The sequence below is a fragment of the Canis lupus genome, chromosome X (genome assembly GCF_048164855.1).
Source record: "Canis lupus baileyi chromosome X, mCanLup2.hap1, whole genome shotgun sequence".
Classification (NCBI taxonomy): domain Eukaryota; kingdom Metazoa; phylum Chordata; class Mammalia; order Carnivora; family Canidae; genus Canis; species Canis lupus.
In genome coordinates this window covers 99,122,605-99,410,962 of record NC_132876.1, presented here as the reverse complement: position 1 = coordinate 99,410,962, position 288,358 = coordinate 99,122,605, and the positions used below count along the sequence as shown (strand labels likewise).

At 41.0% G+C, this 288,358-nt stretch overlaps 2 protein-coding genes, 2 long non-coding RNA genes, 1 other non-coding gene and 3 pseudogenes across 15 annotated transcripts; 3 read left to right on the top strand and 5 right to left on the bottom strand.

The window, feature by feature from the left end:
- Positions 1-10,398: 10,398 nt before the first annotated feature.
- On the bottom strand, positions 10,399-25,119 carry TASL (TLR adaptor interacting with endolysosomal SLC15A4). 5 transcript variants are annotated; one of them, XM_072815241.1, is made up of 5 exons: positions 24,910-25,118; positions 20,773-21,061; positions 19,360-19,557; positions 13,943-14,109; positions 10,399-11,829 (listed from the first exon to the last, which is right to left on the bottom strand). In XM_072815241.1, exon 5 carries the CDS (start codon positions 11,826-11,828, stop codon positions 10,938-10,940), a length of 891 nt encoding a protein of 296 aa, XP_072671342.1. In that variant the 5' UTR covers position 11,829; positions 13,943-14,109; positions 19,360-19,557; positions 20,773-21,061; positions 24,910-25,118; the 3' UTR covers positions 10,399-10,937. The 5 variants fall into 5 exon arrangements, with proteins under 5 accessions (XP_072671342.1, XP_072671343.1, XP_072671345.1 ...); XM_072815242.1 differs by lacking the exon at positions 13,943-14,109 and having other exon boundaries at positions 24,910-25,119; XM_072815244.1 differs by lacking the exon at positions 20,773-21,061.
- Positions 25,120-64,661: 39,542 nt separating this feature from the next.
- On the top strand, positions 64,662-65,306 carry LOC140627594 (translationally-controlled tumor protein-like; annotated as a pseudogene).
- Positions 65,307-70,453: 5,147 nt separating this feature from the next.
- Positions 70,454-73,542, bottom strand: LOC140627595 (uncharacterized). Its single transcript, XR_012026261.1, has 3 exons — positions 73,075-73,542; positions 71,867-72,143; positions 70,454-70,829 (listed from the first exon to the last, which is right to left on the bottom strand). It is a non-coding gene; the product is annotated as an uncharacterized lncRNA (long non-coding RNA).
- A 1,656-nt stretch (positions 73,543-75,198) lies between these two features.
- Positions 75,199-75,302, bottom strand: LOC140628891 (U6 spliceosomal RNA). The gene has a single exon (XR_012026820.1). It is a non-coding gene; the product is annotated as a U6 spliceosomal RNA (small nuclear RNA).
- Positions 75,303-89,219: 13,917 nt separating this feature from the next.
- LOC140628761 (uncharacterized) lies at positions 89,220-103,781 on the top strand. The gene is made up of 3 exons (XR_012026746.1): positions 89,220-89,298; positions 96,207-96,324; positions 102,615-103,781. It is a non-coding gene; the product is annotated as an uncharacterized lncRNA (long non-coding RNA).
- A 1,774-nt stretch (positions 103,782-105,555) lies between these two features.
- Positions 105,556-182,957, top strand: GK (glycerol kinase). 7 transcript variants are annotated; one of them, XM_072817228.1, is made up of 22 exons: positions 105,556-105,775; positions 115,936-116,009; positions 118,335-118,441; positions 127,362-127,439; positions 136,285-136,368; positions 139,908-139,984; positions 141,936-142,073; positions 145,074-145,183; positions 145,949-146,015; positions 147,097-147,114; positions 148,821-148,856; positions 149,269-149,336; positions 154,913-154,955; positions 155,428-155,508; positions 169,920-169,998; positions 171,407-171,503; positions 172,030-172,114; positions 172,654-172,774; positions 172,885-173,028; positions 175,399-175,479; positions 178,907-178,993; positions 180,902-182,957. In XM_072817228.1, the coding sequence occupies exons 1-22, from the start codon at positions 105,698-105,700 to the stop codon at positions 180,910-180,912; spliced, it is 1,764 nt and encodes a 587-aa protein (XP_072673329.1). In that variant the 5' UTR covers positions 105,556-105,697; the 3' UTR covers positions 180,913-182,957. The 7 variants fall into 7 exon arrangements, with proteins under 7 accessions (XP_072673329.1, XP_072673330.1, XP_072673332.1 ...); XM_072817229.1 differs by having other exon boundaries at positions 175,399-175,476; positions 180,902-181,089; XM_072817231.1 differs by lacking the exon at positions 136,285-136,368.
- Positions 182,958-261,095: 78,138 nt separating this feature from the next.
- Positions 261,096-261,166, bottom strand: LOC140628985 (U4 spliceosomal RNA; annotated as a pseudogene).
- A 4,466-nt stretch (positions 261,167-265,632) lies between these two features.
- LOC140628555 (U11/U12 small nuclear ribonucleoprotein 35 kDa protein-like) lies at positions 265,633-268,694 on the bottom strand (annotated as a pseudogene).
- Between the last annotated feature and the right edge of the window lie 19,664 nt (positions 268,695-288,358).

Genomic DNA, 288,358 nt, shown 5'->3' with positions numbered 1-288,358 from the left:
TGAAACAAAAATATGATATTCAGAAAAGGTCATAATGAACACAAAATTCATAATTGCATCCAAGCAAGGAATAGTATCCTACCAATTGAAATGAAAGTTGTAAATACCTTAAAGTATTTTAATGAAGACAGAATAAGTGAACTATAAAATGTTTATAATAAAGCTGACATTGAAAACTAAAAGTACTTTAACATGGCAATATGAGTTTTCTCTGCTTCTTGTCATCAATTAGATTGTAGAAATGCTGACACTTTTGAAAAACTCCTCTGTAAATCAACCTAAGTATCTTCATTAATATTGCACTTCTATGTAAATTAGCGTCTGAAATTTGGTTGCGTTTTGTTTAAAGTTCAGTGGTTTTCCATTGGAAACCATTGGAGCTCCTAGATGAAAATTGCAAAAAGGAAGACTGGAAATTTATCTCTGAAAAAAAAAAGGGGGGGAGGAACTAAACAAATGGAATGACAATAGCACAAATGGTATTCCAGATTTAATTTTGCTATTCCATTTTTGGGCTTTGGAATATCTCAACCTGTGGAAAGAATCCCTTTTTTTTTTTTTTTTTTTTTTTTTTTTGAGGAAAGAATCCCTTGGTAGAGCTCTAGTTTTTATTTTTTTTTAAGATTTTATTTATTCATGAGAGACACAGAGAGAGGAGAGGCAGAGACACAGGCAGAGGGAGAAGCAGGCTCCATGCAGGGAGCCCGATGCGGGACTGGATCCCAGGATCCCGGGATCACGCCCTGAGCCAAGGGCAGATGCTCAACCACTGAGCCACTCAGGTGCCCCGGAGCTCTAGTTTTTAACTGGATAAATATATTATCTATCAACATAAAACCAAGAAGGCTTTAATTTTGTAGCATTGAAATTTGGCAAAACATGCCCAAGTATCATAGATAGAGACAATGTACTGGACCCAGTTTGTCTTGTAAAAATACTTATTAAAAATTAAGTCAAAGATAGCATCTGGAAAATATACTTTTCAATACTTTTTTAAAGATTTTATTTATTTATTTAAGAGAGAGAGAGCACAAGCAGGGAGAGCTGCAGGCAGAGGAAGAGGGGGAGGTAGGCTCCTGGCTGAGCAGAGAGCCCAACACAGGGCTCAATCCCAGAGCCGTGAGATTATGACCTGAGCTGAAGGCAGACGCTTAACTGACTAAGCCACCTAGGTGCCCCTACTTTTCAATACTTCTTAAAGATGATAATATTTGGGATGCCTGGGTGGCTCAGCAGTTAAGCATCTGCCTTCAGCTTGGGTCCTGATCCCAGAATCCTGGGATCGAGTCCCATATTGGGTTCCCCTTGGGGAGCCCGCTTCTCCCTCTGCCTATGTCTCTGCCTCTCTCTTTGTGCCTCTCATGAATGAATAAATAAAATCTTTTAAAAAATAAAGATTATAATACTTGCTTTTTAGCAGTTAGAAGGATATTATTTCAAATAAAAATATTAGGCAACTAGTCATCATGTGCCTTCTTGTGGAAGGACACAACAATACCCGTGAATTCTTCTTAGGAAAAAAAAAAAACAACCCTGAATCTGATTAAACCTCTAGATCTAACCATTATTTATTTTTTTTAAATAAATTTTTATTTATTTATGATAGTCACACAGAGAGAGAGAGAGAGAGAGAGGCAGAGACACAGGCAGAGGGAGAAGCAGGCTCCATGCACCGGGAGCCCGACGTGGGAGTCGATCCTGGGTCTCCAGGATCACGCCCCGGGCCAAAGGCAGGCGCCAAACCGCTGCGCCACCCGGGGATCCCCTAACCATTATTTAAAAGGAATACAGGGGACAGAAACATACTCTGGGAATGCAATCAGCTAAATCTAGGAGTAAAGTGACCAAGTTATTTTCCAAATTGTAAGAAAACAAATAAACAAGGATGAAGGCTAAAAGACACTTGAGGATATGTGGAATACAATAGTGAACGGGACCATAAGGGAAAAGAGAGGAAACTGAGTGGAGAAAAATTAGAGGAAGACAAACCATGAGAGACTCCTAACTCTGGGAAACAAAAGGTTACAGAAGGGGAGCTGGACGGGGGATGGAGTAACTGGGTGACCAGCATTAAGGAGGTCACGTGATGGGATGAGCACTGGGTGTTATACTATATGTTGGCAAATTGAATTTAAATAACATATTTTTTAAAAGACACGAGACATCAGCCATCAAGCAGGAGAAATTCTCTGTTACCTGGAGGAAGGTCAACTTTTTGTTCTATTCAGGCCTTCAACTGATGGGCTAATGGCCATATGCATAAGAGACAACAATCTGCTTTACTCAGTCTACTGATTCAAATGTTTATTTCATGCCCAAACACCCTCACAGACACATCCAGAATCATGTTTGACCAAATAACTGGGCACTCCATGGCCTGGTCTAGTTGACACATAAAATTAACCATCATTGTATCCTGTGGACAAGACACAGAAATAAGAGCTAGATGAGAAGACAATCTAGAATCTGTGACCCATAGATGATGAGTTTGTTGATGGACCAGTGTCAATATGGCAGGAGATCTATGGCAAATGAATGACTTACACAGAGTCCTTTTCAGTGTAATACCATGTGTTTCAGCTGAATTAGGCTCCACATAACACTGGATGCCTAAAAAACAGTAAGAATCTAATTTATTTGGATATTCTTCCCCCTGGAAGAGATGTGGCTTACAAGGAGATAGTGTTAAGTGTTTCTTCTGTGCTGATATTCTCCTGTGTAGGTCTCCATATTTCCCATCCAAGCAAAAGCTGGAGTGGGACAGGGTCTCAGAGCATTCTCCTCACAGAGTGCATGTGACTTAAACCTCTTACAGAGCTCCTTCCTATGGAAATTTGTATTGTTAAGTTAAAAAAGCCAGGACAAGATAATATAATACCACTTGTCTAAAAATATAAATCTATAACATTTGTACAACTGTAGAGTACTATGAGACTTCCCATATGGGAAACCAAAAGGCAAAGCGGTGGTGAAGTAAGGAGTTTTCACTCTCTGAACTTCTTTTATGCAATGTACATGAATTAACTTCTTATTCATTCACATTTAATTAAATAAAATAGAGGAGAAGCATCTGGGTGGCTCAGTGGTTGAGTGTCTGCCTTTGTCTCAGGTTGTGATCCCGGGGTCCTGGGATCTAGTCCTGCATCCGGCTTCCTGCATGGAGCCTGCTTCTCCCTCTGCCTATGTCTCTGCCCCTCTCTGTGTGTCTCTCATGAATAAATAAAATCTTTTTTTAAAGAAAAGCTTTTAATAAAATAGAGGAATATATTTGAAATTTCAGAAATTTGCATTTTACCAAATATTAAAAGAGAGAGAAAGAAGAAAAGTAGGGAGGGAAAGGAAAGGAAGGAGGAGGGAGAAAAGAAACAAAAAGAAGAAAAGGAAAGCAGGGAACAGAGCAGAGGATGGAAGCAGAAGGACAGGAGGAACAGGAAAGAGCAAGAAAGAAAATGAAAGGGGACGCCTGCATAGCTCAGTCAGTTAAGTGTCTGGCTCTTGATTTCAGCTCGGGTCATCACAGATCGTGAGATCGAATTGTGCATCTGGCTCCACACTGACTGTGGAGCCTGCTTAAGATTCTCTCTCGCCCTCTGCCCCTTTCCACCCCCTGGTCTCTCTCTCTCTCTCTCTCTCTCTCTCTCTCTCTCTCTCTCTCTCTCAAAAAAAAAATAAAGAAAGAGAAAGGAAGAAACCAAAGAAGGTGGGAAGAGAGAGAGGAAGTTTCCCCCATTTCCATTGCCTCCTCCTCTCAGTTTCTATCCATCAGACAAGTGCTGAACCTAGCTTTTCGCTGGTCCCTCTCATAATGCTGTTACTTCAAAGTTGGAGGTTTCTATCTTTAGGTTATTCCTTCCTAGGACAGGGCAGAGGAATAAGGGTCCCATTACTAGAAGTTAAGCTTCATCACAAATTCAGGTGTGTAATAAATAACACATCTGTCAGATTCTGAACCTCCTTTTTCCCATAGCGGCAGAAAATAAAACCTCAGTCCTTGTTGGCTTCTTCAGTCCTTCTCAGGGTGGTGCCCCAGTGCTGGCACGTTGCACAGTGCCAAGGAATGATGGAGGGTAAAGCGGGAGTTTGTGGCTGGCCTTCAAATCATAGACTAGTGGTCATCAGGGGACACAGGTTACCACAGGTCACTGCCAAGAGGCTCACTGTCCCATCTGCACAAGCGCTTTGGTTTACAGGTGTCCGCTGATTCTAGATTACAGATAGGACCCTGGAATCATTTCCAGAGCTTATTATGGTCCCATCTACCACAAAAATGGTCCTCTTCCAAGCCACGCCACCTCCGTATGTGTGTGTTTGGGGTGGGGGGTCATGAGGGCTGTCAGAATGTAGGTCCAGGTTCCTGACTTTCTGCAACCCAGAGTCCACTTTGTCTTCTTCCTCCAACCATGAGCTTTATCTTACTTAAGAAAATAGTCTGATAAAGCAAAACATTCTTTTGACTAGTACATATTGAATGAAATATCTTTTATTTGTATTTTTTAATATAACCTCTACACCCAACATGGGGCTTGAACTCCCTACTCCCAGATTGAGTCACATGGTCTACCGACTGAGCCAGCCAGATGCTCCAGTACAAAACATCTTTTTTAAAAAAGACTTATTTATTTTGAGAGAGAGAGGCAGAAAGAGGGAGAGGGAGAGAGAATCTTTAACAGACTCCATGCTCTGCATGGAACCTGACACCTGAGATCACCATACCTGAGCCAAAACCAAGAGTAGGATGTTTAACCAACTGTGCCACTCAGGCACCCCAAAATATCTTTTAATTCATCTTGCAATTTAGGCTGAAATATTCACTCCCCAAACTTTGACCTTTGTCTCTGTTTTTCAAGAGGAAAAAGAAAGAATTATATTCTGCAAACAAAAATTATAAAAACCAGTCACAATTTTTTCATCTTCCTAAATCCCAAAAGTTAGTAAATCACAAAAGCAACTTTAACAACTACTCTCTGCAGGTCTCCACTGAAATGTTAAGAGACTCTCTACATGAGAGTCTATCTTTCCAACATTGGAGTTGTTCCAGCAAGACACTGGGCACAGGAAGACAGAAATAAGTGCTGTGCGAAGGAGGGGGAGAGGTTTTAGTCCCAAACGTGCCTTAGCCACACATCATGCCACCTCTGAGATTAAGACCAAGTCAAAGTCAAAACCAGGGTTGATTACTCAAGTCCATACAGAGGTACTCCATCCCTATCCCTTTCCTGCTTCTCAGTGTGCTGAGTAGAGAAGGTTCTAGTCATAGCCCTCTAATAAGGGACGAGGGTCAAAAAGTAAGAAAATAAATAAGATATGGGCAGGGACTGCGGATGTTGAATTGGGATAAATTGAAGGGAGTTTTTCAACATATCTTAAATTGTCACTGCAAAGGTCTTACCACACTAGTGTGAGTTACTTGATAATTTTGTACCACATAAATAAGCTCTTTAAATGGGGACCGTATCAACCTCATCTTTGTATAATAGTTCATGCCGAATAAATATTTGTTGGATTTCTTTGAATTTAAAGTATTTACTCACTTTAAAGTCTCGCAGGTGATTTTCAGTGTGGACAAAAACAATATAAAAAGGCAAATAGGGATCCCTGGGTGGCGCAGCAGTTTGGCGCCTGCCTTTGGCCCAGGGCGTGATCCTGGAGACCCGGGATTGAGTCCCACGTCGGGCTCCCGGTGCATGGAGCCTGCATCTCCCTCTGTCTGTGTCTCTGCCTCTCTCTCTCTCTCTCTCTCTCTGTGTGTGTGTGTGTGTGTGTGACTATCATCAATAAATAAAAATTAAAAAAAATAAAAATAAATTAAAAATAAATAAAAAGGCAAATAATCTAATTTCTATTTATTGAATGTCAAACTTTAGGTTAACAGTTAAAACTCAGAGTCCTTATCGTTAACATAGACACTTTCCTGAGTCTACTGGCCCAATGCTCTATAACAGACCAAAATGTCCACAAAATATTGGACATTATCAAATAGTGTGTGAGGAAGGAAGAAAAACTAATAGATTATCCCCAGGCAAACATTACAAATCTACTAGTTTTAGAACTTCTATCTCTGTTACAGCGTCAGTGGAACAAACCAACAAACCAAGATATAATATTTTATTCAAAGATAACATGATCACTGAACAGTGATCATATTATATTGTGCACCTAAAACTAATGTAACACTGTATGTTAATCATAATTCCATACTTTTGGAGAAAAGACCGGAAAAAGATTCATTCAAAATGTTACCTGAGTATTTGGGGACTGAGGACTTCAACTTTCTGCTTTGTTGGTATTCAGATTTTCTAGAGTGAGCCAATACCACACTTATAATGAGCAAAAGAAACATAATTTAGAAGAAAGGTTAAAGGCGCCTGAGTGGCTCAGTTGGTTAAGCATCTGCCTTCGGCTCAGGTCATGATCCTGGGGTCCTGGGATCGAGCCTCACATAGGACAGCCTGCTCAGCGGGGAGCCAGCTCCTCCCTCTGCTCCTCCCCCTGCTTGTGCTCGCTCGTTCTAGCAAATAAATAAAATCTTTAAAAATAAATAAAAGAAATATAAAAATAGACTTAGAACCAAGAAAAAGGATGTCTAACATGAGCACGAGAAAAAATGGGTTAATGCATATGGACAAATAAAAATATACAGCATGGGATGACAGCAGGAAACCAACTATTTTAATATATAAGCAAGCATGGACTTATTCATCTCTAATAAGAATAATAGTGGACAGGCAAATTTCTGAAAATCGGGAGGAACAAGTGGCCCTTTCTGTGGTAGACAGGATACTGTCCATCCCCCCTCATGTCCTAGCAAGTATTCATATCTTGATTGCTGGAACCTGTGAATATGTTACCTTAAAAGGCAAAAGGAACTTAGCAGGTGTGATTACTTGAAGAATCTTGAGGTGAGCACGTTAGCGTCAATTACCCTGGTGGGCCCAATGGAATCATAAGGGTCCCTTATAAAAGGGGAGTAAGAGGGATGCCTGGGCGGCTCAGCGGTTGAGCATCTGCCTTTGGCTTGGGTCATGATCCCGGGGTTCTGGGATTGAGTCCTGCATCTGGCTCCTTGTGGGGAGTCTGCTTCTCTCTCTCTCTCTCTCTCTCTCTCGCAAATGAATAAATCTTTTTTAAAAAATAGAATAAAAGAGAAGCAGGAGGGGCTGAGCTGGCAAAGTCCTATTGCTGGCTGTGGTGATGCACAGCAATGAAGCCCAGGAGTGTGGACAACTTCTAGAAGCTGTATAAAGGGAAGCAAACCGATTCTCCTCTATAAGCTCCCAAAGGAACACTGGTGGCCTTACCAACACCTTGATTTCAGCCCAGTGGGATCATTTTCGACTTTTGACCTCCATCACCCTAAGATAATGAGTTTGTTTTATTTTAAGCCACTAATTTTGTGGTGATTTGTTACATGAGCCATAGCACATCGCCTGTTCATGCATCCATGCAGCTCTGGTTGTAGCCATGGACTCACAGTTCCCTATGGCCCCAAACATACTGACGCCTGTGTATGAGACCCCTCTCCCACTCATCTACCCAGATCCTATCTTGCTCTTCAAGAGTCATTTAAACTATCACTTCCTTTTAGTATCTTGGCCTGTGCTAGGCTCCCCCACTGCCCACCACCTCCAAACCTGTCTGCTTTTAACCCATGTCACACTTGAGTTGCAATCGTCGAGAATCGTATTCCTGTTTGTGCCACTTTGCCAAGTTCTTAGTAAGTGGCTTTGTCATATGCTAACTAGTTATTTGCTAGGTCTCTCCACCAATCGAGTAAGCTGGCAGAGAACAGGGCTTACTCCTCCCTGTGTGTGTGCACACATACGTGTGCCTTCCCTACTTATGTTTAATGCACAGTACTCCAACACCCCCCCCAAAAAAAAGAATAGCATCAAATTAATGCTCACTGGAAAAGATGAACCAGTCTCTTCTGTAATTAATTATTTCTTAGTAAATAAGCAAAAGGAATAATATCCATGATATGTTATTATAATGTACTTTATTATACTAACATGTTAGAAGATATTAAGCTCATTTATTCAGTTCTTTTTCTCCCTGAGGAGGAACTCTCAATAGCATTTGTTTCTAGTCAGAAGTAGTTGGTTTTCATACTGGTGGTCTTTCACTTCAACCACCAGATGCGGTATCCAAACACAGCCAAATGTATCCATTTGACATACATTAATTGGGTGCCTCGTATGTATAAATACTGTTTAAGATGTGGAGAAACAAATGGGTAGATCAAAGCTTATGTTCTTGGGTGAGGGTGAAGATCTACCAGTATTATCAAGCAAGACACTGAAGACAAACATGATGTAGAGTAATGGTAAAGGGATTAATGAATTCTTTCCCCTTGGAGGGGAAAACCAGTCTTTAATGAGAAAAAACATGGTGGTCAACAGGAAAGCAGCTGGTAGTACTTAAGGACCAGGACTTGGAATTTCAATAGAACTGGATTCAAGTCCAGATTCACCACCCATTGTTTGCCCTTCCACAAATTAACTTCCCTGAACCCAGCTGGCTCATCTCTTAAAAAAAAAATAACAGGCATTTGCTCTCATAGGTTGCTCTCTATTCGTGCAAAATAGTTAACATGGTGCCAGACAAATACCAAGCAATTAATAAATAGCAGCTATTGTTCCGATAAATTTAAAACTGAAAAAAATAACTGAATAATCATTTCAAAACCAATTTTCCTTTACTCATTATCATGTTGTAAAAAATTATAAAAATAAGCACTGAGAAATGTAGGAGATGCTGTTTTGCTCCACCCAGATTGCTGCTTCTGTATTGAGTGGCTCATTCCTCCAGCAACTTCCTCTGGCTTGGGGAATTTTGCCCTGAACTGAACTGCCTCAGCTCAAGCTACGCCCCCTTCTGGTCGAGTTGGAGAACCACAGCCAACCCTTTAATATTTATTTGGATCCATTTTGAACGGCCATCCCAGCTCTAGAGCTTCCTGAGAGGGCCTGAAGCCTCTGTAGAAACCTTTTCTGTTTCCTCACTCCCCAGGAAGCTGCCTCCCCAGGCTCTGTCTCCATCACCTTCCCAGGGAAGCTCAGTTAAGTCCAGTAACCCTCGTATGGGCAAGGCACTATCGGGAAACAGGGTTGGCAAACTTTCTTCATAAGAGGGCAGATAGTGGGGCACCTGGGTGGTTCAGAGGTTGAGCATCTGCCTTGGGCTCAGGTCGTGATCCCGGGGTCCCAGGACCGAGTCCCACATCGGGCTCCCTGCATGGAGCCTGCTTCTCCCTCTGCATGTGTCTCTGCCTCTCTCTCTGGGTCTCTCATGAATAAATAAATAAAAATCTTTTTAAAAAGGAGAACAGATAGTGTTTGAGATTCCGGCAGGCCATATGTTCTCTGTCACATTTACTCAACTCTGCCCTTCTTTGTGAAAGCAGCCCGCGACAATACATAAACGAATGGGTGTGGCTGAATTACAATAAAGCCTTATATTATGGACACTGAATCTGAATATTTTCCACCTGTCAAATATCCTTTGGTTTTTCCATTTTTAAATGATGGAAGAAATTCTGAGCTCATGGGGGCTCAGAAAGGGTGTAACTAGATTTATTGTGATCATTTTGCAATAGATACAGTGACTCAGGTTATATGCCTGAAATTAATGTAACGTTATAGGTCAATTACATCATAATTTAAAAAAAAATAGGCAGCAGGCTAGATAAGGCCAATGAGCCATGTTTTGCCATCCCATAAGCCAGAGGAAGGGGGTAGAGCAGTGAGGTATTCCTGAAACTTCCATTGCAGAGCATGAGTTACCAGAATTTGCTATGATGGGACCCTAGAGCTCGTAACCTTGTTTAGGAGGATGCAGAAGACCCCTTCCTGGCTCCAGAAGGGTCAAGAGAAAGTGGAGAAAAAGACGATGGGGGGGATTAACATTTGTAACTGCATTTGAAGCTTAATGCCACCAAGAAAATTGTATATAGCAAAATAAAAGGAATCATTTTAGTATTCACAAGGTGAGGAGCACCTGACTGGCTCGGTCGGAAGAGCATGCGACTCTTAATCTCAGGGTTGTAAATTCAAGCCCCAAGTTGAGTGGAGAGGTTACTTTAAAATAAGATCTTATTGGGATCCCTGGGTGGCGCAGCAGTTTAGCGCCTGCCTTTGGCCCAGGGCGTGATCCTGGAGACCCGGGATCGAATCCCACGTCGGGCTCCCGGTGCATGGAGCCTGCTTCTCCCTCTGCCTGTGTCTCTGCCTCTCTCTCTCTCTGTGTGACTATCATAAATTAAAAAAAAAAAATAAGATCTTATTTAAAAAAATTCACTATGTGTTTTCTGTTCAGAAAACTTCACTAGTGAACAGAACTAGGAGGTTAGTGTGGCGGTAGCTAATCATTCAAAAAAACCACAATTACAATTTGCTACTGTTGGAATGTTTATAAAGAATATATATTTTAAACGATCTGATAAAGAATAGAGAAAAGAAATAGAAACATAATTTCAAAACTGTTTAAACTGGTCTTTCTACCCAAACAGCACCCTTCTACATACAGTCCATTCTTCTCAAGAAGAAGCAACTTGGAAGAATTTATTTGCTTCACAAACAGTGACTCTTTACGCTTAAACCTTTTGGCTTTTTATTTTCCCATGGTGTGTGTTCTTGCTTGGCTTGGCTTCTTTTTAAACTTGTGTACTCTTTTAAATGAATCCTACTTTTTCTTTTTGGGTAATTTTCGTTTTTTGTTTTGTTGCTGTACAACCTTTGCTTTGAAATTAGTCCTTACAGCTCCTTTTTCCACATGCCTTCATCATGTGTAATAATACAATTTCCTCTTCATTCATACCTGTCCTCCATCCAAACTTTACCTCTCCAGCTCCGGACTCCGCTTCACACCCACCTCCGGCACATTTCTCAGTGAAGAAAGTGTAGCTTTAGTGTGGAGTAGTTGAGAGAGAGGTATCCTCCCTAAGGATTGACGTTGCTGTACTGAGAAATATGGAGACTAGGTGTGCTGATTTCACTGGATACCAACTGTAATAGACAGTTAATGACTATATCTTTGGCTTTGGACGTCTCCAGATTCTTCTCTCTAGACACTTGGAGACTAATTTGATCCACATTTGTCATGATGAGTTCCGATGCCAAAATCTGGGTGGGAGAACTGTCATGAAATTCGGTGTCCATAATGTACTGCTTATATAACTCTTCCACCTTCTGCTCCAGGTACTCATTCAGGACTGCATTAGAAATAGGCTTCTGCATTTGCAGGCTGCTCTTCTCTTTGATGCTGGTTATTCTCCAGTAGGATGAATACTGCTGGATAGGTTTTTGGGGAAAGTAGCTGGGCTGAGGGGAAATGGAATCCTCCATGGGCAAAGGAATCTCAGATGATTTCAGCAAAGGGCCATATTCAAAACTGCTCTCTGGGGGAAAATCTGTTGTCACTGAGTTAATAGCCATCACCTGGTCCCCTGCAATATGTAAGTCATTATAATTCTTGCAAATACTTTTGCAGGAAGGTGGAACCAAGTAGGTCTCTCGGCTGGAGTCTCTACATATTTCAACTGCAGCCAAGGTGGGACTTTCAAACACGGGATTGGGGTTTGTCTGCAGCATTATGGTTCTCTGATCTCTACTGTGTTGGCTCTCTCTTGAATGCACTGAAGAAATAAATTTGTCCGAGGATTTGCAGTTCACATACAGACTTCGGACTTGGGTTTCATCCACAGAACAGTAGGAATGAGTCGCAGATGTTGTCTCTTCTTCCTTCTCAGCCACCTGCTCATTATAAGATGAACAGCTCCAGTGGATGTCATTCTGGTAGGCAAGTCCACTGAGATACCCTTCTGACAGCATTCTGGAAAGAGAGTTGATAAGGAACAGTGGGGGAAGTGAAGGTTGGAATTATAAAAATGGGCAGTTGATGATGTGCAAATTAAGGACAACAAAGGAGATGATTTCATTCATCCACTAAGCCATTATAAACTATGTGTCTGCTGTGTACCAGGACTATGGCACACGGTAGAGATAAACAGAGAACCTAGTTGAGTCTTTCAAGAAGACTGGGACAGTGATAAGCACCAAGGAAGTACAGAAGAGGAGCCCCTAACACAGCCCTGGGCAAAGGCAGAGAAGTTACAAGGTATGTCCTGGAGAAGGTGACACTTTAGGTAAATTGTGAAGAATGAGTGGGCCAGATGCTGAGTTGAAAGAGAATATGGTGGAATGGCCTGTTTACCATACACCAACATGCCGAGCATAAGCAGGAGGGGTTGGAAAAGACACTGGAATTGGCTCTGGGGGGGACCTTGGGCATCAGGTAGCAGCATTTACTTTCTGCCCCAAAGAAAATAGGGAATGACTGGGTAGCTGGAAATTAGGGAAGCAACTAGTGGGTTCTGGGGAAAAAAACATTGCAAACACTTGTGATTTCTACTGAAAATAAGAACTGTGTCTTACTCATCTTTGTATTTATCCCTGGGAGCTGGCACAACCATTTGCGTTTTGGAGGGACTCAAAAGATAGTTGTTAATATCTTGAATTAAATAATCGACCACCATGACAGGTAAGACGAGAATTCTGTAGCCTCCAATCCCAAAGGCCCATGGAGCCTCCCTTGTCTTTGCAGTGCAGGATGAATTTCTTGCTCTGTCCAGCCCACTTCTCACTGTAGGTAAGCCTAGAAGTGTCTCTGTGCCCTGCTGATGTGTTGACCTCTCCCCTAGTTACTGGGGAGCCTTCCTGACCTGGGGCTTTGGCTCCACCTGCCTCCCTTCGTCACCCTCCGCCTTTGTCACTGGAGTCTGAGTGGCTAGAACAGGCTGGAAACTAGCAGCTGCCTTTTCTAAAAAGGGAACACTGGCATTCCTGGCACTGGGGCTCCAGACAACAGAAAAGATAACCACTCCTCTTTGGCCTCGAGGGCCAGACGCTCCAAACAGATCTGTTAACTTGAGCCTGAAATTGAAAGGTCAAATTAGGAAATGATTTTATCTAAACAGAAGGCTCCTATTTTTACATTTTAGCATCTATGTTCATAGGTACTTCCCAAGTGAATTTTTTTAAGATTTTATTTATTTATTCGTAAGAGACACAGAGAAAGAGAGGCAGAGACACGGGCCGAGGGAGAAGCAGGCTCCATGCAGGGAGCCCGACATGGGACTCGATCCCGGGTCCCCAGAATCACACCCTGGGCTGAAGGCGGTGCTAAACCGCTGAGCCACCCGGGCTGCCCTCCAAGTGAATTTTTAATTGTAGAAGGGTAATTTTATAAATGGAATAAAATTAGTATAATTATTTTAATTGTATAAGGGTAATATTTTCAGTGTTTATTTTCCCTTTTCGAACTATTTGGAGATCCAGTCAGTCAATTTATCAGTTACTTAAGTAATTATCATATTCTACTCTGTTACATACCATAAAGATACAAAATTAAAGGTTTTCAACAAATCTGTGAGGGGATTCTTGCATGCTGGACACGCTTAGGATAATGAAAACGAGTCCCAGAAAAACTTTCTTAGTTCTTCCCTCAACCTGAACATGAAGATGAAAAAGCAGCTCTTAGCTACATGAGAAGCAGATAATTTACAGAGCAAAAGCGTTTATCATACAGGTTTAATATTGATGCGGTTACTTCACGACTTGCCTCCTCCGCCCACCCAGGCTGCAGCTAGAGACTTCAGCCTTCAGGGTCTCAGAGTATCATCTAAAAAAGCAGAACAAAAATGAAACTCTCTACTTTTGAGTTCATACATGGGCTTCTAGAACGCTTGGCAGAATTTGGTTTTAGAAAAGTGGCTTTTGAGAAAACATAACTTGAGCTTGGAAACTGGAGAATCCTGAGCCCCAAAGAATTCAGGGCCTAGTATTTATGCATCACCAGGAGACTAGGGGATATAAATTCCCCATCAGTGGAAGAGCTATGACTCCAGCTGGGTTAGGGAAGCCAAGAAAAGAGGTCCGTGCCTTACCTCCCACGTGCAATCTGGGGAGCAGCAAGTCTAAGGAAATGGTCTCCTGCTTAGCATGCTGTGGGAGAAGGAGGAGAGCCAGCCGCATGGATTTCTTAGGTGGACAGGTCTGAGACTGCCTCATCAGGTCTGTTCACACACCCAGAGCCTCCAAAGCTGGAGAAGACCTAGGTTTGGGGTGAGAAGATTGCAGACATATCTACAGACTATTTCTCAGGGACCAGGTGAATAAGTTTCCATGGATGCCAGTATGATGACATGTCGATGACCAAACATGCCCCCCTCTTCTACATCCAAAACTGACCCCATACCTCTGTGTCAGCATGCTGGAATAGAGGGGGAAACCCAAGGAGGAAGCAGCCCTGAAGTGACTGCAGAAGTCCTGATAAATTTGAAATGTTCATATTCAGAAGAAAAGGGAGGAAAAGGAGAACAGACCAGTACAATAACATTACAGAAGCTGAAAGGTGGGAGACCACAGGGCAATGTCTTTGGAGATGAGAAAACTCTTAAAAAGAGCCAAGGAAAAATCCAAGAGCCAATCTGCTTGAAATTCCCCTAAATGTTCAGGAGTATGGGCAAGACTGTTCTGGGGAACCCGACTCGTCTGAGAAGGAGAGCAATTGACACCAGAGGATCCCCAACTAAATGAGTGAGCATCCAGATCACCCTTCATTCAAGTTCACAATCACAAGAGCCTGCGGAGCTTTTTGGATCTCATGTTTAACTGTGAATTCAATTTTGAAACCTCCAAAGAAAGCTCTGAATGGGAGAGACCAAAGCTGTCACTCAGAAGAATTAATTCTTGAGAGGAGGGGCAGTGGCAAGAACTACCATCAATATTCTCAAGGGGACAGGGTCGATAAAACAATCTTCAATTCAAATAGGATACGATAAAAAAAAAATTCTGAAGTCCTTAGAAATTAAAAATGTTAGTGAATTTTAAAGTTCAGTAGAAAGATTGGGAAGTAAATTTAAGGCAAACTCCCATTTTGAAAGTAGAACAAAAATACAAGATGAAAAATAGTAAAGATAAAATTAAAAAACCAATCTAGGAGATTGATTATCTGAAGCAATAGAAATCACAGAAAGAAGACTGGGTATATGGGGGAGAAATTTAAACAATTAAGGAGTATTCCCAGAACTGAAGGACCTACGTTTCCGAAATTCTGCGTAAATACCCACTTTTCCTATATGTCCCCTCTTGTGACTGTAAAAAGTACCCTTAGGACAAAGAGAAAACACTATACATTTCCAGAGAGAAAAAAGAAGAAAAAACTCCAAGAACCGGAATGTTTAGACTTCTCCAAAGCAACATGAGAAGCAAAAAGATTATGTAACAATGTCTAGAAATATTTGAACAAAATTTGTTTCCGACCTAGAATTTAATGACCAAATCATCCATCAGTATGAGGATAAAACAGAGATAAAACAGTTCATCTCCCAGGCCCCTTTCTCAGAAAGTCGGTGGAAGACATGCTCCCATGAAAGGAGTAAGTATAAAAGGCTCAAGAGGCAACGTGGTTGGTTGGAACAGATCAGAAGGCTTCTGGAGATAAAGATGGAACTGAAGACCACTTGATAAGTCTGAGCACTGTGAAGTGAGATTTATGTAATTGGCTATGGACTTGGAGGTAAATGAGGAAAAGTGAAGCAAATGAAAAATCTAGACCAGTGCTGTCCAATAGCACTTTCTGAAATGATGGAATGATCTTTATCTGTGCTGTCCCAAATGTTAAGTGGTAGCCACATGTGGTTAGCGGGCACTTGAAATGCAGCTAATGAAACTGAATTTTAATTTTATTTAAATTAATTTAAAATGCCGCATGGCACTCTATTGGACAGCATAGGCTTAGAAGATAAGTGAAGGTAATAGCATAAAACTTTAAAATACTCAAGACAGACAATTATAATTGCAATTTAAAGTACGCCAGATGATCACTGTCATTCACTGTCATAGCAGTCATTCCAGAGCAACGTATGATTAATCCATCTCTGTACTCCTTTCAAGGAGTGAGTGTTGGAGAGGGAATATCAAAAGATAATGAACAAAGGGCATAAACTTTTAGCTCTTTGGTGATGATGTATGGGACCCTAACCTGAGACACTTTGTGTTTAGCTATTTTGAAACCAAGATTATATGACACTTCTTTTAATTTTTTTTCCACTACTGTTTGGGGAAGTTTAGAATCCCTGTGTGAGTGGTTCAAGGAAATTTTTTAAAGCTATTTTTGTTTTAATAGTGTGGTTTCTTAGGTTGTCTCTGAGGCGATAAAAGTGCCATATAATGCAGATTTCTCTGGTGATGGTAATGTTAAATATCTGTGCTGTCCATTATGATAGCCAAGAGCCACATATGACTAGTGTGTGAAATGTAGCTAGTGTGACAGACATTTTCACTTAATTTAAATTGCCACATTGGCTACCATTATATGCTCCACAGATCTAGGCAATTATAAACTCCAGCTCATAATTTACGAAGTTGTATATGGGGGAGAACTTTAAACAAAGTGTGGTTTATTACATGGCTGAGTTGGACATAGTTTTGGATAGTCACAATAATATGGTGGTGAAAATTGATCTAACCAAATTTGAGGTATAGTTGCAGAATGACAAAGACAAGAGACAAGGATAATACTTGATCATGTAGAGTAATGTAATATCAATAAAAATTGTTTTGGGAGATGCCTGGGTGGCTCAGCGGTTGAGCATCTGCCTTTGACTCAGGGCATGATCCTGGAGTCCCAGGAACGAGTCCCACACCAGGCTTCCTGCATGGAGCCTTCTTCTCCCTCTGCCTATGTCTCTACCTCTCTCTGGGTGTGTCTCTCATGAATAAATGAATAAAATCTTTAAAAAATTGTTTTAGGGGATCCCTAGGTGGCGCAGCGGTTTGGCGCCTGCCTTCGGCCTAGGGCGCGATCCTGGAGACCCGGGATCGAATCCCACATCGGGCTCCCAGTGCATGGAGCCTGCTTCTCCCTCTGCCTGTGTCTCTGCCTCTCTCTCTCTCTCTCTCTGTGACTATCATAAATAAATAAAAATAAAAATAAAAAATAAAAATAAATAAAAATAAATAAAAAATTGTTTTAGGCATTTGCCTATGTGTCCAGACTGGGTGGCCAGCCAGTGTAGAGAAAGGAACACTGATTTAGCATGTCCTTGGTGTATGTACTTGGTAGAAGCCAGGGGAGGAAAAAAAAAAAACTAAATAATTATCTGATTGGTGACAAGTCAATGAATAATGCCCCAAACTGAAAAATCCAAAAGTTGGAAGGAAAATTTGAGGTAAATACTAAATAGTAAAAAGGGAGATAAAAGTAGTTGCTTTTGGAAAAGAGGTATGGGGACTGCTGTTTTGCATAACAAACCTCTTAGGATCATTTGACCCAAATTATGTTCATGTAGAACTTGGATTAATTTCCTAGTTAAAAACCAAATATAACTATTTTTAAAGTAACTAAGAGGGAAAAATAAGAAGCTGGCTCTTCCTGTACGGCTGGGTTTATTGTTAAAGATTAAACACATTCAAAAAAAAAAGATTAAACACATTCAAAAAAAGAAAGAAGAAAGAAAAAGAAGAAAGAAGAAAGAAAGAAAGAAAGAAAGAAAGAAAGAAAGAAAGAAAGAAAGAAAGAAAGAAAAAGAAAGAAAGAAAGAAAGAAAGAAAGAAAGAAAGAAAGAAAGAAAGAAAGACATTCTACTTTTTTTGAGAGAGAAAGAGCATGTGAGCAAGGTGGGCCAGGGGGGTGGGGGTAGCAGGGGGTTGAGGAGCAGAGAGAGAAATCTTAAGCAGCCTCCACACCCAACGCAGAGACGAAATCAAGAGTCAGGCGATTAACCAACTGAGCCACTCAGGCCCCCAAAGATATAACATACTCTAAGGGTGAAGAAGAGACAGAAAAATCATTGTGTAAAAGATAAGCTTTTATTTGTCCCTAAAGAACAAAAAGGATTTGAACAGGCATGAGAAAAGGGAAGAATCATTGCAGAGAGAGGAGAAGTCAATAGAAGTGAACAGATTCTTGTTGTCATTCTCTTGTCGTCTGTAACAGACACCAGTCTGGAGGAATAACATTGTTATTTCTCAAAGTCATGGTCGCCTAAGACTTTTACTAAAATTTCACAATCCTTCTTTATCAGCCTTATTCCCATTCAGCGCTATCCCAAATCTCCCACTATTTATCCTATTCTCATACCAAATAATTGGCCCTAAAGGAGTCTTCTTTCTTTTTATGTGATTGATGTTTATGAGTACTCCAGATAATCTCCACTCCTTCAAAACAATGAAGGAAGAGAGTCTAGGATTTTGTTTGGAAGAATGGGCCTCTTGCACTATTTGTCATCAGCTGAGAGCTTTGTTGGTACCTTGATTTTGGTGAAACAAGAACCCTACCATTCTCATATGTGGGGCCCACGGCAGACCACTAAGGCAGAAAATGCTAAGTCTGATGATGGGAAAGCAGAAAATATGTCCTAATTTCTAAGGAAAGATAGTCTCATGGATAAAGGAAAAAATTGCTCAGAGGGAGGACCATTCAGGCAAGTTAGTTGGGTCATGCGAGGCTGAGGACATCCGTTTGTATGGCCTGTATCCTGCAGACCATACAAAGCTCTCAAAGGTAACCAAGCTGATGTAGGACATGATGCCATCCATCAGTAAATGACAAGACCGATTTCAGCAAGGTAAGCTTGGAGTTAAGGATCCAAATAAGGAGGCTGCTCAATTCATCCCCAGCTGAGGGGATTGGGACAGGAACCAGGGAAGGAGGTAGCAGAAGAGGAAGAAAAGGAATGAACTTTGAGACACCGAGACTCCTGGACATGAAAATGAAGGAGAGAGAGGAGCCAAAAGTAACTGAATCAGGGCCTGCTGGGAAGTGGCACCAGCGCTGAGCAAAATGGAGAGATTGGGAGAAAGAGCTAGAAAAGGAACTAATAGATTTACTTGAGTTCCTCTTGACTCTCACATGAGACGAACTTTCTGAGTGCAAGTGACTAATTATGCATTAGCGATTCGGGCCAGAGGCCTGTTAGAGAGGCTACTCATAGTCAACAGTGAAACCATCTTCCAAGTGTGCATGGTGGGAGTTTATACTAGGAGCTGGAGTAGCTTGTGGGTATTGATAGCCTTGCATAGTCCAAGGAGGAATGAGCAACAGCCAGAGCTGTAGTATCAATAGCTTTGTAAAGACTACATAGCTTCAAATATACCAGACAAGTCATATTTTTAAAATCTACATTGAAAGGTTAAGTTTCATTATCTTATTCAGACGAAGGCAAAACAAACTCTTGGGCTAGTAGTCAGGAGACCAGAATTCTGGTTCTGACTCTGTCATTAGCTGTGGTTTTAGTCTTATTGATGACAGACAAGTCAATAAAAGAGCTCATGCTAGTACTAGCCACAACCCACATACCATCTTAAGTGCTTTTCATCTACTGAATCACTCGATCCCCGAAAAGACTCTAACATGTAGGTACTCATATTGTGCTCATTATATAGAAATCAAAATTCAGTCATATGTCCAAAGCCACCAGACATTCAGACACTGGCAGTCAGAAGACCGAGCCCGCATTCACATGTCCTTTAACTCTTCAGAGACTCAACTTCTGATCTGTAAATGAAGAATGTAGGATTAAATTATTGATTGAGTCCCCCCAAACTTTAATATTGTGTGAGTTGATAAGTATAAAGAAGGTTAAGCAGACATTACTCAGAATCGAAAGCAGTTTCTGAACATTAGCAGCAGAGGACAGCAGAGAGCATGCTAAAGCAGCTTCAAAATTGCTCCAAAGCTATGCAGAGGAATATTGTGTGAAATTTCTAAACAAAAATTATACATATATTAACTAATTTAATATAAAAAACCTTTAATGTACCGTTAGAGTGAAAACAATACTGCATATCATAACATCCTAAAATTTAAAAAATAGAGGAATAATTTTATTGGAGTTTATTTCGTTAGCATTTAAAAACACGAGTGATTATTTGTGAAATTCTTATGATGTTAGTCTCTTCAGAGATAATATAAAAGGTATGCCTCAAACAAATGTCAAGACATGTATTAGAGTAAATTTCAGCTAAAACACTGAAACATAAGCCAACGAATTATTTTAATTGTTCCAAAATATTTTATCACTTGAATTTTTGTTTCTCATGACAGAGAAGGTATATTGATATATTTAGAATTGCCCATAACTAAGTGTGAAGGAAAAGACATCCAAGGACATTTGCAGATGAGATGTTCCAGGCAAATTTAGTCTACATTAATCATTACCAGACAGGGGAAATACCAAAATTAACCTTAGGTGCAAATTCACATCTTAGAAATATGTGCTAAAGTGCAGAACCTTTGTTAAAGCATTTGCTTAGATTTCAGAAGAAATTGCAACATAAATTCTTCTGTCTTCACTCGCATTTACACATTTCTCAGAAAACTCTTGTTATACTCTGTACATAGAAATGCATTTCATATATACCCAAACAAAGCAAGCATGGATTCGGAGAGGAAACCATCAAGAGGGAAGAACTTTATAACATGGAACATTTGGAAAAACCTAAGTTAGGGATTGGAAAACTTTTTTTGTAAATATTTTGAGTCCCTGCCACTGCTACTCTGCATCATAGCAGGAAAGCAGCCATAGAGCATATGTAAACAAATGGCTGTGGCTGTGCTCCAATAAAACTTTATTTAGAAAAACAGGCAAAGGGCCAGTTTGACTCAAGGCCATGGTTTGCCTAACCCTTGACCTAAGTCCAGAAGCAGATGCAATAGTGGGATAGAGCATAATAATAACAGCAGTTGTGTCAGGGGCTTTCCATGCCTTACACCTGATTTTTCAGTAACGCTGCATGTTAGCGATTATCGCACTTTGGATTTTCCAAGTGAGGAAGCTGAGGTTGAGATTTGACCAGTGACCTTCCCAAGGACACAAAACAACTAAATGCTGGAGGCCGGATTCAAGTCCAAATGTATGAACTCCAAAGCACGTGGTCTGTTGGTAAAACATGTCCCACCGCTGCCTTGTTGAGAGCAGTTAACATCAAGCAGTCATGACAAGCGATTAGTCCTTCCAGGAGAAGGGTATCCACCCTGAGTCCATTTCATAACAACGGCGCTGGGGATTAGAGGAAGGGAGGTACAGTGAGGTACAGCAGGAAAGGCTCCAAGAAGACAGCCGATGCCCACCCCAGAGGAGTGGCCCAGAGGGCTACCTACAGGGCCCAATTGTGTATCAATGCCAGTATGTCTTTAAATGATCCACCCTCGCTGGCCTTTCAATCTTGCTATGTGAACCTTTTCCCTAAACACTCCCACTGGCAGTGGCCTGACATCATCTCACCCTTAATTTTATAACCACAGAGTAATTTAATTTTACAGATGCACTGTTTAAATATCCATAGCATCCCGTGACCTCCAGGATATAGTCCACATGAGTTAGGCCCTCATGAGATGTGCTCTTTGTCTTCCCAACCTCCTCTCTGCCTGTTCCCCACGAGACTTAGGACCCCAGCTGTGCCAGACTGCTCCCAGTTCTCCACACCTCATGTCCATGCCATCCGAGGCACTTGTGCATTGTTATTTCTGTCCTGAGAGCCCTGGTTGCCTATCCATCCCCTGTTTCACCCTTCATGTCTCCCATATCCACAATTCAGAGCCCCCTGGCCATCCATTCAGCACCCTTGCCCCCAAATTAGAAATTCTACGTTATTCTGTCCCTACCCCCAAGAGCTTTATCAGGATTGCACGGAATTTGAGCAAAATCAGCTGCTACCTTAAATAAATCAGTGAAATGAATCCTTGGGATAATCCTTTGAATAAAGGAGTATGTGGCAACAGCAAAAGGACAGCGAGAAGATTGGGGATTGCTGGGAAGTGGGGGAGTTGAGGGTGATAGGGTGCCAGGACAGAATTGCCTCTGGAAGGACAGTTTGTATGCCTGTGCATAATCTAAGATCTCTGAGGGGCTGGGTTGAGACAGGGGTGCAAAGAAGCCTCCAAAGCCCCGTGGAGGTGGCACGATGGGGCTGGCTGCTGGCATCATAGGAAATAAAGACAGGAAAAGGCTGTTTGACATTTCAAACAAGATCTGGGGCCCAGCTAGCTGGGGTGTAGTTTGGCTCCCACCTGTTCTCAGCAGCATGTCTGCTTAAATAGGCCCGCCTTTTAACGGTTACGAATTGGTACAGCTACAGGCACATCTAGGTTAGCAAATCATTTCTCAAAGTGGACATCGAGGTTCTTCTTGCTTTTTGACTGTGTGTAATCACTCCACGAGCGTTTCCGTAGGCCAGATTTGGAGAAGGCAGGTCACTACCCCACAGCTATTGTGAATTGCCTTTCAAGGAGCCTTTCAAGGAGCTTGAGCCAATCTTCTGACCAGCAACAGACATTCCTTGGCACATTGTTATATTTTAATTTGCCAATCAGATAAGCAAACTTATTCATGCCTCAAATTTGAGGACGTAGCACTGTCCTGTGCAGATGATGTGTAGGTGACATATCAGAGATGTTATTTTTTTAATACCCCTAAATCCTCAAAATACTCCATTTTATCTCTTCATGTATTTTTCCTACAATCTAAATCCTAGATCCCATAATTCCAGTCTTTTCTTTTTTAAGATCTCAATTTTTGGGTCTTGTGAGTATAACTATCAAAAGGTTATCACTGAAAACCTTGAATATCATTTCGTTCCCAATCCTATTATCATGTAACCAAATCTATATTACATTTTTTTCATCATGAGAAGTAAATCTGTTACATGTTTCATTTTTCAGTGAACGATGCAAGAACTTTACCCGAACTGAGGTTTCTTTAGGAGGGATCTCCCCATTGGGAAAAAAAAAAGCTGCTGCAGTTTCCTTAGTGTTGCCTTTGAAAGTACATGTTTTCTAGAGCTAGAAGTGGCCATTCACTTCACCATATACCTTGCTTTATATTCCTCTTATTTCATATTTGGTGGCATTTGTCAATGGATGCTCTGAAGTATCACTCAACCTTATATCAATTCTTATTACGAAATAAATAATTTGGGGTTATCTCTTGTATCAAACATGAAGTGATTCTTGATTTCTGAAAGTCTAATTTGACGGCTAAGATGATATAAGTCAAAAGGCCTCTCTTTTCCATATTAACAACAGCAAGTAAATTTTCTGTTCAGTTCTGACCAAAGGTAACAGCTACTTCCAAAGGCTTTGTCTGGATATGTGAATTTCCTTATTATGGAAACTGTAAATTTTGATGCAGAAAATGTATATTTTTGTCATAGTTTGGATTTTCTTCATATTTGGTCTTGACTTCTCGCAGATGAAAAAATTAAAGCTTATGATCACTTTCTTGAATTTGACACAAAATGAAAGGAATAGAAAAATAAGAAAAGTGATCATAATAGTATTGACTGATGTTAAATTTCATTGGTGTTATAATTGTTAATCATTATTATATTACTAATCATATCTATTACCATTATCATTTACTTAATTATAGTCCTATCACCAAAATGCAATGCAATATACTTGATTGGATTCTAAATTGAGAAAATAAAATTGAGAGGAAAACATGGATAATTGGAGAAATTTAAATATAGATCATATATTAGATAATAGTAATGTATTGATGTTAAGTTTCCTTAGCATTGTAATTATGTAGAAGACTGCCCTTTTTCTTAGGAGGTAAATGCTCAAGAATCTGAAGGTGATGTGTCCTAAAGTCACCAAAGAAACTATCTATATATATTTGTGTGTGTGTGTGTGTATGTGTGTGCGTGTGTATGAAGATAATGAGAAGGTAAATATGGCAACGTGCTACAACTGATTAACTGATGGAAATATGGGTGTTCAATGTACTATTCTTTCCATTTTAATATAGGTTTGAAACTTGGCAAAAATGAAAACCAGAAGGAAAATAACTATTTAGCTAATGAAGTTACATTACAATTACAATTTAGTTACATCCTGTCATGTTGGTGAAGTGCTTAGAGTGACAGTACTGCGTATATCGAAGATAATCCCCAGGTATGTGATTAGAAATGTTTCAGTAACTTGAAAGAGCTATTGAAACACCACTTTGCCGTGAGATAACAGAATTTAGTGCACTACCTTTGTATATCCCCTAAATTACCATTACGATGTGAATGTTTTATACAAATTTCAAATGCTCACCATTCCTCCCAGAAGCTTTTCATGCTCAGAAACACACTGTTAACTACACTGACCTATGCAAGAAGTGTTCCAAAAATATCGGTCTGAATACTCTGGCCAAATCCGGTCTATACTGAAGCACAGATGGATGTGCGCAAGAAAAAGTATGTTTGAGCAGATCTACAGATAATTCAAACAAAAGCCCACCTGTGCGAGTCTTTAACACCAGCGTGTAGGCTTTCCCCAAATCAGCCAGATGGCAATTCGAAAAGCAACAGCGCTGTAGGTCACCTTCGCTTTGAGTATGCCCTGCTACACAGGAAAACACTTATCTCAAGCTCTCGGAATGAATAATTGAGAGTCAGAGCCAATTGGAATTTACTGTAATTGTACTCATTTCAAAAACTATATCACTGTAACTAAATTCTAGGTTTCTCCTGTCCCAAGCAAAATTCTGATCAGGTTCTTAGGCCTCCTTTTAAAAACACAGAAGCTAAATCTCTGCAGCGATACTGCGTGAGGACTGCCTCAATCACACAACAGGAGCCGGATCTGACCCGTCCAAATTGTTAGGTCAAAAACATTTTTTAGAAATGCCAAAATGTGAACATGAGGAGGTCAGAGAAGGGAGTGTTTGACTTCATTTCTCTTTACCGTCCCCCTCCATGGAATGCTTGCATCCATTCCCGCTCACCTCTGATTTGGTCAACGAAAAAAGCATCTTAGATGTTATGATTGCATCTGGCTTTGGATGAGAAAAGACTAAAAAAGGGAGGAGAGAGGTGACAGAAGCACTTATAGGGCCTGTTGCCTCCTTTTTCTTACCTTCACTAACCAATCTGCTCCTTTGGTCCGGAAGAAACAGCAATCGACCATATAGAGGTGAATAAGCCAGCCAGTGCTTTTTTTTCAGAAATGTTTGCAAGCCTTCCAGTGGTACGACCAAGAAACTAAGTGGCTCATTGCATGGCCATTCTTCTTATAACTGATCCCATGGAAAGGGAGTTGTTTTTGCTCAAGTCTGATTTGTGCTCAAGAACAGTGGGAAGTCCCAGGAAGGGGGAGGCAATAACTGACAAACCCACATTGAGCCACAGAATGGTGTTTCTTCCCCTTTTTTGAAAAATGAAACCTATCTATGAAACTGTCTCTTGTTAAAATAGTTGATTGCTACGTTTTATATAAGAACCCGAACAACATAAATTTACTCCTCTAACAGTAAATTCTCTGGGATCCCTTTATCAAAGGAGAGCCAGTGTCAAGCAGGATTTAGAAAATTCTCAGTTTCATTGCTGACCTACAATTTTTGAGAAGTATTCTCAGATTTGTACTCACAATCAAAAAAAATGCAAATGAAAACTGTTTTCTCTCTCAAATTAACCAAGGTTAAAAAAGAAGGTGTGATAATACACTGGGTGGGCAAGGTTGTGGAGAAACAGGCACTCTCCTATGTAGTGGTGAGATTGTAGACATTTCTAGAGGGCCTTTTCCCAGCATCTGTTGACTTTTTTCCCCAAACTTTTACATATCCATATCCTCTGACCCAACGACTTTATTTGTATAAATTCACCTATGTCACATATGTACACTTGTGCACAGAAACATTGAAAGGTTATTTGTTGCAGCATTAGGGATGCATCAATAGGATATGAGGTAAGTAAATGTAGAGCTTTATAGAGTACTACACAGTGTTAGAGTGATCTGGCTTTGCATGGAATCATTGGAAAAGATATCCAGGATATATTGTTCAGCAAAAACATATAATATGCTCCAATTTGTATCTTTAAAAGAATTTGTGTGTGTGTGTGTGTGTGTGTGTGTGTGTGTTTGCTTACACAGAGTAGTTCTATAGGGAGATGCAAGAAAGAAGCAATTGCCTTTTTAAAAAATTCTTTATTTAAATTCAATTTCATGGGCAGCCCCGGTGGCTCAGTGGTTTAGCGCCGCCTTCAGTCCAGACAGAGAAGCAGGCTCCCCACGGGGAGCCCGACCTGGGACTTGATCCCAGAACTCTGGGATCACACCCTGAGCTGAAGGCAAATGCTCAACCACTGAGCCACCCAGGCGTCCCTGATGCTCACCTCTTGATATCATCCCCTTGCAGAGTCCCCTGCCCACACTGAACCATGAGTGACCATTAGAATAATGTGGAAGTGATAGGGGGATCCCTGAGTGGCTCAGCGGTCTAGCGCCTGCCTTTGGCCCAGGGCATGATCCTGGAGACCCAGGAACGAGTCCCACGTCGGGCTCCCTGCGTGGAGCCTGCTTTTCCCTCTGCCTGTGTCTGTCTCTGTCTCTGTCTCTCTCTCATGAATAAATAAATAAAATCTTTAAAAATAAATAAGTAAATAAATTCAATTTCATGAACACAGATTGTATTATTAGTTTCAGAGGTAGAATTTAGTGATTCATCAGTTGCATATAACACTGAGTGCTCATTACTTCAAGTGCCCTTCTTAATGCCCGTCACCCAGTTACCCCATCCCTCCACCCACCTCCCCTTCCAAACCATGAATATGTGAATATGTCCACTTGATGGGTTTGTTTTGTTTACCTTTGATCTATGACTTGCCTTCAAAAGTTTTAAGTTTAAAGATGTATTGGCATTTTATGTATGTTAGAGCCTCTGGGGATTTTCGTCATTATTTCATGGGACATTACTTAGATCCAGTTGGAAAGGTAGATTCCCATATGTGAGCCATAATATGAATTAGCGTTGAATCTGACCCTCAAGAACTTAGGTGTAAGCAAGAGGTTTTCATAAACTGAGGACCAAATATTGTTTTATTTCATTTGAGTATAGGTTCAACAACTACCAGATGTACTGAGAATATTCTAGAACGGGTCACGCCTGTGTCCAGAAACACTTTCTGATGGGTTCCGAAAGAGCTCACCTAGCAGTAGTACCATGCAATAACCGTTATGGGGGGTGTTCCATCAGCTCTGGGTTGCATTAACTCGTATTTATTATTTCAAATACAACATGTAGATTTGTAGCATACTCATGATTTTTGTCTCAAGTTACACATTTTATGGAAATCATTCTTTGCAGAAAATATTTTCTGTCAACAAAAAGCACTATGTTGGGGTGCCTGGCTGGCTCAGTCGGTAGAGCATGCAACTCTTGATCTTGGGGTCATGAGTTTCGAGCCCCATGTTGGGTGTAGAGCCTATTTTTAAAAATTTGGGGGGGTTGGCATCATGTCAGGTTGGCTTACCATTCATTTCTCTTTTGATAAGACCTGAGTTTATGAAATTGGCTTTCGACTACTTACTCTTTGCTGACTGTAATAAAGCAGAATTATATCCTGTGTAACTAAAATCTTACAATATGATTTTCTGTCCACCTGCTGATGGTAGGTAAAGAGTTACTGCCTTGATTTCTGTGCCTCTAACAGGATATTTTTTCCTGTTATTCAATTACCTCTCCTGGTGTTGAACGTTCCTCCAAGCTATTTCCATTATGATTTCATCCGTACTTAGCTCACCCCTAGTCCTCAATAGGTTTCCTCCACCCTACACTCACCTCCTAGTGCTCTTACCAGCACTCTCAAATTCCTCAGCCATTGGTCTTTCTGTCACGTCATACTTGCCAATGGCCAGTTACCAGTAAAATCTATCACTGCCTCTCGCATAACTAAGAGAAGGGTGAATACGTTGTGTGTATGTCCCTGTTCCCATGCACATACACACAGCTGATCAGTTCACAAGCTTAATCCCTGAAACTTCAACACTTTAGAGACAAATTCTTTGTCTTCCTGAGTTATATTCTCCAGCCACATACAAGATAATTTTCTCTCTCAATATCAAATGACTGAACTGAACCTACTTTCTCAAAGTTACCAAGGCCCTTCAACAAGTCTCATGACCTTTGTCCCACTCTGTATCCTCTTTGTTGTTTCTATAGAATTTGGCACTGTTCACAAATCTCTGTTTTGTTTGTTTTTATAGAAGTTCATGTACTTGGTAAAAGTGTAAATGATACTAAAAGGTATACAATGAAAATTTACCTTCTCTTTCCATCTGATCTACAGCTCTCAGGTCCCCCTCCCCAGAGGCACTTAGGATTGTCACCTTCTTGTGTATCATTCTGAGGATCACATACATCTTTTTGTATACCAATGATTGGGTACTACATCAGCTATTTTGTCCTTACCTTTTTAAAAAATTTTATTTATTTATTTGACAAGGAGAGAGAGAGCATGAGCATGATCAGGGGAAATGGGAGTGGGAGCAGAAGAAGCAAACTCCCCGTGGAACAGGGAGACAAATGTGGGGCTCAATCCCAGGACATCAGCATCATGACCTGAGCCAAAGGAAGCTGCTTACCCTCCTGAGCCATCCAGGTACCCCTTTTTTGTATAAATTTTTCAGTGTCAGTATGCGTAGATTAACCTCATCCTTTTTATTTTTTTAAGATTTTATTTATTCATTCATGAGAGACACAGAGAGAGAGAGGCAGAGACATAAGCAGAGGAAGAAGCAGGCTCCATGCATGGAGCTTGATGTGGGACTTGATCCCAGGACCCCGGGATCACAACCTGAGCCAAAGGTAGACTTGAGCCACCCAGGTCCCCCTAACTTCATCCTTTTTAACAGCTACACAGACTTTCAGTGTATAGAATGTTCCAGTAATGATGTATTTATCCAGTTCTTTATTGGTAGAACCCTTCCTTTAGGAAGGTTTCCCTACCACCACCCAGTTGATTCTTTGTCCTTGCACACTGCTTGTCAATCTCCTACCACACCACTTTCTCCTTTCTAAGAACTTTCATTGGTTTCCTATCAACCTTCCATTTCCTAGAACTGAAATTCTTGCTTCTCCTCCCCCCTCCCACCACTGCCCCCCCCATTCCAAGTATCTTCTTTTGGTGAACTCCTCACTTGCCACACCTGCCGTTATCTTCTCTGGATGATCTGTGAATCTGTAACTCCAGTCTTCGAGATCTCTCTCCTGTGATCTCCAGATTTTCAATTAAGGATATTTGCTTCACATAAATGAGGCCAAATCTTTCATCTTTCAACCCCAAAATTTACATCTGTACTTATCTTGATAGCATTATTCAAGCTCAGTACTTTGAAATTCGCTCTAATTCCATTTTATCCCTCATGTCTATAAAAGATTAATCACCAGTGCCTGCCAACTCAACTCAGTAGGCCAGAGTAGCTTATACTCAGTTCGATCTATGCCTCTAGGAAAAGCGCCCAAAACAGAAGGACTTGTGTCCATACAACAGTACATAATTGTATAAAATTAAGCTTTTTTCATAACCATGTATAATTTGTAGCATCTTCAAAAACAATCCTGTTTTCCCATATTCATTTTCACAGTTTATTTTAGTCATTTTTATGATCACTGTTTCCTGCAGACACACTTGTAGTTTTATATATAAAGTTTTCATGCATTCCCTCCACAGAAGATGAATCTTAATTGATATTCTCTAAAAATTAACATGAACATGTTAGAGTTTAGGAACATGTTACATATTCCATGGAGTAAAATGAATATGACATTTAAAAATTCTTGATTTATACTTCAGTAAGTCTAATTTATACCAAAGAAATCCATAATGTAAGCTTTGGGGCAGTACTGCTTATCTTGAGGACGGGATGACAGATGATAATTGCTTTATTAAGTACAACATTCTGAATTCCTATGAAGCTGTAATGGCTTGTTGTGCACTAGAGATTTTGTTATTTAGGATATAACTGATTGTAATGTGTACCGTTTGCTCTTGAATAACTCCCATTTTCCACTTCAGAGAGATTTTCATTTCGGCATCAAATAATATGATTACTGCATTTGTAAAGTTTCTGAAGCATTTCGAAATTCTTTCAGTTGAAAAATGATTCAGAATTGGAATATGATATAAATGAAAAGGGCAAATTGAATTCCATCCCATAGGTTTCATTTTAAGACCAGGTGTAGTACAGAGAATATCTCATCCCTATTGGCTGTTACCTGGTAGTTGGTATTAGTGAAAGTTGGCAAGGCCAAGTACCTGAATGCCAGAGGAATTAGCAACCCCGTGAACTCTTCTGGTTTCTGCTGTTAGTCTTTGCTATTACTCGACGTTCCCTGCCTTAACAATCTAGCAAGAAGTTACTACCTAACACCAAAACCCAAACCCCTCTGATTTACTCCAATATAGGTGACCCCAGAAATGTTCAATAGTTTGGCTAACAAGTTCTCGCTGCTTTTTACATTTTTACACACTTGTGTCCCTCTTCTTTAGTTTTAATATCTTTCTCTATTAACATCTTACCTCTCCCCCCAATCTAATGTTCGGGACACAGAGACACTTCCTCCTCAAGTCAAGATAATGCTTCACTTCCCCTACCATAAATTGGTCATGAAGAGAAATACTTGTTCAGTCCCTTGGCTGAGCAACTGAGGATTTCCATTTTACTGATGTTTGTTTACCTTTTCTTTGCAGCTCACGCAAATGAGTATTTGCATGAACTCTGCCTTAGCCTCTTGATCATTTATTTCTTTTAAGACCATGAGGCCAAAGACTCCACCAAATCAATGGAAAATTTCAATTTTTATGCATCAGTTTTAATCCTCAACCCCAGAGTATCTCATTATCCTTCCTTTTGTCTGTCTTTCAGACTTTTTATCAAAGGAAAGAAAAGAGAGGGGCGCCTGGGTGGCTCAGTCAGTTAAGCATCTGCCTTGGGCTCAGGTCATGATCCAGGAGTTGGGGGATCAAACCCCACCTGGGGCTCCCTGCTTAGCAGGAAGTCTGCTTCTCTCTCTGCCCCTCCCCTACTGCTTGTGCTCGCTCACTGTCTCTCCATTAAATAAATAAATAAAATCTTTTTTTAAAAAAGGAAAGAAGGGAGAGAGTTGAATCTGTTAGTTTCCCTTCCTCCTCGTGCTTCCCTGAGAGACTGAATTAGAGGGAAAAAAAGGATATGTTAAACCAATAGGTAAAAATTGGGTTTTGAGAGGAGTTTAAGGATTCCATTCTCTTGAGCATCCTCGTCTCTGCATTGTAGGATAATCTGAACTATAATACAGAGAATGAACATAGTAATACTTCAAATCCAAATGCATCTTTCTCTCCCAGCCTGACTGAGGGCAGTGGCTCTGGAGGGCAAAGGCTCAAACAGTTTTTTTTTAAGATTTTATTTATTTATTTGACAGAGAGAACGTGCACCGAGTACAAGCAGGAGGAGCAGCAGGCAGAGGGAGAGGGAGAATGATGCAGGGCTTGATCCCAGGACCTCCGGACCATAACCAACTGAGCCACCCAGGCACCCCATCCAAACAGTTTAAATAATTCCCTACAGCCAGGCTTCAAATGAAAATTTTAGCTTCTGTCCCCAAGCAGTTAGAAGTTCATAGATTCGTTCATCAGAGTTAACCGAACAGCTCTTAGATGCTGGCCCAAAGGTAAAAGGGCCTACAACAGTTAAACCTGCCTAATCTTTGTGAGCTCTGATCCCATCAGATTGTGCAATATGGGCAGATAGCTGAAGCAAGGGGGGGCTACACACACCAAAACCAAGTAGAAATTTCTAGCACCCCAGAGAAAGTTCCAGATTTTTAAAAATCGACATTCTCTTTAAAATGCTTGTTCTTAGTTTCCCCCACACACACACTTGATTCTATTTTTATCATGCCATTGTACTGACTCATGTTTATAAAGGCAGCCAGGAACACATGAGGCCTATGGAGGAGAAACTAGAACTTCAGTCCAAATAACATCATTTCACAAAGCAACAGGGAAGTGAAAATAGTACCGTTGAGCCTTAAGTCTCCAGATTTCCTCCCTTTGTGGAGAGCCTCTGGGGTAGAAATTTTCCATCTCTGTCTCCTACTAGCCACATCCAACTCTGCTTTGGTTCTTGTCCCTATAGGGTAAAATTCAAGGAATGAATATGTCGGACTATGGATTTAAGAGCTAGCTTTGTTTAATCAACTTCTATTTAAGGGTACCATTTACAACAACAAAGTAATTTCTATTCTTTTTAAGTCTTTCCCTTGCTCTTTAACTCCTAGGGATGAAAAGAAAGATGTTTAAGGCTAACAAACAAACAAAAAACACATCTTTCAAGATAAGTTTTAAACCTGTAAGTCCCTCTGCATTCACATTTAGCAGAAATTAATTGGTTTTGAAGTTTAGATAAAAAAGAAATCCTTTATATCAGCTCTCTTGGAGGAAGTACTGTGATGTAGATGATGATCCAAACTTTCTTCTGGGGGCTCATTATCAGAAATTCCCATCAAATAATGAGATTAGATGAGCATCTGATCCAGTGGATATGAGTACTTAATTGCCCAGATATCATGTTAAATCAATTTACAGATCTCTTGACTTTATTTTAAGGTCTTTTAAGGAAGTACTTCTCAAATTTTAACATGCATACAAATCACCTGGGAACCTTGGCAAAATCCACATTCAGTAGGTCTAGAGTGGGGCCTCACATTCTGTATTTCTAGGAGTCTCACAGGGCATGACCATGCTGTTCATCAGCATAGGACCACACTTTGTATAGCCAGGTTTTAAGGCACCTGCATTCTACATCTTAATATGAGGCTTTATTTCTAGCAAAAACTTTAATTTGTAGCATGACCACTATGTGTGCAATGCTAATTAGAAAGTTGGCTTTCATGGAAGTTAATTCTTTTGCCCAGGTCACCCAGCTAATAGGTGCCAGGGATTTGGACTCAGGCATTTCTGACTCCAAAGCCAGAGCGCTATTCTGCATGTGTTATACATAAGGTCTTGTACAGAGTACTTCGAGAAAGAGTTAAAGAAGCATTTCTGCCCTTTGGAAGTCAATAATATAATGGTAGAAAAAAGCAATATAGTGGCAGAAATTAGACATACACATAAAAAGGTAGCAATTTCTAAGTGTTATGCAAATATCAAAGAAGTATGAATATTGAGTTTAATAGTAATACAATTGGAAAGGGAAAAACATATTTTTATAAAATTACTTTGGGTCTCCCTTGTGTTAAAGTATGGAAATATTGCCACTAGAAGTCAAAGTCTAGCACTAGTACGCTTAACAGAAAGCATATTTCAAGAGTTTAGAAAAGAAAGCTCTTGGTCAGGGCACCTGGATGGCTCAGGGGTTGAGCGTCTGCCTTTGCCTCAGGTCGTGATCCCGGAGTCCTGGAATCGAGTCCAGCATTGGGCTCCCTGCAGGTTGCCTGCTTCTCCCTCTGTCTATGTCACTGCCTCTTTGTGTGTCTCTCATGAATAAATAAATAAAGTCTTTTAAAAAATAAAAAGAAAGCTCTTGGTGGTGGAGAAGTAGAGGAATTGGGAATATCTTCAAAGAAGAGAGGCAGTTCTTGGATAAAAACTGAAGATAGGGAGCACATTTAGGGAAAGGATATCAACAAAAGTATATGAACCAAGTGGCTTGTTGTGGAAACTGAATGGACTCTATGTGACTAGAGCAGACAGTCAATTGTTTGCAAGCTGTATCAGTTACCAATTGCTGCATAACAAACCATACCAAAACTTTGAGACTTAAAACAACCACCACTGATTTGGTTCCCCATTCTGTAGGAGGCTTTTATGGGTCTGGGCCAGGCTGGGCTGATCTAATCTGGGGGTGATCATCTGTCTATGGTTAGTAAGAGGATCAGATGGCAGCCCCAGGTGGCCTTGCCAACATGTCTAGTAGTTGGTGAGGGCAATGAGTTAATGGCCTTTGTTTCTCATCAACAAGCTACACAAGTGATAAGGGCACCAAAGTGCAGGCCCCAGTGAACCAGTATTTTTTTAAGCTTCTGCTTGTGGTATAGTGGCTAATATCCCATTGATCAAAGCAAATCACAGGGCCGACCCCTATTTAGAAGATTATATCTCTCGATGGAAGAGAATTGTCGGCATTCCAATCACCGCCAACTGTAGATAGTAGTAAAGGGGAAATTGAACCTTTTCAGAGGACTGGGGTTGAGGGGGGAGGGAAGGAGGAGTCTATGAGGCCCCTTTATAGGGCTCCGCTTGTATGATTATGTCATTCAAAATGTGAATGTGTCATTTAAAAAAAAAATCTACAAATTAGCTACTCCTGGTTAAAAATAGGTAATAGTAGAAAGCTATAAAAGGAAAAATCTACTCCCCTAGCCCCCTCATTTCAACTCTCCAGAGGAAAATACCGACTTCAGCCTTACGGTTATCTTTCCTGGCAGTACTAAGTTGTTCTCAGAGGTTTTTGCCAATTTGCAATGTGAGTTTCATTGAACCCAACCGACATTAAAGAAAGGTTCTGTATAGAATTATTAATATTTTATACCTTTTTAGCATTGAGCTCTAGACACATGATCACTACTGTTAATAAACATTTATTATTTAGCACACGAAAACTACCAAGGCTCAACTTCTACATCTGCTCCCTTGGAGTCGAGTGATTTCTGTGTCTCTGTGGCCAGGAAAAAGAATGACTCTGGTGGCGCAGACAGGAAATTACTATTCAGTACTGGCAGTGCCTTCTTCCTGTTTTACCCAAAGATATGAAGTAGGAATTTGAGGGCGTACTCTCTTGAGGCAAGTTTCACTTCTCCACAGTGATTCCCATAAACCAGCCTCCAGTCTGGGCTCCAAGGGAATCCATGTGTACCCCTCTCCAGATCTGTTTGCCTCCTTACAGTTCACGAGGAAATGAAATTGTTGTATTGACAAAGCTTTCACCTCAGTTACGAGACAATCAAATCAAGAAAAACTGGTTCTCCCCAGTCCTCTGACCCAGGTCCCTTCACACATTCAGGCTGAGGAGTCAGCGCTGGGCGTGGAATCCCCTCACCCAACCCAAATTCAAAAAGTACTTCCTACAAAATTGTGTGAAGCTTGAATGACATGGGAAAAAAGTCCCTCCATACAGGAATAGTACCTTGTCAAATAATTAACTCATCTGCCTTTATTCCTTTAAATTCTAAAATCATATTTTGCATGCAGCACCTCACATTAGAAGGTTATTTCCCAGGGGTAGTTTTAAGGTGCGTACTCCAAACTTTGTAGGTTGAACTTAGTCAAGTAATGCCTTTGTTAACAAAACAAACCTTAGCTAGCCTGCCATCAAGAATAAGGAGGGTGGGAAGAGAATGGTGGGATGTTTTCACAAGTTGTCTCATTGTAAGGGTCACTTGAGATGAAGTGCCCAGGTGGTTCAATCGGTTAGGCATCTGACTCTTGATTTTGGCTCAGGTTATGATCTCAGGGTCTCCAGATCAAGCCCTACGTAGGGCTTCATGCTCAGAGGGGAGTCTGCTTGAGATTCTCTCTCCCTCTGCTGTTCCCCCTGCTTGCACGTGTTCTCAATAGCCCTCTCTCAAATAAATAATAAATCTTAAAGAGTCAACTGAGATTCCTACAAAACAGGCAGATTTCCCAGCTACATCCCCCAGAGATATGGTTCATTAAATGTAGGAAGGAACTTGGGACTCTACATTTAACAACAGTCTCAGATGAATTTTATATTTTTATTTATTTATTTTTAAGATTTTTATGTGTCTATTTGACACAGAGAGAGATTGAGAGGGAGCGGGAAAGGAAGAAGCAGGCTCCCTGCTCAATCCCAGGACCCTGAGATCATGACCTGAACGGAAAGCAGACACTTAACCGACTGAGCCATGGAATTTTATATTTGGATGAGTTTGGGAAAACACTGCATTAGGGCAATAGTTTTCACCCCTGAGTGTACATCAGTGTTACGTGGAAGGTTTTTAAATAAATCTATATATTAACGCCCAGACTCCAAACCCAGAGATTCTGATTTAATTTATCTAGGAGTGGGGCCATGCACTGATGTTTCTGAAAAGTTCCTCAGGTGATTCTAGTGTGTAGCTATTCTAGTGTTCAGGAATTATGGTACAAAGAAGTAGTTGTCAAATATCTTGGTGTCAGGATCCCTTGGTACACCTAAAAATGAGTGAGGATGCCAAAAAGCTTTTGTTTAGGTGGGTTATACTGATACTTCTCATAATAGAAATTAAAACTAGGGGAAATTCTTAATATGTATTCTTTAAGAATCAGGATAATAAAAAAGAATCATAATAATAGACTCATTAAATAGTAATATAAATAACATACCTTTAAAGAATAATTTATTTTCCAAAAACACTGAGAGGAGTAGAATCATTTTCTATTTTTGTAAACCTCCTTCCTGTTGGCTTATAGAAGACAGCTAGATTCTGCATTTAATCAGACAATGTTGTCTTGGTTCAAGAGTTCAACCTGAAGTATGTGAAGGAAATCCAGCCTCTTGGAAATAAGCAGTTAAAAAAGGAAAGAGTATTTTAATAGGCTTTTCAGATAAGTGTGGAGTTCCTTCTTGGACATAACCAAAATTAATGGCTAACTTTGTAAAGGATTTTTTGTAATGTGAAGTCCAAAATCCTATCAATGAACGTTTCATGCCCTGTTCCACTAAAATCCATTTGGGTATCTTACACTTTGAATGTATCTTTGACCCATGCATGACTTGGTAATATCAGGCATTGGTCATTTGAAAAACCACTGGTTCACTGAGTTTTGCAGCTCTTCCAAATGCTGACACATTTCATATTGTATAATATAAAAAAATGACATTTATTAAAACCACAGTCTCATCAGAAAGTCTTTAAGTATTGGGAAACTGGCTAGAGCATGATGGTGGATCAAATTTTCTAAAATTTTAATTTCCATTTGAAAATTTGAATTTTATCGTTGGCAACATATACTATTAGCTATTTTCCTCGAAGTGACAGACTATTCATTTACAAGAAAATGTCTGCCAAAATTCCAAGTCTGAATAGCCATGGTTTGTCCATTGTTCTGTCCTGTAAAAATGGTGTTTCATGAGAAAAGCTGCTAGTTCAGCTTGCAACTCACTCACGTACTTTTCCCGAAGGCATCAATTCTGCTTCAGTGTGAAGCAAAAGTGCTTTACGTGTACTTCATGTTTCATTACAGATAACTTTTTTTTAAATCTACCCAAGGGTCAAGATCTAATAAACTTAGTATTTTGTGCAGCTTCATCAAGGACATTCTTGAATTCGAAAACTTTTTTTCCTTTCTTTCTTTTTTAACTATGATTTGTCTGTTGGTGAAGAATAAAATGACTACTAATAGAGAGGGGTGCCCCTGCCTTGATTTGTGCTAAGACGCCAGAATTTTGTTTTTTTTGCTTTTGCACGTTCAACGCAGATGTCAATACAGTAAAAAAGGTAAATAGCCTCTTAGTATTATCATAAAAATGGTTTTGACCTCCTGGACTCCCTGGAAGGGTCTTGGGGACTGTTCTTTCAGAACTGCTGACCTAAAAGGCCAGAGAGTAGTGTTGGTAGGGGAGTTGGGCAGGGCAAGTTTAGCATTCATTCATATTTATATTGCTGAGATTAGAATATCTACCATGTCTGGTTATTTATTTTATTTAAGCCTCACAGTAACATTCACAAAATAGATACCATTATTCCTACTTCACAAATAAGGAAATTGAAGCTCAGAAAGATTAAATAATTTTCTAGGTGAAGCAAGGACCAGGAATTTAGATGAAAATCTAAATCTTGGTGATTTTAAGCTTGTTCTCTTGCCACTACTCTAAGTCATTTTCCTTCTTTTGAACTATTTTGGATTTGAATAACAGGTTCAAGACTTAATGAACACTTACTATGCTCTAAAAACTATTCCCAGAAAAAAAAACATAAATATTCTCAGAACTTTATTTTTTTGTAGATTTTATTTATGTATTTGAGAGAGAAAGCATGAGCAGGGGGAGAGTCAGAGGGAGAGGGAAAGGGAGAAGCAGTTTCCTCCCTGAGCAGGGAGCCTGATGTGGGGCTCAATCCGAGGACCCCAGGACGGTGAGCTGAGCTGAAGGCAGACGCTCAACCGACTGAACCACCTGGACACCTCCATTCTCAGAACTTTAAAGGTATTAACTCAAAAATAAATAAATAAATAAATAAATAAATAAATAAAGGTATTAACTCATTTCTTCCTCCCAATCTGGGCCAGATTAGTACTTTAAACTTGAGGAAACAGAGGCACAGGGAAGTTCCTTAGCTTTTCTAGAGACATAGAACTAATAACTACAGAGCTAGGATTTTAACACAAGAAGACTGATTCAGGAGTCTTGGGATCGAGCCCTGCATCAGATTCAACACTTAGTGGGGTATCTGCTTAGAGATTATCTCCCTCTGCCCCTCCCCCCCTCACTGGCTCACTTTCTCTTTCTATAAAAAGTAAATAAATCTTTTTAAAAAATTTTACTAAAACATCCCCGAATTAAAGACACTGAGAAACCTAAAATTGTGTATATGAAACAAATACTTTTGCCTCTGCATATAAAATATCATGTGATCAAAAGATCTTGGTTTATATGTTTCGTTTCCTCAAGGCAAGGCAAAAGCATGTGTAGAAAAACCTTAAGTGTATGGAAATTTAGGCAAGAAGTTAATTCACAGAAATCACTTAGAGTCCTAAAAGGAGCATAGTTCAGTTTACATTTCAGATTTTCAAGATCAGGATGTGGTGACCAAGTCTGCAGATGCGAAAATGATGTGGTCTATGTCATACTGAGCATATGACAGGCACCCGTTGAAGAGCACACCTGTTCCTGGAGAAGACCGGGGCACTGGAACAATCATGGGTGTAACAATAGAACCATTTCCTTTACCATTTACCACCTCAAGAATTAGTCGTCTTGGGGTATATTTCCTTTTTCTAAAAATAATGGCAGCAGTATTGTTACTCAGTCCACTAAAGTGGGTTCAGATGTTAACTTCTAAGACAAGATCTCTTTTTCCCAAGTGGAACTCCAGTTCTCCAGCTAATGGGAGTTTCCTCATCTACAAAGAAAGGTTATTTGTTTTTACCTATGAAAAAGCCTAAAAATGCAGACAGACTGCCTACTACTTGGTCCTTCTGTCCCTGTGTGCTCAAGGAAATGCCACCCTCTGGTCCAGGTCTTCTGCCAACCTTCTTGCCTTCCCAAGTCAAAGCAGGGCAAAGGTTCTCTACAAGAAAGGGAGAGCCGGGAGGAGAAGGAAAGCCTACTTGAGTGGGCCACATCTACCCACAGGAAAGCAAGGAGGAGAAAATCTTGTTCTTTTTTTAAAAGATTTTTATTTATTTATTCATGAGAGACACAGAGAGAGGCAGAGACACAGGCAGAGGGAGAAGCAGGTCCCTGCAGGCAGCCTGATATGGACCCCATCCCAGGACCCCAGGATCACGACCTGAGCCAAAGGCACGCTCAACCACTGAGCCACCCAGGTGCCCCGAAAATCTTGTTCTGTAACTAAGGACAAACAACTGTTCTGTGGCTCTTCCTCCCTCTCCTCCTACTTGTCCTCTTCCCCATGAGGTTTCAGCCTTTGCTATCACCTGCAGGAATTCCCCAGTAAGATGGATGAGAGTGGAAGAGAAAACCAACCTGTCTTCTCTACAGGAAATTTTCTTCCCCTGGATTCCTCACTTCCCTCCTGCCCCCTGAAGCCCCTCAGCTCCAAACCTGGTGTGAGCTTCTCCTTCTGAAAGCTTTCCTGCTTCCTGTTGGAGTCTTTATTCCCCAACCCTAGAATTACAGGCCCTGCCCAGATGGACTCCACCTGATGCTGGGAATGGAAAGGATCGACTCTTCCACTTAAAGCTGCCTTGAGGGGTCAGACAGCAATGTACCCTAGAAGTATTGCTACACCTAGTGGTTCTGATCTGTAGTTCTCTTCACATACACTCCACTTCTATTCTACTGAAATCAGCTGTTCTTTGCTAGCCTGGGAACCTAACCACATTTCTGTCTACTTGCTTATTATTTCTCATTCATTCTATTCAATATCTTTTTTGAACACAGAGCTTGTCCTAAGAACTGTTTTAGGCAAAATAGTCCCAACTTTCGTAAAGGAGACCAGTCCATTGATCCAACTGGAGGGCTATCTCAAGGCACGAGCAGAAATCCCTGCCCTGACCCAAGAATTTTAACACAAAGTGTAGCCTGGGCTCTTTAGAGGGTTAGCAGAAAACCTGCTGCCTTAGAAAACATGGAGCAGCCATTAATTCTCCAAGACTTCTCATGTCTAGGCAAAGAACAGAGAATCCATGGAAAGTGGAAGCTCTAGCACTGTGCTACGAAGTGTACTGAGTGAGAGTCCTGGATTCCCTGGGAGAACAAGAAGAGTCTCAGGAGAAGGGAGGCTAATTGCCTCCTGGCATCTGACCCTGCACGGTAAAGGAGGCAGCTCAAGCTGGGCCTCACAAAATAGGCGCACACTGGCCTTGACAGTCCCCTCACATCAGGGCAGCCCTACTTTGGAAAACAGGATTGCAAGAGGCATGAGAACCAATTTAGGACAGCAATTGGAATACAAAGATGTGGTCTATGTATACAATGGAGTATTCCTCAGCCATTAGAAACGACAAATACCCACCATTCGCTTCGACGGATGGAACTGGAGGGTGTTATGCTGAGTGAAATAAGTCAATCGGAGAAGGACAAACATTATATGGCCTCATTCATTTGGGGAATATAAAAAAATAGTGAAAGGGAATAAAGGGGAAAGGAGAGAAAATGAGTGAAAATATCAGAGAGGGAGACAGAACATGAGAGACTCCTAACTCTGGGAAACGAACAAGGGGTGGTGGAAGGGGAGGTGGGCGGCGGGTGGGGGTGACTGGGTGACAGGCACTGAGGGGGGCACTTGATGGGATGAGCACTGGGTGTTATGCTATATGTTGGCAAATCGAACTCCAATAAAAAGAAATTTAAAAAAAAAAAAAGGAATACACAGGCCATGAATGATGCACTGTGAAGCTTAAATTGGGGGTTGCAGTGAAGTAGGAATTTGCCCTTTCCATATACATAGTAAACAAAACCACCAATTCCTCAGGATTTCAATAGTTCTTGCTCATTCTTCTCCCCAAATTTCCCTTTCCCTTCCTATCTCTAGTCACTGACATTGATCACTCCCATGCTTCCCAGGCTCCTCTCTTCCCAGCTAGAAAGGAGGGACTCCTTCTCCATCATTCCCCAGCCTTCAGCCAGTTCTTACCACCCACTCCATAGGTCTTGTTCTTTGCCCCATTCTCTGTGCCTCTTAGTATTAGCAGTTCTCAGTATCACTCACCAGGCATTAGCTTCTCTTAAGTTGTTTTATTTTATTTATTTATTTGAGAAAGCACAAGAACACATTCGTGTAGGTGTTGGGGGGCGGGGGTGGAACAAAGGGAGAGGGACAAGCAGACTCCACAGTGAGCACAGAGCCTCACACAGGGCTCAGGGCTTGCTCTTCCAACCCTGAGATCATGACCTGAGCCAAAATCAGGAGTCAGAGGCTTAGTCAACTGAGCTCCCCAGGGACCCCTCTCTTAATTTATTTGTCTTAATCAAAAAGAAATACCTTCAACTTTATTAGTTCTTGCCACCTAGGCAAAACATTGAAAATTTCAGTGAATTCAATGTAATAACTCTTTAAGATCTAGTGTAAGGGGATCCCTGGGTGGCGCAGCGGTTTGGCGCCTGCCTTTGGCCCAGGGCGCGATCCTGGAGACCTGGGATCGAATCCCACATGGGGCTCCCGGTGCATGGAGCCTGCTTCTCCCTCTGCCTGTGTCTCTGCCTCTCTCTCTCTCTCTCTGTGACTATCATAAAAAAATTTAAAAAAAATAAAAAAAAAGATGTAGTGTAAGTTATACAAGCAAGGTGTTGTGTAAGGTTTGAGGTGTGCTACCATTTGTGGGAAAAAAATAAGTATACTTCTAACTACATATATTATCTCTGGGAGGGTATGGAAGAAGCTCTATACCCTTTGGTGACTTTTGAGACTTGTATTACCTTTTCTCCAAAGAGAGTAAATCTTTTAAAAAGTTAGAGTGTGTGAGGAAAGTTATTTTCCACTCAGTTATGTTAGAAGCAAGATTATTAAGAAAAAGATTTATGTGCATAAAGGTAGCTATCAGAAAATTAACAGTGATTATCTTGTTTTTATTTTTTTAAGATTTTTTTATTTATTTATTCATGAGAGATACAGAGAGATAGAGGCAGAGACACAGGCAGTGGGAGAAGCAGGCTCCACGCAGGGAGCTTGATGCGGGACTCAATCCCGGGACCCCAGGATCAAGCCCCAGGGCAAAAGCAGGTGCTAAACCGCTGAGCCACCCAGGGATCCCCAACAGTGATTATCTTTTAAAAGATGTTCTTCCCTTCCCTTTTTGCTTATTTGAGGTTTCTATGATTTATTCATTAAAAAAGAATAAAGTGGAAAATAAAATTAACATGCACGGGGGCAGGGAGTAAATGGGAAATCTTTGTACCTTCTGCTTCATGTTGCTGTAAACCTACAACTGCTCTAAAAAACAGACTCTTAAAAAAGAACAAGTGGAATATTGCCATACATTAAAAATGAAATTATAGAAATTCAAGGAACAGGAAAAAAGGCAGGAAAAGAGACTGTTTACAGAAATATATCCATATATATCTTTCTAATAGCTGCCCAGTTGAAAGCTTGAACTATTTTCTATTATTTATTTCCTTAATATACAAATTGTGTTTATTTCTTGTTATAAATAGATACATGCAAGGCACAGCTTTGTGTCTATCCCAACATCCTCAAACCTCTGAGATCCACGACTTTAGAGCCCCCTCAGGATTCTCTCATTTCAGGACCCCCTAGGGCATCCCTAATACCTGGTATATACATACATTTATCCAACTGCCTACATTGGGACACGTTCTGACTTTGAGAACTATGCCTCTTCCCTTTGAATGTACCTTCATCAAAGCACCTTGTCCAAAAACTCAAGGATTCCAGCATACTCCCTTCTTAGTCATCTGAAATAGTATGTCACCCCCAGAACCAGAGCAACACTTGGCATTTGCACGTGCCCTCACCCTTGGCATTGCCATGTAGCTCCCATGTGCTATGTTGTCTTCTACATTATTCCTGCTTTATCTATCCAATCATTGCCATCCTAGGTATTTGTTTTTACCTTAACCTTTGTGGCAAAGGCAGGTAGATAACTCCTACCATCAAGCAACTTTTTGTGTTTGACTTCCCAGTTAGAGACCACCAAGGTTGAGTCATAAATAGTTTCTAGTCAGAATATCATAAATATGTGAATAGAGAAATTATTTAAAAGATGCTACTGGGGGATCTCTGGGTGGCTCAGCGGTTTTGCGCCGGCCTTTGGCCCAGGGCGCGATCCTGGAGTCCCGGGATCAAGTCCCGCGTCGGGCTCCCTGCATGGAGCCTGCTTCTCCCTCTGCCTGTGTCTCTGCCTCTCTCTCTCTCTCTCTGTGTCTATCACAAAAAAATAAAAATAAATCTTTAAAAAATAAATAAAAAAATAAAAGATGCTACTGGAATAATTAGTTATGGCCAAAAGCCTTTAGGGAAATTTGACAGGTGAATAAACACTGGAGCTGAGTCATGAAGAATAAAGAAGCCGTCTCCAAGTAGAAATTGGTAAAAGAATGTTCCAAGGAGAAAAAGCAGCATGGGTAAAATTAAGGAGATATGAAAACTGATGCACTTTGAAGGAATAGCTAGTAATTTACTGTATTTAGAGCTCAAAGACCTAGAGGTGGGGGGATAAAGTGGGAGTGAATGGAAAGGAAACAGAAGGGGAAGGGTCAGGAAAGTAGGGTGGGTACCCTCACTGGAAAGGACCTCACATGCCTATGGAGCCATGACTCCAGCCTTCACTTGAGTTGAGGGTCAGACTCACCTGATAAACTGGTACGGCCAGGAGGATTATTTGTACAAGGATACCATCAGGGATCAAAAAGGACAAGCTGATATTTGCCCCAGCTGCAGTTTTCTTTGCCCCTGGACTCGTGACTTACCATTGGGAATATGGTCTGCAGCACTGGTTTAAAAAGGAAATGTTAGTACAGAGATGCAAGTGGGTCTGGGTCAATGCCCAGGAGATAAACAATGACTTGGAGAGAGGGGGTGTTTTTCCCACTTCTGCATATAAAAATCACCTGGCTTTGGTACTCTGAGGATTACAGAGAATGAGGTGGTATGTTGATACCTTGAGGGTTTACGGCATGAAGAACATTTACATGATGCAAACAGCAATATTATCATGAAGTGGGGACCTCCCCGTATGTGGTAGGGTGTAGGTACCAACCTGCAGTGGCTTTGTAGGAAGCAGATCTCCCCAAGAGAACTAAAGAGGAAGACCTTGAGATGACAGGTGATAAGCTTATGTGAGATCCCAGTCAAGACTCAAAAAATGAATAGCTGGATGTACATTTAAGATTGTGGAAGGGATGCTAGAAACCTTTGCTCTGCAGGAAAGGCAGAGCCAGTGCAATCTGGGGTAATGAGATGATGCATCATGGAGCAGATAGAAACCATTGCAGCTGAGGCCATGTGTGCAATGGGCTGACCACTACCAGTAAGCAATGCCATCCGAGACCACTCTGCTCCAGCACATCCAGGCCAGGGAAGAACAACCACGTGACTGGCACACATAATCACAAGAAATCATAAGTAATAGTTTGTTGTTGTAAATCACTCAGTGGTTGAAATGGTTTGTTACATAATAAAAACTAACTGATTAAGCCTCAAGGTGGGAATTGGTGGGAAAAGCTGCTTAAGTATAGTTGACAGTGTGATCCAGGTCCCCAAAGGCAGAGAACATAAACCTGAATGACAAGGCTACTTCGGGAAGGTGTAGAGGATTTGTAGTGTGTCAATTTAGGTAAGCTGAAACATTTCCCAGAACTCTCTTCTCTGTAGAGTTCCAGTGTGGCTGAAAGCATGAGACATTCTGCACATTGTTCACAAGATGGAAGTAGAATTGCAGTCATTTTCTGCTGAATTCAGAAGGTTGGAGTGGGGCATGAGGGGCTGGGGCAGCTCACACACATGTCACCTCCCTGCTGGATTGTCTCCTTGGCATGTGGCGGCAGCAGGGTCTGTAGCACTTACAACCTCTGTCACCTCCTCCTCTAGCTTCTCTTACTCTTGGGCCAATTATGTGCTTAACTCTGTGCAAAACGTACCGGCTTCTCCTCCAGGACACCCTCATCATCAGTGTTGGAGGCCTCAAGCCTACAAGAGACCAACAAGGATTCCAGCCTACCTTCCTGGGTCCCAGTTTAGCCTCAGAGGTGCCAGCTCATTCATATTTATTTCCTTTCCAACCTCCTGTCCGAGCCTTCAGGCTCCAGCATCAACAGCCTTAGAAACAATACACTTATGCAGACTTTTTAACTAGCTCCCACAGTTGAATAAGGTCAAATTCCTGTAATAAATGCCTAATACATACAATATTGTATATAACAGATTATATATAATATTCAAATTATATGTAATACTCAAATTATGTGTGTGGAAAAAAAATCTAGTGGTTCTGATTCTTGGACTGACCAACACAAAGAGTCTAAAAACCCTGGCTAGGGGATCCCTGGGTGGCTCAGTGGTTTAGCGCCTGCCTTTGGCCCAGGGCGTGATCCTAGAGTCCCGGGATCGAGTCCCGCGTCGGGCTCCCTGCATGGAGCCTGCTTCTCCCTCTGCCTGTGTCTCTACCTCTCTCTCTCTATGTCTATCATCATGAATAAATAAATAAAATATTTTAAAAAAATAAAAATAAAAAGTAAAAACCCTGGCTAGACAAGATGAATAGAAGCAATTTCTAGTGGTCTTCTTCTGCAACAGGCTGAAAACACTGTAGCCCTTGGGTGGAAAAAAATGAGATAACCATCAGTGAATCAGAAGACAGGAAAGGCAGAAGACAGAAGCCATGGTGGTGCTCCACCATCTGGATCTCACTACTAGGGACCCTTCAGCCTAGGAGCACCCAGCCTTTCCACACTTACTTAAGGGAACATTGAAGAGAGGATGATATTCTAGAACATTGGAGACTTTGTTCAGAGTGGGTTATACTGCATCTGGATATCAGATAGAAACAATTGGCCAGGAGTCCTCGTAAAATTTGGGAAGAGAAGATACTCAACCTCACTGTAGTCAAAGAAATGTAAATTCGAACTAGAAAGTGATTCCATTTTTCCTTATACAAATGGTCAAAGATACCTATAAAAAATTTAACTACACAAACCCTCAAGAGACACCTGGGTGGCTCAGTGATTGAGCATCTACCTTTGGCTCAGGTCGTGATCCCAAGGGTCCTGGGATCAAGTCCCATATCAGGCTCCCCTGGGGGACCCTGATTTTCTCTGTGTGTCTCTCATGAATAAATAAATAAAATCTTTTTTTAAAAAAACCCTTTGACAAGGCAGTATTAGTCTTAGTTATTTATCATAGATAACTTTACATGTGTGTGAAATAATGTATGTATAGGGATATCCATTGTAGCATTTTATATAGTAGCAGGAGATTGGAAATTACCCAAGTGTCTCCCAATAAGGAATTGAAGAAATTACGGCTCACTTATAATTTATCCAATTTTCAGTATGTAGGTTGTATCAAAAAAATTGTGGCATTGTTTATAATAGCAAGAAATTGGAAATTACCCAAGTGTCTTCCAATAAGAAACAGGATAAATTATGGCTCATCTATAATGGAGTATAATACATATACTGAAAAGAATGAAGCCATTGTATGTCTATTGATATAAAACAATCTTTAAGCTATATTATTAAATGAAAAACAGGACTTGAATAATGTGTGTGCAATATGCCTCCTCCCTCCCTCTCTCTTTTTTATTCTAATTCTGATACAGTTAACATACAGTGTTATCTTAGTTTCAGGCGTACAATATAATGATTCAATAATCCTATACATTACTCAGTGATTGTCATAAGTGTATTCCTTGATCCCCATCTGTTTAACCCATATCTCCATCCCCCTCATATCTGGTAACCATCGATTCTGTATATTAAGGGTATGTTTCTTGATTTATTATCTGTCTGTCTCTCTCTTTTTCCTTTGCTCATTTGTTTCTTAAATTCTACATGTGAGTGAAATCATATGATACTTGTCTCTCTGACTGACTTATTTTGCTTAAGAGTATACTAACTCTATCCATGTTGTCACAAATGGCAAGATTTCATTCTTTTTTTTATAGCCAAGTACTTTTCTATTGTATGTATACACCACATCTTCATTATCCAATCAGTCAATGGACACTTGAGCTGCTTCCATATCTTGGCTATTTTAAATAATGCTACTATAAACATTGGGATGGATGTAGCCTTTTGAATTAGTATTTTTGTATTCTTTGTGTAAATACCTAGCAGTGCAATTGCTGCATTGTAGGGTAGTTCTATTTTTAACATTTTGAGGAACCTCCATACTGTTTTCCATAATGGCTGCACCAGTTTTCATTCCTACCAACAGTGCAAGAGGGTTCCCCTTTCTCTACATCCTTGCCAACACCTGTTGCTTTTTGTGTTGTTGGCTTTAGCCATTCTGACAAATGTGAGGTAATATTTCATTGTAGTTTTGATTTGCATTTCCTTGACGATGAGTGATGATGACCATCTTTTCATGTGTCTGTGGGCCGTCTACATGTCTTGTTTGGAGAAATGTCAGTTCATATCTTCTGCTCATTTTTAATTGGATTATTTGTCTTTTGAATGCTGAGTTTTATAAGTTCATTATATATCTTGAATACTAAATCTTTATTGGTTATGTACTTTGCAAGTAACTTTTCAAGTATCTTTTGGCTTTTGTCAAAGATATTACTGCCTGTGCTCTCTTCTTGGATTTTTGTGGTTTCATGTCTCACAATTTGGTCTTTAATCCACCTTGAGTTTATTTTTGTGTATGGTGTGAGAAAGTGGTCTAGTTTCATTCTTTTACATGTTCCTGTCCAGTTTTTCCAACTCCATCTGTTGAAGATACTGTCTTTTTCCCATTGGATATTCTCTCCTATGTTGTCAAAGATTAATTGACCATACAAGTGGGGGTTTATTTCTGAGTTTTCTATTTTGTTCCATTGATCTGTGTGTCTATTTTTGTGCCCGTACTGTACGGTTTTGATCACTACAGCTTTGTAGTGGAATTGTGATGCCTCCAGCTTTGCCTTTGTTTTTCAAAATTGCTTTGGCTTTTTGGGGTCTTTTGTGGTTCCACATAAATTTTAGGTTTCCTTGTTCTAATTCAGTGAAAAATGCTGTTGGTATTTTGATAGGGATTGCATTAAATGTGTAGATTGCCTTGAGTAGTATGGACATTTTAACAATATATGTTCTTCCAACTCATGAGAATGGAATGTCTGTGTGTGTGTGTGTGTGTGTGTGTGTGTGTGTGTGTGTGTTTTAAATGCAAGAATATCTCAGAAAGAATTCACATGAATCATGAAACTGGTAATTTTCATTACCTTCACAGAAAGGAATTGGATGCCTAGGGAACTCCCTCCCCCCATTTGTACCACATGTGTCTGTTACTTACTCCCCCAAAATTGTTGCAAGTTTGTTCAAAATACTGCTTTTCAGGAGGTACCCTTGACTTTTTCCAATGGCCAGAATGACCTGAAGAGCAAAAGTGACCATTATACCTCAGGTTAAGCAAGCTGAAACCCAGATTTCTCCTGCAAAAGAGATTCCTCTTAAAAGATATTACTGTATTCCAAAACATATACAGGCAAGAAAAAAACAAATAGATACAAGAGGGATGCCAAAAAGTGATTTATTCCAGGGAATGAGAGATGTAGTGTGATGGAGGCATAATCATTTTGGGAGAGCGGGGTGTATAGTGAGGAAGGCATAATAGAAACAATGGAGACATGTATGTGGCAGAAGCCAGTAAGGCTAACAGAAGGGTGCTCGGACATGGTTTGTGTTAGGGAGAGTTGTAGTCTCTAAACACAGAGATCATCAAAACCCTGTAATAAAAGAAGTGTGGGGTTGCAACAAAGACAGTGAGACAAAACTCCAAACATTTTTTAAAGATTTATTTATTTTAGAGAGAGATAGAACAGGGGGAGCGGGAGGGGCAGAAAGAGAGGGAGAGAGGCAGACTCCCTGCTGAGAGTGGAGCCCAACATGGGGCTCCAATTCCACAACCCCAAGATAATTACCTGAGCCAAAATCAAGAGTTGTGTGGAATACATCATATAAGAGAAGAATTTTTGTTGTGTTTTTAAAGTCGTTGTTCATAACAAAGGGAAGTCATAGGAACAGTCCTGAAAGTGTGCTCCAATTCAAATCAAGGATAAGAGATGGTTCTCTAGCTAGTGAACTTTGGATGCTAAGATCCATGTAGAGGTGAAGAAAGCATGTATCTTGGTATACAGTTTTGACAAGACCTCTAAAACTCCTTAAAATCCTGATGTGGGCATCTGGGCATTAGCACCTAGTATACCAATTCCCCATTCTATTAGATTCAATAGCAAGACTAAATGTTCCAGTTATGAATGGAATTTTGCAAACATACCTTTCAAAGTTTGATTGTAGATAGCACTGTAACGTAGAGTAATTGCTCTTCACAAGCTGTAAAATCTGTTCTTTTTAGCTGCTTATTAAGTTGTTTTACCCGAGAGTCGACAAATAACTTGCTTTCAATGTCAAAAATAGTAGTCTTATATTTATTAAGTCCTTTATATTTTAAGAGGATTATTTTATTTTATTTTTTAAAGATTTTATTTATTTATTCATTAGAGACACAGAGAGAGAGAGAGGCAGAGACACAGGCGGAGGGAGAAGCAGGTTCCACGCAGGGAGCCCGACGCGGGACTGGATCCCAAGTCTCCAGGATCAGGCCCTGGGCTGAAGGTGGCGCTAAACCTCTGAGCCACCTGGGGGGCCCTAAGAGGACTTTTTTTTTAGAGAGTGTGCACATATATGCAGGGTGGACGGGCAAAGAAAGAGAAGGAGACCAGACTCCTCACTCGGCATGGAGCCTGATACAGGTCTCAATCTCAAACCCCTGAGATCATAACCTGAACTGAAATCGAGTCAATTTCTTATCCAATTGAGCCACTCAGGCACCCTTAAGAGGATTTTCATAAATTCCTTTATTTGTTTTCCAAACAATACAACTGTTTTGTTCTCAGAACACTTCTGTGAAAAAAAAAAATCTGTAATAAATGTAGGATATTACTGCCTAATTATTACCTATTTGTGCCTAATTTTGGAGATATAAAACGGCTTGCTCAAAAGTCACACTATTGGCTCATAGCTGGTTTGTATAACATTTGATGGTCTTTAAATTTGCCATCACCATCAAAAACAGGCTATATTAAACTAAAATAAATTGGAAACTGAATTAATTGGTATATAAGTCAGGTTTCTTCAGGGAAACAGAAAATATAGACATAAACATAGACACATAGATCTCTCTTTCTCTCAGAGTCGGAAGGCCAACTGGAGGCAAAAGTCCTTCCTTCAGGGTGGTCTTTTAAGGCCTTCAACTGATTGGATGAGGCCTACCTACAATATGGAGAATAATCCACTTTACTCAAAGTCTACTTACTTAAATGTCAATCACATCTAAAAAAATACCTTCAGCAACATCTAAACAGGTATTTGGTCCAAAAGTTGGATACCATCGCCTAGCCAAATTGACACATAAAATTAACCATTGCTATTGGGATTTGGAATGGCTGTGTAACTCATATCCTAAATTAACAATGGCTTAAGCAAGTTATTTTTTTTAAGATTTTATTTATTTGGGTCTCCTGGGTGGCTCAGCAGTTGAGCATCTGCCTTTGGCTCAGGACATGATCCTGGAGTTCTGGGATCGAGTCCCACATTGGGCTCCCTTCATGGAGCCTGCTTCTCGCTCTGCCAGTGTCTCTGCCTCTGTGTGTATATGTGTGTGTGTCTCTCATGAATAAATAAGATCTTTTAAAAAAAAATCTGTTCTTTTTAGCTGCTTATTAAGTTGTTTTACCCAAGAGTTGACAAATAACTTGTTTTCAATGTCAAAAATAGTAGTCTTACATTTATTAAGTCCTTTATAATTTTAAGAGGATTTTTAATTTTATTTTATTTTTTAAAAAATCTTTTTAAAAAAAGATTTTATTTATTTACTTACTTACTTATTGAAAAGAGAGAGAGCACACATGCATGAGCAGAGGTAGGGGCAGAAGGAGAGGAAAAAGCAGATTCCCTGCTGAGCAGAAAGCCAGACTTGGGGCTTGATCCCAGAACACTGAGGTCATGACCTGAGCTGAAGTCAGATGCTTAACCAACTGAGCCACCCAGGCACCCCAAGCAAGTTCGCTTTCAAGTTCAGCAGTCAAAAGCAGTAATCCAGAGCTGGTACTCAGCAATCATTAAGTGTTCAGACCCATTTCAGTTTGTTGCTCCATTATCCTCAACACAGCTTCTGCCTCATGTCCCAAGATGACTGCTTTGCCTCAACTATCACATTCTCTCTTTTTTTGTATATTTTTTATTGGAGTTCGATTTGCCAACATATAGCACAACACCCAGTGCTCATCCCATCAAGTGCCCCCCTCAGTGCCCATCACCCAGTCACCTCATCCCCCCGCCCACCTCCCCTTCCACCACCCCTTGTTCATTTCCCAGAGTTAGGAGTCTCTCATGTTCTGTCACCCTCTCTAATTTTTCCCACTCATTTTCTCTCCTTTCCCACGTTCTCATTCAAGTTTTCAAGAAGGGGGAAGAGGAAGAGTGTCTACCTCACTGTAAAGATACTGCTTAGAAGTTTCACATGTCTTATACACATGGTCTAGAATTTAGTAATATAGCCACAATTCATTACAATGGAGGCTGAAAACTACTGTATTTTGGTGTCTTATTGATCTGACTAAAATTCAGGGAATCTGAACTTTGGAATTCAGGGAAGAAAAAAAGAATGGATAGATATTGGAAAGACATCTACCATGTACAGATTACTACACTGAATAACTCAGAGGATGCTATTTCTTCCATGGCCTATACCATAAATTATTCAGAGCTACTATGTGAATGTAAATTAGTGAATGACACATAAAAGTACACTTATTTTATATATGGTTGAAAAGACTCCACAGATCGAGGGGCTCTAATCACCTCACAGTCTATTGTGAGGATCTTTCTTAATTATTAATATATTGAACATGAAGGTAAGTGATGACTACATGAAAGAAAACATTCCATCTATAGCTGGGTGCACTGCAAATGAAGGGGGGGCCTTCACATCCTACTCTATTCCACAGATTTTTCTGCACTTGATCTTAGCCAAAAGCCAAGAAGCAATCCAGCGATCTTTCTGGACTCTATATGTTCAACGTGGAGGTAAAAGATAGCCATATACAGAAGACTTATTCCATGTTTAGTTGTGAGTACTGCACACTCAGAAGTTGCCATTCAAATCACAATCTATTCCAGGTTTATTTCTGGATTCCTAATATGCTCAAAATAGAGGTAAGTACTAAAAAAAAATAGAGGTAAGTACTGATAATTGCACTGCACAGCCCAGTTGGTATCATTTATGTTGTATATGCCATGTAATTTTTTGGACTCCTCATATGGTCAATGTGTAGTTAGTGATAGCCTCATAAAAATAAATGTGAATATACTCCACAATTTAAGGGATTCTGTTCATAATATAGTCTAGCTCATAAATCTTTCTGGATTTGTTATATATTTGATGTGGAAGTATGTGTTGGCCACATGAAATTAGATTGTGCTATGTATTTTGAGTACACTGCAAAACAGAAGTGTTGATAATCATATCCTCGTCTATGCTATGGATCTTTCTAATCTCTTCATATACTCAATGTGGAGGTAAATAATGGTCACATGAAAATAAATCTATCTGTATACATTTGGGTACACTATATAACTGAAGAGGATACTACTCACTATCTGGTAAATTCCATGGCTATTTCTGGCCTCATCATACATTAATGTGGAGGTAAGTGATGGTCATATGAGTTGACACTTGTTTCACTTGCAGTTGGATATACTGTGCTATTCAAGGACCGAGAGCCACATTCTAGTCTATGCCATGGATCTTAGAAAGATTTTTCACATGGTCAATGTGGAGGTTAATGATGGCCTTATGAAATTAGATTTACTGCATACAGAGTTGATTGTACTGCACAGTTTGAAGGCTGTCAATCACATGATGAGTTCTGGACCCATATACTTGTGGGAGGTAAACGCCACGTTTAAGTAAATTTGTTCTGTGTAAATTTTGGTGTGCTAAAAAATTTAAGGATGTCAGTCACATCCTAATTTGTGACATAGATATTTCTGGACTCCTCATATGCTCAATGAGGAAGTAAGTGATTTCTACAGTAAAGAAGGATTATGCAAAATGAGAATCTAAACCACAGTGAGATGGCAGCTCACACCTATTAGAATGGCTATTATCAAAGGATGAAATAACAAATATGGACAAGAATGTGGAAAAAGGGAGGGCAGGGCGAGATGGCGGAGGAGCAGGGTCCCCAAGTCACTTGTCCCCACCAACTTACCTAGATAACTTTCAAGTCATCCTGAAAACCTACAAATTCCGCCTGAGATTTAAAGAGAGAACAGCTGGAACGCTACAGAGAGACAAGGTAGGAAAGCGGAAAAAATAAACTAATTAATTAGCTAAAAAGCATCCAGTGGGGGAGGGGCCCCACGAGGAGCTGGGCTAAGGGGGGGGCAGCGAGAGCCTTCAGGACAGGAAAGCCCAGGCCTGTTGAAGCAGGAACTTTACCAACCTTCCCGGAGGGAAAGGCGTCGCAGGGAGCTCGGGCAGGATCCCAGGAGGGGCAGTGGACCCCCAGGTTCCCGGGGTCACTAACAGAGGAATTGCGCCCGGGGGAGAGCGCTCTGCACCCCGCGGGCTGAGATCCCTAAACGACTGGAGGGGGCTGAGCGACCCAGGAGCAGCTCCAGCAGCGGCTCCCCGTGGAGGAGGCTGCACTGCCCTGGGAGCGCAATTCCAGTGGCACAGGCCCCAGAGCCCAGGGCGCCGGGGGACACAGCCCAAGATCCAGCGCCTCCCCGCCCCCCCCCCCCGGACAGGCGGAGGCCGAAAGGACACAGGACAGCGAGGACGCTCCTGCCGCTGGGTGGCCCCGAGCTGTGCAGGTCAGCAGCCCCCGCCCTCGGAGCATCCAGGCCTCTGCGGACTGGGAGCTGAGGGAGTTACTGCGGGAGCTGACTCCAGGGCTGGAGAGCTGGCCGCGGCCACTGTTGTTGTTCCTCCAGGTGTCACCTTGTGCCTGGGACTGAGCAGGGGCCTCACAGGATAAACAGCTCCCACTGAGCCGTACACCTGGCAGGGGGCGGGGCAGCTCCCCCAGGTGCACACACCTGAGAGTCAGCACAGCAGGACCCTCCCCCCAGAAGACGCACTGGAAGGACAGGGGAAGAGCCAGTTATTGATCAAGCAGCACTGGAACGCTCCAGGGGAAGTAGAGGGATTTACAGTATATAGAACCAGAGGATACCCCTCCTTGGTTTTTTTTTTCTCTTTTTTTTCCTTCCTCTTTCCATTACAACTTGTTTTTATCCACTCTGCACTGAGCAAAATGACTAGAAAGAAGAACTCACCACAAAAGAAAGAATCAGAAACAGTACTCTCTGCCACAGAGTTACAGAATTTGGATTATAATTTGAAGTCAGAAAGCCAATTCAGAAGCACAATTATAAAGCTACTGGTGGCTCTAGAAAAAAGCATAAAGGATTCAAGAGACTTCATGACTGCAGAATTTAGATCTAATCAGGCAGAAATTAAAAATCAATTAAAAGAGATGCAATCCAAACTGGAGGTCCTAACGACAAGGGTTAATGAGGTAGAAGAAAGAGTGAGTGACACAGAAGACAAGTTGATGGCAAGGAAGGAGGCTGAGGAAAAAAGGGAAAAACAATTAAAAGACCATGAGGAAAGGTTAAGGGAAATAAATGATAGCCTCAGAAGGAAAAATCTACATTTAATTGGGGTTCCAGAGGGCACCGAAAGGGACAGAGGTCCAGAAAGTGTATTTGAACAAATCATAGCGAAGAACTTCCCTAATTTGGGGAGGGAAACAGGCATTCAGATCCAGGAGATAGAGAGATCCCCCCCAAAATCAATAAAAACCGTTCAACACCTCAACATTTAATAGTGAAACTTGCAAATTCCAAAGATAAAGAGAAGATCCTTAAAGCAGCAAGAGACAAGAGATCCCTAACTTATATGGGGAGAAATATTAGATTAACAGCAGACCTCTCCACAGAGACCTGGCAGGCCAGAAAGGGCTGGCAGGATATATTCAGGGTCCTAAATGAGAAGAACATGCAGCCAAGAATACTTTATCCAGCAAGGCTCTCATTCAGAATAGAAGGAGAGATAAAGAGCTTCCAAGATAGGCAGAAACTGAAAGAATATGTGACCACCAAGCCAGCTCTGCAAGAACTATTAAGGGGGACTCTGTAAAAGAAAGAGAATGCCCAAAGAAATAACCCACAAAAACAAGGACTGGATAGGTATTATGATGACACTAAATTCATATCTTTCAATAGTAACTCTGAACATGAATGGATTTAATGATCCCATCAAAAGACGCAGGGTTTCAGACTGGATAAAAAAGCAAGACCCATCTATTTGCTGTCTACAAGAGACTTGTTTGAGACCTAAGGACACCTACAGCCTGAAAATGAAAGGTTGGAGAACCATTTACCATTCAAATGGTCCTCAAAAGAAAGCAGGGGTAGCAATCCTCATATCAGATAAATTAAAGTTTATCCCAAAGACTGTAGTAAGAGATGAAGACGGCCACTATATCATATTTAAAGGAACTATCCAACAAAAGGACCTAATAATCATGAATATTTATGCCCCGAATGTGGGAGCTACCAAGTATATCAATCAATTAACAAGCTAAGTTAAGACATACTTAGATAATAATACACTTATACTGAGAGACTTTAACATGGCGCTTCCTACAAATGACAGATCTTCTAAGCACAACATCTCCAAAGAAACGAGAGCTTTAAATGATACACTGGACCAGATGGATTTCACAGATATTTATAGAACTTTACATCCAAACGCAACTGAATACACATTTTTCTCAAGTGCACATGGAACGTTCTCCAGAATAGACCACATACTGGGTCACAAATCAAGTCTTAACCGACACCAAAAGATTGGGATTGTCCCCTGTGTATTTTCAGACCATAATGCTTTGAAACTAGAACTCAATCACAAGAAGAAATTTGGAAGAAATTCAAACATGGAGGTTAAAGACCATCCTGCTAAAAGATAAAAGGGGCCAACCAGGAAATTAGAGATGAATTAAAAAGATTCATGGAAACTAATGAGAATGAAGATACAACTGTTCAAAATCTTTGGAATACAGCAAAAGCAATCCTGAGAGGGAAATACATCGCAATACAAGTATCCCTCAAAACACTGGGGAAAAACTCAAATACACAAGCTAACCTTGCACCTAAAGGCACTGGAGAAAGAACAGCAAATAAAACCTACACCCAACAGAAGAAGAGTTAATAAAGATTCGAGCAGAACTCAATGAAATAGAGACCAGAAGAACTGTGGAACAGATCAACAAAACCAGGAATAGTTCTTTGAAAGAATTAATAAGATAGATAAACCATTAGCCAGCCTTATTAAAAAACAAAAGATAAAAGACTCTAATTAATAAAATCACGAATTAAAAAGGAAAGATCGCCACCAATACCAAGGAAATACAAATGATTTTAAAAACATATCATGAGCAGCTAAATGCCAATAAATTAGGCAATCTAGAAGCAATGGACGCATTTCTGGAAAACCACAAACTGCCAAAACTGGAACAAGAAGAAATAGAAAACCTGAACAAGCCGATAACCAGGGAGGAAATTGAAGCAGTCATCAAAAACCTCCCATGACACAAAAGTCCAGGGCCAGATGGCATCCCAGGGGAATTCTATCAAACGTTTAAAAAAGAAACAGTACATATTCTACTAAAGCTGTTCCGAAATACAGAAAGGGATGGAATACTTCCAAACTCATTCTATGAGGCCAGTATCACCTTAATTCCAAAACCAGACAAAGACCCCACCAAAAAGGAGAATTATAGACCAATATCCCTGATGAACACAGATGCAAAAATTCTCAACAAGATACTAGCCAATAGGATCCAACAGTACATTAAGAAGATTATTCACAATGACCAAGTGGGATTTATCCCCGGGATGCAAGGCTGGTTCAACACTTGTAAAGTAATCAACATGATAGATCATATCAACAAGAGAAAAAACAAGAACCATATGCTCCTCTCAATAGATGCAGAGAAAGCATTTGACAAAATACAGCATCCATTCCTGATCAAAACTCTTCAGAGTTGTAGGAATAAAGGAAACATTCCTCAGCATCTTAAAAGCCACCTAGTGAAAAGCCCACAGCAAATATCATCCTCAATGGGGAAACATCTGGGAGCATTTCCCCTAAGATCAGGAACACAACAGGGATGTCCACTCTCACCATTGCTATTCAACATTGTACTAGAAGTCCTAGCCTCAGCAATCAGGCAACAAAAAGAAATAAAAGGCATTCAAATTGGCAAAGAAGAAGTCAAACTCTCTCTCTTTGCAGATGACATGATACTCTACATAGAAAACCCAAAAGACTCCACCCCAAGATTGCTAGAACTCATACAGCAATTTGGCAGTGTGGCAGGATACAAAATCAATGCCCAGAAGTCAGTGGCATTTCTATACACTAACAATGAGACTGAAGAAAGAGAAATTAAGGAGTCAATCCCATTGACAATTGCACCCAAAAGCACAAGATACCTAGGAATAAACCTAACCAAAGAGGTAAAGGATCTATACTCTAAAAACTACAGAACACTTCTGAAAGAAATTGAGGAAGACACGAAGAGATGGAAAAATATTCCATGCTCATGAATTGAAAGAATTAATATAGTGAAAATGTCAATGTTACGCAGGGAAATTTACACATTTAATGCAATCTCTATCAAAATACCATGGACTTTCTTCAGAGAGTTGGAACAAATCATCTTAAGATTTGTGTGGAATTAGAAAAGACCCCGAATAGCCAGGGGAATATTAAAAAAGAAAAAAGGGAATAGAAGGGAAGGAAGAAGAAATGGGTAGGAAATATCAGAAAGGGAGACAGAACATAAAAACTCCTAACTCTGGGAAATGAACTAGGGGTGGTGGAAGGGGAAGAGGGCGGGGGCTGGGGGTGAATGGGTGACGGGCACTGAGGGGGGCACATGATGGGATGAGCACTGGGTGTTATTCTGTATGTTGGCAAATTGAACACCAATAAAAAATAAATTTATTATAAAAAAAAAGAAAAGAAAACCAGAGCCAGGGGCATCACAATGCCAGATTTCAGGTTGTACTCCGAAGCTGTGGTCATCCAGACAGTGTGGTACTGGCACAAAAACAGACACATAGATCAATGGAACAGAATAGAGAATCTGGAAATGGGCTCTCAACTATATGGTCAACCAATATTCAACAAAGCAGAAAAGACTATCCACTGGAAAAAGGACAGTCTCTTCAATAAATGGTGCCGGGAAAATTGGACATCCACATGCAGAAGAATGAAACTAGACCACTCTCTTGCACCATACACAAAGATAAACTCAAAATGGATGAAAGATCTAAACGTGAGACAAGAATCCATCGAAATCCTAGAGGAGAACACAGGCAACACCATTTTTGAACTTGGCCACAACAACTTCTTGCAAGATACATCCATAAAGGCAAGGGAAACAAAAGCAAAAATGAACTATTGGGACTTCATCAAGATAAGAAGCTTTTGCACAGCAAAAGAAACAGTCAACGAAACTAAAAGACAACCTACAGAATGGGAGCAGGTATTTGCAAATGACCTATCAGATAAAGGACTAGTATCCAAGATCTATAAAGATCTTCTTAAACTCAACAGCAAAGAAACAAACAATCCAATCATGAAATGGGCAAAAGACATGAATAGAAATCTCACAGAGGAAGACATAGACATGGCCAACAAGCACATGAGAAAATGCTCCGCATCACTGGCCATCAGGGAGATACAAATCAAAACCACGATGAGATACCACCTCACACCAGTGAGAATGGGGAAAATTAACAAGACAGGAAACAACAAATGTTGGAGAGGATGTGGAGAAAGGGGAACCCTCTTGCACTGTTGGTGGGAATGTGAACTGGTGCAGCCATTCTGGAAAACTGTGTGGAGGTTCCTCAAAGAATTAAAAATAGACCTGCCCTACGACCCAGCAATTGCACTGCTGAGGATTTACCCCAAAGATGCAGATGCAGTGAAACGCCAGGACACCTGCACCCCAATGTTTATAGCAACAATGTCCACAATAGCCAAACTGTGGAAGGAGCCTCGGTGTCCATCGAAAGATGAATGGATAGAGAAGCTGTGGTCTATGTATACAATGGAATATTCCTCAGCCACTAGAAATGACAAATACCCACCATTTGCTTCGACGTGGATGGAACTGGAGGGTATTATGCTGAGTGAAATAAGTCAGTCGGAGAAGGACAAACATTATATGGTCTCATTCATTCGGGGAATATAAAAAATAGTGAAAGGGAATAAAGGGGAAAGGAGAGAAAATGAGTAGGAAATATCAGTGAGGGTAACAGAACCTGAGAGACTCCTAACTCTCAGAAACGAACAAGGGGTAGTGGAAGGGAGATGGGTGGGGGGATGGGGTGACTGGGTGATGGGCACTGAGTGGGGCACTTGACGGGGTGAGGAGCACTGGGCGTTATGCTATATGTTGGCAAATTGAACTCCAATAAAAAAATATTTTTTAAAAGGATGTGGAAAAAGGAAAGCCTTGTGCACTGTTGATGGGAATGAAAATTGGTACAGCCACTGTCGAAAACAGTAAGGAGGTTCCTCAGACAATTAAAAATAGAACTACCTTATGATCCAGCAATTACACTTCTGGGTATTTATCTGAAAAACAAACAAACAAACAGGGGCACCTGGGTGTCACAGTTAAATATCCAACTCTTGGTTTCTGCTCAGGTCATGATCTCAGGTTTGTGAGATCGAGCCCCACGTTGGGCTCCGTGGAGTCTGCCTAAGATTCTCTCCCCCTCTCCCACTGCCCCTCCCCTGCTTTCTACAATAAATAAATCTTTTTTAAAAAGTGCTAAGTTGAAAAGATAAATGCACCTTCATGTTCATTGCAGCACTATTTACAATAGCCAAGACATGTAAACAACCTAAATGTCCATCATGGGATGACACAGATAAGGAAAATGTGGTGTCAGGGAAAAGTCTCTTCAACAAATGGTGTTGAGAAAACAGGACAGCAACCTGCAAAAGGATGAAACTGGACCACTTTATTACACCATACACAGAAATAAATTCAAAATGGATTAAAGACCTAAATGTAAGACCTAAGAGTATAAAAATCCTAGAAGAGAACACGGGCAGTAATTTCTCTGACATTGGCTGTAGCAACTTTTTCCTAGATAGGTCCCCTGCAGAAAGGAAAACAAAACCAAAAATAAACTATTAAGACTACATCAAAATAAAAATTTCTGCACAGTGAAGAAACCAACAAAACTAAGACAACTGAACTGAATGGGAAAAGATACTTGCAAAGGACATATCCAGTAAAGACTTAGTATTCAAAATATATAATGAACTTGTAAAACTCAAAAGACAAATAATCCAATTAAAAATGGGCAGAAGATATGAATAGACTTTTTTCCAAAAAAGACATCCAGATAGCCAACAGATACTTGAAAAGATGCTCATCATCACTTATCATTAGGGAGATGCAAATCAAAACTACAACAAGGGACGCCTGGGTGGCTCAACGTTGAGCATCTGCCTTTGGCTCAGGGCGTGATCCCGGAGTCCTGGGATAGAGTCCCACGTCGGGCTTCCTGCATGGAGCCTGCTTCTCCCTCTGCCTATGTCTCTCTCTCTCTCTCTCTCTCTCTCTCTCATGAATAAATAAATAAAATCTTAAAAAACAAAAACTACAATGCCATATCACCTCACACCTATCAGAATGGCTAAAATCAACAACACAAGAAACAAATAGATGTTGGCAAGGATGTGGAGAAAGGGGAACCCTCCTGCACTGCTGGTGGGAATGTAAACTAGTGCAGACACTCAGGAAAACAGTATGGAGGTTCCTCAAAATGTTAAAAATGGAACTACCTTACAATGAAGCAATCACATTGCTGGGTATTTACCCAAAGAATACAAAAACACCAATTCAAAGGACTACATGCACCCCTGTGTTTATAGCAGCATTATTTATAATAGCTAAGATATGGAAGCAACCCACGTGTCCATCAATTGATGGATGGATAAAGAAGACACACAGCAGAATATTATTCAGCCATAAAAAAGAACCAAATCTTGCCATTTGCAGCAACATAGATGTAGCTAGAGGGTATTATGCTAAGCAAAATAAGTCAGAGAAAGACTAATACCATACAATTTCACTCATATGTGGAATTTAAGAAGCAAAATAAATGAGCGAAGGGAAAAACAAGAGAAAGAGGCAAACCAACCAACAGACTCTTAATTATAGAGAACAAACTGATGGTTACCAGACGGGAGAGGGTCAGGGGATGGGTGAAGCAGGTGATTGGGATTAAGGAGGGCACTTGTGATGAGCACCACGTGATGTATGGAAGTGTTGGTGGGATCCTTGGGTGGCTCAGTGGTTTAGCACCGCCTTCAATCCAGGGCCTGATCCTGGAGATCTGGGATCGAGTCCCACATCAGGTTCCCTGCATGGAGCCTGCTTTTGTCTCTGCCCGCCCCCCCCCCCATCTCTCATGAATAAATAAATAAAAATTTTTTAAAGGGAAGTGTTGAATCATGAAACTGTACACCTGAAACTAACATAACACTATGTTAACCGGAATTAAAATAAAAACTTAAAAAAAATAAAATATGGTATCTACATGTTTATGTATGTGTGTGTTTATATATAATTTATATGTTATTATGTATTATGTGTCTTGTATATATATTATATTTATATAGATACATGTATTCATATAATATACATAATGCATATAATATACATACATGTGTATATATAATCCATGCACATAGTATATACATGCTTATATAATATGTATGGCCCAGTATTATTCAACAATAAAAAAGAATGAAATCTTGCCATTTATGACAATGTGGATAGAACTTGAGGACATTTTACTAAGTGAAATAAGTCAGGCGGAAGAAGATAAATACCCTATGACCTCATTTATATATTGAATCTTTTTAAAAAAATGAGCTCATGGGTATAGAAGAAAGACTGGTGGTTGCCTGAGGTGGAGAGTTGGTGAGTGAAGGAGGTCAAAAGGTATAAATTCCCAGTTATAAAATATGTCATGAGGATGTTGTATACAGTGTAGTGACTATAATTAACAATACTATATTACATATTGGAAAGTAGCTAGGAGAGGGGCACCTGGGTGGCTCAGTCACTTAAGCAACTGCTGTCAGCTCAGGTCGTGATCCCAGGTTCCTCTGATTGAGCCTCACATTGGGGTCCCTGCTCAACGAAGAATCCGCTTCTTCCTCTCCCTCAGCCCCTCCCCACTCACACATGCTCTCTCTCTCTCAGATAAATAGATCAGATCTTTAAAAAAAAAACTAGCTGGAAGAATAAATTTTGAAAGTTCTCATCATGAGAAAAAAATTTGCACCATGTGTGGTGATGGATAGTAACTGGATTTATTGTGATTATTTTGCACTATATACAAATATGAAAGCATTACACTTGAAATTATTATAACATCAATTTTTTTAAAAAAGGATAGTTCCCTGAAAAGTGTGCACTATACACTCAAAGGTTGCCATTCATATCAGTCTATATTATGGATCTTTCCTGAATGTTTATATGCTCGGTATAGGGGAAAATGATGTCTCATTTAATTAGATTTATTCCATGAATAGTTCTTTGTCCTGCATGCTCAAGTATTGCCATTCAGGGCAGCCCGGGTGGCTCAGCGGTTTAGCGCCCCCTTCGGCCCAGGGCATGATCTTGGAGTCCGGGGATCATGTCCCACATCGGGCTCCCTGCATGGAGCCCACTTCTCTCTCTGCCTCTCTCTCTCTCTCTATCTCTCATGAATAAATAAATGAAATTTTTTTTAAAAGTATTGCCATTCATACAACAGTCTGGTGGTATGGTTATTTCTGGACTTCTAATATGGTAAACATGGAGGTAACTAAGGGCATCATAAAAATGAAATATTCCTTGAACTTCAGGTACACTGCACAACTCACAGGATGCCATTGATATACTATTATGTGTGTATGCGTAATTCTGATCTCCTGAGGTTCATATAGGGGTAAGAGATTACTGAATGAAAGTAGATATATTCAGGGGCACCTGGTTGGCTCAGCTGGTTAAGCATCTGCCTTCAGCTCAGGAGTCCCACATTGGGCTCCCTGCTCTATGGGGAGTCTACTCCTCCCTCTCCCTCTGCTCCTCCCCCCAGCTTGTGCTGTCTTTCTCAAATAAATAAATAAAATATTTTTTAAAGGAAGTAGATATATTTGATGCATATATGCATACACTGCACAAATGAATGGATTTCATTGACTATTTGGTCTAGTCTTTGACGTTTTCTAGACTCCTCTCTTCTTAAAGTTGTAAGTAATGCCCACATGAAAGAAGGCTTATTCCATGCATAAGTGCACTGCACACCTGAAGTAGTGCCATTCACTGTCTTACCTACTCCGTGGATATTTATGGGCTCCTCACTTCTTACCGTGGAGGTACGTAATGGCCACAATAAACTAGACTGATTCTCTCTGCTGTTTACTGCACTCCAAACCCATTTAGTACCCTTCATATCCCAGTCTGCACCATGGATCTTTCTGTCCATGCTAATGGAGAGGTATATCTGGGACACACAGAAGTAGATGGAGTTTGTTTGCATGCACTGCATAGTCAAGTTATGTGATTCACATCCTAGTCTTTGCCATGGAGTTTTTGGATTCCTGACGTGGTCAATGTGGAAGAAGTGATGGTCACATGAATGTAGACCGGGTCCATGTGGAGCTGTGTGCTCTGCACACTCAAGGGTGCTATTGACATCTCATTTTATGACATGGATCTTTCTGTATCCTCATTGCACAATTGGGGAAGCAAGTGATGGCATGTGAAAGTCAGTTTATTCCATTTATGCTTGGGTATGCATGAGAAGCAGTTGGTTGAGCTAAGACTTAGAAGCAAAGAAACTAAAAAAAAAAAAAACTAAAAAACTAAAAAAACTAAAAATTAAAAAAAAAGAAGCAAAGAAACTGAACAGGATCATCCTCAGAGGGCCAAGGTCACCAAACTCCACCAGCCTACTTCCATTTGTTATCTTCTCAGGAAAATCAGAAATCTTTTTTGTCTTTTTAACACTTTTCCACTCCCTTGAAAACATTCCCACTATTTTGGTTTTAATCTGAGGCAAAAATACAATTTCTTAAGCACTTGCCATGTTTGGACACACTACTAAGCCCTTTACATAGTTTATCTCATTTATTCATTTCCATGGTCTCCCAAGTCAGATATTAGTCACATCTCATTTTTTTAAATGAGAAAATTGAGCTTTTTTTCACCCTCTCCACCCCCTTCTCAGCACTGCTCTGGCTGCACCCATCTTGGTCTCAGCTCTGGGCTCCTGCTATGCAAGCACCACCATCCTCTTTCTCCAGCCACCATCACAATCATCTCCTGGGACCTCATCAGCTAGGATGAGGTGTTATCCAACATCTACAAGATCTGGGAGATTACATATGGGCTGTGCCTGTGGGGGAGAGGATGGTCAGGAGAACAGAGGGTAACACCGATGCCTCACTCATTGGTGAAATGCCTCCACAGAAGGCCCTGAGGGTGAAGGTTACAGAAAGTACAGTCAGCAGTGGTATAGATACTGTCCTGAACCATCACCTGCAGAAACCAGCTGCACAACAGAAGCCTACAAGAAAGTATGTCAAAGATTACACGAGATCAATCAAAGACAAACTTGAAGAACAGAGGCCAGAAAGAGTAAAACCCTTCATGACCCGGGCTACAGAACAAACCAAGCACATCCTCACTAATTGCAAAAACCTTTATTGATGAAAACATGAACCCAGATGGCAGGGCTGCTCTGCTGGACTATTCTGAGGGTGGTGAGACCCCATATAGGATTTTCTTTAAAGATGGTTTAGAAATGGAAAAATGTTAATGAATTTGGCTATTACTTTGGATGTATCACCTGTTGTCATAACTGGCTGCTGTTCCTCATCCATATAACACCAGGACTTTGATGAATGGGACTGAGGTCATCGTGGGCTCTTCATTTATTTTAACATTGATTTATTTGGAGTGGAGGCATTTAAAAAAAAAGAAAAAAGAAACATGTCAAGTATGTTGTCTACAAATAAAATACATTTAAACTAAAAAAAATGAGGGGACGCCTGGGTGGCTGAGTCATTTGAACAGCTAACTCTTTTTTTCTGCTCAGGTCATGATCTTGGAGTCGTGTGGTCAAGCCCCACATCGGGCTCTGTGATTAATGGGGAATCTGCTTGATATTCTCCCTCTCTCTCTCTCTCTCTCTCTCCTCCCTCCCTCCCCTCCCTCTGCCCTCCCCCCTGATCACGCACTCTTTCCCTCCCTCCCTCTCTCCAATGGGTAAATGGGTCTTCAAGGGAGAAAAATAGACTAAACAAACAAGGAAACTGAGGTACTTAAATGGCTCTTAAGTAATAAAGCCAAGATTTAAATTTAGGCCAATCTGAAACCAGAACTCAAAGTACATGATCTTGTTAATACGTCTTTAAACTGTGTTGTCGTTCTACTAATGGTGTTTTGAGCAGAGAAATTTAGCTGCTTCATAAATATTACATTTTGGAAAAATGGAAAGTTCATTGAAGGAAAATGTGAGCCAGAAGATCTCAGACTGTCATGTGTATAAAGTGTTGTATTAATTAATGTGCTCCAGTGGCTGAGATTCCATTCTTTTCAAAAGAGATTAAATTTTAAGATTTAAAAAATTATGATTGTAGCCTGCACTTGCATCTTTGCCTAATATGACAGTCAAGTGTGACTGAAGCATAAAGGGTTTACGCACCCCTCTCAGAGGGAGCTCAGTTCACCTTGTGAAAAGTGAGTTACTGCAGAGATAAAAAGAATGTGTCTAGAGGAAGCTATTGTAGCCATGTCTTCTTCCTGCTGGGCCTGAGCCTTCATGCAGATCCTGAGACCATATATCAAGACTTTTCTAAAAATAAAATAAAATAAAAAAAATAAAAATTAAAAAAAAAAGACTTTTCTAAAAGCACCATTATAGGGATGCCTGAGTGGCTCAGAGGTTGAGCATCTGCCTTTTGCTCAGGGCGTGATCCTGGGATCCAGGATCGAATCCCACGTCGGGCTCTCTGCATGGAGCCTGCTTCTCCTTCTGCCTATGTCTCTTCCTCTCTCTGTGTGTCTCTTGTGAATAAATAAATAAATAAAATCTTTTTTAAAAAGCACCATTATATGAATTAATAAGTAAATCATTGAAAAGTGAAATTAAACTGAAATTCCTAGGAAAAGAAAATAAATACTCTAGGACACAATGTAGCTAAATTAGGCCAACATAATTAAGTTCTAGCTTTTAGATCACTCTAGTTTGTCTATCGATGTAGACAAATTGATAACAAATTAGGGATATCTGGTCTTCACCCACAAGCTTCTGTTTATAAACACCAGATATTTCTGATACCACTACTTTTGCTGGGGAGGTTTAATTTTGCCTTGCAGTTTAATAGGATTGGAGTAGTTGGAATATATTCTCAGAGCTGAAGTATTCCTGAGCTTATACAACAACCAGTAACAAGTACACTTATCTTAAAGGTGAAGTTCAGTGGTGAGCAATTCTATGAATAGTGAATGCCTTTTAACCTACACAATACCACCCTTGACTGATTTTCGTTTTTGGAGTGTCTAGGTTCAGTTCAAAGGATTTCAGCATGAAGTACACAAATAGCAAGTTTTTGTATTAATTTATTTTCACCGTGTTTCCCCCATTCCTGTGTATATGTGTGTGTACAAACACCAACAATCTTCTTTTAATATAGAAATATAAATAATACCCACAAAAGAAGAGCTATTCTACTTTCCTTAGATGTTTAACTTATTGTTCAAATAAAAGTGTTAACAACGCCATCAAAGTCTAGCTGCCTCAAACCTAAAGATGTCTCCTGAACCTTGGATTTTTTTTTTCATTTACTCTGTTCCTGAGTCTCTGCTGTGACTTAGTATGGAAACATACACCTTGTTTGGCTTGCAATCTAAAAGAGACAGTTTCTGTCATGATTCCTTTAGAGTTTATGCTAATAATGCATCTTTTGGATTTCTGCTTCTAGCCAAGATGGAGTAACAGGGTCTGGATTTACAGGAACAAAGTTATGAAACAACAGTTTTCAAAACGTTGGATGTTAGGCAATGAAGGACAATCATCCCCAAAAAACAGGAAACATTCTATGTAAGCTTTATGATTGCCCCAGAATATTGAATCCAATAACATATAAAAAGGATACATCGTGATCAAGTTGGGTTCACTCAGGAATACAAGGCTGGTTTAATATTAAAAAGTAATCAGTAAAGTGGCATCTGGGTGGCTCAGTGGTTGAGTGCCTGCCTTTGGCTCAGGTCGTGGCTCCAGGGTCCTGGGATCAAGTCTCTCATCAGGCTTCCTGCAGGGAGCCTGCTTCTCCCTCTGCCTCCCTCTCTGCCTCTTTCTACATGTCTCTCACAAATAAATAAATAAAATCTTAAAAAAAAGAAGTAATCCATAAAGGGGCACCTGAGTGGCTCCGTCGGTTAAGCGTCTGACTTCAGCTCAGGTCATGATCTCAGGGTCCTAGGACAGAGCCCCAAATAGGGCTCCGTGCTCAGTCAGGGAGTGCTTCTCCTTCTCCCCCTGCCCCTCACCCTCCACCCCCTACTCCCTCTCCCTCTGCCCATCACACCCCACTCATGCACATGTGCACTTTCTCTCTCTCTCAAATAAAATCTTTTTAAAAGAGTAATCAGTAGGGGATCCCTGGGTGGCTCAGCGGTTTAGTGCCTGCCTTTGGCCTGGGGAGTGATCTTGGAGTCCCAGGATCGAGTCCTGCATCAGGCTCCCTGCATGGAGCCTGCTTCTCCTTCTGCCTCTCTCTCTCTCTCTCTCTCTCTCTCTCTCATGAGTAAATAAATAAAATCTTTAAAAAAAATAATCAGTAAAGACTCAACAAACTAGGAATAGAAGGGAACACTCACAACCTCATAAAAGACATCTATGAAAAAATTGCAACTAACCTTATACAAAATGATGACAGACTAAATGCTTTCTCTCTAACATCAGGAATAAGGCAACGATAGATCCTCTTACAGTTCTGTTCAAAATTGTACTTGAGGTTGTAACCAGTGCAAGAAAACAAGAGAAACAAAAGGAATTGGAAGGGAAGAATTGGAAGGGAAGAATAAAACTGTCTTTATTCACAAATAATATACTTTTCTTTGTAAAAAATATCCTCTGGAATTGCACAAAAGGTACTATAATAAGTGAGTTTAGCAAGCTGCAGAGTACAATATGCAAGAAATTACATTTCTATATGATAACAATGAAAACTTGGAAATTAAAATTATAAAAATATCATGTATAGGGACACAAGAAATATAAAATAACTATGAAAGAATCAGACAAATATATGTTATACTTGTAGACTAAAATCAGAAAAAACACTGCGTAGGAGCACCGGGGTGGCTCAGTTGGTTAAGCATTCCTCTCGGGTCATGATCCCAGGATCCTAGGATCCAGTCACATGTCAGGCTCCCTGCTCAGTGGGGAGCCTGCTTCTCCCTCTGCCTGCTGCTCCCCCTGCTTGCGCGCGCTCTCTCTCTCAATCTCTCGCTGTCAAATAAATAAAATCTTTTTTAAAAAAGGAAAAAAGAAAAGTTAACAACTTACCAAATAAACATATGCCAGCCCTATGATTCAATTGTTCCTCTTCTACTTACTTGCCCAATGAAAGAAAAATAAAAGCTTATATCCAAACAAAGACTTTTTTAAATTTTTTACTTATTTATAAGAAACACAGAGAGAGAATCACAGATATAAGCAGAGGGAGAAGCAGGCTCCCCGCCGGGAGCTCGATGGGGGACTCGATCCCAGGACCCTAGGACCACGCCCTGAGCCAAAGGCAGACGCTTAACCACTTAGCCACCCAGGTGCCCTCCACACAATGACTTGTATGCAAATGTCCATAGCCGCTTTACCTGTAATTATCAAATACTAGAAACATTCCAAATGTGCATCAATGAATGAACTTAAACAATTATGATGTATCATGAGGTGGAATACTATTAATAAGAAAAGCAGGGCATCTGGCTGACTCAGTGGATAGAACATGCAACTCTTGATCTCGGGCTTGAGTTCTAGCCCCATGTTGAGTGTGGACATGACTTAAAAATAAAATCCTTTTTTTAATAAAATCTTTTTTTAAGGTTTTATTTATTTGAGAGAGAGAGAGAGCAGGAGCAGAGGGAGAGGGAGAAGAAGATTTCCTGATGAACAGGGAGTCCGATGCAGGACTCGATCTCAGGAACCTGAGATCACTACCTGAGCGGAAGGCAGATGCTTAACCAACTGAGCCACCCAAGTGCCCCAAAATAAAATCTTAAAAAAATAAACCAATAAAGAAGAATGGGCTAGTGGTACATACAGCAACAAGGATGAATCTCAAAATACTTTTTCTGTATTAAAAAAGCCAAATGGAAATGAGCATTCCTGAATGATTCCACTTAGATAATATATAAAACTCTGAAACACGCAAACTGATCAAGAGCAACAACAACAACAACAAAAAAAAAACACCAGTGGTTGCTTGGGTAAAGGGGATGAAAAGTACAGGAGGGATGTGAAGAAGCTTTTGGCAGTGAAATATTCTTTATCTTGATCGTGGTGATGTGTATACTTCTATCAAAAGTCATCAAATTGTACACTTTGCATATGTGAAGTTCACTGTTAATTACAGCTCAGTAAAACTACTTAATTATTTTTTCTTCTGTAGCAAATTAGCTTGCTGTATCTTCTTACAAAGATTTATTTATTTGAGAGAGAGAGCACAAGCAAGGGGAGGAACAGAGGGAGAGGGAGACAAGCAGACTCGACTCAGGCTTTATCCAAGGACCCTGAGATCATGATCTGAGTTGAAACCACAAGTCAGATGCCCAACTGACTGAGCCACCAAGGCACCCCTTGCTTGCTGTATTCTAAAAGATAGATGATCACTGTTACATTTGGTGCTTTGGTATCACACTACAAAAGACTTAGAAGTATTGAACAGAATGAGAAACATGGTCAAAGGGCAGCTGCCTTGTGGGTTAAAGGAATGTAAAAATAACTTCAGTCATCTGAGAGGTTAGTACAGAAAGGGGAAGCAATTTTAGAGATGCTAATTATTCCTCATTTCATAAATTATTTCTACATATATTTTGTTCCTGACCTGTTTTGTTCCTTGAAGTTAAAGTTATTTTAAACTTAAAATTTAAAAGACAAACAAACACACACATTTCATTGAGGGAAGAGATTGCTATCACTGTGGCCAGTTACTATCAGATACTGTGGCATGGTTTGTAATATAAATTGGGGTGAGAGAAGGCAAAAAAATTTTAAGGTAATAAGACAAGGGTATTACTTTTCAATAAATAAAAGTCAAACACGTATTACAGAGGAAAATGGATTTCTCTTTCTTTTATAGACAGAACTATGGAAGAAAAATTTTTTTAAGATTTTATTTATTTATTCATGACAGACAGAAAGAGAGAGGAAAGACACAGGCAGAGGGAGAAGCAGGCTCCAAGCAGGGAGCCCGACGTGGGACTCGATCCCTGGTCTCCAGGATCACACCCTGGGCCAAAGGCAGGTGCTAAACCGCTGAGCCACCCGGGCTGCCCCTGGAAGAAAATTTTTGTGAAGACAAGATGTATTTGACTTTAAATTCTTTTTTTTAGATTTTATTTATTTATTCATGAGAGACACAGAGAAAGAGAGAGAGAGGCAGAGACACAGGCAGAGGGAGAAGCAGGCTCCATGTGCAGGGAGCCCCACGCAGGACTCGATCCCGAGGCTCCAGGATCAGGCCCTGGACTGAAGGTGGCGCTCAACCACTGAGCCCCCGGGGCTGCCCCTGACTTTAAATTCTTTAGATGATCAGGGGCACCTAGGAGGCTCAGTCAGTTAAGTGACTCCTGATTTCAGCTCAGGTCATGATTTCAGGTAATGAGATGGAGCCCCTTAATGGATTCTGGGCTGGGCAAGGAGCCTGCTTAAGATTCTCTCTCTTTCTCTCCCTCTGCTCCTCCCCCTAGCCATCGAAAAGAATGAAATCTTGCCAGTTGCAATGATGTGGATGGAGCTAGAGAGTATTATGCTAAGCAAAATAAGTCAGAGAAAGACAAATACCTTATGATTTCACTCATAGGTGGAATTTAAGAAACAAAACAAATGAGTGAAGGGGGAAAAAAAGAGGCAAACCAAGAAACAGACTAGAGGGGACGGGGGTGGGGAGATGGGTGAAACAGATGATGAGGATTACGGAGTGCCCTTGTCGTGATGAGCACCAGGGGTTTTATGGAAGTGTCGCATCACTATATTGTACATCTGAAACTGATGTTACACTGTATGTTAACTAACTGGAATTTAAAAACTTTTTTAAAAGGTAAAGAGGGGACGCCTGGGTGGCTCGGTGGTTGAGCGTCTGCCTTTAGCTCAGGTCATGATCCCAGGGTCCTGGAATCGAGTCCCACATGGAGCTCCCTGCAGGGAGTCTGCTTCTCCTTCTGCCTATGTCTCTGTGTCTCTCGTGATTAAATAAATAAAATGTTTTTAAAAATAAAATAAAAAGGTAAAGAGAATTCTATAGAAGATAGGAATAGAAGATACAGAGGCTTCAAAACCCCTAGACTCAACATAGAGTGCCCAAGGAAGTTACCTCTCCCTGAAAGCTGAAATCCAGATCTTTTGGAGAAGTCAGGGTCATGACTAACTGGATGACAGAGAAGTCATTGTGGTGTCACAGCAGCAGAATTTGCTGGAAATCCGCTGATAACTTGCTGGAGAAAATCTGTTCCTCTAGGGTTCCTGGGAAGCTGTTCACAGGGAGGTGTGTCACAAGAGGCGCGCTGCTATAAAACCACTCAAGATGGGTGCCAAGGGAAGCTTCTGGATGATGGATGCTGCCAGCTTCGGTGCCCTGTGGGACCTGTGTGCTGAAGAAGTGGCACTAGTGAAGCCCAGCATCTAAATGAGCCTGCTGAGCAAGCATATCAGACCATGATGTGAAATCCTTTCCTCCTGCAATGGCTCTTCAAACACCTCTTACAAAGCTTGACACTGCAGCTAGCAGAGGACAATTTAAAGGGTTCTGACCCATTTTCCCACTGCAGGTGAAAAAGGGTAAATTTGAACCTGAGAGTCAAGGAAGCAATAACTGGCACAGGAATTGCACAAAGTGATGAAGGCCTGGGAGGTGACCGTATAGCACAGCTCACATGTGCCCACAAGGTTCTGAGAAACAAAGGAGCTGAGTGCTGGTCCTCCTCAGCCCTCCAGCCATGGGGTTTTGGATCAGCTACTACCTCTCTGCAGATACAGTTTATTTTTTTTTTCAGATACAGTTTAATATATGCTCTGCGTCCTACGTGTATTCCCTTCAGAAAACTATGGTGGGGCACCTGGGTGGCTCAGTCTGCTAAACATCCGACTCTTGGTTTTGACCCAGGTCATGAGATCGAGCTCCTACTCGGGCTCCACACTCAGCATTGAGTCTACTTGAGATTCTCTCTCCCTCTCCCTCTGCCCCTCCCACTAATATGTGCTCTCTCTAAAAGAAATCAATCTTTTTTAAAAGAAAGAAAGAAAACAATGGTGTCTCAGGCAGGAAGGAATATCCTCATCTTCCATGTTCTTCAGATTTCACTGGCTGTATTTATAATGTGGCTTATAGGGGCCGACAAGGGTTTACCAAAAAGTGATGGCTTGAGCAGACTAGCAGTATAGTCATTTACCCGGCTTACCCTTCCCCAGCAGGCAACCAAAAAGAAAAGAAAGGGAAATGTCAGAAACATTTATTAAGTATTCTTTACCACATAAGCATTTGTATAAACTCTATACCTATACGGATATATTTTATACACGTACATTTTACAGCAGAGGCATCTGAAAATTAGTGACTTGTCCATGTGGCAGAGCTGTGACTTCAACTCCTACCTTCTGATTCCAGTTCCAGAGTTCAGTTCACTAATCCACGTGGAATACTGGCTCCCCATAAAGATCGCCAAGACAATTTGTTGATAAGACAAAGCTGAGTTTATTCTTACTGCAGTAAAAGAGAGCAACCTTGACAGAATTTTGGGTGGGGAGGAGAAACCAAGCTGTTGTGAGATATTCGAGTTCTAGCTTCAGGAAGGCCTTTCAGTGGAGAGTCTTAGGATTAGGTAAGGATGGTGATGTAATAATTTAGGATGGGTGACTATGAGGTGAGGATTTTTAAGGCAAAGAATTCAGAGTCTGGAGGAGTAATGTATCGTTCAGGAAGTTCCCAGAATGAGCAATAAAGTTATTTGCAACTATTATCTTATTGAGCAAGAGTCTAGCTGAGACAGCAAGTTAAGGTGAAGACAGCAAAGTATGAAGTAATAAAGTCACATTAATGAGGTAACAGTAAGCTCTGTCGCTGTATATGGTTTGGGTTGTCATCCATAAAGGTTTCTCTTTTCTCCGTCTCAATGCTCAAATTTAAGCATGATGTATGACAAGTTATTCTGTTAGTGGAATGATCATTAACCAATTTCAATATTAAGACCACTCAGCATAATGACTAACTCTTACGTAGTCCTTTCTATGGGTTCTTTATATCCCACTCATTGAAATCATTGTGACTCTATGAAGTAGGTAGTATTTTCATCCACATTGTATAGACGGCAAAGTGATGCACAGAGAGGTCAAGTAACTTACTCCAGTTTACAATGCATGAGGCAGTTGAGCTGGAATTTGAATCCAGGCAGTCTAACTCCAAAGTCCTTTTGAGGACCTAATTAGTATACTAATTATTCCATGTTAGGGGTTCACGGTTACTGCTCCTTCAATTCATCTGCAATTCATATCATACAGATCAGAGAGGTGATTCAGATTAATCTATTGCCCAAGGTCATCTAGTTAACAAGTTATGGCCTTCAAACTAAGTTTGCAGACTTCCTCACCTGAGTAATTATTTTCCCCATCACCTCCCTCCAATTTGGCCTCCCACAGCTACCTCTTGATCTCCAAAGAACAATTAACACAGATGCCTGGGTGCCTCAGCGGTTGAACGGTTGAACGTCTGCCTTTAGGCTCAGGTCGTGATCCTGGGGTCCTGGGATCGAGTCCCACATTGGGCTCCCCGCAGGGAGCCTGCTTCTCCCTCTGCCTGTGTCTCTGCCTCTCTCTCTGTCTCTTATGAATAAATAAATAAAATCTTAAAAAAATAAAAAAGAACAATTAACAAATCCATTAAATATTGTCCGACAAAGACAAAATACACCCAAGAAAGCGAATTCTGTATTGTTAGGGATCTCTGCAAGTTAGAGCATGGATTGAATTCTGATTGCTTCTGTAAAATAGAATAAGAAAAAAAAAGAATTTTCATGTTCTCATGGCTTTGGAATAGCTTCACTAAATGACTTTCGTTAAAAGGAGTGAGTGAAAGTAACAATCTTTGTCTTAGAACAAATATTTAACTTTTATAATAGAAATGTAAACAGAGCAATGATTTCTGATTTCTCAATATGTTCTTTCTTGCTGAAGGACATTTAACTAGTTGTGACCTATAGTCAGGATAAGTGTAGTGCAAACTTAAAATTCCCAACAGTAAGGACACACAAATAGGAAAGATAAGCCTTGAGTGAAATCTTATTTGGCAAAGAGCACGGCACCAGTGAATTTCTAATGCTAAAGATTTTTTTGCCATTAACTCGGGAACTAAAGCTTTATGGAAGTCACTAGGGCTGACCTTCTCCTATCCTTTAACAGGATAAAACTCTTGTCTCTTTTAGTTGATGGGCCCTTTCTTCGGACTCTAAAGTTGATGGACAAGTTGCTAGATAGTCTGAGCGCCAGGGGAAAACCAATAGGCGTGCAACTTACAGAACATTGCCAATAAAAATGTAACCTTTCTTTGTTGTGCATTTCACAAGCAGATTACATAACCTTTTGGGGATATGTCATCACCACCAATAGCATTTTTTTTATTTAAGTTCTTATTTTAATTCCAGTTAGGGAACGTACAAAAATATGGAACTTTTTGCAAATTTGCCTGTCATCCTTACACGGGTGCCATGCTCATCTCTATATCGTTCCAATTTTAGTTTATGTGCTGCTGAAGGGAGCATGACAGCAAGCATATTTAAATAACAGATGCTAGGGCACCTGTGTGGGTTAGTTGGTTAAGCATCTGCCTTTGGCTCAGGTCATGATCCCAGAATCCTGGAATCGAGCCCCACATTGGGCTTCCTGCTCAGTGGGGAGCCTGCTTCTCCCTCTCCCTCTGCCTGATGCTCCCCTCTGCTTGTGCTTGCTCTCTCTCTCTCTCTCTCTCTCGATCTCTCTTTCTCTCCCCTCCCCTATCAAATGAATAAATAAAATCTTAAAAAAAAAAAAACATGTTAACTGTGCAAGGCTTTTTGGTAGGCGTAGTTTGATTTGGGCTTTGTTTCTTCCCTTCTTTCCTCATGGCAAATGGGGGAGGGGGAGGAATGAAAGAGAGAGAGGCAGGGGTAACAGGAATGTTCTAGTGGGCCCACTTGGAGAAAGGTGCGCAGGTGCTTCCTGTTCATCCCCCCAGCCCAACACACACCCACATTGTAGAAAGAGCCCCATGTGGATGAAAGAAGCTCTTTATGTTGCCTTAAAAATGACACAGTAATTATGTGTTTCTCAGTTGCCTCTCCCTAGATTTACATGCCCAAAGCCATGCAAAATTTCCACTCCTTAAGCCACCCTCTTCATCCCCTGCTGTCTTGATATCATTTCCTTGTGAATCAACCACTGTGGAGGCTGTCACCTGGTTTCTAATATAGCTCGCCTTTAAACCAAATTTAAAAAAAAAAAAACAGTACACTGGAGAAAAACTGCACATCAATGAGCAAGTGAATTAGCAAAGTCTCTTTGCTAAGATACTGTGATGAGCCCACAGCTTTCCCTGATTCCAGGTAGATCCTATACAGGAAGTGCCCTCCCAAGCAGGAGACTCTCACCCTGTTCTTCGCTGAAGAGGGACTCTCCCGTGTGGGACAGCCACCTCAGCCTTGACACTTTGCCCATCCCTCTGAAATGCAACAAATCAGTATTTTGTCTCCACTTTAAAGAGTGAAACATCTGGAACTGGGAGGCCAAAGATAAATCCTTAAGTTCTGGCTTAGTGGCTTAGAAGATACCACTTCTCTAAGTAGATCGCTCTTGTTCATGATTAATCTCTCCCATTTTTAAAAAAGATTTTATTTATTTATTCATGAGAGACCCAGAAACATAGGCAGAGGGACAAGAAGGCTCCCTGTGGGGAGCATGATGCGGGACTCGATCCCAGGACCCCAGGATCACGACCTGAGCCAAAGGCACATGCTCAACCGCTGAGCCACCCAGGTGCCCAGGATTTGTATTTCAAGTCAAATTGTATTCTCCGTTTCTTTTCCTACCTGAACCTAAAGAGCAGATTTTGTGTGCGTGTGTCTGTGTGCATGTCACGCATATACACCTCAAAAACTTGTTAACTCACACCATTTGTCAGTGAAGAGTGATGAGAGACGTTTCAGCAGGAGTTCTTGGGAGCGTTAGGAGTTTCTCAGGAAGCATGTGGAGCATGGAGTACTGCGGTGACATATTTTCCCCCTAGGAATGTGATCCCGTTGGTGGATGAAGGACTCCACAAAAGAGCAAGAGCACTGATGCCGACATAGGGCCAGCAAATACATCTTAGAAATTTTAAATGGGGGAGGGGAGATCAAGGGTTTGAGCAATTGGGAGTCCTCTTTGCTTCCAGGCTCAACACGGACACAAAACTAACTTAACAGGTTTTCCTTCAGGCAAAACTAGACATACCGTCAGTTTGAGATTATAAAGCCACATTCATCCTCTCCAGATACCAGCGTTCCAGCTCCTCTGGCTCACCTTGGGACCATCCTGTGTAATCCCAGGAGTGGCCGTTGCCCTGACATTCTATGATAGACCAAATACTGGTCGTCCTCCAATGTCCATGTCCTGACCTCTGGGGTCTTCACTTAGGTATCCATACATGGCAAAAGGGAATTGAAGTTGGGGGTTGAATTAAGACTGCTAATCAGTTGACATCCTAATAGGGAAATTCTCCTAGATTATTTGGTGGGCTCAGTGTAATCAAGAGGGTCATTAAAAAATGGGAAAAAAGACTGTCAGAATGATGCCATGTAAGAAAGATTGGACTAGCCTTGCCCACCTTGAAAATGGCCTGAGTCAAGGAATGCCAGGGGCCTCTGCGAGCTGGAAAAAGCAAGAACACAGATTCTCCCCTGTGGAGCCCCGAGGAGGAATACAGCCTTGACAGCAGCTTGATTTAAGCTCAGTGAGATCCATTTTGTACTTCTGACCTCAGAACTGTAAGGTAATAAATGTGTGTGGCTTTAAGCCACTAGGTTTGTGGTGATTGGTTACAGCAGCCATAGGGAATTAAAACAGGGCCCATGTGACTTTTTAGCAATATTTTTCATTTATTTTTTTTTACTTTATTAAAGTATAGGATTTATCATTGGATTGGATTTTTTACTCAAAAACGAGGTTTTCTGTCCTTCCTCAACAATCCTATCTAAGATTATAATGTAATGTGCATTCTTCCCCAGATTTTTTAATGAAAAATTTCACTTTGCAACTTAATGTCTTTCACTTAAAATTCTATGGATGTTTTTCCAGGTCCGTTCAGATGTAACTTAATATAAAAGTTAAATGTTTATTCTTTTGATCAGAGCAATATAAAGAAAATTTACAGAAAAGGATAAACTTGGGGCAGCCCGGGTGGCTCAGCGGTTTAGCACCACCTTCGGTTCAAGGCCTGACCCTGAAGACCCGGGATCAAGTCCCACATCAGGCTCCCACGTCAGGCTCCCTGCATGGAGCCTTCTTCTCCCTCTGCCTGTGTCTCTGCCTCTCTCCCTCTCTGTGTCTCTCATGAATAAATAAATAAAATCTTTAAAAATAAAAAACAAAGGATAAACTAGAGACAAGAAACATAAAGAAAAAAATATTAACCCATGATTCTACAATCTGTGTAAAGTCTGCTGATAATTGTAAAATATCATTAATAGATATTAATAGGGAGAAAATCCATACTGTGTAGATTAGTTCAAGATATGAAGTAAGAGCCTCCCTCTTTTCCTTCGTGAATATTTGTTCAAAGGCAACTACTACTCAAGGCTTCTTGTGTTTTCTTTTAGATTTTGGATATATGTGTGTGTTTGGGTATGTGTCTATCCCACATATATCGGAGACCATTCATGATTGTGTACCTTGCTCTTTTCTTCTTAATTTATGCTATAGATCTTTCCCAATGTGACATACACAGTCTCTTTTTAGTGGTCTTATTCTGTCTGAAGGCTATTTCCAATTTATTTGACCAGCTTCCAATTAATAAATGTGTTAGTGATTTCTTTCCTCTATAATAATGTTGTAATGAACATCCTTTTGAACACACTTTGAAGAACTTTTACAAGTATACACCTAGGGTACATTCCTAGCAGTGGCATTTCTGGAAGCATTTAAATGATTGTTGGCTATTGCCAAACTGCCCTCCAGAAATCACTGTATCACTTGACACTTCCTCCAACACAATATGGCAATGCCCATTTCCCCCAACTCTCACCATCACTAGATACTATCATATATTTTTATTACTAACCGTATAAGTGATGCATAGCATTTTATTATTTTGATTTTCATTTCTTTAATTATGAACAGGGTTGAGGTAATAATACTTCTGACATTGAGTTGCTCTGCTTGATGATTCACATGTCCATTTGGAGGACTGACAAATCTGTTTATGACAAAATAAGTACTGTTTGTATATCTCCTAAAAATTAATTTGCAACTGACGAGTTCTGTGACTTCGAACAAATCTCCTTGGGCCTTAGTGTCCTCATTCTCACAATTAGGTTGAACCAGACAATCTCCAAGAATATACCTAGTTCCAAGTCTGCAAGTTGAGTTGATAGAAGAATAAAGAATCAGGGGCACCTTGCTGGCTCAGTCAGTAGAACATGTGACTCTTCATCTCAGGGTTGTGAGTTTGAGCCCCATGTTGGGTGTAGAGATTACTTAAAAAATGATAATTTTTTAATAAAGGATCAAAGGGTATCACAATTACCAACAGTAAATGTCTGAGTCCATTTGAGCTGTTATAATGAAATACCATAGACTGGGTAGTTTATTTGAAAAATTTATTTCTCACACTTCTGAAGACTGGGAAGTCCAAGATCAAGGCACCAAGATTCATTGTCTGGTAAGAGCCCACTTCCTGGTTCATATGTCCTCTCACTAAAACCTCACAGGGCAAGAGGAACAAGGGAGCTCTCTGGGGACTTTTACAATGGCCCTAGTCCCATTTATGAGGGCGCCACCCTCATGACATAATAACCTCCCAAAGGCCTTGCCTCCAAACACCATCACAATGGGGATTAGATTTCAACATATGAATTTGGGAGGCAGAAACATTTGGTCTATAGCAACAAATAAGCCACAATGTATGGATGTTAAAAAAATAATAAGAAGAATGCACAACCCCAGGGAAGAATCTTATTTATCTCTGACTTTTTAAATGTATTTTCATATTTTTATGTTTTAACTTTCTAGTTAAATGGTAGAGAGTCAAACCAAAATGTTTAAATGAAGGGAGAAATCTTCATTTAAAAATTATTTCTTGGGGGCAGCCCAGGTGGCTCAGTGGTTTACCGCAGCCTTCAGTCCAGGGTGTGATCCTGGAGACTCGGATCCAGTCCCATGTCGGGCTCCCTGCATGGAGCCTGCTTGTGTCTCTGCTTCTCTGTGTCTCTCATGAATGAATAAATAAATAAAATGTTTTTTAAAAATAATAAATAAAAAAATAAAAATTATTTCTTGGGATGCCTGGATAGCTCAGTGGTTGAGGGTCTGCTTTGGCTCAGGTCATGATCCCGGGGTCCTGGGATCAAGTCCCACATTGGGCTCCCCACAGGGAGCCTGCTTCTGTCTCTGCCTATGTCTGTGTCTCTCTCTGTGTTTCTCATGAATAAATAAATACAATCTTTAAGATAAATAAATAAATAAAAATCTTAAAATAGATAAAAATTATTTCTTATTTATCAACAAGGTCCTTTCCAAATCTGTGGCTTACACTATGAATTTTATAAGGCTATTATGAACATTGTTCAACCATATCAATTGTTTATTTGTTTATGTAACATAATTTTATGTATTTACTTCCACATATCTATATGATCCTAACATATGTCATTTCTAATGGGAACATTAATTCATTGCCCAAACATATCACAGTTTGCCTAAAAATTTCTCCACAGTGGTTTTTCAGAAGCTTTCCAATTTTGACAAGAATTCTATTAACCAAGTGTAAAAATAGCTTTTTTTCACACAACCCTGTCAACAATGACCTGTTTAAGTTGATTTATTTTTACTAATTAAATACAGTTAAGATGCTCTAATTCACACAATTTGAAATTCTTCTGGAAGCTTAGCTTTTGTGGGGTTTTGGGGTTTTTTTTTAAGGTTTTATTTATTTATTCATGAGAGACACAGGGAGAGGCCAGAGACACAGGCAGAGGGAGAAGCAGGCTCCCTGCAGGGAGCCCAATGCAGGACTGGATCCCAGGAGCCCGGGATCACGCCCTGAACCAAAGGCAGAGGCTCAACCACTGAGCCACCCAGGTGTCCCTGGAAGCTTAGCTTTTGAATAACATTTGATATATTTCTTCTACATAACTATACATTCATATTCTTTGACCATGCTTCCGTTAGAAAGTAGTTACTGCCTTTATAAACCAATGTCTCTCTTGCTTACGTATTTTGGGGGTAAAATTTCTGTTCCTACACATCAGTTACAAGTATCTCTCTCACTCAGTTTTCATTTTATTATTCATTGTTATGGGAAAACATTTCACTTCTTTTTTTTTTAACATTTCACTTCTTATTGTATCTATTTTACCATAGGTATTTTTATTAATTTAATTCTCAAAAAATTATCTCCCAAGGGATGCCTGCGTGGCTCAGCAGTTGAGAGCCTCCCTTCGGCCCAAGGTGTGATCCTAGGGTCCCGGGATTGAGTCCCACATCGAGCTCCCTGCATGCTTCTCTCTCTGCCTATGTCTCTGCCTCTCTGTGTGTCTTTCATAAATAAATAAAATCTTTAAAAAAAATGATCTCCCTTCTACAACTGACTTAAGATCTGTGATTCCACTTTCTTCTAGCTTTGTGGATGGCTTTTTAATATTTGACTCTTTAATTTGAAATATTTAGGGCGTGACATAGGTGGTTTCTGTACATTTGTTTTTCTCCATTTTCATATTTATTTTCTTTTTTAAGTATTTTATTTATTTGAGAGAGAGACTGAGCAAGCACGAGTGCAGGGCAGAGGGAAAGGGAGAAGCAGGCTCTTCATTGAGTGGTGAGCCCAATGCAGGGCTTGATCCCAGGACTCTGGGACCATGACCTGAGCCAAAGGCAAACGTTTAACCGACTAAGCCACCCAGGCGCCCCCATATTCTTTTTCTTTAATACATTTTTTAGTGATGCATTTTTATTATTTTGTGTCACTTGATGTACCATATATTGACATCTTAAAAATGTTAGTAGTTTACTCTTTATTGCTACTGTACTTTATCATTATATTTTCTCTACTTAAGATAGTACCAGAAAATTATGACAATCGTTTAAAGTTTGGCAGAGTAAATCCTACACTATTATCTTTTCATCTAAGAATATTGCTTGGTTGCATGTTTTTCCCTGAGAAGTTTACAGATAGTCAAGTTCTCTTAAGTACACTGTCTGGATTTTAATTGCTAATAAATTAAATCTATAAATTGTGAAATACCTTTTTTATTATATTCTCTCCCCAAACAAGAGCATACATGTATTTCTTCTTGTGCTCAGGATCCTCGTTTCTGCTGTTAAAGATATCCAATCCTTTTTTATAATTACAGATGTTCTTCATCAGATTAGTACTACACAATTAATGTTTTTTATTATCCTCGACATTTCTGAAGCATGGGTCATGCAGACTCTGTTTTCACCAACGAGTCACTTAACACAGCAGTTTCCCATCCATTATCTCATTTGAGACTCACACCAACAATGTGAGACAGGTCATGTTCCAGACTTGTGACTTCAGAGATGAACATGTGTAAGAAGTAAGCCCAAGGTCACTGAGCCAGTAACTGCTGAAAATAAGTCTCAAGCTCCAATTCAGAAGTCTCTCCGTCTCCTTTTTGGATTGCGTTAAGAAAACAGTGAAGGGGCTCAGTCAGTCAAGTGTCTGCCTTTGGCTCAGGTCATGATCCCAGGTCCTGGGATCAAACCTCATGGGGCTCCCTGCTCAGGGGGGAGCCTGCTTCTCCCTCTCCCTCTACCTGCCCCTCCCCCTGCTTGTACTCTCGCTCACTCTCGCTCTCTCTCTCTCCCTCTGTCAAATAAATAAAATCTTTTAAAATTTTTTTTGTATATTTTTTATTGGACTTCGATTTGCCAACACATAGTATAACACCCAGTGCTCACCCCATCAAGTGCCACCCTCAGTGCCCGTCACCCAGTCACCCCATCTTCCCACCCTCCTCCCCTTCCACTACCCCTTGTTCGCTTCCCAGAGTTAGGAGTCTCTCATGTTCTGTCTCCCTCTCTGATATTTCTCACTCATTTTCTCTCCTTTCCCCTTTAATCCCTTTCACTATTTTTTTATATTCCCCAAATGAATGAGACCATATAATGTTTGTCCTTCTCCAATTGATTTACTTCATTCAGCAAAATACCCTCCAGTTCCATCCACGTCGAAGCAAATGGTGGGTATTTGTCATTTCTAATGGCTGAGTAATATTCCATTGTATACATAAACCACATCTTCTTTATCCATTCATCTTTCGATGGACACCGAGGCTCCTTCCACAGTTTGGCTATTGTGGACATTGCTGCTAGAAACATTGGGGTGCAGGTGTCTCGGTTTTTTTAAAAAAAAATTAACACAGAAAATGAGGAGTGATCTCCAAGTTTTCTTCCAACACATATATACTGTCATCCAAGGCTGTTAATTAGGGAAGCAACTTACATTTAATTTAAGGTACAATATTCATACTTGATCATTGCAGTTTCCATCTTTTACTGATGGTGGCAGTGGTTGTCTCTGTAGACACCAGAACTTTTGGAGTTAGAACAATACTGTTAGATTTCACAAAACCTTTATTAGGTCTACTACATGTTGTATATGGCATGTATATGTTGTGTAAGTGGAAATGAAGCGTAACATTGTTTTACGTCAGAATATAGTAATAGCCTCTTTTTTTTTTTTTTTTAAGTGCACCATGGGGATGTCACTGGCCCTGAGGTCAGAATTCCTGTCAGGTGATTTGTGCAACTCCAAACCAATTCTTTACACTAGAATGTTACGACATTGCTGTTGGCTGCCACCACTGAGTCCACGTCAGTTCTCTAAGTAGGTTAGAGGTCATCCTGCACATATATATCCTGCACATATACACTATTTTATTGCCTACATGAACTTTTCGTTATTTTTAAAGATTTTATTTACTTACTTTTAGAGCAAGAGTGAGGGAAGGCACAGAGGGAGAGAATATCCAAGCAGACTCCCCCACTGAGCACAGAGCCCATGATGGGGCTCAATCCCATGACCCATGAGATCAGGACCTGCGCTGAAACCAAGAATCAGGTGCTCAACCGACTGAGCCACTTAGGGCTCCCAGCAGTGTGAACCTTTAAAAGTAGAGTTCATGGATGGGAATAAGACACTCTGGTCTACCTAGGAGACGCAAGATTTTGTATACTTTCATAAGCAGAGTTAGTCTTGGGCAAAAACTGTGAAGGTTATGTCATTTATCCTCCAGCCCCTCTTTTCTTCCAGATCCTCTCCTTGACCTTTTGCCCAGTTTTTTCCTATCAGGAGGAGCCGGATCTGAGAGGCAAAATGTAGAGGAAAGAGCATAGCTTTGGAATAAAAACCCCCCCCCCCCAAAAAAAAACCCTCTGTTGTCATTCCTACTCTGCTATTTTGAATTTGATTGACCCCAAATTGGACCTGGTTTCCTCACTTTTAAATGGCGATGAATAATAGCTTATGAAGGTTGCCAGAAAATAAAACAAATAGGGAAGTATTTATGTAATTTATACATTTAGGTTATTAATATACCAGGATCTGAACCTAAATATTTTATGCATTGCTCCTTACAGCAATTTGTGAATAACCCCAGGGTCTTTGCATGTGCTGCTGGCTGTGCTAGATGACATCTGCCTTTAACCCTCAGGATTCAGATTCTAGAAAGATGGTTAAAATTTCCCTCTTTGAGGCTCCAATAGCACTTGTGCTTACTTCTCTTTGGTCTTTTAAAAAATATTTATTTATTTATTTTGAGAGAGAGACAGAGACAGAGATAGTGACAGAGAGCACGAGTGGGAGGAGAGGGAGAAGCAGCCTCCCCACTGAGCAGGGAGCCCAACACAAGACTCAATCCCAGGACCCCAGGATCATGACCTGAGCCATACTGAGCCACCCAGGAGCCCCTTCTCTTTGGTCTTTACCACATGTTGCAATTCCCATTTACCTGTCTATATCTCCCTCTAGACAAACTAGAGTCTTTTGGGAGCAGACACCTTGAGGACATGCATTTTTAAAGGTCCAGAAAAAATATAGGATGACCAAGAGATAACTAATATGCAGGGAATAGGAGGGAAATAATGGATAAAAACAAGTATATGTGAAAATGAGAATACATGACAGACTATGAGATGTACTCTGGGAGGTAAAGTAGGAATAGGTCATATTTCCTTAAGGGATCCACTTCATGGAAGAAGTGGAACTGGAAAAAGGCTTTGAAGGATGAGAAAAATTTGACAGGCAAACACTGAAGAGACAGTGTCCTAGATGCTGGGAGCAGTACAGTCAAAGGCACAGAAGGAGCAGGATATCTTTGGGGGACTGGACAGCACCATTGGCGGAGGTAGATTACAGATGGGGAAGTTGTGGGGGGCGGTGCAATTGGAAAGGTAAACAGAAGCTTACTCTGAATTCGGAGATGAGGAAGTTGAAAGAGTTCCCACTGCTGCTTGGCCCTTGTCCATTCCTTCCCCTAAGTGCTCAGAACAAGCTCCTCCCCCATTTCTTCTAACACTTCCAGTCAAGCCACAGCCTCCTTGCTACTCTTAGAAACTAGCTTACATCAGGAGCCTCTTCTGGGACAATCAGAGTAAACTCTGCTAGTGATATACTTTCGTCGCCTTTTCCTCCTACCATCAGTTTGGCATCCAAAAACCTCTGTCATCATCCTTACTTGCTGAGTCTTCCAACTTTGTCACCCTGATTGAAATAATCAGAATCAAAAAAATAAAATAAAATAAGAAATAAAAAAATCAGAATCTATGAACATCAGACTGCTCTGATTTTTTTTAATGGTTACATGATTTCGACATGATCCATACATGACAGATAAGGTAAAATGCAACAAAAAACCAGTTGAGTCCCTTGGACCAGTGGTATGGGGGGGTGGGTGCAGGAAACAGTGGGCGTACAAGACAAAAAAGCAGCATGAGCTAGCAGGATCATTCCATGGGTGTCTTTTTTTCTTGCCATGCCCTAAGGACCTTCAATAACCCTGCATCTCTGACCCTAGCCAAGTCGGACCAAAGCAGATATTCTGGGGCCTGAAGTAGTCTTACCCTGTTAGTCTTGGGCCAGTGCTTGCCTGTTATCCTAACATCTTGCCTCTGACCTCTTCAATGTTGGCCAGATGTATGACTGTATATTTGTGTTGCTTTCTCAATGTGCACAGCAATTTGCTTATTTCGGGGAGTACAACTCTTCCCTGAACAACCTGGGAAGGTTCAGCCTCTCCTCTCCACTGTAGGACCATTACATGGCGTCAAGATTGCAGCTGTAGCACCATATTGGATCTTCTGGAAGAATAGTTTTGATCCAGAGCAAGCCACTATCCACCATCTCTCTTTACCACTAAGCCACCCAGGGATCCCTCCACCATCTCTCTTTAAACAGCCATCCTGATTACTGACAATCTGAGAAGCCATTCCTATAGTAAATTAGTTACTCTAGTCCTTAGAGTCTTCTCTTCCAGCTTTTCACCATTCATCACCACCACTACCATCTTTGTTGAGCCAAAGATGAGTGTATCAAAGACATGAAAAAGGGAAAAGTGTACTAGGTTGCCTGGTTGGCCCCAATTTTTCACCCCTAACCAGCAGGCAGACACTTGCCATAGTCTCATCCCGGGTGGAGTGAATTTTCCTGCAACTCGACTTTGAGCTCAGCCACGTAACTTGCTTTGGTGAATTATATCTGGAAGGAAGTGCCACTGACAGTTTCGAGCCTAGGCCTTAACGGGCCTTGCGCATTTCCATTTGTTCTCTCGCACTTATAATATCACCATTAGATGAACATACCTAAGAACAAGCCATCTTGACCAAGAAAAACAAAGAACACACATGGAGCAGAACCACCCTATCTAATACACAATGCATGGTGGGATACAGGGACACCCTAGCTGCCACATCCTGAAGCAGTGACATCCAGCCTGAGCCTGGCCTTGATCAATAGAACTTCAGCCAAACAGCAGATGCACAAAGACTTCCTGCCTACCCTAAATGTCCTGTGTCACCACTACTGACCAGACCAGGGTGACCACTTGATAAAAGGGAAGCAAAAGGTAAATGAGACAAGCCAACCAAAGCATCTTTTTGAGGGTTTGTATATGGAAACAAATGGTAATCAGTAAGGGAACTGAGTCAGGTAAACTCGGAGTGTGAGGTGTCATTTAGAGCCCTGGGCAACTTGATAAATAAACAGAGAAAGGCAGTCTTGAGAGTGAAGTAAGAAAATGGCACACGTTCAGAGTTTCAGAGAAGAGTCCCTGAAAGACCAAAACAAAAAGATGGTTAGAGTATACTCAGTTCCCAGATGCCTCCAGCACCAGCAGACACAAAGCCAGGTTGAGCTGCAGGTCTCATGTCTAAGAAGTTGTCAATTGTGTCATCACAACCATTTCTCATCTCCCACTCAGCATGTGTACATGCACACACACAAAAACACACAAAGAGTTTTTAGCCAGCTTAAATGGATTTTGTTCCTTGTAACTAAATAAATGGACTAAGGGGGCACCTGGGTGGCTCAGTGGTTGAAAATCTGCCTTTGACTCAGGTTGTGAACCCGGGGTCCCAGGATCAAGTTCCACATCAGGCTCCCTGCACAGAGCCTGCTTCTCCCTCTGCCTATATCTCTCCCTCTGTGTCTCTCATGAATAAATAAATAAAATCTTGAAGAAAAAAAAAAGAACTGGACTAAGATATTTTCCATAGTGGAAGAAGGGGAAAGAAGAGCAACCAGTTGTGTGGTCGCATTCCCTCACATGATAGAAAACCACCCTGACTACAGGTGGGACCATGTATCCTGTACCTTTTGCTGCATAAGGAACCATCTTGAAGTTTAAGGGTGTTGAACAAAAAAATATTTTGCTCACAATTTTGTGGATTGTAATGACTGGGATACTTGGGACATTTGTGATGGCTCTGCTGGTCTTGTCTGGCTGGGCTGACATGGGATGTTCTAGGATGGCCTCACATGTCTACTGATTGTTAAGCTGTTTTTCTAGTAGGGCCTTAGTGGCAACGATTTGTCTCTCCTCTGTGGGGTCTCTCATCCTCCAACAAGCTAGTCTAGGCTGCCCTATATGGAGGTTTGAAGATGACCAAAGAAGAAGCAAAAGAGCAGTAGCCCAAATGAGGAAGTTTAAGTCTCTGCTCATGTCATAGTTACTAGTGCCCCTTAGCCAGAACAAATCACTTGGAGTATACACCCAGGGCGATGGAAACAAAGCAAGGGGTTACATACAGGGTGGAGTGAACACTTTGGAAGCTCTTATTGCAACAACACAGCAAAACTATAGTAGAGAGGGAGGAAGAAAGGAGTACTGCCAAGAAGGGCCTGTGTGCAAGGGCCAAAAGCCAGGGGAGTAGTATTTTTAAGGGAATGAATCTAAGAAAGCCTCTGGTTTGCTGTAACTTGATCTGTATACCTCTGGAAGAGTATAAAACTTTAATTCAGGGACTTATTACTCTACATTCATGGAAACATTGATCTAAATAGTTATAAAACAGGGGTGCCTGGGTGGCTCAGAAGGTTAAGTGTCTGCCTTCGGCTCAGGCCATGATCTCGGGGTCCTGGGATGGAGTCCCACATTGTGTTCTCTGCTCAGTGGGGAGTCTGTTTCTCTCTCCCTCTCCCTCTGCTCCTCCTTGCCGCTCTTTCTCTCTCTCTTTCAAATAAATAAATAACATCTTTAAAAATAAATAAATAGTTATAAAATACACCCTAAGCATCTGTAGTATTTCACCCTTGCTGGGTTGCCTAACCTCCTTTTCTTCGTTTAGAAAAGAAGCATTTCAGTTGAATTAAACAGGGGGGAAAATATCAAAAGATTGAAAATAAAGTGTTTCCTGAATACAATTGATGTAATAAGTTCTCTTACACTTGATAGCAAAGAAGGCTCCCAAATAATAAACATAATTTTGAGGGGGGGCTATTCTGTTGCAAACACTTCACAGGATGGGGAGGTACCACCTGAGGCACCAAACCCTTACTTGAAGTGGAGCTTGTCCCTTTATGTATCATAACCATATAGCTGTGTATCATAAGTTAAAAGTGATCACTCTCACTCTACTCCTTATTCCTGAACATGTATGCAAGTCTGGGTATCCATATCTAAGAGGTTGGCCGACTGGAAACCTCCAAAGGTCATAGCAGTAGGGACTCTGTCACCTGTGTCATATGCAGGCATCCCAAAGGGTCTAAACATAGGCACTAGATCACAGCAAGTTCTCTTAGCTAGGCAGAGATGTCATATCACCCCATCCAGAAGAAGAAGCCATGAAAGGAGAACCATGCAAATTTATGTTTTCCTCATTGTACAAATGCTAATTGACAAACAAGTTATTTCTCCTTTAACCATGTTCCTCTTGCTATGTTGCCTAACTACAAACCAACAATTGTGACATCACCATCACTTCCAGGCAGAGAAAATTTCCATTCATAGACTGCAGTATCATTCACCAACAACCAGGGAAAAGGACATGCAGGGGAGTGGAAAAGCTAAGGTATACAGCATTTGAAAATAGAAGTTCAAAGTGTATGTGAAAGTTTTCTGAAGAGCAGGGATTGGCAGACCAACTGGTTTTATTCTATTTTGTTAAAAGATTTTATTTTTAAGTAATAAACCGTAGGGCTCAAACTTAGAACCCTGAGATCAAGAGTCACATGGTCCACCGACTGAGCCAGCCAACGCCCAAAACGTCCAACTGTTTTTATTTTTAAAGATGTTATTTATTTATTCATGAGAACACAGAGAGAGGCAGAGACATAGGCAGAGGGAGAAGCAGGCTCTCCGCGGGGAGCTGGAAGAGGGACTCAATCCCAGGACCTCAGGATCATGACACGAGCTGAAGGCATATGTTCAACCACTGAGCCACCTAGGTGCCCCACCAACTGTTTTTAAAAGGAGAAAAACACCTCTGTTCCCCATAAGTTGTGATTTCACGTGTGCCAATATTTTACAAGATTTTAAAATAACCTTTAAAAAAATTAAACGTGTAAGCTTATTTAAATACAACCAAATGGATTCTAATAAAATTTATTTTATCATTAGTGAGGAAATAGGCCAACACAAGCCATGTGGTCAAAAATAAAGAAGGTCAAGATCAGAGAATCAAAATGCCAATGGGAGGGAAACAGGAGATTTCTCAACCCAGGTAATGAATGCCCAGTAATGCACAGTCAGCCAAGGGAGACAAGTAGAGGACAGAACCATTCACATATGTTGAAACTATCTCTACAGTTTTTAAAAATAGACTTTATTTTTTAAGGATTTATTTCTTTGAAAGAGAAAGAGCACGAGTGGGAAAGGAGAGAGACCAGCAGACTTTGTGCTGAGCGCAGAGCCGGACACAGGGCTCCATCTCACAACCCTGAGATCATGATCTGAGCCAAAACCAAGAGTTTATCAACTACTAACGACTGTGCCACCCAGCCGCCCTAAAATCGACTTTATTTTTTAGAGCAGGTTTTAGTTTCACAGGAAATTTGAGCAGAATTTTCTTCATTTTCTTCAGCTGTAATCATATATACCCTCTGCCCCCATAGCCACAGCCTCCTCCATCATCCATATCCTCCACCAGAGGAGTCCTTTCATTACAACTGATGAACCTACGTTGACATATCACCCAGAGTCCATAGTTTACATTAGGGTTCACTCACAGTGTTTGTATTCTCTGGGTTTATTTTTTTTTTTTTAAGATTCTTTTTTCTTAATTTTTATTTATTTATGATAGTCAGAGAGAGAGAAAGAGAGAGGCAGAGACACAGGCAGAGGGAGAAGAAGGCTCCATGCACCGGGAGCCCGACGTGGGACTTGATCCCGGGTCTCCAGGATCGCGCCCTGGGCCAAAGGCAGGCGCTAAACCGCTGCGCCACCCAGGGATCCCCTATTCTCTGGGTTTAGACAAATGTATAATGACATGTATCCACCATTATAGCATCATACAGAGTTGTTTCATTGCACTAAAAATCCTGTGTACTTCACCTATTCATCGCTCAGGCTCCCACACACACCCCCAAACAACCCCCTGGCAAGCACTGATCTGGCTGTCTCCGTGGTTCTCCCTTTGCCAAATTGTCATTTAGGTAGAATCCTACTGTAGGCAGCCTTTTCAGTTTGGTTTCTTTCACTTAGTAGTACACATTTAAGTTTCCTCCATGTCTTTTCATGGCTTGATAGCTCACTTCCTTTTGGCCCTGAATAATAGTCCATTGTCTGAACGGACTACAATTAATCCATTCACCTACTGAAAGACATCTTGCTTGCTTCTAAGTTTGGCAATTATGAATAAAGCTGCTATAAGCATCTGGTGCAGGTTTTATGTGGACATAAGTGTTCAACTCCTTTGGGTGAATACTAAGCAGCACGATTACTGGATCATGTGGTAAGAGTATGTTTAGTTTTGTAAGAAACTACCAAACTGGGGATCCCTGAGTGGCTCAGCGGTTTGGCGCCTGCCTTCAGCCCAAGGCCTGATCCTGGAGTCCCGGGATCGAGTCCCACATCGGGCTTCCTGCATGGAGCCTGCTTCTCCCTCTGCCTGTGTCTCTGCCTCTCTCTCTATCTGTGTCTTTCATGAATAAATAAATAAAATTAAAAAAAAAGAAACTACCAAACTGTCTTCCAAAGTGGCTGCACAATTTTGCATTCCCACCAGCAATGAATGAGAGTCCCTGTTGCTCCACACCCTTGCCAGCGTTTAGTGTTTCTCTATAGTTTTTAATTCTTCATTCTCTAACACAGAGAGAATGGTGATAAAGACCCAGGTTTCATGCACTGTGGTGAGGAACGGGGATTTTGGAGAATGGAGTATAAAATGTATAGTAGAAAACTATGAAAAAAGACCACAGGGGCACCTGGCCGGCTCCGTTGGTAGAGCAGAAACTCTCGATTTCAGGGTCATGAGTTCAAGCCCCATGTTGGGTGCAGAGCTTACTTTAAAAAATAAAATTAAAAGTAACACAGCTTTTTTTTTCCAGTGATGGCCTAATTATTTATATATATATTATATTATATATATTATATATATTTTATAATTATATATTTATATATTAAATATAATATAATATATTTTTTATAATTATATATTATATAATATTTATATGTTTACAGTATCTTTGGGAAAAGAGCACTATTGACTCATTGTAGGTTGACTTATACTCTGACTTCTTTTTTTTCATCAATTCATAAGATAAACATGTGCACCTCACCACTTGGTGACCAATTTTATACATTTAAGTGACTTTGGACAAGTGACCCAGATCCTTGCCTTTATTTTCTTCAGCTGTAATAAATGGAGTCGAGCTAGACAATTTGAAAAGTTCTTCCCAGTCCTTTAATTTTAAGAGATTACACCTGTAAAAAAAATTACACCTGTATGTTTCTTTACAAATAAGAAGTGCCCCCAAAGATACGTGATTTCAATGGATGTTTCCAAAGGCGGGAGAGTTTCCCATTATAAAGGCAATGAATGGGCAGCCCAGGTGACTCAACAGTTTAGCGCCGCCTTCAGCCCAGGGCCTGATCCTGAAAACCTGGTATTGAGTCCCATGTCAGGCTCCCTGCATGGAGCCTGCTTCTCCCTCTGCCTGTGTCTCTGTCTCTCTCTCTCTTTCTCTGTGTCTCTCATGAATAAATAAATAAAATCTTTAAAAATAAAAAAATAAAAAGGCAATGAATGTACTTAAATGAAGATTGTCTGTGCTCTTTCCTCATGTGCCATTCCTAAATGATAAATGATACATTTTCTTCCAAAATTTTTCCTAATCATGTTTAAATATGGAGCCTAAACAAGCAAACTGTAGTTACCTTTTCTTTTCAAAGCATACTTATTAAAAAAGAATCAGCAAGCGGTGCTTGGGTGGCTCAGTCAGTTAAGCATCTGACTCTTGATTTCGGCTTGGGTCATGATCTCAGGGTCCTGGGACTGAGACCTATGAAGGGCTCCCTGCTCAGCAGAGAGCCTGCTTCTTCCTCTCCCTCTGCTGCTCCTCCTGCTTGTGTTCTCTCTCTGTCAAATAAGTAAAATATTTAAAAAAAAATTAAAACAAGAATTGCAAATTATCAGACCTTGCATACTATGCCAGAAATTCTGGGGTTGGAGTCCAGCAACCTGGGTTTTAACAAGTCCTATAGGTGGTTCTGATAATGGGTAGAGTTTGCGAATCATTGCCATATCCTAATTCTTTTACAGTTGCAACATTGCATAGAGTAATACATAATTTTAGGTAGCTACACTACCTAAAATTGTGAGTGGCTTTTCCAGTTTGCATGGGGGGGGGAGGCTCCTAATTTGGCTTTTTTAATAAAGTATATTTAAATTCTTAATCTGTCTTTAACTCCCTCTACTATCTTGGGCAGATCACTTCTTATATCTGCCTAAATCGTCCCAGTCCCATAAAATAAAGGAGTGCCTGAGCTATTTATTATAATCCTTTCCATCACTAGCTTTCTCTCTTATGCTTTCCATTACCCATGTCAATCCCTATCCAAGTAATTGTTCTTAGTATAGCAAGAAGAGATTAAGGAAAGGCTAGCTTTCCAAATAGACTAGAAAAAATAGGGCAAATATGGGAAGACCAAGAAGCATTACTGGAACCTCCCCTGCCACCCCGCCACCTGCCAAAAAAAGATTCTCAATGGAAATGTAGTCTTTCTGCTTCTATTAATTAACAACAAAGAAACACCAGAGGAGGAAAAATTGAAACACCTAGAGACTCTCCAGTGGAAGTTGACTTTGAGTTTTTGCTCTACCGGTCAGAAATCATCAAAACCAACTCTAGATAACTCAAGCTACTTAAATTGTTTGCCTAAAGTGCCTTGGTGTTCACCTCTGGGTTTCTCTGGTGGAAACAGATTGCCAATGAAAATGCATCTTGCCTATCATGATTAACCATGCTACTTGTAGAGTGTGTTCACACTTCCTCCCATCCACGTCAATAACATTTGCCCTATTTGACAAACTAGCAAAAGGAAGCCAGGGAAGAAAATTAGTTACTTAAGGTCAGGAAGATCAAGTATTGAATGGCAGGGCCAAGGTCAGACCAAGATCCTTAGCTTTCCCAATCTAGTTTCCTCCACTGCTTTACTTTCAGACCTGAACTGGGTGGCAGGGCAAGCAAGGTGGAGCAGCATCCTGCCTTCTTCCTTTCGTGTTTATTTTTCCTTCTTTTCCTGGCTTCCCTTCCCTCAGACTGCTATAAAAGGGCAACAGGCCTGATGTCAGTCAGGAGACTGAAATTCTAGTCCTGCTTCTGTCACAGAAGGCTGGCTGGCCTCAGACAAGTCACTTAGGCTCTCTGGGCTCACGTGTCCATTGTTACTTCCAACTCTGCCTCAGTAACAGTATGAAAAATGAAATCAGACCATCTATTGGTGGGGGCCCTGGGTGGCTCAGAGGTTTAGTGCCTGCCTTTGCTCAGGGCGTGATCCTGGAGTCCCGGGATTGAGTTCCGTGTCAGGCTCCCTGCATGGAGCCTGCTTCTCCCTCTGCCTGTGTCTCTGCCTCTGTGTGTGTGTGTCTCTCATGAGTAAATAAATAAATTTTTTTAAAGTATCTATTGGCTGATTTTTACATTCATGTAAATTTGAGTTTTCAGGGTGCAGCTAGGGTTTGAACAGTTGAGAAAGAGCAGGCAAATGGGAGTCATTCCATCTGGGTAAGAGGAAATAGGACCAGGAGACTCAGAGTAAATATTTAAGGTGTGGAGATTAGATAAGGAGAGCTAGACTCTTCTATTTAAGACCCTTGCCTTTGACCTTCCCTGATCGCCAAGAGGGAGCTTAGATGTGTGTGATTCCTGAAAGCTGAAATATTTTGGCCTCTCAGTTTTGTTTTGGTGAAAGGAATCAGGATGTGAAATTCAGACTGCTATGGGAACCACAGGATCAATATATTTAAGAATCTCTCATGTACATCTAGCCCCACTTATTCTGAAATGTTTGAATTCTGATCCCATCATATTGGTAAATAATTTGCTGTCCTCTTAGAAACTGAGAATCAAAAGTGTGTGAAAGTTGGAACATGATCAACCACTTTTTTTTTTTATTGGATCGATGGGGTAGGTTTGGTGGCTTTTTACTGCCTCTTAGAATCAAGGAAATCCTTATCTATATCATTTAATTAATACCTTTCATGGTGTTTAGAGGCAAGTTAGCCTACTTCCTTTACATTTGCCTGAATGCCTGTCTGTCTCTTCTTCCAGGAAATTCAGAAATACTGATTCAACTGCCCTCTTCTCCTAAGGAGGCCAGCTTATCAGTAGTTATTAAGTCCAGCATTTGTATAAGCAGGCCTCATGCGGAATACCAGAGCCTGACATCTACACAGAGTTTGGAAAATTTCCTTCCAGAGCAAGTGTGGTTAAACTATAAACACAGAGATAGACAGGAAAGTGTGATGCAGAGTAAGGGCTAGAGTGGAAAAAAATGGAAATGATGTTCCAGAACACTGAGAGATTAGGGGAAAGGATGGAAAGAAATGAAAGAGGGCCATTAGAAACAACAAATACCCACCATTTGCTTCGACGTGGATGGAACTGGAAGGTATTATGCTGAGTGAAATCAGTCAATCGGAGGACAAACATTATATGGTCTCATTCATTTGGGGAATATAAAAAATAGTGAAAGGGAGTAAAGGGGAAAGGAGAGAAAATGAGTGGGAAATATCAGAGAGGGAGACAGAACATGAGAGACTCCTAACTCTGGAAAATGAACAAGGGGTGGTGGAAGGGGAGGTGGGTGGGGGGTGGGGGTGACTGGGTGACAGGCACTGAAGGGGGCACTTGATGGGATGAGCACTGGGTGTTATGCTATATGTTGGCAAATTGAACTCCAATAAAATGAAATTTTTTAAAAAAAGGAAAGAAATGAGAGAGGGACAATATTAGAGTGCTTTTGAAATTGACAGCATGGTGGTTTACATAATTAATTTAGTGACTTTCAATCAGCATCTTTTAAAAATTAGGGAATTGTATAAAATCTCGGGACACAAGAGACTTCAGTTCGAAGCGTCATTTTTCTTCCAACTGAGGAACTGTTGTGCTGGACCAGGTGGCAATTCTTTTACAAGCAATTGCTCATAAAATTTCAACAGAACAAATGGCATTCAGATTATATGAGGACAGTGAAGTGAATTAATACATACAAGGAACAGTTGTGTTTGACAGCACCGATAAAATAATAAATACAATAGTAATCAGAAGCAGCTCCACCAGTCAGCACCAAAATAGTGGGTTTTTTCTTTGTTTAAATCATGTAATTATGGCTTGCTTCTTTCCCATAAAACCCCCCTGGTTTCCCCACACGAGCAGACATTTTTCCCATTCCTCTGGAATCTGTGCACCTGAATTGCAATTGTGAGATCACAAATAAAAGTCTGTCTGCTTTTTCAGTTTTGCCTCCTTTTCTCAGTTGACAGAAACGGCATCAGAACATCATGGAATCCAAAGCGATGCACAACTCTGATTCTAGGACTGCCGTTGAATTCAAACATGGTACCTGCCTGAGCAAGCAGCTCAGAGTTCTTTTGGTGAGTTCTCTTAGTTCTGAACCTCTCTGTTTCCATAATTTCTTAAAGTAGGCTGTATGCCCAATGTGGGCTGGAACTCACAACCTCAAGATCAGGAGTCACATGCTCTACCCATTAAGCCAGCCAGGAACACCATCCTTGCCCCAACCTTCCTCTTTTTGGTTGAAGCTCAGGTCCAGGTTTGGGGTGTCTTTCCCATGTCCCATGTGGGCTGTCTGTCTGCCTGAACTACAGAGTTACTCTCTTTTGTCTGGTAAATACTAAGTGGGGTCTTTGATTTGGAAAATTGCTGCTGGACAGCAACCCTCCTGGCACCCCAGCTAGGTGTATGTTATGGGTCCATTTCTTCTAAATTTCTGTCTTGTTGGATCAATCTTATTTGTCATTACAGTGGCCACTCCGGAGATCTTTTGAGATTCCAAAATTAGTTTATTTGCATGCACAATTAGAAAAAGAAAAGAGAACCAAGCAGCTTGAGTAGGAAGCATAATTCACTTGGTATTTGGAGGCCTCTGATTCTAAACTTGCTTCCTTACACAAAAATAACTAAACTTTCTAAAGCCAACTCTGACCTCCCTCAGAAATGATCTGTTCCAAAAAAGTTTATGAGAAACTGATACTTCTCTGTTGCTCTTCCTCTACATTCTCCCTCCTGCTCTCCACCTGTATATCCTAGGATATTTTTTAAAGATTTATTTATTCATTTTGAAAGAGAGAGAGAGAGCATGAGTGGTAGAGGCAGGGAGAAAAGATCTCAAGCAGACTCCCTGCTGAGTGCAGAGCCCAACACAGGGCTCGATGTGTGAGTCCATATCACTACCCTGAAATCACAACCTGAGCCAAATCGAAGAGTCAGTTAAATAACTGTACCACCCAGGCTGTCCTGTATATCCTAGTTTTACAGAACTTCCATTCTATAATTTCAAACTGGAGTTTCCTCTGGACCCTTCAGTCATCCAAACTCCTTCTAAATTTATAACTAATGGAGGGTCTAAGACTTCATCAGTCATTTATACTCCTTGGACCAAGGCAGGCTTGTGAGCCACTACCAAGGACTTTCCCAATGCCCTTGAAGACCCTCCAGGATTTGCTAAGGAATTCATTTTAGTTATTCTGACCTATAAACCTGGTAATTCTGATCTTTATTAACTTATACATATGCTTGTAAGTGAGGGGACTATAAGCAAGGCGATGAATGGAAAAAGCAGGCTGGACAAAGCCTTTTGATGATTTTTCTAAGTGAAAAGCTATATGGACTACTGAAACATTAATTACTAAAACATATGCTTATTTACTTTTGACTTCCTATTACAGAGAGACTAAAGATATTTAGGTCTGTTGGTAAATGTTTTGTGCAATACTGAGAAATTTACTACAAGAAGGTCTATGTTTCTAAAAATTATGAAAAAAAATTTAAAAAAAAAAAAAAAAAAGGGGGATCCCTGGGTGGCGCAGCGGTTTGGCGCCTGCCTTTGGCCCAGGGCGTGATCCTGGAGACTCGGGATCGAATCCCACATCGGGCTCCCGGTGCATGGAGCCTGCTTCTCCCTCTGCCTGTGTCTCTGTCTCTCTCTCTCTCTCTGTGACTATCATAAATAAATAAAAAAATTAAAAAAAAAAATAAAAAATAAAAAAAATAAAAATAAAAATTATGAAATGCATTAATAAATTTGCCAGTCCAAAGAATGCTGGTATAGCAGTACCTAGCTGGCTCAATCAGTGGAGCGTGCAACTCTTGATCTCGGGGTTGTGAGTTCAAGCCTCACATTGGGTGTAGAGATTGCTTAAAAATAAAATCTTAAAAAAAAGAGAGGGGTACCTGGCTGGCTCAGTTGGTAGAGCATTTGACTCTTGCTCTCAGGGTCATGGGTTTAAGCCCCACACTGGGGGTAGAGATTACTTTAAAAAAATAAAAAATATAATCTTTTTTTTTTTAAAAAGAATGCTGATATAATGGTCCACAACTGTTTACTTTTTATTTTTCATTAGAAATTAAGGTTTCCAGAGGCGCCTGGGTGGTTCAGTCAGTTAAGTGTATAACTCTTGATTTGGGCTCAGGTCATGATTTCAGGGTCCTGAGATAGAACTTCATGTCCGATTCCTCACTGGGCATAGATAGAATCTACTTAAGATTCTTTCTCTCCTCTCTCTCTGCCCCCACTCCCCCACCGCCCACCCCTCACTCCATCTAAAAAAAAAAAAAAAAAGAAAGAAAGAAATTAAGGTTTCCTGGAGTGCCTGGCTGGTTCAATTGGTAGAGCCTGTGACTTTTGATCTCAGGATCATGTGTTTGAGCCCCACATTGAATATAGAATTGCTTAAGAAAGAAAAATAAGGTTTCTACTAAATATAATTTAAGCTACTGGAAATAATAAGGAAATATTTCCACATGCCAGGAAAGTGAGGTGTTATGTATATGGTAAGAAAAGATATGAGAAATGGAGATGCGTTTTTTTTGTTGAGGGAAAATTAAGTAGTTTTGTCCTAAAGCAAGACTGGTTTAAAGAAGGAAAACAAAAACAAGGACAAAATCTAAATCTAAGGATGAACATTGTGGAACGTTCATGAAAAAAGAATCTTCAAAAAAAATTTTATGCATGGTCAGGATTACATTTGGAATGAATGAACTTTAATGTCAAAGGTACGTATACTGGTACATTAGATTAGACTTGGTTTCCTCTCGCTGTTAAAACAACAAAGTTTTCTTAGATTATTGGTCCATTCTTGATAAGAAATTGTAAACAAAGGTTTTTCTTTGTCTTTGATATAATCTAGGTAAGTAAACCGAAGTTTCAATGTTTTGTCTTTATCAGGTGTTTGATTACTAAAGGAAACTAAATCTTCTCCATATTAAAAGAGCTAAGTTTTGCAAATAAACCTGTATTTGCCTTAGAATCTTTTATTGTCACCTTGGGTAATAAATAAAAGAGCATTAAGTTTTGTAATTATCTGTGATCCTATTTAGGCATATGCTTTAAAAACTTCTGATATATTTAACAGACTTCTTCAAATTCTAATTCTAAATGAAGTGTTTTTGAACAAATTGTCAAATTACCAAAACATTGTCAGATATGTGATGATAACCCTTCTTAGGTTATATTGTATGGGTGAGTTGGTAGTAATATAACTGCTCAAGAAATAATAGGAAATTCCTAAAGTTTCAATATGTCCTGGTGCAATGTTATCACCTCTAATTCAAATTATTAAAGTGTGTGTGTCACAGAAATAACCACATTTCTTTGTCAAGTGCTTTGTGATGGACTCTCATCGGACCATGGCCATTTTGAGTCTTTTGTCATTTACAGTTCTTGTGTTATATATACTTGATGCTCTTGCAAATGTGTTTCAGCTTCAAGGAGATTCATGGAAGGGACTCTTGACAAATACAGGTTTCTGCTGATCTTAAGATCAGAAAATCGAACTGGATAAGAATTCCTGTCAGTAGTGCAAAACCTGAAATCAAACAACAAGAATTAATAACATGGGCCTGGGGATGCCTGGGTGGTTCAGTTGTTGAGCGTCTGCCTTCAGCTCAGAGCGTGATCCTGGAGACCTGGGATCGAGTCCCACGGTGGGCTCCCTGCATGGAGCCTGCTTCTCCCTCTGCCTGTGTCTCTGTGTCTCTCATGAATAAATAAATAAATTTTTTTTTTAAAAATAACATGGGCCTGAATAAACTGAGGAACATGATTGTTGTTTTTATGACTCTTGTTTGAAATGTTGCTGATTTTCTAATGTTTGCTCTTCCAGATTTAAGGAAACTTTCTCTCTTAAGCTATCTACAACTTACTGAAATTTGATAAAATATTCCTTTGTAAACAAATATGAAACTTTTGCCTTTTTCTCCCTATCCGATCCCTCCGGAGTTTAGAAGCTCTCAGTGAATATTCCTATTTTCACGGCAATTATAGTTATTTGCAAAATTGAGTAAGAATCTGCTCTCCTTGTAACAGAACATCATTGCAAACATTGGTTATATTACCCAGGCTTTGACTGGAGTGTCATATTTGAGAGACAAGTGCATAGACTCAGATATAACTAATTTTAGGGAACTAAGGTTGACTTCATGGAGCCAATGAAGCCCCTTGGAAAAATAAGCCTGATACTTTGCTTACAGGGTTCCCAGCAGCCTTACCAGGTGAGCAAGGAAGGTCACTTCTTGGCAGGCACAGGAACCTCTGGATATTTGGGGGTCCTCAAGAAGAGAGGATTCACCCAAGTCCATAGCTATAAATTACACACAAAATTCTGATGGCAAGTGTTTGGGTTGGCTTCTTAGCCTGGAGAAGCTGTTGAAAGTTCAATCTAAAATCCTTATGAGGGACACCTGGGTGGCTCAGCTGTTGAGCGTCTGCCTTTGGCTCAGGTTGTGATCCTGGAGTCCTGGGATCAAGTCCCGCATCGGGCTCCCTGCATGGAGTCTGCTTCTCCCTCTGCCGGTGTCTCTGCCTTTCTGTCTCTCATGAGTAAATAAATAAATCTTTAAAAAATAAATAAAATCCTTATGAAAAGTTACAGCAAAGCAGACTTAAAAGAAGCTATATAATCAATCACTGTTCTTGCTACACTTTTGAAGATCAGGCCAAGGTGTTAAAATTGGACTTATTTACAAACAAATTAGTATTCATTTGGCTATCTTTAGTGGATGTGAGGGTGATTTTAGAGAATGCTAAAAAAGAAAACCCAAACTGAATGAACCTAAGGATCTAATGGGTTTTATTAAAAGATTCGTGAATCAAGCAGCATCCCATCCAGCAAATTGAGGGCAGTTTGAGAAATTGTACAAAACGGAAGGTGTTTATAGGAAGGAGGGTGGTGCTGGAAAGTTATTAGGAAAAGAAAAGGATTATTCCAGGCAAGGTCACTTTCCCTTGGGGGAAGCAGCAGGGGGTCTTATCATACAGATAACCTCATCCTCCTTTGAGGGACGGAGAGGACCCAGGTGACAGACTCTTTGGCGCTGATGAGGAAGATTCCTGACTGACCAGTTCAAATTACATTTCTGGGTTTGCAACAACGTGGATGGAACTAGAGGGTATTATTCTAAGCGAAATAAGTCAGTCAGAGAAAGACAATGATATGATCTCACTCATATGTGGAATTTAAGAAACAAAACAGAGGATCATAGGGGAAGGGAGGGGAAAATATGAAATCAGAGGGAGACAAACCATAAGAGATTCCTAATCATAGGAAACACATTGAGGGGCAGCCCAGGTGGCTCAGTGGTTTAGCGCCGCCTTCAGCCCAGGGCGTGATCCTGGGGACCAGGGATCGAGTCCCGCGTCAGGCTCCCTGCATGGAGCCTGCTTCTCCCTCTGCCTATGCCTCTGCCTCTCTCTGTTTCTCAAATAAATAAAATCTTTAAAAAAAAAAAAAAAAAAAAAAAAAGAAACACATTGAGGGTCGCTGGAGGGGAAGGTGAGGAGGGAGGGGGTAACTGGGTGATGGGCATTGAGGGCACCTGATGTAATGAACATGGGTGTTATAGAAGACTGATAAATCGGGATCCCTGGGTGGCACAGCGGTTTGGTGCCTGCCTTTGGCCCAGGGCACGATCCTGGAGACCCAGGATTGAATCCCACGTCGGGCTCCCGGTGCATGGAGCCTGCTTCTCTCTCTGCCTGTGTCTCAGCCTCTCTCCTCTCTCTGTGTGACCATCATAAATAAATAAAAATTATAAAAAAAAAGAAGACTGATAAATCAGTGACCCATACCTCTGAAACTAGTGATATATGTTAACTAATTGAGTTTAAATTTTTTAAAAAGATTATATTTCTGGGGGAGATTGAAACTGCAATCAAATTAGGTATTAAGTACCAGTTTGGAAACTCGGCCTAAGGAACACCATTTTGGGCCTGTGGTTTTCTTTTTAGAAAGAGAGAAAAAATTCTATTTCAGTAACACACGTGTGCGCATGTTAGATTCTAGTTCTGATTGAGGGTTTGTGGTTTCTCTATAAACCTGGGCTGGATCCTGAATTCTGGTTTCCTCAGCTATCTGACTGTGATTCTCCAGCTAAGGTATCTAATTTTCTTTCCTTCTTTTGACTTGGAATCACTGAGAACTAAAATTGCCACTTAGTGGATGCCCGAGTGGCTCAGTAGGTGAATTGGCTGCCTTCCGCTGCTCAGGTGGTGATCTCCAGGGAGGTGGGGGGAGGGGGAGGAAGACTGAGATCCGGCCAGTGTTGGGCTCCCTGCTAAGCTGGGAGTTTGCATCTCCCGCTGCTCCTCCCTCCCCGTATGTGCTAATAAATAAAATCTTTTCCAAACATTGCCGTTTTTTCCTAGAGCCCTGCAAACTGAAGTAGACAACTTGAGACAAACTTCAGGGACATTGCCACAACAGCCCACAGTCTTCGTGCCTGTTGCTATATGGGCCACTCAGATCACCAGAGGTATTCAGAATGCAAACCAGGGAAATCTATCGGATTGCCACTGCCTGCTCTTACTCCCCGTGAAGACGCTATGAGCCTGACATCTAGAAATCTCAGCAGAAGCACTCAGGACTCACACATTGGGTTTATAATTTGCTCTAGCCAATAACCTTTGTTTCCTTTGTTTATCTTTTGTTTCCATAGAGATGCCTCTTTTTAATCACCTGATTGCTTGTAGCAGATAGGCCTAATTTTGGGAACCCCTTTTGTTTTTTTTTTAATTATTTTTTATTGGAGTTCAATTTGCCAACATATAGCATATCACCCAGTGCTCATCCCCTCAGTGCCCGTCACCCAGTCACCCCAACTCCCCACCCACCTCCCCTTCCACTACCCCTTGTTAGCTTCCCAGAGTTAGGAGTCTCTCATGTCCTATCATCCTCACTGATATTTCCCACTCATTTTCTCTCCTTTCCCCTTTATTTCCTTTCACTATTTTTTATATTCCCCAAATGAATGAGACCATATAATGTTTGTCCTTCTCCGATTGACTTATTTATTTCACTCAGCATAATTACCCTCCAGTTCCATCCACTTCGAAGCAAATGGTGGGTATTTGTCGTTTCTAATGGCTGAGTAATATTCCATTGTATACATAGACCACAGCTTCATTATCCATTCATCTGTCGATGGGCACCCAGGCTCCTTCCACAGTTTGGCTATTGTGGACATTGCTGCTAGAAACATCGGGGTGCAGGTGTCCTACCGTTTCACTGCATCAGTATCTTTGGGGTAAATCCCCAGCAGTGCAAATTCCTGGGTCGGGTTGTAGGGCAGTTCTATTTTTAACTCTGAGGAACCTCCACACAGTTTTCCAGAGTGGCTGCACCAGTTCACATTCCCACCAACAGCGCAAGAGGGTAGGGAACCCCTTTTGTAAGACCACCTTCTGAAATGAGACACAACTGTTTGACTAAACTGACCTACTTTCAAAAGTAGGACTTGTTCCTGAGATATGGAGCAGATCTCTTACTCAAGGTCCAGAACAGAACATTTAAACTCCAGCTACCAGAAAATAATATCGATCTCTGATTTTTCTTTTAAGATTTTATTTATTTATTCATGAGAGACAGAGAGAGGCAGAGACACCGGCAGAGGGAGAAGCAGGCTCCATGCAGGGAGCCCGATGTGGGACTCGATCCCAGGACCCCAGAATCATGCCCTGTGCTGAAGTCAGATGCCTAACCACTGAGACACCGAGGCGTCCCTGTGATATTTTTGTTAAAAACAAATATTTCTGGACATAATATTCTCCATTTTGAAGCTCCATTTTTTATTTCCAACTCATGAACTCTTGAACAAGCAGGCCAGGAGCAGCAATTGTTTTACAAACAGTTGATCATATAAGCAGAGCAACTGGCATTCACACCATATGAGGCCAGTAAAGTGGATTAATACATACCAGAGACAGGCTGGTTTCACAGCACCAATAAAATATTTAAAAAGTAATCAGAAGTGGCTCCATGGGTTAGTACCGAAGTAGCAGTATTTTCAGTTCTTTAAATCATGTAATTACCCCTTCCTTCTTGCTGATAAAAACCCCTTGTTTTCCCCACATGAGCAAGACCCTTTTCTGATGTCTTCAGAATCTGTCCACCTGAATTACAATTCTAAGACCCCAAATAAAGGCCTTTGTTTTTTCAGTTTTGCCTCCTTTACTCAGTTGATAAAACGATATTCAGTAGAGGAAGACAATGCAGAACTCATACATGGAGGGATAAATTGTTTTGGAAACATTTTCCACTAATGTAAATATACCTAAGATATATTTATGTATAAATATAGGTATCATATATAAATTATGCGCATGCACGCACACACTGTCTCTCTCTCTCACACACACACACCTGGAGTTGTCACCTATTTCTCACAGTGAGTTCTTGATTCAAAGTTTGAAAAGCCCCTGAAACCTGGGAGTCAAAAAGGATCCTGGCAAGGTAAATTCAAGGTCAAATGAGAAGAGACCCTTTCCTCTCCCTTTGCAAAGTAGAGCAGTTAATGGAGGGAGAGGAAATGGCGTGGGAGGGTGGGGACACTGGAGTGAGGTCAAGCGAGGAGCAAGGGCGCATCAGGACAGGGAGGTGCCGGATGCCCAATTGTCAACTAAGGGACCCGGGAAGGTCGATCTTGCCGTCTTCCCTTAAATGCTAAACCGAAAGAACTTCCGCGTTCCTTGTCTCTGAAGCGTATACAGATGAGGGGTTCGCCGCGCTCCCGCCCTGCTCCCGGGGGTCACACTACTCGGGGCCGGTTCCTGCACAGGGAATTCTTATCCAGGGCAAGGATACGGGAGTGGGCGGGGCGTGGGAAGCGCGGGAAGGCCTGACCAGGTCAGTCCGCCGAGCGAGTCACGCCGCACTCTGCGGCGCTCCCCAGAGGAACCGGCAGTTCTGCACTCTGGGGCCCATTCGCGGGAGGGAGCTCCGGGGCGAGGGTTGGGAGCTGTAGCCTTTCCACGGGCCGGCGACCCTCCCCGCCAAAGGGCAGCACCCGCCCCCCGGCCCCGGCCCTGCCCCGGCCCTGCCCGGCCCGGGCCCTGCCGCAGGACGGCTCCGCCGCCGGGTCGCGGGAGCCCACGTGATCTGCTGCGCGGGCCACCGCCTCCGCCGCGCCCAGGCCCCGCCCCCGTGACGTCTCCCCGCCCTCTGATTGTCGGAGCGGTCCGCCTCTTTCTGCGCTCGCTAATTGGCTGGCCCGGCGGGCAGCGCCCCCCCGCCACGCCCCTAAGTCGTTGGGAACGCGTTTAGGGGCGGGGCCTGGGCCGGAGGGGCGGGGTGAGGAGGTTCCGCGCGGGTAAAGGGGCTGCCTGGAGCGCGGTCCGAGCGTTCTGGCGTCGCGCGCCGCTTCGTCTACCCGGCTCGCCGCCCGCCCCTCCCCCGCCCGCCGCCGTCACCGGGGAAACGGGCCGCGATAGCCCGCTGACCCGAAGCTGGTTTCATGGCAGCCGCGAAGAAAGCAGTTTTGGGGCCGTTGGTGGGGGCAGTGGACCAGGGCACCAGCTCAACGCGCTTTTTGGTGAGCCCAGGGTGACATTTGAGGAGGCGCCGAGCCGAGGCGGGAGCCCAGGGACCTCGGGGCTGGCTGTCGCGTCCCCAGCCCGAGCCTTCCCCGACCCCGGGCCCCGGTGGCTAGGCAAAGGGTGGAGGCCAAGGCTCCCAAAGCGGGACCTGCCACGCTGGAGCTGCCCTGCGTGGGCCTCGGGGACCTCGGCCTCTCGCGACCCCCGCGGCCGAGCTGAGCAGCCCCGGCCTTGGTGGTGGAGCCGGGTCACCTACTAATAGTGGGACTCCACCCCCAAAGGGAACTGGGGCTAGCCGAGCATCCGTCCTGAGCGGCCCGCTCGCAGCCAGGGACAGGTGGCCACGCTGACCGCTACTGCGGGCTTCCCCAGGAGCATTTGGCCTGCGGGGCGCAGGACGTCCTTGGATGGGGCGAAAGCTGTGTCACGGCTCTGGTAGCCTAACATAGCGTCCTTTGGAGCAGCGGAACGAATATAGTATTAGTGTGATGGTGCGTTGTCATCCTCTCCCACAGAAACTGCAGAAGGTGGAATGCCGGCGTGGTGGAGGGGGCTGCTGAACACATTAGGAAAGTCACACTACACTGCTTTTACCAGCATCTTTATTTAATTTCGGAGACTCACAAATTTCAGTTCTGATACTTTGCCGGTTACAAACAGATGGTTTTCTCCGTGCTTCACAGCATAAAGTGACAGGAAAATTCTGTTTCTCCTTTTATTTACCATGTATGACAGCAGTTTTATCACAACGGAGTGCTATTTAAGGGACTCTGCTTATTAATATGTTTTTGCAATTAGGAAACTTGCTCTTAAAGTGATCCAGCATCAGTTTAGTAAGAGAATTTAAAAGTTCTTTAAATAAATGATTGTTAAGAACTCAAGCTTTCAGTGGATATTTGACTAATTTGACAGGTTGGTGTAAATACTGAATGATTATTTAACTCTGTCTTCACTTCTTCGAATCATTTTTTCGTGCATTATTTTGTATGTATATATATATATACATAGGTGTACGTATATGTATACATTATATGTAAAGTTTATTCATTTTTTCCAAGTTCTGTTTAGCTGATCACTTGACTAAAAACCTGCATTTGTGCCTTCATATTGATACTAGCCTCTCATCTCCAGCAAAAAAGCTTTCAGTCCAGTTTAAATTTGAATCTTCTTTAATGACTTACCCTGGTTTGAGCTGCCAAGACATAGTTCTACTGTCTCTTACATTGCTTATCTTTTAATCACCCAGGGCAGGTTTCACTTTGTCTGATTTTCATATAAATGTTTGTAAAGTAATCCTGAATCATAAGTAAGATAGTCTGTCTAACTGGATTTGATTAATACATAAAATACACAATCATCATTACCATCTCCCCAGATTAAGAAAGACCATTAAGACGTGTGCTAACTGTAGCTTAATTTTTGAAATCACACTCAAGAATTGCCCACACAAATGCCTGCAGGGGCCAGCCAGGTAGAAGGTGGAGAGCAGGCCAAGGGGACAGCCTACAGCTGCCAAGCAGGAACATCAGCCCAGTGGTTCCCAGATCTTCAAATTCTTTAAGAAAAGCTGATAGTCTAAAGTTTTCAGTGAAATCTTTCAATTCTTAAATGTTGGCAACTAGTTCATAAAGCACTGGGAGAGGGTCAAACTAAACATGGTGATTGTTTTCAAGTTTATGCAGCTTTTGCCCTCTATGAATACACGTAAAGTATTTCATAACTTTGTAGGCTTCCCTTTTAGGCGCCAGCCTGTACGTGACTCTTCACTGTTGCTGTCCTACTGCAGCTTGTTCTAAAGATTCTGTTGCCCAAGAGGCATCTTTCTGCCTTGGTGGGGAAAGAATTCATCAGGTTCATATTCTCACGATCATCTATCTGTTCGGTGTGTGACATGAACAACACAAGCCCCCAGAAGTTGAGTTCTGTTTGCTGGGCTCTGTGCGGCATGGTCTCGTTGAGTAAGCTAAGGTGCAAATTCACATCATTCCATCCTACTTATGGAATGATGTGAAAAAGTTAGTCAATTAAGTTTTCTGCCTCTTGAGAAACAACTGTGAAAGCATGCCTCACAGGTAGATAAAAGACTTAGAGATCATGTGTGAAGTCAAACAGAACTTAGGAATAGTTTAGCGAGGTGTTTTCTTCTTTGGTTATAAGGAAAGTGGTTGCTAAACCACTCCCTGCAAAATACAGATAATGGATTTGCTGAATAAGTGCTTCAATCCCAAGGTGATTCCCAGGAGTTGTTCCAGTAGTTTTGTTCCATGTTGTAATTATGATTCAAAACTCATTGCTTACCTTCTCCGGGAAGAATACAGTGGATAAGAACTGTCATAAGGAACCTTATAAAGTTAAAGGTGTTTGAATAATTTCCTGACCATTATTCATTAGATTTACATATCATTTGACTTTTATAAGACCAATAACCTCTGCAAACTTTCTTCTTCCTTTTCCTATACTAGTAATGTTCGCTTTTCTCCCATGATGGACACAAGATTTCTTTATTCGTGCTCTTCATCTGTGTGAATTGCCTCCTCCCTTATTCCCCAGATCTGCTGCTTGAAATTTGAATCTGCCTCCAAATAGTGCCTCAACTGCCATCTCCTAGCAGGTCTTCCTCAAACTCTTGGAATTTTCTATCCCTTCCTTTTTTTTAAGATTTTATTTATTCATGAGAGACACAGAGACAGAGGGACACAGGCAGAGGGAGAAGCAGGCTTCATGCAGGGAGCCTGATATGGGACTCGATCCTGGGACTCCAGGATCACGCCCTGGGCCAAAGGCAGGTGCTAAACGGCTGAGCCACCCAGGGATCCCCTATCCCTCCCTATACTACTTTTCTTACACCTCTATTCATAGCTCTTATCTGCTTTGTATTATAATTATATACCTTCTGTAATTCGGAGCCAAAAAATCTTAAAACTTCCTGACTTGGGTATGCTTAATTACTTAATTTCTTCTATTTTAGTAGTATACCTGCCATTTTACAACATGCTCACTTCTAGTTGCCAAAAAGTCCACCCTGGGATCCTCTGGATAGGCTTTGTACTAAAGGAAAAATTTCATACTTGTGTGATAGGACAGTGAACTGGGGTTGGCACGTGATTACTCAGATTACAGAATAGGAACTTCTTGGAAAGAGAATGAGTGTAACAGGTTTTAAGGAGGGGCCATTTCTTTAGAAGACCAAAGTTTCAGCTGAAATAGTCAACTTCCTTCTTTAATTTGGTAACTTTGTTTTTCTCCCGTTGAGTTGAATGTTACAAAAAGCAAAGGCTTGGAATGTGGTATGACTTGAAATGTGCTGGATGCTACATTTGAGGATTTTCCCATAATTATCTCATTTAATCCTCCTAACAACCATGATGTAGGTAGTATTATTAAGTTCCTTTCCACAGGTGATTGGACTGTGCTGCTGAACACTGTGCCCAAGATCACAGAGTAACCGGTGGAACTAGGATTCAAGGCCAGGTCTGTCGCACTCAGAAGCCTGTCCTCTTAATGCCCTGCCCTAGGCTCCCCGGCTGCTTGGAGTGATGTGACAGGAAAATGAGAGACTGGGGAAGGCCACTTACCTATCTTTCAGATGTCTGTTCTGATTATAATCACGGATGAATCTTCACCAAGAAAAACATACACATACTATTGGTTTCGCAATATGTAAAAAACGTTGCCTTTGAATAAGTCTTGCCGGTTTTGATCATCTTGTGACTCAGATTCAGCGGGTCCTGGGCAGGGCTCAGGTGTAGTCACCGTGGATAAGGTTACGCAACCATTTTGTTCCAATAGTCTCCAAAGCATGGCTAGAACTGTAGTTTCGTGCTTGCTTTGGCAGGAAGCATTGCCTTGGCCCCAGTTGTTCGATCATGCTTTCAGATCTCATAAGGCTTAGGGACAGATTTCCACTTTCTTTCATGTATTTATTTGACACATATTTATTAAGCACCCATGAAGGGATAGCCACTAATGAACAGTAAATTTGGTTAAACTATTCTGGCTCATCGGTAGATTGAGGCCACTGTTGTGATAACTACAGTTGCGCTTCTTTTGTGTTTTCTTTTTTCCACTAGGTTGGCTTATTTTCTTGCCCATTATCACCTTACACAAATGGCAAGAACACGGTCTCATAGAGCTGTCACCCTCTCATCCTCTTGTCTCCCGTAAACATTGCATGTTAAGAACTTTTAATTTTGAGTTCCCTAAAGGGCAGGATAGTATAGTTTTTTTCCTCCCCAAGGCCTAACACAGCATCTCACATGTGGTGGGTGCTCATTACATGACTGGACATCTGAGCCCTTCAGATGTGTTGACTAGAACTCTAGGGTTGGAAGACTAGGAAGGGTAAAATTTGTGGAGTCTTGGAAAAAGTCTAATTTGGCAACTATAGCTATATTAGAGATTATATGCTATTTAATATGGTTTCGTTTTTAAGAAAAATATAATGTCATTCATGTTTTCCTTACCTCTGTGGCTTGTTGGAAGATGCCAGTATACCATTTGTGGTCTCAAGTTTACAATGTAATATATTTGTAGCTAGTATTTTTTAAAGATTTTATTTATTTGAGAGAGAGAGATTATGAGCAGGGGGAGCAGCAGGCAGAGGGAGAGGGAGAGGGAGAGGGAGAAGCAGACCTCCCGCTGAGCAGCGAACCTGATGTGGGGCTACATCCCAGGCCCCTGGGATCATGACCTGAGCTGAAGGCAAATCCTTTTACCGACTGAGCCAACCAGGCGCCCCTGTAGCTAGTATTTTTATTTTAGGTCATTCAAATTTATATAGTATCATAGAGTTCTAGAGAGGGAGTTTACATTCCTAAAAAAATGTTTTATCACATAGTAAAGCTGAGTGTGGTGTAAAAGCGTAGGCTAGTGGGGAAATCACGTGGGGAGGGAAATGAATGTGCATGTTTATGATGGGCTGGCTGAATTAGTCATAGGATGAGTGAGCAAGGATAAGTGAATTCATCTTGGGACCCCAAGGGACAGTTTCTTAGTAAGGACAGCATGCCGATCTCCCTACTGCTCTCCTTCTAAGACAAGGAAGGCTTGCTTTGTTTCAGAAACTCCTTAAATAGTTTTTTTGTAAAATTAATTTTCCTTGTTTCTTCATTTTTTAAACCATCCCTGTCCGGCAAAGCTGGAATTGAGTCATGAATTAGGCTTAAAGATGACTATAGAGCTGGTGATTTCTAATTCTATCACTTGAGGGGAATGGTAGTAGTAGTAGTAGCCCTAACAATAGGAGTAAGCATTAGTAGTGGCGGCAGCAGCAGTAATGATGACATTTTTAGGATGTATGCTATGTGCCTGCACTGCCAAATTCCTCTCCTACATTCACTTCTTTCTTCAGTTTATTTTTACTTTTAAGGTTTATTTATTGAAAAAAAGATTTATTTATTAAGAGATAGAGAGGGAGCACACTTGCACGCAAAAGGAGGGGGAGGAGCAGAGAGGGAGGGACAAAGAAACTCAAGCAGATTCCCCAGCCAGCAGGGAGGCCATTTCATTGGGCTCTGTCCCAGGACCCTGAGAGCATGACCTGAGCTGAAATAAGAATCCAAAGCTTAACCAACTGAGCTACTCAGGTGCCCCTTTGGTATCATTCAGGACTCAGATGTTCAGTATTCCTTTTTTGGAAACAACAACAACAAACCTCTCAAGTTTGTAGCTGTCCTCCCCATAAAACAGAATCTAGAACTGCAAAGTGATTTGTGCTTAGAGATGAACATAGCACAGGTGGCTTTGAATCCTAACTCCCACTGGTGGGTCGTGCTGCTGGCTGGTGGTAGTAGTAACAGCAGTAACAGTAATGAAAATAGCAGTCGCCATAGCACCGGTGCTTGTCCTGTCATTTGGATAACATACTATGTACCTGCCCTGTGTGAAACACTTTCCATAAATTCTTCCATTTAATCCTTTGACAGATGGAAAAGTCGAGGTTCAGGAAAGTTAAAATCACACCACTGACATGGGCAGGACCGGAGCTTGACCCGCACCCTCAGCTCTGTGTGCTTCCTGGGCCTGTGCTCTTTGCCACCGTGTTACACCAACCGTGAAGATCTCTTCTGCCTCTCTGGCCAACACAAAATTCTGAAAACAGTTCTCTTCCTCTCTCTTTTTTTTAAAATTAAAATATAACCAACAGGTAACAGTATAAGTGTAAGGTGTACAGAGTGTTGTTTGATCCACTTGTGTATTGTAATACGGTTACCATGGTAGCATTAATACTTCAATCATGTCACATAATTATCCTTTCTTTTTTGTGGTAGGAACAGTTAAGATCTAGTTTCTTGGCAACTTTAAAGTTTATAATACAATATTATGGGCTGTACTCACTGTGCTCTGTGTTAGATCTCCAGGACCTAACCCATCTTACTAGTTCCAGGTTTGTAACCTGAACAAATCTCATTCTTGAGGCTTATGACCTAAAATATAAGCAGCTTCCCACTGGGCATCTCAACATCTATGCCTGAATGACACCCCAAATAACACATTATCTACAATGAACTTTGAAATCTCCTTAACCCTTCTGTGTGCCACAACCACTGTTCCTACTGTATCCTGTATTGTGTAAACACTGCCTCCTGCTAACCTGTCCCCTGTCCTGCATGGGTGTCCCTCATTTTCCTTGACTCCTCCCCCTCCAAGCCCTTGATGCAGCTAATTGCTTATATCCTGTTAAGTCTCTCAGCAATGTACTTCCTTTCTTTCAATCCCCGCTGCTGCTCCCAGTCTGACAGGAGCCCTCAGCTATCTCACCTGGATCCCCACAGATACATGGCAGCTGCTCTCCCCCCTTCATCCTAACCTCCCATTCCTTCCCAGGCCCACACGCACTCCCTTCGAGTCCACCTTCAATCTTAGTCTAGAAGTTATTTATTCTGATATGATAGCCCCTCTCCGACCCCCAGAAGTCTGAATGAGGTGTCCTTTCTCTTTTGATGTCCTAAAACTCCCGTATATGCTGCCATGTAATGGAGGATGAAAAGACATAATTTATATTAACATGATTTTGTACTGGAAAAGCACTGAATTGGTATTTAGGAAACTCAGAGGTTAGCTCTGTTTGTATTAGACAATCTTCTGGAGCTCACTTTTTAAGCACAGTAGCATGACATTAGGGCCATGGGTTTCAGTTAGTGTCATCATTTGTTTTTTGTTTTAGAACTCCATTGTTAGGCTTTTCTCTGGAAGGACCTAAATCTCGAAGCTAAAAGTGATAAAAATGTGAAATCCAGGGTATGGCATAGCCCAGAGGCTCAGCTGGAGCTCCCTGTCCTCCTTCCCAGCTTCTGAAGGGTCCTGGAGATGCAAGGAGTACATTTTGAAAATGCTGGCCCTACAGGATCTCAAGGATGTCTTCCAGGAAGCATAGACTCCTTGTGCCTTCAAATATTCCTTTTAATTAATTTTCTTAGAGACCCTTCGGTTCTGTGCTGTTATACATCTGAAGTCTTAACTGACTTAAAATTTGGTGAATTGCAAATCTGGAAAGGGAGAAAAAGGTGAGGGCCATCTGTAATTCCGAAGTCTTTCTCCTTTGCCACCTAATGAGTTTTAAACAATGACCATGCTAGAACTTTTATAAGACAAACTAGATAGCTACTGCCATCTTTAGTTGGCAGTGGCTTTTACAATCTACTGGAAAACATCAGATTAGCACTGTTGCTACTGGGCATTGTGTTCTCATATAAAATATGTAACCTTCCAGGCAGAAAGGATTCTGGAAGCATCATTAGCCTTCTTTGTACATTTGTCCATCTGCAGGCAAATGGACAGCCATTAAAACTCTTCACATGAACCTAGATGTATGAGGAAAAATAGTACTGCAGAACTTCACTGTCTTGTACAATAGCCACTAACTAGCAACATGTGGCTATGGACCACTTTCAATGTGCTTAGTACAAATTGTGGTGGACCATAAGCAAAACATATACCAAATTTCAAAGAGTTACTTCTAAAACAAGTAACAGATCTCATTAATAGGTTTTGCTATTGATCACATGTCAGAGAGATAATTATTTTAGATATATTGGCTTAAATAAAATGTTACTAAAATTAACTTTACCTTCCTCTTTTTACTGTTTTTTTATGAAAATACTTAAAATTACATAAGTGGTTTGCTTTATATTTCTGTTGGACAGTGCTGCAGAAAGTTGATGATTCCAAAAAATATTAAACCTAGAAAGTGTCCCACAAACTTGGAAGTGTTACCACAGGGTCAAATCCTAAACATCTAAAGGTAGTGTCTATATGCTACAGTTTCAGAGCTCTGAAGAAGTAAGGAAGTCCAGGTTCCATCCTTTTATATCCAAATGCTGTGTGATTACCAGCATCATGGTCTAATAAGCCAAATGGAATTTACCAAAATTCTTCCCTTTTCTGTGCCTGTTTCGAAGGCCCACAAATCCATTGTTAGTGTAGACTCCTGAAGTTAGCCTCCTTAAAACTAGTAGGTGATGGAACAGGGATCCTACTCCATTCAGAGCCTCATAGATCTGCTATAGAGGTCTTTATGAATCCAGCCAACCAAAAGGGACACTTTTCTCCTAACCCAACGCCCTTTGGGGATTTGCGAGAAGGCCCTGGGAGCAGTACTAGTATGAATAAAAATTATACAACTATGGTTTCCTCTTAAGAGTTTTTCTGCCACATAACCATTTCTCGTTTGATTTGATAGTTTTTCTCCCAATAAGTACCTGGTAGGCCATATTTTTTTCAGACATTCAACAAATATTTATTGTCAGTCCTATGCCAGGTACTATTCTAGGCCTTAGAGATAATCCAGATAAAACAGGACAAATGGAGTGATCATCCTAGAGATACACTCTACGGCTAAGTTGTAAATTAGGGGGATATTATTTGGGGTTCTGTCAAGTGCCTTTTATTTATGACATGTCAAGTTAACCTTTGGCTTGTAAGATATTTTATCTCTGCAAAGAACTTGAGAATTTACCTTCTTAGCTTTCATTAGATTCATTACTTCCTCACAAAAGGGAGATAGTGTCCTGGGGAGGGAGGGCAGCAGCCACTCATGGTGTGTTTTCTCTTTTTACTTTCCCTTTCGTAGCCTGCAATGAGCAGGTAATTTTCTCCCACAGGAAAGCTAGGCATGGAAACACTTTCTTACCTAATTGGATGTAACTTTACTGCTGTAATTACAGTGATTTCGGAAGCTGGGTTTAATTAAAATACGAATCCAGACTCTGAAAGACTAAGTACTTTGCCACTCAAGTATAGGTACACGCAGGTCAAAAAGAATGTACATGAGGAAAGATGGCTAAGGGTTTTTCTTTTAACGTATTGTTTTAGTAGTAGTAAAATTGTGGAGGATTGTACAGCACCTCTTTGGGAGCTTTATGATTTTAATGTTTTATACCAAAGGTCAACAATTCATAATAATTGTGTGACAGGGAAGCACTCAGCCAGATGGATGCCAGGATACACTTCTCCCCCTGTGGATAGGACCCCATTTACCTTTATAAGAGCTAGATGCATTGCTGTGCTTCCCTTCAAAGGGATTTCCACAGTGCCCTTCTCTGCCTGGGCACCTATGACTTTTTATTTATTTATTTATTTTAAGATTTATTTATTTGTTTATTCATGGAGACAGAGAGAGAAAGAGAGAGAGAGGCAGAGACACAGGCAGAGGGAGAAGCAGGCTCCATGCTGGGAGCCCGACATGGGACTCGATCCCGGGTCTTCAGGATCATGCCCTGGACCGAAGGCAGCGCTAAACCGCTGAGCCACCCGGGCTGCCTGCACCTATGACTCTTAGTGTGTCTCCTCATCCAAGATGGAAGCAGAATGGAACCTTCCAGCGTCCCCATCGGCATTCTACCTCCTTTCTCTTATTCTTGGTTTTCCTATTCTCTCTTGAGATCCATGCTATTAATTGGTTGATGTATTAAATTTCCTACAGCTTGGAGCCAGTTGTGCTTTTTTTAAGATTAAGAAATTGCCCCTTAGCTTCATGTTCAATAGATTTCTCTTTATCATGATTCTGTCTGAAAGAACGTAGAACATCCTGTGTGGCATTTCATCTGATCGGACTTTTTTTTTCTGTTGGTGACTGACGACTTCAGTTGCCTAATAGCTTTGAACACCTTTCCTCTCTACCTGCATTTTCACCCTAACATTGCAATATGTTTTTCAGGTTTTCAATTCAAGAACAGCCGAACTACTTAGTCATCACCAAGTGGAAATAAAACAAGAGTTTCCAAGAGAAGGGTACGTTCCCTGATTTACTATGTAAAGCTACCTTGTATTTATTAATCCATCTCACCTTACCTGCCCAGTGGCTTTGTAAGGTAAACTTGACCGAACCCCTCCTGAGAAGGCTTGAGAGATAGGTTTTAGTCAAGGAAAGAAGCAGTACCTCGGTGGCTCAGCAAAAACATATGGGTGATTGACGGCTTGGGAATTCAGTGACAGGAAAGGAAGTGATAATAAAGTAGCAAGGCAGATGAGCATTAAATAACAGAAATTCCACATTGACCTCGAAGGCATTTAGTTCTATGTCCATCCTTGGCAAACACTGCTTTGCTGATTGGAGTGTAAACATTCACATATCTTATCATCTAATGCTAAAATCACCCTTCTTGGAATAATGTGCATATGTAGTAGTTGTGATTAAATAGAATTCTAAGTATATTATTTAAAAGTTAATGATGTTTATGATACAAGTACTTTGAAAAATGGCAGCAGTTTCAATCAGCCATATATCTGCAGATTCTGCTCTTAGGAATTTATCCAAGAGAAATGAAAGCAGAAAGCATATGGCTATAGAAAGATATACATGAATGTTTATAGCAGCTTTGTTCATAATAGCCCAAACTGGAAACAACCCAAATGTCTGTCATCTGTAGAATGGATAACAGTGAAATACCATGAGGCAATTTTTAAAAAGTGAACTGATGCATGCTACAACATGGTTGATTTGTATTAATATCATGAAACATGAACAAAGCTGAACACAAAGGAATACACACTGCATGGCTGTATCTGAGATATAAGAAGAGACTAAGGTAATCTAAGATAATAGAAATCCAAAAATTGATTGCCTGTGGACTATGTGATTGACTTGAAAGAGGCATGAAAGAACTTTCAGGAGCAACAGAAATAATTCTGTATCTTGATTGGGATGGTGGTTAGATGGGGACATACATTTGTTAAAACTCAACAGATTATGTACTTTTGATCTATTTATTTTACTTAACAACTAAATGCAATTTAAGAAAGAGAAAAAAAACTTGATGCCCTACCAAATTTTAGTATTTCCTTTTCATGAAAAATGTTCTCCTGCATTTTAGAGAATTATTTTATTTTATTTTATTTTTATTTTTTTTTAAGGTTTTGTTTTTTTTTCATTCATGAGAGACACAGAGAGAGAGGGAGAGGCAGAGACATAGGCAGAGGGAGAAGCAGGCTCCCTGCAAGGATCCCGATTCGGGACTCAATCCCAGGACCCCAGGATCATGACCTGAGCCAAAGGCAGATGCTCAACCCCTGAGCCACCCAGGTGCCCCTCTCTCTAGAGTTATTTTAATAATGAAAGCTATTGATACCATACTAGCCTTAGAATGACTGTCCACAGGCCTAATCCCAGTGCAATATGGAGACAGCACCTAGGTCTTGAATGGACAAAAGTTAGAAATATGTGGAAGGAGCTTAAGTTTTTAGAAAAAGAATTTAGAGACTACTCAAAGCTCAGGAGAGCCAGGCAGGCTCAAGGAAGGCCAAGAAAAAAGGCATTTGGAATTCCCTTGGACTTCCAGATTGTAGGGTAGGATTTTTTAAATTTGGGTCCTTTCTACTTGTGGTTTTCCTCAATTGCCATTTTGGTTTTTTCCATACTTCTTTTCCTTGTCATTTATGATGAGCCTTTCATCTTTCTGAGGTCCTTGTACCTTACCAAAATGGCGCCAGGATTGGGTCTGAAAACTGGAAGCAATGCCTTGTCTACATGAAATAATTACTGGATGTAATTTAAATTTTTCCCCTAAATTCTCCCAAAATATTTTGGGAGAAAAATGGCAAAAGAGATTAGTATACTTCTTTTCAGAATTCCTTTTGCTTCACAAATAAATAAGTACATACACAAACAAGTAAGTAAATAAGTAGATCAGTCACTGCCCCCATCCCAAGAGTGATATATGTATCTCAATCTACTTAGAAATAGCTAGTGACTAGTGAAAACATGCAGTTGGCTTATCAAAATTCATCAAAAGTCACAGGATCTAAAGAATTGGGGAGCTAATTTTTTATTAGATTCGAAAATAATTATTTAAAAGTAGAGTATCTGCTATTTATGGTCTGCCATTGCTTGCCTTCTTTCAAATGAGTAATTACTATGTGAAGAATGAGAAAAATGTAAGGGAAATGGGCTTTTGTTTAAATCATTTCTTTGGAATACTGGTGATACTTTCCTTTGCTAATGTAATTTTCTTTGATTTGTGCACCTGCCACACCTTCATAAGCATACATATCTAGAGGAATAAGCTATGTTTATATTGCTTCCTTGTGGACTAACCAAATACATTCTTTTGTTCAAAGATGGGTGGAACAAGACCCTAAGGAAATTCTGCAGTCTGTCTATGAGTGTATAGAGAAAACATGTGAGAAACTTGGACAGCTCAATATTGATATTTCCAACATAAAAGGTATTTTTAATAGAATGTTTTTCTCCATGTATGATTATCTCAATTGAATTCAATCATTCATTCATTCAGCACATAGCCAAATACCTGTGCAATGGCAAGCATTTCTGTGCCAACTGAGGGAGTGACAATAAATGGGTAGATGAAATGTTCTCATGAAGCTTTCATTCCAGCGGATGTAAGAGCAGGCAAATGCAAGCTGATCTCAGGTCCTGGGAAGCCCTGTGCAGGGGCTAAAACTGAGTTGATACTGTAGGGTGGGCCCAGAGAGGCTTACTTTAGATTGAACAGCTAGAGAAGGCCTCTCTAAGAAGTTGACACTGTTGCCAAGGTCTCAAAAGCCGAAAGGGGCCCACCATGCAGATGGCTGGGAGAAGAATGTGTAAGGAAAAGGAAGCAGCATGTGCAAAGGTCCTGAGGTGGGAATACGCTTGGCCTATTTCTGGGTTGGAAAAAGACGAGTGTGTGAAAAGTGGAGAAAAGAAGGGTGAGGGTGGGGGTGGATCAGAGGTTTCAGTAGGAGCAGTAATCAGGGAAGCCAATAGGGCCTTGTCAGCCACAGTTAGGAATTTGGGTGCTATTCTTAGTATCACGGGAAGCCGGCAGTGAGAAGGTTTTAAGCAAGGTGACGGGATGACAGGATCTGACTTGCAGTTTAAAGACAACTTCCTCACTGCACTGTGGAGCCATGTGGGGGCGGACAGTAAAGGTCTGAGTGGCTGCTGTGGAAGTCCTGAGAAAGAGGATGGGGACCTGACTGGCAGTGGTAGCAGGGGAGGTGATTTGAGGGGGCAGAACTGAATGATACATTGGAATTCAGGGTAGTAGAGAGAGCAGTATTGTCAGGGGACGTGATTGGTCAAAGATGATGCTTGGGTTTTTGCTGGAGCCCCTAGATAGATTGGGGAACATGAGCGGTGGGGGGGGGGGGATGAAATGAAAGCATTTCACTTAGAGCATCTCCTTGAAATAACTGGAAGTGTTAGATTAGATTATTACAGGATCTGTATTAATTCCAAGTAGTTTATTGTTTTTGAAGATTTATTTATTTGAGAGAGTGAAAGAGAGTGCAAGAGCATGAGCGGGGAGGGTGGCAGAGGGACAGGGAGCATTCTCAAGCAGACTTGGAGCTGAGCAGCAAGCCCGATGCAGGGAACAATCCTACAACCCTGAAATCATGCCCGGAGCCAAAATCCAGTCAGTGGCTTAACCAACTGAGCCCTTGTAGGTAGTTTGACCCCAAGTAAGGGCAACCATCAATTGGTGGTAGTGGTGCCTTGATTCACATCATCTTGGCTATGAGATTTACCAGCACTCCTGAATTGAAGCTTTGATTGTTCATTTTGGTGGAGATGCTGGGGAGAAACTTTGAATTTTTTTTCAGACTTTGCTCTATTTGTATAAATAAAACTTACTTTTAAAAGACTGAATGGAGCATCTAGATGGCTCACTTGGTTAAGCATCTGACTCTTGGTTTCCACTTGGCTGGTGGACTTGAGCCTCATGCCGGGCTCTGTGCTCAGCGGGTAGTCTGCTTCGAATTCTCTCTGCCTCTCCTGCTCTGTTCTCTCTCTCTCTCTCTCTCTCTCTGTCTCAAATGGATCCATCTTTAAAAAAAGACTGAATGTTATCAAAATCACTTGTTCAGCAGACTCACATGCTGGGTATGCTAGGGAAACAGTGGAGCACAATAGGATTGTGCCACCAACAGCCAAGTGAGGGAAGCACATGTTAATGCTATCACAAATTAATGGAATATCCTACCCCGTTTGTCCCTATATCAATGTGGAAGTGTTTCAAACTTCTTTTAGAGTATCACTCACCAAGTTCTAGATGAGTTGTGCAAATCAAAGTGATGGTTGGTTGTGTCCTTGAATTGTTCTCCCAGGTTTTCCAGCCTCAATGACCTAAACATATAGGAGGCATTCAGTAGTACACTCCATTGTCAAAATATCTTATTACCAAAGACATGAAAAATCTATGTGGCTTATAAAGCCACACTCCATTGTCAAAATATCTTATTACCAAAGATAACTTCACAAACCACTTCACTTTTTTTTTCAAACCACTTCACTTTTTAGCTCTAGTGTAGCAAATAACTCTAGCTAAAAAGTGATTTATTTGTAGTCTTACCTATTAATCATTAAGAATTTATCATAGCTGGTTATATTTCTTTTAAAAAAATATTTTGCTTATTTTTTTAAAGATTTTATTTTTAAACAACATTTACAGCCCTCTGCACCCAGCATGGGGCTCTGACTCAAAACCCTGAGATCAAGAGTCAGATGCTCCCCTGATTGAGCCAGCCAGGTGCCAATCGCTGGTTGTTTTCTTTTGCAGAACCCAGTTTGGAGTTAGTTGTCCTCCACCAGAAACTTTATAGATTTCAGGTATGGATGAGCAATGTCTCCAAAATCAAAGTTCACTCAGTACAACAGCACATAGGAGTCCAAGACAAGTAAATAGGGGGCTGCTTTTCTTCTTAGAGTGGGCAGCTCTGTTTAAGCCTGCCATTGAACTGAAGGCGCTACAAAGTTCATCCTCATGTGGTAGAAGCAAAATATTACATACACTGCTTTAACACTGAGACTATAGGGGCCCCTGGCTGGCTTAATCAGTAGAGCATGCAACTCTTGAGCTTGGGGTCATGAATTTAAACCTCAGGTTGAGTTATGAAGATTACTTTAAAAAAATAAATTTTAAAAACTCAGGAGCATAAAATTTTCAGCTGCTAAATTCCCTTGTATCCAAAGTAGTTAAGTAGTTACCACACTATTGGAGAAAAGGGAAACCACCCCCCCACCCACTGCCTTGCCCTGCCAAACATCCACACACATTTCTGTCTTCTATCTACTCTCAGGGGGTCTCAGAAAGGTACCATATTCTCCAAAATAGCTTCCCAGCTGTGGCTGGATCTCATTTCCAATTGTTATAACGTGCCTCAAGCACACATCTTCCAGAGACTGTTTTTCTTAGAGCTTTACACCTCTTCCCATATGGCACTTTTAGTAGCCCCAGAGCCTTCCTCCAGGGTTCTTATTTCACTTTGGGTGGTTTTAGAGTTTTGGGGTTTTTTTTCCCCCTAAAAACTTGTTCCAATTATAAATTATGACTTTATTTTTATTTTTATTTATTTTTATTTTTTAAGATTTTATTTATTGATTTTTAAAGTGGGTTCTAGGCCCAACATGGGGCTTGAACTCAGTACCCTAAGATCAGAGTTGCATGCTCTACCAACTGAGCCAGCCAGGTGCCCTGATTTTATTTTTAAATAAGGATGCATACCATCCATAATTCTACCAACAATTATAACACCCTACAGTATTTCCAAAGTCTTTTTCTTTTTTTTTTTTTTAATTATTTTTTTAAATTTTTATTTATTTATGATAGTCACAGAGAGAGAGAGAGAGAGAGAGAGGCAGAGACACAGGCAGAGGGAGAAGCAGGCTCCATGCACCGGGAGCCCGACGTGGGATTCGATCCCGGGTCTCCAGGATCGCGCCCTGGGCCAAAGGCAGGCACTAAACCGCTGCGCCACCCAGGGATCCCCCAAAGTCTTTTTCTAAGTATATTTTCTTAACTATGATCATAGCTTTTCACAGGCAATATTAAGCAAAATTGAACCAGAGATTTTGAAGTTAGCATTTGACTAGCTAATTTTACTCGCAGCACTCACTGTCCAGAAAAATACCTCCTGAGAAAGAACATGCAGGTGAAGCTTGAACTTCCTAGATACAGTGTACTGCATTGGGTTTTATATATGCCAATGATGATAGTATCTGTAACTAAAAGACTGTGGGACCATGAAATTATACATACTTGAGACATGTAACTCTCATATGCTCCTAAGTGGGAGATAAACCAGGGTAGAGAATTACAGGACCTGAATATGTAATTCTGAGAAAGAAGGAATTAAAAATTAGGCACTATTTAGAGAAGCATGTGTGCTGGGATTGGCAAAAAAAGTTTTGTTTTTATTTAAATTTAATTAACATATTGTATTACTAGTTTCAGAGGTAGAATTTAGTAGAGTTGTTTTTTAAAGATTATTTGAGTGGGGGGGTGCCTGGGTGGCTCAGTTAGCTAGGCGTTTGCCTTTTTGGCTCAGGTTATGATTCTGGAGTCTCAGGATCAAGGCCCACATAGGGCTCCCTGCTCTGCAGGGAGTTTGCTTCTCCCTCTGCTCCTCACCCAACTCGTTCTCTCTCTCTCCCTCTCTCTCTCTCTCTCTGTCCTCCAAATAAATAAATAAATAATAAAATCTTTTTTAAAAAAGTATTTGAGAGAGAGCATGTGCACACACAAACACGAGTGGGGGGGGGGGCGAGCAGAGGGAGAAAGAGAGAAGCTGACTCCCCACTGAGCACAGAGCTCATCATGGTGCTCAGTCTCACAATCCTGAGATCATGACCTGAGCTGAAATCAAGAGTCTACTGCTCAAGAAACTGAGCCACCCAGGTACCCCAGAAAAGTTTTCTTTTTTTTAAGATTTTTATTTATTCATGAAAGATAGGAGAAGCAGGCTCCCAATGGGGAGCCTGAAGCAGAATTTGATCCCAGGACCCCAGGATCACGAACCAAAGGCAGACGCTCAACCACTGAGCCACTCAGATGCCCCTAGAAAAGTTTTCTTTAAAAAAAAACAAAAACAAAAAGGGTGCCTGGCTGGCCCCGTAGGTAGAGCATGTGAGTCTTGATCTCAGGGCCATGAGTTCAAGCCCCACATAAAACAAACCTTAAAAAAATACAGAGGATTTTAGGGTAAAATAGATGTTGGAACACTGAAAAAGTTCAGAAGAACTACATAAAGCCTGCATGCGCTGGGGAGAAATCAGTAATGGAGATGTGTTTATGGCAGCAGGAGAATCCTAAGAAGCTATTTCGCTGGACTTTGATCGTCTGCAAGAAAAGCAATTTTACTTAGGACAAAGGAACCGAATTAAGATAAAAGGAAAAGAAAGAGTGGTCAGGGAGGAATCTGTGACCAATGAGTCAGATAGAAATAGCTCTCAATTACATTCTGAATGTAAGTTAGAATGAGGCAATAAAGAAAGGTAGCCCAAAGGACGTAGGATAGTGACTCAGAGACTGTGGCTAAGCGAGCAGCCAGTCTATTTATGGAAAATTAATGTAGTAGGGAAAAATAGGAGATTTTACTGGACTATGAATTCATTGTGATCTCACAGTGTAAAGTTGTCACAGAACTATTATGTTCACAGTATTCCAATTTAGCAGTCTGTTGCTGAGGTCCAACTGAGTTCTCTGGTCTCTGTATTGTGTCCACAGTGCTGCCGGGAAATTCCTTTATGAGTCCTGCTTAGCTCAGTCCCATTCTCTGCAACTAATAGTTCACTCTCTCCTCAGCAATATTGATGAGAATGAGGGGTACCTGCTGGCTCAGTCAGTTAAGTGACCAACTCCTGGTTTCCGCTCAGGTGGTAATCTCATGGTTTGTGGGATCAAGCCCTGTGTCGGCTCTGAGCTCAGTGTGGCGTCTGCTTGAGTCTCTTTCTGCCCCTCCCGCTCGTGCTTTTTCTTACTCTAAAATAAATTAATTAAAAATAATATTTTAACAATGAACGGAAGCAGTAAGAAACATTTATTGAGCAGTTATTATGTGCCAAGCACTGTTGTAATACGTAGTAACTCACTGTAACCCTGTTAGGTGGGAACTATTCTCTAATTTACAGAAGATAAAACAGATTGAGATCCAGGGTCCTGCTGCTAGGAAACAGGAATTTGAATTTGAACCCCAGCAGTCTGGCTTCAGAACCTGAGCTCTAATTGAATGATGCCCCAAACTCATGATCCTAATTTGCTTGACCCCATTTGAGCAGATAACCTTGTGTGCTACTTCACAGAGAACATTGAGGCTCTGGGGCCTTAATTCCTCATTTCCTTTCCCCATACTTGGATAAAGGTTATTTAGATGAACTGTTAGCCGGACTACCTAAAAACAAAATAAATAAATGAAAGGGTGGAAGTTACAACTGATACCAAAGAAATACAAAGCATCGTAAGAGAATGCTATGAACAATTCTAGGTAAATAAATTGGACAACCTAGAAGAAATTGATACATTCCTGGAAACCTACACTCTTCCCAGACTGAATCACAAAGGTATAGAAAATCAGAATAGGCCAAACATTAGCAAGGAGTTTGTTTTTTTGTTTGTTTGTTTGTTTGTTTTTTATTTTTTTTAGCAAGGAGTTTGAATCAGTAATCAAAAACTAAACTAAATTGAGCTAAAAAGCTTACTGCACAGCAAAGGAAACCATCAACAAAATAAGCAACCTACTAAATGGGAAAATATATTTGCAAATCATTTATCTGATAAGGGGTTAATACCAAAGCTACAAAGAATCCATACAACTCAATAGCAAACAGATAGTCTGATTAAAAAATGATCACAGGACCCAAATGTCTTTTTTCCAGAGAAGTCATACACATGGCCAATAGGCACCTGAAAAAATGCTCATCATCGCTCATTTTCAGGCAAATGTAAATCAAAATCCCAATGAAATAATCACACCACACCTATCAGAATAGCTATTCTCAAAACTGTGACAACTGTTGGTGAGGTTGTGGAGGAAAGGGAACCCTCGTGCACTGTTAGTGGGAATGCAAACTGGTGCAGCCAACTGTGGAAAACAGTATGGAGGTTTCTCCAAAAACTAAAAACAGAACTACCATATGATCCAGCAATTTTACTTCTGGGTATTTATCCAAAGAAAATGAAAACACTAATTCAAAAAGATAAATACACCCCTATGTTCATTGCAGTGACTCACAATAGCCAAGATATGTAAACAACCAAAGTGTCCTTTGATGGACGAATATACAATGGAATATTATTCAGTCATAAAATGAAATCTTGTCATTTGTGACAACATGGATGGACCTTAAGGGTATGCTAAGTGAAATAAGTCAGACAGGAAGACAAATGCTGTAGGACTTTACTTTTATGTGGAATTTTAAAAACAACATGAACAAAACAAAACTCATAGGTGCAGAGATCAGATTGGTGGTTGCTGGGGGGAGGGCCCAAAATGGGAGAAGGGAGTTGAGGTACAAACTTCAGTCATAAAATAAGTAAGTCATGGGGATATGATGTGCAGCATGATGACTATAGTCAACAATATTGTATTGCATATTATGTAACTTTGTATGGTGACAAGAGGATACTAGATTTACTGTGATCTCTGCAGTGTATCCAGTCATTATGTTGTATACTTGAAACTAATGTTTTGTGTCAACTATGTACCTTAATAAAAAGTATGTAGCTCATTTTCCACAGGCCAGTTTTCATTGCTCTCTATTACATATAAAATCCCCTTACAGTAAAGTCTAATTACTTTTTAGTTTAGATTCTAGTGTATGGTTTTAAAAATAAACTGTTGTTTTGAGCTTTAAAACAAAGATTATTTAGAACAAGGGAACTATTGGTTCCCCCTCAACTCTGTGCTATTCAGAACATTCCAGTTATGTTTTATTCTAGGTATACAATTTGAACAATCTGGACAGAAAGTTGTGTGTTCCTAGGGGAGGTGGTCAAGGGACTTTCAGTCATACCACGTGGAAGGGGGCCTGGCTGGCTCAGTCAGTAGAACATCTGACTCTTGATCTTAGGGTTGTGAGCTTGAGCCCCATGCCGGGCATAGGGATTACTTAAAATAAAAATAAACCATACCATATGGTGGGAGCAGTAGAAGGAAATTGGACTGTTTAGCTTATATAGGGGAAAAGAAGACCTGAGGGACCATACAACTGCCTCAAGTTCATGAAAAACTCACATATAAAAGTATTAATCTTATTGCATGTATCTCCAAAGACTGTAGCTAAGATCTGTAGGTGAGAGCTACAAGGAAGAGGATTTTTTTAAAAAAACAAAGTTGTGAATAAAGATTGGTCTGCCTCGAGAGGTACTGAGTATTTTGTCACTAGAAGTGCTGTCTGAATGGTCACATGAGGAGTCGTTTTGGGGGAAATTTAATCGGAAGACCTGTCTATTATTGATTATGTAGCCTTTAAAGTCGGTCTTCACCTTACATTCTGAAAGAGTTCAATACTTCAGGCCAGTGTGTTCAACCCAGGCTGCACAGTAGAATCACTCGGGGAACTTTAAGGAAAAATAGTAATGCTCAGATCCTACTCCGTCTGTTAAATTGGAATGTTTGGGTCATGGCCTGGGCATTGATGTTTTTTTTAAAGCTCTCCAGTTGATTCTAATGTACAGCCAAGTCTGAGAACCTGTGAGTTAGCTGAATCAAGCTGAATTGAGTAAAATGGTATGGATTAGTGTTTTACTTATAGTAACTGTAACTATGGCATTTGAGTCCTATGAAGGTCAGTATAATGTAAATGCCATTACATGTTGTATTTAAGCCTGATTCAAATTCATATGTCTTACAACATACTCAAATATGAGAACAAAACAATTCCCAAAGAACCACCATAGGAGGTTGCCCAGCCTGAAGGATTTTATCTGTTTTCTTAAAATGCAGGTGCATGCATGCACAGAGAGAGAAATCGCTTATAGCAATTAGTAAATAAATGGATGAGATGATTGTTGGTCTCCTTAGAATAATAAATTGGGCACTGTAAATTTGGACTTAGTGCATTCCCTTTTTTATAAGGTAACCTGGGAGCCTTTCATTTGGATATTGATCTGGGTTCATTTTGTGCTGGTGGTGAGGCAGGAAGCAGTCTGTAGAAATAAAAAGAAGCTCTTGACAGTGGGTGTTTACTTTTCCTGGAGCCACTCACAGACAATATATTCAGTACCACGACAAAAGTGCCAAATGTTTTTTCAAACTGTTATGTTTAGTTATGCCTATTAAAAAGAAAACATGAGAACTATTCTCCTGAAGTAGTTTTCTACTTGTTTAATTTGTACTCCCTTCTGTTTAATTTTCTCTTTCAAGCTATTGGTGTCAGTAACCAGAGGGAAACCACTGTAGTCTGGGACAAGTTAACTGGAGAGCCACTCTACAATGCTGTGGGTAAGCTGTTATTCATGGATGTCAAATGAGAGGCCTTTCTCCACTTGCAGACACTGTCACCCTGAAAGGTCTGGCTGAGAAAGCATGTGGTCATGTTTCCTAGACTCAGATGGGATGGGCACGTATAGTCCTCTAAGAAATCAGTTTTTAGGTATTTACCATCTTCTGGTATTTATTCACATCTTGAATTAACTTTTCCCCTTGTTTCCTCCTTTTCTTGATTATTTGTATCATACAAATGGTTCAGTGTTGCCCGAACTGTTTCATGGTCCCTGTTGCTTTTGAAACCTAAAAGAGATCCCGCCTCCTCCCCTTAAAAATCGAAATTACACATGTTCACATACCTATCTCTATAAAGTACTTGTGTACTTGTTTTCCCATCTGGTAATTTGAATGGACTCACCTGAGGTTCTGAAAATAAAATCTCAAAATTTTAGCTCCTTCCGCTACACATTTGGCTATTTCAACTGGGGTTCCAAAACTCAAAATCTCAAATACACCAACATTAGCTATTACATCTTACTTAAATGTTAAATGACCATGAGCGTATTGTAGTATTCTCTTAGCACATGACATTAGGTACTAAATGACACTGTCATTTGCTAAAAGGAAACTTCTGTTGTAAATACACAGTCACTAAAACACATCATTCTGTTCACAAATAACAAAACACAATTTTTTGTCAATAAAATACCAGGTTGTGAGGTGTGGAATGGAGGTAGAAATTGTCAGAGATGGTATGATTTTTAGAGTGAGCTATTTTTACTTTATAGTTACTTTAATATTGATTGGAAGAAAGTGATCTTTGAGCAGAAAATACACTAAAACGGTGCCTGGTAAGAGTAGCATAAAACCTTTGGAAATAATCTTTGTAAAAAATTAGATATTTGCTGTAATTGTGTTATTAGAGACAATTTAGTATATCTTCGGTACTTTGTTTAAAAAAATTAAAGACTCAAAAAATGTCAATTGTAACTATAGGTCCTGTTACACAAAAGTACACGTTTTAAATCTTTATTTTGTTCTCATTCTCATGAGCAAATCATTTTGAATATAAGCAAAGCAGGATATTACAGTTTTAATGACTGATACCTAGGGGGTATTCTTTCATGGATCACTATTAGCCAACATCTTGAACTAGTTAGGTTTTGCTTTTTTTCCCCATGGGGGAAAAGGATGGACCTTCTCAAAACAACCAGAAAGTTCCTGTTAAACTCTAAACTTTGAATTGTAAAAATGCAACTTTGGACTTTGAGTTGTCATTTTAAAATAATGCAACTAGCTTAGTGGAAGTTATAGTAAAAGATTTAAGTAAATATTTCACCAGAAATAACTTTGTTTTCTGATTTGCTTATGTAGTCATTTCCTTTTCTTCTACCTTTGTCCCTCTGTGCCCCATCCTATGTGCTTTTCAGTATTAATTTCTACTGCACCTATGGGATATGAGGAATTTTTTCTTTTTTTTCTTTTTTTAAAAAGATTTTATTTATTTATTCAGAGAGAGAGAGAGCGGCAGAGACATAGGCAGAGGGAGAAGCAGGCACCATACAGAGAGCCTGATGTGGGACTCGATCCCGGGTCTCCAGGATCACACCCTGGGCTGCAGGCGGCGCTAAACTGCTGCCCGAGGAATTTTTTTTCAATACTGAACCATGCACATGTCTTGAGAACCTCTTATGTTTGGTGCTATACTACATGTGTTATGGAGACTATGAGTTATTGGGCAGTTTTATAAGAGGCTAACACAAAATTAGGGAATAGTTGATAAGCTATGTTGATAAAATGAATAGGAATTAGAGGAAGTACACGTTAGTATGGATTTTGAATTTTGGGCATACTTCTGCAGGAGCTTGAACTCCATTTTAGGGCTTGTAGAATGTGTTGGATTATATTAGGAAAAGGGAATATTGAAGGCTAGTGTGAACAAGCGATGAAGGTGAAAATGTCTATACAATATTTCACCAAAGAGTGAAGAGACTGATCAGATTCGTGGGTAGGATGGCTTCTTTATTAGTTTTAATAAAACTAGCAGTGATAATAATGCTCAGTAAGTGCTAACATTACTGTGTACTAAGGATTTTGCTAAACACTTCATCCCTATTATTTAATCTCAATGACCCTGAAGCAGGTTTTACTTGCCTTTTCTTACAAACGAATTAGGGGGGTGGAGGGGGCAGCTACATACCTTGTCCAAGGCCGTATAGCTGTAAATAGAGGTAAAGCCACAGTTTGAACATAAACCTCTAACCCCAAAGCCTATTTTGGATAAAAAGGGGTTGGGGAGGATATAGAAGGCACTGAAAGCCATGCGCTGGGTAACATGGGACAAAATGAGTAATAAAGGAGAATGTACCTTCCCTTATGGAGGAATGGGTTGGTTCAAATGTACCTTTCTACTGAGAACAGTTCAAGAAGTTAGACAAAACAAAACTCTGTCTGAGGGACTTGAAGGCTACCAAGGCAGTGAGGAATTATAGGACCAAGATCCAGGAGAGAAGGAAAGCCTAGAGAGATAAACCTGGCATTCAGTGCTGCTTATTCCCTAGAAATACTGGTAGATTCTAAAAGGAGTATCTGAGGCTAAGCAGCATTTTCATTTCAAAAGGCAGTCAGGCTGCCATGGGTAGAGATGAATAGGGGCAAAATCCTAGACTTTTGATTGTGATTGTGATGGGCCAACCCAAAAAGTGAAGTAAACTGGAAATACTCTGTCACAGGAAGTAAAGCCCAGATTCAAGTAATTTAAAGCACTGAGCAGATTATGATGATCTAAGATTGCTAATGCTCTTAGCCTAACTCCCTTTCAGAAACAAAAATGAACCCTTTTTGGAGGAAGATTATCTCTAGAGTTTTTCATATATGATTTCTAGTTTTCTACTAAAAAAAAGAATCAAGCATACAAAACATGACTAAAAACCAACAGAAACAACCTTAAAAACCAACCCATAGGAAATCCCGATATTAGACTTCTCAGTCTTTAAAGTAATACATGTTCAAGGAATTGCTTGACAAAATTAATCACCTTAGCCAAGAGTTGGGAATTTAAAAATAGAAATTCTGGAGCTGTGTTAAAAACTCAGTTGATGAGTTTCGCAAAAGATTAGACACAGCTGGAGATGAATCAGTAAACTGGGAGAGAGACCAGAAGTAAATATCCAGACTAGAGCACAGAGAGATAAAGGTTTAGAAAACAGAGAAGAATCTAGGAGAAAGATGGAGTAAGGTGAGGAGGTCTAATATATTTGTCACTGGAGTCCCAGGAGAAGAGGAAAGAGAAATGATAAGGTTTTTCAAAACTGATGAAAGCTATCACAGATTCAAGAAGCACTGTGATTCCCAGGCAAGATAAATACAGAAAGCCATATATAAATATACGAAGAGACCTGAAGATAAAAAGAAAAATGTTTACGTAGCCAGAGGATATGACCTTCAGGAGTGCCACACTGACTTTCAATTGATTTCTCAATGGAAACAAAGTAAGTCAGAATACAATAGAATGAAATCTCTAAAATGCTTTATGACTATAACTTCCACCTAGGATTCTATACCTGTGAAAATATTCTTACATAATTAAGGTGAAATATAAAGGCAAAGACAAACAAAAAAACAGAAATCATTGCAAGCAAACCCCCACTGAAAGAAAAACTAAGCACTTTTTTCATGTAGAAGGGAAATGGTCTCACCCAGGAGTTTGGCAATGTTATAAGGAATGTAAAGCTCTAGAAAGGGTCAGTCTAAATGAATTTTGATGGCATGAAACAATAACATCTTATGATGTTCAAAATACATTAAGTATTAAAATGCACGGCAGCAGTTGTACATGAAAGGAATTTGGGGCAGACGAGTCTAAACTGTTTTCTGGTCCTTGTATCGTCAAGGATGCGTGTTGCAATAATTTCGGGGAAACAATGAGAGTAAAATAATGTGTAATTAACAAGCTTATAAAGGGGAAATACTGAATGATTTTTTTAAAAAAAGGCAAGGAAAGAATAAGAAATGGGAAACAGGAAGGAAGGACATATAGAAAGCATTTAAATCCAAATATGTAGATAAGTATATGAAAAAGGACAAGATTTGTTTCTCCACCATAAATTCTGGCAAAGCGGTTGAGACTGCTAATCAGTGGATGGGATTAGTGCCAAGACATTGGAGAGAAGGCAAGCTGGAGAGACCTTTCAGAGGAAAGATATCACCTGTATGTTTATAAATCAGATGGGGCATAAAGATAAGGTGGGGGGGGGGCAGGGGAGACAGAGCTGCAGATTTTTAGCCTGAGAGAACAGAAGGAAATATTTAAGGAGTGCCAGCCTGGGAGAAGAATGGCTTGCTTCTTTGAACGAGGTGAGTATTGGACTTGTAATCAAAGCTCATTTACGGGCAATTAAGTTTGTGGCTCTTTTATAAAGAGATTGTTCAGATGTAAGATGGAGACTTAAAGTCGGCACCGGACAGTCGCAGTTTATTATCGATGACTATAGGAATGAATGTAAATTCAACAAAAGTCAAAGAACCCTTCTGGGTACAGGTTCTGTAATGAGCCCTAGGCATCTAGTGACAAACCAGGCAGGCCCGGTGCTTGCCTTTGTGTCTCAGAGGGCCAAGGAGGGGAATCTGGAAGTAAAAAGGAGGAAGGCAGATAGAAAAGGAGGAGAGAGGAGGAGTAATTGCCTGAGAAGGGAAGCCACTCCGTCATGCCAAGGATAGATTCCGCCTCCAATTTTATGTCACCCGGGAAAATGCTAAGGTGTCATACCTCCATGCAAGTCTCAGTTGAGAACATCAACATAATATTAAATCTTCGGCAGCTTTCTCTTAACACAAGGTGGGGTTGGTGGAAACAGAATCAGATTTTCACATATCTTTGTCTTTGAGCTTCGTCTTTGTTTATATCACAGCCTGTGGATTTTATTCTCTCTCCTCTCTCTTTGTCCCTCTGTCACTCTAGTCCTGTCCTCCTCTTCATCTCCCTCTTTACTCACTCAATTATGTAACTGATGAGCAGTGTTTGCTATAGACAGGCCAATGAGAGAAGCAGTCTACACTTCTCTTTTTAAAAATTGCTTTTTTTATGTGGTCTTCTTGTTTATGGCCCAAGGCATCTGTGATAAGCAATCAGCTCACTCATCCCCAGTACCAGGACAGAGGTAGGAAGCCTTCAGGGTCCTATTTGTGGATCTGAAATACACTTGATGAAGAAGTTAAAGACTAAGAAAGCCTATTTTTTTCTTGCTTCCAATAAAAGTGTGTGTGTTTACTGACGTCTTTTATAACAGTTATAAGCACAGAAAAAAAAAAACATTTAAATCTGTCCATTGAGGCACCGATGGCTAGTTCCATACAGTTTTAGAATTTGTGTGCTAATTGTGTGGTGGGCGAGGTAAACATTGGTGTGGTACCTAAAATAGAGCAGTGTCACTTTGCATCACTGCTCTGCGGTCACTGTGCCCTGATGCAGCCGTTGATTCTGATGGCCCGGGTGGACTGCAGGAGCTTTGTGGCCCTGGATCCTTTGACTGTCTTCACTCATCCTTGCGAGGCTTTTTTCTCTCCCTCTTATCATTCCCTTCATCAGTATTCTTTTCCAAGGACTTCCCTGCACCCCAATCCCTACTACTTTTCTAAGCCTTTTCCTCCCAAAACCAGTTCTTATTAGTGGTCTAGAGACCTTGCAATCTCCTAAGAATTAGTGAAAGAAAGGTTGGGGTTTACAAATACACCAAAGACGAAACTGAACACAACTACAACTGCACAGCCAAGCCCAAAACCACTGAAGTGGTAGGAAAAGGCTTGGATCAGTGATGTTTAATATCTTCGTGTGCAATTTCACTGATGCTGCCAGTGAAACATTCTGGCCTAACGAGGATGGCCCAACTGTTTTTCTGTCCTTCTTGGACAGTTTTTGTCACTCTGTTACTTAAACTTGATGAGTGTGCATGGCAAGCCTAAGTGCAATATGACCTTGCTACAGTAGCTTTCTGTAGAGCATAATTCATGATGTAATATAAAAATATGCATATTAAAGACTAATATCCAGAGAGGCAAGAGTCACTGATTTGAGACCCTTAGTATATGAAAGAAAACCACTAACAAGAATAATTTGTCCTCAATTTTTCTTTATTTAAATGGTATTGCAAACATTTATTTCTAAGATGTTGGATTTAAAGTATCCTGTGGGGCTCCTGACTGGCTCAGTCAGTGGAACATGTGACTCTTGTTCATGGGGTTATAAATTCGAGCCTCATGTTAGGTGTAGAGATTACTTCAATAAAATCTTCAAATAAAATAAAAATAGGGGCCCCTGAGTGGTTCAGTTGATTGAGCGTCTGACTTGATTTCTGCTCAGGTCGTGAGATCAAGCCCCATGCTGGCTCTGCACTTGATAAGAGTCTGCTTGTCTTTATCCCTCTCTGCTCCTCCTCCCACACTCTCCCTCTCTCAAATAAATAAAAAAAATAAAATATTAAAAAAAATAAAGTTCCTATATAGCTCTTCATGCAGTGTTGCAGTTGTAAACATTGATCATCCTTTTTGTCTTTTTTAGTTTTTACATACTGGTTAACCCCGGGCCAATGATTAAACCCGTGTAATCATCTGTCAAGATCTGAAGGAACCTTGAGCTCAACTTTTTTTTAACCTTTTCTGGAACTGGATTATGTTTCAGAGTATCAGCATGAAAAAAAAACCATAAATGGCAAGCTACCTAAAATTTGGAAGCACACTTGTCTTGAAACAACAAAAGTGTGGTTTTGTTTTTATTGCTGTGCTTTGGAAGGGAGCAAATTTTTTTTTACTTTTGTAAAAATCTGGAATATTCAGCTTGATCAAGATATACTTAATTTCTCCTTATTTCGAGTCCTTTATTACAAAATTCTTTGAATGCCTTACATTTCCTTCAATCCAGGGTAAAAAAGAAAATTTCTGTGTATTTTGCAATTGATAAATTCTTCAACTCTGGCCAATTTAAAGAGAAACTGAATCTGATTTCAACTTTGAAGTTTCTGATCTTTAATATTTCTTTATATTCTGTTTAAGACTTTGAATTCATTCTGGCTTATCTGTGTCGTAGTGGTTTCATGCTGGATTCAGACTGTGGGTTTAAATCCTGGCTTTTCCACTTACTACCATTCTGTACCTGTTCTCTCAGTTAAATTGGAGAAATTGAAAGTGTGAACCTCCTAGGCATGAGGTAAAAAGAAGTGAGTTAATATGTGTAGAGTTCCTAGCAAATTAGAAGGCTTCAGTAAGTGTTAGCCATGGCCACTGTTCTGAACTGGCTGATAGTCTTTTTACAATTCAGGAATGCCAGATGGAATGATTGATTTATACATGACAGGTGTTCTTCGGAGAAATGCAAAGCTTACCTGGGTCACAGACACCTGTGTCAGTCATCAGCATTCCAGCATTTATTCACCCAAGAGCTGAAATACTTTTCAGCCCCAAGGTGTGGCACATATATGTTTTAAATCACCCCCCTCCCTAATGCTCCATTTTTCTTTTGGCCCCAGGTGATTTCTGAAAATGCCATCAGGTGAGGGACAGTCATCGATTATAGTCTCTTCTCCTTGGCAAGTGACCTCTTGCCCAGCTTAATTAATAGCTTAACTTTTGGCAAGTGATAACACATAGCAATTAAATCTGGTTTACTATTATCCTCTCTCGTGGGGGAAGCAAGCTGATAGTACTTTGTGTAACCGTCAGCAGTCCTTGCTTAGGGCGTGCTCTGTAACCTGGGGCCTCACCTTCGGGTCACTTCCCATCAGGCTGGTAGCTCCACACAGTCAGCCCTCTCAGAGATGTATTATTTGCCTTTGCTTCTAGTCCATTGAAAAACTCAGATGATTTCTAGTTAATTTTCAATTTTTTTCTTAGGTACTTTTCCCTTCTATTTTTATGACTAACCAAAAATGATGCAAATTTAAGTATTCTGAAAGTCATTTCTTCCTCTGTACTGTCACTGCATCTCCAAACTGACCCTGGTCTGTGGGCATTGAGGTAACTGCATATCTCTTCACTCTTAAAACTTTGGTTTTTCAGACCAGACTAAATCTAAACAGAGCTGTATTTTGGTTGCGACTTTATTTAATACAAATGAAAGTTTATCTTGTCATCCAACTGGGTTTAAAAAAAAAACTTTCTCATTTCATGGTTTGAACCATTTAAATCAGATTTACTGGGTCTGAATAAGGGACATGCCTTATAAAAAGCAGGCTGTATGGTGTTCTGGACTCCCTAGCATCTATTTTCCTTCTTTTTTTGTTTTTTTTCCAAATTACTTTAGAACTTAGAAGTTCCTGTTCCCTCTAGCCACGTTTTTCCTGTTTGTGGTGGTGGGCTTCACCTCCTGCTAACCCTACCACGGAAGTGCTTTCTTGGGGCCTTGCCTTCCCAAAGCAGCCTTTTCACGTCTCCCTATAAATCACCCCAACAGAGATTGTGGCACACTCCTTAGCGTTCCTTTCTAAGGAACAGTCCATGACCTTTCGATTCAGATTCACTGGTCGCTGGTCAGGTGAGCAGTCAGTAACCGGCGGAGCCACTTTTCTAAGGAGGGTACAGATACGTTGCCAGGTAGGGAAGACTCATCCTGAAGTACAAGCACATATTACCTGGTCTTTGTCCTCATGGGTGAAGTCCCCCGAACTGGAGAATCTGACCCGACTGCCTTCGTTTCCTTTCTACTCCTTGGCTCTTCCTTTCTTTTTCTATGCTCAAATGCATAGAAAATGTTTGTTCTGATTAACTCGCCCAAGTGATCTGCCATTTCCTAAGTGGTCAGCGAGACAACACAGACCTTGAATCTGGCCACCTCTAGCATGAATTGCCATTATTTCTCCTAATGCTCCAGCTGCTCCAGTTTCTCCTGGTCCTTCAGATCCAGTTGCCGCCGTCCCCTCTGGCTCTGCAGTTCCAGCTGCTGGCACTTCCTCAGGTATCTGGCGCTCCGGCCCCTGCTCACTCCCGGCCTTCCGACCCAGACCCAGACACGTGATGGGGGAAATTGACCACCGCTGCTGGATCTGGATCTGGCACTTCTTTTGATTGTTCTCAGAAATCACCTCCACCGGGGGCACAGTCCTCCAGCTTGGGGTCTTCTCTTTGGCTTTTGGTCTCTTCGTCTGCAAATCTAATTCTGCCATCTTAGCTTCTTTAATGAGTTTTCTAATTTTTTTTGTTCTTAATTCAATTAATTTTTGAGCATTTGTGAATTGTTTGGTAGTGTATCAACCACTGACATTTTTCTCCTTGGCAGTTGTACTAATTCATTCCATGTATTCTAATTGCCTTAAACTCTGGGGCTATAAAAACAAAGTGAATCTGCCAGCCTTCTGTGATGGTGGAATAATGGTGGGAGAGGGACTACGGACACCATCTAGTCTCACTGCCTTATTTTATATTCAGGAAATCTAAGCCACGAGAGGTGAAATAACTTGCTTAAGTCACATAACTTGCTGGTGGCAAAATCAGAAGACCTAGAACTTTGGTCTCCTGATTTCATGCCCAGTGTTTTGACTCTTTTTGGTGAGGGATTGATTCTGTGGATTCCACTGTGGAGACTTCCAAGCTCTCAAGTGAAGAGTAAAGTGTCCAGTTATGTAAGTGGTCCTTGTCCAGGAGCAATAGAGTCGCAGAGCCACTGGAACTCCGGGGAACCACCTGGTCATCAGTTTGTCATTTTGTTTTTAAAGAAATAACTGGAACAAATTCTATATCCTAAATACCATGCCCTAGAAAAGAGCTTCTCAAGTTCTAGTATAACACTGAATAACTTGGGATGCCCCTAACAAAAATAGACTCGGGCCTTCCTTGCCTAGACCTGCAACTAGAATCCTGCAAAGTAGGGCTTGGAATGTGTGATTTCAAATTTTTCCAGGGGATTCTGGTATGCTTTCTGGGTAAGGACCACTGCTGTGGAGTCTAGCAGTGTTTCTTAAAGGGTGGGCACCTATTTATTTTTTTTAAGATTTTATTTATTTATTCATGAGAGACACAGAGAGAGGCAGAGAGACAAGCAGACTTCCTGTGGGGATCCCGATGCAGGACTTGATTCCAGGACCCAGGGATCATGACCTGAGCCAAAGGCAGATGCTCAACCACTGAGCCACCCAGGTGCCTCTGGCTGGCACATTTAAAAGACATATTTCTGGGCTCCCTCCCTGGACCTACTTTTCTAGAATATCAGGGAATGGGGTCCATCTTTAAGCTCCTTAGTATAGTAACTCTTTACATTAAAATACAGAAAAGCCCTGATCTAGGAGGCTTTGAGCCATTAAACAGCCTAGAACAATGACTTTCAGGTCCTTTGTTCATGTCTCTTAATAAGAAAGCTATTTTATATCATGATTCATCAAACTCCCATAACTAAAACAAAAGTTTCACAAGTCCATTCTTAGCCTTTCTGAGTTCAGTGAACTCTCTTATCATTCTAATCCATCCTATTTCATTTTTTTAAAAGTAAGTAGTTGAATCACACTTGATTGATTTTAAACCCCCCAGCCCGGTGTAGCTCGAAACACTGAGAATTGAGATGTGTTTGTTGATTCTACCTGTCATAGACTCAAACTTTCTCTCTGGAATTCCTCTCCTTTTCCCAATTAGTCCTGCTAGTACCTGCTGGGGTTGCTTGCCTAATGAGGAAGGTCTGCTTTTGCCACAGTCATGCAATCCCGCCCCTGTGTGCAAAGTGGACTGCCTCGGTTCCCTGAGCATGGGGGTGCTTGCCCACTCCATGCTGCTGCTGCTAATGAGCTTATATCAATCACAATGCAAGTAATAGAAAACTCAACCCTCACTAAATAAAGTAAAACAATTTTTTAAAGTAATTCTTTAGTTCCTGGAACCAGCAATGCAACAGTAGCTTAGTTCAGGTGCTAATTCTAGACTCAGACAATATGACCTGGATTCCCCACAAATCTTTTTCTGGGATGGCTCCAGATGTGGCCAGTTCAGCTCCTCTCTTCATGGGGACAGGAGTCCCAGCCACACACTGCCTAGTAGAGCTGAGGAGAGGGGCCCTGTCAGACTGAGCACAAACCTCCATTGGGCTGATTAGACTCCACTCTCTACTGAATCAGTCACCAGGATCGGGACATGATGCTGGAGCTACGGGTAGGGTCAGATCTCCGGCAAACCACATGGCTGAGGATGAGGGAGAGACCATTTCCTGAAGAGAATTTGAGATACTTCCCAGGAGCAAGAGGAATACGTGGTGGGCGGCAAATGCAGGTGTGCTGTATAGGCCATGCATTCCCCTGGTGTTCCTCTCTGTCTTCTCTTTCCTCAGTTGTGAGGAGCCTTTTCTCACTGCTTTTCACACCTGTGGAAACCAGTCTATTGTCCTGAAGTAGCCACTGTCAAAATCAAGCTCAGGCAGCCCTCGGGGGAAATGACAGTTGAGGTAATTAGAAAGAACTGATTAAAACTCACTACAGAAAAGAACTGGTTTTTAAATGAAACGACAGGAATAGTCTAGTTAAGGGTGAACCAAACTATGCACTTAAGTGGCCAGCATTCACGTGTGCAGTGGGCAAGCCTGTTTTATCTTCCCTGGTGCCCTGTAAATAAACTATGGGCCTGAGGCTTTTCAGGAGGCATCTGAGCACAGTCCGTGCCAAAAATAATCTGTTAGTGACTACTAACAGATTAAAAGTGATAGAAATTAAGTACAAAACTTAAATCTGACAAAGAAAAGTCAGCTGACCTATTGGTTACCTTTCACAGTTGCTTTAGGTGATACCTTTTCTTTCTCAGGCCTTCTGTCATGAAGCAGAACAGAAATATTTTCTACTAGAGGATCTGAAAGTGGATGATAGTTACTTAGTATAAATAATGATCTCTTAAAACAGATTTTTTTACAATCTAGTGTGAAGCAAGAATGCTGACCTTTAAACAATTCTTTTAACAATTCTGGCTTCTAGCCTACTTTTGCAATGGAAGAGTTTAACGTACATAAGCATTTCATATATAAGAAACTGAATCTTAACTTTTTCCTTCAATAAATAGTACCAGGTTCTCTGCTTTGTCACAAATTGCTCCCAAGTTTTCTAAAATACCTGCTTTATACCCAGTATGGTGATCCTGAGCTATGTATCCTGCCCCGGCGACTAGCCTGCCGAGCATTTAGACTTTGTCTTTACTCATGTATTCTTAGAAAATTCTTATCCAAAACATTTTTTCATTGTTTTTTTTTCTATAAAAAGGATACAAAATAAGTACCTTAAGGTTTGTATTACTCTCCTAACTTGGTCTGTAATTTGGCATAAAAGCTTTAAATTCTTCCTCATAAATTTATTCTTTTTTCTAACAATATACCCATTCATTTCTAATTTTCTAATTTCTATCTTTTGAAACCTCTAGCATTTTAATTGCTTACGGAAACTAATCAGTATCCTATCCTTGACAATGATTTCATTAAGATCTGATTTTTTTAAACGAAGTTTTTCATATATGTTATTATATTTTGGTCTATAGTGTGGCTTGATCTAAGAACCCAGTCTACCGTTGAGAATCTTAGTAAGAGAATTCCAGGAAATAATAACTTTGTCAAGGTAAGAGATCTCTTTAAAAGTATACTATAAGAATGCTTGTTTAAAAAAAGGGTTTAGAGATTTCAACTGAAAGACTATTTGGGCCTTACATCCTTTTGCATAATAGTTAATTGATACATTTTACAGACTATTTCTCTGCTGACAATTGAGGACAGCTCAAGTATTTACCTTCCTGTCTTCATGCCTTAAGGTGGATTAGAGCATTCATATTCTGAGGTTGATAGGCTGGAGGGGATTATAAAATAGTGTCCTAGTGGCTTAAACCATACTCCCTCATGTTTTCTTCTATCTGTCAAAGAAAGTTCTGGATGCTTTTTACTTTTTAGGCATCTAGATTCAGGGAGAAAAAGTTAAAAGACACTAGCCCCTCACTGAACTCCTTTTCCACTTTCTTCCTATGAAGAAGGCTGATAAAAAGTGCCTGTATTTCAGTCTATATGTAGAGCTCTCTTCAGTTAAGTGGAGAGAATTTTTGAAATAGGCAAGGTATTTTTCTTAGGAAGATCAAGGCCCACTTCTAACATCCAAAGGAAGTTCTCTTTTTTTGGTTTATCCCCTTTATATTTATTTGTCAGTGGGACTCTTAGGACAGTGGTTCTTGGTTCTGAAACAAATCCCATTAATTGTAGCAATTTAACAAACCATTCCCTGCCTTTGCCCTGGGAATAACTTCAGGCTAGTCCTGAATATACCCTTACCCATTTCCTATTCTGTTCTTCCTTGTCACCCTGCCCAACCCTTACCCCCACCTCCAGCTGCACTTGCTTCAAGGGGTACATGTTTTTCTCTTCAATGCCATTTTAGTCAACTTCTACACTTGCTACCTAAATCATTCAAATGGGATATTATCGACTACCTCACTGTTGGCTTTGTGTGATGACCCTTGGTCCTTCAAATCAAAGAGGAATAATCCCATATATTATTTCCTTTCATTATTTTTGAGTATTGATTTTATTTTTTTTTTCTAGGAAAGCTAGAAAACCATGAGTTAAAAGAGTCTTAAAGAGTGCATTAAACTATTAAATGGTTGGTTTGAATCTTTCTACCAAACATATCCATAGCAGATAAGAAGGAAAAAGGTATCACTTTCTGTACTTAGGTAATAAATCAAGAGACTAAGGATTAGGGGAGGGGAGAAAGAGTTGCATTATTTTGGTGTATATATCTTCTTAGCCACTTTCATCAGCCCTTGTAAATATATTTGGTGTTTAATATACTAACAGAAATAATAGTTGAACCTGATCCATTCTCAAGGAAGATTGATAAGCCCATATGTATCTTATATTTACCATTTATCCTTTATTCAATACATCCTCTCTTTATTTAATGTACTAGCTGAGTTTTTAGGCAACTACTTTCTTATAGATAGTGACTCACTATTGCTTTCATCTGGCATGTCCTTGAGCTCTACTTTATTCTTCACTTATGATATTTGAATATGTATGTGTTTATGTATATATCACTTAGAATATATATTTTTTACACATATAAGTATATTGTTGTTAAGCCTTCTATATTAAAACAAATTTTCTAGTTATGGTCATTAGTTTATGATGCGATATGCTCTCTGATTTTTAATAGTTTAAAATATCACTTTCATGAACTAGAAAATGAAAAAGCAGAGTTTCAGACTGGGTTCTGCATGTAATACTCATCACAAAAGCTAACATCTACGTGTTCACTATCTAGATTACAGGGTGTTGTGTCATTTAATTCTCTTTACCTTGCAACGTGGATGCTCTTTGAACTGCAAACATATCATGTTGATCTTTGTTCATGAACATGCCTTCCTGTGCCACAAGATAGGAAAAATTTTTTTATCCATAATACCATGAGATTGACTTTTGGGCCGTTGAATATTTTGTGATTTGTGGAGTTTGTTGGTTTGGTGTTTTATTTTTTAAACTGTTCGGAATTTAATTTGCTGGCTGAATTTCATAACTGTTTTTAGTCCAAGACAGGCCTTCCACTTAGCACTTACTTCAGTGCCGTGAAACTTCGTTGGCTCCTTGACAATGTGAGAAAAGTTCAAAAGGCTGTTGAAGAAGATAGAGCTCTTTTTGGGACCATTGATTCATGGCTTATTTGGGTACGTTTAAATAGAATGTATGTATGGAGAAAGTTTTTCAGAAATTTTTTAGACTGGCTTGCCTACTCTCTGTTTTGTACTAAGAGTTCAAGCTTTTTTTAAGGTTTATTCATTTATTTGTTGGCTGGGGGGCGGGGGGGGGGCTTGTGTGCATGCGTGAGTGGGGTTGGGGGAGGGACAGAGGGAGAGGGAGGGAGAGAATCTTAAGCCGTCTCCATGCCCAGCCTGGAACTGATGCCAGTTTGATCTCCCAACCCTGAGATCATGACCAGAGCCAAAATTAAGAGTCAGACACTCAACCAACTGAGCCACCCAGGCACCCTGAATTCAGACTTTTTCATTGGCAAAATTATTAAGAAAAGTCACTCAAGAGACAGCAGAACATTTCAGCCTCCATTTAAGAGACATTTTTGCCTACTTCCTCCTTATTTTTCTTGCTTTATTTTCATAAAAATGGAGGGTGATTACCAAAACCACATCTCATATCTATTATCTTTAGAATAAGTAATTTAAGTAATTAGTAATTTAGGTAGTCTTTTTCTCTTGCCTTTCATAAGCTCTTTTCCAGTGGTCATTTCTTAAAAGAAGTAACAATTTAACATCATAGAACATCTATGTGACTTTTATCATTTGCTTTCAGCATTGCACAGCTGTCTCTAATTAAGCCATAATACGAAAAATCATAGTGGGATTTCAATGTATAATCTTTTTGCCTAAGCTGAACACAGAAGAGTAGAAACTCACATTTTAGACGTTTCCCAGAGTTATCTTAAAAGTGCATGTTCTGGGATCCCTGGGTGGCGCAGCGGTTTGGCGCCTGCCTTTGGCCCAGGGCGCGATCCTGGAGACCCGGGATCGAGTCCCACGTCGGGCTCCCGGCGCATGGAGCCTGCTTCTCCCTCTGCCTGTGTCTCTGCCTCTCTCTCTCTCACTGTGTGCCTATCATAAAAAAAAAAAAAGTGCATGTTCTCTCTCACTTTGTCTCTTTTGTTCTCTGTTATTTTTATTATGGCCATTTCCAAATGTACCCAAAAGCAGAGGGGACAGTGTAATGAACTTCTGCAACAGTGGGCCAGCTACAGCAATCAACTATGGCCAGTCTTGTTTCAACTATATTCATATCTTCTTTCTCCCCACAGATAATTGTAAAGTAAATCCCATACATATAATTTCATTTGTAATTACTTCAGTAAGTATGTGATTATCTTTTTCAACATTCAAGAGAGCTTCAGGGGAATATTGTCTCTATTCTCTCTTGCCACATCCCCAGAGCACATCTTCCAGAACCAGTACCAGGAAGTGGCACTTTTTCCACCCCTCCCTGGGCTTGGTGCTCCCTTGGCCCGCAGTTTCCATACCTGTCACAGTTGAAATAGTTCAAATAGTTCCAGACAACAGTTCTGACAATCAGTTGCTTGAAACCAGAGTAAGGTCAGGGTGTGGCACCTGTGAGCTGCAGGAGATGGGGGAGCTCATATGGCTGCAGGGCGGGGACCTATTCCTGGGATGCCCAGATGTCTTTTCTCGCTTTTGTTCCGTTCTTACTTACTGCTCCCACACAAAAGAAAGCAGCAGTGCTTTCAGCTCAGGCTCGAGGGTATTAACACTAGAGAATTTAAAACCCTGCTTTCAGGATACATGCGTGGGTAGGCACAACCCAATGACAATTATGATTCCAAAAAAATAAAAACCGAGAAATGGCAACACAAAGGTCTGTGAGATCCTGAAAAGGCAGGCATATTGATATATTTCACTTTGCCAAATTTAGTAAGAGTGCATTTTCCAAAGATAATGGATAAAAATAAAACAGATTTTTTTTGTTTAACCATCAGTTTACTAGAACTCTTGCTGTCTAATATCATTGCTGGTTGAGCACATGTGGCTATCAAGCACTTGAAATGTAACTAGTCTGAATCAAGATGTGCTATGAGTGTAAAATAAAATATACACTGGACTTAAATAGGTAAAATGTTAGGGCGCCTGACTGGCTCTCAATCAGTAGAACACACAACTCTTGATCTGGGGGTTGTGAGTTCAAGCCCTGTGCTCAGTGTAGATATTACTTAAAAATAAATAAAAATGGCAGCCTGGGTGGCTCAGCAGTTTAGCGCCACCTTCAGCCCAGGGCGTGATCCTGGAGATCCGGGATCGAGTCCCATATCGGGCTCCCTGCATGGAGCCTGCTTCTCCCTCTGCCTGTGTCTCTGCCTTTCTCTGTACATCTCTCTGTGTCTCTCATGGGTAAATAAATAAAAATTTTTAAAAAAAATATTTAAAAATAAATACATAATACATACATACATACATACATAGGTAAAATGTCTCAGTAATTATTTTTTATGTTAAAAGGATATTTTGGGGGGTGCCTGATTGGCTCAGCCAGTGGATCATATGACTACTGAACTCAGGGTTGTAGGTTCAAGCCCCATGTTGGGTGTAGAGATTACTTTAAAAAAAATAATAATAATAATAACAAATCTTAAATGAATGGATATTTGGGATATATCAGGTTAAATAAAATATATAGTGTTATTAAAATTAATTTCACACCTGCTTCTTTATACTTTTTAAATGTAGCTACTAGAAAATTTAAAATTACATAGGTAGCTAGCATTATATTTCTATTGGACACCACTGGAAACCAGAAAATTAAATAATTGAAACGTACCATTCTCCTGCTTTATGCACTCTGCTGCTTATTATGGTCCTTGGCAACATGTAAATTAAATTGCAGATTAGGGAGTGCCTCAGTCAGTTTGAGCATCTGACTCTTGATTTCGTCTCAGGCTCAAGTCATGATCTCAGGGTCTGGGAATCAAGCCCTGTGTCTGGCTCTGTGCTCAGTGAGGAGTCTGCTTGTGGATTCTCTCTTGCTCTCTCTCTCCTTCTGCCCCTCCCCCAGCTCACATATTCTCTCTCAACTAAATAAATCTTTTTAAAAATAAAAATAAGTAAATAGCAAATTAGTACAAATCTAACATGTCCTTTTATTCTGTCTAGAGTTTGACAGGAGGGGCCAATGGAGGTGTCCATTGTACGGATGTAACAAATGCAAGTAGGACAATGCTTTTCAACATTCATTCTCTGGAATGGGATAAAGAGCTCTGCGAGTGAGTTGTTTTGCCCTAAGAAGCACTTCCCAATATATTACCTATATATAACCTAAGTCTTAGTATTTTCAGATGTTGGTAGAACACCAAACTTTAATTGTTGATATTTCAACTACAGTATGCAAGTCTGTACTGTGTATTCAAAGAAGAGACTATTGTTGCATATATAGCAAACAGGCAAAATTAATTGTCTTGTTTAGGAAGATTAAGTTTCTTTAGAAAAGTGGGCACTGGGTGTTATTCTGTATGTTAGTAAATTGAACACCAACAAAAAATAAATTAAAAAAAAAAAAAAGAAAAGTACTTTGTTTTCTGTGTGCTTCTTAGTTTTTATTGGTTTCTATAAAGTTAGAATGTTAAATATCCAAACATACAACTATGTTGTCCTGGCTTATTTTTTTAAAAGATTTTATTTATTTATTCATAGAGATGCAGAGAGAGAGAGAGAGGCATAGACACAGGCAGAGGGAGAAGCAGGCTCCATGCAGAGAGCCTGCCTGATGTGGGACTCGATCCAGAGTCTCCAGGATCACGCCCTGGGCTGCAGGCGGTGCTAAACCGCTGCGCCACCGGGGCTGCCCTGTCCTGGCTTATTTAATTCTGCACTCCAATACATCCATTTTTTAATTGCTATTTACATTTTTTGCCTTTAAATCCATATAAATGTTTCTAGATATTTATTTAAAATAGTGATATAAAAAAATAATAATAATAAAATAAAATAAAATAGTGATATATACCCAATCCTATCTTACTGTTTTCCAGATTTTTTGAAATTCCAATGAAAATTCTTCCAAATGTCCGGAGTTCTTCTGAGATCTATGGCCTAATGGTAAAAAAAAAAAAAAAAAAAAAAATTAATTTCATTTTTAAAAAAGCTTTGCTATTCAGAATTCAAAGATAAGTTGTATTATGTTTTCTAGTTTGAGAGTTGTGACTCTTCTGTAAGTGTTGATAGTATGTAAAATAAGAATTTAGTGCTGTTTAAATAGTTTCATAACTTAAAAATTTTAGAATCCTTCTTACCAGTTGATTTTATATTTTATAAACATTAATTGGCTTTTCTTTGAGTATTCTAAAGTATTAATGCAAAAATCTAACTACAGAGGGTAGCATGGGAATGTTTGAGCTTGTTTATTCTTTTAATTGAAATAACTAGTAGATGTGGTGTTGTGTGCTTATAATTTATAGGAAAGACTCTTCACATTTTCATGTTCTTTTTCCTGTTGAATCTCTTTTAATAGCCAAACCATGTTTTTTATATTAAATTCTTGGTCAACTTGAGCAAAACTTTAACAAAGAAACCAAAAACAAAGAGTCTGTTTCTGATTTGTGATTGCTAATTAAACTGGTTTCTGTGATGGACATTTTACTGTTGCTTTCACTGAAACCGAAAGAAAAAGTACTTTCAGCAAAAAGTGTGCTTAGCATCATTGAGTATCTCTGATTACACATCAGGGATGAAAACCTCCAGGAGGATTTGAACTGGTATTTGAGCACAAAAATCTAGAATTTATGTGAAACTTAAAAATATGTCTAAGGTCAATTGCAAAAAAAAAAAATATTGTTTAGACATTTCATGACAAGTATTAGAAACTCTACTTATAAAGTTAACAATAATAGAGTTGAATACTAAGTGCTCTGGATAAAGTTTGAGCAGAGTTCTTAAATATTTCATTTATAATAAAGCCTTCTAATGCATCATGGAAATTTTTAAGGGAAGCACTGCTCATCTACAATAAAAATAATTTGATGACTTCATAGTCTACAGACTGACCTGGGTCAGGGAAAAAAAACCTATCTTTGAGAAATAGTTTTAGAGAATGGTTGAAATATCATTTACTGGCCTAGTTTTTTTCTTGCATTTAAAATATTATGCTTCTGTCCTCCTTTTTCCCCCTTGCTGACTATAGAAAATCTCTCATAGCCTGGTGAGTAGGTTGCCCACCAATTATGCTACCCATTCATTTGGAAAAGATACAGTGCATTTCCATTTAGTTTTAGACAAGCATAAATCCATTTACTAAGCAGATTGATCTAGAATCTCCATGACCCACCAAATTGCTATAAGCTCTAGACAAGCTCTAGGTTTTCTTTAAACTCAGTCATGTCTCTTTTTAAGCTCCCCATAAGACTGAAAGTGGGGTTTCAAAATAAAAGACTAAGCTAGTTTTCTGGACTGAGAAATTCTGATGTCTCCCATTACAAAGTACACCTGTGATGTGCTTTGGGCTTTAGCATAACAGGGAAATTAGATGTAGTTTTTAAACATCCTAAACATCTATCTTAAATGATACTTGACCAACCTTTCAGACTAGTTAGTTGGAAATGCACTGTCACTTTTTCTGCATGCTTCACCAGAGGACGTGCCCAGGAATCCTCCAGAAACCCCTCCCTGTGAAGGCAAAGCGCTTTATGTGCCTGAATGCACATTAGTAGATCCTGCTGGTAGTTTGATAATACCTTCGACAGTGTCAGCAAAGACTTCTTATCATATTTAAGTATATAAAGATATACAGCCTCCCAGTTTCTATGGATTCACTTTCAGCTCCTTATAAAGGATACCTGTCACTTACTACCCAGGTTCAGGTTTCCCAAGAATATTTAGTCAATAAAAATGGTAGCTCTTGAATTAAGCAGAAAGCATGAAAGAAATGAAATAATATCCACCATCGAGAAGATGTTTTCTGTTTTGTACAGGGTTTCCACATGTATGCTATTACTTTCTTATCATTGTAGCCATGTGAGGTGGCTTCTGTTCTTAGCCTCACTTTTCCAGATGGGGAACCTGAAGCTCCCAGAGGCTGGGAGACTGGCTCACAAATGGCAGACCAAGGGGGGCAGTCAATGGAGAGCTTTTGTTTGGTGCTGTTCCTAGTATACATCACACTACTTCATGGGTCATGTTCCTTCCCCCTAATTCCTTAATGCCAGCACAAATTGCTTTGTATTAAAGGTTTTTTAAGTTAAGATTGGTAAAATACATAACCACTCTCATTTTCCTCCCTAGAATGCTAGCCATACTTTCCAAATAAAAACCACTATTCATGACCTAAATTAACTCTTGCTTATCTAAACTTGAAGAATAATGCCGGCTGCAAACCAAATGCTCTTGGGTTCCTTGCTTCTCTTAAGAGCAGTTTTGGGTAAAGAAAGCTAACTGGTAAAACACAGCCTTCCAAAGTGAGGCTGTTCCATGCTGGTTTGATAGCTGCTCATATGTTCGTTTTAAAGGATGTGTTAGTCTTCTTATTAATGGCAACAATAACAAAGAGTTATCAGACCTAGGCATTCATGTTACCTGGACTCCATTTTGTACATCAAGAAATTGAGGCATAGAGAAGTTTCAGCAGCCTGCTCAGTGGCTTAACACCAACTAACCAAGAGTAGACCCCTCGTCTCCTGACTCAGTCCAGTGTTCGATGTTCATTCTCCCTCCAATGCTATGTCTCTTCTTGTCACTCTAGAAATACGTCTAGTATCTGTCTCTGAACCACATATGTAGTTGAAATACTTGCTTTGTCTTGTCTGCCCACATGCTCTGGCATGTTGCTATTCATGTCCATTCCTGTTGCAGTTGTGTTAGTAGAGATAACAGTTTGTGATTACTCATAATCCTTTTTTAAAATTTTATTAGAAAGCTGGAGCCTTGGAAGGTGTGCCAATATCTGGGGTAAGTTCCATCTCCCGGCTACCTCCTCGACCCTATCCCCTTCTGTGTTATGGGCTTCTTCCTACATCTTAATCAGTCTGCACCTTCCTAAACTATGGGGAAAAGGTAAAAGCAGCAAAATTGGCTGATTTTTGTTAGTAGGTGACACAGTATGGGCCACTGAGAATCTTTTGACTAAGTTCTAACTCTTCCTTTCCATTCCTACTATCTTGTAGGAGATATTAAGAAATGGGAGAATGGCCAAATGGAAGCAATGCAGAAATCAAAACAGTTCACTCCTTGATAAATATAAAAGGAAAAATAAATCCTATGACTGATCTAAAAGGGAAATTAAAAAAAAAAAAAAAAAAAAAAAAAAAAGGGAAATTAATAATATTGTCTTAGTGTTCTTTATTGTCATTTATGCTTTCAGTGTTTGGGGGACCAGTCTGCTGCATTGGTGGGACAAATGTGCTTCCAGGATGGAGAAGCCAAAAATACGTGAGTTTGAGAAACAGATCCAAAACCTGTGGTGTTTTGTTTATCTGTTTCTCCCTTTGATGTTTTGAATGAGAAAAATCTGTTGAAGTTCATCCAGGCTGAAAATCAATAGCTTAAGAGTTCAATAAGTTTTTGCCATTCAGTTTTCTTTCTCTCCAAATAAAATACATTATGCTGTATATAAACACACTGCTAAGGCTTATAAAGACCTTAATTGGGGATCCCTGAGTGGCTCAGCAGCTGGGCGCCTGCCTTCAGCCCAGGTCATGATCTTGGAGTCCCAGGATCGAGTCCCACATTGGGCTTCCTGCATGGAGCCTGCTTCTCCCTCTGCCTGTGTCTCTGCCTCTCTCTCTCTCTCTGCATCTCTATGAATAAATAAATAAAATCTTTATAAAAAAGACCTTAATTTATAAGATTCAATACTTTTTATATCCAGAAACTAAATTTTGGTGCTTTGTTTTGTTTTTAAAGGTTTTATTTATTTATTTGACAAAAAGAGTCCACACAGGCAGAGGGAGAAGCAGGATTGTGCTGTCTCTCACTTGCTATCTCTCTTAAATAAATAAAATCTTTAAAAAAAATTTTAATTTAAAAACAATTTTAAAAAGATAAAAATGAACTGTATTTCTCAACATACTGTTCCTGCTTAGACTTTCTCACTATAACTATAAAATTCTATTTTTGTGGGATTTTCAGTGCTGGCATTGTGCTTTCTCCCCATTACCCAGAGTTTCTCCTTCGACAAGAAGTAGAAGGAATGATGGAAGTAGAGATTTGGTGCATTTGTTTCCTAATCTCATCTCCTTACTACTGATACATGGGGAGTCTATAATAAGCCTAAGAGTGATTAAGCCTAAGGTTTCTGAAAACAGATGTTTAGAGTGGTTAAGCTAGTAAGTGAAAGAAGGAGCAGTCTTTGCTCCCAGATCCATCTGATTTGACTTAGCCAGGGCTCTTAACCATTCTATGTTACTGTACCCTGTGTAGAAAAGATTCCCATAGACCCAGCAGGAAACTGTCTACATTTATTCTTTTTTAGAGGATTTCCTACTCCTCTCATCAATATTAACCTCAGTGATGAAGTTCTTCTTTTGTGAATAATGGAATGTCTAACATTTTTTAAATATTTATTTATTATGTTATTATTTTTATTATATTTATTTTTATATATTATATTTATTTTTATATATTATATTTATTTTTTATTGTTTATTTATTTATTTATTCATTCATTCATTCATGAGAGACACAGAGAGAGAGAGGAAGAGACATAGGCAGAGAGAGAAGCAGGCTCCGTGCAGGGAGCCTGATGTGGGACTCGATCCCGGGACTCCAGGATCATGCCTTGGGCCAAAGGCAGACACTTAGCTGCTGAGCCACCCAGGCATCCTGGAATGTCTGACCTTTTTTTAAAGATTTTATTTATTTATTTATTTATGAGAGACACACGGAGAAAGGCAGAGACACAGCAGAAGGAAAAGCAGGCTCCATGCAGGGAGCCTGACATGGGACTCGATCCTGGGTCTCCAGGATCACACCCTGGGTTGAAGGCGGCGCTAAACCGCTGAGCCACCTGGGCTGCCCACATCTGACATTTTTAATGAAATGTTCTTGTGGTCTAGCACGGTCAGCAGTCCTCATGTGAGAGTTTGACATCATTTGTGAGAGATTTTTGGAGGGGGAGGAGAGATACGAAAGGTCATGGTATCCTGAGGTTATGACCAAGAGAGTTTGAATGAGCATGGGTCTGGAAACATACTCTTTGAATTCTGGCTTCCAAGCAGCTATACCAGGAGTCAAGAGAAATGTGTAAGAAATAGGCTATTTCCTCTACACTGTTCCTCCTCTGCTACACGCATTAATGCTAGTAAATCAGATGTGCTATTTGTCAAGTACCTAACACAGTGTAGAGCACATGGGAGGTACCCAATAAAATTGCTGGCTTTTCCTCCTCTTTCTGCTCCCTTCCCACTTAAGCATCATCAGCCAAGTCCTGGAATGATGAATTTAAGTGAGGCAGGGCTTATGGAATACCTCTGCACCCACTGCAGCGTGGAGGAGGGAAATAGCAAACTGTAAGATCTTTGGGCTTGTATTTCACTTCCCGAGAGGAGACAAGACAAATACACAGTTAATCATATGAGAAGTCAGAACTTACGTGCCATAGGAAACATTGAAATACTGCTTGGGTTTCAGAGGAGGAGGAGAGAAATCACAAAAGGTTATATTAATAATGAGATGTTTTGAAGAAGGAGCTATGCTGGTGAGGGCACAGAACACTGAACAAATATGCAAAGAGGTAAATGAAGACTCTGTTTAGAGAATGTAGAGAACATTCAGCTAGGGCAATGATAAAAAATAAGGCTAGGATCATGTTGTGAAGCCCAAAATTTCAGACTGAGGAGTTGTTTTTTTTTTTTATTCGGCAGTGGGACACTTCTGAATGTTTATGAGGTGGTGTTCAGAGTGGCTAGAACTGTTCATTAATAATATCGAAGTTCTTGGCCAAAGTAAAGAGAGACTAGAGGCAAAGAGGCCATGTGGGCATCCTGGTTCCGAATACAAGGACTAAAAGTTAGGATGAGGCCAGAGAGGGAGGCTGTTGGTGGGTATCCAGGGCACTGTCCAGGGACAAGAGACAGGAAGTAGTTATGGGGTCTAGTCACCTTGGCCCTGTGGGTAGGCTTAGCCTACTATAAGGAACAGTTCTGAATGGTATACTTTCTATTTGAGATGTGTTTATGGCTCTGGTAGGCTGTATATTGTCCACATTTGTAAGTACGAAATGAGTTCAGTATAAAAGTAGAGATTTTTAATTTCCTTACATAGAGGTGATTTTTGAAGAAGTAGGAATAGGCACAATTACCAAGAAAAAGTATACAGGTAGAAAAGACACAGGGATGGGAAGTTCATAAAAACAGAATGAAATTATTCATGAATCTGGAAATCCAGGGTAGAGATATTTAAGAGAGAGACTTGGTCAGCAGTGTAAAATACTACATAAAGGTCAGGAGGCTGAGAATCGAAGAGACCATTGTACATAGAAAGTAGGTCTTCAGTGGTGACTTCTAAGAATGAAGCTTTAGTAGAATGCTCAAGAGGAAAGCCGGGTGGCAAATAGCCAAAAGGGATGTGGGCCGGTAGAAAATAGAGACAGCAAGACAGAATGTAGTTTGCAAAAATGACCATCCAGAAGCTGTGAGCGAAGTAGGTGGTTTAAGTTAACAGCATCATGCCAAGCATGGGGCATTTTGTATGTGCTTTTAAGTTATAGTAAGACCAGAGAATGTTTCTTTGCAGGCTAAGTAGAGAACAGATGGGAGTTGTAAAATGAATAAGAGAGAAGCAATGGGCAGCAGTCCTAAGAGGTTGGAGAGGATGAAATTGAGAATTGAGTCAATCTCTTCCAACCTCAGCAGGGAGCAAATGACTGCCAACTCAGAATTGAGTGGAAAGCCCATCTCTGTTGGTGCGGAGGGACAGATTGTGGATTATTCTAATTTTTCTCTTGGCTTGTCTATATTTTCTGTTTTTTTTCTTGCATGAACATGGATTATTTGAACATTTATTTTTTTTTAAGATTTTATTTATTCATGAGAGAGACACAGAGAGAGGCAGAGACACAGGCAGAGGGAGAAGCAGGCTCTATGCAGAGAGCCTGATGTGGGACTCAATCCCTGGACTCCAGGATCACACCTTGGGCCAAAGACAGGCGCTAAACCACTGAGCTACCCGGGCTGCCCTATTTGAACATTTAATTTTGCTTTTAAGGACGAGAACCTAAGATAGGTGCCCTCTCTCCCCAGAGGCCTTAAATATCCTAAAGGAGCCCTTGACCTCCCTCACGGCTTTGGCTGGGGCCACTCACCCTCCTCCTGTGTGCCAGCTTTGGCACACTCCTCCACAAGGGAGAGTGGGAAGCCATCAACTTCACAGAGGTTAGAAAAGTCAAACATCTTTCTGGGATTCAAACACAGTACAATCTTGAGAAAGGATAGGTAGACCATATAAATGCTAAAAACTCCATATGTTTGATGACTGGGAAGAAAAAGTAATACAATTTCAGAGGAAAATAATTGCCTCTGTACTGCTTTGAAAGCTGTGGCCTGTATCTATCTAGAGTCTCCTCATACATTGATAATGTTCATTAATTACTTATGAAGTATACTAAGATAACAATTCACTTTTATTAAATGCCTTGAGCCTCTGCATCAAATTGGTACTCTGAGACTTGTGCACTACTGTTTGATAGGCAGGCTGTTTATATGGGGACTAGATTTAAAGATTTCTCCTTTAAAAAGCGTGCAACAGGTAATTTCCATTTTTAAGAATATTTATTAAAGGAGATTAACTTAAAATATATAGCTTTTTCAGCATCGTGGAAGTAAAAGACTATGGTGATTTATGTGTTTGCAGTTAGTAAATGTATTATTACCTGTACCTAGTGCTAGTTGGCTGGTGTCTTTAAAAACATAGGTACTTGTTAATCACATACTCCCTGAACGTGTTGGCTGTTTTGTCTACAGGCAGAGAATACATTTGCATGAAAAGAGGGTGTCTTGGGTGAATTCTTATTCATGACCTCAGTGCCTAAAAATGCGTGCTGGAAAAAATTGCGCTCGGTTTCTGTTTGCTCAATACCACTGATGACTGCTGACCTAGTGCTTACTGGTAGTAGCTTCTGCTGGGACCCCTCTGCCTGCCTCTGAACTGAGTGCTCCTCGCTCTCCCACCTGCTGGAATGTCAAAGAGCAGAGTAGCAAGGCCCATGAGGGGGCAATCCCAAACTTGGGCAGAATGGTTGTAGAGAGCCAAGCGTAACAGTCGCAGCCAGCTCAGTGGAAAACTGTTTCCCTGGGACCCTTCCCTGTATCACTTTGGATTACTTCTCTGCCTGGCACAAGTCAAAACTAGTCATTAATGTCCAAATGCCAGACTTGCTGCAGAGTCCAAAGCTTCTACTTACAAGGCTGCCATAAAATAAATTCAGTTCTTCCATGGCAGTCGTGTTCCATTCTTGCTCTGACTGTCCTACCTGTTAAAATGCCCTAGCCTGCAGAGAGAATGGGAAAGCTAGGGCTTCAGTAGTTTTCCCCTCTGTGCCACTCTTGTCCCCAAGATCCATCTCTACTTACCCACATTCTGGACCTAACCTCCCCTCCATGCCAGCAGACAATAGTGTTTCTCAGCTCATGACTGTACTATTGATAGAGCTAAGCAGCCAGCCCCATTGGTGAGATACTCCATTCCACGTGGGTTAGTAGCAGCTTAACTGTGACTGGACACAGAATTTGTTGTACTTTGGTGACATTTTATCGACACAAAGTCCTGGGCTACAACTAGGCACTAAATATTTTTCCACTAGGATTGCACTAAGTACATATTCTTTTAGGCTTAGTCTTTAAAACGGTATTCCAAATGGAGTATGTGATGCTTGTTAACTTTTGGAACTTTTCTAAAAGTTTAAGATAATGACTTTTGTTGTACATCAGGCTAAATGATTTATATTATTGACAATTCATGATTTATTTTTAATAAAATTGTCATATTGTTCATTCTTCCCCCAACTATAGGTATGGAACAGGCTGTTTCTTACTATGTAATACAGGCCGTAAGGTTGGTTTTTCCCAATTAAAAGATTGACAGTCTTCTTTAACTTCGTATAAATAATGCCTGAGCATAATTTGCTATTGTTACTTAGGATTCTGCAGATTTAGTTTGATTTTCATTAGGATTTAATTTAGAGCTCAGTAAAAATGATGAAAATCACTAAATTTAAATGACTCTAATAAGAACCATTTTAGGTTCTTTGAATTTTTTATGTGTGTTTTTGATTGTTGGTGGAAAATCTATACCAGGACTGTGTCATATTCTTAATGCAAATCTAATTTTGAACAAGGGATAACCATTTTGTACTATTGACATGAATTGTCCTTATTACTGGTAAATTGGACTCTTAAAGATTTATTTTTTAATTGTTACATATTTGTTGAATTATTTTGTACCAAGGTCATCTTAACCTTAAGAAATATTTTTCTGCTAGCTTTTTATATTCCTTGCTGCTGAAATATTTTTCTCTTTCCTACAGTGTGTATTTTCTGAGCATGGTCTTCTGACCACCGTGGCTTACAAGCTCGGCAGAGACAAACCAGTGTATTATGCATTGGAAGTAAGTACGTTTCAATCAATATGAGTAGTATGGCAAACAGTCAGAACCAGTGAAAATCATGGTGCTCTCTGATACCTTTTCTGGTAAATCTTAATATATGGGACTGAAAAAACTCCATTTTTTTTTCTTGGCATTTGGTTGAGTGGAAGGAACCCAGCACTGAGCTGGGGTCAGGACTCCCAGGAGATCTTGAGCATATCGGCTCCTTGGTTCTTTGACCAGTCCCTTGTAGCCATGTGGCAGTGTAAGATTTTCTGTGTCTGAAGTTTATCGAAGGTGTTGACTTGCTCTCCAGGTATTTCTGTCAACTGGAAAATTCTGTGTCTTAATAACTATGATGCCCCAGTGTTCTAAAGAGAACCACTGGGGGCAAAAGCAGAGGAACTCTATTCACATGTCTCCCCATAAAAATAAATTTTGCATCCGATTTTGATATGGGAAAGAAAGTGAGAAGATTTATGCCATATTTCAGTGGAAGCATTTGTTTCAAACACATTTATAAATTCTAGTAGGAATATATCAAATCTAAGTCTGTAGGGCACAGTGAATTTATATTAGAAACATTAGTAATTTTTATTGGTAAGGGCAAAGAAGCAATACTCTTTTTATCAAATCGGATATAGTCTTTTTTCTAAGATTTTATTTTTAAGTAATCTGTCTACATTCAGTGTGGGTCTCAAACTCAATCCCAAGTCACATATTTTACTGTTTTACTGACTGAGCCAGCCAGGTACGCCAGTCTTTTTTTTCTTTTTTCTTTTTCTTTTCCTTTTTTTTTTTTTTTTTGAGTATAGTTGACTCACAATGTTACATTACATTCAGGTGTACAGCTTAGTGACTTAGCAGGCTTACATACTCTGCTCACCACAAGTGCAGCTCCCATCTGTCCCACACAGCACTGTTAAAAATTTCATTAACTGTATTCCTTATACTGTGCCTCTTATTCCTGTGACTTATTGATTCCATAACTGGAAGCCTGTATCTCATTCTCCTTCACCCATTTCACCCATTCCCCACCCCCTCCCCTTAGATATCTTTCTTAAAAGCATCTCTTTACAATTCATTTTCATTGGTTCCCTTGTAATGTACAAATATACAATTGATCTGAAGGCTAACTGAGGCTTGTTCCCTAAAGTATCCAATAATAATTTGGTCACAAGTGTTAGACTTCTGTTTATAGTTCAAACATTTTATTAGTTGCTATGCCTAGAGCACAAAGAATTTATTTCCAATTTTTTCTTGCATCCTCCCGGCATAAGCACTGTACTCTCTCCCCTAATCCCTTCTCTGTAGATAATAGAAGCATTGGGAAACACTTGCTCTGTCTAATAATGGTATCATATCATTTCTCAAAAGTTGAATTCCTATGAGCCCTGTCCTGCTCTGTTTCTACCTGCAGAAAGTGCTTAGTACAGTGCTGGGCACATTGAATATGTACTATTTGATAAATGTTACCTATAGCAATTAAGTATGCTGCTCTCTTTTTTCCTTATACTGGAGACAGTCATTTAGAATTAGAGATGCTTTAGACCAGGAAAAGGCCTCTGGGATATGGCATATCTGGTCTTAACTTCCTCCCAACATGAAGAGCCTTCTCTTCTTTCCTTCACCAATAGCCCTCCAACTTCTGTTTGAAGATAGCACCAAAAACTGCTTCTTACTAATACCTCAACCACTAGACCTAGATTAGCTGTCAAGAGCATTCAAATACTAGCAGGCAGCTATCACTTTTTCTGGGTCTTTCTACTCCAGGATGAATTTCCTCATGCCCTAATGTCATATGGTTTCTGGATGCTTTCCAGTTCTGGACTCCCTTCGTTAGATGCATTCCAATCTGTCAGACTCTTCCAGAATGGAATAGAATGTAATCTGACCTGTACTGACTAGTCTGATTTATTCCTCTCTGACCATAAACACTGCTTCAGCTACTATAGCCTGAGAATTCATTAACTTAGTCTAATAACCCCATCATATCATTGGCTCTAGGAGCAGGTGTTAAAATATCTGGCTCTTACCAAAAAAAAAAAAAAAAAAAAATCTGGCTCTTTTTCAAATGATTCATTGTCATGCCAAGTCCTCTCCATTCTGTATTTGTACAGATCTTTTTATTTTTCCCCTTTTAAGTAATCTGTACACCCAAGGTGGGGCTTGAGCTCATGACCCCGAGATTAAGAGTCAAATGCTCTATAGACTGAGCTAGCCAGGCACCCCTGCAGATCTTTTGTTAATCTAAATGCAGGTATTTGGGCACTGAGGGGGGCACTTGACAGGATGAGCACTGGGTGTTATTCTGTATGTTGGCAAATTGAACACCAATAAAAAATAAATTTATTATTAAAAAAAATAAAAAAATAAATGCAGGTCTTTGTGGGGGATCCCTGGGTGGCTCAGCGGTTTAGCGCCTGCCTTGGCCCAGGGCGTGATCCTGGAGTCCCAGGATCAAGTCCTGCGTCGGGCTCCCTGCATGGAGCCTGCTTCTCCCTCTGCCTGTGTCTCTGCCTCTCTCTCCCTCTCTCTCTGTATCTCATGAATAAATAAAAATCTTTTTTAAAAATTTTAAAAAAATAAATTCAGGTCTTTGCTTCTTCCTGTCAAATTTCATGATAGTAATTTCAGCCTATACTGACACACTCTGGATTCTTTTTCAGTCTTTGCTCTGTTACTTTTCCCATTTTGCCTCATCTAGAAAATTAACAAGCATATGCTTTATGATTTTGTTTCGATTCATGTAACTTTTTTTTAAAGATTTTATTTATTTATTCATGAGAGACACACAGAGAGAGACGCAGAGACACAAGCAGGCTCCATGCAGGGAGCCCAACGTGGGACTCGATCCCGGGTCTCCAGGATCACACCCCGGGCTGCAGGCAGCGCTAAACCGCTGTGCCATGGGGGCTGCCCTCATGTAACTTTTTTTAAAAATTCATAGAATTTTAAATCTGAGAGGAACAGTAGATTAGACTGACAAACAGGCTTTGTTATGTTCTCATAAGGCCTTTGAGAGTAGGAAGTGAAATCAAAGTTACTTGGCTATGGTAACTTTTGATAGCTAGTAAGTAGCAGATCCAGGATGCAAATTCAGGCTATTGGACTCAAAATCTAGACACCTGGCCAGCACTATGCCATCGCCAGTCTCCCGAGTCGATTTGTTCTTTTCATTGCATCTCAGATATGTCACTTTCTTTGTCTCCTCTCCTAGCAGCCTGCCTGAGCCACAACATATACACTTAAACAGATGGTGAACATGGACACTCACAGTAGTAGATAGGATTTTTCCTGTATTTTCTAACTTTTTTGTTCCAACTAACAGACATGTAAAAAAATTGAACCAAACCAGAAAAAAGGGCAAAGCCTAAAGCTACATTGGTAAAACTTTTTCTCAGTAAATTCCTGCTAATTCCACTTGGTCACACCACTTCCACTTTTTGTAAGTAGTGTGACCAAGTGTATATTTACACTTATTTATATATACACTGACAAAGTGTATATTTAATAATCATTTTTTAATTAGGTTGTTAGGTTTGGCAATCTGAGGTATTAAAATTTTACTTTCCCTTTTTTAAAAACTAAAATTATAGCTTCCCATTTTAGGTCTTAATCTTGCATTCTATTCTCCCTGTGCTGATTTGGAAGCAACATCATGTATTTCCTATTGTTGTTGTTGTTGTTTTGGGTTTCTTTTCTTTTGTGGGCACCTTAAAACTTTTTAAATATTATTTAACTATAGGGTACCTGGTGGCTCAGTTGGTAGAGCCTCCAACTCGATCTCAGGATCATGAGTTCAAGCCCCACATTGGATGTAGAGCCTACTTAAAAATATATATTATTTAGCTATATATTTTCCTAGCAGTGTTGATAGTTTAGTAATTTGAATGTCCCACCCATGATGATGACCTCAAATGCTTTTCCTCTGTTACCTCTGCCAGCAATCCTGTCATTGAGTTTAAAGTATTCATCCCTGCCCCCCTTTTTTTTAAAGTAGGCTCCTCGCCCAACATAGAGCCCATAGGGCTCAAACTCAACCCTGAGGTCAAGACCTGAGCTGAGATAGAGTCAGAAGCTTAACTGACTGAGCCCCCTAGGCACCCCCTCCCCTTTTTCTTAAGCAAGCAGTTATTAGTTCTGTTTTCTTATCAGTAGATAATAAGTCATATTAAATGGCTTATTTTATCATTTTTTGTGGCCAGAGTCATTTCTTTGGGGTCAAACCTTTTATGGCCCTACCTCCATTTTTTTTTTCTTGCAGAGGGGCATTCTTTTGTGGTTCTCTTATTAAGAGCCTTGGGTATTTAAGGCTATTCCTTTTAGGTTTGTCTTTATTTCACCCTCTCTCTGGGGTGGTTATAGAATCTTAGGGACGCCTGGGTGGCTCAGTGGTTGAGCATCTGCCTTCAGCTCAGGGCGTGATCCTAGAGTCCCAGGATCGAGTATCGCATCGGGCTCCTTGCAGGGGCCTGCTTCTCCCTCAGCCTGTGTCTCTGCCTCTCTCTCTCTGTTTGTGTCGCTCACAAAAGACAATTGGGTTTATATTTCATTTTACTGATCTTGTTAGATAAATTGGATACACGTGTGCCTTCGATTCTAGAAAATCTTCAGCAGTTACCTCTTTAAGCATTGCTACTCTACCATTACCTCCAGCCTCTTCTGCAGTTGCTATTGTATGGATTTTGGAACCTTTCCTCCCATCCTCCCCGTCTCTGAACTGTTCTTTTATATATTTTTCATCCCTTTGCTTCTCTGTGCTGCATCTCTGGCTAGTTCCTACCTACCTACCTTTCTTTCCAAATTCTCTTTAAAACAAAGCTGGGGGACAGCCCGGGTGGCTCAGCAGTTTAGCACCGCCTTCAGCCCAGGGCGTGATCCTGGAGACCCAGGATGGAGTCCCACATCAGGTTCGCTGCATGGAGCCTGCTTGTGTCTCTGCCTCTCTCTCTCTGTGTATGTGTCTCTATGAATAAATAAATAAATAAGTAATCTTTTTTAAAAAAATAAATAGGGCAGCCTTGGTGGCGCAGCGGTTTGGCGCCACCTGCAGCCCAGGGTGTGATCCTGGAGACCAGGGATTGAGTCCCACACATCGGGCTCCTTGCATGGAGCCTGCTTCTCCCTCTGCCTGTGTCTCTGCCTCTCTCTCTCTGTGTCTCCCATGAATAAATAAATAAAATCTTATAAATAAATAAATAAATAAATAAATAAATAAATAAATAAATAAATAAAATAAAATAAAATAAAATAAAATAAAATATAAAAAATAAAAAATAAAAAGTAAATAAAAAATAAAACAAAGCTGTGATGCCTGGTTGGCTCAGTGGTTGAGTGCCTCCCTTCAGCCCAGAGTGATCCTGGAGTCCCACGATCAAGTCCCGCATCGGGTTCCCTGTGAGGAGCCTGCTTCTGTCTCTGTCTCTTATGAATAAATAAAATACTTTAAATACTTTAAAATAAATAAATAAAACAAAGCAAAACAAATCTTTTTATTGTGAAGCAGAAAACATGTACAGAAAAATGCATAAAATATCAATTTACAGCTTGACAAATGATTATATAGAGAAATTAATGTATCCTCTACCCAGGAAGCAGAAAACTGGCAGCAACCAGGAAGCTGTGTGCTCCTCCCACTCACAGCCTTTCCCTCTCCCCTAAAGTCACCAGTGCCCTGACTTTTATTATAACCTCTACCTTGCTTTTTTTTAAGAGTTCCAGAACTTTATATGTGCAACCCTCTGTGCACCTGAGTGGCTCAGTAGGTTAAACATCTGCCTTCAGCTCAGGCCATGATCCCAGGGTCCTGGGATCTAGCCCTGGATCAGGCTCCCTGCTCAGCGGGGAGTCTGCTTCTCCAGCTCCCTCTGCCCCAACCCCTCCACACACACACTCTTGTGCGTACTCTCTCTCTTAAATAAATATTAAAATATGTGCAACCCTCAACACCAGAGTTGAGTTTTTCAATACTTTGTATATTAAAAATATAAAAGAGAAAGTGAGAGAGACTGAGTCATATGGTATGTATTCTTTGATGTGGCTTCTTTCACTCAACATGACATTTGTGAGGTTCATCCATGGTGTTAGATAGAGCTTTGACATCATTCCTTTTCGTCACCATATGAAAATATCACAGCTTAGTATTTATCCATCTGTTGACCTTTTGGTTGTTTTCGCTTTTCATCTCTGATGAAAAATGCTACTATGAACATTTTTGTATACATCTTGCTATAGGAATAGAATTTGTAGGAAGTAGATTATGTGTATCTTCCCTTTGAGTAGATGATGCAAACCATTTTTCACAGTGAAGGCAGCAAATTACACTGTCACCTCCAGTGTATGGAAATATCATCTCGTCTTTTCTCAAATGGATCTCACATATTACACTCTTAAATTTCACTCAATAACTCCATTCCCATGATTTTTAACTGGTTAATTGTTCATATCCACCTGATCTTGTTTTATTTCTCTTTTCTTTTTTTTTTTTATTTTTTTTATTTTTTTTTTATTTATTATTTTTTTTTATTGGTGTTCAATTTACTAACATACAGAATAACCCCCAGTGCCCGTCACCCATTCACTCCCACCCCCCGCCCTCCTCCCCTTCCAACACCCCTAGTTCGTTTCCCAGAGTTAGCAGTCTTTACGTTCTGTCTCCCTTTCTGATATTTCCCACACATTTCTTCCCCCTTCCCTTATATTCCCTTTCACTATTATTTATATTCCCCAAATGAATGAGAACATATAATGTTTGTCCTTCTCCCTCTTTTCTTTTGATACATAATTTCCTGGCTGGTTTTTAAAAATGGAAATCATGCCTGAATCCATTTCTTTGAATTCTTCTCACACTTATGTATTTTAAAGTCCTTGTCAGATTGGAGTGAGTTCTCTTCCAGCTGTTAAGTTTTGTTGACTGTTGGTAATAGATTTCTTCATGTGTTTTGGAATTTTTACTTCTGGTCTCATCTATTAAGCCTTTTTCAGCAAAAGTTATCCATAAGCAAGCAGGAGAGCGCCACCTAGCCCCTGGCTTCAAGCCCTGACGCTGATTTCCATTCCTTCTCTTTTGCAAACCACTCTGGAGCTCTTTGCTCAGGAGAAGCCAGTTCCTGGCCATGCTCCTGCTTCCTGACATTTACTGAAGAACTAAGCAGAACCTCCTATGCCTGTGGTCTCAAGCCCTGCTCAGTTGTGCGTTTCTGTTTCTGTCCACATCTACCACTGCTCCACATTTGAGTCAGCATATGTTGTTTGGGTGTTCCCTTTTTACATTTTGCCCTGTTATCCTGTTTCTAGAACAGGGGATTTTTAAAGTGCAAACTCACCATTTCTGATGTGGACATCAAGAGAATTCTTTTTTTTTCTCCCTCCTCCCTAGCATGTGATTCATCTGGGCCTGACACGTTAACATCCCTAGGCTCTTACTTTCATTATCAGTAAAAAGGAATTGGGGCACATGATCCTTGGATTGTTCTAAGACTTTATTTTTTTGTTGTTGTTTTAAGACTTTAAACTCATATTAAACTGCTTCAATTTGTCTTACCCTTTCACTGGAAAATTTTCCCTTTTTTCTTTAAAGATTTCTTTATTTTTAAGTAGTCTCTACCCAATGTGGGGCTCGAACTCACAATCCTGAGATCAAGAGTCACACACTCCAATGACGGAGCCAGCCAGGTGCCCCCCACCAGAAAATTATTCTTAGTGGTAGGAGAGGTTGAAGCAAAATAGAGCAGTTGAGTAGGTCTGCCTTTTCTGTGCCGTTAATCGGACACCATCTTCCTTAAGCTGTGCTTCTCCCTTCCATTGTTTATCTTTTTCTAAATATCATTTCACAAAACAGGGGCAGCCCGGGTGGCTCAGAGGTTTAGTGCTGCCTTTAGCCCAGGGCCTGATCCTGGAGACCAGGGATCGAGTCCCACATCAGGCTCCCTGCATGGAGCCTGCTTCTCCCTCTGCCTGTGTCTCTGCCTCTCTCTTTCTCTATCTCTGTGTGTCTCATGAATAAATAAAATAAAAATCTTTAAAAAAAATAAATAAATAAATATCATTTCACAAAACAAAAATCCTTTGGGGGCCTTTAATATTTAAGAAGTTGAGCTTACTTAGAATTGGAGACTTCTGTGTTCTGTATTGTCACTGAGCTGCAAGTTCCCTGAGGCCATGGTACTTGTCTCTCTGCTTCACCTCTCCATGGGAGCAGGCTGGCATGTAGTAGATAATAAATACTGTTTATATACCAAATCTTATGCCATTTTTATCCATTTTAATATGAATTTCTGAGGTACCTGGGTGGCTTGGTCAGTTGGGTATCTGCCTTCAGCTCAGGCCATGATCTCTTGGTCTTGGGATCAAGCTCAGTGTTGGGCTCTCTGCTCAGCAGGGAGTCTGCCTCTCCTCTCACTCTCCCTCTGTGCTCTCTCTCAAATAAATAAAATCTAAATAAATAAATAAATAAGAGTTTCAAAGAGGATTTCCCTCTATGCCCCCTAGGTTTCTTTAAATGTCCCTTCTCAGGGATCCCTGGGTGGCTCAGCGGTTTAGCGCCTGCCTTTGGCCCAGGGAGCGGTCCTGGAGTCCCGGGATCGAGTCCCATCTCGGGCTCCCGGCATGGAGCCTGCTTCTCCCTCCTCCTGTGTCTCTGCCTCTCTCTCTCTCTCTCTGTCTATCATAAATAAATAAATCTTTACAAAAAATAAAAATAAAAAAAATAAAAATAAAAGTCTCAGAACTTTAAAAAATAAAAAATAAAAAAATAAATGTCCCTTCTCCCATCTCTTCTTTGGTATGTTTTATGATGATGGTGTCAAGTTTTCCTTATTAGAATTTTTCATCCTTCTTAAGCCAGGTATTCCATTTTTGGTAGAAGCCTATGTATTAGTTAGCTATTGCTGTATGACAGTTTTACCACAAATGTAAGTAGCTTACAACCACTTGTCTTATAAGTCAAAGGTGTTGGCTTGAGGGTGTGGTCTCATCCAAAGCTCCATCTGCTTCCATGCCCACTCACTCAGATTATTGGCTAAATTCAGCGTCAGTTTCTTGGTGTCAGTCAAAGGCTGCCCTCAACTCCTAGAGACCATCTGCACTGTCTTCTCATATGAAAGACCCCAACAGAGGACCCCCGCTGCTTTCTCAAAGCCAGCAAGGAAGGGAGAAAATCCAGACAACAGCCACGATAATCTTATGTAGCTTAATCCCGTATACTCCATCACATGCATCCCATCACCTCTGACATGTGCTATTGCATGGAAGCAAGTCCTAGGTCCCACCATGCTCAAGAGAGGATCCATGTGGGCATCAACACCAGGAGGTGGGGACCGTGGAGGCTGCCTTCATTAAGAATCTGCCTTCCACAGTCTGTAAACGTTGTTTGTGAACTTCTACAATGTATTTTCTTGGAAAGTAAACTTTCTGAGTGGTAAATGCTTTTTATCTTAATTTCCTTACTTGTTACTGAAGTATTAATAATATAGATTATATTTTATTTACTTTTTAAAAAAATTTTTTTTAAAATTTTTATTTATTCATAGAGACACACAGAGAGAGAGGCGCAGACACAGACAGGGAGAAGCAAGCTCCATGCAGAGAGCCCGACGCGGGACTTGATCCCGGGTCTCCAGGATCATGCCCTGGGCTGCAGGTGGCACTAAACGGCTGCGCCACTGGGGCTGCCCTATTTTATTGATTTTTAAAGATTTTATTTATTCCTGAAGATACAGAGAGAGGCAGAGACATAGGCAGAGAGAGAAGCAGGCTTTCCACAGGGAGCCTGATGCCAGATTCAATCCCAGGACCCCAGGATCATGATCTGAGCCAAAGGCAGACACTCAACCACTGAGCCACCCAAGTGCCCCTATAGATTACAATTTAAAAATGATATTCCCCCAATTTAACTCTAGGTTTCTGTTCTCTCTTCTATGCAACTAAAAATGGTATGGAGTTAGATTTTGCATTTATAATCTTATACAAATTAAGTACAGTATAAATTACATACATAGAGATAACATAGGGGATCCCTGGGTGGCTCAGCGGTTTAGCGCCCACCTTCAGCCCAGGGCCTGATCCTGGAGACCTGGGATCGAGTCCCATGTCAGGCTTCCTGCATGGAGCCTGCTTCTCCCTCTGCCTGTGTCTCTGCATCTGTCTGTCTCTCTCTCTCTGGTGCCTCTCATGAATAAATAGATAAAATATTTTTTAAAAAATAGAGATAACATATTACTGTAGCATACACAAAGCTATGTTTTCTATACCTAATGGATGATTTTAAGCAATTTATTTTTTTAAAGATTTTATTTATTTATTCATAGAGAGGCAGAGACACAGGCAGAGGGAGAAGCAGGCTCCATGAAGGGAACCTGATGTGGGACTTGATCCTGGGTCTCCAGGATCACACCCCGGGCTGCAGGTGGCGCTAAACCGCTGTGCCACCAGGGCTGCGCCCCCCCCCCCTTTTTTAAAGGATTTTAAGCAATTTAAAGATAATCTTAATTTTACATAATTTTTCTCCATACCCACTGATTTTAAACACAACTGCCTTGTTGATAGAACTACCCCACATCCAGAAATGTCTCCTTAAAATAGATACTGTTGGTGGCTATGGCATTCGTGGCAAGGAGCTCTTGAGGAAAAGTATATTTGTCTGCTATGATGTTACATCAGTTCTGCTTCATTATTTTTTTTTTTTTTAGAGACAGAGCATGCACAAGCAGGGGTGGGGGGAGAGGGAGAGGGAGAGTGAATCTTAAGCAGACTCCATGCCCAGTGCAGAGCCCAAAGTGCGGCTAGATCTCATGACTGAGATCATGACCTGAGCTGAAATCAAGAGTTGGTTGCTTAACCAACTAAGCCACCCAGGTGCTCCCTACTTCATTATTTTTATAATTTGCTCTTTCCATAGCCTGTTTCTTAGCCTCCCACTTTCCAGGCTATGTATCTAATTTTAAATGATTTATTCCTCTTATCCTGTTCATCATTTCATTTATTTTTCTTTATACATTCTCATTTCTTTTTGTCTTTCTTAGGGTACAACTACTCAGTTTACATGCACCTCTCCCATAGGTCATGTTTTCTAATGAGAGTTCATTCATGTTTGTAGATGTTGCACTGAAGTATTGGATCTTTATAGTTAGGATATAATTGACAATAACTTATTTGATAGCAAGTAGATCACCACCTTCTGTCATTTTAGGTTTCTGTTCCTGTACTCTTTTTCTGACCCATCTTGAAAGCAATATACCATCTCCCACTTTATCTTCTGCCTCTGAATTCAAAAGACCCATTTTTTATGAATTTAGAGGTTTCTTTCATTTTTATTAATTTTTTAGAAGGCCAGCTAATACCATGTGTTATATCCTGGTACCAAAATTATATTCTTATTTCAGATAAGTGTTTTAATCTGCCTTTTATTTTCTTATACTGAATTTTATTTTTTCAGTCATTCCTGAATCAAACACTCCTGTACACTCCTGATGATGGAATTTAAAATAATTTTCTTCAGGAGCTTTAAGAGTGGCTTTGTATTTTTTCTCTTTTGTTTCAATCTAAGTAATGACCTCTAGCTCACAACCAGTTACTTTTCATTAAAACCTTGAGGGCAGCCTGTGTGGCTCAGCGGTTTAGCGCCACCTTTGGCCCAGGGTGTGATCCTGGAGACCCGGGATCGGGATCAAGTCCCATGTCAGGCTCCCTGCTTGGAGCCTGCTTCTCCCTCTGCCTCTCTCTCTCTCTGTTTCTCTCATGAATAAATAAATAAAATCTTAAAAAAAAAAAACTTGAGCTTCCTTTTGCTAAAACAATATTACTTCCTCTCCCCCACAAAAAATTATCTAAGCCCATTACATACTGCCTTTTCAATGGAAATGAGATTCATCAGTGTTCGCTTTCCCAAAGTATAAAGTTCCATTAGCTAATAACCACAAAACCATTCCACTAGACTTCTTGCACAGTAGCTGTTTGAAGTTCATTAGTTTACTCACCTAAAACTATTGAAAATCTATGCATTTCTTGGTTAGATGTGATTTAGGGCCAGTATTTTTTGAGAGTATAGGGAGAAAGGGACACTTGTTTTTTTCAATTAGATCTAGAATCGTGCTGTCCTGTATGGTAGCTACTAGGAACATGTGGCTAGTCCAAATTAAGATGTGTCAGAAGTGTAAAATATATACCCGATTTCAAAGACTTAGTACAAAAAATATCAAATACCTCAATACTTTTTATATTGATTGCATGTTGCAGTGATAATACTTTTAATATGTTGGTTTAAGCACAATATATTACAATTAATTTAACCTGTTTCATTTTACTCTTCTAAAATGGTAACTACAAAGTTTGAATTACATATATGGCTGACATTATATTTCTACTGAACAGTGCTGGTCTAGAATATCTTAGACATTTACTTGTCTTTGACAACTACCATCTCTGAATTGTTTGCTTCCAAAGGAAATTTGAGAGTGAAATTCTAAAATCTCTTTAACCCCAAAATTTTGTTTTCCTTGATGGTTCCACTAAGCACCTAAACATATATCAAAATTAGGAAGTGTATTAAATTTTTTTTCAGAGAAAGAGACAGTGGGTTAGAGTCCCTTCAAGGTATTCGTTGAATTGGTTTTTTTCCCCATTTTTAAAGCTTGGTTAAATTTGCCCTGCGATGTCAAATCTCTTCCTCAGTAATTTTCTATAGCTAAAAAGCTGCTGTATAAAGAGAACAATTGTAGTATTTTGCACTTTGCTGTGACATATAGTGACTTGTCCTCATAGAAGCTATGAATGATAGAATGAATCAACATATTCCACATCTTGTTTGTTTATATCCTGGAAATTAACAGCAAGGAGAGTGACCATTTATAATTCAGCTAATTGAGTTGGTGACAGGATGGTAGGCAACAGAGAAAAAACATTCTGTTGCCTGCACTTAGTATCACCTGATGTTTTGGTTTAGGATGACTCTGTGAAAGTAATTTGCATTAATAATCTGTATGGGGGGAATCCCTGGGTGGCTCAGCGGTTTAGCACCTGCCTTTGGCTCAGGGCGCGATCCTGAAGTCCCGGGATCAAGTCCCGCGTCGGGCTCCCTACATGGAGCCTGCTTCTCCTTCTACCTGTGTCTCTGCCTCTCTCTCTCTCTCTATGTCTATCGTGACTAAATAAATAAAATCTTTTAAAAAAAATAAATAATCTGTATGAATGAAACATCAGGCCCCCAAAACATTTTTTTTGCAATTCCTAATGGTTTGTGTTGGTACTTTCTTTCCTTTTGCCCCTCAGGATCTTTTTATAATAGCCTTATTGAGAAATAATTTGCATATCATATGATTCATCCTTTTAAAGTATACAGTTCAGTGGTTTTCACTATATTCACAGAGTCATGCAACCATCATTGCAGCCAAACATTAGAACATTTTCATCACCCTCAAAAAATAACCCCACCACCCCAGCCTTAAGCAACCACTAATCTACTCTTTGTCTCCATGGATAGGCTTATTGTGGACATTTCATATAAATAGAATCATGCACTTTAGAGTCTTCTGTGACCGGCTCCTTTCACTTAGCATAATATTTTCAAAGTTCACATCTTAGCAGAACTTCATTCCTTCTTGTGACCAAATAATATTCCATTGTGTGGATATACTATATTTATTTGTTCATTCATCAGTCAATGGAATTTGGATTATGCTTTTTTAACACATAAAAAATTAATGAAGCTAATATTTACATTCAGTAATAACCTTCCCCTCCAGTCTCATATCGAGCCTCATAGTAGTTTAAGTAGGTGTTGTGATAGTCAAGCACCATTTTATAGGTCATGGAATGGAGGCTCACCAAGCCTAACTAATTGGCCTAAGATCACATAGCAGTTAAGAACTAGAACTTGGACTTAAAGCCTGTTTATCTGACTCCAAGTTGTGTTTTTCTTCCTTATTGCCATAGCCTCATCCCCCGCACCCCATCCCCTGGTGATTTCGTTGAATAATGGCTTTGTAGTTAGCCTCTTTGCTAACTTTTTGTTGCTGTTTCTTGATTTAATATACTGCTAGATACAGGAAATGGAAAAAACTTTTAATGTGGCCTCTTCTGATAACTCGGGGGATAAGGTGGAAATGTTTTCTGGGTGATAATCTACCTCATAGTTTAACAACAGTCCGTAGAACAACAGCTTGTACAGGTCCAAGGGTGTGCTGGAGGCCTCACTTTTTGTCCGTCTCATGAAAAAACTTCTAATGACCTAGATAAAACTACATTTGTATTAGTAGACCTAGCTTATAAAATAAAAAATAAAAAAAGTAGACCTAGCTTATGATACTTGTAAAAGTCTCAAACTTGAAATTTAAAAATTTTATCCATCTTCTAGTGTCAGACATAGAGAAATGCTCAAAAAAGTCTTTTGATAGTGATAACATATTCTCTCTGGGATTCCTTCTCTTTTGTAGGGTTCCGTAGCTATAGCTGGTGCTGTTATTCGCTGGCTAAGAGACAATCTTGGAATTATAAAGACCTCAGAGGAAATTGGTGAGTATGTTCTACCAAAGCATTGGCATCTAGATAATGAAAATTTTAAATATTTTACCTTTGCAGTCTGTTAATACTTGTACTTTGAGCCATATGTGATATTAGATGATATAGATTCCTATTACAAGTTGGATTTTTATAGAAAAGACTATCTTGTGAAGATTGATAAAACAACAAATTGGCATAATTAGTGGTGGCTATTAACAAACTGGTAAGGCAGGACATAAAAATTACCCAAGTGTAAAATCAAACACCAGAGATTACCAGAATATGCAGGTAGAGTAGTCCCGTTAAATTTATCTGATGGGAAAGAGCTTTAACTCTTAGATTAGAGTGAGCATTAAAACACCAGTACCTATTATGTAACTATTAATGTGGCTATTTTCCGTATGGATAATTGTTTTTTAACTCATCTACCCACTTTTTCATCTACTTGTTTACTTCAGCCTGAAGGTAAGATGATCAGAAATGCATTTCTTGGGACGCCTGGGTGGCTCATCAGTTGAGCATCTGCCTTTGGCTCAGGGCATGATCCCTGGATTCCAGAATCGGGTCCCACATCGGGCTTCCTGCATGGAGCCTGCTTCTCCCTCTGCCTATGTCTCTGCCTCTCTCTCTGTGTCTCTCATGAATAAATAAATAAAATCTTTAAAAAAAAGAAACGCATTTCTTACGGGGGACACATTGGAGGCTACTTTTTCGTCTCCTAGTCAACAACCTTAGAAATAGTGGAAATGAGTTAAAATACTTCAATGAAACTAATCTAATTCCTTTATTTCTTGGCCTGAGTTACATAGTAGTGGGAGATATTCAACGTGGTGAATTTGGTTTTTGTTGCTCCCAGCTTACGGCTTTGATTCAGAACATTTTGCTCCTCTAGGGAATAAGAAATCAAAAGCCCTGTCCTGGGCAGCCCCGGTGGCGCAGCGGTTTAGTACCGCCTGCAGCCCGGGGCGTGATCTGGAGACCCTGGATCGAGTCCCGCGTCAGGCTCTCTGTGTGGAGCCTGCTTCTCCCTCTGCCTGTGTCTCTGCCTCTCTCTCTCTCTCTCTGCATCTCTACGAATAAATAAATAAAATCTTAAAAAAAAAAAAAAAGCCCTGTCCTAAATTTTTATACAGAGGTATTGACTATCCAAAGTAATAGAATAGGGATACCTGGGTGGCGCAGCGGTTTAGCGCCTGCCTTTGGCCCAGGGCGCGATCCTGGAGACCCAGGATCGAATCCCACGTCAGGCTCCCAGTGCATGGATGGAGCCTGCTTCTCCCTCTGCCTATGTCTCTGCCTCTCTCTCTCTCTCTCTCTCTCTCTCTCTGTGTGTGACTATCATAAATAAATAAAAATTAAAAAAATAAAGTAATAGAATATATTAGAGTGATTTTTGTTTTTCTTTTTTTTTTAATGTTAGAAAAACTTGCTAAAGAAGTGGGTACATCCTATGGCTGCTATTTCGTCCCCGCGTTTTCAGGGTTATATGCACCTTACTGGGAGCCCAGTGCAAGAGGGTAAGAATCTAGTATGAGGTATGCTTTTGAGGGCCTTGATTTATTTACTAAATCGGCTAATAACTTGTTAGTTACTATTTTCCTATCTATTTTCAAATGATTTTAAAGTGTGAAGGAAAGCTTTTCTGTTTGGAGAGTATTAATTTCAGAACCTTTAAATTGCAAGAAGTTATAAATCATTTGGCAATAAGCTTCCCTGCCACATCCACGTTAGTGTTATGACCTTTTATCTTCAAGGCATCTGCAAATTCTGTACTGAAGGGGCATCGTTTAGATGAATTCTGATGGTATCACATTATTGTTATCCATTCATTTGGATCCCAGGCTTTTTCCTATGTGGATGTGGGATTGTGAACCATAAGGACTTTCTAAGCTGCTTAGTGTTGATGTCTGCTTTCCTTTATGTGTATTTTTTTTCCCTGAACCTCTCTATCTACTGAGGTCAACCCTTTCATATTCAGGACATGTCAGACTGATGACTCGTGTACTCTGCTCTAATTTTCACAATCTTTGTGTGTGTTTTTAGGATCATCTGTGGGCTCACTCAATTCACCAATAAATGCCATATTGCTTTTGCTGCATTAGAAGCTGTTTGTTTCCAAACCCGGGAGGTAATAAGGGCTTTTTTCCTGTACTTTGTCTTTTTTTTATCACTTTTAGACAAATTCTGTATTAATGCTGAAAATCTACTAAATACTTCATTATTAAATACCTAATCAAAAGTGATGCCTTCCTCAGCTCTATTCTAATAAATATAAGTTTCTCCTCTTTTTCCTAGCTGTCATTCATTACCTTTGAGTTCCTGTCATCCTGCCAGGCACTGGGTGTCTTACAGTTGGGAGGATGTTGAGTAGTACATGTTCAGCAAAGGAAATAATAAATAGCACAAACATAGGCATCAAGGCAGGAAACCAGGATGCAAAATTGAGGTTTTTGGCGTGACAGGCTCTACGAGGGAGGGCAGAGGTGTAGTGAAAAAGAAAGGTTCGTGTGACTACTTCAAGGAAAGCTTGGAAGACCAGAATAAGAAATCTAAATTTCATTGTGTAGGCTTTGGGAAGCTCTTAAGGGCTTTTGAGTAGAAGATGGCCATTGTCAGAGATGTCATTCTGAAGTTGGAGTTTAATTATGTTCATTGCATTTATTTAAGATTTTGGATGCCATGAACCGAGACTGCGGAATTCCACTCAGTCATTTGCAGGTAGATGGAGGAATGACCAACAACAAAATTCTTATGCAACTACAAGCAGACATTCTATATATCCCAGTAGGTCAGTAAGCCTTCATGCCTTTAAATTCCTAGAGTACTATCTCTTTTGGAAGAACTGGTATTTTAGGCATACATAACTGCAAAGATGTTAACGTTGCCATCTTCCCTCAGTGAAGCCCTCGATGCCAGAAACAACTGCCCTGGGAGCTGCCATGGCAGCCGGGGCTGCGGAGGGAGTCGGTGTTTGGAGTCTTGAACCCGAGGATCTGTCAGCAGTCACGATGGAGCGATTTGAACCCCAGATCAATGCTGAGGGTATGTTTAAAAAAATGAAAATCTAGGGACGTCTGGCTGGCTCAGTCAGTAGAACACATGGGACTCCTGACATCATGGTCATCAGCTCAAGTTCCATGTTGGGTGTAGAGATTACTTAAAAATGAGATGTTTTTTAAATGTAAAGTTAATAGTATCCCTGTTGAAAGGAGAGGGCATTTTCCTTTCTGTTTATTTGTAAGTTCAGAAACTAAGTAATATAGCAAATACTACGGTTTTAAACAAGCTACTAAGCATATTGGAGTACACTGAATATGAAGGAGAGAAAAAGTGCCTTATATTAAAAAAAAACCCTTCCAATACCACTTTTTTTGCCATTGACTTCTGCTTACAGTCACTTCATGCAAGTGTCAACTACTTCTAGCTTTGCTAACTTAGCCTTTTTTAAAAGTGAGAAGGGAGATAGATGGGCTGCAGAGCTGATCATCTTTGGTGCCGGTGGCCCAGTTGTTAGGACATGATTAGCTGGGCTGAGGGACATCCTGGTAACTTTTACACAGAGGAGAGCTGGCCTGACAAAAGCAGCCACAATGTAAGTAAACGAGCCTCAAAGACCTGATCCACTGTCCTAACCAGCTAAGCTAAGCCATAAGCTCTGACCAACACCTTTGTTACAATACAGTGGTACATCTCTTAAATTGAAAGAAATGTGAGGGGGATCCCTGGGTGGCGCAGCGGTTTGGCGCCTGCCTTTGGCCCAGGGCGCGATCCTGGAGACCCGGGATCGAATCCCACGTCGGGCTCCCGGTGCATGGAGCCTGCTTCTCCCTCTGCCTGTGTCTCTGCCTCTCTCTCTCTCTGTGACTATCATAAATAAATAAAAATTTAAAAAAAAAAAATCAAAAAAAAAAAAAAAAAAAAAAAATTTAAAAAAAAAAAAAAAAAAAAAAGAAAGAAATGTGAGTACAAAAATAAGGTTTTACATATATTGAATTTGGTTCTATAACTTTTTAAAACCTATGTATAAAATTGCATCAAAGTAGGTTTTGCACTACTGGGAAATAAGCTTTCAAATGCATTTCTCTTTAATTTTCTGGAAGACTAAGCCAGCGCTTCTTAATTTTATTTCTTCCCACATACAAGAAAATGGATTGTAACACTAGTAATTTTATAGTCAGACAGTATGCCATGTAACTTGATGTAGAAATGTGTTTCAAAATCTGATATTCTATCTGTAAGTAATTTTTAACTTATATTGGATTAAATGGGGAGGAGCTCAATAAATTTTCCACCTCTCAAAAAAATCAATTTTTTAATAAATAATGTTCAGAGTGAGCATATGTTTTCGAGATGGTAATCCCACTCTTAAGGAAGTTTTGTGCAAAGGGTTTCCTGTTTTCTGAGAGCCTTCTTTGCCGGTTTTTAAGGCCTTAGCCCAGAGTTGGTCAGTGATGTCAGCTGCCCTTCCCTTCACTGGCCCCACTCCTCTCCACACATACACACACGTACATGTGTGTGCATTCCAGGCATGTAGGTCTAAATAATTCATTCTCCAGCAGATTTTTTTTAGAGCTGAGTCTGATGTGGGGATATAGAGATGAATAAGACCAAGTCCTTGCCCTCCCAATGACTTATGAACATTGGAAGAGGCAGACAAAGCCATGTCAGGTCACTGTAGAGACTGATAGCCTGAGTTAGGTGTGGAATACTGTGGGAAGATGGAGGAGGGGCATAAGTGGGGCCCTGGAAAGCTTTCTGAAGTGAGCGATGCTGGAGCAGTGTCGCCCAGGTATTGCCGGCTTCAGGTGCCGCGGAAAGGCCTGGAGGGACAGGGACACCTTCCTCTGTGCTGTTCCCTGTTACTAGAAGTACATGTGGGCGACATACCAGTGGTGTCCATTTTTGTTTAGTACTCTGACTGGATTTCTATTGTACAAAAAAAAAAAAAAGTACTGTCTTACCGGGATCCAATTTGAATCTTGTGAGAAATCAATAGTTGTTAAATCCTTTGCCTAGACCGACTAATAATTCTCCTTCTAGTCTTTCCACATCGTAGTATACCCTTCCCTGTATCCCAAGCTCCCCTCTCCTCGCAAAAAGAGAGAACAGATCAAATGGGAATCCCTTTCTAATTCATCACCACGTGTTTGCAAATGGCCTGGTCTTCACCTGTAGCCCGGCTCCCGGCTCCCTTCACCCTGGCACACCATGCTGAATTTCGCCTCTGCCTTCCAACAGGTGTCTCTCTTATTTACTGGCAGTTGCTAGACCCCATGGTGTCCCAAATCCAAGTTCTGGTAAAGCCCCATGCCAGTTGAATACGTATCACCGTTTGTTGAAAATGCTGAGTGAACTTAAGTATGGTGCTTAGACAATCTCCGTAAACTACTTTTTCCTACCTTCTATTTCTAGAAAGTGAAATTCGTTACTCTACATGGAAGAAGGCTGTGATGAAGTCAGTGGGCTGGGTTACAACTCAGTCTTCAGAAAGTGGTAAAAATGTTTTTATTATCCTTGCCACTTTGCCTTAGTATGTTAAAGAACTTATTTAAGTATTTAACCATTTACACTTAGCAAGGCTGCTCTGAAGGAAAGCATTATTGTATGTCCAGAGTTTCTGAAGTTTTGAAAACACTTTAAAGTTCTAAATCTACAATGTAAATTATCAGGTTGATAGACACGTACTTAATTCTATCCTGCCCTCTCTTTTCCTCATTAGTTTACTCCTGGTGCTTCAGTGGGTAACTGAGCTTTTTAAAAGTAAAATTCTTTCTTTCTTCTCAATGAAAAAGAAAATCAACCAGAGTCTTCCTTTTCTTTATTTTTTCACTTAAGTGTCTTTTTTTTTCCCTTTTTGGGGGGCTGTCTTTATGGATGGAACCAACTGAAACTTCTGTTAATTTCAGAATATATTTCACTACTTCCTAGGCTGATTCCAAGTTCTTAGCGATGTATATTATGAGAACTATTGGAATCAGAGAGGAAGAAATGTACCAAACAGTAAATTAGAAGTGTCCTACCAGATTGGGAAATGCTCTTGGCAGAAAACAGAGGACTCGTTTTTTTTCAGTCACTTAAGTATGAAGGTTTTGGGCTTATTTAAACCATTCAGTCATAGACAGCCTTGAGCTAGCTGCCTTTACTATGCACTTGATAATTAAACAGACTTAAACATGCCTTTAATACGCCATAATATTTTAATTCTTTGCTAAATGAAGATTTAGAACATAATGAGTAGAATAATGTCCAATAATCTACTGAAGCATACACTTTAATGGAGAAGAGTTTACACATGAAATATTACCTGCCTTCCAACCCAAAACTGAGTATAAAATTACTTTTAGGGATCCCTGGGTGGCGCAGCGGTTTAGCGCCTGCCTTTGGCCCAGGGCGCAATCCTGGAGACCTGGGATCGAATCCCACGTCGGGCTCCCGGTGCATGGAGCCTGCTTCTCCCTCTGCCTATGTCTCTGCCTCTCTCTCTCTCTCTGTATGACTATCATAAATAAATAAAAATTAAAAAAAAATTACTTTTAATATATCTGGCTTCTAGGAGACACTTCTAGAACCCTCTATTACTTCTATTACTATAGATCACTGATCTATATTTTCAGTCCTGGATGTTCCTACCTGAAGGGTTTTTTCTCCTAAATAAGCTTAATATCCTTTTTCTTTAAATCTTTTGTTCTGGGCAGCCCCGGTAGCGCAGCAGTTTAGCGCCACCTGCAGCCCAGGGTGTGATCCTAGAGACCCAGGATCGAGTCCCACATCGGGCTTCCGGCATGGAGCCTGCTTCTCCCTCTGCCTGTGTCTCTGCCTCTCTCTCTCTCTCTCTCTCTCTCTCTCTGAATGAATGAATGAATGAATGAATGAATGAATAAATAAATAAATAAATCTTAAAAAAATAAAAATAAAAAAAAACAAAAATAAATAAATAAATCTTTTGTTCTGAGACTCAGTTTCCTTTCCAAGATAGTGGCAAAGCTTTTCTTACTAAGACCTTTTGCAATTTTGAGACCATTTATGATTAAACTTCATCATAAGTGTTTGCCCAGCTAGTTGCTGTGCAAGATATAACGACATGGACCCTGATTTATTTTCTAGCTACCCTTAATCAATGGCTAATGAGAAGTTGAGTCCTATAATTTCTTGTTGGATTTTTTTATATGGCACAGTTGTCCCTTTGTCCCTCCCTACACCACAGTGCTGCACACACACACATCTCACAGGCAATTGAAGATAAAATTTTAACTGCAAAATCCCCACAAAACCAATGGATCATTTTCACTTTGTTTGCATACCTTACTGTCAGAGTGAGTTTAAAACAAAAAATTGTTGAAAGGAAATTGCATGATGTCTTAAGTTTCTGCTATCAGCATTGATGATAAAAGTAATTTGAATTTTTGAGAGTTTTATATTTTTCACTTTTTGTTTTTGTTTCACTTTGCAGTACATTTAAGAGTTTGAAGACTTTTTTAGTAGATTTATGAAACACACTCTATAATATTGAGTCTCTAAGCTATATAATAAACTCTAAGAATAATATTCAATTAGTGACATCCTAATTGTATTTCTTGAGGCAATATAAACCACATAATTGTATATAAGTATATAGTAGCAGTACAGATAGAATCCTATTTTAATAATCTTGAAAGTATACTAGAATCGCTACCTGGTCTTTTATGCTCTTTAAATTGCTTTAATTTATGAGGAAAATTTTATGTTAGCTTAATTTCCAAAGCAGTTTGGCACTTTTGAAGCAGTCATATTTATTTTCTTATTTCTAACTATATTTGAACATATTATAAATGATTTTTAATTTGCATTTTGACATGTGTTTAAAATGTTGTAGAAGTGATTGGGGGGGTTGATGGTTTGTACTCCAAACACACCAAAACAACATTTTGAAAACAGGTCAAATTGGTTTAAAAATACACAGCTGGGATCCCTGGGTGGCGCAGCGGTTTAGCGCCTGCCTTTGGCCCAGGGCGCGATCCTGGAGACCCAGGATCGAATCCCACGTCGGGCTCCCGGTGCATGGAGCCTGCTTCTCCCTCTGCCTGTGTCTCTGCCTCTCTCTCTCTCTCTGTGTGCCTATCATGAATAAATAATAAAAAAAAAAAAAAAAAAAAATTTAAAAAAAAAAAAAAAAAATACACAGCTATCAGGGATGCCTGGGTGGCTCAGTAGTTGAGCATCTGCCTTCGGCCCAGGGCATGATCCTGGAGTACTGGGATCGAGTTCCACATCGGGCTCCCTGCATAGAGCCTGCTTCTCCCTCTGCCTGTGTCTCTGCCCCCACTCCCACCCCTGCCCTCTCTCTCTCTCTCTGATGAATAAACAAATAAAATATTTAACAACAAATAAATAAATAACAGTAATATTAATTGAGGCACATTTCCTTACATAGCAAATTCTTTTTTTTTTTTTTGCAAATTCTATTTAAAAGAGAAAACAAAACCACTATCTTAGCAAAAATAGGGCTTGAAGTTTATTTTCAATAGAACAATATTACTCTTCTCCGATAGCTAAGGGATCTCTAATTTGAATCTTGGGGAAATTGGATTGCTCATTTAGTATCTTTGGGGGTAAGAATCAAAAGAGCTAAAATCAACAGCCTCCCAAAAAGTTCTCCATCAGCTCTCTTCGGCTTTGCCAATGGAAGGCTTATGTGGGTTTATACGTATTATGTTCTTGGCTACTTGTGGCATGCTATCTGTATTGTTTGTTAACTGTCATAAGCCTTCAATATTGATTATATTTTTGATTTGAAGTAATAACTCTGCTAGCTTTGATGAATATACTATTTTTATAACTTATTATGTTTTGCTGTCATGTGATTCTTAACACAAATATTGTAATTATGTGTCTCTCTTTTGGTTTGCTTGACTGGAATTCCCTTCTACTTGGATGACCACAGGTGACCCTAGTATCTTCTGTAGTCTACCCTTGGGCTTTTTTATAGTGAGTAGCATGGTAATGTTAATCGGAGCAAGGTACATCTCAGGTCAGTTACTCTTTAAATTAGACAATTTTATTAGTTAGCACTAATGTATTTGTGTATAACTTGACAGAAAATGTTCATTGTTTTTCATTCTTCCTATGCTTAGGAACCTGGAAGATCCCTGAAAGGTCTAATTTGTTAGACTGTTTAATCTTTCGGGGCAGTCAGAATCGAGGACTGTGGCTATGCTTAATTCTTTTATTATTAGTAGATGACAATTTCTTTGAGGGGTTACATTCAGCTGTGAGCTGCAGCAGGAAGCAAAAGTGAAAGTACTGCTGTAAAAGCTTCCATGAAAGGGCTTTCAGAGTGACAGATGAATGTTAAAGTACAATTTTTGACATTCATTAAATTGGCTTTCAAATGTACATAAATTCTTCATACTTAAGAAAATTTGCTATGCGACTCAATATTTCAGTTCTGGTAAGAATTTCTACCAGAGTATGTTTAGCAGAGTCTCTGGAAAACCCTACAATTGGGAAATATGTATAGTTGCCTTTATTTTAGTTAAAAGAATATATTTTGTGAAATGAAGTCTTTTAAATTACTGCTAAAATAATTGGAGTCGAAGTTAAAACCAAATTATTTTGTGCACATTAACTGCTGAATATTCTTAGAATAAACCAAATTATTTTGTGCACATTAACTGCTGAATATTCTTAGAAAAGTAAAATTGTTCAATGTGTTATGAAATACTTTGACAACCTGTGTTAATATAAATGTGACAATCACTTTGGGAATCTCTTCCTAATGAGAGCTCCACGTGTCTTCATACTGAAGCTTAAGAGCTTCTGTGGCAATGACCTGTCCCATATGTTACCAAGAAAGTGAAATGTTTTTTTAATCTTCGTGATTAAGGAAAGAGTTAAATTACTTCTCTTAATTAATTAGTTGATGACCTGGGTTTACCATGTAAAATGTGAACTTTATTGATGCGGAGGGATTGTAGAAATCTGATGAGCCTTAACTTAGCTTGACATCATTGGTTTGGAGCTACATATAAATAGGGAGTGAAAAGTAGTTCCATCAGCAGAACATTAGATTGTCTTTTAATGATAAAATAGGAGTTACTTGCATAAGAACTTAAAACTAGACTACCATTTTCTGTATCCTTCATATTTGGGATAAGTTTGTTCAAATCCGCTTTCATAAAAAAAATACTTTATATTGGTATTAGTGCTTTCCACCTCAGTAAAGGCTTCTGTATACATAAGTCTATGCAGAATTTGCAGATGTTTATTAGATGGCTGTTTTCTTTCTGCTTCTAGGGAATGTTTGGTAGAAAAGCCCAAATGCTGTGATTTTTCTAAAATGAATATCCAAAATATTTTCCAAATACAGTGATAATCCAAAAATAAGTAATTTAAATTTATAAAGGAACTTATGTGCCATTTTAGTAAAAGTTCTATATATTTTTTTCATTATCTTGAGTTTTTCTGGCTGCATAATGATGGTTTGGAAAAGGGGAAAGAATATTGCAACTGAATGTTTTCACTGATTTTTTTTTTCCTCCTGTTTCCCCCTTGATACCATGAGGGATAAAAAGGCCTACTCTCAGGAAACTGAGACATAGAGCTTATCTCTCTAAGCTAAGGAATACATTGCCTGTCTAAATTCCTAGGCTTCCAAATGGATGTGGTTATCATCTTTAGGTTCTCTCTCTTGGTAACATATGCTGAGATTGGATAACAGTGGGAATTGCTTGCCTTGGTAAACAGTTAGCAGTAGGGTTAATATTTGCTAATTTTGGAATCAGCCTAGTTATATTTGCTGCATTTTAACTGTGAAGCAGTATTTAGAAATCATGTGGAATTTGTAGCTCAATAAATGATTGAATAGTCTTCATTGCCTTAACTCCTAAACTGTGTTTATGTTGTTATTGACATATATGATTTTTGTTCCCCATTTTAGGTATCCCATAAATGATACCAACTCATGGATTCCAAAGATGCGAGCTCTTTGCCTAATGGGAGAATCCAACGATTGTCTTTTAATGTGATGACACTATTCATAGACTCCGATTTTATTTATAAGCCACTTGCTGCATGACCCTCCAAGTAGACCTGTGGCTTGAAATAAAGAAAATGCAGCAGAAAGAATGCTATAGAAACATTTGGTGTGTTTTTTAACATCAAACGTTAAGATTGGACCAGCCACCTTGGGGGCTGACCCCTCCTTTACCTTCGCGTCCTGCCCCATTCCCTCTGAGATCTAGGAAGAATTCGGGTCCATCACTGGAATCTTTCATCAAACACACTCAAATGCTGATGGTCTAGGATTTGATTCTCTACACTACACACACTTGACTAAGGGGTGATTACTAACGAGCTAAAAATGAGTGGCGTTTTGTTTTGTTTTGCTTTGTTTTGTTTTGTTTTGTTGTTAACAGACCCTTTTAAAAGTCCTCTTTTCTGCATATTAAGGAGACCACAACATCTTCCCTGTATGTTTAAGTGGAAACCTCTACTAAATTCTTAAAATGGAAATTTAGTACTCTCTCAGAGCTTAGATATTTTTCAGAAAGGTATTTGCCAAAACTGAATTTCTTCAGACATTTTACACGGTCTCACTAATTCATTGAATTGCCATCTGGGTCTTCTAGGGAAGGACACTTTTTCCTTTCTTTTTTCATCTCTTTTTATATTTTTCACTTTGTATATGTAACATACATGCCTATATTTTATATACTGAGGGCAGCCCATTTATAAATTAAGAGTATGTTTTACATGATCTCACTAATTACACTAAATTTCTGTCTAGATCTTACAGGGAAGAACACTTTTTTTTCTTTTCATCTCTCCTTTTTATATTTCTTACTTTGTATGTATAACATACATGCCTATATATTTTATATACAGAGGGTAGCCCATTTATAAATTCAGAGTACATTGTATTCAGTAGGATATAATGGGGCTGGCCTTAAGTGGACCACTATGTGTATAAATATTTCGGGGAAAACACTGTTATACCATTTTTGGGCAACAGTTATGCATATTTACGAGGAGAAACTTTTTCTTAAAGAGCCAGCATTTAAAGTTTATGTTCTATGTCAATAAAAGAAAATGTACTTTTTGTGACTTCAACTATATTTCTTATATCTTACCTTTTTATTTAATTGTTTTAGCTGGATATATGTTAAAAAAAAAAAAGAAAAGAAAAGAAAAAGACCAAAAAAGCTGTGGAATCCTATGGTAAATACTGTTTTCAAACAAGCACTAGTCCATATAAAGTCATCTTCCTTTGACAAAATTTTAGACATATTTGGGATTCTTTTGAGGGGATATCAAAAAAAGGTTAAACACTTAAGTAGAAGAAAACCTTAGGAATGAAGCCAAGAATCTTTTTTTATCCAAATATGTTATTAGTTCTGTTTGGGATCACAGAGAATTATCTCCACTTACTGTCAATAGTACAACTGAAGAAAGGTTTGCAGTTAGAAATGGCTTCCAGTGAAACCAAGAATTTCTCAAAATATTTAGTATTACATGTTATAAAAACCTAATCTAGCATCTTAATGTCAGTTTTTTAAAATCGTCAGATTAATTTGTTTACTACAAATAAAATACTGCCTTCTAATATTTTCTTCAACCTGTGCTGAAAAAATGGGAAAATATTTATATATTAGTATAAAAGATTTTGTTTTGTTTAGAATTAATGGTAGCTTGCATTTGCAGTTCTGATTGTACTGTTTCTAAATTATTGAATCTACTTGGGTTTTATTAATGCAGCTGCCATTTGAGTGACAAAAATATTATAGAAAGGTATTGTGAAATTATTACTTTGTGATGAGGGTACTTTTAAACATAATTGTTTCTACAAAAGTAGGTTAATTGTAAATGTTAAATGTTCAGGTAATTTTAAGATTACATTAATTTTCTATAAACGGCAATATTTATAAATGTTTGAAACTGTGCACATTGGTATTTAATGATAAGTTGACTTAAAATAAATTGACCCCTCATTCTTACTTGCATTTCTCATTTATAGACTTAGATCAAAGTTAAATCAAGAAGGATGTTTCAGGAAACCTAAAACTCAACTGTTAGTACTCAATCAGGCATACTCTGAAGAATTAACCAAAAGCCTAAGTAGTTGTTTCTGGAATGATGAACACCTTAATCATTCTATTGGAAAAGACTGCACTGTTCTATCTCAGCATCCAGAAAATACTTGCTGCTGTCAGAAGTCCTTATCAATTAGGGCCTCTCATGGCTAGCCATGCCTTTCTACTGGTTTCTTTCTGTTCTATCTGGGTCTGAGTTGGCAGAGTCAAGTGTGCTATTGTTCTCTCAACTTGATAGCCCATACCTCAGTCCTTTGTTTTTTAGTTAATCAGTAAAAGAAGTAAATGCATCTTTGCTTCTCTAACTATTCTTAGATATCTTAGAATTTTCAGTGTTTCTTTTGAAGCACCAGAATTCAATTCTTTGATTTCTGAATGTTTTGCATCATGTGGGAATGAAGAATGATAGCTATTTATGGGAAACCAGCAAACAAGATGTCCCAGCGCAGAAACTAACAGCGTTGATGGTAGAGTGGGTAGTGTTTAACTCCTGGCGTCTGCCTAATAGTAAATAGAAGTACAGAAGTTATTTTTTACACCTTTAATGAGGTATAAAATTGATACACAGAAAACTGCACAAATTTAATGTATACAATTTGGGGTTTGGACATCTGCAAACACCCATTATACCATCACCACAGTCATGGTAATAAACATACCCATCCCCCCTCACAAGCTTCCTTGTGTCCCTTTGCTTTGGGTGTGGGTGTGGTAAGAATGCTTACCTTGAGGGCAACCCCGGGTGGCTCAGTGGTTTAGCACCGCCTTCAGCCTGGGGCCTGATCCTGGAGACCTAGGATGGAGTCCCATGTCAGGCTCCTGGCATGGAGCCTGCTTCTCCCTCTGCCTGTGCCTCTGCCTCTCTCTCTCTCTCTGTGCGTGTCTCATGAATAAATAAATCTTAAAAAAAAATGCTTACCATGAGATCTACCCTCTTAACAAATGCTTAAGTGCACAGTACCCTGTTGTTAACCATAGACCGCACATTAGACAGCCACTCTCTTGAACTTACTCTTCTCATATAACTAACTGAACCCATTGAACAGCAACTCCCCATTTCCCCAACCCCTGGTAAGCACTAATTTACTCTCTGTTGCTATAAGTTTGACATTTTTGTTTCCTCTTTAGATTCCACATATAAGTGAGATCGTGCAGTATTTGACTTTCCTTGTGTGGCTTATTTCACTTCGCATGATGTCATCTAGGTCCAGTGATGTTGCAAATGGTAGGATTTCCTCCCTTTTTAAAGATTTTATTCATCTGAGAGAAAAAGCACGAGCAGGGAGAAGGGCAGAGGGAGGAGGAGCAGGCTCCCTGTTGAGCAGGGAGCCGGATGTGGGCCTCCATCCTAGGACCCTGAGATCACAACCTGAGCCAAAGGCAGCCACTTCACTGATTGAACCACCCAGGTGCCCCAGATTTCCTTCTTTTGAGGCTAAATAATATTTCATTGTATGTATGTACCACATTTTTTTATCTATTCATCTGTAAATGGACTTTTGGCTTGTTTCCATAACTTGGATGTTGTGAATACTGCTGCAGTGAACTTGAGACTGTAGATAATTCCTTGAGATCCTGATTTCCATTTTTGTGTATAAATACCCAGAAGTGAGATTGTTGAATCTTATGGTAATTCTATTTTTAATTTTTTAGGGAATCTCCATACTGTTTTCCATAGGGACTGCGCCATTTTACATTCCTATCAACAGTGTACAGGGGTTCCAAAAATTATTTTTTGACTAAATTTATTTTAAAATGTATTTATTCATGAGAGACACAGGCAGAGGGAGAAGCAGGCTCTCCGCAGGGAGCTCAATGCAGGACTCAATCCCAGGACTCTGGGATCATGCCCTGAGGTCAAAGGCAGATGCTCAACTGCTGAGCCACCCAGGCTTCCCTTGACTAAATTTTTAATAGCTTATTTTATTTTTTTAAAGGTTATTTATTTGACAGCACAAGCAGGGGGAGTGGCAGGCAGAGGAGAGGGAGAGGGAGAAGCAGGCTCCCCACTGAGCAAGGATCCTGATGCAGGGTTCAATCCCAGGACCCTGAGATCATGACCTGAGCCAAAGGCAGATGCTTTTTTTTTTTTTTTTTCCAAAGGCAGATGCTTAACCAACTGAGCCACCCAGGTGCCTTGAAAACTGACTTTTGAATCAACTTGATTGCTACTTGTACTTTATAGGAATGTATCTTAACTGTGGTTTTATGATAAAATATTTTTTTTAAAAGATTTTATTTATCCATTCATAGAGACAGAGAGAGAGAGAGAGAGGCAGAGACACAGGCAGAGGGAGAAGCAGGCTCCATGCAGGGAGCCTGACATGGGACTCGATCCCGGGTCTCCAGGATCACACCCCAGGCTGCAGACTATACTAAACCGCTGTGCCACCAGGGCTGCCCTATAATAAAATATTAAATGTGCTAAACACCATAGAGAAAAAACTAAAAAGTATTTCCTGAGATTTTCCTTTCATCACATTTAGTGAAAAATACCCACTGAATTACATGTGGGGATATAGATATAAAGGTAAATATTCTGATAAGCATAAGGTAGGCTCAAGACAAGTTGCTCAAGGGGTACCTGGCTGGCTCAGTTAGTGGAGTATGCAACTCAATGTTGGGGTTGTGAGTTCAAGCCCCACACTGGGTATAAACATTGCTTAAGAATAGAATCTTTAAAAATGAACTGTTATAACCACACAACAGAATGTGTAGCTTTAGAAAAGAACGATACTGTAGTAACATGAAAGCCTATCCAGGAAAATTGAAAAAGTAAAGTGCAGGGGAGTGCCTAAGTGTTCTCTCATTCTATTTAAAAAAGAGAAAACTAGGATGTTTGCTTATGCTGTGAGGATACCTAAGGAACTGTTAATAGTGTTTACTTAGTGGGACAGAAAACAGTGAAAATTGGGCATGTGGGAGACAAGGGTGAAAAAAAAACTTTTCACTGTTTATATATATTTGAACTATGTTAATTGTGTTGTGATCTTGAACCATGTTAATGTATTAGCTGTGTATAAATCTAATTTAAGGGGTGCATGATCTGGTGAGTTTAAGCCCCATGTTGGACTTCACACTGGGCACGGAACTTACTTTAATAAAATATAATTTAAAATTTTTATTTTATTTTTTTTTAATTTTTATTTATTTATGATAGTCACAGAGAGAGAGAGAGGCAGAGACATAGGCAGAGGGAGAAGCAGGCTCCATGCACCGGGAGCCCGACGTGGGATTCGATCCCGGGTCTCCAGGATGGTGCCCTGGGCCAAAGGCAGGCACCAAACCGCTGCACCACCCAGGGATCTCTAATTTAAAAATTTTAAATTCAGAGTTCAGGGCACACGGGTGACTTGGTTGAGCATCTGCCTTTGGTCCGGGTCATGATCCCACGGTCCTAGGATCGAGTCCTGCATCAGGCTCCCTGCTCAGCAAGGAGTCTGTTTCTCCTTCTCTCTCTACCCCTACCCCCTGCTCGTGCTCTCTCTCTCTCTCTCACACTCTCAAATAAAATCTTTAAAATAAATAAATTCAGAGGTCATTTTACATGAATGTTCACGGCAGCATTATTCATAATAGTAAAAAAACAGGAAACAATTCAAATGTTGATGACTGGACAAACAAAAGGTGGTATATCATACAGTGGAATATTATTCAGGTATAAAAATGAATAAAGCACTAATACATTCATGTTGGAACATGAATGAACCTTGAAAACTACAAAGTGAAAAAAATAAGACACAAGCCACATACTGTATGATTCCATTTGTAGGAAATGTCCAGAATAGAAAAATCCATAGAGGGAAAGATGATTAGTAGTCACCAGCATCTGACGAGGGAGGGGAAAGAAGTAACTGCCAATGGGTACAGGGTTTTGAGGGTGAGATGATAATGTTCTGGAATTAGTGGCAATGGTTGTACAACTTGGTGAATATACTAAAAACCACTGAATGATACACTTTATTTTTTAAAAAAAGATTTTATTTATTCATTCGTGAGAGACACAGAGAGAGAGGCAGGCTCCATGCAGGGAGCCCAACAAGAGACTCGATCCCGGGTCCCCAGGATCATGCCCTGGGCTGAAGGCAGTGCTAAACTGCTGAGCCACCCTGGCTGCCCTGAATGATATACTTTATTTTTTTTAAGATTTTTAAAAAATATGTTATTTATTTATTCATGAGAAACACAGAGAGAGAGGTGGAGACACAGGCAGAGGGAGAGCAGGCTCCATGCAGGGAGCCCGACGTGGACTCGATCCGGGGTCTCCAGGATCACACCCCGGGCTGAAGGCAGGTGCCAACCCGCTGAGCCACCAGGGCTGCCCTATTTTATTTATTTTTAAAGATTTTATTTATTCCTGAAAGATACAGAGAGAGGCAGAGACATAGGCAGAGAGAGAAGCAGGCTTTCCACAGGGAGCCTGATGCCAGATTCAATCCCAGGACCCCAGGATCATGACCTGAGCCAAAGGCAGACACTCAACCACTGAGCCAACCAGGTGCCCTTATAGATTACAATTTAAAAATAATATTCCCCCAATTTAACTCCAGGTTTCTGTTCTCTCTTCTATGCAACTAGAAATGGTATGGAGTTAGAGTTTGCATTATATTCTCTTTTTTTTAAGATTTTAATTATTCATGAAAGACACAGAGCGAGAGAGAGAGGCAGAGACACAGGCAGAGGGAGAAGCAGGCTCCATGCAGGGAGCCCGACACGGGACTCGATCCTGGGTCTCCAGGATCAGGCCCTGGGCTGAAGGAGGCACTAAACCACTGAGCCACCCGGGCTGCCCTGAATGATATACTTTAAAGGAGCATTTATGGCATATGTATATATATCAATAAAATCTTTAAGAGTTCAGATGTTACAAGTTAGTTACCCACAGGCCAAATTCAGCCCACAGGCTTGTTTAAAATATCAAAATTATTTTTAATTCACACTTATGTAAAGTCAGCCTATGACCAGTCCCTAATGGCATTTAAGTTTGTAATCTCTGAAATGAGCCCTTGGAAGGAAGGCTCCTTGAGAAAATGGAGGTTAATAAATTTCACTCCTTTTTATTCCACTTTTATTAACTTTTTAAAGCATCTAATATTGGAAAAAAGGAAAATGCCTTAGACACTAATACATAAAAGATTATGATAAAATGAAAGATCTGGCCTTCTATTCACCTTCCCGGAGATTTCCATGGTCTCTCCAATAGAATATACTCTATACTAATATTAAAGGAAGCATCTGACCTGTTTCCCCCAAAGCCTTGATAAAGAGCCAGTCTTCTGAAAGTGTTAACCAAAATATATTACCAAAATTACCAGTAACTTGATTTTTCTCTAAGCAGAACCCTCTGTCATTTCTTAAGGATCTAAACAGTTCTTTTTTTAAGATTTATTTGAAAGAGAGGAAGAGTGTGGAGGGGAGTGGCAGAGGAGAGGGAGAGAGAGTCTTAAGCATACTCCACATTGAGCTCAGAGCCTGAGGTCATGACCTGAGCCAAAACCAAGAGTCGGACATTTGGACACTCAAGATTACACCATCCAAGTGCCCCAGGTTCTCAACAGTTTAGTTTCATATGTTCATTATCCTTTCTCCCCAAACTGTTTAAACTGTCAGCCCTTTGCTAACTTAACACCGCATTTTTCTTTACTACAAAAGTTAAAGGAAGAAACAATAGGTATGTTTGTAATCTACCTCTTCAATTAACTGCAAATCTAATCCAAAGGACAGTGAGGGACGCCTGGGTAGCTCAGTGGTTGAGCACCTGCCTTTGGCTCTGGGCATGATCTCGCTGTCCCAGAATTGAGTCCTATATCGGGCTCCCCGCAGGGAGCCTGCTTCTTTCTCTGCCTGTCTCTGCCTCTCTCTCTCTGTCTCCCATGAAAAAATAAATAAAATCTTTAAAAACAAAACAAAACAAAGGACAGTGAATATTTGCCAGTTCACAGTCTACATCATTGGTTTCTCAGCTCAGGGAACTCTTTTTTTTTTTTTTTTTTTTTTGACTTTACACCCAATGAAGGGCTCGAACTCATGACCCTTGAGATGGAGTCACATGCTCTACTGACTGACCCAGCCAGTACCTCCCAGGGAGCTCTTTAAAATGAGCAACTGGAAAAAAATTTTTTTTTTAATTTTTTTTTTAATTTTATTTATGATAGTCACAGAAAGAGAGAGAAGGGGGCAGAGACACAGGCAGAGGGAGAAGCAGGCTCCATGCACTGGGAGCCCGTTGTGGGATTCAATCCCGGGTCTCCAGGATCGCGCCCTGGGCCAAAGGCAGGTGCCAAACCGCTGCGCCACCCAGGGATCCCTGGAAAAAAATTTTTTAAATAAATAAATAAAATAAAATGAGCAATTGGGTGATGGACACTGAGGAGGGCACTTGATGTGATGACCACTGGGTGTTATACACTGAGAAATCGAACTTCAGTAAAAACAAATAAAAATTTAAAAAAATAAAATGAACATTCCTGAGTCACCAGAGTGGCTTAGTGGTTGAACATCTGCCTTTGGTTCAGGTTGTGATCCCAGGATCCAGGATCAAATCCCACATTGGGCTCCCTGTGCGGAGCCTGCTTCTCCCTCTGCCTATGTCTCTGCCTATCCTGTGTGTCTCATGAATAAATAAAATCTTTTTTAAAAAATGAGGATCCCTTAGGGCACCTTAGCTGACTCAGTTGGTAGAGCATGCAGCTCTTGATCTCAAGGTCCCAAACTGAGCCTAATACTTGCTTTAAGAAAAAAAAGAAAACAGGAGTTCCTGGGTGGCTCAGTTGGTTAGGCCACTGCCTTCAGCTCAGGTCGTGATCCTGAGGTCCTGGGATTGAGCCCTGTATAGGCATCCCTACTCATCAGAGAGTCAGCTTCTCCCTCTTCCTCTCACTGCTGCTCTCTCATTCTCTCTCAAATAAATAAAATCTTTTATTATTTTTAAAGGTTTTATTTATTTATTCATGAGAGACACAGAGAGAAATGCAGAGAGATAGGCAGAGGGAGAAGCAGGCTCCATGCAGGGAGCCTGATGTGGGACTTGATCCCCAGACGCCAGGATCACGCCCTGGGCCGAAGGCGGATGCTCAACCGCTGAACCACCCAGGCGTCCCCAAATAAAATCTTTTAAAACAAAACAAAAAGGCAGCCCGGATGGCTCAGTGGTTTAGCGCTGCCTTTGGCCCAGGATGTGATCCTGGGGTCCCGGGATCGAGTCCCATGTATGGTTCCCTGCATGGAGCCTGCTTTTCCCTCTGCCTGTGTCTCTGCCTCTCTCTCTTTCTATGTCTTTCATGAATAAATAAATAAAATATTCTAAAAATAATAAAATAAAAAAACAAAACCTGGAACATTCCTGTGCTTTTTTTTTTTCTTTTTTTGGATCAAATAGCTGTTTTGGAAATAGATAAGAATACTGCTTTTAGAAAAATTGGAAAATAGGCTGGAGGAGTAGAAAATAATCCATAATCCTAAAATGATGCCTGTGGTAATTTTTCCCCCAAAACTTTGAGTGTTTTCAAAGATCTTGAATGTTCATTAGGTTTATGTAAAAATGTTAACACAAAAAAACACAAAGTGTCACTTGTATGGACACATACAGGTGAACTAGAGGTATAAAGCTTGCATGGGGGATCCCCAGGTGGCTCAGCGGTTTAGCGCCTGCCTTTGGCCCAGGGCGCGATCCTGGAGACCCGGGATCGAGTCCCACGTCAGGCTCCTGGTGCATGGAGCCTGCTTCTCCCTCTGCCTATGTCTCTGCCTCTCTCTCTGTGTGTGACTATCATAAATAAATAAAATTTAAAAAAATAAATAAATAAAGCTTGCATGGGGGCAGCCGGAATGGCTTAGTGGTTTAGCGCCACCTTCAGCCCAGGGTGTGATCCTGGAGTCCCAGCATTGAGTCCCACGTCAGGCTCCCTGCATGGAGCCTGCTTCTCCCTCCTCCTGTGTCTCTGCCTCTCACTCTCTGTGTGTCTCTCATGAATAAATAAATAATTTTTTTTAAAAAAAAGCTTGCATAGGGATGATACCAAGTTTAGGATGGTGGTTACCTCTAGAGGGGAGATGTTGGAATCAGAACCTGAAAAGTTGTGTTTAAAAAACTAAAAGAGGGATCCCTGGGTGGCGCAGCGGTTTAGCGCCTGCCTTTGGCCCAGGGCGCGATCCTGGAGACCCGGGATCGAATCCCACATCGGGCTCCCTGCATGGAGCCCGCTTCTCTCTCTGCCTGTGTCTCTGCCTCTCTCTCTCTCTCTCTCTGTGACTATCATGAATAAATAAATAAAATCTTTAAAAATGAAAAAAATAAAAAGTAAAAAATAAAAGAAAAAAAATAAAAATAAAAATAAAATAATAAATAAAAAATAAAAAAATAAAAAATAAAATAAAAAACTAAAAGAGGTAGAGCTAATATAGCAAAATCGTAAGATCTGACACTTCTGAGTGTCATATGTACATATGTATTTACTATCTTCTCTACTTCTCTGTATGTTTGAAATAGTTCGTAATAGAAAGATAAGACATATTGCTCTCCTAATTGTACATGCGTAAGCCCATCCCTCACTGTCCATTACTGCAATTTTGTTTATCCTGAAAGCTTTCCCAACTAAAAGGGTTGAAGTCTTACTGATCTTCCCACACAATTATTTCAAGTCTTTTTCTTCCCTCAGAGAGAGGCACAAATATATATATGCCAGGCCTGGACAGGGCCATGGGTTTAGTACACAGGCTTTGTATGATCTGAAGCCTGTTGCTGCTTATTACTGCTTCCTAATTTACTTCAGTGACTTTGGCTAACTGAATTGCACTCCCTGGTAACAGCACAGACATCTCAGAAAGAAGGTTGCCTTTCAAAACCAAGGAAAGAAAATCCTGTCTTCATAGGCATCCCCAGGTTCTTTGGTTGAGCCAACCAACTGTTCAGTTCAAGCCAAAGATTTGTTTCCCCCAACTGGAAAAAGAACTGGTGAAGCTACAAGTGTTAACGGAGACTTCTTTCACCTGATCATAGTAGACAGGATTTCAAATAGTATATGAGTTTTTATTGAGTTATATATATATTTTTTCAATATTTTATTTATTTATTCGTGAGAGACACACGCAGAGAGAGACAGAGGCAGAAACACAGGCAGAGGGAGAAGCAGGCCCCATGCAGGGAGCCTGATGTGGGACTCGATCCCGGGTCTCCAGGATCACACCCCGGGCTGAAGGCGGCGCTAAACCGCTGAGCCACCCGGGCTGCCCTAGTGAGTTATATTTTAGACACCATAATGCCAACATTAACCGATTATAACACGGACAGAGGCTGAACCATTTCTACTGAAACGTTTAAACGTCCAATCACAATTTACTAAGTCATGTGTACAAGATCCCTTTATCTTCTCCAAGTCCACCACTTGTAGTCAAATCTTTTATTTTTTTTTTATTTTTTTTTTTTAAAAGATTTTTAATTTATTTATTCATGAGAGAGAGAGAGAGAGAGAGAGGCAGAGACACAGGCAGAGGGAGAAGCAGGCTCCATGCACCGGGAGCCTGACGTGGGATTCGATCCCGGGTCTCCAGGATCGCGCCCTGGGCCAAAGGCAGGCGCTAAACCGCTGGGCCACCCAGGGATCCCTAGTCAAATCTTTTAGCAGGTTGCTAAAAGCCATATAGGACAGGATCCAGTGACCTGGCTATCGCTGGAAAAGCTGGTTTCTTGTTAAAAACAAATGTAACCCCCAGGTGGCGCTGCTCTCCACACTCAGGCTTTTCTGTCCTCTGGCATCTTTCTTTTTTTTTTTTTTTTTTTTTTTTTTTTTTTTTAATTTTTTTTTTTTTTAATTTTTTTTTTTCTCTGGCATCTTTCTATCAGCTGTAACGCAGCGCACAAGTTGCCGGGGTCCCCTGTTCGGAACCCTAGTTAAATGAAAGCACTGTGGTGACCATGGGAGATGTCCATGATGCCTTCATGCGGGGATCATAAATACCAAAGGCTTAAGCAAAGCCATAAATCCATTTACACTTGCTTGTAGCTTTGATTGCTCTTAGTTTTTTCAGGTCACCATAAACATAGATTTATAATTCCCTTCACAATCTATAATTTAACATTTATCAATTATTTAAAAACTGTAATATCGGGCAGCCCGGGTGGCTCAGCGGTTTGGCACCTGCCTTCGGCCCAGGGTGTGGTCCTGGAGACCGGGGATCGAGTCCCAAGTCAGGCTCCCTGCATGGAGCCTGCTTCTCCCTCTGCCTGTGTTTCTTCCTCTCCCTGTGTCTCTGCTTCTCTCTGCCTCTCTCTGTGTCTCTCATGAATAAATAAATAAAATATTTTTAAAAAACTGTAATATCTCTGGTAATTACACATTTTATGCTTTCCTAGATTTATTCAAAATTTCTTAGTTACATCCTGTTTTTTAAAAGTTTTTTTTTTTTTAAAGATTTATTCATTGGGGAAAAAAAAAGATTTATTCATTGGGATGCCTGGGTGGCTCAGCAGTTGAGCATGTGCCTTTGGCTCAGGGTTGTGATCCTGGTTCCGGAATCGAGTCCCACTTCGGGCTTCGGGCTCCCTGTGGAGAGCCTGCTTCTTTCTCTGCCTCTCTCTGTGTGTCTCTCACGAATAAATAAATAAAATAAAATAAAATAAAATAAAATAAAATAAAATAAAATAAAATAAAATAAAATAAAATAAATAAAAAGATTTACTCATTTATTTTAGAGAGAGCCCAAGCTCCAGGGGAGAGGGAGGGCAGAGGGAGGGGGGAGGGAGAGAGAATCTCAAGCAGACTCCCCATTGAGCACAGAGCAAACGCAGGGCTCCATCTCAGGAACCAAAGATCATGACCTGAGTTGAAGTCAACAGTCACCTAATGGACTGAGCCACCCAGGGATCCCTGAAAGCTATTTTTAAGCACATCAGTTCAGGAGTACCTAAGTGGCTCAGTCAGTAAAGCAGCTGCCTTTGGCTTAGGTCCTGATCCCAAAGTCCCAGGATGAAGCCCTGCATCAGGCTCTCTCTCACTGGGGAGTCAGCTTCTCCCTCCGCCCCTCATCCCATTCCTGCCGTCTCTCTCTGTCTCCTCTCTCTCTCAAATAAATAAATAAGTATCTTTTTAAAAAAAGAATTTCAATAACCACATCAATTCACAATGGACAAAAAAAAAAAAAATTCACAATGGACTTTTGGATGACATAGTAGAATCAACCAATGCCAAGGCAAAATTGTGCCCCCTTTTTCTAATAACAACCAAATTACTTTTTTTTCTATTGTTTGTTTGTTTGTTTTTTTTAATTTTTTTTATTTATTTATGATAGTCACAGAGAGAGAGAGAGAGAGAGAGAGAGAGAGAGGCAGAGACATAGGCCGAGGGAGAAGCAGGCTCCATGCACCGGGAGCCTGATGTGGGATTCGATCCCGGGTCTCCAGGATCGCGCCCTGGGCCAAAGGCAGGCGCCAAACCGCTCTGCCACCCAGGGATCCCTATTGTTTTTGTTTTACACCTATTTGGCTCTAGAAAATTACAAGGAAATAATCTCATAACAATCCACAAACATGATCAAATCAAGACAAAATTTTGTCAATTGTGCCATATGTTGATATGATTATTGTCTCAATACCAAACAAATCTTTTTTATTTTTTATTTTGTTTTTTAAAAGATTTTATGTATTTATTCATAAGAGACAGAGAGAGAGAGAGAGGCAGAGACGCAGGCAGAGGGAGATGTGGGACTCAGTCCCGGGTCCCCAGGATCACACCCTGGGCTAAAGGCAACGCTAAGCCCCTGGGCCACAGGGGCTGCTCTAAACAAATCTTACAGTTGTCATTAGCTTTTAACATATTGAGCTTTACACAATTGTGAAGATAATATTCTTTATTATTACAATCCATCAGCATTTAGATTATATGTTCTAAGCACCATAAGCACTTTAGCATCCAAATAAAATAAAACTTAGAAAATGATGAAAAATCTAATTTATAGAATATTTTGTAGCAAAAAAAAACTTCCCCAGTTGTATGAGACAGAGGGTTTACTTTGAAGAAAACAATCACAATAGATTCATATCAATGTTAATCAGCTACAAGTAGGATTAAATTCCTTTAATTGCAAAACAGTTATTGAGCCAACAATTTTATTTTTTTTAAGATTTTATTTATTTATTCATGAGAGAGACAGAGAGAGAGGCAGAGAGAGAAGCAGGCTCCATGCAGGAAGCCCGATGTGGGATTCGATCCCAGGACTCCAGAATCACACCCTGGGCCAAAGGCAGGCGCTAAACCGCTGGGCCACCCGGAGATCCCCTTGAGCCAACAATTTTAACAACCTAATTCCTTGGCATCTTTTGAATAAAGTGTATTTTATTTTTTTGTGTTTTTTTTTCAAGATTTTATTTATTTATTTGTTTGTTTATTCATTCATGAGAGACACAAAGAGAGACAAAGACATGGGCAGAGAGAGAAGCAGGCTCCATGCAGGGAGCCTGATGCGGGACTCAATCCCCAGACTGGGATCACGCCCGGAGCTGAAGGCAGACGCTCAACTGCTGAGCTACCCAGGCGTCCCTTGTTTTTTGTTTGTTTGTTTTAAGATTTATTTATTTGTGATAGACATAGAGAGAGAGAGAGGCAGAGACACAGGAGGAGGGAGAAGCAGGCTCCATTCTGGGAGCCCAACGTGGGACCCGATCCCAGGACTCCAGGATCGCACCCTGGGCCAAAGGCAGGCGCTAAACCGCTGAGCCACCCAGGGATCCCCCCTTGTTTTTATTTAAAATTTTATCTATGTATTTAAGTAATCTCTGCACTCAGTGTGGGGCTCGAACTCACAACCCCGAGATCAAGAGTTGCATGTTCCACGGACTGAGCCAGCCAGGTACCCCAAATAAAGTATATTTTAAATTGAATTCTTTTTGGGACACCTGGGTGGCTCAGCGGTTGAGTGTCTGCCTTCGCTAAGGATGTGATCCCAGGATCCAGGATCAAGTCCCACATTGGGCTCCCCACATGGAGCCTGCTTCTCCCTCTGCCTATGTCTCTGCCTCTCTCTCTGTGTGTGTCTCTCATGAATAAATAAATAAAATTCTTTAAAAAAAATAAATTCAATTCTTTTTATATAAAGTACGGAATTTAATTTTTAGTAGGCTCCACACCCAGTGTTGAACTTGAACTCACAACCCTGATATTAAGTCTAATGTTCAAAACAAACAAACAAAAAATAAACCAGTTGCATGTTTTACTGACTGAGCCAGCCAGGTGCCCCTAAGAAAAGACATTTTTAAAAGAAATTTCTGTGACTATACCTCTCTAAGAAGAATTATAAGGGACGACTGGGTGGCTCAGCAGTGGAGCGTCTGCCTTTGGCTCAGGGTGTGATCCTGGTTTCAGGATCGAGTCCCACATCGGGCTCCCTGCGAGGAGCCTGTTTCTCCCTCTACCTGTGTCTCTGCCCCTCTCTGTGTATCTCTCATGAATAAATAAATAAAATCTTAAAAAAAAAAAAAAAAAAAAAAACCTTTTTGGGATCCCTGGGTGGCATAGCTGTTTGGCGCCTGCCTTTGGCCCAGGGTGCGATCCTGGAGACCCGGGATCGAGTCCCACGTCGGGCTCCCGGTGCATGGAGCCTGCTTCTCCCTCTGCCTGTGTCTCTGCCTCTCTCTCTCTCTCTCTCTCCTATCATAAATAAATAAAAATTTAAAAAAAAGAATCATGAACAACTTTGGAATAGTGTAATTAGAATTAAAATTTTTTAAAGATTTTATTTATTTATTCATGAGAGACACAGAGAGAGAGGCAGAGACAGAGGCAGAGGGAGAAGCAGGCTCCGTGCCAGGAGCCAGATGTGAGACTCGATCCCAGGACTCCAGGATCACGCTCTGGGCCGAAGGCAGGCACCAAACCGCTGAGCCACCCAGGGATCCCTGGAATTAATTTTTAGCTTCAAGAAATAATGGTATTTTGATTTGCATTGTCCTATTAGAAACTTAATTGGGGTGATGCCTGGGTGGCTCAGCGGTTGAGCATCTGCCTTTGCCTCAGGGCATGATCTTGGAGTCAGGGATCAGTCCCACATCAGGCTGCCCGCAGAGAGAGTGCTTCTCCCTCTGCCTGTGTCTCTGCCTCTCTCTCTCTCTCTCTCTCTCTCTCTCTGTGTCTCTCATGAATAAATAAAATATTTAAAAAAAAAAAAAAAAGAAGAAGAGGGGATCAGCTAATACAGATAACCTGATAAAATGTTATCCCACGCCCAGTCATCCAATTAGCCACAAGTCCTTGTTACAAGTATGGCAGGAAGCAATACTTTAATAACCAAGGTTTTTCTTTCTTCCATTATTTTTGATGATCTTGGGCACTCCATCCATTGGGTTACTGGTATTCCTTGAGTCAGGGGAGGGCTAGCTCAACTGATTATAGATAAATCAAATGAATTCGTTTGTTTTTTTTTTTTAATCAAATGAATTCCTGAGGAGGTTTTTTAAACTCCTAGAAACAGAAGTTATAAAAACCTACCTTCCAGTAAACTCTACCTCAAAGGAAGAGAACCTAAAGTTTAAGCCATATGCATTTAACTCAAAAAACCATATGAGGATGTGAGAACAATTTCCTGCCCCTGGGCACGTAAAGAATCCATGTATTTGGGACACCGGGGTGGCACAGCACCTGTCTTCTGCCCAGGATGTGATCTCAGAGTCCCAGGATCCAGTCCCACATCGGGCTCCCTGCATGGAGCCTGCTTCTCCCTCTGCCTGTGTCTCTGCCTCTCTCTCTGGGTCTCTCATGAATAAATAAATAAAATCTTTAAAAAAAAAAGAAGAAAGAAACTTAGTTGGAGGTGTATAGATGCCCAAAAATGCATAAGCAGAAAAACATAATGAAAGACTGTCTTACTTTAGTACTCTTTTTTGGAGCTCTACTGTAGAAAGACATTAAAAAGGATTTAATCCAAACCAGATGAGTAGAAATTTAACTTGAAATAGAATGAATGACCTTAGAGCTGTATTACTCCTATCTCTGCACTCAGATTTCTAGGTGAAGGAATAATGAGTTTTGTTTCTTTTTTTAAAGATTTGATTTATTTATTCATGAGAGACACAGAGAAAGAGAGGCAGAGACACAGGCAGAGAGAGAAGCAGGCTCCATGCAGAAAGCCCGATGCAGGACTCGATCCCGGGTCTTCAGGATCACAACCTGGGCTGAAGGCGGCGCTAAACCACTGAGCCACCTGGGCTGCCCTGAGTTTTGTTTCTTTTTTTTTTTTTTTTATGTTGGTTTAAATGTTAACATACGTTCATTATTTTTTTTTAAGATTTTATTTATTTATTCATAGAGACAGAGAGAGAGAGAGGGGCAGAGATACAGGCAGAGGGAGAAGCAGGCATCATACAGAGAGCCTGACGTGGGACTCGATCCAGGGTCTCCAGGATCACGCCCTGGGCTGCAGGCGGCACTAAACCGCTGTGCCACCAGGGCTGCCCCTGAGTTTTGTTTCTAAAATTGATTTTAAAATTGATTTTAGGGGCACCTGGGTGGCTCAGTGGTTGAGCATCTGCCTTTGGCTCAGGTCGTAATCCCGGGATCCTGGTATCAAGTCCCACATCAGGCTCCCTCTAGGGAGCCTGCTTCTCCCTCTGTGTCTCTACCCCTCTCTCTCTGTGTATCTCTCATGAATAAATAAATATAATATTTAAAAATAAATAATAAAATTGTTTTTAGCAGAGCTCACTTTAGTCCCCTTGGGGGAAGGTGTGGAGAAAGGCAGGTATGATTTTTCCTACCATGCTTTAGTGATCTATCGATTTTAGAAGATGCAGATGAACTTGGCCATTCTAACCATGTATGCTTAAAGATGTTTCTGAAATCAAAGGGAAAAAAGAATTCAAATCCAATTCTGCCATGAAATATTTGATTACTAAAGTAAAATATAGGGCAGCCCAGGTAGCTCAGTGGTTTGGTGTCGCCTTCAGCCCAGGGTGTGATCCTGAGGACCCGGGATCGAGTCCCACGTCGGGCTCCCTGCATGGAGTCTGCTTCTCCCCCTGACTGTGTCTCTGCCTCTCTCTCTCTCTCTCTCTCTGTTTCTCTCATGAATAAATAAATAAAATCTTAAAAAAAAGTAAAATATACTTAGATTATTACCAAAGTGTATATGAATATCTTCTCACAATCACGAATGACAAAATTCAATTAGTGATGTCTCCTATGTGAACATTCCAGTTAGGGTACTTCCAGTTTTTGATATTATTGCTGCATGGGAGCCTACCAAGAGGAAATCCAAAGAGCCATACTTTCAGGGAAGCATATATGTGTAGTAAAACTATTAAAAATGCAAGGGAGTGGGGGATCCCTGGGTAGCTTAGTGGTTTAGCACCTGCCTTTGGCCCAGGGCGTGATCCTGGAGTCCCGGGATCAAATCCTACCTCGTGCTCCCTGCAAGGGGCCTGCATCTCCCTCTGCCTGTGTCTCTGCCTCTCTCTGTCTCTCATGAATAAATAAATAAAATCTTAAAAATAATAATAATAATAAATGCAAGGGAGTGATTAACATAGAAGTCAGAATAGTTGTTACTTCTGGGAGCATGTGGAGGGAGTCTGGTTGGCTAATTAGTTCATTTGGGCTGTCATAACAAAAATACCATAGACTGGTGACTTCAACAACCAACATCTATTTCACACAGTTCTGGAGGTACCCAGCGGCAGAATCGGTGTCTGGAGTGGACGTGTTTCCTGCTTCGTCGACACTTCTCACTGTCTTCACAAGGCAGAGGGTGAAGGAAGCTCCCAGATCTCTTTTATGAGGTCACAAATGGCATTTGTGAGGGCTCCACCTTCACGACCTAATCACTTCCCAAAGGCCTCTTGTCCAAACATCATCACATTAGGGATTAGGCTTCAACACATAAATTTGGGAGGGCAGAAACATTCAGTGTATAGCAGACAGTATGATATGGGAAGCTTATAGGATGGTGGCCCTTCTAGCTCATGATGGGTAGGTGGGTGTTCACTTTATAATAATATGTAGCTAGTTCAACTACAAGTTATGTTTTATTTTTTTTTAAAGATTTTATTTATTTATTCATGAGAGACACACAGAGAGTGAGAGAGAGAGAGAGAGAGAGAGAGAGAGAGAGAGGTAGAGACACAGGCAGAGGGAGAAGCAGGCTCCATGCAAGGAGCCTGATGTGGGACTCGATCCAGGGTCTCCAGGATCACACCCTGGGCTGCAGGCGGCGCTAAACCGCTGGGCCACCGGGGCTGCCCACAAGTTACATTTTATATGCTTTTCTGTCTATAAGTCATATCTCACAATAAAAAAGGCTAAAAATATAAACAGAGACTATGGATGAAAATATCTTTTTTTAAAGATTCATTTGTCAGAGAGAGAGCACAAGAAGGAGGAGCAGCAGGCAGAGGGAGAGAGTCCAATGGGCAGGGAGTCCAATGTGGGACTCCATTCTGGGACCCTGGGATCATGACCTGAGCCAAAGGCAGACACTTAAAGGACTGAGCCACCTAGACACTGTGAAAATATCTTAAATAAGAGAAAAAGCACAAGAGCACCATCATAAGCCTATCCAACACTTTTTACTCTCTTTCCTGCAATTTTTCATCCATAACACTTACCACCATCTGACACATTGTGAATTTTATGAAATGACTTTGTCATCCAGTTACATCCACCCAGAATGTATTTTTCATGAATGCAGGGCTCTTTCTTTTTAATTTATTTTTTAATCCTCAATATCTAGGAGTGTGTAGCACACGGTAGGTGCTGAATATATATGTATTGAATCAATGAATGAATGAGTAGCATTCTAAGAATTAACCTTTTGCTACAAGAGAGACTGTTATGGTGGTTTGAGAATGGCCATTTTAGAATGCCACTTTATGAATAATAAACTTCCTGGTGGCTTCGATAATGATTTTTCTTCCTCTATCTGGTGATCAGTCATGGGAGTGTTGAGTTTCCCATGGAGTTTGATGTGAAAGAAGGCCCATGGGCCATTTCATCTCCTAGGAGTTGTCTCTGCTGTCACTCTTCTGCTTATGCATTTTCCTTAAAGGTTGAGGTAAAGTGAGAAAGGTTATCAGAAATTACCAGAACTCAGAGCAATTCTGGACATAGCTCCTGCATATTACAGTCATCCTATTATAAACTCTGTGATACTGATTTTTTCCTGCTCTGACCACGTGATGTCAGAGAATACTATTGAGGTTCCTAAGAGGGGTCTAAAATCGCATGATTAACAGTGCTTTCTTCCTGGACTATGGGGAAAGGGACTCTTCATTTCTATTGTATATACACATGTATTGTTCGACTTTTTAAAAAGGTCTGGTAAAGGGCAGCCCGGGTGGCCCAGTGTTTGGTGCTGCCTTCAGCCCCGGGGTATGATCCTGGAGACCTGGGATTGGGTCCCATGTCGGGATCCCTGCATGGAGCCTGCTTCCCCCTCTGCCTGTGTCTCTGCCTCTTTCTCTCTCTCTGTGTCTCTCATAAATAAATAAATAAATAGATAAATAAATAAATAAATAAAATCTTAAAAAAACCCAGAATCCTGGGTTTCTGGGATGGAGCCCTGCATCAGTCTCCCTGCTCAGTGAGGAGCCTGCTTCTCCCTCTGCCTGTGTCTCTGCCTGTGTCTCTGCCTCTCTCTCTCTCTGTCTCCCTGTCTCTCTCTGTCTCTCTCTGTGTCTCATTAATAAGTAAATAAAAAAAAATAAATAAGTAAATAAAATCTTTAAAAAAAAAAAAAGGTCTTGTAAAGAATCACAACTGCAGAGAACAAATTGAAAGCAAATCAAAACTTGTAGGAGCCTTGAAGAAAAAGAAGATACCCTCTGAAAACATCAGAGGAAAGCTATGCAGGCAAGAACACAGTGGCGGGTAGCCCCGGTGGCGCAGCGGTTTAGCGCCGCCTGCAGCCCAGGGTGTGATCCTGGAGACCCGGGATCGAGTCCCACATTTGGATCCTTGCATGGAGGCTGCTTCTCCCTCTGCCTGTGTCTCTGCCTCTCTCTCTCTCTCTGTTTCTCATGAATAAATAAATAAATAAATAAATAAATAAATAAATCTTTAAAAAAAAAAAAAAAGAACACAGTGGCTAAGGCCTTCAGACCTCTGCCTGAGTCTGACCTGCAGGAATGAGTCGTGTGGCCTTCATCTACTCGTTTAACTTGTTTGCATCGTTCCCTCATCCAGAATGAAGATAACAATCCCCACTTCTTAGAGTTATGAGGATTCTACTAAATAATACATACACATTCGTCAGAACAAGGGTGTCACAGAATAACTGCTCCATAACTGTTAACCAGTATGATCATTTAATCAGGAGGGAAAATAGTCATGAGAAGGTATCACAGAAGGAGGAGGGTCTACTGAGGAAGAGGGTCCCTCCGTGCCCTATGCCCATCTCAAAATGTCAAATGTCCACAGAGTCCAGGAAGGAACGGTAAAAAGGGAAGAAGGAAAGCAAGCAGGAGAAACAGAGCTCTGTAGAAACAGAGACTACGTCCGCTGCATGAATGGGAATTGTTGCCATGGGGGAGTTGTTGGCTCCTGTTGCAATGTCCTAATCAGCAGAATCCAACTCATATAAAGTAGACACTGAGGACATAGGAATAGACTACGTTAAATTCAAAAGCTCTTGGGAGATGGGTTACCAAAGCCTGAAAAATATTGCACATCTTTAAAAAAAGAAGAGCCAGAATTTTTAAAAAATATTTTATTATTTATTTATTCATGAGAGACACAGAGAGAGAGAGAGGTAGAGACACAGGCAGAGGGAGAAGCAGGCTCCATGCAGGGAGCCCGATGTGGGACTTGATCCCACGTCTCCAGGATCACATCCTAGGCTGAAGGTGGTGCTAAACTGCTGGGCCACCCGGGCTGCCCAAGAGGCAGAATTTGAATCTAGATCTGTCTTTCCCCTTGGCAAAATGCTTAAGACATTGAATATAAAGTATTGACCTTCTGGATTTTAAAACGTTGCTCACAGATGATGATGACAGGTAGACGACAATCATTAAGATGATGACAATGATCGAGTTGTTGCTAGATTTCCAGCTTAAGTGTTTTACATATTTTATCATACATTATCACATTTAAGTCTCAGAAATACCCTTTAAGTTAGTTAATATTACTTCCATTCTACCAGATAATTTATTGAGCTATTAGAGCACATTTGCTTCCTGCTGTATGTTTTTTTTTCTTTTTTTAAGATTTTATTTATTTATTTATTTATTTATTTATTTATTTATTTATTTAAGACACATAGAGAGCGAGAGGCAGAGACACAGGCAGAGGGAGAAGCAGGCTCCATACAAGGAGCCTGATGCGGGACTTGATCCCGGGACTCCAGAATCATGCTCTGGGCTGAAGACAGGCTCTAAACCACTGAGCCACCCAGGGATCCCCTGTTTTTTTTCTTTTAATGATTGGAGGGCTTTGTGCTTGGGAGGCAGAGAAAAAATCTAAGTGCTTCTCAGGCCAGTGAGGAAAGAAAGGAAACAAAGGGGGCCTAGCCCCAGGTTTCCACAAGAGGGGATACTCAGGTTCTTCTCCCTCCCAAGACTTGAGGAGAAAACTTCAGAGGCCTTGTAGGTGGGCAGTTGTGGCAAGGAGCAGGAAGTGAGGTGGTGTTCAGGGAGGCTGATCCTAAGACTAGAATCTTCCTCAGGAAGAGACAAGCATCTGGAATCCCTAGAGACAGCTAGAGATGTGAAGGAATGCTTTGCCCAAGGTCCAAGAACAAGTGTGTAACAGAACTGAGATTCAAGCCCAAGTGTGTCAGACTGCAAAGCCAAAGCTCTTCACCATTCTACCAACTTCTTAGTATCATTGACTGTCTTCTGGTTATGATTAACTGTTATCTTGTTATACACATTTCTGGCCCCCCAAACTGGTTAATGTATACATTCAGAAATGGTACCAAAGGATGCCTGGGTGGCTCAGCGGCTAAGTGCATGCCTTTGGCCCAGGGCATGATCCTGGAGTCCCAGGATCGAGTCCCACGTCGGGCTCCCTGCATGGAGCCTGCTTCTCTCTCTGCTCGTGTCTCTGCCTCTCTCTGTGTGTGTCTCATAAATAAGTAAGTAAGTAAGTAAGTAAATAAATATTTTTTTTTAAAAAAAGGTACCAAGAAATAGTAGTAATACAAGAGACAGCAATTCAACTGTCTGCCCCGAAACCCTACTAGGTCAGTTTTGATCCCACATTTCAGTCTATGGCTTGCTTCTACTTGAACTCTCTGAAATTGTCATGATGACTATTTGTAAGTATATTTACTTGCAAGCCTTTATTTTCTACTTCAGTAACCTCTGCCATTAATATTTATTATTAATCCATAAAGCATATATAATTAGACCTAAGTAGGTGACCCTAAATTAGCCAATTCCTAGCCAATCAACTGCAGAAGATGTATTGGTTCCAGTAGTAATTCATTTTTTTAATCACTGATTCTCTGGGGGGGATTTCAGAGCTTTGTTTCATGGCCATGGCTTTGCAGATAACTGGCAAAATAGCCTGAGCAGCCTTTGAAAGTGCTGGATATTTGATAAATGTTTAGAACTTTCACTTAAAATTAAGAACAGAAGGTGATCATTTCTCTGTGAATAATAATACCAGAAAAGGAAAGAATGTCTTGATATATTAGGATAAGAAGGGCACAGTGAGTGATATACTTGATAACTTAATTTGGCAAATAAATTTCTAACCCACCTGTTCTGGCAAGTGACAAGTGCAGGAATAATAAACAAGCTAAAATATCTGTATGAATTTTATAAATAAAAGAATGAATCAAAGAAAAGGCATCTCATGGGGTGCCTGGGTCGCTCAGTTGGTTAAGCATCTGCCTTCGGCTCAGGTCATGATCCCAGAGTTCCAGGATCCAGCCCCTGCACTGGGTTCCTTGCTCAGTGGGGAGCCTGCTTCTCCTTCTCCCTCTGCTACCCCCCTTGCTTGTCCTCTTTCTCTCTCTGTCAAATAAATAAAATCTTTTTTTTTAAAAAAGGCATCTCAGTCTACCGCCATACCACCCTGAACGCACCCAATCTCGTCTAAAAAGGCATCTCAGATAAACAACAATCATTTAGGGGAAAAAATTGAAAATAAAAAGCCAAAGAAATAATATACTGTGTCTTAAAACTTTAAAAGCCACATTTTATTTATTTTTTTTCTTAAAGATTTTATTTATTTATTAATGAGAGACATACAGAGAGAGGCAGAGACACAGGCAGAGGGAGAAGCAGGCTCTATGCAGGGAGCCCAATGCAGGACTTGATCCCGGGACTCAGGGGTCACGCCCTGAGCCAAAGGCAGGTGCTAAAACACTGAGCCACCCAGGGATCCCCTAAAAGCCACAATTTAAAGACAGAAGGGGAGAAGGGGAAGGCAGGGGAAGGAGAGACAGAAATTGAGAAAGATGGGCAGCCCCAGTGGCGCAGTGGTTTAGCGCTGCCTGCAGCCCAGGGCGTGATCCTGGAGACCCTGGATCGAGTCCCACATCAGGCTCTCTGCATGGAGCCTGCTTCTCCCTCTGCCTGTGTCTCTGCCTCTCATTCTCTCTCTGTGTCTCTATGAATAAATAAATAAAATCTTAAAAAAAAAAGAAATTGAGAAAGAAAGTAAGTGGGAGGGCAGCCTGGGTGGCTCAGTGGTTTAGCGCTGCCTTCAGCCCAGGGCCTGATCCTGGAGACCCGGGATCAAGTCCCACGTGGGGCTCCCTGCATGGAGCCTGCTTCTCCCTCTGCCTGTGTCTCTGCCTTTCTCTCTGTGTGTGTCTCTTATGAATAAATAAATAAAATCTTAAAAAAAGAAAGAAAGAAAGAAAGAAGAAAGAAAGAAAGAAAGAAAGAAAGAAAGAAAGAAAGAAAGAAAGAAAGAAAGAAGTAGGAGATGGAGAAGCCAATGAACAAACAAGTAGGCGCTGGATAGCTCAGTTAGTTGAGCATCCTACTCTTGATCTTGGCTGAGGTCTTGATCTCAGGGTCTCAGAATCATGAGTTCGACCCTGCATTGGGCTCCAGGCTGGGTATAGAGCCTACTTAAGAACAAACAAGCAAATCAACCCAGAAATGATTAGGACATACGTTATTATTAAAAATCCCTTATTAGCTGTCCCTGTGGATCAGGGACGATGAGAGACACATGGAGGTGACCCAGATCTAGCTTAGATCAGCAGACTTCCCAGCATATGCACAGCTGTGTGAGCACAATCAATGTATATTGTTGTTTGCAATAGAAATTGTGGGTTTAGTTATTACATACCAATAGCTGACTGATGCAATTATTGTGTCTGTTGGAAAGAAAAGATATTTATATTTTTTTGTTTCTAGCACTTTAACTTTTATATAATTTCAAACCTTCTGAAAAGTCCATTAATTGTTCATATCTGCCTCATTTGCTTTATCATTTCTCTCCAAATACAGTATAGATATAAAACATTTGTTTTCTGGGGGTATCTGGGTGGCTCAGTGGGTTAAGTGTCTGACTTCAGCTCAGGTCAAGATCTCAGGGTCCTGGGATCAAGCACCTGCTCTGAGCAAGGAGTCTGCTTGTCCTTCTCCCTGTACGCCTCCCCCTCCTCCAGCTCATGTTCCCCTTGCCCCACCCCCTGCTCATTTTCATCCTTGCTCTCTCAAATAACTAAAATCTTAAAAATATATATTTGTTTTCTGAACCATTTGGAAGTAAATTGGAAACATCAGGTCCTTTTGCTCGTAAGAAAGTATATTTATATTTTTTTTCACCCTGTGCCCCAAGAAAGGACATTTTTAAATGGAAAGCTTACATAAGAAAATATATAGTGATCCATGAAACAGCTTGAGTTAAATACATGATAATGAAGACCAAAAAAATAATTCCAAGTATCCTCATTAGAAGCACAAAACCTACAAGAAATGATAGTGCAGAGGCTGGAGATCCTTCTAAGGAATCAAGGCATCACAGCCAAGGTGATCCAGGAGGAGGGCTAAGACATGGGATAGTCTCAACTAACTATGCTCTGCTCTTAGCTACTGAGGACAGGCATGTCACCACAGCTAGGCAGTAGCTCAAGAACACCAAGTCAAAAATGGTTGTGCTAGATAATAACGTGTTGATTCTACATAAATGTGTGTAAGTTCCTGAGATCATAGGAAATTCTCCCATAAGTTCGAAGTTATTCATAGTTGAAACGATGAAACTGGGACGCCTGGGTGGCTCAGCGGTTGAGCGTCTGTCTGCCTTCAGCTCAGGACGTGATCCCAGGTCCTAGGATCGAGTCCCACATTGGGCTCCGTGCAGGGGAGCCTGCTTCTCCCTCGGCCTGTGTCTCTGCCTCTCTCTCTCTGTGTCTCTGATGAATAAATAAATAAAATCCTAAAAAAAAAAGGAAACAATAAAACTGTAGAGGCCAAGGGCATGCCATCCCAAGATGGTTCACTATGGCATATTGATTAGTTTATTTGTTTATTTTATATATATTTATTTATTTATTCATGAGAGGTACAGAGAGAGGCAGAGACATAGGCAGAGGGAGAAGCAGGCTCCCCGCAGGGAGCCTGATGCGGGACTTGATCCCAGGACCCGGAGATCACGACCTGAGCCAAAAGCAGATGCTCAACCACTGAGCCACCCAGGTGCCCTGATTAGCTGTTTTTTTTTTTTTTAAGATTTTTATTATTTTTTTTAAAGATTTTTTTTTTTTAAATTCATGAAAGACACAGAGAGGCAGAGACACAGGCAGAGGGAGAGGCAGGCTCCACGCAGGAAGCCCGATGTGGGATTCGATCCCAGGTCTCCAGGACCACGCCCTGGGCCTTAGGTGGCTCTAACCCGCAGAGCCACCTGGGGTGCCCTTAAAATTTTTATTCAATGGGATCCCTGGGTGGCTCAGTGGTTAAGTGTCTGCCTTCGGCCCAGGGCGTGATCCTGGAGTCCGAGGATGGAGTCCCAGGATCGAGCCCAGGAGATGGAGTCCCAGGAGATGGAGTCCCAGGATCGAGTCCCATGTCGGGTTCCCTGCAGGGAGCCTGCTTCTCCCTCTGCCTGTGTCCCTGCCTCTCTCTCTCTCTCTCTCTCTCTCTGTGTCTCTCATGAATAAATAAATAAAATCTTTAAAAAAAGATTTTAATTTATTTATTAGAAAGCCCTCACAGGAGCAGAGCAGGGAGGGTCAGAGGCAGAGGGACAGACTCCCCCCACCCTGAGCAGGGAGCCCGGGGCGGGGGGGGGGGGGTGCTCCAGCGCAAGACCCCTAGACCATGACTTAAGCCAGAGGCAGGCACTTAACTGAGCCACCCAGGCACCCCTTCATTAATTTAAATAAAAGTTACTGAAGAGACAGCCTATGCAAGAAGGGCCCTCAGACCCTCCTCTGTCTCCCCGAAAGCAGGAAATAAATCTCCCACGTGAAAGGTGCCACCCCTGTGCCAGGAGGTAGAGGGACATCCTTATCGCCAGACAAGGGGAAGTCGGAGTCCAGAGGCTATATAAACAACCCTGGCTACTTTTTACTAATTTACTACTGCAGTCCGAATTCTGTCTCGAATTCCTGGCTGGTTGATACTCTCAAAGTTAAGTTTTCTTTGTTCTGTCAATTTCTCACATATTATAGTGTCCCCTAAAAAAGCCTAAAAAACCACCTGCCTTGGTCACTTAGTTAGGTCTCCATTTCAGTCCTGGGCCTCCATGCACACATAATAGAACTTTGATTTTTTTCCCCCTGTTCATGTGTGTCATGTAAATTTATTTTTTTTATTTTTTATTTTATTTTATTATTTTTTTTTGTAAATTTAATTCTCGGTACAGCTGGAAGACCTCGGGGGTACGGAAAGAATTTCTCATTCCCTTGGAAACCGCTTGCGGCTGGCTGTTCCAGTAATTGCTGCCAGCTTGGGTCCAGCTCCCTATACCCAGGCCCTGAGTGATCCTTTTGGACAATGACTCTGGGCTTGATTCTGCGACTTCTTTAACCCGTGAGGCAGCAGTAAAAATGGGGGGTGCAAGCCAAAGCTTCAAAAGTGACAGCATTTGGGGGTACCTTCTCTTGGTTTTGCTTGGAACCCTGAGACTACCATGTCCACAGGCCAGGCTCGCGCACAGAAGAGATCACGGGGAACAGTTAGTAACTCCCCTCTGCTGAGGGCTCTTAGGGACCAGCGAGTGGCGGCCCAGAGGCCAGCCGTGGAGGAGTCGCTCGCTCGAGCGTAGCCCAGACTGCAGAACTTCAGGATTGTGAGTCCATAAATGCGTGTTGTTTTAAGCCATTATGTTTGGAGGAGGATGGTTTAGGACACAGTAAAAGCTCACTGGTCCGCCAAGCCCACAGCCTCCCGGATTGCCTCTGCGAGTCTCATCCAAAAGGAAGTGTCTTGTTTCCATCTCAAACAAGCCAGTGCTGTGGTATTGTGATTTCTATGAAGACAAATATATTTGGTTCCCGGCACAGAGCTCCTAAAACTCTTGGAATTTCCTGTGTGGAGAGTGGCGGGAAGGTGTCTTTTGTTATGTTAACGAGGTAATTTTTTGGAAAACACTTGAAGATGGGGTTGCCAATGGAACCAATCCTGTGCTTCGAGGGTTGGAATTTCCAGGCCCACCCCCAGAGCTCAATCACCAATGGCCAAGGATTTAATCAATCACACCTGGGTTCCTTAAGCCTCCAGAAAAACCCAGCATGAGGCAGTTGGAGAGCTTTCTGAGGAAGTGAACTCCTGGGGGTGCGGGAAGGGAGGTGCTCTCCGAGAGCCTGGTGGCCTTGTCCCCCTTTCCCACGTAGCTTGTCCTGCGTATGTCTTCCACGCGGCTGTTCCTGAGTTACATCCTCTTCTAATTCACCAGTGACCTGGTAAGTAAATTGTTTCTGGGTGTTTTGTGAGCCGCTCTAGCAAACTGACCCTGAGGAGGGGATTCTAGAAACTTCTGACCTTTGGCTGGTCAGGGAGAAGTTTGGTGACAACTTGGATTTGTGATTGGCATCCGAAAGTGTGTGGGGGGGCGTGTAAGGCGGGTGGTGGTGGCAGTCTTGTGGGATTGAACCCTTAACCTGGGGGATGTCATGCTATCTGCAGGTAGATGGTGTTGAAATTGAGTTGCATTGTAGGATGCCCAGCTGCTGTCGAAGAACTGTTTGGTGATGTGTTGGTGGTGGTGGGGGGACCCACACATGGGAATTGGGTGCAGTATCATAGGTAGAATCTTTATTAAAGGTGGGACGCCTGGGTGGCTCAGCAGTTGAGCGCCTGCCTTCGGCCCAGGGCGTGATCCGGGGGTCCAGAGATTGAGTCCCACGGGCTCCCTGCATGGGGCCTGCTTCTCCCTCTGCCTGTGTCTCTGCCTCTCTCTTTGTGTCTCTCATGAATAAATAAATAAAATATTAAAAACAATCTTTATTAAAGGTATCATTTAATCATATGGGGAGCTATGCGTCAGCTTTGATGCCTTCCTCTCCGTCAGCCTGCTTATATCCATCACCAGAGCCTCTGGTTATCCATCCCCTGTTCTGTATTTACAGAGGCAGCACCCTAGTCCAGGCCCACCCTGAGAGTAGGCGGGGATCCCTCCCCCTCCTCTCCTGCACCACCCCGGCCTCGTTCAGATCTGCTGTCCAGTGTCACAAAACGGTCATTTTCAAGTAAATGGGACAATGCATGCCCCACCCCTTCTACTTCAACTACTTCCGTCGCTCTCATTTACCTTAATGGAAAAGCCCATGGATTTTCCTTTCCTTTTTTTTTTTTTTTTTTAAGATTTTATTTATTCATGAAAGACACGGGGGGGGGGGGAGGCAGAGACACAGGCAGAGGGAGAAGCAGGCTCCACGCAGGGAGCCCGACGCGGGACTCGATCCCGAGACCCCAGGATCATGCCCCGGGCCGAAGGCGGCGCTAAACCGCTGAGCCACCCAGGCGCCCCTGGATCTTGGGTTCCGGCCTGAGCCGCCGCATCCCCCTCTTCTGCCCCCTCCCCAGCCGCCCCCGCCCTAGCTCTTCCTTCCGTCTGCTCGGGGGCAGTGCTCAAAGCCTTCCGTAGTACGCTGTGGCTTTTACCCCACACATTTTGCTTTTTTTGCCCTCCCTGGCTTTTCTTCACCTTCTCTCCCCCCGGCCTCGCTTAGGGAAGCCTGCCCAGGTGTCCCGGGGCAGGTTCCACCCTCCTCCTCGATTGTGCCGACCTCCCCTCCTGGCTTCTGAGGGTGCTCAGGTTCGCGTGCTGTCTTTACTGTCTGTATTTTCCCCAATACATCGTAAACTCCAGAAAGTAAGGAATGCTGAGCTTTGCTCACCCCTGGCACCCTCACGTCTTAGCATAGTGCCGGACACAACTGACCCCCAGAATCTATTTGCTGATCAGGTGGGATTGATAGGCAGAATTATGATTGCACTTGGCGTGTGAAATCCATTCAACACCCGCTACTGAGGGAGGAACTGCTGACCGAGTAAGCCCGGCCCCCAAGGGCATAGCAAGTGGGAAAGTCCTATGTGACCTGCATTGCGTTTTTTTGCACGTCATAGGCTAAGTATTTTTGGAATGAATGAGTCATCTAATTAGAAAATTTTGAAAGGATAAATAAGAATATGGACAAGAAGAAAAAAAACCCAAGAACGTTTCCGTTATACTTGTCATGATCAATTATGTGGTTTCCTTTGTGTATCCAAGGAACGAATTTGTAAACAGAAAAATGAAAATGAGCACTTGTGTGGATGTAGATCTATAAACAGTAGTGAACTTCTGTGAGATGATACCTTGTGATCATCATTACTGAGCATCTCTACAGTCTGCAAAAAGATTGCTTTGGGTTTGTATTACAGTAATCTCTTGCCAGCAGAAAAATGAGGATAAATTCAAGTCCATTTTTTTCTTTTCTTTTTTTTTTGTTTTTTCCAAGATTTTATTTATTCATTCATGAGAGACAGGCAGAGACGCAGGCAGAGGGAGAAGCAGGCTCCTTGCAGGGAGCCCGATGCAGGACTCCATCCTGGGACCCCAGGATCAGGCCCTGAGTCAAAGGCAGACGCTCAACCACTGAGCCACCCGGGCATGCCAAGCCAACTTTTCTTAAACATAAGTAGGAATCAAAACACAAGATAGAGGGACGCATGAGCATAAACTGATTACATTGAAGCCTGTGTTAGGGGGTTATATTTTTACACGGCAAAAGCTAGTGGCCTCAATCTTTCTTCTCTTAACAGTTTCCTAAACATGAACCTGACCTGTCCGGTATTTATAGGGCTTCAAGATTCAGCATTGGTGCCGGGCTGGCTCTGTTGGAAGTGCACGCAGCTCTTGATCTCAGGGTCATGAGTTTGAGCCCCATGTTGGGTGAAGGGATTAATTAAATTTTTTTTAAAAAATTAAGCAGTGGCCTTGAGGAACAAACCCTCCAGTCTGAAAAGTCAGGTGCTGGATGATAGGAGGCTTCACAGTAGAAAAGTCCAGGTTCATTGAGGAGGGGCACCTGGGTGGCTCAGGTGGGTAAGCGTCTGGCTCTGATTTTTGGCCCAGGTTGTGATCTCAAGGTCCTGGGATGGAGCCTCTCACGGGGGGCTCCCTGCCCCCCGTGGAGTCAGCTTCCTCCCTGCCCCGACCCTCATGTTCTCCCTCTATTTCTCTCACATAGATAAAATCTTAAAGATTCAAGAGTGTATGTGTCTGACTGTCCTTGTCTTTGAGTGGGTCAGAAAAAGGCCCATTGTCCATGAAACTACATATGCTTCTGTAGAGTCTAATCTGGGAGCACTTCGGAAATCTCAAAACTCTAGGGGGTCCTGGGTAGGGGTCCCAGAGCTTTAAATCTTAGGGAAGGAGAGATGACAGCAGTCATTTCTTGCTGAGTGTCTTTCTAATGCATACTCGGCATCTTAATGCACTACTCTGGCCAGGATGCAGCCCTCTTCACATTGTTAAACGCTGATAAATCGGTCCAGATGCTTTACTTAGAAAGGGCATTTTAGCTAATGTTCCTTGAGGAGAAGCAATAGTAACCAGTGTTGCCATTTGTCTGGTCATTCTGGACTCCAGATGGCCTCAGCAGTGCTTGAGGAAATAGGAATGTTTTATTGAGCTGGAAGATTAAGTAATATGGGCCTGAGCCACTTCTACCACTTTGGGAAGGGTTTTAAATGGAAGCCGCAGGCATTTCTGGTGAAATGCACACCAAGTGTAACCAAGTAATCAAAATTGCTCTTTTACAAGTAATCAAAATTCTCTTTTACAACGGGATGAGTGAGCTGTGAGTGTCTGTTCCACAAACAACGATTTATAGAACTGTCCCTCCTGGCCTCCTAGCTGAAAAGCACTTGGGAGTATTATTGACTAAATTTACAAAAGAAAGAGTTTTAGGACTTCGTATCTCTAGGTCTCCCAGGATGATTAAATATCTTAACTAAAGATCTTGAAAGCGGAATTACCCTGACAAAATGCCAGGAGGGAATTGCTTGGAAGTCACTGTTGGTTTTTCAATTTGAAATACGCCTCTTGCAAAGTTTGTCAGATTAGTTATGTGATGGTTGTGTCAGGGAGCTAAGATTGTAAGCATTAGTCCACATTAACACTTAGTAAAATTTAGCTTCTAACAGCGCTTGATCACAAGTGATGGGTAGGAACCCAATGTGGATGCTGGAAAAACAACCTGAAGGAGCTGTGGGAGATGGCAAACGTGCCCAAAATCATTTCCTTCCTTCCCAGCATGAAGTTTATTTATCTGCCCCTTGAATGTGTGGGTTGGCCACGTAACTTGCATTGGCCAATGGGACGTTAAAAACGTGAGGCACCCACAGGTTTGAGAGATGTTTGTACAGTTAGGGTTTGCCTTCTGTTGCACCTCATCGGTGAATGCCCCACAAAGAAGCCCGAGCTGTCCTACTGGGGACAAGGAACCACGTGGCCTGGTCACTAACACAGCACCCCAGCCAACAGCCACCAAACTGCCAGATGTGAGGGGTCCTCCTCCTCTTTTTTTTTTTTTTTTCATTTTTTTAAGATTTTATTCATGAGAGGCATAGGCAGAGGGAGAAGCAAGCTCCATGTGGGGAGCCCGATGTGGGGACTCATCTAGGGACCCCGGGATCACGCCCTGAGCTGAAGGCAGATGCTCAACCGCTGAGCCACCCAGGCCTCCCGAGGGGGGTCCTCTTCTGCATCATCCAGCTGACCGCTTGAGTGGTCCATGAATGAAAGCAAGAGAGATCAGCACAAGTAGCCTCACCCAGAATCTTCCAGCTGACCCACACCCCCAGGAGCTAAATCATTGCTGGCTTTGAGCAGCAGTAAAAGTTAACTGCTACATAGCTTCGGCCAAAAAAGAAGGTCCATTGGAAGACCCTTGTGTGTTTTGAGGCTGAAGAAAGAGGAGGAAAGGACAAGATGAACTTGGGCCTCAGGAACAACCATACCAAGGACTTTTATACCAGCACAAAATCAAACCGACTGCCATCTGGGTTAAAGATAACTTTTTTTAAAAAATAAACTAATTTATTTATTTATTCATGAGAGACAGAGAGACAGAGACCCAGGCAGAGGGAGAAGCAGGCTCCATGCGGGGACCCCGATGCGGGACTCCATCCCAGGACCCCAGGATCACACCCTGAGCCAAAGGCAGACGCTCAACCGCTGAGCCACCCTGGTGTCCCTGAAAATAACTTTTAAAGGTACATGTAGCTGGTAAGAAACATTAATTAAAAAAAGCTGGACGCCCAGTGGCTCAGTTGGTTAAGCATCTGCCTTTTTTTTTTTTTTTAAGATTTTATTTATTTATTCATGAAAGACCCACAGAGAGAGAGAGAGAGAGAGGCAGGGAGGCAGGCAGAGACACAGGCAGAGGGAGAAGCAGGCTCCATGCAGGGAACCTGACGTGGGACTCGATCCCGGGTCTCCAGGATCACGCCCTGGGCTGCAGGTGGCGCTAAACCGCTGCACCACTGGGGCTGCCCTGCCTTTTTTTTTTTTTTTTTTTTTAAGATTTTATTTATTTATTCATGTGAGAGAGCGAGAGAGAGGCAGAGACACAGGCAGAGAGAGAAGCAGACTCCATGCAGGGAGCCCGATGTGGGACTCGATCCCTGGACTCCAGGATCATGCCCTGCCCAAAGGCAGGCGCTAAACCATTGAGCCACCCAGGGATCCCCAAGCATCTGCCTTTGACTCAGGTCAAGACCTCAGGGTCGCCGGATCCAGCCGCATGTTGTCAGGAGTCTACTTCTCCTTCAGCCCCTCCCCTCCTTATTCATACTTTCTCTCAAAATTGTTTTTTTTTTTTTTTTTTTTTAATTTCCAGGTCGCCTGGTGGCTCAGTGGTTGAGCATCTACCTGCCTTCGGCTTAGGGCCTGATCCTGGGGTCCTGGGATCGAGTGCCCCATCGGGCTCCCTGCAGGGAGCCTCCTTCTCCCTCTGTCTAGATCTCTGCCTCTCTCTCTGTGTCTCTCATGAATAAATAAATAAAACCTTAAAAAAAAAATTCCCTGTCTGACCACAGCAAAATAAACAGCAACTGCCTGAGAATACCAAGCAAACATTTGCAGCTTTTACCATTCTAGGGTCCTGATGATGGTCTTGGTTTTCATCAAAGGCAAATACATAGTAGTTGGAGAAGTGTGGACCCATCGGGTTTCCTCCGGATCTTCATTGGTAAATATCAGTCACTACGTGTGCCACGTAGGCTTCAAACAATATATTATGCTTTCAGGCACTGCCTCAGAATGGAAAAATAAAACAGGTTAATAATGAATAAATATGAAGGTTTTGAAGAGTGTGGGCTTCTGTATTTTTTTTTTTTTTTATGAGTCATAGAGAGAGAGAGAGAGAGAGAGAGAGAGGCAGAGACTTGGCAGAGGGAGAAGCAGGCTCCATGCACCGGGAGCCCGACGTGGGATTTGATCCCGGGTCTCCAGGATCGCGCCCTGGGCCAAAGGCAGGCGCTAAACCACTGCGCCACCCAGGGATCCCCGCTTCTGTATTTTTAAAATGTATTTTTACTGAGATGTAATTGACATAACTGCATGTTTTTAAGGTACACATACTGAGGGCAGCCCAGGTGGCTCAGCAGTTTAGTGCCGCCTTCAGCCCAGGGCCTGATCCTGGAGACCCGCGATCGAGTCCCACGTGGGGCTCCCTGCATGGAGCCTGCTCCTCCCTCTGCCTGTGTCTCTGCCTCCCTCCCTCCCTCCCTCTCTCTCTCTGTGTCTCTCATGAAGGAATGGATAAAGTCTTAAAAAAAAAAATACACCTACTGATTTCATACATTTATATATTGCAATATGAATAACCCCATAGTATTAGCTAACATCTTTTTTTTTTTTTAATATTTTATTTATTTATGACAGATACAGAGAGAGAGAGAGAGAGAGAGAGAGGCAGAGACACAGGCAGAGGGAGAAGCAGGCTCCATGCACCGGGAGCCCGATGTGGGATTCGATCCTGGGTCTCCAGGATCACGCCCTGGGGCAAAGGCAGGCGCCAAACCGCTGCGCCACCCAGGGATCCCAGTATTAGCTAACATCTTGATCATGTCACACAACTCTTTTTGGTGGTGGGAAGAGTGAAGACCTAGTCTAGCAATTTAGAGGTCTATAACATGATGTGGGTGATTGTAATCATTGTGTTGTGCATAGATCTTCTCTACCAGTCGCATTTGTACCTTTAAACACAATCTCCCTGCCCCCTCACCCCCAATTCCCCTGACACACCCCCATCCCTGGTAAACACCATTCTACCCTGATTTTACAAGTTAGGCTTTTTTAGATTTCTTTACAAGTGATCCCATACATCTTTGTCTTTATCTGACTTATCTCCATATAATGTCCTCACAGTCTGTCCGTGCTGAGTGCTAGGATTTATTTGCCACAGCTGAATAATCTACTGTGTGTGTGTGTGTGTGTGTATACACACACACATACATCACATCATCTTTATGCAGTTATCTCATTCTAGAAGGGTAAGATGTTGTCGAATTTTGGTTATCTTGAATAGTGCTGCAATGAACATGGCCCTGCAGATAACTTTCAGATATTGTTTTCATGATGGTTTTAGGAAAAAGTGTATGGGCAGCCCGATGGTTCAGCGCTTTAGTGCCGCCTTCCACCCAGGGCCTTATCCTGAGTTTGGGATGGAGTCCCTCATTGGGCTCCCTGTGAGGAGCCTGCTTCTCCCTCTGCCTGTGTCTCTGTCTGTCTCTGTCTCTCATGAATAAATAAAAATCTTAAAAAAAAAAAAAAGAGTATTTGCTTTCATTTCGAATGTTTTCTTTTTCTTTCTTTCTTTCTTTCTTTCTTTCTTTCTTTTTTTTTTTTTTTGGTAAGTTCTATGCCCAACGTGGGGCTTCAATTCTTGACCCTGAGATCAAGAGTTCTATGCTCTACTGACTAAGCCAGCTGGGCATCCCTCCAATGCTCTTCATTCCTACTGAATATATTTGACCTACAACAATGTGTAAATTTAAGGTGTATAACATGTTAATTTGATACATTTATATATTGTAATAGGACTCTAATTGTAGCAATAATTAACACCTCTGTCACATTACATACTTACTCATTTTAGTGGTGAGAACAGTTAAGCTCTAGTCTCTTAGTAAGATGTTTTCATTTTCCTTGGATTTTTACCCAGGAGTGGCATTGCTGAATCTTGTGTTACTTGTATTTTTTTTTTAAGATTTTATTTGTTTATTCATGAGAGATAGAGAGAGAGGCAGGGACACAGGCAGAGGGAGAAGCAGGCTCCCTGCAAGGAGTGTGATGCAGGACTCCATCCCAGGACCCTGGGATCACAACCTGGGCCAAAGGCAGATGCTCAACTACTGAGCCACCCAGGTGCCCCCATATATATAGTATTTGTCTTTATCTGACTTAATTCATTTAGCATAATACCCTGTAGGTCCATGTATGTTGTTGCAAATGACAAGAATTCGTTCTTTTTTATGGATGAGTGATCCTGTATTCCATATATATACTACATGTTATGTATTTATCTATTGATAAACACTTGGGTTGACTTCATATTTTGGCTATTGTAAATAATGTTGCAGTTCACATAGGGGTACATAAATCTTTCAAATTGTTCAGTTCATTTTAGGTAAATACCCAGAAGTGAAATTGCTGGGTCATATGGCAGTTCTATTTTTAACTTTGGGAGCCTCCATACTGTCTTTCATAGTGGCTGTACCAGTCTACGTTCCCACCAACAGTTCATGAGCGCTCTTTTCTCCCCATCTTCACTAGCCATTGCTATTTCTGGGTGTATGGTGATGGCTCATCATGATTTTTTTTAAAGATTTATTTGAGAGAGAGCTTGTGAACACGTGTGAGTGGGTCAGGGGTAGAGGGAGAGGGAGAATCCCAAGCAGAGCCCCTGTTACTGAGCGTGGAGCCCAGTGTGGAGCTTGAGCTTATAACCGTGAGATCATGACCTGGGCTGAAATTGAGAGCCACTCAACCGACTAAGCCACCCAGGTGCCCCATGGTAATTTTTGGCTTATATTTTTTTGATAAGTAGTATTGAGTGTTTTTTCATGTGCCTATTCTGGCCAAAGGTACGTGTTCTCTGGGGGGGGGGGGGGGAGTCTATTCAGTTCCTTGGCCCATTAATAGAATTTTTTTCTTTAGTGAAATATAATTAACAGGGCAGCCCGGGTGGCTCAGTGGTTTAGAGCCGCCTTCAGTCCAGGGCATGATCCTGGGGACACGGGATCGAGTCCTGCGTCGGGCTCCCTGCATGGAGCCTGCTTCTCCCTCTGCCTGTGTCTCTGCCTCTCTCTCTCTGTCTCTCGTGAATAAATAAATAAAATCTAAAAAAAAAAAAAAAAAAAAACTTACAGTGTTCCATTAGTATTGGGTGCAACCTAATAAGGCAACCCCTGCTGGGCATGGTGGGGCAGTAGTCACTGGGGGACTAGGAGGAGACCTGGGTCACGACAGAGGCTGGGTGTGGTGGTGCAGAGTGGGTGGATGGAGTGGGGCCCGGAGAGTGCTGGGGTGGGGCAAGCAGACTTAGCAAGATGGATGGAAGGTGTCAGCTTGTTCTTGGGTCTGCCCAGCTAGGCTGAAGTAGGGCAAGAAAATGCCATCCGTGAGCGCTTCCATTCCTAGATCAAGCTCCTGCACACCCCCTGTTTGTCCAGCAAACATCCCCAAACTAGTCCCTAAGCCTCCTTCACATATAACCTAGGTGTTCTCAGATTGCTCCTTCTGTGCTGGGTCTTGGACCAAGTCCTACAGTGAGGGTACTGGTTCTTAAGTGTGCACGTGTGATTTCTGGGGCTCTGCAGCTCTCCCAGAGGCAAGCCCTACTGATGGTCAAAGCCACACATTGCAGGGGCACATCTTTTTGGTATAAGATCCCCAGGGCCAAGGGTGCCTGGGGTGCAGGCCTGATCCCCGTGCTCCTCTGCATTCGGGATGTCCCCCGCCTCCCCTCTGCTGTGCCAAGGGTTTTATTTCCCCACTGCATCTCTGCCCCTTCTGCCCTTACCATTGTGGCCTTCTCTTTGTATCGAGAGCTGTTCTGGCAGTCTTTGGGTCATTTGCAGAGTGAGTGGAATTCCAGGGAGGGGTTGCCTCTGCGGGAGGAGGTGAGCTCAGGATCCTCTCTGCAGGCTGCTCCCCTGCCTTGTGCTTCACTGTCTTGACTAGTTAACTCAAGCTAAAACTTGCAATATTGTGTGCGTAAGACTGGTGAGAGGGGGCATCCCTGTCGTGTTGCTGATTTTTGAAGAAAGGGTTTTAGCTCCTTACCCTTGCGGTGTAATAGGAACTGTGAGTTTTGTCTTCAATGTTCTTTTTTATTTTTTTTTAATTTTTATTTATTTATGATAATCACACAGAGAGAGATAGAGAGAGAGAGAGAGAGAGAAGCAGAACATAGGCAGAGGGAGAAGCAGGCTCCATGCAGGGAGCCCGACATGGATTCGATCCCGGGTCTCCAGGATCGCGCCCTGGGCCAGGGGTAGGCACTAAACCGCTGCGCCACCCAGGGATCCCTGTCTTTAATGGTCTTGATGTTCCTTCTATAATCAAGCTGCTGAGGGGTTTTATCCTGAAAGGACAGTTTATTTTGTGAAATGGCTTTTATGTTTCTATTAAAATGATGGAGTTTGTACCTTTCATTCTATCATGCTCTATCACATTTATTGATTTGTGTATGTTGAACTAGCCTTGCATCCCAGCGATAAACCCCACTTGGTCACAGCATGAAGTCCTTTTTTAAAAAAAAAAAAAAAGATTTATTTATTCATGAGAGACACAGACTGAGAGAGAGGCAGAGACACAGGCAGAGGGAGAAACAGGCTCCTTGCAGGGAGCCTGATGTGGGACTCCATCCCAGATCCCGGGGTCACGACCTGAGCCGAAGGCAGGTGTTCAACCGCTGAGCCACCAGGCATCCCATGAGGTCCTTTTTGTGTGTGTGCGTGTTGATAACTGGTTGAGAATTTTTGCATCTGTGTTGGTCTGGGACGTTGGTCTATATTTGTAGCATCCTTACCTGGCTTTGATTGCAGAGTAATGCTGGCCTGGCAAAATGAGGAAGTTTTCCCTCTTGAGTTTTTTGGTAGAGTTTGAGGTTTAGTATGAATTCTTTATTTTTTTAAAGATTTTTATTTATTCATGAGAGACACGGAAAGAGAGGCAGAGACACAGGCAGAGAATGAAGCAGGCTTAATGCAGGGAGCCCGACGTGGGACTCAATTCCTGGACTCCAGGATTATGCCCTGGGCCAAAGGTTCAACCGCTGAACCACCCAGGCGTCCCTAGTAGGACTTCTTTAAATGTTGGGTAGTATTTGCCAGTGAAGCCATCTGGTCCTGAGTTTTCTGTGCTAGGAGATCTCGGACTATTGATTCAACCTCCTTACTAGTAATTAGTCTGGTCAGACTTTGTTTCTTGCTGATATAGTCTTTGTAGATAGTATATAAACTATGAATTTACCCATTTCTTTTAGTTTGTCCTATTTGTAGGCAGATAATTGTTCCTGATATTATGATCCTTTATACTTCTGTGATATCAGTTGTAATGTCTCTTCTTTTACTTGTAATTTTATTTGAATCTTTTTTTTTTTTTTTAGTCTAGCTAAAGGTTTGTCAGTTGGCTTTTTGAAAAACTGGTTTCATTTTTTTCTATTTTTCTGATCTCTTTTAATCTCTTCCATTTCCACTCAGATCTTTGTTATTTCCTTCCTTCTGCTAACTTTGGCCTTTGTTCTTTATCTAGTTCTTTGAAGTATAAAGTTAGGTTGTTCAAGATCTTCCTATTTTCTTAAGATAGGCATTTAGCACTGTAAACTTCTCTGAAAACTGTTTTTGCAGTATCCCATAAGTTTTGGTATGTTTTGTTTCTGTTCAGATTTGTTTGGTTTAAACGTATAAAATGTTTATAAAAGCATTTTTTGACCTACAGCTTGTGGAGTGTGGTTAATTTGCACATACTGGTAGTTTTTTTTTTTTTTTTTTTTCTAGCTTTCCTTTCGTGATTTCTAGTTTCATATCATTGTGGTTGGAAAAGATAGTCTGCATGACTTCACTCTACTAACATTTAATACACTTGTTTTTGTCATCCTATGGTTTATCATGGAGAAAGTTTAGTATATACTTGAGTAGAATGTATTCTGCTGTTGGGTGTAATGTTCAATAAATGTCACACCACCTTGGTTTCAGGAATCATTCAGGTCCAGTATTTACTTTGTTTTCTGTCTAGATGTTCTGTCCATTGCTGAAAATAGGCTATTGAAGTCTCCTGATATTACTGTGCATTTATTTCTCCCTTCAGATCTGGTAGTATTTGTATAATTTGTGTGGTATGATGTTGGATGTCTATTCATGATCTATTTTTTATAATGATTGACCCTTTGTCTCATTAGCATTTTTGGCTGATAAAAGTATAGTCATTTATGCTCTCATTTTTGTTTTTATTTTAAATTTTTTTTATTTATTCATGAGAAACACAGAGACACAGAGGGAGAAGCAGGCTCCCTGCTGACCAGGGAGCCCCATACAGAACTCTATCCTGGTACTCCAGGACCATGATCTGAGCCGAAGACAGACACCCAACCAACTGAGCCACCCAGGCACCCCCACTCTGCCTTTTTTTTTTAATATTTTATTTATTTATTAATGAGAGAGAGAGAGAGAGGCAGGGACACAGGCACAGGGAGAAGCAGGCTCCACACACGGAGCTCGACGCGGGACTCGATCCCAGGTCTCCAGGATCACACCCTGGGCTGAACGTGGCTCTAAACCCCTGAGCCACCTGGGCCACCCCCCACTCTGCCTTTTGATTGGTAAATTCCATCATTAGTGATCTGTAAAATTTTAATAATGCTCTCAATGTTTTCTGATGGTTTTGTATTTCCATTTGTTTTGTTTTGTTCGTTTCTGTGGGGGGGGGAGTGATATCCCCCCCCCCCTTGGTGGTAAGGTCTGTTTGCCCTTTATTTATCTTTGTATGCATCTACTCTAAGTCTTGCTTTGTGGTTACCTGGGGCTTACAGAACACATAAATAAAACAGTTCATCTTAAGCTGACAGCAACTTAATCTACAAAAGCTTCACTCTTGCACTCCCTCTCTTTCTATTCTTGATGTCCTTATTTACCTCTTCTCTATTCATTAACAAATTTCAATACCTATAAATTTTAATACTTTGACCTTTTTAGTACCGTTAAGTGGTTAAGTTCACCACCCTTCTTACATAGTGTTGAGTCTCATGGTACATTTATCTTTACCAGTGTGTTACTTTCTTTTTTTTTTTTTTTTTTTTTTTTTTAGTGTGTTACTTTCATATGTTCTTTTTTTTACTTTTATATGTTCTAATGTCACTGATGAGTATCTTTGCTTCAGCTTGAAGAACTCCTTTTAGTATTTCTTGCGAGGCATGGTGAGTTGTAATGAACTCCCTCAGCTTTTGTTTGTCTAAGAAACTATTTATTTCTCTTTCATACCTAAAGAATAATTTTGCAGGGTTGAGTATTCTTGGCTATTTTTTCTTTCAACATTTTGTTTTTATTTTATTAAAGATTGTGTTTATTCATGAGAGACACAGAGAGGCAGAGACACATGCCAGATGGGGGGGGTGGGCGGGGGGGGGGAGAAGCAGGCTCCCTGTGGGGAGCCCAATGCATGACTCAATCCCAGGACCCCAGGATCACGACCTGAGCTGAAAGCAGATGCTCAACCACTGAGCCACCCAGGTGCCCCATCTTTCAACATTTTAATAGATCATCCCACTATTTTATTTATTTATTTATTTATTTATTTATTTATTTATTTATTTATTTATAAAGATTTTATTTATTTATTCATGAGAGAGACAGAGGCAGAGGGAGAAGCAGGCTCCATGCAGGGAGCCCGACGTGGGACTCGATCCCGGGACTCCAGGATCACATCCTGGGCCAAAGGCAGGTGCCAAAACACCGAGCCACCCAGGGATCCCCCACTATCTAATTTTTTTTTTAAATATTTTATTTGAGAGAGAGTGAGAGAGAAAAGGAGCAGAGGGAGGGGCAGAAGGAGAAGCAGACTCTCTGCTGATTAGAGAGCCCAACATGGGTTTGATCCTAGGACACCAGGATGCAGATGCCCAACCAATTGAGCCATCCAGGTGTCCCCATTCCTCTTATCTTCTGGTCTGGAGGGTTTCTGCAGAGTAATCCACTGATAGCCTAATGGGAGTTCCTCTGGAGATGACAATCTGCTTTTCTCTGGCTGCTTTCAGGATTCCCTATTTTTTATTTTTAACAGTTGCATTACAATATACTGGGAGAGGTCTTTTGCATTGAGATAATAGGGTAGTGGATTAGCCTCATAAACCTGGATGTCCAGTTCTCACCCTAGGTTTGGAAAGTTCTCAGTTATTATTTCTTTAAGCTTTCTGCCCCCATTCCTCCTTCTACTCCTAGAACTCTGATATGTGTCACATGTTCTTTTGATGGAATCCCACAGATTACATAGGCTTTTTTTCTTTTTAAGATTGTTTTCTTGGGGATCCCTGGGTGGCTCAGTGGTTTAGTGCCTGCCTTCAGCCCAGGGTGTGATCCTGGAGTCCCGGGATCGAATCTCATATCGGGTTCCCTGCACGGAGCCTGCTTCTCCCTCTGCCTGTGTCTCTGCCTCTCTCTCTCTCTCTCTCTCTCTCTCTCTGTGTCTCTCATGAATAAAGAAATAAAATCTTAAAAATTGTTTTCTTCTCTGTGGTACTGTAAAATTACTATTTTCTCAATTATTCTGTCTTGCATTTGCTCTACTCTACTGCAGATGCTTTATGTTGTATCTTTCACTTAATTCATTGAGTTTTTCAGCTCCAAAATTTTTGGTTGGCTTTTCCTTATGATTTCTGTCTGGTAAATACTTCATTTTGGACATGTTTGTTTTTGTGATTTCATTGAGTTTTTTCTTACAGCAGGAATTTCTTCAAAAGCAGCTATTGTCTGTTCTTGATCCAGATCATAAAATCCCTTGCCTTAAAGTTTGGCTGCTGAAGAATTACCTTGCGGTGATGACCTATTTCCTTAGTTTCTTCATGCTCCTTGTATTTCTTTCCCCCTTGTAGTTTTGTATCACTGCTTTCACATTTTGAAGTAGCAGACACCTTAAATCCTTGCCAGTTGCCTTTGAATGGGTTATTCTTTTAGCTGATACTGTTACTTGGCATTTTCTCTGCTTTTGTGTGAATATACCTGATCTATTGTTCCTTCCTCCAGCAGAATTTTGTTTTTCAGTCTTTGGTTCTTAGAACGCCATTAGGCTGGCTCTTGGTAATTTTCTTGTTTACCAGAAGGTGGCACTATAGTTCAATTTTGTGGTTTCTGCCTTACACCTTGACTTGGACCTGTTTTTGAGCACACTCCCTATCTACCACAGGTCACTTGCACTACCGCCCTCAGGACTCTAGAGTGGGAGGAAGGTGTGTGTTTGGCTCTCAGGACATTGGGGATATCCTGACCTGGTAGGGAGAGACCCCCAAATGTGATAATCCCAGAGGCTCAGCTGGACTTCTGGTGAATGCAGTCTGCTGAAACAGTGTCTCTTTCATGCTTTTGGATATTATTACCTGCTTCTTTGCTGTACCTTACCTTCCTCTCCATCACAGAGATTCCACTTGTGTACCTTCAGTACTGCCGGAGAGCAACGGATTTCTCCACCTGCATCCCACAGCACTGGAATAGGCGGCCACTCGGTCACTCCCTCCACCATGAGAGAGGTTGGGAGAGGAAGGCTTTGCCTCATAGCTCGGGCCTCTGGCATGTTGCCCTGGAGTGGTGGGTGGGCTGGGGGGAGGGCTAGCTCTGCTAGAGCTCTTACTGTTTCCCCTGCGTCCAAAATGGTATTGTTTGTTTGGGTCCCTCGTCCCCCCCCCCCCCCCATCGGCATGCTGGAATCTCCCTTTGGGAAGACCAGACTTAAACAAGTTCTCTCTTGTCTGTAGGAATTTGTCTAGGTCAGCATTCTCTGCGTTTTTTTCCTGAACTGCAATGAGAGGAGTTGTGGCAACTTGGCTGCTCCCCTTGTTGTACAGCCAGTACTGAGGTGTCTTCCTATCACTGTATGTTCAGGTGGGGGAGACTTTTCCTAAGCCCCCTGGTGTGGTGTTGGATCACATAACTCGCACAATGGCACTTGCGTGCGTGGATACACATCTACTTCTTTGAAAAGGGGAACAGTAAGGAGGAATATCTTGGGTAGTCGTAATGCTTGGAAATCTCTTAATAAAAATTAGTCTGACTGGGGAGAAAATAGAATCGCATTTGTCAGACACCTGACTGGCTCAGTAAGTAGAACATGCGACTCTTGATCGGGGGGGTTGTGTGTTCAAGCTCCACATTGGGTATAGAGATTACTTAAAAATAGTCTTAAAAAAAAAGATACATTTGTCTTTAGTTTTGAGATAGACATGTCTAGGTTAGGTTGAGCTTTAGAAGACCATAATTCAAGTATAGGCTCTAAAGTCTGATAAGGCTTTATTTTTTAAATTTTTTTAAAGGTTTTATTTATTTATTCATAAGAAACACAGAGAGAGGCAGAGACACAGGCAGAGGGAGAAGCAGGCTCCATGCAGGGAGCCCGACATGGGACTCGATCCTGGGACTCCAGGATCATGTCCTGGGCTGAAGGCAGATGCTTAACTGCTGAGCCACTCAGGCATCCTTGGTAAGACTTTAGATGACCTATGCCACTATAGATTCTGTGACACTGGGCCTTGTATTTAAGTAGCTATAGTCTACTGTAAGGTACTTAGCAGAAGGCCTGAAACAGTATATACTCAGTACATTGAGCTACTGTTCTAATTAGGGCACTAATAAAGGAAGTTTGGTCTTTGAAATAAGGTGACAAAAAACCTCATAGTCGGTAAGTATATATATTAAAGTATTTCAGAGAAAAAGGTAGCTGCATTTCTGTTTTATTTCCTGTGTAGTGAAATGACCACATATACCTCAGTAACAGACGTGCCTGAACCTGTGGTAGCAGCCCACTATATTTGGTAAGGAAACACTCGGATTTGGTATGAAAACTTTTGGTTGTAAGCAACAGAAACAGGCTGTAGCCAAAGGGGGGAAAATGTATTTATTGAGGGAGCCTTAAGTTCTATCTTGGATCCCAAGGACAGGAAGGTATTTCAGTTTTAGGGTTATCTCCTAGCCCAGACTGGATCACCATCAGCTGTTGGTCACTTTCTATATTTTTGTAATCGAAGAACATTTTGTATCACTGCTTCTAATTCCTGGGGTATAAATTAACTCCCCAGGTTTTATGTTAGGGTGGCTACCACCAGCCACAGAACAAATCACTCTCGTGCCCCAGCTGTAGTGATTGTAGAACCAGCTGTCTTGATGGAGCATTCCTCAGCCTCAGGCCCGAGGTGGCCGCTGGGAAGAGAGGCCAGAAATAAACCTGGGTTGTGTTTTGCCACTACGATTTAGAGGTTGTCACCACATCATAACCTAAGTCATCCTAGCTAATAATACCTTTGAGACTCACAGCCTTTGTAGATACTTTCCTTATCTTTTTTTTTTTTTTTAAATTTTTTTTTTAATTTTTATTTATTTATGATAGTCACAGAGAGAGAGAGAGAGAGGCAGAGACACAGGCAGAGGGAGAAGCAGGCTCCATGCACCGGGAGCCTGATGTGGGATTCGATCCCGGGTCTCCAGGATCGCGCCCTGGGCCAAAGGCAGGCGCCAAACCACTGCGCCACCCAGGGATCCCACTTTCCTTATCTTTTGATGATAGAAGTACATGAGCAAGTTTGGAAAGGAGAACTTATGCCAAAAAATAATTAATGTCCTTTATATCAAAGCTTGCTTTCTTACTGATCTCGATGCTGTGAATGCTGTGAATAGCAAACCCACAAGAAGAATTAGCTAAAAACTGCTAAAAAGAAAAATGATGTCTTATTCTACACCTGACAAGAAAATCACTTTGTATATTATTTCTAGAGCATGTGCTTGCCTATTAAAAAACACAGTACAGGGACACCTGGGTGCCTCAGCAGTTGAGCGCCTGCCCTCCGCCCAGGGCATGATCCTGGAGTCCCAGGATCGAATCCCGTGTCAGGCTCCTTGCATGGAGCCTGCTTCTCCCTCTGTCTGTGTCTCTGCCCCTCTCTCTGTCTCTGTGTCTCTCATGAATAAATAAATAAATCGTAAAAAAAAAAAAAACACACAGTATAGGCACAGATACTGTGGGTTTGTTTCCAGACCTCTGCAATAAAGCAAATATTAGAATAAAGCTAGTTTAATTTATTTTGGTTTCCCAGGGCATATGAAAGTTACATTTATACTATATGGTTATCTGTTAAGTGTGTAAGAGCATTAGATTAAAAAAAAAAAAAAACTACGTTTATTGCTAAAAAAAATGCCGAACATAACCTGAGCTTTGTAATCACTCAACATAGACTACCATAATAAAAAAAAGTAATAATGGACGTTAAAAATACTGCTACAATTACCAAAATGTAACTGACACAAAGAGAAAAATGCTGTTGGAAAAATTGCACTGATAATCTTGAGTGATGTAGGGTTGCCACGAAATTGGGAGTTCGTATAAAAAAAAATGCAACTTCTGCAAAACGAAATCCAGTAAAGCACAATAAGACAGGGTGTGACTGAGGTGCTTGGCTCAGAGTTGGTAGAGCATGCAATTCTTTAAGGGTTGTGAGTTTGTGAGTTCGAGCCCCATGCTGGGCACAGAGCTTGCTTTAAAAAAAAAAGTGTGCCTGTATTTGAAAGCTCATGCAAAAAGAAAAAAATGAGGTTTGATTTCATATGTTCAAGATTTTTTTTTCTTAAAGATTTTATTTATTTATTCCTGAGAGACAGAGAGAGAGAGAGAGAGAGAGAGCCAGAGACACGGGCAGAGGGAGAAGCAGGCTCCATGCAGGGAGCCCGACGTGGGACTCGATCCCGGATCTCCAGGATCAGGCCCGGGGCTGAAGGTGACGCCAAACCGCTAAGCCATCTGGGCTGCCCTATGTTCAAGATTTAAATAACTTTTTTTTTTTTTAAGTTTTTTATTTATTTATTTATGATAGTCACACAGAGAGAGAGAGAGAGGCAGAGACACAGGCAGAGGGAGAAGCAGGCTCCATGCACCGGGAGCCCGACGTGGGATTCGATCCCAGGTCTCCAGGATCGCGCCCTGGGCCAAAGGCAGGCGCCAAACCGCTGCGCCACCCAGGGATCCCGAGAATGTGATTATAAGCAAGAATCATTAGAATATTAAAACCAGCCTCCTAAGTCTGTGGTCATGTACCGTGACCATAGATAAGAACAAGAAAAGGTCTTTTTACTACATATTTACCAAGGATTCTTCTTTACCTCCTTTTAGTAAATTATTCTTGATTTTGCTTGTATTAAAAAGAGAAGTCTTTTTAAAATATTTTATTTATTTATATTTTAAAGGTTTTATTTATTCATGAGAGACACAGAAAGAGAGAGAGAGAGAGAGAGAGGTGGAGGTGGGTGGGCAAAGACCCAGGCAGAGGGAGAAGCAGGCTCCGTGTAAGGAGCCTGATGTGGGACTCGATCCTGGATCCCAGGATCATGCCCTGAGCCAAAGGCAGATGTTCAACCCCTGAGCCATCCAGGCATTCCTAAAGGTTTTATTTATTGATACAGAGTGTGTTTGTGTGAGTGGAGGGGAGGGCTAGAGGGAGAGTGAGAATCCCAAGCAGACTCTATACTGAGTGTGGAACCTAACATGGGGCTCAATCTCAGGACCCCGAGATCATGATGTGAGCTGAAATCACAAGTTGGGTGCTTAACCAACTGAGCCACCCACTCAGGTGCTCCAAGAGAAATCTTTTTTCTAAAACGTGTCTGCACTTTACATGGGGCTTGAACATACAACCCTGAAATCAAGACTTGCAAGACTTGCATGTTCACCCACTGAGCCAGCCAGTTCCCCAAAGAGAAATCTCTTAAAAAGTATAACATTCTAGGAATTAATGCACTGAATAGGTGTTTTACATAAAGTATTTGATGACTTTTAATATTTATGTGGAAAATATTTCTCTATCTTCTAAGGAGTAGAATTTGAATTTATTGACTGTGAATTCACTCAATAGATGTGTCCTTTTTGAAATAGGCAGTCTGGCTTCATAGGACATTTCATGATTGTTGACCTGTGTTATGGCACTAGTAATTTAAACTTTGGCCTATTGGATATGTTGATAAGACTTTACTTAGAAACTTGTGTCACAAAAAAAAAAAAAAAGAAAGAAAAGAAACTTGTGTCACATCATCTAAGTAGTTTTGTTTCCAGAGTGTGGGTTTTTTTGGCGTGGCTTTTATGTAGGTGATAAAGCAGTAATGTCATTTATAAAGTAAAATAAACGTGTTTTTTTTAAATTAGCTTATAATGGTCCTTTTGGATAGATCTATTTTTTCAAGTCCTTGCCCAGTCTATTTCAAAAGTACAAATTAAAAAAAACAAAAACAAAAACAAAAACAGAAGTACAAATTATCTGGATTCACATTCAGGTATATTGAATATTTTAAAGATTTTTGTAACACTACATCCTTAGAAGCATGAATACTTTTTGTCGTTAAACAGAAAAGCACTCCATTCTTGCCAAATAACATTCTAGAAAAATGAATATCATGAGGACAGTTACTGGTTCATGTATTACCTGCTTGTGGGCAAGAATTCTGAGTACCATTTAGAGTATTTCATGAATGCAATGAATATTCTCAATTTCAACAGACAGATGGGCACCTGGTTGACTCAGTCGGTTAAGCGTCTGACTCTTGGTTTTGGCTCAGGTCGTGATCTCAGGCCTGCGAGACCTAGCCCTGCGTTGGGCTTCCATGCTCAGCACAGAGACCTCTGCTCTCCCTCTCCCTATTCATGGGCAAGGGCTCTCTTCCTCATGAATGAATGAATCCATCAATGGGGGGGGGGGGGAACAGCTGACATATCAAACTACCTTACTGTGTGGGTGGGGTGGGGTGAGAGGTGGGGCAGAAATTTATCTCCCATAACCAACAGTGGAACTAGATTCACGGGTATGTAGACTTGAATGAGATTGGCCTTCCCACCCCCACTCACCCATGGACACATGCACACCATTATCATGCTGCTTTTTGCCTGCTTGTCTCCTTCTCTGCCACAAGAATGAATTCTCCACAGAAGGAACTACCTGATGTAGAAGCCCTGGCCACCCATCTGTACAGCAGAGAAGGAAACTTCCTCTTCAGCGGACGTCCAGAAAAGTATGAGGAGGAACTTTACCCCAGCTGGGGCCATTTGCCTATCCCTCAGACTCCTCAGTGCAGACAAGGGGAAGGAAGAGAGACTATAGTTGGCTGATTTAGAAACCCTTGGATTTACTGAGGGAGGAGTAGCTCCTGAAAAGGATCTTTGTTCTAACAATATAGATTTGATCTGGAGAGCATTTATTTATCTGTGGTCTAGTTGTGAGCCAAGAAAGCTAAGCACACAGAACAGAATACAATGGCAAAAAAAAAAAAAAAAAAAGCCTTTCCAAAGATATACTTTTATTTTTTTTAACTAGGCTCCATGCCCAGTGTGGGGCTTGAACTCATGACCCTGAGATCAAGAGTTACCTGCTGTATTGAATGAGCTAGCTGGGTGCCCCCTAAAGGTGTTTTTTTTTTCTTTAAACGATTTAAATTTCAGTATGCCAAGAAGTCATCGCTATAATTTATATGCATTTATTAATAGAATAAAAATACATAGAGCAAAATCGACAGAAATAAAAGGCTTGTAGCCAAATCCACAAGCATAGTGGGAGATAGTAACTTCTTTTACTTTAATATATCAAGAAGATAAAAATTATTAAGGATACAGATCATTTGAACCATGTAATCACATTTGATCTAATAGAAACGCTGCACTCAATAAGGGTAAAGTACGTGTTCTTCTCAAACACAAAATTTATAAAAATTGGCCTGTAAAACAAATACCAACAACCCCAAAATCTGTACCACGCAGGTCCCGGTTTTTGAGCAAATGTAGTCGAACAGGCATTCACTTCCCTTGTCGCTAAGTAGACTCCTCATAAAGTGACCCCTCAACAGAGAACTAAAAACTCAGGACAAAATAGGAGGGGAAAAAACACCTACCAAAAGGCTCCAGGGAGCAAACCAAATCAGGTATGTTCTGGATGGGAATAAAACTTGGAGGAAGGAATTAGCATACGGGTTTTGACTTTAAATTTTTTTTTAAATTTTTATTTATTTATGATAGTCACAGAGAGAGAAAGAGAGAGAGGCAGAGACACAGGCAGAGGGAGAAGCAGGCTCCATGCACCGGGAGCCCGATGTGGGATTCGATCCCGGGTCTCCAGGATCGCGCCCTGGGCCAAAGGCAGGCGCCAAACCACTGCGCCACCCAGGGATCCCAAGGGTTTTGACTTTAAATTGGTTTTTAGAAGCCATGCACAAAAGCTTTGGGCAATGGCCCTCACTTATTCACACATACCTTGATGGGGGAAATTGATTAACTTGAAGTCAAGATTTGGTGACTATTCGGCAAATGTCTTTATGCTATGAAAGTTTATGCTTTAATACATGTGGTGGCCACCCTCCTCCCCAATTTTTTCTCCATGCCTTCTAAAATCAGTCTTTACCTATGATCCTACACCTTAGCCTGTCTGAACTCCTTGGATCCATTCTATCATGATTATTACACTGAAACTGAGGAATCTTTGCTCACTGGCTTACCTTTGAAAATTCATTACAAAAGGATGCTTATTTACATAGACCATATAGAAAGATGACCTGAACTTTCATGATAACAAAGGTTAGAATTCACTTACTAGTCCTTCCTCCTGTTCTCCCTTCATTGAATCTTCCCTTCCAGCAAGTTCATAACAAATATAATGCCTCTGCTATCATCTTGTTAGATGAGTGGTGGGCCACTACCTCAATGATGGATTTGTAATTAAAGTTATTCTTGCCGGGGATCCCTAGGTGGTTTAGCTCAGCGGTTTAGCGCCTGCCTTTGCCCCAGGGCATGATCCTGGAGACCCGGGATCGAATCCCCCGCGTCGGGCTCCCGGTGCATGGAGCCTGCTTCTCCCTCTGTCTGTGTCTCTGCCTCTCTCTCTGTGTCTCTCATGAATAAATGGATAAAATCTTAAAAAAAAAAAAAAAAGTTCTTCTTGCCCATAACACTTCTTTAACCATGTGTAAAGTCTCTGTTAATGAAGTAGAAATCTGGTAAAGTGAGAGATCCCTGGGTGGCTCAGCAGTTTAGCGCCTGTCTTCGCCCAGGGCGTGATCCTGGAGTCCCGGGGTCGAGCCCCATGTCGGGCTCCCTGCATGGAGCCTGTTTCTCCCTCTGCCTGTGTCTCTGCCTCTCTCTCTGTGTCTCTCATGAATAAATAAAATCTTAAAAAAAAAAAAAAATAAAGATCTGGTAAATTGAGGCCATTTGAATTGGATTTGTGTGGGTCATGTGTATTTGTAGCAATTTTAAATGTGAAAGACCCCAAGGACAGACCAGTACACTTAGGAAAAGTTCAATAAGAAAGTCCATTAGAAATTGGTCAGGGCAACCAAGAGTTGAAATAAGGTGCACTTGAAAAACCTAAAATTGCTGGAAGAATAGAATATAGCCTGTTTTGTTTTTTAAATCTCTTCTAAAAAGTGAAGCTGCTTTTCACTCTTAAATGCAAGCGGCACTCTTGGCTAAAGGCCCTTGTAATGAGTCAAGTAAAGGAAATGTTTTTGATTATATGAGGAATTTTTTTTAAGAAAGAAAATAGGCCATACTTATTTATAACTTGTCAGTAACTATGAGTTTTATGGCTTTGACTTCTTGTTTGCTGCCAACCAAGTATGTTTTTTTCTGTCTCCTGGTGATCTCTGTCACCATTCCTGGAGCCCTATTAACAAAAATTAAATGGTATGTCAGTAAGTTTGTTTTTATTTCAACACACAAATGTTTTTAATAAGTTTTTAAAGTGGGGAATAGTCCAGCCCATTTGCTCTTGTCAGAAGACATTTTAACTTAAAAGTTGAGATTGAAATCTATAGGAAAATATTCACGGAAAACAGGGTTGAAGAGGAGTCTGAGATGTTGAGTGCTTCTCTCACAAATGGGATTTCAGTTCATTTTATTTTGCTCTTTGAACTTAAGTTTTGCTACCATGAAGTTCCAAAATTAGAAGAAAAAGGCAGTGAAATGGAAAATATCTTTGATAAAGGGCATATTTAAACCATTCCTTTTTCCAGGGCAATCATTTCATTTATAGAAACATTTATTGACACCCTTTGTTTATATCTACCATAGCCCCTGGTAAAGTAACATAAGAAAGGATTTAAGTATAAGGCACAGGACTAAGCCTGTCTAAAGAAAGAATTAATATGTAAATATTGATAAAGAATTGAACTATTCATATTTACCAGGACTTGGATATAGTTATGTGTTTTATTGGAGTGTCTGGCAGGTTCAGTCAGAAGAGCATGCAACTCTTCACCTCTGGGTTGTGAGTTCAAGCCCCACATTGGGTGTAGAGATCCCTTAACACAATTTTTTAAAGTTTAATTTTTTTTAAAGATTTTATTTACTTATTCATGAGAAACACAGGAGAGAGAGGCAGAGACACAGGCAGAGGGAGAAGCAGGCTCCATGCAGGGAGCCCGATGTGGGACTTGATTCCAGGTCTCCAGGATCACGTCCTGGGCTGAAGGTGGTGCTAAACCGCTGAGCCACCCGGGCTGCCCTATTTTTAATTTTTTTAAAGTAAGTTCTACACCCAGCATGGGGCTGGACCTTACAACCCCAAGATCAAGAGTTACATGCTCCACTGACTGCACCAGCCAGGCATCTCCTGATATAAATAGGACATGTATTTTAGTGACTAAAGAAACTGAAGTTCAGTGGGGTAAATGACTAATGTCACATACAGTAAGTGGCTGGGCTAGATTGTTGCAGTATTTATTGGCACCAAAAGAACATTATCTCCTTTGATCCATATTGACTCTAGGCCTTGTGAGCTCCTGGGTCCCATGGGACATTAGCAAAGAAACAATCAGAGGCTTGAAAAGGGGTTGTACAAAGCGGCTTGTCCTCTGCTGCTCTTTGGAACCATGAGTCTACCATGTGAAGAAGCTTGGGCTAGCCTTTTGGAAGAAGAGCCGACATGTAGAGCAGGAATGGGATATCCCAGCTGATGCCTATTACACAAACAACCTCTGACAACAGCCAGGCACATAAAGCTCCTCCCGTTGAACAGAACTTCCAGCAGATTGTAGAGATCCGGTGAACCGGCTCCACCACAGCTATCCAGCAGCTCCACAGAATTGTGAGAAACAATAAAAGCCCATTTTTAAAAATGATTAAGATTTGAAGATTGTTGGTTACTCCACACAAGCTGATAAAATGACTTGGGGTACTTGGCTTATTCCGTAGAGCATGTGACTCTTAGAGTTAGGAGTTCAAGCCCCATATTGGGTGTGGAACCTACTTTATTTTTTTTTAAGATTTTATTTATTCATGAGAAACACACAGAGAGAGGCAGAGACACAGGCAGAGGGAGAAGCAGGCTCCATGCAGGGAGCCCGATGTGGGACTTGATCCCAGAACTCTAGGATCATGCCCCAGGCTGAAGGCAGGCACTAAACTGCTGAGCCACCCAGGCATCCCTGTAGCCTACTTAAAAAAAAAAAAAAAAAAACCAAAAAAAAAAACTGATAGAGTGACCAAACATGAATTTGGGAGATCCCTGGGTGGCTTAGCGGTTTAGCACCTGCCTTAGCCCAGGGCATGATCCTGGAGTCCTGGGATCGAGTCCCACATTGGGCTCCCTGTGTGGAGCCTGCTTCTCCCTTTGTGTCTCTGCCTCTCTCTCAAATAAATAAAATCTTTAAAAACAAACAAACATGAATTTGATATATTTCTTACTATGAAATGGTGATCTTTCCTTTTGTATATCACTGCCGACCAATTCCTTTCACACAGATGAAAGGAATATATATATGATTAAAGTAATTCAGTGAAACAAGGCTATGTCACACACATAGGTAATTTATACTCGACTAAATCCATGTGGCAGGGCAGCCCCGGTGGCGCAGCGGTTTAACGCCGCCTACAGCCCAGGACGTGATCCTGGAGACCTGGGATAAAGTCCCATGTCAGGCTCCTGCATGGAGCCTGCTTCTCCCTCCTCCTGTGTCTCTGCCTCTCTCTCTATGTCTATCATAAAAAAAAAAAAAAATCCATGTGGCAAAAAAGGAAGTGGGAAAATCCTTGGTGTGGGTGATTGCTATATACAGCTCAAACTGTTCCCTCTGAAAAGAAAGACTGCCTTTTGGTCAGAGTCCACAGGAAGCTCCATCACAGGTTGAGGGTCAGAAGAGAAATGGTGAGCTAGCCTTTCGGTATGGAGTAGAATGTTGGCAGAGGAAGGTGCAGTAAAGGGACAATGAGATCATGAGGTGTGTTCAGCAGAGGGGAATGGTAGACATTGGTTGAATTTCAGTTAGTCCCCTAGGCTAAACCCTGTATTACTAGAATTACCCTTGACCTATAGGTCTGGGTCATGGGAACAGCAAGTGCGAACGCCCTATGGGCAGCAGAAGATGGTCGGAGAGGCCTTGCAGATCGTGACTGAGTAGCTTTGATCAACAAATGTAACAAAGTTAGAATGGGATTTTCTGTTAAAAAAATTTTTTTAGGCAAAATTACAGTAAGATGATTCAAAAAGCAAGTAATCAGAGGAAGGAAGAAGAGATAAGGGTTAATTGCAGCCTTTTAGAGAAGAAGCAAGGTGGTGGCCACACTGATGGAAAAGATGCACCAGATTCAAAGATATACCCCATACAGAATCTGAATCGTCAGGACTTATTGACCGGGTGGATATGGAGGGTGAAATCCAGGGAAGAAACATAGATGACTAAGGTTCTGAAAATGTGTGGAAGGAGAAGTAATTTTTTTTTAAAGTATTCTCTATGTCCAAGGTGGAGCTCAAACTTATGCCCCCCCAGATGAAGACTTGCATGCTCTACAGACTCAGCCAGCCAGGCGCCCAGAAGAAGTAATCCTTGATATCTGCTGTATGCCAAGCACTTTATCCTCCATGTCTCTTTTAATTTTTTACTGATCCTAAATGGCATACTATATTCTTCCCATGGTACAAGAGAGAGAACTGAAGCTACAGATGGTTTGAAAATTGTGCCCAGTTTCAAGGGGAGGTGAAGTCAGAATGTGAACCAAAGCCTGTGTAACCTCTGGTTGGCTAGGGGAATAATAGGCATGGGGCAGAGTGGAGGGATGGATTGGGTGCAGGTTGAAACCTGCATCTGAGGCACTGGCAAGCATTTGTGGGTGGATATTCAATCATCAGGAAGGATGAGGACTCACAAGGGTCTTGGGAGAGATCAGGAAGCAAATTGAGGTCAGCTGTATTTGCCTTTCCTCAGTCTACTCGCTTTGTGCAATCATACCTACACAAGTAAATTCTTTTTTTTTCCTTTTTCTTAAGGTTTGTTTACTTTAGAGGGAGAGAGACTGAGAGCAGAGCAGGAGGGGCAGGGAAAGAGGCAGAGAGAATCCCAAGCTGACTCCAGGCTGAACTCCGTCTCAGACCCTGGAGATCACAACTCCAACTGAAACCAAGAGTTGGATGCCCAACCGACTGAACAACCCAGGTGTTCCATACCTGAGTAAATTCTATTGAAACAAACTTAAATTTAATTCTAAATAAAATCCTGCCTGACCGTTCAGATTCTAGGGAGATGATCCCCCAAATTTGTTGTAAGCCAAGTAAGTCCAACCTTGATCACCTTGAATAGAATGAGTTAATTATCTCTGAACCAAAAATAAATCATCGGTTAGTTGAAGTGTTCTTATAATGTTTTCAAGGCGACAGTAACATAGGCGATCAAGGTCTTAGATTACTGATGTTGATTTACTGTCTGGATTTGTAGGAAGCCAAGAACCATGGAATCAGATGTAGGTAAAACATTTGGAGAACTTGATGATCTGAATAACTGTTAATATTTAATATGTCAATATTCTTTCTCCTTAGTATGTGCGCTGCCGAAGAGAGAGCACAGTATTCGTTCTCCTTAGATAATGGTTGGCAAACTTGTTCTGTAAAAGATCCAATAGTGAATATGCTAGGCTTTGCAGCCTTACACAGTTTCCATCCCAACTATTTAATTCCATCACTCTGTCACCGTAACAGGAAAGCAGTCGTAGAAGATATGTCAACAAAAGGGTATGGGTGTGTTCCAGTAAAACTTCATTTATATCCAAACAGCGGGCTGGGTTTGGCCCACAGGCTGGTGCTTGCTAACCTCTGCCTTAGATAATTATATAAGCCAGTAGTGCTATTATCTGCTTTACATGTACTTTGCAAACTTTTGCTTGGAATGAAGTACTGTAGTCCTTTTGTTTAAAAAATTATTTTGCAATTATGTTATCTGAGAATCTAGAGTATTCAGCTTTTGAAGGAAGTAACCATTTCTTGTTTATCTTTGTATCTCCTGCACGTTGCTCAGTGCTTGCAATGTATTAAGTGCCTAGTTAATGGCCATTTGTACATTGTTGAATTAATTGCATCTTACTGCCTTGTCTAAGGTGAGGATATGGTACCTTTGAAGAAGCACTGTGGCTAGTGGGGGATGCTCAGAATTGCACAATAAGAAGGTATAGTTTCCAGATTCTGGCCATATGCCTAAATTGGTACAAGTTAACATCCCTTCTCTAGACCCATTTTCATCATCTGTAAGACCAAGGAGTTGGATTTTAGCAGATTTGGACTGCCTAGCTGTCATCCCCAACCCCCTCCTTCCCTTTTTTTTTTTTTTTTTAAAGAGTTTATTCATGAGAGACAGGCAGAGAGAGGCAGAAACAAAAGCAGAGGAGAAGCAGGCTCCATGCAGGGAGTCCCACGTGGGACTTGATCCTGGGTCTCCAGGATCCCACCCTGGGCCAAAGGCGGCGCTAAACCACTGAGCCACCAGGGCTGCCCACAACCTTCTCCTTCCTTGCATATCTCCTTATAGAGGCTAAAAATGCCAAATCCTCACTTAATCCAGCCGCCTCTGTAGTCAAAATTGACCAGAATTGACCATATGACCCAATCTGGCCAATCAGGTAGAAGGGAAATTATAGGGGCCTTCTAGGAAAGATTGTGTCCCCCCGCCCCCCACCCATGAAAGAAGTAGGCCATGTAAGGAGAGCTCCTTTTCCTCTCTCGCTGTGGACGCCCTGTCACTGAGGACTTCAGGCCAGAGCTGTGGCAGCCATATCCTATCATAAGGCCACATGCCTTTAGGAGGCCATAGACTACTCTAGCTTGGTACAATTATTTTGCAGCCAAATGCATTTTAACCAATACAATGAACTTTAGGGTACCTTTTAGATCTGTGACTAAAGGACATCTGGGTGACTCAGTTGGTTAAGCATCTGCCTTCGGCTCAGGTCGTCCGTCATCCCAGGACATGGTTTGGGCTCCCTGCTCAGTGGGGACTCTGCTTCTCCTTCTGCCTCTCTGTCCTGCTTGTGTTTTTTTTTTTTCTCTCTCTCAAATACATTAGTCACAGATCTTTTTTTTTTTTTTTTTTAAGTCACATATGCAGCTAATCAAAGATCTCAGGCTTGAACTTACTGGTCTTAACGGGCACGCTTTTACTGAAACTAGATGACAATGTAGTCATTCTCTTAGGGAGACATTATAGTCCTAGTCCATAGATATTTTACATGGGTGATCTCAAAAAGGACATGCAATCAATTGCAATATGCTTCAATAGAGGCTGAAGGTTTGGGTTATTTCCTTTTTCCCCCCACATATATGATCAAATACAAAATCATAATGATTTTTAAAAAGTTGGAAAACATTAAAAGTATCATTTGATGCTTGATCAAAACCAAATGTTTCGTCAAAGTTCTAATTAAGCCAAAAAGAATACTTGGAGTTTAGCTGAAACAACGTTGTTGTGCTGTCAAAAAGAAATATGTACTCTGGGATCCCTGGGTGGCTCAGCGGTTTGGCGCCTGCCTTTGGCCCAGGATGAGATCCTGGAGACCCGGCCGGGACCGAGTCCCATATCGGGCTCCTGGCATGGAGCCTGCTTCTCCCTCTGCCTGGGTCTCTGCCTCTCTCTCTGTGTGTCTTTCATGAATGAATAAATAAATAAAATCTAAAAAAAAAAAAAAAAAAAAAAAAAGACGTACTCTCAGATTGTACCAGAAGCACATAGACGCTATATGCTAATTGAAATTTATTCTGTTGCCCTCAATTCAGAATAACTGTTTTTCATTGTGGTTTTTTTTTTTTAAAGATTGTATTTATTTGCAAGAGAGAGGGTGTATGAGTGGGGAAAGGGGTAGAGAGAGAAAGAATCCCAAGCAGACTCCCCACTGAACACAGCGCTGGATGTGGAGCTGGATCTCACACCAAGATAACCTGAGCCAGAACCAAGTTTCAGATGCCCAACCAACTGAGCCACCCAGACATCCCCATTAGGTGTTGTATTTATTTTCTTTTCATAATGAGATAAAAACTACCCTTGTGATAACAGTGAAATATTTAAGACCAAATATTTGGGGAAGATTCATTGTCTGCATCCAATGGACCAGAGAAGATCTTAGAAAAACTAGGGATAAATCTGAGAACTGGAGGGAAATTAATCAAAATCATTTAGGTCATTAATGGGACAGATGGGAATGTCTGGAAACCAGAATATAAAAATAGTATTAAGATATTGATACAGGGGATCCCTGGGTAGCTTAGCGGTTTAGTGCCTGCCTTCAGCCCAGGGTGTGATTCTGGAGTCCCAGGATCAAGTCCCGCATCAGGCTCCCTGCATGGAGCCTGCTTCTCCCTCTACCTGTGTCTCTGCCTCTGTGTGTGTGTGTGTGTGTGTGTGTGTGTGTGTGTGTGTGTGTGTGTCTCATGAATAAATAAAATCTTTTTAAAAAGATATTGATAACACTTGAGTTAATGACCAAATGGTATCTTCAATAATTATACAACTTATTGTAAAAAGTTTAGGAAATAGATACTAAAAAAGCAGAGGAAAAAGGAAGGTAACAAGTTCATGATGTACATAGGAATAAAAAGTTAAATATTCTTTCTAAAGAATAGAACTTTTAGGGCAGCCCGGATGGCTCAGCGGTTTAGTGCCGCCTTCAGCTCAGGGCATGATCCTGGAGACCCTGGGGTCGAGTCCTACGTTGGGCTCCCTGCATGGAGCCTGCTGCTTCTCCCTCTTTTTTTTTTTTTTTTTTTTTAAGATTTTATTTGTTTATTCATGAGAGACACACAGAGAGAGGCAGAGACACAGGCAGAGGGAGAAGCAGGCTCCATGCAGGGAGCCTGACATGGGACTGGATCCCAGGCCTCTAGGATCAGGATGTGGGCTGAAGGTGGCACTAAACTGCTGAGCCACCCGGGCTGCCCCCCGCATCATTGTTCTGTTGTAGGATGTCTCACTTTCAAATCCTGTAACTAACCCAAAGTTGAATGATAGACTGTTAACACTTGCGTTGACCCTGGTATTGAGTGTTATATTTATTGGTCCCTGAGTTTACATAGGCTGTTTCTACTTCAAAATATAGCATATGACTTTTTTCTTAATCACTTTTTTTTTTTTTTACCTATCTCTACTCCCTAACATGGGGCATGAACGCATGACCACAAGATCAGGAGTCACATGCACTAATAACTGAGCCAGCCAGATGCCCTGTGGCTTATATATTTTAATAATGTTAATTTAATACTTGTTTTGCCTAGCTAAAATTCAGATAATTCTGTTACACAAAGTTCCAAATTTCTACAAATTTCTTTTTATTCTGTTGTACTTCTGTGGCAGAGTGCAAAAGAGTCCACTATATTTTGTGACTCTGCCACCCAGAAGTGAAGTCTGTTTCCTTACCTCTTGAATCTGGGCTGGCCAAGTGACCTGCTTTGATAAACAGAATGTAGTGTAAGAGCACAGAATTCTGGGCATAGAAGTAAAGAGGTCTTACAGCTTTCGCTTTTTTCTGGCTCTTGGAATCCTTTCACCACCATGTGATCTAGCCGGGACTAGCTTGCTGGGGGAGACAAAATAGGGTAGAGATAAGTTGTCCTGAGGCCCCCAAGACCAAGCACCCCCAGCCAACCTGGCAGTCAACTCCAGAAACATGAGTGAAGCCAACCAAGACAGCGTCAGAAGTTCCCTGTTGAGCCCAGCCCAAGCTGCTGACTCCTAGAATACTGAGTTAAATGTAAATTGTTCTTTTTCTTTAAAAAAAATTTTAAGAAAAAAATAAAAAAATAATAAAAAAAAATTTTAAGTAATCTATATCCACCATAGGGCTCAAACTCCTGACCCCGAGATCAAGAGTTGCATACACACTGAGCCAGCAGGAGCCCCTAGAGATGGTTCTTTTAAGACCATGCATCTCAGGCTAGTTTAGTTAGTTACTCAGCCAAAGTTCACTGATGGAATCTGCCTCTAACACGCTAGTGCATTTTTCCACTTTATGTTTGTTTCTTACTTGTTTATCCTTTTATAATTCGGTAAGCCTTAAAGATGATGTAGGGGATTTGGAAAAAGTCATTTAAATTACAGTCTTGAGTCTGACAAAAATAGACATGTGTTAGTTTGAGAGGAATCGATAATAACCTCCTTCCCCTCCATCTCCCACTCAAGTTTAAAACTGATTGACAGACCCAGGAGTGAGGTAGAGGAGCATAAAAAGTATCCTTGTGATTACTGGTTAGGCCTGGCTTGGGAGAAATGGCTTCGATGATGAGCTCTATGCTACTGAGTTTACAGATCGAGAGTTACACACCCACTCAGCCCCTGGCTGAATTGAATGACTTCAGGCCGCTTTGGAGGTACGGTGGGGGCAAGGAGGAGCCAAGCGGGCTATATGCCCTCTGTAGGCAGCAAGTGCCTGAAGTCAGGAAAAATTATGTCAAGGAGGACAGTTCCTTCTCCCACTTTCACCAACAGACCAGTCACTGCCCTCAGCAAAGAAGCAGAGAGAGGCCAGGAGTACTGTTTTAATGGACTGTCTCTCCACATGTAAAGCTACATCAGGGACAGTGGGTAAGAGTTCCTGCTTACCACTGCCACAAACTGGAAATGCTATGGGCAACCTGTACGTTCCTTAGAAGTTCATAGATTTACGCCAAGAAGTGTATCAAGGGGGACACCTGGGTGGCTCAGTGGTTGAGCGGCTGCCTTCGGCTCAGGGCATGATCCTGGAGCCCTGGGATCGAGGCCCACATCAGGCTCCCTGCATGGAGCCTGCTTCTCCCTCTGCCTTTCTCTCTCTGCATCTCCTGAATAAATAAATGAAATCTAATATATTTTTGAAGATTTTTATTTTTTTAAGAGACATAGTAAACGAGATCTTTAAAAAAAAATAAAGTATTCCAAAGGCAAAACATTTTCTCATAGATAATCGTAGTGATAATTGAAGTAGTTTTTGAGCATTTATTACTGCCAGGCAATGTTTTCAGCAAAGTATTTCTTCATAGAAACCTATGATACAGGTACCTTTTTGTTCTCCCCTTTTTAAAATGAAGATAATGGGATACAGCCTAATACGACCCCACAGTAGACAACATAGAATGCACTAGGGATCTTTTCTGGATTATTCCCAGAGTAAGAAGTGTCTTTTGAAAGTCAGATAATAAATGTTGGTGAGGGGGGATCCCTGGGTGGCTCAGCAGTTGAGCGCCTGCCTTCAGCCCAGGGCGTGATCCTGGAGCCCCGGGGAATCCAGTCCCAGGTCGGGCTCCCTGCGTGGAGCTTGCTTCTCCCTCTGCCTGTGTCTCTGAGCGAGTCTCTCTCTCTCTCTCTCTCTCTCTCTCTCTTTCCCTCTCTCCCTCCCTCCCTCCTTCCCTCGTAAATAAATAAAATCTTAGAAAAAAAATAAAAAATAAATGTTGGTGAGTATGTGGAGAAATCATAAGCCTCATACATTTTTTTTTTAAGGACTTTATTTTTAATTCCTCTCTACACCAACGTGGGGCTCGAACTTAGAACCATGAGATCAATGGTTGCATGCTCTGCCTTGGACTGAGCCAGCCAAGCATGGTGATTCGGTTTTTGTTTTTTTTTTAATGATTTTATTTATTTATTTATACATAAAATGCCATTCTAGCCCTGTCCAGACTCCCCCACCTGGAGGCCCCACCGAGTGTGCTAGTGGGGGCGATAGAGCTCTGCAACCCGGAGGGGAGAGTCACAGAATCAGAACCTCCTGCTCTGGCCCAGTCCCGTGGGATTTGTGCTTTGTGCACACCTTGGAGAGGCAGTTTTTGTTTTGTTTTGTTTTGTTTTTTATTTATTCATGATAGTCACACACACAGAGAGAGAGAGAGAGGCAGAGACACAGGCGGAGGGAGAAGCAGGCTCCATGCACCGGGAGCCTGACGTGGGATTCGATCCTAGGTCTCCAGGATCGCGCCCTGGGCCAAAGGCAGGCGCCAAACCGCTGCGCCACCCAGGGATCCCGGAGAGGCAGTTTATGATGGAGGCAACAGGAGGTGAGGCTGCAGGAAGAGGCAGGTGGGAGTTGACCACATTGCTCCCTCTCAGGTCAGGGGCTGCAAGTGCTCCTTCCTCTCTGTTTGATCTCCTTTCTTCAGGGTCAGCCCAGCCCATGCAGTGATCTCCACCCTCCACCCCCTTGAAGCTCTGGAGGAGGAGATGAGGCCTGGAGGTATGTCCTGGCTCAGCATGACCCCTCCCCTGGCCCGCTGGGGATTGAGACCTCCCAGGATTGAGACCTTCCACACTGCGGCTCCCTTAGCCCCCTGAGGTCTAGAACACAGGAACTTTAAAGCTCCATATCCAACAGGCCCACCGCACAGATGGGCCACAGGTTTGCCAGGGCTAGGTGGGCGACTTGTCCGAAGTCACCTACAAAGTCATTGGCAGGCCTGGGCCTTGGTCAAGGCCTCCAGGCGTTACTTAATAGGACCCATATTCCTGGCCTCTGAGTCCCTGGGCCCCCAGCCCACAAGGTTGGGGAGGGACTACAGCAGGTAACTCCTTACAGGCTGGTAGAGCTGTGGTGGGGGTGACTTTGTGGGCTGGTGGCCGTAGTGGTGTGTGTGGGGGGGTTGCTGCTGCTGTCACTCCTGCTGTTTGTTCACTTTGCGATTTTTCGCCCATTTTTTTTTTTATTTAATTAACTTATTTATTCATGAGAGGCAGGCTCCCCGCTGGGAGTCCAGGGCTGGACTCGATCCCAGGATCACACCCTGAGCTGAAGGCAGACGCTCAACCATGGAGCCACCCAGGCGCCCATGGGTTTTGGAACCTGAGGCTCACTTAACCTGCCCTTAAGTGAGCCTCACATTGGTGGCCAGCTCTGACTTCCACCAGATGGTGACAGATCGGCTGTAGTAGAAGCTCCCTTTCCAGCTCCATCTGTGCTCAGTGGTGTAGACCATTCAGTACTTACCCTCGGTCCTGGGGTTCGTCTGACTGCCAGCTCCACCAGCTTTAACTGAGCAGTTTCCAGATGCATCTATACAACAGACACTCAGGAAGTTTGTGAAAAACACAACTTCTGGGGGCATCCCTGACCCTGTCAATTGTCATTGTGGTTTTGATTTTATTTCCCTGATGACTAGTGATGTTGAGCACCTTTTCCTATGCTTGTTGGCCATTTTTATGTCGTCTTTGGGTAAAATGTCCAGGTCCTTTCCTTTGCCCATTTTTCATTTGGGTTATTCTTTCTTTCTCTTTCTCTCTCTCTTTTTTTCTCTCTCTCTCTCTCTGCTATTGAGTGGTGGGAGTTCCTTGTATATTTTGGATATTAACCCTTTATTGGGGGCCCATCCTTCAAGTGGCAGCCTTAAAAGTTGAAGCATTGGTTGTGTGCTCCAAACCCCTCACTCCTCAGGGAGAAGCTGGCAGTTGGGGATTCCCTCCCCACTTCGCAGCATTGTGTTGGGGTAGGCCTTGTGGTGAGAGCATGTCTCAGCCTTTTCCATTTCCTTCCATGGGCATTCCCTCCGTTGCCTGATAGGAAGGAATCGCTTAACTAGTTTCTGAATTTCTCAGGGGGAATTGATCTGTGTGAGCTGTGTATTCAGTGCATCTACGGAAGTAGAAAGAAAATGAAGTTAATGATTTTGAGGTATCCATATGATATATATTTCCTTTGATACTTAGGCTTCTGTAGTCTAGTCCAAAGGTGGAAGATTTAAAGATTTTATTTATTTACTCATGAGAGACATAGGCGGAGAGAGAAGCAGGCTCCATGCAGGGAGCCCGATGTGGGACTCAATCCGGGAACTCCAGGATCACGCCCTGAGCCAAAGGCAGATGCTTAATGGCAGAGCCACCCAGGCATCCCCTTAGATCCATTTTGAGTTAGTTTATATATATGTCATAAGGAAGGGATTGAAGTTTATTCCTTGGCATATAAATATCCAATTGTCCTAACACCATTTATTGAAAAGACTATTTCTCTGCCATTCAGTTGTCTTGGTACCACTGTTGAAAATCAGTTGGCCATAAATATAAGAGTTTATTTCTTCACTCTCAATTTTATTCTATGGTTCTATATTTCATTTTTTTCCTAAGATTTTATTTATTCATTTGACAGAGCACAAGAGGGAGTGAAAGAAACAAGCTCTCCACTTAGCAGGGTGCCCGGTACAGAGCTTGATCCCAGGACCCTGGGATCATGCATGACCTGATCCAAAGGCAGCCATGTAACTGACTGGGTCACCCAAGTGCCCCTGTAGATCATTTTAGGGAGGGTTGTCATTTTAACAATGTTAAGTCTTCCAATCCATACACAATGGGATGTCTTTTCACTTATTTAGATTTAGAATTTCTTTCAACCATGTCTCTTAGTTTTTAATGTACGAGTCTTTCACTTTTTTATTCCTAAGACTTTACTTATTTTTGATGCTATTATAAATGGAATTGTTTCCTTATTTTGATTTTCATATGGTACATGGCTAGCATATAGCAATGCAATTGATTTTCTATATTGATCTTATATCTTGCAACCTTGCTGAACTCATTTATTATTTGCAATAGTTTTTTTTTTCTTGCATTCTTTAGGATTTTCTGTATACAAGGTCATGTCATCTACAAATACAAATAGTTTTACTTTTTCTTTAGTAATATACATACCTTTTATTTCATTTTCTTGCCTGAGTACCATGGGTAGAACCTCAAGTACTATGTTGAATAGAAGTGGTGAGTGGGAATCCTTGTCTTCTTCCTGGTCTTAGGTGGAAAGCATGTAGTCTTTCACTATTAGGTATAATGTTAGCTATGGGTTTTTCACAAATGTTCTTTATCACATTGAGAAGTTCCCTTGTATTCCTATTTTGTTGAGTGTTTTAACCACAAAGATGTGTTGGATTTTTGTCAGCTGCTTTTTCTGCATCGATAGAGAGGATCGTGTGGCTTTTGTCATTTGTTCTATTCATATGGTGTATTAGATTGATTTTCAGATGTTAAATCAAACTTACATTCCTGGGATAAATCCCACTTGGTTGTAGTGTGTAATCATTTCTATATATTGTTGGATTCAATTTGCTAGTATTTTGTTGAGGGTTTTTGTATCAATATTCATAAAGGATATTGATCTGTAGTTTTCTTGATGTTTTTGTCTAGCTTTGATATCTGGGTAATATTGATAAAATGAGTTGAAAGTGTTTTTGTTTTTTAGAAAAGGTTGCAAAGGATTGGTAATAATTCTTTATATATTGAGTAGAATTCTTCAGTGAAGCCATCTGAGCCTGGGATTTTCTTTGTGGGAAGTTTTTAATTATTAATCTAATTTTTTCTTACACCTCTATGAAGCTCTTTTATTTCTTTTTGAGTCAGTTTCATTACTTTGTGTTTCTCTAGGAATTTACTATTTCATTTATCTAATTTGTTGGCTTACAGTTGTTGATAATATTCCTTCATTTTTAAAAAAGATCTCATTTATTTGTTTGAGAGAGAGCACACAAGCCGGAGAGGGAGAAGCAGACTCCTTGATTAGCAGGGAGCCTGATATGGGGCTTGATCCCAGGACCCCAGATCATGACCTGAGCTGAAGGCAGATTCTTAGCTTACTGAGCCACCCAGGCACCCCAATAATATTCCTTTATAACCATATTTATTGCTGTAATTTCAGTAGTCAAGGCCCCTCTTTCATTCCTGATTAATTTGAATTCTCTTTCTGTGTCTTTTTCAAAAATAATTATTTATTTGAGAGAGAGAGAGAGAGAGAGAGAGATGGGAGGAGCAGAGGGAGTGGAGAAAGAGAATCCTCAAACAGATTCCCTGCTGAGCACAGAGCCTGATTCAGGACTGATCCCAGGACCTTGAGATCAGGACCTGAGCTGAAATCAGGAGTTGGTCACTTAATCGACTGAGCCACCTAGGCACCCCTCTCTTTTTTTAATTCTGGTCAGTCTGGTAAAAGTTTATCAATTTTGTTGATCTTTCCAAATAACCAGGTTTTCAGTGGTTTTTCTTTTTTTTTTCTTTTTTCAGTGGTTTTTTAAAAAATTTTTTAAAATTTATTTATGATAGTCACAGAGAGAGAGAGAGAGAGAGAGAGAGAGAGAGGCAGAGACATAGGCAGAGGGAGAAGCAGGCTCCATGCACCGGCAGCCCGACGTGGGATTCGATCCCGGGTCTCCAGGATCGCGCCCTGGGCCAAAGGCAGGCGCCAAACCGCTGCGCCACCCAGGGATCCCCAGTGGTTTTTCTTTATTGTTTTTCTATTCTTTCATTTAATTCTACTCCCATCTTAATTATTTCCTTCCCTCTGTTTACTTTAGATGGAGTTTGCTTTTCTTTTTCCAGTGTCTTTAGGTGGAAGATTAGGTTATTGATTTAACATCTTTCTTCTTTTTTGCTATAGGTATTTACAGTTCTAAATTTCCCTCTTGGGGTGCCTGGGTTTTATTTATTTAGTCATTTGTGAGAGCGCGCAAGCCTGCGCAGGGGAAGGAACAGGAGAGGGACAAGCAGCCTCCTGTGCTGAACGCAGAGCCCCATGGGGGGGCTTGATGTTATGGCTTCAAGATGAGGAACCAACTGAGCCACCTAGGCTCCCCTCAAAGAAAGAAAGAAAAAAAATTTTTTTTCTTTAAGATTTTATTTGAGAGAGAGACCAAGCAGGAGCAGGGGTGGGAGGGCCAGAGGGAGAGAGAGAAGCCTGATGCAGGGCTCGATCCCAGGACCCTGAGATCATTACCTGAGCTGAAGTCAGACGTTCAACTGACTGAACCACCCAAGTGCTCTGAAAGAAAGAAAATCTTAAAAAAAAAAAAAATCCATCTAAGCCTTAGTTTAGTTCCATCCCATAAGTTTTGATATCTTTTGTCTTTGAATGTGTTAAGTTTGAGGTATTAATGGAATGTTTACATGAAGGAGTTTCAATAGGAAGTTGAAACAAGGCCTGGCATTTCAGAGAAAGCTCAAGAATTAGAGGTAAAGGGAGCTAGGAGTCCTCAGTGTCCAAACGACAGTTGAGAAGAGTGAGTAAATTTATTCAAGGGGAAGACATGGAGCAAAAAAAAATCCCCACAAAACACACACACACACACACACACACAAAACACAGCAGGGCCAGTGGTGAAACACTGTGTCAACAATACGAGTATGGTAGGCAGGGGAGGAGGCATCTAAGAAGGAGACTTAGAAAGTGAACAATAGTGGAAAGAAACGGGAGGTCTGGAGCTATTAGAGGCCAGCGCAAGAGAGGACAGGGAGTAGTAGTTAACATCATAAGGTCAAGTGAGATAAGGCCTGAGACCATGTCATTCTCAATTTAAAAATTAATTTCAGGGGCACCTGGGTGACTCAGTTAAGTGTCTGACACTTGATTTCAGCACAGGTCATGATCTCCGGATTCTGGGATCCAGCCACACACTGGGCTTAGTGCTGGGCATGTAGCCTGCATAGGGTTCTCTCTCTTCCTCTCTCTCTGCCCAGCTCCTGCTCATACACACTCTCTCTCCCTTAAAAAAAAAGAAATCCCTTTCAGCTGGCAGTTTGGCAGAGTCCAGTCTGTGGCAGAGAAATCCGTAGTTGAGAAAGAGTAGAAAGCTAGTATAAAATTTTAAGTGTCCCTGTGAAAGGAACAGGAGAGAGAGAAGAGGAATTAGTGTTTGGGAGATCAAAAAGTACATGATTGGGCAGCCCGGGTGGCTCAGTGGTTTAGCGCCGCCTTTCGGCCCAGGGTGTGATCCTGGAGACCCGGGATCGAGTCCCACGTCGGGCTCCCTGCATGGAGCCTGCTTCTCCCTCTGCCTGTGTCTCTGCCTCTCTCTCTCTCTCTGTCTCTCTCTCTCTCTGCATCTCTCATGAATAAATAAATAAAACCTTTAAAAAATTAAAATAATTAAAAAGAAAAAAATTAAATTAATTGATGCACATGGTTCAGATGATGCAGAAGGACTACGACTGGGGCACCTGGGTGGCTCAGTTGGTTAAGCATGTGCCTTGGGCTCAGGTCATGATCTCAAGGTCCTGGGATCCAGCCCCGAGTCCTCAGCAGGCAGTCGGCTTCTCCTACTCCCCACTCCCCACTGCCCCCCACCTCGTGCTCGCTTGCTCTCTCACTGTCAAATATGTCAAATAAAGAAAATCTTAGGGATCCCTGGGTGGCGCAGCGGTTTAGCGCCTGCCTTTGGCCCAGGGCACGATCCTGGAGACCCGGGATCGAATCCCACGTCGGGCTCCTGGTGCATGGAGCCTGCTTCTCCCTCTGCCTGTGTCTCTGTGCCTCTCTCTCTCTCTGTGACTATCATAAATTTAAAAAAAAATTTTTTTTTTTAAAAGAAAACCTTAAAAAACAAAATGACTACTACGGAAAAGCAACCATTTTCTACCCAGAAGTAAACACTAAGAACCCTTTCTCTGCCCAGTGTCATGTTTGTAAATCATATGTTTATATAGATTCTTAACTTACCAAATTTCAGGAATAACTAGAGACTTTCTGCTTCCATAGGTGAGGATTGAACTCATTCACACCTACACCCCATTCTCTCCTTTCCTCCCATTATAGTCCTATTACTCTTGTAGTTCCTTCCTAGTTGCCTTTGAAACTTTTAATAATATGTTCCTATTGCTCTGACTTTGTTAACTGTAGAACCAAAGTGGCTATTAATAGGTTACCTCCTGGGGTTTCTGAGAAATTAGAACACTTCCCTTCTGAAGCCTTCTGTTTACCTGTTGCAGTCTGAACTGATGGCTTCTGCACAGCTGTCTTCCAGGGGCTTCTTTCATGGCTTTGCTAAGATGCACCACCTATTTCCTAGTTACCATTCGTCCTCTGCTGCCTCCTCTCACTTACCCCCTCATTTGGCCAGAGCATATTCTCCAGAAATTTTTCCAAAAGGGTATGGAAAAGGTAAATTGCCAAGTCCTGGCTTTGACTTAAAAAATGTCTTTATTCTGTTGTGAGATTATATAGTTTATTTTTTTTTTTGAGATTATATAGTTTAATTTGAGAATCCCCTTTACTCAAAATTTAGGAAGAGAACACATGTGGTATTAATGTTGGGAATTCTCAAACCAGGCTGATAGTTACTGCTTTTTAAGCAATGTGTTTATTCTTCCTGGAAGCTTTTTGGGTCTTCCTGTTATTATTTTTTTTAGGTAAGCTCTCTACCCAATGTGGGATTTGAACTCAAAATCCTGAGATTAAGGGGGGATCCCTGGGTGGCTCAGTGGTTGAGCACCTGCCTTCGGCCCAGGGTGTGATCTTGGAGTCTGGGGATCGAGTCCCGCATCAGCCTCCCTGTGTGGAGCCTGCCTCTCTCTCTCTCTGTCTCTCATGAATAAATAAATAAAATCTTAAAAAAAAAAATCCTGAGAACAAGAGTTGCACACTCTGCTTACAGAGCCGACCAAGGGCCATTAGGTCTTCCCATTATTCAGGAAGTTCATTGTGAGGTGTGCAAGTTTTTGACTATTTATCTTAAATATCACTGGGTAAACCTTGTATTTTCCTAAAACTCTAGGAAAGCTCTTGCATCTCTTCTGTGTCAAGTTTCTCACTCTGTATTTTTATTTTCTCTTTGGAACTCAGTATTGGGAGATTGAACCTCCTGAATTGAGTCTATATGTATCTTAGTTTATCTCCCATTTTCCCTGTCCTTGTGTTTAGCTGCATATTGAGGAAATTTCTTCAACTTTTCTTTAGATGGTTACTATTTTAGTAGTTGTATGTTTTAACTTTCAAAATTTTATTTGCTATTCCAATTGTATACTGTTACAACATCATGTTCTAGCTTAACAAATACAATTTCTTTTCACATTTCTCTTAGAGAAATAATGTGATTTGTTTTTTTAAGCTTGCTTTTTATCCCTGAATTATCTTTTTTTTTTCCCCCCCTGGAGTTAGTTATTTCTATTCTTTTAATTTGCAGGCTTACTCACCTGTCTGGTGATCCTTGATTGTTGGTTATGTTACAGGGCTCACTGGGCACAGGGCTTATTTATTATCTGGCAGTGTGAGTTGGCAGGAAGCTGCCAGTAGCTCCAAATTGTTCTACTTTTTAAGAGAAAAATCCTCCCATTTGTTGCTGTTCATTGCTGGACAGTTAACCCCATAGTCCCAAGTGGTGTTTTGTGCTGGTATTTGGGAGTGGATTGCAGGTATTTGGTGGGGTTCCCATTCAGCTTCTCCCTTCTGCCTCTTCAGAACCTATGGAGTCTGAACCCAAGACACTTGTGCACTTGGCAGTCCTGTCGCCTCCTGTCACATACTCTTGGCCGCAGGTTACTCCCATCTGCTGTCCTCAGCCTCTCTTAACTGTCTACCAGATACTTGTCCTCGCTTTTCCCTCAATAACCCCCATTTGTTTATTCAATGTGGCACTTTCGTAGCTTTTTAATTCCTTTTTTTTTTTTTAAGATTTTATTTATTCATGAGAGACAGAGAGGGGCAGAGACATAGGCAGAGAAGCAGGCTCCATGCAGGGAGCCTGATGTGGGACTCCATCCTGGAACTCCAGGATCATGCCCTGGGCTGAAGGCAGGTGTTCATCTGCTGAGCCACCTAGGCATCCCTTTTTAATTCCTTTATTAGACTTTTAATGGAGTCTTGATGAGAAGATAAAGAAGTGTACTCATTCTACAACTCAGAACTACAATTCTGGAAGATTTGGGGAGGATCACTTCTTATATGGATATAATTTTAAACTTCCAAAATTATTTTGCTTCATTTGCAGATCATTCTCCTATGTGTGTGTATATGTATATATGTAGATCACAGAGCTATACAAACATATGTCCATCGATTTTTGTTTAAAAAATTTTTTTATTGGAGTTCAGTTTGCCAACATATAGCATAACACCCAGTGCTCATCCCAAGTGCCCCCCTCAGTGCCTGTCACCCAGTCACCCCAACCCCTGCCCACCTCCCTTTCTACTATGTTTGAAAAATTTGAAAGTACATTAATGACACCATCCTTTTTCCCCCTAAATACATCATGTACGTACTTCCTAAGAATTGGGCATTTTATTTCTTTTTTTCATTTAAGATTTTTTTTTTTCTGAGAGACAGAAAGAGAGACAGTAGGGGGGCAGAAGCAGAGGTAGAGGGAGAAGCCAACTCCCTGCAGGAAGCTCGATGCAGGACTCAATACAGGGACCCCGAGATCACGACACAAGCCAAAAGCAGATGCCCAACCACTGAACCACCCAGGTGCCCCCAGCTATTTGTTTTTAAAGATTTTATTTTTAAGTCATCTCATCATGGGTCTTGAACACACAACCCCGACATCAAAAGTCACATGCTCCACCAACTGAGCCAGCCAGTACCCCCAGTTATAAGCTATCTATTTGTAAGGAGATGGGGGCACTTATGGGTGGGAAGCCCTGAACATAACTGAGAAGGAAGGAGCCCATGGAGAAGCAGAGTTGAGAAGACAGTTGGAAGCATGAGATCCTGGAGATAGGGAAGAAGGGGTGCTTCTTGTGTGAATGAATGCTCCTACCAAAAGTACCATTCAACATACTAATAATCTCAAGAATAGACATGTCATTAATTTATTTATCAAAAACTGTAGACCTGATTAATAGATGATTCATGTTATTTTATTTCAGGATTTCTAACAGCTAAAGCTCCTCCCAAAACTGGTGTCAGTTTGTCACTGGTGAGAACTACACAGGTGAGGAACAGGGGTGGAGAAGACAATTTTCTATGCTTTTGTGTAACATTTGGATGATCAGCCTTTTGGTTACGTTACCTGTTGTAAACTATACATTAAATAGAAATTTTCTGACTTTCCTGAAAAGTAGTCGATACTTTCTCCTCTTTACAAGTTTAACTTGGCCAAGGAAATCAGTATTAATATGACTCATAATTAGCAAATTGTGTATTTGTAGCATTGTCAATATTTTGTTTGAGCACAACTATTTTTCTCTTTACCAATTTTTTTAATCTTTAGGTCTTTGTAATTAAACTTTTTTTTAATTCTTTTTTTAAAGATTATTTATTTATTTATTCATAGAGACACACACACACACACACAGAGAGGCAGAGACACAGGCAGAGGGAGAAGCAGGCTCCATGCAGGGAGCCTGACGTGGGACTCGATCCCAGGTCTCCAGGATCATGCCCTAGGCTGCAGGCGGTGCTAAACCGCTAAGCCACCGGGGCTGCCCCTTAAACTTCTTTTTGAAAAGATTTTATTTTTAAGTAATCTTTACACCCAACATGGGACTTGAACTCACAACCTTGAGATCAAGGTTTGCATGCTCTACCAATTGAGCCAGCCAGGTGCCCTTTGTTTTTTTTTTTTTTTTAAGTTTTCTTATTCTTGTCTTCATTTATTTTTTATTTTATATATATATATATATATAATTGAAGTGTGATTAATATGCAGTATTGTATTAGTTTCAAGTGTACAACATAATGATTCAACAACTCTATACGTTACTCAGTGCTCACCATGATAAGTGTAGACCCCATCTCCCACCAAACCATTGATTACAATCTTATGGACTATATTCTCTATACTGTACTTTTCATCTCCATGATTCATTTATCTTACAACTGGGAGTTTGTACCTCTTAATCCCCTTCACCTATTTTACCCATTTCATGTCCACTTCCCCTCTGGCATCACCAATTGACTCTATTTTAAGAGTCTGTTTCTTGGTTTTGTTTCTTAGTTTCTTTGTTGTTGTTTTTTTTTTTTTTTTTTTTTTTTATGATAGTCACAGAGAGAGAGAGAGAGAGAGGCAGAGACACAGGCAGAGGGAGAAGCAGGCTCCATGCAGGGAGCCCGATGTGGGATTCGATCCCGGGTCTCCAGGATCGCGCCCTGGGCCAAAGGCAGGCGCCAAACCGCTGCGCCACCCAGGGATCCCTTTGTTGTTGTTTTAAATATTTATCTATTTATGTTAGAGATAGAGAGTGTGTGTGCAAGTGAGGGGAGGGGAAGAGTGAGAGAATCTCAAGCAGACTCCATATTGAGTGCAGAACCCAGCCCGGGGCTCGTTCTCATGACCTGAGCTGAAATCAAGAGTCGGTTGCTTAACCAACTGAGCTACCCAGGTGCCCCTCTTTGTTTTGTTTCTCAGATTCCACATATGAGTGAAATCCTATGGCATTTGTCTTTTTCTGTACAGCTCATTTCACTTAGCATAATACCTTCTAGGTCCATTCATGTTGTCACAAATGGCAAGATCTTGTTCTTTTTTATGGCCGAGTAGTATTCCAGTGTGTGTGTGTGTGTGTGTGTACACGTGTGTGTGTGCACACGCACACACACCCATACCCCACTTCTTCATTCATCTGTGGATGGACATATAGATTGCTTCCATATCTTGGCTATTGTAAATAATGCTGTAATAAACACAGCAGTGCATATGTCTTTTCAAATTAGTGTTTTCATTTTCCTTGGGTAAATACCCAGTAGTGGAATTACTGCATCATATGGTAGTTCTATTTTTAATTTTTTGAGGAATATCCATAGTCTTGTCCACAGTGGCTGTACCAATTTACAGTCCCATCAACAGTGCATAAACGTTCCTTTTTCTCCACATCATTGCCAATGTTTGTCTTTCTTGTCATTTTGATTTTAGCCATTCTGACAGGTATAAGATGCTATCTCAGTGTGGTTTTTGATCTGCATTTCCCTGATGATCAGTTATGTTGAGCATTCTTTTCATGTGCCTATTGGCCATCTGTGTGTCATCTTTAGAAAATGTCTCTGAGGTTCTCTGCTTATTTTTAATCAGATTATTGGGGGGTTTTTTTTAGTGTTAAATTGTATAAGTTCTCTATATATTGTAGACTTTAATCCCTTATCAGCTCTATCATTTGCAAATATCTTTTCCCATTCAGTAGGTTGTCTTTTAGTTTTGTTGGTAGTTTCTTTCACTGTGCAAAAGCTTTTTGATATAGTCCCAGTACTTTGCTTTTGTTTCCCTTTCCTTTGGACACCTATCCAGAAAAATGTTTTTATGGCGATGTCAAAGAAGTTACTGTTTTCTTCTAGGAGTTTAATAGTTTCAGGTCTCACATTTAGGTCTTTAATCAGTTTTGAGTTGATTTTTGTGTACAATGCAAGAAAGAGGTCATTTCATTCTTTTGCATGTAGCTTTTGTGTGTTTTTTTTTTAAAGGGCAGTTGTTGAAGAGACCATCTTTTCTCCATTGTATATTCTTGCCTCCCCTGTTGTAGATTAATAAACCATAAGTGTGGGTTTATTTTCTGGGCTCTCTGTGCTATTGCACAGACCCATGTCTATTTTTGTGCCAGTCCCATATTCTTTTGATTATGGTAGCTTTGTAGTATATCATGAAATCTGGAATTGTGATATCTCCAGCTTTGTTCCTCTTTCTCAAGATTGCTATGGCTATTGGGGTCTTTGTGGATCCATACCAATTTTTGGAGTCTTTGTTCTGGTTCTGTGGAAAGTTCTGTTGGTATTTTTTTAAAAATATTTTATTTATTTATGATAGACAGAGAGAGAGAGAGGCAGAGACACAGGCAGAGGGAGAAGCAGGCTCCATGCCGGGAGCCCGACCGGGACTCGATCCGGGACTCCAGAACCACACCCTGGGCCAAAGGCAGGCGCCAAACCGCTGAGCCACCCAGGGATCCCCCCCTTTTTCTTTTAGAGAAATAGTTTTTTTTTTTTTTTAAAGAGATCTTATTTATTTATTCATGATTGACATAGAGAGAGAGAGAGGCAGAGACACAGGCAGAGGGAGAAGCAGGCTCCATATCGGGAGCCCGACGTGGGACTCGATTCCAGGAGTCCAGGATCACGCCCTGGGCTGAAGGCAGGCGCTAAGCCGCTGAGCCACCCAGGGATCCCCTCTGTTGGTATTTTGATAGAGTAAGTTACACACTCAGTGCAACGTCTAAGTAGTATGGACTGTTTTGTTTTGTTTTTTAAGATTTTATTTATTTATTCATAGAGACAGAGAGAGAGAGAGAGAGAGGCAGAGACACAGGCAGAGGGAGAAGCAGTATCCATACAGAGAGCCTGACGTGGGACTCGATCCCGGGTCTCCAGGATCACGCCCTGGGCTGCAGGCAGCGCTAAACCACCGAGCAGCCGGGGCTGCCCTGTATGGACTGTTTAATGATTAATTTATTCTACCAATCTATGGACGTGGAATATCTTTACATTTGCTTGCATCATCTTTAATTTCTTTCATCAATTTTTTAATAATTTTCAGTGTTAAGGATCTTTCACCTCGTTAGGTAAGTTAATTACTTGGTATTTTACTCTTTATAATGCACCTGTCAATGGGATTTTTTTCTTAATTTCTTGCCGATACTTCATTATTTGTGTATAGAAATGCAACAGATTTCTGTGTATTTTGTATCTTGTGATTTCACTGGAGTCATATCAGTACTAGTAGTTCTTTTTTTTAAGCATTTATTTTTTAAAAGGTTTTATTTATTTATTTATTTATTTATTTATTTATTTATTTATTTAAGACAGAGAGAGAGAGAGAGAGAGAGAGAGAGAGAGGCAGAGACACAGGCAGAGGGAGAAGCAGGCTCCATGCAGGAAGCCCGACATAGGACTCAATCCCGGGACTCCAGGATCACACCCTGGGCCCAAGGCAGGCGCTAAACCGGGGAGCCACCCAGGGATCCCCCATATTAGTAGTTCCTTTTTTTTTTTTTTTTTTAAGTACTAGTAGTTCTTTGATGGAATCATTAGGGTTTTCTCTGTATCTATTTCTCTCTATCCTATGTCATCTGTATGTAATGACAGTTTTACTTCTTTCCAATTTGGATGACTTTTATTTCTTTTTCATGTCTGATTGCTATAGCTAGGACTTCCTTCTATGGTGAAGTAAAGGGGTGAGAGTGGGCATAAGTATGTTATTTTCTTATTTGTTGCTGATCTTAGGTGGAAAGTTCTCAGGTTTTGACCATTGAGGATAATGTTAGCTGGGGGTTGACATATATGGCCTTTGTATTGTTGACCTGTGTTCCCTCAAACCTACTTAGTTGAGAGCTTTTATCATGAATAGATGTTGTGTTTTGTCAAATGAAATTTCTGTTTCTGTTGACAGGATCTTATGCTTTTTTTTTTTTTTTAAGATTTTATTTATTCATGAGAGACACAGAGAGAGAGAGAGAGGCAGAGACACAGGCAGAGGGAGAAGCAGGCTCCATGCAGGGAGCCCGACACGGGACTCGATCCCGGGACTCCAGAATCACGTCCTGGGCCAAAGGCAGGCGCCAAACAACTGAGCCACCCAGGGATCCCCGGATCTTATGCTTTTATCCTTTCTCTTGTTAATGAGATGTTTCATGTTGATTAATTTGTAAACATTGAACCACTCTTGCATACGAGGAAGAAATCCTACTTGATCATGGTGAGGGATTTTTTTTTTTTTTAAAGATTTTATTTATTGGGCAGCCGCTGTGGTGCAGCGGTTTAGCGCCGCCTGCAGCCTGAGGTGTGATCCTGGGGACCCGGGATCGAGTCCCACGTCGGGCTCCCTGCATGGAGCCTGCTTCTGTCTCTGCCTCTCTCTCTCTCTGTGTCTCTATGAATAAATAAAATCTTAAAAAAAAAATGTTTTTTAAAAAAAAGATTTTATTTATTTATTTAGTCATGAGAGACCCAAAGAGAGAGGGGCGGGCAGAGGGAGAAGCAGGCTCCATGCAGGGAGCCTGACGTGGGACTCGATCCCGGGTCTTCAAGATCAGGCCCTGGGCTGAAGGTGGTGCTAAACCTTGAGCTACCTGGGCTGCCCTATGATGAGTGATTTTTTTTTTTTTTTAATGTATTGTCAAATTCAGTTTGCTAATTTTTTGTTAAGGATTCCCGTGTCTATGTTCATCAGAGATACTGGCCTATAGTTTTTCTTTTTTATAGTCCTTAGCTTTGCTATCATGATAATGCCTTATAGAATGAATTTGGAAGTTTTCCTTCCTCTTTGATTTTCTGGAACAGTTTGAGAAGAGTAGGTATTAACTGTTTTTGAGGTGTTTGGTAGAATTCACTTGTGAAGCCATCTGTTTCTGGACTTCTGTTTGTTGGGAGTTTTTTGATTACTCAGGCAATTTCGTTACTGGTAATTGGTATGTTCAAAATTTCTAGTTCTTCCTAATTCATTTTTGGGGGACTGTATGTTTCTAGGAATTTACCCATTTATCTTAGGTTGTCCAATTCATTGGCATACAATTCTGTGTAGTAGTCTCATAATTCTTCGTATTTCTGTCATGTTGGTTGTTATTTGTCTCCTTTCATTTCTGATTTTATTTGCTTGAGTATTCTTTTCTCCTAATGAGTCTGGCTAAAGGTTTATCAATTTTGTTGATCTTTTCAAAGAACTATCTCCTGGTTTCATTGATCTTTTCTATTATGTTTTTAGTCTCTGTTTCATTTATTTCTGCTTTAATCTTTATTTCCTTCCTTCTGCTGGCTTTGGGCTTTGTTCTTCTTTTTCTAGCTCCCTTAGGTGTAAGGCTTAGGTTGTTCATTTGAGTTTTTTCTTGTTTCTTGAGGTAGGTCTGAATCACTAAAAACTTATAGAGCTATTTTTGCTGCATCCCAAAGACTTTGGACCATTGTGTTTTTATTTTCATCTGTCTTCATGTATTTTTTGATTTGCTTTTACATTTCTTTATAGACCCATTCATTGTGTAGTAGCATGTGTTTTTGTTCTTCCCAGATATTTTCTTAAAATTGATTTTTATTTTATTTAAAATTTTTAAAAAGATTTTTAAAGTTTATTTATTCATGAGACACACACACACACACAGAGAGAGAGAGAGAGAGAGAGAGAAGCAGAGACACAGGCTCAGGGAGCCTGACATGGGATTCAATCCCGGGACTCCAGGATCACACCCTGGGCTGAAGGCAGGCGCTAAACTGCTGAGCCACCCAGGGATCGCTAAAATTGATTTTTAGTTTCATACTCTCGTGGTGTGAAAGGTGCATAATAGGATTTCAATCTTTTTGAATTTGTTGAGACCTGTGTTGTGGCCTAACATGTGATCTAGTAAATGTCTCATGTGCACTTGAAAAGAACGTGTATTCTGCTGGTTTTGGAGGAAATATTTGTATATATCTGTTAGATCCATCTGGGCTAATGTGTTGTTCAAAGCTACTTACTGTTCCCTTGTCGATGTTCTGTTGGGACGATCCATCCACTGATGTAAGTGAGGTGTTAAAGTCCTCTACTTTTACTGTATTACTGTCAGTTTCTTTCTTTTTGTCTGTTAATAGTTGCTTTATGTATGTAGGGACTCCCATCCTGGGTGCATAAATACTGACAAGTGTTGTATCTTCTTGTAGGATTTTCCCTTTATCATTATGTAGTGCCTTTCTTTGCTGCTATAGACTTTGTTTCAAAGTCCTTTTTGTCTCAGAAATATTCCTTTCCCAGTTTTTTTTTTTTTTTGCTTCCATTTACATAGTATGTTTTCCTGTCTCCCCACTTTGAATCTGCATGTGTCTTTAGGTCTGAAGTGAGTCTCCTGTAGGCAGCATATAGATGGGTCTTGTTTTTTATCCATTCAGTCACCCTGTGTCTTTCAATTTGAGCATTTAGTCCACTTACATTTAAATTTTTTTTTTAAATATTTATTTATTTATGATAGTCACAGAGAGAGAAAGAGAGAGAGGCAGAGACACAGGCAGAGGGAGAAGCAGGCTCCATGCACTGGGAGCCCAACGTGGGATTCGATCCCGGGTCTCCAGGTCCACTTACATTTAAAGTAATTATTGAGGGACACCTGGGTGGCTCAGTGGTTGAGCTTCTGCCTTCAGCTCAGGGTGTGATCCTGGTCCGGGGATTGAGTTCTGCATCGGGCTCCCTGTGAGGAGCCTGTTTCTCCCTTCTCTCTCGGTCCATCTCTCTGCCTATCTGTGTGTCTGTCATGAATAAATAAATAAATAAATCTTTAAAAATAATTATTGATTACTCACTGCCTATTTATTACTTGTTTTACAGTTGGTTGTTTTTGGAAGTTCCTGTCTATTCCTTTCTTTTGCTCTCTTCCCTGGTGGTTCGATGGCGTGTGTGTGTGTGTGTGTGTGTGTGTGTGTGTGTGATGCATAGATTCCTTTCTGATTTTCTGTAGGTATTTATATAGAATTTTGATTTGTAGTAACCATTAGGTTCACATACAGCATCTTATGCATTGCATTTAGCAGTTTATATTAAGTTGGTGGTCGCTGAAGTTCAAACCTATTCTAAAGACCATAAATTTTTATACCCCCTCCCCCAATTTTCAATTAGCTATAATTGTGCCTCAGATAAACCTCATTGGCTACGATACTGCCACTGTAAAAGCTGCAAAGCTTACACCCCCCTCATTTTATGTACATGATGTCATATATTACATCCTTTTCTTTGTGAATCTTGTGACTTGTTGAGACAATACTGATTTGCTGCTTTTGTGTATTAATCTCTATACTGGTTTTATAAGTGATTAATCTACCACCTTTAGATGTTTGTCTTTACTTGTGAAATTTTTTTCCTTTCCTGATTTTCTTCTACTTATGGCCTTTTCTTTTTTCTTTTTTTAAAGATTTTATTTATTCATGGGAGACACAGAGAGAGGGGGAGGCAGAGACACAGGCAGAGGGAGAAGCAGACTCCATGCAGGGAGCCCGATGTGGGACTTGATCCTGGGTCTCCAGGATCATGCCCTGGGCCGAAGGCGGCACTAAACTGCTGAGCCACCTGGGCTGCCCTCTTTTTTTTCTTTTTAAAGATTTTATTTATTCTTGAGAGATACACACAGAGAGAGGCAGAGACATAGGTGGAGGGAGAAGCAGGCTCCTCCATGCAGGGGAGTGGGACTTGATCCAGGCATCCTGGGATCATGCCCTGAGCCAAAGGCAGGTGCTCAACCACTGAGCCACCCAGGCGTCCCATGGCCTTTTCTTTCTACTCATGGAATTCTCTTCAGTGTTTCTTGCATACCTGGCTTAGTGGTGGTAAATTTCTTCAACTTTTGTCTGGGAAACTCTCTCTCCTTTTTTTTTTTTTTAATATTTTATTTATTTATTCATGAGAGACACAGAAAGAGAGAGGCAGAGACACAGAGAGACAAGCAGGCTCCATGCAGGGAGTCGGATGTGGGACTCGATCCCGGGACTCCAGGATCTTGCCCTGAGCCAAAGACAGATGCTCAACTGCTGAGCCACCCAGGCGTCCCTCTCTCTCTCCTATTCTGAATGATAATCCTGTTGAGTAGAGTGTATTAGTTACAGTATTTTCTTTGCAGCACTTTGAATATATCCTGCCTCTTTTTTTTTTTTTAAGATTTTATTTATTCATGAGAGACACAGAGAGAGAGAGGCAGAGACACAGGCAGAGAGAGAAGCAGGCCCCATGCAGGGAGCCAGATGTGGGACTTAATCCCGAACTCCAGGATCATGCCCTGGGTCAAAGGCAGACGCTCAACTGCTGAGCCACCCAGGCGTCCCAAACCTGCCTCTTCTTTTGGGCCTGCAGAATTTCTGCTGAAAAATCAGCTGATAGCCTTGTATGTAACTGTCTTGTTTCTCCTTGCTGCTTTTCAAATTCTCTATCTCTACTTTTTGCCATTCTAATTATTATGTGTTTTGGTGTGGACCTCCTTGGTTTTTGTCATGTTAAGGGTTCTCTATGCTTCCTGGATGTCCCTGTCTGTCTTCTTCCCCTGATTAGGGAAGTTTTCAGCCGTTGTTTCTTCACATAAGGTTGCCACCCCTCCCTTTTCTCCTTCTGGAATCCCCATAATGCAAATGTTGTTAATGCTTAATTATGTAGCTGAGTTGCCTTAACCTGTTCTCATTTTAAACTTTTTAAAAAAGATTTATTTATTTATTTATTTATTTATTTATTTATTTATTTATTCATTCATTCATTCATTCATTCATTCATAGAGAGAGAGAGAAAGAGAGAGAGAGAGAGAGAGGCAGAGACACAGGCAGAGGGAGAAGCAGGCTCCATGAAGAGAGCCTGACGTGGGACTCCATCCAGGGTCTCCAGGATCAGGCCCTGGGCTGCAGGAGGTGCTAAACCGCTGCACCACGGGGGCTGCCCCAACCTGTTCTCATTTTATTTATTTTTAATTTTTTTTTAATTTTTTTTTAATTTTTTTTATTTATTCATGATAGGCACACAGTGAGAGAGAGAGGCAGAGACACAGGCAGAGGGAGAAGCAGGCTCCATGCACCGGGAGCCTGACGTGGGATTCGATCCCGGATCTCCAGGATCGCGCCCTGGGCCAAAGGCAGGCGCCAAACCGCTGCGCCACCCAGGGATCCCTGTTCTCATTTTAAAATATCTTTTTGTCCTCTTGATGTTTCACTTAGTTGCTTACCATGACTTTGTCTTCCAGATCCGTTGTCCTTTCTACTACATCCTCAAATATGGTAATTTCCTCGTGTATTTTTTTACTTCAGCCCCTGAGTTCTTCATCTCTAAGTGGTTTTTTTGTATATTTTCTTGCTCTTTGTTGAAGGTTTCACTGAAATCTTCCACGTTGTTTTCCAATCCAGTGAGTATCTTCATGACCATTGCTTTGAATTCTCTATCAGGCTTGTGGCTTATCCCGATCTCACTTAGCATTTTTCTTTTTCTTTCTTTTTTTTTTAATTTTTTTTTCATTTATTTATGATAGTCACACAGAGAAAGAGAGAGAGGTAGAGACATAGGCAGAGGGAGAAGCAGGCTCTATGCACCGGGAGCCCGACGTGGGACTCGATCCCGGGTCTCCAGGATCGCGCCCTGGGCCAAAGGCAGGCGCCAAACCGCTGCACCACCCAGGGATCCCTCACTTAGCATTTTTGTTGTGATTTTGTCCTGTTCTTTTTTGGAGGAATACTCCTCTGACTCCTCATCTTGTTTAACTCCGTGTGTTTGTTTCTATGTGTTAGGAAGGACAACTATGTCTTCTGGTCTTAAAAGTAGTGGCTTGATGAAGAAGAGGTCCTGTGCTGCTCTGTCGTGCCATGCCCCCTGGTCACCTGAACCAGGCACTCTGGGGGTGTCTCCTCCGTGGGCTGCATGCATCCTGCTGTGGTTAAGCCACGTTTGTCTTCAGTCCAGTCAGCTACAGTGACCTGCTTGGCCCATGAAGGCGCTATCCCTGCTTGACCTCCTCAGAGGCTTGCATGGGTGGCCCGGGGCTGGCAGGGTGCCTGGGTGTCTGCAGTCAGACTTTCTGCCACAGCTGCAGGTGCACCAAAGGGCAGGGCCTGCTCCCTGTGCAGCCAGCTGAGAGGTGAAACTGCTGGAACTGAGTGCCGTGGTGTGTGTGTGGTTATCCCCACCTGTCCCCAGGGCAGGAGTCACTTTGGAGTGACACTGGTCCCTGCCACGCTGCCTGCAGGGTGTGGCTGGGCAGGAGCTGCTTGGGAGGGACACCTGCCCATGTGGGTGGATGGGGTGGGGTGGTCACATGGTGCTAGCAAGCCAGGTGGAATGTGTTGGGCTGGCTGTTGCAGTTCTCTGGCTATTCCTGCTGTGAGAGAGGAAGAAAAATGGCATCTGCTGGCACTTTGTTCCTGGAGATTTCTCCTGAAAAATCTCTGCCCCTCTAGTGCATGTTCTCAGTAAATAACTGTCCTCCGCGTATACCCCAGGTGGTTTTTAAAGTGCTGCTTCTGTGCTGTGTCTGTGCCGGCTTATTGATGGTCTCAGCTCTGGAATGGTAGGGATGCCATTTCCTGTGGCCCTCCGGCTGGCCTGGAGTTCAGGCTGCCAATTTTAAAAGCACCCCCACCCCCCGCCCTGATTTTCAAAGCCACATGTTCTGGGGACTTGTGTTCCCAGCGCAGGGCCCCCATCCCTGGGGTGCTGGGTGTAGAGGCTTAACCCTCTGGCTTCTTAGTGCTTGTGATGTCCCTTTCATTCATGGTTAGTCTCACTGGGAGTTTGGTTCCCAGCATCCTCTCTGCTTCTCCGGTCTTGTGTGCTGGGGCCTGCTTTCTAGGCTTAACCGTGGAAGGTGTGTTTTGCTAGTCTTCAGGTCACTGTTAGAGTTTGCTACACAGATGTAACTGTTACCTTGTGTCTGTGGGATGAGCCGAGCTCGGGATCCTTCTTTTCTGCCATTCTCTTCCCCTTGATCACTAAGCCCTGTTTTAAGCCCTTGAGACTCGTCAGCGCACACTGGACATCCTGCTTATAAAAGGTCCCAGTCTCTACCCACCAAGAGTAGCAACTGTTTTAATTGCTCCAGCTTTTAGCCATCCCGTGTGTTGCTGCAGATAGATCCATATTACACTGAAATACTAAACATTCACTTTCTGCCAGTGAGACTGTAGTCCTAACTAAATCCTTCTTTTCTAAAAAGTGGAATGTTTTCTTACCTGCTGTGAGAAGAGTTTTCTATTTCACTCAGGCTTTTCTGTTAGGATGAGTAAGTATACCTTCAGAGTCCATGCGACTGGAAGACAGACACTCCTTATATTCTGCGTTGGTTGGTTTGTTCGCCTAATCCCACCATCATGTGTTCTCTGGGCTACAGTATTGGTAAAAACTGTCCTCTCCACAAAACAAAACACAGGCACAATCTGTATCATCATCATCATCACCTTCTTCTTCTTCTTCTTCTTCTTCTTTTAGGATTTTATTTATTTATTTGAGAGAGAATGTTCAGAGGAGAGGGAAAGGGAGAAGGAGAAGCAGACTTCCCCCTGAGGAGGGAGCCCAATGTGGGGCGCAATCCCAGGACTCTGACATTATGACCTGAGCCAAAGGCAGACGCTTAACCAACTGAGCCATCCAGGCACCCCCATTTCTTTTTTTTTTTCCCCACCATTAGCAAGCTTTACTCAAGCACTGGACATACATACTATATAAAAGCAGCACAGATCTTTGTGCTTCTGTTTATGCTGGGTCTGGGTTGTGGCGATGCTGGTGAGCATCTATTTACTTCGGTCCCTCTTCTCCCTCCCCTTGGTTCGGTCATCTCTGAAGTCCCTCTTTCTCTCCCAATCACTTCCTAGCCACACCCTGCTTGGCTCTCTCTCCTGCCATCTCTTTTCCCGGCTACGATCATGGTCTCAGTCCCTCGTCCGAGAGTCCCAGTGTCTTTCTCGAGACCAAGATCGCTCCCACTTTTCCCATTTTCCCTCTCTGTATTGATCGTTTTTAATAATTGGCAAATTAATGGGTTTTCGAAAAGGCCGGTCACGCCCCCCAAACCTCAGCTGCCCAGATTCCTTTTTCCCTCCCAGACCTCCTCCAAGTCTCCGAGGGATCCACCCTTTGAGGGTCTTTTCCAGTTCATAGTCCACAAATATCTCATGCTGGTCAATCACCAGGCCGTCTGCATCTCGGTAGGCTTTGATCGGAGAACGCTCCTCTTTGTATTCAAAGAAGGCGTAGCCCTTTGAAAAACCCATGACCATGAGCCGAAGCCTCCTGATGTCCCCGTCCCCGTAGCGAGAAGATACTTCCTTTAACTTCTCCTCCTTAGTCTGCAAGTTTAGTCTTGCCACAAACGGGGAGGAGGGGGGCTCCTTGACGCCCTTGTCGGGAGTGTATCGGCCAGCATTGCCCTCCAGACGCACGGTCGTGTGATCTGCATCGGTGCCACCAATGCTGCAGCTTGAAGGGGGTCGTACCCCTCGGCGATGGGCATCCAACCGTTCACGTTCTCGGCAGCGCTCGGGCTTCCCTTTCCACAGAGGCCCGCGGACTCCCCGGACTCGAAGCGCCGGGAGATTCCTCGCGCCCCGCACCCCCATTTCTTTATATAAAGTTCAAAATGGGGCAGCCTGGGTGGCTCAGCGGTTTAGCGCCACCTTCAGCCCGGGGCCTGATCCTGGAGACCCGGGATCGAGTCCCACGTCGGGCTCCTTGCATGGAGCCTGCTTCTTCCTCTGCCTGTCTGTCTGTCTGTGTCTGTCTGTCTCTCTCTCTCTCATGAGTAAATAAATAAAATCTTAATAAAGTTCAAAATGGGCAAGACTGGTCTATAACAATAAATTAAAATAACGGTTACCCTTTGGGGAAAACCAATATAAAGAGACCACAAAGAAGCCTTCTAGGTGCTGGAAATATTCCATATCTTGATGTGGTTGATGATTTATATGAATGTCTATAGGTAGAATTTTTCAGGTTTAAGATTTATGTACTTTTATGTATCATTATTTACATAAATCAGCCAACAGACCCTTATTATCCTCTCCCATTAAAATCTTGTCTTACTGTTTGCGACATTATGATTTATAATGAGAAATCTCTATTTGGTCTTTGCCCTTTCCTGGTACCGAGCTCCTATAAGCATTGGAATTTCCTGTGATGAGAACCCTAAAGGTTTGTTTTTTATGTGAATGAGTGATTTGGGGAAAGTGCCTAAGAATGGGGGCTGATTGCTCCGGGGACCAACCAGGTGATTAGAGGATTGAAACCTTCAGTCCCACCCCCTGACCTCTGTGGAAAGGAGAAGGGCACCAGTTCACATTCCCACCAACAGTGCAAGAGGGTTCCCCTTTCTCCGCATCCTCTCCAACATTTGTGGTTTCCTGCCTTGTTAATTTTCCCCATTCTCACTGGTGTGAGGTGGGATCTCATTGTGGTTTTGATTTGTATTTCCCTGATGGCCAGTGATGCGGAGCATTTTCTCATGTGCTTGTTGGCCACGTCTGTGTCTTCCTCTGTGAGATTTCTGTTCATGTCTTTTGCCCATTTCATGACGGGATTGTTTGTTTCTTTGCTGTTGAATTTAATAAGTTCTTTATAGATCTTGGATACTAGCCCTTTATCTGATGGGTCATTTGCAAATATCTTCTCCCATTCTGTAGGTTGTCTTTTAGTTTTGTTGACTGTTTCTTTTGCTGTGCAGAAGCTTCTTAATCTTGATGAAGTCCCAATAGTTCATTTATGCTTTTGTTTCTCTTGCCTTCATGGATGTATCTTGCAAGAAGTTGCTGTGGCCAAGTTCAAAAAAGGTGCTGCCTGTGTTCTCCTCTAGGACTTTGATGGAATCTTGTCTCACATTTAGATCTTTCATCCATTTTGAGTTTATCTTTGTGTATGGTGTAAGCATGTGGATGTCTAATTTTCCCAGCACCATTTATTGAAGAGACTGGTGCAGCCACTCGGGAAAACTGTGTGGAGGTTCCTCAAAGAGTTAAAAATAGATCTGCCCTACGACCCAGCAATTGCACTGCTGAGGATTTACCCCAAAGATACAGATGCTGTGAACGCCGGGACACCTGCACCCCGATGTTTCTAGCAGCAATGTCCACAATAGCCAAACTGTGGAAGGAGCCTCGGTGTCCATCGAAAGATGAATGGATAAAGAAGCTGTGGTCTGTGTATACAATGGAATATTCCTCAGCCATTAGAAACGACAAATACCCACCGTTTGCTTCGACGTGGATGGAACTGGAGGGTATTTTGCTGAGTGAAATAAGTCAATCGGAGAAGGACAAACATTATATCGTCTCATTCATTTGGGGAATATAAAAAATAGTGAAAGGGAATAAAGGGGAAAGGAGAAAAAATGAGTGGGAAATATCAGAGAGGGAGACAGAACATGAGAGACTCCTAACTCTGGGAAACGAACAAGGAGTAGTAGAAGGGGAGGTGGGCGGGGGTTGGGGTGACTGGGTGACGGGCACTGAGGGGGGCACTTGATGGGATGAGCACTGGGTGTTATGCTGTATGTTGGCAAATTGAACTCCAATAAAAAATAAACAAGAAAAGAAAAAAAAAAGGAAAGGAGAAGGGCTGGAGATGAAGTTCAATCCCTAGTGGCCAAAAAATGAATCCCTCATGCCTATGTAATGAAGTTTCCGTAAAGACCTGAAAGCCGTAGCTTTCCCCTTCCCTCACTCTGTGCATCTCTTCGTCCGGCTGTTCGGGAGTCATAGCCTTATACAATACACTGGTAATCTGGGAAGAAAAATGTTCTGAGTTCTGTGAACTGTTCTAACAAATTAATTGGACCTAAGAAATATGTAGTGGGAACCTCTGATGTATGGCCAGTCAGAAGTATGGGTGAGAAATTGGGCTTGTGTTGGTATCTGAAGGAACAGGCATTCTTTTAGGACTGAGCTCTCAACCTGTGGGATCTGATACTACCTTTGGGTAGATAGTAGCAGAATTGAGTTGAATTGTAAGATACCTGGTTATTTTTTGTGGAGAATTGGATTGATGCTATAAAAAGCATGCGTGTACGTACACACACACACACACACACACACACACACACACTCTGGTCTATTTCTGTAGTTTTTTTCTCTTCATCTTATGTTTCCTTACAGTGTGGGTTTATTTTCAAATGAAGAGTCCTATCAAAACTCTTCCTTTAGGGTCACCTGGGTGACTCAGTTCCTTAAGTGTCCAATTCTTGGTTTTGGCTCAGGTTATGATCTCAGGGTCCTGGGATCAGGCCCAGCAGGGGGCTCTGCGTTCAGTGGGGAGTCTGCTAGAGATTATTTCTCCCTTTCCCTCTGCCCCTCACCCTGCTTGCATGCACTGTCTCTCTCTCAAATAAATAAATTAATTAAAACTCTTCCTTTAGCTTTGCATTATAGAATATCAGTAAAATCCCTGGTATGGCAATATGGTAGGGATTCTGGAGTAGATTGGAATAGCATGGAGAATAAAAATTATCTGTTAAGTCACCAAAAAAAAAACCCTCATATATACCACAAACAGAAGCCAATGGTGGATCTTTTTTTTTTTTTTTTTTTGCCATAAACTTGAATTCAGTTATAGAACTGAGTAAGAGGTATAAAGTGACTCCTGTGGGATAGTTAGGGAGCTCTATCAGACCCACATGGTCTTGAGAATCCTCAAGACCCTTCACAAGTGTCCACAGTGGTGGCAGAGAAGGCTGTCATGGCTAGAGAAGTGGAGATTCCACTGCTGAACATCCACAGGAACTTGCATCTTCATGCCCATTTCTGATAACTTAAAAATTTATCCTGCTATTAATGCTCCAGAAAAAAGAGGCATTGGACACTCTATCCTATCCCTCTGTGTTTTTCTCAATAAAAGAGCGATCCTATACAAAAGTGCTGGCACCTGAAAAACAATGCAGTTAGCTTAGTTCTCAGGGCATAACGTACCTCCTTTGGTGGCTTGGGCCAGGGCTGCCCTGGCACTGCTGTAGAGTTCTATTATGACAGTTATGTTACTCTCATCGGGGTCAGAACCATCACTTCCTTTCAACCCTCGCCTGCATCTGGCTTGGTGTACCAAGCTTCTATTTCTCTTAGGACAGAATCTCTCTCAGTGGTCTTGATGCTCATTCATAAAATAGAATTATTGTTGGTTCCCTGTCCCAACTCCCATTAACACTCATTAACCCAAGTATAGTAGACATTCATTCGATCAAGTCTTGATTAAGTATCTTGTATTTTCCAGGCAATGAGCTTCGTGCAGATGTGTTATAAAACACCTCTGGGGACACTGGTTGAGTTTTTCATTAGTCCGACATTGCCCCTTGTGCAGTATATAATTCAGGGGATAAAATTAAGGAGTAGAGAGATGTGCTTAGGGGGGAACCTGGGCAGTGCAGTAGGTGGGGTGTCCGACTATTGGTTCCGGCTCAGACCCTGATCTCAGGGTCATCAGATTATACTCCACCTTGGGCTTTTGCTCAGCACAGTCTGCTTAAGACTCTTTTTGCCCCCCTCCCCCACTCCTGAGTTCATTCTTCCTCTCAATCAATAAATCTTAAAAAAAAAAAAAAAAAAAGTTGATTTACTCCACCTACCAGAAGAAGACTGAAGTCCCAGCTCCAAGTTAGCCAAAACACTGAGTTATATTTTCTTATAAGAAAGGGAAAACCTCAAATATTCCACTTGGGAAGCTGGTTCAGTTCATTGCCCAAAGGTAAAGTGTTTATAGCAGTCCCAATCACTGGTGAGCAAAAAATAAGGCTGGATTCTGAAGCTAAAACTTAAAAGTGTGTGTGTGTGTGTGTGTGTGTGTGTGTGTGTGTGTGTGTCTGTCTGTCTATCTGTGTGTGTACATGAGACAAGGGGGAGAAAGAGGGAGCACTCTTCATTTGACTTTTTCTGGTGCCAAAAACACAAGATTTGTCAGAGTTGGAAAAGAAAGTTAATAATTCAAGGGTACTTCAAGCCAAATATATATATTTTATTTATTTTATTCATGAGAGACACACAGAGAGAGGCAGAGGGAGAAGCAGGCTCCATGAAGGGAGCCCGATATGGGACTCGATCCTGGGACTCCAGGATCACACCCTGGACCGAAGGCAGGCACTAAACCACTGAGCCACCCAGGCTGCCAAGCCAAATATATTTTGATGAGCATGTGATTCAAATGGATCTAAGACTCCTTTCCAATGAAGATACACTTAAAAGTCTCATAAGGAATAAGCCCCACTTCCAAAAAACTGGCAAAGCAAAATTATCAAGACAGTTGCTTCATTCACACGGGATCTCGGGTACTTCTCTGGATCGCAGGTGTTAAATAGGTGATGTGTCACGAGGAGAAAATCCTGGTACTTGGACATTTCACAGTAAACAGACTAGCCTAGTCTAGGGTTCTCATCCTTGGCCAGAAATGAGAACATCCTTGGTCGTTAAAATGCTGACTCCTGGGTCCCACCATCCATAAATTCGGATTCATATAGACCACAGTGATCCTGTAGAACAAGTAGTGTGCCTTAGAAGATGGGGGAATAAATCTCTGTTGTCTGCATTACTTTAAAAAGATAATAAAAGGAATAAAAGAACAATCCATTCATCAACTGAAATTCTGTAATTTAGGCAATCTTAAGGGACCTGATCATTAGGTATCATGCTCCAGTCAAACATCCTTATGGACCACATTAAGGGCAAAGGTCATCTGTTCAAAGCAGATGGGGCAAAAAATCTCATCAGGTTTCTAGAAGATAATTGAGCAAGTCCCATCCCATTGCTGGGGGCAGGTATTGGGGTCCCTCAGAGGAGACTTTGAGATCAGAAATGTTATCTGTAGGTACTTTTGTCAAAATACCCCCGTGTGAGAGTTAGATCGAACTTAGGAACATGAAAAAGCAGTCCATTGAGTAGTCCTCTAACTTCACACAGTTGTGAAGTCATCTCCTGCCAAAGCTTCCCAAATCCTTCTCCTGTGAACAATTATAATCATTTTTAGCCTGGTTTTAAAACCATAGACTTCAGCCATGGTTTAGAATTCTAAACTTTCTTGGGGTGGTAAAACGATTCAAAAGACCCTAAAAATTAGACACATTTTAAATGAGGCTAGCATTTGATATGCACACATCTATATGCTTGGCATCTGTCATATGCATTGCTTCATTCATTTGACTTCACTTCCGTGGGAGGGAGTATATGGAAGAATTAGTTTCCAGTTGGGAAAGTCAGGCATGATCTGTAAGAAATTTTATCAGGGTACACACAATGATCCTGGAAAACAGATAACTAAGCAGACATAGTCCATCTTCCTTGTGTCCTATATTTCTCTATGAACAAATATTTGTGTCTTCATAAGCACAAATACATATAATTTTTATCGAGGTATGATTGATATACATTATATTTTAGGTATATAATGATTTGATGTTTGTATGCATTGTGAAATGATCTCTATAAGTCATTAACATTTGTCACCATTCATAATTATAGAACTTTTTTTTTTCCTGTGAGGACAATTAAGATCTACTCTTAGCAATTTCAAATATGCAATACAGTGTTAACTACAGTTGCCATTCTGTACATTATATCCTCATGACTTACTTTATAAGTGGAAGTTTGTACCTTTTTACTGTCCTCACCCATTTGCTCCCCTCCCCTGTGACAACCACCAATCTGTTCTCTGTATGTGAGTTTTTTTTTTTTAATTTTTTTTATTTATTTATTCATGAGAGACAGAGAGAGACAGAGGCACAGACACAGGCAGAGGAGGAAGCAGGCTCCATGCAGGGAGCTTGACATGGGACTCGATCCCGGGTCTCCAGGATCACACCCTGGGCTGAAGGCGGTGCTAAACCACTGAGCCACCCGGACTGCCCTTTTTTTTTTTTTTTTTTTTTAATGATTCCACATGAAAGTGAGATCATGTAGTATTTGTCTTTCTCTGACTTCTTTTAGCATAATGACTTCAAGGTTCATACATGCTGTTAAAAAAGGAAGATTTCCTTCTTTTTTTATGGCTTAATGTTTCATTGTGCATATATATATATATATATATATCACATTTTCCTTATGGATGCTAAGATTATTTCCATGTTTTGCCTCTTGTAAATAATGCTGTAATGAACATGCAGGTGTAGATAGCTCTTAAAATTAGTGTTTTCATTTTCTTTGCATAAATATCCAGAAGTAGAATTGGTAGTTCTTTTTTTTTTTTTTTTTTTTTTTTTTTTTTTTGAGGAAGCTACATACTGTTGTCCATAGTAGTTATATCCATTTTACATTTCTACCAGCAGCACACTAGGGTTGCCTTTTCTCCACATCCTCACCAACACTTAGTATTTCTTGTCTTTTTTATCTTAGCCATTCTGACAGGTGTCAGGTGATGTCTCATTGTGGTTTTGATTTGCATTTCCCTGATAACAAGTGATGGTGAGCATCTTTTCATGCACTGTGGTCATTTGTTTTCTTCAGAACTTCTGCCCATTTTTTGGTTGGATTATTTATTTGCTATTGAGTTGTAGTTCTTTATTTTGGTCTATGATTTGCAAATATTTTCATCTATTCAGTAGATTGCCTTTTCGTTTTGTTGAAAAGGCAGAGGGAGAAGGAGAGAGAATCTTAAGCAGACTTCATGCTCAGTGTGGGGCCCAACATGGGGCTCAATCTCAAAACACTGAGATCATGACCTGAGCCAAAATCAAAGTCAGATGTTTGACTGAGCCACCCAGGTGCCCCAATTATTCCCCCCTTTTTTCTTTTTTAAAGATTTTATTTATTTATTCATGAGAGACCTAGAGAGCGAGAGGCAGAGACACAGGCAGAGGCAGAAGCAGGCTCCATGCAGGGAGCCCGAGGTGGGACTTGATCCTGAGTCTCCAGGACCACACCCTGGGCTGAAGGCGGCGCCAAACCGCTGAGCCACCCGGGCTGCCCGATTCCCTTTTTTTGTTTGATGTAGTCCCACTTGTTTTATTTTTTGTTGTTGCCTATGCTTTTGGTGTCAGATCCAAAAAATTCATCACCAAGACCAGTGTCCAGGAGCTTACTCCCTATTTTCATCTACTAGTTTTATGGTAAAGGATTTTACATTCATGTCTTGAATTCATCATGAATTAATATCTGTGGTGTAAGGTAGTGATCCAGTTTCATTTTTGGCATGTAACTGTCCAGTTATCCCAGCACTATTTATTAAGGAGGCTCTCCTTTTCCCATTGTTTATTATTGCCTCTCCTGTCATGTGTTAGCCCATATATGCATGGGTTTATTTCTGGGTGTTCCATTCTGTTGCATTAATCTGTGTGTCTGTATTTATGTCAATACCGTACCATTTATGTCCATACCAATCACTGTTGTGATTACTACAGGCTTCATAATATAGTTTGAAATTAGGATGTGACAGGGGCGCCTGGGTGGCTTAGTCAGTTAAGTGTCTGCCTTCATTCAGCTCAGGTCATGGTCTCAGGGTCCCTCAGGATCGCATCCTGCATCAAGCTCCCTGCTCTGCGGGGAGCCTGCTTCTCCCTCTCCCTCTGCCTGCCAATCCCCCTGCTTGTGCTCTCTGTCAAATAAATAAAATCTAGAAGGAAAAATAGGATGTGACAAAGACTCCTATCCCCAGGAGCGCAAATATATGCAAATTTTAATGCTGTAATTTAAGAAGTAAACTGTTTCTAAATTATTTTTTTAATTGAATATATTTGAAATATGAAATTCTAAATTGAAGGTGTACGACATGTTACTTTGATACATTTGTATATGGTAATATGATTGCTCTTGTAGTGACAATTAACACCTCTATCATGTTACATAATGATCCTTTTTAGTGGTTGGATTGGCACTGTAGTTTTCAAAAACTCTCTGGACTGACAAAAGACTAATGAAATAGTACTTTTGGTATGTTGCTGAGGAAATTTCCATAATTAGGTTTAAGAGTTGGAGTGAAAATTTCTATGATTCCACTTTATGAACATGATGTTCACTCGGGTCTAACTCAGATTTTTGAAAGTCAGCATTGCAGACCATTCTTTTCAAAATGAGTGTTTGTAGCCACATTGTGCAAACTAGAAGACCTAGTCTGCCGGCAGCATTCAGTGAATCACTTTGGCTTCAGGGGACAGGGTTATGGTTTGGGTAACCAAGATAAACTGGTGGGTGTCTTTACAAACCTCTGGGACCTTGTTTGTCTGTTTGTTTGTTTCCTTGGAAAAAGAGCATGGGCAAGGGGACAGGGAGAAGCAGGCTCCCTGCTGAGTCGGGAGCCCTACGTGGGGCTCCATCTAGGACCCCAAGATCATGACCTGAGCTGAAGGCAGACACTTCACCAACTGAGCCACCAGGCACCCCAGAACCATTTTTTGAAACATTTTTATTTTGGACTAACTGTAGAGTCACAGGAAATAGCAAACAGTAGTACATAGAGTCCCATGCAATCTTGTAAGAGTCCCTTCGCTCAACTTTTCCCTACAATGAGGACATCTTCTAGATCTATAGTTTAATGCCACGGTAACATGTTATGTTGATAATGGTGTTGAGTTCAGTCATGATGTGCAGTAGAGCAAACTGGTCAAATAATTTCATCTCCAAGACCATGTTTCGTTCTATGGAAGAAGATTGGGTAGAACAAGAGTCTTGAACTGCTCTTTTTTTATTTTTATTTTTAAAAATTTTTTTTGAACTGCTCTTTTAAGACAAATTTCAATCATACACACGGTGGTGATTCTTTTGTGCTAGGGAAACCTTCCATAGTTAGAACAGGTCTTGCTAAAGCTTCATCAGCTTTAAATTTAACCAAGAGCATAATTATCAGTTGACCGACCTTTGATCCTTTCTAAATTCATATATCCTCAAAATTTTAGTTGAATGAGTTCTACATTCAGTTGCCTATAATTAATGTGACAATCCTTAAGGCACTGCCTAAGACATTGAGTTCTGTAGAATAAATTGTGCTATTTAAGAGATGATGTGGCAGTTTAAAACCTAATGATACTCCTACAGATTAATATCTCAATATAAATAATCATTACACTCACTATTTGATATCTGCTTAATAGAAGTATATATAAATATTTTGGCAAAGCAGCCCATCCACATGGATGGATGAGAAGAGCTAAGATTCCCAGTATCTCACTTTAAGTTCATAATCTATTCTGTAGACCTCTTAAATTTGCCTTCCAGGCTTGCTGAGACCTTAATGACAGGGACCAGCAAAGTCAAAGAGGAGCTGAGAACCACCAAGACCAAGAGCACTAATTTGATTACACGCCTGATCCTAGGGAAGCATATTTACATTTTTTTTTTTGCACAGTTACATTTTTAAAGAGAATCTTTTCTGTGACTGAATCTTGAAACGTGTTGGTGTGATCTGTGCATTTATTTTTCAAGGGGAGGAAGAAAAACCTAGTAATTCACAGAAAAAAGTTTCCCAACTTAGAACCCATCATTTGCCTTACCTTTTTATTAACAGACCAGGTTAGATGTAATTCCACCGTGGGCTTTTTTTTTTCCCCCCCAGTAGGCTCCATGTCCAATGTGGGGCTTGAACTCAAAACCCTGAGGTTGAGAGTCTCACTTCTGACCCCCTGGGCCAGCCAGGTGTCCCCCAACCATATTTTAAAGCACTATGCTTTACAATGGGGATTTTCACTGAGCTGATCTCAGCATTTTATGGATGGTGATATGCCAACTCATCTGGCTGAGACTTGGGACATTGGATCAAGACAAAAATGGTTTTAAAGGGCAGAGGAAATCTTTTTGTGTTGTAAAGAAATTACGATGTCAATTTATTTTGGACTATAGCAAAGCTTGATTATACATATATTTTGCTTTTCTTAGCATTTTTTTAAAGATTTTATTTATTCATGAGAGACACACACACAGAGAGAGGCAGAGACACAGGCAGAGGGAGAAGCAGGCTCCACACAGGGAGCCCGATGTGGGACTTGATCCTGGGACTCCAGGATCACGCCCTGGGCCAAAGGCAGGCGCTAAACCGCTGAGCCACCCAGGGATCCTTTCTTAGCATTTTGAAATGTATCACCTGAAGTATTTATTGTTGAACATCATAACCTGAATTTGCCAGGAAAGAAAGAAATGCTGGATAATCAAAGTTGAAATCATCTGAAATGGGTATTTCAGAAATAGTACCAGTGCAACTAGAAATGGGAACCACCGTAGTTAAGCCAACAACAAGTTATTTTGTATAGATAATTAGATGCTCACACGATCATTGGAAGGGCAGCAGGAGTAGAAGTCTGGGGAGGCTGCCATAATCTTCCAGATCAACGGAGATCCAGAAATTATAGGGAAGTACAGGACACTCCAAATAAGCATCTAGATTTCATATCTTTCTCCCCACACAGGTGGTATATAAATGGTGATGTGTGGAATCTGGCCCCTGCAGGAATTCATAAAGTTAGAAACTATCAGACGCCCCCCTGCTGCAAGATTTTTCTCTTCTCAGTCGTCCAGATCTCCCATGAAATGATTGAAATTGAATCACGTTCAGTACTTTAATGGAAGGCTGTTAAATAAAAATTTCAAGTTCTTGTAATAGAAGAAGGCATAGAGGAGGGACTGAAAAGATGCCAAGTGCAGTTTGACAATATCTGGGACAGAAGTAATCTATATGCACTTGGAAATCCCATATGTGTGTATGTTACGTGGTTCAGCATGGTTCAAAGGGAACACTGATTCTGCAGGTACCAATCTGGAGGAAATAGGACTCGGGTTCAAAAGGGTTTAGAGATCCCTGCCTCCCTGCGTTTTGGAAAGTCTTGCTGCAAATTAGCACATTAAAGCCGGGACACCTGCACCCCGATGTATTAGAAATGACAAATACCCACCATTTGCTTCAACGTGGATGGAACTGGAGGGTATTATGCTGAGTGAAATAAGTCAGTCGGAGAAGGACAAACATTATATGGTCTCATTCATTTGGGGAATATAAATAATAGTGAAAGGGAATATAAGGGAAGGGAGAAGAAATGGGTAGGAAATATCAGAAAGGGAGACAGAACATAAAGACTCCTAACTCTGGGAAACGAACTAGGGGTGGTGGAAGGGGAGGAGGGCGGGGGGTGGGGGTGAATGGGTGACGGGCACTGGGGGTTATTCTGTATGTTAGTAAATTGAACACCAATAAAAAATAAATTAAAAAAAAAAAAGACTCTAAGAAGCCTTGCAGCAGAGCAGTCTCCTTTTCTGGAGAGGGCACTTTATACTGCACCGGTGGTTTCTGGGAAGAGGCAAAGGGCCTCAAAAGACTGTTAATTGCCACCTTCTTCTCTTTTGAACAAATAGAATTCAATAAGACATTAAGAAATGATTATCTTTTATAAAAATAAAGTTTGTTTTCCCCCCCCTTTTTTTTTTAAGATTCAAATGAACAATTTAGGTTTGAGAGCTGAAGATGTGAACCCCAAGGAGGAAGGGGCCCCCGTGTTATGGGCAACAGAGGAACAAGACCAGTGTTTCTCAGGGGGAGATCTTTGGGCTCCCTGTATCAGAATCATTTGAGGGAAGAGTGGCTTACGAAAATGAAAATTGTGGGCCCCCCTTGAGATCTACTCAATCAGAATCCTTGAGGGTGAGACGTGGTTATTTGCATTTTTAAAACGATGTCCCATAATTGGAATTTTTTCGTTTTCTTATGGTGATAAAATAGAATAAAATTTGCCTTGTTAACCGTTTTTTTTTTTTTTTTTTTTTTTTTTGTTAACCGTTTTTAAGTGTACAATTAGGTGGCCTTCATTACATCGACAGTGCTGGGCAATAATCACCACTGTTTCCAAAAATTTTCATCACTTCACACACACATTCTGGCTGGCTTCTCAGTACAGCCGTGACTCCTGATGTCAGGGTCGTGAATTCAAGCCCCACTTTGGGCATGGAGCCTACCTAAAATAATAATAAACCAGAAACTCCGTAACCGATAAGCAGTCATTCCCATTTCCCCCTTTTCCCCAGCCCCCAGTAACTTGCAATCAACATTGTCTCTAGTAATTTGCCTATTCCAGATACTGTATGTAAGCGGGACCGTACCATATTTGACCTTTGGTTGATTTCAATTAGCCAAATGGTTTCAAGCTTCATCAATGTTGTCGCAGGTATCAGAACTTGATGCCTTTTATTTTTTTTTTATTTTTTTTTTATTTTTTTAAAACTTGATGCCTTTTTTAAAAAATGTTGAGGTGTCCATTGTATGTATATATCACATTTTATTTATCCATTCCTTTGCTGCTGGACACTTGTGTTGTTCCCATCTTTTGGCTATTGTGAATAATGCTGCAGTGAGCATTGGTGTGCAAGTAACTGAGTCTCTTCAATTCTTTTTTTTAAAAAAAAGATTTTATTGAGAGAGAGCACATGCATGAGCAGGAAGGGGAGCAGAGGGAGAGAGAGAAAATCTTTAAGCAGACACCCCACTAAGCACAGAGTCCCACACAGGGCTCCATCCCAGGACCCTGAGATCATGATGGAAGCTGAAGTTGGAGGCTTAATTGAGCCACCCAGGTGCCCCTCTTTTCAATTATTTTGAGTATATACCCAGGACTAGAATTGGTGGGTCAAATGGTAATTTTAATGTTTGGCTTTGAGGAACAACCAAACTATCCTCCAGAGCAGCTGCATCAGTTTACATTCCCACCAGCAAAGCACAAGTATTCCAATTATTCTGTATTCTTGCCAGTACTTGTTTTTTTTCCATTTTTTTTTCTTTTTCTTTAAATAGCCATCTCGATAGATTTGAAGGTTGTATCTGCACTGTGGTTTAATTAGCATTTCCCTGATGATCAGTGATGTTGAATGTCTTTTCATGTGCTTATTGGCCATTTGTTTATATATATTTTAAAGATTTTATTTATTTAAGAGAGAGAAAAACACAAGCGGGGTGGAAGGGAGAGAAGGGCAGAGGGAGAAGCAGACTCCCTGCTGAGCAGCCCACGCCGCCCCCGCAGACTGGGGCCTTGATCCCAGACTCATGACTCAGAGCCCAAGGCAGACAGACGCCCAACTGACTGAGCCACGCAGGTGTCCCCCATTTTGAGTCTTTAAATGTGGTGTAGGGTGAGGGTCTAAATGCATTCTTTTACCTGTGTAAATCCAATCATCCCAGCACCATATGGTGAAGAGACCATTCTTTTCCCCATGTAATAGACACAGCACCATGGTTAAAAATCAATTAGCTACCGATGCACAGGTTTATTTCTGGATTCTCCATTCTTTTGCATTGGTCTACTTGGTTGTCCTTATGCAGATACCAGGGTGTTTTGATTACTGTAGTTTTGTACTAAGTTTTAAAATCGGGAAGTTGAGTCTTCCAACTTTGTTTATCAAGATTGCTGTTCAGCCTTCTTGAAATGCAATACGAATTTTAAGATCTTTTCTATTTCTTTAATAAAAAAAAAAAAAAAGCTGTTTGAATTTTAGCAGGAATTGCAATAAATCCGTAGATGACTTTGGGTTGTGTTGACATGAGTTTCAAGATCAGCTTTTCCATTTCTGTGAAAAAAGCTGTTGGAAATTTGACAGGGTCTCCGTTGAATCTGGATCACCTTGGGTAATATTAACAAGATTAAGCCATCTTCTCCCAGAACGCAAGACATCTTCCCATTTATTTATATAATCTTTAATTTCTTTTAGCAGTGTTGTGTAATTTTTAGTGTATAAATCTTTCACTTCCTTGGTTAAATTTATTCACAGGTATATTATTCTTTTAGATGCTATTGTAAATGGAATTGCTTTCTTAATTTCCTTTCCTTAGAAATTTTTTTTAAGATTTATTTTTTGAAAGATTTATTTGAGAGTGAGCAAGTTGGGAGGAGGGGCAAAGGGAGAGAATCTGCAAGCATTAAATTAAAAGACTTCACTTTTTTTTAAAGATTTTATTTATTTATTCATGAGACACACAGAGAGAGATAGAGGCAGAGGGAGAAGCAGGCTCCATGCAGGGAGCCCGATGCGGGACTCAATCCTGGGTCCCTAGGATCACTCCCTGGACTGAATGCGGTGCTAAACCGCTGAGCCACCCGGGCTGCCCAAGATTTTACTTTTAAGTAATTTCTAGAACCTGGCACTGGAACTCAACCCTAAGGTCACGAGTCACATGTTCTACCAATTGAGCCAGCTAGGCCCCCTGCGTACTTTCCTTTTTAGATTGTTCATGGCTGGGGTATAGAGACACAACTGATTTCTGTGTGCTGTTCTTGTACTCAGCAATTTTTCTAAATGTGTTTACTAGCTTTAGTAGCTGTCATGTGAATTCTTTCTATTTTTTTTTTGCAAAGGCTTGAAAAGGATTGGTGTTAATTCTTTAAATACTTGATAGAATTCACCAGTGAAGCCATCTGGTCCTGGACTTTTCTTTTTTGGGACATTTTTGCTAACAGACCTAAACAAGCAAAGACATTGATTTAGTAAAGATTTTCTATTTCTTCTGGAATCAAGTAATTTGTGTGTTTCTACAAATTTGCTCATTTGATTTATGTTATTTTTAAAAAGTATTTTATTTATTTATTCATTAGAGAGAGAGAGAGGCAGAGACATAGGCAGAGGGAGAAGCAAGCTCCATGCAGGGAGCCCGATGTGGGACCCGATCCCAGGACTCCAGGATCACGCCCTGAGCCTAAGGCAGACACTTAACTACTGAACCACCCGGCCGCCCCCTGATTTACGTTATCTAATTTGTTGACATGTAGTCATTCATAGTACTGTATTTCTGGATCATCAGTAATGTCTCCTCTTTCATTTTTATTTTAGGTGGGTTTTTGTTTTTTTGGGGGGGTTCTTTGGATGGTTCCTTTTACTATATACTGCCTTCCATCTTTACAAAATATTATTTTCACTATGCAATACTAAGTTTTTTTAATTGAAATCTAACATACAGTGTTATATTAGTATCAGGTGTACAATTCTCTACTCAGTGCTCATCACTGTAAGTGTATCCTTTTTTTTTTTTTAAAGATTTTATTTATTCACAAGAAACAGAGGAGGGGGGGCAGAGATATAGGCAGAGGGAGAAGCAGGCTCCATTCAGGGAGCCTGATGTGGGACTCGATCCTGGGTCTCTAGGATCACGCCCTGGGCTGAAGGCGGCGCTAAACCGCTGAGCCACTCAGGGATCCCTGTAAGTATACTCTTAATCTGCTTTATTTCCTTCATCTTCTCAACCACCTCCCCTCTGGCAACCAGCAGTTTCTTCTCTGTATTTTAGAGTCTGTTTTTTTTTTTTTTCTGTCTCCTTTTTTTGTTTCTTTAATTCTACATAAGAGTGAAATCATAAGGTACTTGCCTTTCTCTGACATCTCTCAGCGTTGTACACTCTAGGTCCATCCATGTTGTAGCAGATGTCAAGCTCTCTTTCTTATGCCTAAGTGATGTTCTAGAGTGTGTGTGTGTAGGTATGTATTGTGTGTATGTGTGTGTGTATACACACACCACATCTTTATCCATTCATCTGTCAATGGACATTTGGGTACTTCCATACCTTGACTACAGTAAATAACAATGAACTAAACATAGGGATGCATGTATCTTTTCAAATTAGTGGTTTCATTTTCTTCAACAAATACTAATAGTGGAATAACTGGATCATTTGCTAATACCACTTTTAATTTTTTTGAGGAATATCCATACTGTTTTCTATAGTCCCTGGACACATAAACATTCCCACCAACAGTGAATGAAGGTTTTTTTTTTTAATTTTTTTTTTAATTTTTATTTATTTATGATAGTCACACACAGAGAGAGAGAGAGAGGCAGAGACACAGGCAGAGGGAGAAGCAGGCTCCATGCACCGGGAGCCCGACGTGGGATTCGATCCTGGGTCTCCAGGATTGCGCCCTGGGCCAAAGGCAGGCGCTAAACCTCTGCGCCACCCAGGGATCCCGGTTTTTTTTTTTTAATTGCTAACCAACACGTGTTATTTTTTGTATTGTGGATTTTAGCCATTCTGTCAGGTGTGAGGTGATACCTCATTGTGATTTTGATTTGCTTTTCCCTGATGATGAGTGATGTTGACCATCTTTTCATGTGTCTGTTGGCCATCTGCATATCTTCCTTGGAAAAATATCTGTTCACTTTCTCTGACCATTTTTTATCTGATTATTTGCTTTTTTTTGTTGAGTTGTATGAGTTCTTTATATATTTTGTATATTAACCCCTTATCAGAAATGTCTTCTCTCCTTCAGTAAGTTGCCTTTTCATTTTGTTGATGGTGCAAAAGATTTTTATTTTGGTGTAGACCCAATAGTTTTTGTTTTTGTTTCCCTTTCCTGAGGAGATATATCTAGAAAAATGTTTCTTCAGTGTCAAAGAAATTACTGCCTAGGGTTTCTTCTCAGAGCTTTATGGTTTCAAGTGTCACGTTTAGGTCTTAAACTCAGAACGGATTAATTATTGTGTATGTGTAAGAAAGTGGTCCGTTTCCATTGTTTTGTGTGTAGCTGTCTGCTTTTCCCAATATCATTTATTAAAAAGTCTCCTTTCCCCATTGTATATTCTTGCCTCCCTTGCTGATGAATAATTGATCATATAAGCATGGATTTATTTCTGGCCTTTCTATTCTATTCCATTGATCTATATGTCTTTTTGTGCCAGTACGACATACTGTTCTGATGACTGCAGCTTTGTAGTATATTATGAAATCAGATTGTAAGGCTTCCAGCTTTGTTCTTTCTCAAGATTGCTTTGACTACTCAGGATCCTGTGTGGTCCCAGACAAATTTTAGGATTATTTCTTCTAGTTCTTTGAAAAAATGTTGGTATTTTGATAGGGATTGCATCGAATGTGTAGTATGGACATTTTTAAAAAAGATTTTATTTATTTATTTAAGAGAGAGTGAGCACAAGCAGGAGGGAAGGGCAGAGGGAGAGAGAGAAGCAGGCTCCCCACTGAGCAGGGAGCCTGACTTGGGGCTCGAACCCAGGGCCCTGGGACCATGACCTGAGCCAAAGGCAGACACTTAACCGAGCCACTCAGGCACCCCTAGTATGGGCATTTTAATGATATTAATTCTTACAGTCCATGAGCACGGAATATCTTTTCATTTGGGTCATCTTTGATTTCTTCCTTTAGGTACTTTGACCTCTCTTTTTTTCTTTGTCGTTATACCTAAAGGTCTTTTCTTTTGAAAGAGCCAAATTTTGATTTCATCCATTCTCTTACTTTTTTTATTCTCCATTTTATTTCTCTCTGCTCTAGTCTTTAGTTTGCTCTTTTTTTTTTTTTTAAGATTTTATTCATTTATTCATGAGAGACACACAGAAAGAGAGAGAGGCAGAGATACAGGGAGAGGGTGAAGCAGGCTCCATGCAAGGAGCCCAGCATGGGACTTGATCTTGGGACTCGGGATCACGCCCTGGGCCGAAGGCAGGCGCTAATCCGCTGAGCCACCCAGGGATCCCCTGCTCTTCTTTTTCTAGTTCCTCAAAGTTGTAAGTTTAGGTTATTGATTGGAGATCTTTTGTGGTTTTTTTTTTTTAACACAGGAATTTATAGCTATAACTTTGCCCCTAAGCACTGCCCTCAATATGTCCCAAAAGCCTTGGTAGTTGTATTTTCCTTTTTGACTCATTCTAAGTATTTTCTATTTTCCTTTGCAATTTCTTCTTTAATGGACTGGTTGTTTATGAATGTGTCGTTTCATTTCCACATACTTGTAAAATTTTCAGTTTTCCATTTTTTATGAAGTGATTTGTAACTTTATTCCCTTATGGTAGGAGAAGGTAGTTTGTACAGTTTCAGTCCTTTAAAACTTACTCGCAGGCAGCCCTGGTGGCTCAGTGGTTTAGTGCTGCCTTCAGCCCAGGGCGTGATCCTGGAGACCTGGGATCGAGTCCCACGTCGGGCTCCCTGCATGGAGCCTGCTTCTCTCTCTGCCTGTGTCTCTGCCTCCCTCTCTGTGTCTCTCATGAATAAATAAATAAAATCTTTAAAAATAAAAAATAAAACTTACTGAGACTTCTTGTTTGGCCTAACATGATCTTTCCTGGAGAAGAAGGTTCCATGTGTACTTGTAAAGACTGTTTTCTGGCGTTGTTGGATGGAGTCTTCTTTGTGTCTGCTAAGTATAGATGGTTTACAGTGTTGTTCCAGTTCTCTGTTTCTTTATTGATTTTCTGTCTAGATGTTTTATCCATAACTTAACGTGTTCTATTGAAGTCTTTAACTGTTTGCAGAACTATTTCTCCCTTCAGTTCTGGAAGTTTGCTTCCTTTGTTTTGTAATATTAATTTTTTTAAAAAAATAGCTAACAGTTTTTGAGTATTTAGAGTATACTAAGAACCATTCTCTGCGCCTCAAATATAATAAATCATTTAATCTTCACAACAACCCAATGAGGTGGAGTGCTATTGTTGTTCACATTTCACAAATGAGGTGATTGAGTTTGAGTGAAATAAAGCAGTTTGTAGAAGATCACACAGCAAATAGTCCACCTCCACAGACAGAATCCTTAACCATTAATACTCCAGGCACTTCTTCCTACTAAAACACAGAACACTGTCATAACAATTTGTGTGGCACTATACATACATGTGTGCACACACACAGTGTGTGTGCTTATAATTAGAAGAATATGATTATTTTAGAGAATGAACACAAATGGAGGAGTTAATGTAGTGCTTTAATCATTGTGGGTCTTCAGAAGTTCAACTTGTATTCTTTGTACTTAAACATTAATCCTAAGACTAATTCCTACTTTCTCTTGGAAACTAGCATATTGATGGGATAGGAAGACAGATTTGTTCATTTATTAAATGCTTACTCCTTAAAAAAATGTTTTTACGGCTTAGTGCAAATTCTCCTTCTAAAATGGAAATGTTCCTTGATACAACATCAGAGATTCTAACTCTCTGGTCCCCACATAACTTCTTTATCATGTTTTTAAAAAATGAATAAAATTGACAAAACTTGGTAAGGAAGAAAGGTACAATTTTCTTGATTCTCTGTGTAGATTGTGTCTCACACATTTGAAGTCAAGATATTCCCATCCCACATCACCTCTTTATTCTTCCTTAGACTTCTTGATGGTTGTAGATTATGAAATTATTACATGCCCATTATAAATTACAGTTCCAATATGGACTTCATCATATTTAAGGCATATTCTCTCTAAACCCATTTTCTTGAGAGTTTTTGTCATGAATACATGTATTTCATCAAATGCTTTTTCTGCATCTATTGAAATGATTATATGGTATCTAGCCTTCCTCTTGTTAATGTGATCTATCACATTCATTGGTTGATGAATTTTGAACCACTTTCATATCCCTGGAATCAACCCGACCTGATCTCGGTGATGATTTTGTAATGTACTGTTGAATTAAGTTTGCTAATACTTCATTGAGGATTTTTCCATCTAACTGGTCTGCAGTTTTCCTTTTTGTCACATTTCTGGTTTTAGTATCAGAGTAATGATGGCCTTGTAGAATGAATTTGGAAGTTTCCCTTCCTCTTTTATTTTTTGGAATAGTTTGAGAAGAATAGGTTTTTGTTGTTGTTGTTTACGTGTTTTCTAGACTTCACCTGTGAAGCCATCTGGTCCTAAGCTTTTGTTTGTTGGGAGTTGTTGGATTACTGATTCAATTTCATTACTAGTAATTGGTCTGTTTAGTTTTTCTATTTCTCCCTGATTCACTATTGGGTTTTGTTTTGTTTGTAAAGATTTTGTTTGTGAGTATGAGAGAGAGCATGAACAGGGGGGAGAGGGAGAAGCAGGGGGTCCAACATGGGGCTCAATACCAGGACCCCGAGATCATGATCTGAGCTGAAGGCAGATGCTTCACCGACTGAGCCACCCAGGCGCCCTTCACCTGCTAATAATTTAAAGTGTTATCCAAATTTGAAATCTACACATAGTATTTTTTTTTAAGATTTTATTTATTTATTCATGAGAGACACAGAGAGAGAGAGAGAGGCAGAGACACAGGAGGAGGGAGAAGCAGGCTCCATGCAGGGAACCCCATGTGGGACTCGATCCCAGGTCTCCAGGGTCACACCCTGGGCTGAAGGCAGGTGCTAAACTGCCCCTGAGCCACTCAGGGATTCCCCCTACACATAGTATTTTGAAGTAAAATATGTAAGATTACAATTAAAAATCCAGAAGTCATCATTTATTTTGGCAGTTTCCCTTTCACTGTACATAATTCTGTCATTTTTTTCCTGCTGGTATAAAGGCATATTTTTCTATCTTTATTTTATTTTTTTTAATATTTTTTAAGATTTTGTTTATTCATGAGAGATACGGAGAGAGAGAGAGAGGCAGAGACACAGGCAGAGGGAGAAGCAGGCTCCCTGCAGGGAGCCCAATGTGGGACTCGATCCTTGGACTCCAGGATCAGGCCCTGGGCTGAAGGCAGACACTAAACCACTAAGCCACCCGGGGATCCCAAGGCATATTTTTTTAAAAGATTTTATTTATTCATAAGAGACACAGAGAAAGAGGCAGAGACACAGGCAGAGGGAGAAGCAGGCTCCATGCAGGGAGCCCAACGTGGGACTCGATCCTGGGACTCCAGGATCACACCCTGAGCTGAAGGCAGGTGCTCAACCACAGAGGCACCCAGGCATCCCAAAAGCAAATTTTTCTTAAAAATGCCAAGTTATGTAGCATTATTTACAATAGCCAAAGTATGGAAGCAAATCAAGTGTCCATTGACAGATGAATGGATAAAGACATGGCATATACATAATGGAGTATTAGACATAAAAATATGAAGTCTTGCCATTTGCACCTAATTCACTTTTGAAAGGTTGTATAATCTGGGAATTTATGCATTTCTTCTAGGTTGTCTATTTTGTTGGCACATAATTTTCATTGCATTCTCTTACAATCCTTTGTATTTCTTGATGTCCATTGTTATTTTTTCACCTTTATTTCTTTTTCCAGGCCTCTCTCTCTCTTTTTTTCTTGATGAGCCTAGCTAAAGGTTTATCAATTGTTGATCCATTCAGAGATGCAGCCCTTGGCTTCATTGGTCTTTTCTATTGTTTTAGTCTGTGTTGCATTTACTTCCACTCAGTCATTTTTATTTCCTTCCTTAGAATAGTTCTGGGCTTTATAAGTTCTTTTTCTAGGTCCTTTAGGTGTAAGGTTAGGTTATTGGAGATTTTTCTTGTTACTTAAGGTAGACCTGTATTGCTCTAAAGTTCCATCTTAGAACAGCTTTTGCTACATCCCACAGATTTTGGACAGTTGTGGGTTGTTTGTTTGTTTTTAAGATTTTATTTATTCATAAGAGACACACAGAGAGGCAGAGACACAGGCAGAGGGAGAGGCAGATTCCATGCAGGGAGCCCGATGTGGGACTCGATCCCCAGACTCCAGGATCACGCCCTGGGCCAAAGGCAGACACTCAACCGCTGAGCCACCCAGGAGTCTCTGGACAGTTGTGTTTTTATTATCATTTGTCTTCATGTAT

Bases quoted from the DNA above. Each gene is read 5' to 3' on its own strand.
- GK (XM_072817228.1), top strand. From the start codon at position 105,698: ATGGCAGCCGCGAAGAAAGCAGTTTTGGGGCCGTTGGTGGGGGCAGTG. The intron at 173,029-175,398 runs GTATGTTTAAAA...TTCTATTTCTAG, and splicing joins ACCCCAGATCAATGCTGAGG to AAAGTGAAATTCGTTACTCT. The intron at 175,480-178,906 runs GTAAAAATGTTT...GGATGACCACAG, and splicing joins AACTCAGTCTTCAGAAAGTG to GTGACCCTAGTATCTTCTGT.
- TASL (XM_072815242.1), bottom strand. From the start codon at position 11,828: ATGCTGTCAGAAGGGTATCTCAGTGGACTTGCCTACCAGAATGACATC.